Genomic DNA, 288358 nt, shown 5'->3' with positions numbered 1-288358 from the left:
ACTACTCTCATGCTAGTAAGAAAAAAAGGGTTGGACTGAAAAAACTGCAGGAAAGGGTGTGGATTTAATGGAGCTGTATAAAATTGCTGGAGAAGGCAGTCCAAGCTGCTCTCTCCTCATATAGTACCCAGTGGTAGCTCTTTTGCACTGTGCAAGCAGAAATTCCCACTGATGTCTTGGTTTGTGCTCTGTGAATTAGATGTGGGCAGCGGTGAATTAAGGAAGGGCTTTTTTTTCGGGTGGTGACATGCTGTCCAAAGTCAAAGAGTAAAATCCTGGCCCCACAAAATTCAGTGGTAACATTTCCTTTGCCAGGCACCTATTCTCCAGGTTATTGATGCCTTTAACCCATTATATTGTCTTCTGAGAAACAAAGAAGTGGTGTGCATCTGAAACCTCTTTATGTAGTGTCTTTGACTCTTTATCTTTGTGTTCCTGTGGGACCCTGTTAAGAGTCCTCTTCTGAGAAGTTTGACTCCCCCATTCTCTCTATGACCTTGGATCAGCAATTACATTTCAGCAACAAATATTTCATTCAAAGAGTAAGAGAAATATGGCTCCTAGAAGGATTATTTGATAGCAAAAATCATAAATAATATTTGCAATTTTCAATTGTTTAAAGATGGTAGCAGTTTAAATGTTATGCAGGAATTGTAGACTAAGAAATCACATCATCCAGCAACCCTTGAGAAGATTAAATCTGTAAATTCAGCAGTATTTTGAAATGTTTGGTATTGTTTAGACATGTAAGGTAAAAAAAATCTGTCTCTACACATAGGTATTTACTCAGCTGCCTCGAGGAGAAGTTTTCTGTGTTGTGCCTTCAGAGAGAATTAAAACTACTGTCCTCAGCTGCAATTTACTTCCTCAGATTGCTGATTTCTCAAGCTCCATCTTTTACAATTTGACCTGTCTTCCTGCATGTTTCCAACTTTTCTACCTAGTCTCCATAAAAAGATGCCCATAAATGGGGTGTTGAGGAAACTTCCCTGTCTGACCACCCAGGAGCCACACTGGCACCACCTAGGCTGGGACTAAGGCTCCTTCATAGCTACACATCTCACACTCACACAGTCAGACCAGGTTTTCTCACCATCTCAACCCCAGGTTTCCTACAGCAGAGTCTCAGACATCTCGAGCCTTAAAATAATGTAATTGTGGTGAAATAACAAAATAACTGCTCAGAATGGATGCCTCCAAAGAGGGAATCAAGGGAAACCCTGGGCTTTTATACCAGCACAGTCTAAGTGCTCAGGAGTCTGGAGGTCATCACTCCTACTGCATCTCTGAGTGTCCCTCACCTGGCTGAGCCACAGGTCCAGCAGCCCTTTGTTACACAAAGGCTCAGCAGTTCACAGGCTCTTTTCTGGGCTTCCATCACCAGAAGCTCAATCTGCAGCTGCACACCGAGCTATCTGCACCAAACATCTTTCTCAACACAGGGGACCCCTTGCACCCATGAAAGAGGAGTCCCCAGCTTTCAAATGCTCCTCGTTGGAAGACCAATAACAATTTTGGAACAGAGAACATGATAATATGTCCATTGTTCACAATCTAAATAACAATGTGCAGCATCAGCTTCCAAATGTCAAGGTCATTTGTGGTATTTCTATTTTGAGTAAAATGGCTCCTTACAGTTTCCATGGTTTCACCTGAAATATGTACTGAACCTTATTGTTAAGAACCTTGAAACCCAACCATTCTAATAAGAAAAAAGAGATCCTCTTCTCTAGGTAGTCAATTTGACTTTTAAATGTAAAGCAGTCTGTATTTACCCTGGATAGGTTTATGGATCTTTACACTGCATTCGTGAACAAAACCAGATGTTTGGATTATCCAGTTTGCCCTTCTTTTTGGCATATTGCACAATAATGCATTTAATTATTTCTACGGCATAGATTTTTTTTCTGCAGTGGAAAGATTGGCTTTATTGTTTACTTCACATAAGGAAATATCAACTTTATTAAAATAAACTATTGAAAAAACATAATAGGTCACAGTCATAATGAAAATGCAAAAGAAACACAATATGCTTTAGAGAGAGATTTTAAAAGTTTAGCATTGCTTCAGATTGTATGTGACATTCAGCTGTGGAAATAGTAACAGTTATTAGAAATGCCAAATTTTACAGGACAAGATAGTAATTTTTCTATTATTGCTGTTACTTAGAAAGCATTAATAAGAAACAGAATGCTGGAAGGAGATTGAAGAATGACTCAGATGAATAAAGTAAGGAATAATTTAATCAATTTTAAAACCTCAAAATGCAAAATTAAAACTGTGGATACTAAAAGACAGAAGATTTCCATATTAAGTCCTCCAGTACTGTTCTTGTTGAGTTGCCAGTTTCAGAATGGTCCCCTTTGCAATATTACTGCATAAACACTGTGTTTTGTCACCAAAATGGGGTGATGCATTACCGTGATGTAGCTCCACTGATAGAGATAGGATTGGAGCAAAAGCTGCATAGCAAGGAAGTCTTTTGTCTTATTAAATGGACACCTTTACAGCCCAACCTTAAGCAGAATATGGAACCAGGTCATTAGTTAAATTTGTCTTTTCTTCTTTCCTTACTTTCTTTCTTTCTTTCTTTTGAAGCCTATCTATTAGTAGACTGTCGTCAGCTGAAGCTCTCATAATTCACATGACATCAGTCTCTGGTATTTTTCTCATTTGCTAGTTACTCTTTTTACAGCTGTAGAAGACAGAGAAAATGTAAGAACATAGAGGAAGGCTGCCATTTTGTCTCTGATAAATTGCAGTTTCATGTTGTGGAAAGTCTGTTCATTTTCCCCTTATCAGGCCAAGAGATTTCTAAAAGCAGTAAATGGGATCCAACTCACCCAACTGTAGTTGTCTTAGATGTGGCCATTCATGCTGAGTTCATGGATTAGACTCTACATTTAGCAATGCAGAGAGAATTCAGTGGTTGATCTCTAGATTCTTTTGTTCCTTACTTTATATGCATGTAACAAATACTTTGTGAAAATGTGAAAATGCTTAGAATATCTGTACACTGGCATAGCTCTGAACAGTTTTCCTTAGTGTCAATAGAATTTTATACAAAACTAAAATGTGTGAGGACATGAGACTTTGGCTACCTATTTTGTATTAGTTAAAGAGTCTACATATATTACTATATCCTTCAGTGTTATTTCTTGGTTGATACACTTCTCATATGTGGGATTTGATAGTCCTTACGGTTTAGTTATTAGAGAGGAAGAAAAAAAAAAAAAGAAAATAAAAACTTTGCATACCCTGTATATTTTCCTACTCTTATTTCATTAGAAATCCTAAAGAAATCTGTAAAAAACTAGAATAATTAGTGTCCAGCTTGCTTGCATCCTCCATTCCTCCTATCCATCCCTATTGCCTTCCTCATACATCCTTCCAAAAAGGTCTGTCCTACCGTTCTGCCAGCTATGCCAGAAGTCACCTTGCAGGTGTGCAGAAGGACACCCAGCTCATAGAGTGTGTGGTCTCTGCACCACAAGGGACTGGGTGCAGACCACAGAAGGATGAATAAGTTCCTGTAAGCCTCACTTTGGTATGATGGCACAGTTCTGTACTCTCCTCATCTTGTTCAGCCAAACCAGCTGGCCTGAGTCTGGCTTTTGGAACAAAACGAAGTTGGTCAAGCAGAGCTTGTGTCTGATCATCAAAGAGGAATCATGATGTAACAAAGTATTGCATTTGATACAAAAAATGTGTTAATAAGCACTTTTTTTTTTTTTAATACAAGAGACCTTATAAACATGCAAGATCTGTCATATCCTTTCTTATACCTCATGACACAAGAGAAATGCACATTAGAAAGTACTTCCAGCACTAAGACACTTCAAATTCCTTCACAGTTTTAATACCTAGGAGATTAAAGGTGAAAAGCACTGTCTAAAGGGCTCTAAAGGAACAGAAATGACTGAAGGCTGAAACATTCTAGCACATCCAGATAAAAGCATAAGATGTTACACCCAGTAAAGACTGTGAGAACTCTATGAATGTTTCACATACTGATCTATCTTAGGCAAGCTTACACTTGGGGCAAGGTGCCTTTAAAATATTTTTTCATTTTCTGTTTTTTTCCCCAGCATTTTTTTTCCTTCACCTGCAAAAATCTCCTTCAGCTCTTAAAGCTCAGAATATACACAACACATCAGTATTGAAACTTTATAGCTTTTGCTTGTTTTGCAAAAGGCCACATATTGCGTTCTTTTCATCAGAATCACCAGCTCTGGGAGAAAGAGAGATTTTCTATAGTCACTTGGCCAATCTTGCCTGAACTATCTTGCCTACAAAATAAAATCTGTTCATCCAAGAGTTTCAGTCAAGAATTTATAGAGAAAGCTTCAAAGCACTGTAGACAGGGAAGAATTTCAAATATCTCTTAGCTATACAGAGCCCTTACTCTTCCCCTAAAAGACCATACGGTTGGTGCTGTGCTGCCAATTCAGTGAGTGATAAGAAAGCACAGATTTTTAATCAGCTGTGTTAAAACTCAAGCAATATTCTGTTTCTGCTTTTAGTATTAAAGAATGTAAATATTTTTGAATGGGTTTTACATGAGTAACACGAGAATACTTTTTTGAAAGTTGATGCATTTTAGTGATTTGGGTTGGAAGGGACCTAAAAGATCATCTGGTTCTAACCCACAGTGACAGCATCTACATATTATCTAAGTTTAGAATTCCTTCTCTAGACACTGAAGATAAACTTCTTGACTCATTTCTCAAATGTAGATGCCAAGTTCCACTGCAGATGTCACAGGACACCTGGGAGCACTGCACAAAGGTGGCAGACATTGCACACATTACAGAGGAGATCCATGACTACCCAAGCTTCACAGGACATCAGGAAGGATGCACAAAGAGTGTTAGGCAAACTCAGTAGATTTTGGAGTTCCTCATGCAGGCTGCTGTTTGAGGCTGACTTGAGGAGCTCAGGACAGAAGGCAGTCTGTCAGCTGCCTTGGTTAGGTTTCCATTGAGTGTAACAAAATTTAGACAGCTTGTTCCCACATAGTTAGCTGCAAATCTTAATGTCTGTGACCTGCTGCTGAGGCTCACCATGGATGTGCAGGTAAGAACACAAAGTTGTTGGGATTTGTAGGGAGATCAAGTAAAATGTGCTGTGCATCAGGGGACACTGATGTTCTAGGGAACAGCAATTTCCAGACTTAATACCTGAAAAAAGTTGATGGATAAGGTCCCTCTCCAGAAAAGTATTTACCATTAAGCATACAAGAAGCTTTGTCTTTATTCAATGAAGCATTGCAGCATACTCTGGGGATTTAGGATGCGCTTAACAGGTCTGCTGGTTCAGGACTCTAGCTCCATCTGCATACACATATTCTGCATTAAATCCTCTGCTTGTGCACAAGGTTTTGCAATCCTGGCCCACTGTGCATAACCTTAGTGGAAATGGGGAAAAAATTAAAGTCAGATAAATGGATTTCTGAGCACAGCCATAAGACAACTAGAAAATCACATCCTCATCATGTTCAAGCTGCCAGTTTGCTGACATACAGCAGCTGATGAAATTGCCTTTGAGCATCACAGGGGTTTGCCTTCATTGTATAGCCTTAGTTCTGCAATACACATGCATTTCAGAAACACGCTTTTGAGTAAGGAGTATTTGAAGTGGAATTCAGTTTTAGGAAGCTTGCAGAACATAATTGATTGGAAAAAAGAGATAGGAAACACCTCTTACCAAGATTTTTTTGTGGGTTTTGGAGGCTATGAAATCAGCTTTTGCAAAAAAATTATAGATATAAAAACATTTGATGGTGGGATGCTCCTATAGTCAATGGGAACTTTGTAATAAAAATGTTCATTTATTCTTAGTTCACCCAGGATTTCACTGCTCTGAACTTAGATAAAACTCAGATCTCATCACTCCCAGGGCTGAATTGAAAGATTACAAAAATAAATGGTCATATTCTCATGGAACAACCAATTACTAATATAAAATATATGGCAAAGAAGACAATACTTGTAACTTAACCTAATTTTAAAAAATAAACTACTCTTATTATCTAACTTAAGTATGGCTCCTTATCAGAGCTGGAAAGATCCTTGTCTCGAATAGGTTCTCTAGACCTGTCTGAGCTCTTAGACCTGATTTACTTTTTCAGGATCTGTGTAATTGGCTTAAAATTGATAGAGGAGGGGGGAAAGAGACACATGGGAGGACACATGATAGATACACATGACACTGACAAACTTCAAATAGCATTTTTTTTATTATTTTATTTTATTTTACTTTACTTTATTTTATTTTATTTTACTTTATTTTATTTTATTTTATTTTATTTTATTCTATTTTATCCATTCCACACTAAAACATCTCAACAAAAATATCCATCTTACCAAACCAAGAATGTGTTTTGTTTTTAAACATGCTTTTTAAACCAAAGACAAGTTTTGCTTTATTTGGTCTCCCCCAACGTTTTTTCTGCATTGAACTGAACCTCCAAATGTAGTTTCAATGAAGAAATTATCCAGAACCTTTGCTGATAATTCTACTGAAATAACAAGAGGATGCTGATCTGCTCACCTTGTCACTGTGCTCCCCAGACAGCTTTTGCCCAACCTCTCATTAAAAGATAGTTTCTTTAATTTACCTGTTACAGTGAAATATCTGCTTGTTTCTCAGATCTTATTATTTTAAGCCATGAACTCCATAAGCACGAGAACAACCATCCATACAATTTCACACTACATAATTATGTTAAATCAGTAAGAAATTGTTAATACAACCCCAAAATACACTATCAATTGAAGTGCAAAAGTCCAGAAGCACCTGATGAAAAACAGAGCTAGAAGGACTCAAACACTGGTACTATCCAATAAGATTCAAATACCTAAAGGGACCTTATTACTTGTGATGTGTGGTCTACTCTGTTTCATTAAATCATGGTCCTGTAGCTGCAGCTCTGGCATTTTCAAGACAAATCCTTCATCAGTGTTACAAAATTGGGCTAAACTGTCTGACAGTCTGATCCAAACTAATCCTACAGAAACGTTAACAAGTCCCAAAAGCAGTTGCTATTAGTAGCTGATCTGTTTGAAGAAAGATGGACCAAGTATGATGAAGAGGTTAAAAATAAGTTCAACAACCTGCGTGCTAGGCCATGCAGCTTTCTGTCTCTGTTATCTAACATGCTCACCTCGGCAGAAATCTCTGATTTAATTAGAAGTACCAATCTGGGATTCGTGCACTTACATAACAAATCACCTTGGGAAAGAATTTTAAAAAATACCTTTCTACCAGGAATACTATCCCAAATATTAATTATTTATGTTTGTAATAATTACAGCATGGAACTGCACAACTAGCCAGCTCACAGTTTTGCATATGCTGAATTTCAATAGTTGCAGACAATTAAGGCCAGAACCTGAGTGATAATGATAATACTGAAGAAATATTATGTGTTTCCTCTATATTTCATTACTTACTGCTATAATGAAACTCCTTCTGTGTTCTAAAATATATTCTGGCCATTGGTTTTTTTTATTATTTTTTCTCACCAGATGATCTGCCATCTAGCCAGAAATCTGAAACTGCTTTAACTTCTATTTTTAAATCTCTGCATTTGAATTAGGTTTTCTTGGTTTGTTTGGTTTGTGGGTTTTTTTAAACTCACATCTGCCACTTAAAAAAAAAAAAAAAAAAAAATGAAGGCCATAGTTCAGTTCAGTGGATTTATCTCAAATCCTGGCAGGTTAGCTTGACACATTTTTGCAGAACACATAGGACATCGGGGATTAAAGTTACTCCTTGTAACCATGTCATTAGCATTGTAGCAGCAAGCAAGCACTGATTATGTTCTCTCTGCCTCGCCTCCACACCTCTAATCTCAGAGCTGACCCGATTTATATCACTAGCTTTACATAGGCCTGTACATATTGAAATCCAGGAGAGGGAAAAGGGCTGAGACTCCCTGAAAATAAACTCAGCTGGCAAAGAGATTAACCCATTTATAAATGCATTTTTGCCTGTTGCTGAGTGTGCAGAGTTTCATCCATATAAGGAACATAGGCCTAAATCCAGATACTAACACTGCTTGGAAAGGGAGAAGAAAGAAATAGATGAAGTGGTATTTTAAATGGATTTGTTGCCAGCACATCAATTCAAATTATTTGGGGATTTTTGGGAGAGAGGGGAAGGAGGAAACAGAACAGTGAATTTGGAGTTAACATCTCAGAGAAATCATCCGCAGTGGTTGGTGTAAGAAAATATTCTTTTCCTTTCCAAGTACCACTCATCACTGGTATCTTTGGAAAACCTGATGTCCTCTTAAAAGCATTCCCAAAGTAGTTGCAATCAGTCATCAATGGCAGAGGTTTATGTAATCTCACATTTACAGCAATTTATGGATGAGTATACACATGAGACACAGTAGCCCTCAGGCCATTGTCAAAGGGGTCCCAGAAAACAACTTAGCTGACACAGAAATTATCAGTACACTTCACAAGTGTCCTTGTCTCCTTCTGAGCATGAAGAGTCTTACCCATTTTATGATCCCAGTTCTAAATCCATGTTCCTCTGATATTTAAAACACAACACCATTATTCTTATAGACCATTTTTCGCCCTTCTATAAAGGTCTTCTGCTGAAGCATCAAATACACAGGACTAGGTTTAAAAACAGTGCTTTGAGAATTACATTCACGCATAACACCAGGAAACAGTGAGATGTGCCAGGTATTCCCTGGGCAGTTTATGCCAGATGTGAGTGCATGAGATGTGCAGATGCCTGATGGGTACATGTGATCTCCTTGCACATGGAGAGACCTTAACGAGTGGGGATCCATGGCTAGACAAGCAAAGCACCCAGGAAGTTCATGGCTTCTGGAGTTTCAGCACATTTGGACCTCTGACTCTGCTTCCCTCTTCTGATTGAAAGCACGTCCAGAATATTTAAACAAGTCCATAACATCTATACTGTATTTTAGGCACTGTAATATCATCCCCAAGAACACACTTGGCTGTGGAACTTCAACAGTCTGCTTGATAAGCCAAGGTGCATCTTCCAAGACTGTGAGTGAGAACAGGGATGAGAGTTTGTGGATGAGGGCTGTTCTTTCTCTGGGCCCTGGGACTAAGGCAATAGCTGTGCCTGGAGCAAGCACACTGTGCTTTTTTGTTGATTTCTTACAGTGACAGGGCAGTGCAGGTCATTGCACCAAAAATACTGGGATTGTTCTCATTTTTTACCTAAAAATATCTAGCAGTAAAATCTTCTTAAATTCACAATAGTCCAAAGCAGGAGAATGGTTTTAACAAGAGGTGATTCAGATAGACCCCTAACACTGGTACTTAGAATAATTTCCAGCACTTCTAAGGCAGATCAAAACCTGAATAAAATTAGTATAGGAGTAGGAAAAATTGGGTGTGACCACAACTCTTATCAAAATCAACTATCCTGAGACTGTGAGAGGAATTATCCTGCCCTTGACAGCCAGCAAAATGTCATGATTGTATCACTGTCAGATCTTTCTCTAAATTAAGAGTGTTGAGTTTATTTTTGTACCTGTTACTATTGCATGCCTGGTGTGTTTTAAATATGTGCAAAATTCCATCTCAAGAGAAATTTTGATTTTAAAAGGAAGATAAAGGAAAGAAGAGCTCAAATGCAATAAAAAGAATAAGCAAAAAAAGAAATTGAGTTGCAGACGAGGTAACAATCTCATTCAGATACTTTGTCATGTGTCTATAGCCAAAGGGTTTTTTTCAGATGCTTCATTTATATAAAAATGTACATATTCAATAAATATAAATACTATATTGTCTCTGAAGGGTAATAGAAGAGACACACAAGACTGCATAATGATCAGTTCAGAAATCTATTCTACATTTAACTGGATTTAAGGTTGAAAGCACTTGTCAATAATTCAAGGGTAAAATACATTAAGGGACTACTGTAATTATCCAAAGCTCAGGCAATATAAGCTGGGAGACTGAGAATCAGGGAACTGATTATAGACCATCCAGCCATGCAATCATCAGGATTTTGTGGTTACTGTGTAGTATTATGGCTGAGCAGAGTTAAGGATAGCTGCTTGCCTCTGTTGTGCCTTCTTTGTCTACGTGTATGTTATTTTTGGTGTAAAGTAGCTATATATTTATTTAAAAGTAGTTGTTTGCTACAGAGACCCTGATGCCTCTACTAAGAAGCAGTTATCCCCTCCAGTGACTGTCAGAACACAAATAAGGTTATTCTCCTATCCACGCAAACATAAACAACACACTTCAGTGAATTAGAGCAAGAAAGATTAAATTAAAAGACAACCCCTGGTCCCTGACAGCTGTGTCTCCTTTCCCTCACACAGCCCAGAACAGGACATCTTATATCTTTGAAAATAGCTTAGCAGAAAGTGATCTGTGTGTAAAATCACAGAAAACAGGCTGAAAGGGATCTCAGGGGTCCTGCCTAACATTTTCCTAACACCCTAACCCCATGCAACGACTCTTTCATAGATAGATAGGTCACTGTCATAGATAGCAGCAAAAGGTAATTACCCTTATTTTAATGCTTTGCCTTCTGAGCTATGGCTACTGAGGAAAAAATACCCTTTAAATATAAATAAGTGATGTTCTCTTGGGAAGGTGCTGAAACTACAAATGACATAATCAAATGAAGTAAAGCCTGTGTTATGGGCATTAGTCATCCATTCTGCATATGTCCAGTCTGCTCAAAATGACAGAGAATGCCTTTGGCTCACTTTGGCATTAGGAAAGAATTATGATTCCACTTTTGACTTGTTTCTTAGTCAGATGGTCTACATAGGCTCAAACAAATACGAACAGCTGAAAAATAAAAAAGAAGCTGAAAACAAACATCTTTTTGCTTTCTTCACTGTTACTCACTGTGCATCTCAAATCAAGGCTAATTAATTCTTACAATTCGTGTTTTCTTCCTGGAGAATGTGCTGCCAGATCAGATCAAAACAAAGAAACAAAAAACCTCCACCTGGAATGTAGCCTCATTCAAACGACACCGACACAGATTGTCCCTGCACAGTGCCACAACAGCTGTGTTCCTCATGCAGAGCACACAGATGATGGCAAAACAGAAACAGGAGTAGCACGACCTGAAAGCCATCCATGCTGTTTAGTCTGTGGCTGTGTGGTTATCAGTAGTAAAAGAATATTCTGGATGCTTCCCTCCCTGCTATCTTCACCCTTGACCTTTCAATGACTGCTCTGAAGCAGGTTATCACAATAATGGATGCTCTCAGCTCTATCTGCCTTCCAGCTGCTGGCTGCTTGATGCAGAGCTTGTCTCTGACACCTGCCAAGGGAAGGTTCCCCTCCATTCTACTGACAGTGGGTACCTGACCTCACCAGTTTCCAAGTCATCCTAGAAGTCTGACAAAGAGTGTTTTCACTTTGTCCCTCTCTCTGGCCCAGACTAGGTGGTAGGAAGTTTAGGACAGGCCAGCTTGGCTGTAGATTTGCTGTTCCTATCATGTTTGTTACATAACTTTGAGAAAACTTTTATTGCTAGATGTTCTACAAACAGAATAAATCAGATTTATTCTATTGAAGTACAGGGCTAAGGGCTGGGCTGCAAAACTGTATGCTGAGTTATAAAGAAATCAAGTGATCAAATGGATTATGAATTTCTAACTAGTATATTGGCTTCATGTCTCATCCTTGACAAGTTACAGACACAGAAGTGAACAGGTCCCTGCCATTTCCTTGGTTTTGGTCATTTATTTTGTATTCCTCCTAACTTAGGAACACAATGAGTTCAAAAAAAGCATGAAAATAAATCTCACCATTCCCCTGGTCCTCTGGGGATGGGAGAGCATCCCAGCTTCACATGTGTCTTCTTCTGGTCTTGCTATCCTGTTCACAGAGTTTGTTGTGTGTTAATAGGAGTGGAAATGGAGCAAATTTTTTTTCTCCTGGATTAGCCAGAATGAGTAAAGCTGAACTTCTAATTTAAGTGCTGGGAATGGATTCTTGATGCTTCATTGTGCTTAAATTAGTTCATTAGCCAGAATTTTTATTTTGTTATAGAACACCAAAAAACATATAAGGTTTTCCTGAGCTTCACCCACTGGGCTTTTACATCCCAGTGGCATTCCCCTTTGAGTCTCAGAAAAATGACTAGCAGGATAGTGGAAATTATGTCCATAAAACCTCTTGAAAAAAAAATGAAAGTTGAACCATTTTTGTAAGTAATTAGGCTGGATAGAAAGAAGTCATTGTAGCCCCTTCTATTACAACTGTGTGGCATGCTATATGCAAAGTTCTGGGCAGACTAGCACAGCTGAGCACCTCCACAGTCACTGCTGAGGCTGAATCCTGTCCCATCTGTATGTATGTTACACACTTGTACTGACAGCATCAACATAGACACCTTCCACCTAAGGCTGACCAATATTTTCTGTTAAAAGACCCATGTGCAGGCACTCATGACTCAATTTACATAAAGGGCATATATAAACATATTTGTATGGGACTTCCCACTTCATTCAGAACAAAAAATTAAACAAATAAAAAAATCCACTCTCATTGGCAATAAAATATCCTGATGCAGGAAAATATTCAGAAAATGGCTAAGTGTATGGAACAAGATGTAAGTTACCTTAAGGATAAACTTGGATGGTTGGCTTCAAAGACAGGTTCATTTGATTCAAAGAATGGTATTACTGCTTTGGAAAATATCCAGCAGAACCTGCCTACCAATTCAACCTCCCAGAGGAGGTGTGATGAACATTACAGGCAGCAAGTCAGGAGAGTGTAGTACAGCTTTGGTCCTCAGCACCTATTACAGCTGCAGTCAGTGCAGGGTAGCCTGAGGCTGCTCCTCCCTCACAAAACAGGGGTTCAGGGACAAGGCAGGAATAGCAGAATTTGGGCTGAGTCTGGCTGCTGCTCCTCAGGGGTGACAATGTCACTGAGAGGCACAGAAGAACTTTCTCTGTGCTCAGAGCAGTGACCATCTCTGCATTAAGTTTAGTGTATTGATTGCAGGTGGTGATTGAAATTACACCTCAAATATATTCCTTAGAGTTTGACTCTGTGGTGGTACAAACTTGACTGAGATTATAGGAGCTCTGTCAATCAATTAAGCTATAAATCTGGCCTTTCAACTATCAGGTGATATCTAAATATTGAATTGAAATATTGAACAGAGAAATTCTATTAATAAAGAGTAATAACATTCAGAAACATCTGGATGAGTCCAGGTACAGCCAGTTTTGTCCTCTGTAACCTCTCTTCAGTTCTGCCACACACAATTTTGAAGGTTGACCCCATGCCTCTGCCTCTTGCAGCACTTGTTTAATCCCACAGTTTCATCTCCAGAAACAAAGAAAGAGTTAAGAAGAGATCCCCTCTAATGTAGCTATTAAGGGTGCTAGCCATACATTTTTTATTGGGCAATGCATTTCACCAATGCCACAGTGATGCTAGAAAATCAACAGAGCTGGTCCTATAAGCTGTTCCAAGAACAGCATTTGAGATAAGCTCTTTCTTCAGCAGCCAGAAAGTGTTTAGTAGCTGTGAATCCTCTTTGTGCTTGGCTGCAGGTATATTACAAGAGCTCAAGACTGATTCAGTGAGTGATATTCTCTGGGATGATGCCTTCCAGAGGATATTCACTTGAGCTGTGATAATAAAGGACACAAATAAACCAGTGGCTCCGTAACCCTGAACCTGCTCTAAAGACACAGAGGAAAAAAGTAGAAAAGAATTCAGAGCCAAAAATAAGACATATAACTGAGAAGTTTCAAATTGGGAATTTCCTCTGTAACTGTCCTGATAATAGATCCAAAGTCCACTGACCAGAAGCTACACAGGTAGAGTCAAACCACTTGGAGCTCTGAGACAGGTTTCATTTCTTAAATCTGCCCTCTTTTCAGTCTGTGATTAAACTATGAGAAATGGGATTTACCTGCTGTGAACACAAGACCTCATGCACTGCAAGGTTCATGTTTGCCTCCCTTGCTTACTGTTGTGCATCCCTGCTCTGCCAGTTACTTATTTAGCTTTTCCCCATGCAGACTCCAGTTCCATGCCTGCAGATACTCAGCCAGTGCCACTCTAACAAACCCTGGGCCCAGGGGCTCACAGATGCTTTTGTGGTGGACATGGGGACTTCTGCAGTGTGCTCATTTTTATCCTCTTTGTCACTTTGGCCAGGTAACACAAACCTCCACTATATAAGGAAGCAACTGTTCTGCATTTTTAACTCACTGCTAACATAGGAATCTACCACTTTTATACCAGTGAAAGTTGCTCCTCAAGCCTTTGAGCAGAGTTAGTCCTACTGCTTACCCTTGGTCATGAAGCAGAATTTTGTGGTGCTCTATCATGTTTGTTCAACCATGTAACACAGGTTGTCCAACCATAATGGATAGAGCAGGCTGGAATATGGCATATTAATAGATCTGCTACAAGCCCAAAATTCATATGTCTATCCTGCATGATATGATGCTGCCCAGAGGTGCTCAAACCAGACTTGGCAACAAATGTCATCTAGGTCCATAGCAAGACTTTTTACCTGTGCTTTCCTATCCTAGTTCCCAGATGACCCAAATTCCTTCCCAATTAATACATGAGGAGGAAACAGGCTCAGGACGTATTTGTTCAAGCTTGGGGAGGCCAGCATGGTACTTCAATTACACGCTTAATGCTCCTAGCACAGACTCCCTAAGGATCACCTGCACAAATAAGATGGTGAAGGATCCGGGCCTTTGGGCCAGATCCAACATTACCAGTTCTAACAGAAAACTCCTACTCATCTCAATGGATTCTAAATTAAGCCCTCAGGCCCTGAAAGCCAGCTGCTCAGAAAATTCTGCTAGGTCATGGCTAGAGACCAGGCACTGCAGTCCCAGGGATTACTGAATATTTTATCATTCAGTTATTAAAAAACATGTGTATCAGACATCTATCAGATTGGGCATCCATAACCCTGGCTGCTTCTGGGGAATTGAGGGAGGATATTAGCAGAAGAGCTATTTCAGGACTGCAGAAGTCTGCCTCCAATAAGCCAATACTTTCGTGCAGCGAGGGACTTTGCTGGATATTCTTGTATCTTCAGTAGGTGTGGGGCTGACTCACGCTCTGCTGCAGTAAATAGCCCTGGCAGATAATTCAGGAGTGAGCTGCCCTGTGCAGGTCCCTGGCCTCCTGGGGACAGGGCAGGGCAGGGCCAGGGCAGACACCTGGGAGCAGCTACCTCCTCCCAGGCTTGTGTGCACACAGGGTCAAGGCTTTCTGGGTGTGAAGCAGAAGGAAAAAGGCTTCTGGAAGGAGAATGGCTGCAGGGAGCCGTGCACAGCAAGGGCAGGTTTTAACAGGCATCTCAGGGTACAGCTGTGATTTCAGCAGTCAGTTCATCCAAACTGAATCAAGCTGTTCCCAACACAACCTTAGAGCTATTGCCATTAAAGAGCAGCTGGATAGCAACCTACTTGAAAAGTAGCATCAACAATAGCACAGTTACGTTTGTTTTCTTCAATACAATACGTAAACAAGCTAAATCACTGTTAATTCCTTTTTACTGATTTTTAAATCCTGCCGTGATATGAAATGCCAGTCAGCTTGCTGTTTCTCAGATTCTTGAGGAGAATAGCAATGCCCAGTTGATTAATTCTAGTCCTAACCTAGCTGATCCAAGATGAATAGCAAAGGAGATGTGAAAAATGAAGTCTGTATTAAAAAAAAATAATTAGAAATTCCTGCTTAGTCTTTGTGCCACATTTCAATTTTTTTTAAGACAATGAAAGGTTTCACATGCATTCACATGTATTCAAAGAAAGAGATCAAAGTACACCAGAGCAGTAAAGTGCCTCTGATTTCTTTCCCAGTCTGACTCACTGAAAATAAAATTTTTTGGGATAAATCTCACAAGAGCTACTATGAACTCCACCTTGAGGTGGTCTGTAGGGAAACCCAGTGTTCCTGAGAAAAGTGATTTAAATTGTAATATGCCAGTCAGCAGTGTTCACTAAACCAAAAGTGACAGTGACAGTGTTAAACAGACTTTAATACCTGGTATTTGTCTGTCTTCTGGTTTCCACTTCTGCTCTGGAACAGTTTCTGCAAATGCTGATACTTAGGAAATTGTGGCTAGAAGGAGTGGATCAGACTAAGGAGCAACACACCAATAGAAGCAGAAATCATTTTCTTCAAGTAGTGCCGCAAGAGGAAGGAATCTGGCCCAGTATCTTTATTATAAGTAGTAATAATGCTATGTACTCTGATTGAAATCACTCATTCATTCAAATCATATCACCACGGCATTGCAGTTATCCTTATGACAGCATTGTACTCTCTGCCTTAAAGACAAAGAGCAGAGAAAGCAAATAGGGTTGGATTCTCCTCCCAAGTCTTTGAAACACACTTTGCTTCCTGACATTTATTCAGCTCCAGACCTATGAGGGCTGGGTGCTGTTATCAACAAAAGAAAGTGCTCAGATTAGCTGTATGGTGCCACTGCAGTTAGTGGTCCTGTTGCCCTCCCATGTCATAGGGCAAAATAACCTGGACTGAAGCAGTGGCACTCAGCTCTCTCTAGACACTGGTGTGCATGTGGAAGGGAAAACAGAATGTGCTTCCTGTGCACTTATCGAACAAAATCGTCCCGCACTGCCACTCCCATGGCACCTTCAGATAAGGGATGCCCTGGATATGCTGCCCAGCATGGCCAGGACAGTGGTCCTCTGCCACACCAGCACAGAGGGAGCTGAGAGCCTCTCTGAAAACCACCCAACACATCATAAGAGGCCTGTCCCACCCCAGCAAGGGCAGGCAAACCTAAGCCAGGAGTCTGTGACCCCCGGAGGAGAGAGTGCTATGGGTACCCAAGGGCTGGTTTCACACCCACTGAACCTGGGTGAGAAGCGGTACAGCCAGGCCTACATGGTGGGGTGTCACAGTAACTAAACCTCTGGATACAAATAGACTGAGTCTTCATCTTAATTAAACTGGTTTAAAGGTCAGACACTACAGCTCCTATGTGCAACGCCTGGATGTCAGGGCTCATCCCGCAGCAATCAATCCCTTAATGAGCTCCCCGAGCAGCGGTTACTGCCCTCGCAGTGCCCGCTGCTCAGGCTGGCTGCCATGAGGCAGGCAGCTCATCCATCTGGACACCATCTGCCTCTCAGGAGCACCGAGCCGTGCTGCTGCGGGCTGAGGCGACCCTGTGCAAGTGGGGTGTGGAGAACACACACGGGCAAAAAAAATCCTGCTGCAATCCCTGCAAGGACACCACAAATTTTGTCCTAAATCCCTGCCGCAACAGGTGGTTGCTCTGACCCGGGACACACGCGGAGTCTTACGCCCTGTTTGCCATCATAGAAGGAACTCTGCATTTTTTGTGTGGCTCAGTGTGTGCATCTCCTCTGGATGACAGGCTGGTGTCTGCCTCACAGGTGACAGACAGAAAGGAGATTTGATTATTTGTCAGATGGAAAAAGCAACACTGATCCTCTCTTTCAGTCTCTGGAGAGGTGAAGAAGGAGTGTCAACTCTAAATTATAGCCTTCAGACTGGATCATGTCCTGAGAAGCTGAAAGCAGGATGATACATATGCATATACTTGTAAGTCACTCTATAAATGACTCTGTGCTGGCATTTGTGGAGACAAAAAAAAAAACCAAAAAAAAAACCACAACAACAACAACAAAAACCACCACCAAACAAAAAAAAACAACAAAAAAACCCCTCCAAAAAAAAAAACCCCAAAGCAACCAAAAAACCATCAGACCAAAAAAAAACCAAAAACAACCCAACAAAACACCCAAAAAGTAACACTGTACTTTATTCACCATAGCCTGCATTATTTCACTGTGCATCAAATGTGCAAGAGATATGTAGGAAGCATTTCCAGAAAAAGACCTCTCTCTCTCAACTGGCATTTCGTATCTCACTGCTGCAACACCTCTCAACATGTCTTGCACAGGTAGAGAATCCTGGCCACCCTGCACAACACAAGTGTCAACCTGATCCAGGGAGGCCAAGAGAAGAAAATCAGAAATCAATGCATTTAGGAAATCTGGGTATTCTCAGGTGGTTGTCTTAAGGAAAATGAAATGTTTTCAAAGGATATTTTTAAAGCTTGTTTTCATTAAAAATAAAAACCTCTGTGATCTTTTAAAGGGCAGTGGTAGTGTGGTAGACATAACTGGTCAATAACTGCAATGGCGAAACAAAGTCTTTGTAAATGCTATGAATCATTTAAATCACCATTAAAAAATAGCATTATAACCACTCTTGCTACATCTGGAAATATTAATGAGGAAGGAACTTAAAGTGCAGTTAACTGTTTGCTGGATTATAGTCAGGAACCTGGTTCTCCTGCCACAGGAATTGATCAAACTTTTGTCTATATTTTCTGCAAGATTTGCAGTCCCTGCAAGAAGGGTCTGTGCCCCACAAGCAATCCCTTTCTTGGGCAATCTAAAGGAGGATCCAGATCACCTAATTCAATCCATTTATAGCCAGGGCTGCAGCCTAAAATGGCTTTGTGAGCTTCTTTGTTAGTCAGTGGAAAGAAATGGGCATTAGAGGAAGGCAGTTCATCTTCCTCTAGGTACTCTGTTTAAGGTAGGATGACACATCCTGTGGAGATGTTTACCTGCTGCTGATTGTAGGCTCTCGATGCTCCTACTCACTTTAAAGGGAAGAGGTGAACAAAATGAGTACCTTCCCTTTATGACCTTGCAAAATGGAATGAATTACAGGCACAAATAGCAGCAGTGCCCAGCTGGACAAGTCATACTTCAGTACATTCTGCCTTGCTCTGGTTTCTCCTGCCAGCCCTGGGGTAAGCCCAAAAACTGAGTCACTAGAGGTGTTATTCCATGTTGTCCTACAGAGCCTGCTCCTCTATGGTTCTGGTATAGCCTGAGCTTTGTATCATGGCAATTGTTTAGACAGTCCCACACTGAAATACAGTACCTTGCACAAGGAGCGCTGAGGACAGCTGATTTACTAGCTCCCTTGCTTAAGTCAAAAGTTAAATTGTTGTTTTGATGTAAAAAAAAACTGTTTTTTTTTCTTAGTGAACTGATTTTCTTAGAATTTGGATCTTACATGTGAAAAACTTTCAATGTCAAAAAATTTGAGTGCTGAGAGTTCTCATCATCAAGTGTCCCTAGGTTTTTTTCACTTCTGGGTTCCTCATGTGAGTAAACAACACAGCTTTCTTATATTCAGAATTCCCTGTCTTCATAACTTCTGAGATTAATACCTGGCCAAAAGCTTCTAGGGAAGACTGAGGGAAGCATGAATGCACACACCCATATGATTATATCATTGCTAAAACTTTGTTTGGTCTATTGCAAACAGGGATAAAGTTAATTTCACAAGGTCTAAATGAAATTTTGTCTCAACAGAAAAAATTTGAAATGTTGCTCTGTAAACACACATTCTTTTTCTAATGAGACCTTTGCTCAATGGCTCAAAAATGTAAATCGTCTGACATGATTTTGTGAATTAAAATAAGTGTTTTTCAGAATGAAAGGGAAATATCTGAGCTTATATCCTAGTTTTTTGTCTGAATTCCTTTTTTAGATTGAATGCACAAGCAAATCCACTCCAAGTAAAAAGGCTATATTTTACACAACCATCTCTAATTCTATATTTGGTCTCAGTCAAATGCCAACATGGCACAACAGTGACACAGAAACACCTAGGACTTGATATCCAGATTTACAGCAGAGCAGATTTATGTTCGTGACCAGAGACAGCAAGTCAGAAAAGAAATTTTGAACATGCCCCAAGGAGTCATGTCTCTTGACAGTGTATTGATTGCTTATACACTCTATCTGATCTCAGAACTGAATGTATAGATCTGCCTCACAATTCTCATTCTTTACCTGCTCATAAATATGTCCAGAATCCATCTATGTTTTCATTATGCATATATTACATATGACTGGTCAAATTATGCAGTGTAATTGTTGTTTATACATGAAGTTTACAGCTAAATTGGAAAAATGTTTAATTCACCATAAAACTTTCCCCTCCCTGTACTTAGTCGGTGGGTTATTTTAATTATTCTGATCTATAACCGAGTCTTAATTACTTTGAGAGCTCTTTTGTATCAACATGTTATTGTGCTATTATTTAATTTATTTTAAATCTTTTTTTTGCTGGGCTCCAGAAACATGAACACCTCTGCATGTTTGAATGAGCCCTGATGAGCAGAGCAGAATAGGAGGAAGAGAACAATGCCAGTTTTCTTCTCTATTTTGGAAAGAGCTGGTGTCCTTTCATCCTTTCTTTGTGTTGACTGATAAGAAACAAGGATTGACCCTCTTTAAAAAGATTGGAAAGTTGATTGCATTGCATTAAATATACCTTTCCTACCCCAGCTGCAGTTGTACCTGCAGCTAAATACTTGGACAGTCTGTCCTGCTTTGACTAAAAAACTGAAGGCATGAAAAGACATGTTGACAAAATCCACAGCTGCTCTAATTGGGACTGTTTCTTTGCATTTACTGACTTCCTTGAAAAATGTGTAAATCCCTGTGTATTCACTAACACCATTCAGGAATGTACCAGACATGATGATAGCTATTGTAATATTATTCCATTTATTAGATCTAGAGTGTTGGGCATCTGGTGCAGAAGTCTGAAATGTGGGGGTGTGAGCTGCTAAGTGTTACCTTCACAGCCTTCCATGCATGAGTAACAGCGCTCCCAGCAAACCATTTAGACAGCAGATTTCCTCTCTGTTACCTGGAATGCTGGAATGTTTGTTGTATACAACTCACCTGCAAGTATTGCCCTCAGAACATGGTATTTGCAGGGAGGATGTCATAAAAAACAGCAAATAGAAATAACTACTTGAGAAATTCCTTCTGAGTTAATTTCTCTGACTTACCAGAAAAAATCATCTTCTTTAGGAGAGATGCTGGAAATATCTCATCAAGGGAGATTTTGGAGTAACAATTCAAAATCATAATAGCTACATTTTGCTCTAGTGTTTGAAGAATATGAACATTTTTTCTCTAGATCTGCTGTCCTATACAGCTCTGTTATCCATGCTAGTGGGTCGACCCAAGCTTCTGTTGAAGTCATGCACCAAGAGTGTCCTTGGAGTCACAACATGCTGATCAGCTGGAGAGAAAAATATCTTCAGCTGGTTCTGGGAAGAGAGAGGATTAGATCCCTAATGTTCACCAAAAGAGGAAAAAAATATATAGAGACTGTATAAAAAGAAATAGAATATATAAAAAATAAATATATATAATATATAACATATATATTATATTATATTATATTATATTATATTATATTATATTATATTATATTATATTATATTATATTATATATTTTATTACAATATAATTTTTCTATTATATATTTTATATTATTAATTTATATAATTATATATATATATTTTTCTTATAATATATAAAAGAAAAATAATATAGAGAGTGACCCTATTTCACCTGCATAGAAAGTAGACCATCTGTGAATAATGAATTCCACATTCAGCAATAGCTACTTGGAAGATCTCAGATTTTGGGACTTTATTGAAAGTAAAACTTTTTACATCAGATTAAACAGGACAGAAAAGGCTGAATTATTTTTTAAAGATGAACATTCCAAAACAGTATGGTAAGTTCCCTACTTAGAGACCACATAACCAGTTCAAACAGCTGTCAGGCTCACAGCCATCTCCAAAACAGTATGGTTACAACAAATGAGCCATGCTGTCAGGACAAAATGAAACTTCTGAAGAGAAATCTCACAGAACAGCTGAGGTGGGAAGGGATCTCTGGAAACAATCTGGTCCGCACCACCTGCCCAAGCAGAACCATCCCCCCTGAGTTGCTCAGGATCATCTCCAGATGGCCTTTGAGTTTCTCCAAAGGTAGGGACTCAATGACCTATCTGGCCAATCTGGACCAGTGCTCATCCTCACACAGAAGTGTTTCCTTGATGTTCAGAGGGAACCTCCTGTGTTTCAGTTTGTGCCCATTGCCTCTGCTCTTACTACTGGGCACCAAAGCAGTGGTGCCAATGCACAAATACAGCCTGTCTCTCTCCTCTTTGCTCCTTCCCTTCAGGTAATTACATACATTGATGAGATCCCCTGAGCCTTCTCTTCTCCAGACCAGACAGTCTCAGCTCTCTCAGTCTTTCTTACAGGAGACATGCTTCAGTCCTTAAATCACTTTAACTGTCTGTCTCTGGACTCTCTTCAGTATGTCTATACCTCTGTTGTGCTGAGAAAGGCCTTGGTAGCAGCAGGGCAACAGCCCTCCTTGAGAGGCAGGAACCTCAGCAGCTCCTTCAGCATCTTGCTGCCACTGCCTGTCTGACTGCAGTACTGGAAGAAATCCTTGATTTAGTCCCTCACCAGGAGAGGACTTCCTTCTTCAGCTCATTGAGGAATGGCTGCAGTCCAAAGCATCCATGAGCTCTGTTTCCAAGGTGTCCTCTGCTGCTGTAGGGATAAAAACTGGCCTTTTGTAGCCAAACATTTGAATTATGCTGTATACTTCAAAAGTGACACACAAGTCAGAAATTCCTCTTCATTCATCCAGAACATGCCATGGAAAATACTTTCCATAGAATATTCCCCATAAAATTAAAAAAAGCCCAAAGAAATGAGGGTGAATTTGGTTATAAGCTATAACTTACAGCCCCTGAAATGCACTTCCACTGCATTTCAGGAGCAGCCTCCAGGTAGGTTGTGCATGTTAAATGTAATCACAGTCATGAAAAAGGAGACTGCATTCAACATTCAGCTGCCCAGGAATAGAGGACAGGCAAGGCAATGGACAGGGACAAACTGACCTCAAGTTACCAGCTTGGGAATTTTAATGATGTAGAGGATACGGTCTATTTTCCCAGGCTTAATGCACATCTCAAGATTTAATTAGATTCATAAAGACCCTTCTCTTGAAAAAAAGCAAATATACATCTTTTTTCTTCTTATGAAAGTACAAGACCTTTTCCATTTAAAGAGGGTTTTTTTTTTATTAATAGAACAGTACTTTTGAAAATTCACTTAAAGAGCAGAAAACAGAGGAAGGAAAAATCCTCAGTTTGTGTCACTGAGCTGATTTTTTGGCTCTTAACTTAAACTTCCCAGCAGTTGCCTTATATGCAGCAACATTAATGCGTGGTTACTTGCAACGCGTGCTTGCATTCGTGCCTAGGAAAATGCAAGTCCGTTATGCGGTCCATTCTCGGTTACCTAAACCCCGGAGTGGCGAGGCTGAGGACAACCAGTGCCCTTGGAGAGGGGCAGCGGCTCTTGGTCCTTCCAGGTCCTTCCAGGTCCTTCCAGCCGCGGGGAGATGGGGAAGAGCTCGCCGTGTCGCATCCAACGCAGCGCTGCCACACGGGGGACACACACGGGGGACACACACGGGGGACACACACGGGGGACACTCTGCTGCTGTGCCGGAGCTCTGCCCAGCCTGAGTGACCGTGGTGGCGCTCGGTGGCCGCTCCCAGCCCAGCCCAGCCATCCCCGCGCTTTCCCGCCCGCCCGGGCTCGGATGCGCCCCCGCAGCGCAGCCGGAATCGCTATTTCCGTGCTGGGCCAGGAGAGGGCAGTGTTGTGCCAGCTAAAGCCACCGCAGAACCAAATCCCCGGGGTACCCAGGGAGAGGGAGCCGCAGGTCGCAGAGCCCTGGAGTGCTCATGGTTGGATTGGGACCTCTAAAGACCAACTAGTCCAACCCTCTTGCAATGAGCAGGGACGTTCTCAACGCAGTGAGGTAGCTGAGAGCCCTACCCAAGCTGACCTCGAATGTTTCCAGGGATGGAGCATCTCCGGGGCAACCTGTGCCAGTGTTTCACTACGCTCATTGTAAAGAATTTCTTCCTCCTATCTAGTAAAAATCTATCCTATTTCAGTTTAAAACGTTTACCCATTTTCCTGTTCCAACAGGCCCTGCTGAAATGTCTGTCCCCGTCTTTCTCATAAGTCCCTTTAGATGTGGAAAAATTCTCTGTGAGGTCTCCCTGGAGTCTTCTGTTCTCCAGGCTGAGCAACCCCAACTGTCTCAGCCTGTCTTCATAGAGCAGATGCTCCACAACCTCTTATGCCAATATAATACAGCTTTTATACTCCTTTTTGCAACCCTATTTTATTTGACTGCTTTATTCGGTTTAGGAGCAGGTCCCATTACACCCCTACTCATCATGAGACCCCTCAGCCTCCCAACCCCGAGCCTGCTGAAGCTGCCACCTGAGGGCGTGAAGCTCAGTGATTTATCTTCAGAGAGCAGAAAATATTGTAAAGCATATGTGCAAATACACCTGAAGAAAAGGCAAAAACAAGAAAAAAACTTGATTTTGAAAGTTCATAAAGGGAGAGCAGTGGTCTCTATAGGGGAGTGCAGCTCTCACACTGCTGTGCAGTGCTGGCAGTGCAGACCTACACGTGTGAGAGGCAGTGACCACATGAACACAGCCAGCTCATCAATCTCTTCATCCCCCACCTCTGTTTTCTGCCTCTTTGGCTTTCTGCCTCCATTTCCACTATACCTGTCCTGCTGGTCTTCCTGTCACAGATTTTTTCACATACTGGGTGATTCTGTGTTCCCCTCTGCATCCAGTTTAAGCAGCAGTGTCACTTCCTGCTTCAGCACTTTCCCTGTGAACTTTAAACCTATGGACATAGAAGGAGTTTATTGCTGTGTGCTTCTTCCTGGCCCTTCTTCTGATTCCCTGCATCAAAATTTTAGGGCAAATATGTCTCTTACCAACCCTGAGGAACAGGCTCTCAGCCATAAAAACACTGTGGGGAGGAATCCTTTTAAAGATTTTTCTCAAACCCTTTGGGTGTTATTAATGCACCATTTTGAGGGAACTTTGGCAGCTCAGAAAATCTCCATTCACTGAATTAGGGAAGTGAGGAAAGTAATTTCTATTCATGTTCTCAGTGTTTTTCCACTGCAATGAGGGACAAGGGGAGGTTTGCTTTGTGGAGCCAGTGGTCAGGAAAGCAGACAAATTGCACAGATGAGCGCACACCTCACACCCAAATGTTTCTTTGTTAGCACCTCCTATTCAAACAATTTTTACCAAATCTGGGGTGAGTTTCCTGGTAGACTGTGCCAGGGTTTTGATCTAGCACTCACTCATCACAGATGATCTTTATCAAGATTACCCCAGGGCAGAGCAGACAGGCAGCATCCTCCAAATAATTTACTTGTTTCCATCTGTCTAATATTTTTTCATATCAAAAAGTCAAATCTCACACAATTTCCTACAGAAATGTTGCTTGCTGACTAACTATAAGCAAAAACCATGCCTAGACTCTTTTTTTTTTCATGTGACCTTTAGTTGTTCTGAATAATAAGAAACCAAGTAACCTACTGCAGAAACACTGTATACCATTAACAGCTGTGGCTTGAGTGATTTGTACCTTGAGTGCTTCAAAGTGCTGACAAGAGTTTTATAAACTCTAAGTAATGGAGTACATCAGCTCTATTTGTTAATATAACCAAGGAAAAAGAAGGCTCAGCTGACATACCACAGAAATCCAGCTCTCCCTTAAAAATTAAAAGGGATTTTACTTAGTCCAAACACATGTAGCTTGACCTAGATGCTTCTGTGAATAGCTCCTTGGTTTTTCAACTACCTTAAAACCAAGAACCTATTCACTTTCATCCCATCAGACTGATCAAAGAAGTCATTGTGGGATAGTACCTTACATGGAGGAGAGCTGCCTATTGTGTCACCAGCTGCCCCAGCATCTTAGCAAACATATGGGGTCTAACTAGGATCAGCTTGGCTAATCCAAGTGCTTTCAGGAGGTCACAGCACAGGCAATAAGGCTGCTGTCCAGAACCTGGGAGGGTGTTGATGTCAGCAAATGCTTCCTTGACCATGGTACTTATCAGGGGACAATGCTACAGATCTTAAACTGTGAGCAAAGTCAGGTCACACCGTGACTTGCCCTACTGTCCCTCCAGTATTCATGGAAATTTCTTCATAATTTCATGTAACAGTGAAATTGCTATTTTGGTGCATTTGCACTTGCATAAAGGACTCAGCCAGTGTGAGCTAGTTATGGACCACACTAATAGAAACTATGACATATCCCTGGCACCATCTGCACTGCCAGAAAACTCAAAGTCATCTCAACAAAGCCTGGTCTTGCCACCTACATGTAAGGAGGGCATGAAATCTCTCCATAGGAACCTGACACCATTGTCATGATGGCACATCTGGAGCAAACATCTAGAAGGAGAGAGCTCCTGGAAATGTTGCTGTCAGCAGCAGCAGGGCTGTGTCCTGGGCTGGAGACAGCTATGGAAGGTTGAACAATCTGCTGGTCATTCTGGCAGACCACCCTACACATCTTATACATGTTTCATCATTTCCCATGTACCAAGAACTACAGCTTCCTGCGTTGTGGCTGTTGTTGCACAGACATAAGAAGGTTCAGTTTGTTGGTGAAAAAGAAAACATGATCCCTTGGCAGAGCTAGTAAGTTGTTCTCTTATTTGTTTTACACTGGCATTTTTCTTGAGAGTAGGAGGTATAGAGCAGTTGCAGTGTCTTTCCTTCTGTCAGTCCTCTCACTTCTAGTGATGTCTGAACTTCTTGATCAATTGTCCTCATAGAATGAGAGACATAGAGGCCTCAAAGACCTTATGTTGATGCAGTTTGCCCAATAACTGCAGTGTGGCTGGAGAGAAAAGAGCCCAACCCACCGTCCCACTGAGGAAAGACAGCACCCAGCAGGTCCTGCCCAGACTCAGCAGCCATGGACTCAGTGCAGCAACAGTGTAGGAGCTGGACAGCACTGGATGTGGAAGATTGAAAGACCAACATCAATCTTCCACTGGAAAGCAAGCTTAGCTATTTATAAAATTCACTATCCTTGGATACTGTCCTTTTTGCCTTGGACTGATACAATTTACACATTTTTATTGGTTTCTTGCATTTTGCTTTCCTTATCCTGATATCCAGCATCCAAAATCTACTTAACTGTGTTTTATCTCCTCGTGCAATAAACATCTATTAAGTTTACTGAAATAATAAAAGTTAAGTTTGCCTAAAATATCTCAGCTCCATCTTTTTTACTACTTTGAGGCTGGTTTGTGTCTTTATATGTCTAATGAGCTAGCCAGCTATATTAACTTGGCCTTCAGTGTGATTCAGTGTGTATTTTCAGGGCTCTGGAAGACAAAGCTAACATTTTGTATACAGTGCAAATGAATCCTTGCCACTGCTGACTGCTCTTCTTCTGGTTGGAGACACCTACATTTTCTTATCTATAAATTTAGAAGCAGAAAATCATTAGTTTTCCTCAAATAGTTCAATGATTTTGAGTCACCTAAACCAAACAACATAAAAAACAGTATCCTGACCACAGCTCACTGGAGTGCATAGGGCCTTGTCTGCACTTTATTGTCATGAAATGTGTGGCAGTAGGGAGCTCATGTGACTCCTGTACATCATGATTGCTCCTTGGGACTGTGCAGTGAAAACTTGAGGGACCTGCTAAAGGTAAAATGATCATTTCTTTGCACCTGAGAGAGAGAAGATATTGTATGTATTTCCATGTAGGGTGTCATTGCAAGCAAAGTCTTTAACAGATAGCAGACAGACTATTGAACTATAAAACATACAGGACAAAAAACAAGCAAACAAGCAAACAAAAAAATTAAAGTACTCTTCTGCAAAGCTGAGATAATATTGCAACTTGAGAAACAATAGGATGAAATCTTCAAATCCAATTGGATAAAATCAATGAAAGCTAAATCCTTGGGTTTCTTTTTTTTTTTTTTTTTACTTTTTTTTTTTTTTTTTTGCATATTTATCAATACAGGTGCACAGTTGCTGGTTTATCATGGCATAATAGCCATGTCAGCTAATAGGTTATTTCACAGATTGAAAAACATACCTTTGTGAGAGGTAGTGGTGTACCAGTGGTTCATGGGAGCCAGGAAAGTGCTAATTCTGATCACACAGAGCCACTGACCAATGTCTGCGGTCAGATAACTTGACCTTCTCTTCCCTCAGTCATCCCAGCTGGAAAGAGTGTTAAATGCATTGCCCCTGGAAAATGACAGTCTGCATTCATGCATTAATGTGTGTTTTACTGCATATAGGAGGTTGCACTTCTCCTTCCCCTTCAGCTTGTAGTTTCTGGTTTCCTAAAGTGTTATGCAGAGTTCTGTGCAAGTGATGTTTTACATTTCCTAAACCTTTTATATCCTTGAAGTTTAAGAAATTAGATAGCATTAGCTTTCCTCTCTTGGATTTCTAAAGACATTTCAGGCTTGTCTTTTGTCTAAATCATTTTATGGCCCATTAATTGAATAGATAATGTTTCTCAGCAAAGTCTGAAGGGTCATTTAGCATTTTCAGCATGACACAGTATATTTTCAGCCAGGGATGAATTTCTTTTTACAGTTTCAACACCAACAAGCAAGCCAGCCTTTGATAGCCACTGTTCTTTATACATGTAAATCTTTGTGCTGAAATTTAAGCAGAAGAAATAGGATTTTTGTTGAAATGACATGTCATCTAATGACATCATTGAAAATTCTGAAAAGGCAAGGGAGATATTAAGTACTGCTTTTAATAAGACAGGGTAAAATCCCCCAAAGGTCTAGCTATCAATTCTCATAGAATTCAGAGAAAGCTTTTTTATGTTAGGTAACAAAATAGGCATTTTCAAAGAAAAATCTACTTATACTATGCATGTCAACTCCAGGCCAGTTTTGTAAGGCAGTTTAATCTCTGCTGAAGACCTTTGTTAATCACCCAGTTCAAAGTGCTGCCAGCAGTGGCCTGGTGGCATGAGGAGCCCTGTTGCCCTATGGCACAGTCATAGAAAGCCAAACAGATAAGTCAAACTTCTTACAGTTATTAACATTATTCTGAACATTGGGCAGCATCCAAAACTGTCAGCCCAAGCTATGCTGAGGCTCCTGAGCCATTATGTTGTACTATATTCCAGGGAAAGGGGAATGTGCATCCTTCTTGGTGTTCTGCCACTGCCAAGTGGGACCCAGTCCTGTAAGGTCTAAAGTGTGTAACGTGAAACATGTTGAGCTGCACACACCTTTTCCAGACAGACATGGACAAGAAGATAAAATCTCATTGATCTAGTTAAATATCTTATGTTTGGAATCTGTAAGACTTCCTGGCTTTTGGAAAAATAAAAGGAAAACTAGTCTTAGTGGTTCAAAAAGGTCTGCAAGTCTAGCATACCTTTGGTTAATCACAATATCATAGAAAGTTTTGGTTTGGAAAGGACCTTAAAGATCACCATGGGCAGGGACGCCTTCCACTAGATAAAGTTGCTTAAATAATTATCCTTTCTAAATTTAATGAGAATAATTGTGTTCCATAGTACAGCTTTTGTGGACAGTCCTTGTACCTGAGTTGTCATAATTTGTGGTAGGTCTTTAATTTTTAATTATTTAGTAGCTACTTTTATGGAGGATATTTTTTATTGAGGTTGAACTGGGAAGGGAGAAAGAGAGCTGGTCATTCATATAAATATATGTTCATATACACATATATATAAATATGAATACCCATAACTAATGGTTAACAGCTACTTTAAATCTTTAGTGGCCACATTTGACAGCTACAACCTAAGAACATGGCAGATTATAGTCCATTATATAATTTTAAGTCATGATAACTTCAGGGTGTGTTTTGAAAGACTGTGAGCCCTCTTGGTGAATGGCAAGTAACTGCACTTCATTTCTAGAATTAGTCCCTATTGTTGCAATTCAGGTGGAGGAGATCATAACTGTGTACTCACCTCTTACTCCTCCTTATGGTACCAGTGCTCCAGGGACTACTTATGAATTCACACCAAGTGTTTATTAAGCAGATCACTCAGAGCTTGCAACTTCTATTTCAGTTCCTGCCATATCACAAAGTAACAGCAGGTCAAAACAGGGAAGAAGCATCATAACACGGAATGTTATTTTCTCTTTCATGACCGCAGGTGCTAACACAGGGCTCAGATGCTCTGTGAAATGAGAACAATAGATCTCAAAGTTGTGCCAAGAGGTGTCAGGGGTGCCAAAAGAAAATTCTGTACACCTCTGATCTTGTAGAGAGAATGAGGGCACTCAGAAGAGCTAATCAGCTTTTAAAGTCATCTCTGATCTCCTAATTACTGCAGGCCCTGAAATTATCTTTAAAAAGGTGTCTCCTGCACATCTCTTTTTGATGAGCACCAACACAAAAGGAGAACCTCAAAGGAGCATTTGCCCCGCATGATCAGAAAGAAACCCTTTTGGGTCATAAAGATACCCGGAAGGCTCGTGTGAATAGGGCCTTGCATACTGCCTTTTACTCTGAAAACTTTACTTGCCTCCCAAGGGACAACAAAGACTCATATTTTTTCAATACTAGTGATCCGACTGCATGCTCAAGTTGGAAGCTGTGTAGTCCATTCTCAAAGCATGAGCCCACCAAAATAGGTGTCAATGTCACCTCCAAACATTAAAAACATTAAAAACAAGAAGCAAGAAGGTATAGGGGGCAATTTGGGTTGTTGTAGCCAACAACTGCCTGAGCATTACATGGGGCAGATTCTTTAGGAACGAATGTTTCTGATTCCACATGAATGAATGACATCTGATTTCATGCAGGATTTAATGCCCAGGCAATAAAGGAACTTTGCATCTGAGACAAAGTAATTTAGTGTCTATGGTAGTCCTTCTAGAAATGTGATTACAGCACCACTGAAAGAACTGTGAACCGAATATGTCTTTGCTTCGGAAAGCTATCAAATAGTGCATTTTTTAACGTTTTAACAAAAAAACTTCATGTATAATTTAGCTAAATAGAAGAAGAAGCAAGGATAACAGAGGTATTAGACTATAAAGAGTGCTGCCATGTGAGCAGGCACAACTTTCTGAACAAGGGCTGTGGCCAAATACCAGCAGATAGATACTTCTGGGTGCAACATAAAAAGTCAAAGGAAGGGCTAATGGGAGAAGGTGTGTAAAAAAGTTCATTCATGCACTCCTACACCCATTTTACAAGCAGTACAAAATATGATGCATCTTACTCATATTGCCTGATTCAGGCAGTAGAAGGAATCACAAAAGCAGCCAAAGCATGGGTCATTAAGCATACAGAGACATATGGATGTGCATATTTTCAGCTGTGTGCATATTTTTACCTCATTCAGCTTATTGGCTCTTTGTTCTAATCCTCTTTCTTTCGCTCCCTCATTTTCTTTCCCTCTGCTTTGCTCCCTGCCAACACTGTACCTAACAATGTTTGCTGTCATCCCACAGCTGTCTCATGATTTCCTTTTTCTCCCTGTGTACTTATCTCAGCCATTTGCATTGAAAGGTCTCTGGGACAGAGGACTCTCAAGCATAGTGTTTTCCCAATATCTTTAGGACAGCTGTGGTTCCTGTACTGATTTATAAGGTGCTAATCTACTCACTATAAGAAGACACAGAGTATCTTAACTGATAGCACATTTAAAATAGATTATAGTAGCCACTCACTGCTGAGTTTGAGACCAAAACACAGTAACAGAGTACACCTACTTCTCTTTTTTTTTTTTTTTTTTTTTTTTTTCAATGAACATAGAAGGCTGAAGTCCTTTAAGGGAAACATTTCTGCTGTGAAATCAAACTCCTCTAGGTTTTTGATCAGGAGCATTAGTAATGAGTCCATGTGCACTTCTTCAAAACTTAAATAGGCAGATGATTTGTTGGTAGAGAGGTAAAATCTTGCAACACCATATTTAATATTTTGATGGGAAAAAGGCTATGAGATAAGTCAGAATCAAACTCCTCAGAACTTGGAAGGAGCTTGTTGCCTCCTGGTGAACACCCAGTGAGGTCCTGCTCTCAATGGAAACAGGAAGAACCTACTGTAAGTAGGTAGAATTGAATTAGAGATGAACAGTAGATAAATTAGATGAGAGAGACAATCTGAGTTAAGTGATTGAAGAAGCAAACCCATTCCATTAAAATGTGAAACTAAAAATTATGAGCACAAGTACACCACCTTTCTAAAGTCTGTGCTTCAATCAGAATCGTGGCTTCAGCCACATGCACAGACCTTTACCTTTGAACTAGCCAGTGCAGATGTTGAAATCCACGGAGTCCAGCAGGAGTCACCAAACACCCAGGACAACTTTGGGTTTACCATCTGTTGATTATATCAGTGGTCTAAGCTAAAACAACACTTAGTTCTCATTCATTTGTTACAGCACTGGTCTAAGTTAAGACAGTTATCTGTAGCTCAGGGATTTCACAAACCATGGTGCTGTCCTGGAGATTTTTCCGGTTTTTCAATACTGTAACTTCTGCATCTGAAGGAGGAGGATGACAGCAGAGAAAGAATGGCTGGCAAGAGCAGTTGCAATTTGTATGAACCTGTGAATGCAGTTATATTGTCATTTTCTCTGGGGCCAAAAAGGTCTTGAGAAGTTTCTAGTTCTCATTTTTTCATCCCTCTTGACTTCACATAATTCGCTTCCAGTGCTGCAGGTTAGAGCCCACTACAGCATACCACAGCAACTCTGTGGGGCAATGCTGTGTACAAAATGACCATGAGAAGGAATTCCAAAACCATTCAAGGCAGAAGCCTCCCAAACTGGCTTTGACAGTGAGTACCTAATGAAAGAAAGCAGAGTATCTATAAACTGTGACTGATTTCTCCTGCCAGAATTGTTGCATTCATATGAGTGGATTTAAAACCAGCTTTTCTCTTGTTGTGAGAGCCAGGATAGGAAACCTTAATCCCTAAATTAGACCACTGCTGTAGATGAACTTGAAGCTTCTGTAGTCTTATTTGCGCTTATCTTATCAAGTTCAGGCTTGCCTGTCATATTTTCCCAGTTTTGAGGATGATATTGCAAACATTTACCAGAGAACAGGGCATCAAGAAAAATCAGTTAAGACCTTGTGAAGTGCAGCATTCTACCACAGGATTTTGCATCTTTTGATTCATCAGAAAAAAATTAAATAAACAAGAACTCTGTATACGTTCACCCCTCCTCTATATTTAAAATACTGTCCTACCATTTAAAATTGTATTTCTGTACTATTGAAAGGAAAAAAAACCAACCCACACCTAGATGTGTTTATTGTTCAACAATTATTATGGTGTTCGAATATTATTATTGTTGTATCTTCCATCTCTTGGAAGCCCTAGATTGCAAAACCCTGTGTGACCAAAAATTTGTCTCATTGATATTTATATAAAAATACTGGGTAAAACTGGGCTGTACACAAGCTTTATGATGAAATAATTTCTGTTGTATCCTTATTTGAATTTCAGTATTTACTTAACAAAAGGTTTCACTGGGGCTTTTCAGTCCTTATTTACATAGATCCATCAAAGATGGCATAGTTAGACACAGGATGTAGTTGAAAATAGACAATAGCACAGCAGGGTTAAGGCATTGGGCTGCAGCTAAAGTGTTTTGTTAGGAAGATCTGATAAGTGCTTACACTTTTTGCTAAAATAAAGACCCTAACAACAGTGGGAATTCAACAGGGCAATCACACTTAATGCAGACTGTTTAGAGCAATTAGAGGTGATTGGCAGCGTCTTAAAGCCCTTAAGCAGAAACAACATATAAAAAGAGCTGACCTCAATTGGATTTCAGCTTCGTTGCCAGTTCCAGTCTAATGCATTATATCTATCGTTAATGCATATAAGGGTAATGAATTTTTTTTTTTTTTTTGATACTGTAAAGTATCGGTACTGAGATTTCCTCTGCCATGGAAATATCAAAACGCCCCGCGTGATACGCAGCCCTATCCGTAGACAGTGTAAATAAAGAGTTCCTACTTGCCAAGGGATAAATCTCTCTTGCCTGATGCCCATGAGTTGTTTATCAATGAATGGATCAGGAATGCCGCGGGGAAGGCAGGCAGACAGTGACAGATGATCCAAAGGCAGAATGAACTGCAAAGTGTGTTTTTAATGCAAAACCAAAGATTGCAAGGACTCATTTACAAACAACAGTGTATTTGTGCTTATAAATAACACACAGATATTTAATCTGCAGTGGGTGCAATACTCTGGTTTAAATCTCTGCCGACATACTGAAGTCACTGAAATGAGGCTGACTTTTCATTTCCCAATGATTTAGCTCATAGCTCTGAGGGGAACTAGATAATGTAATGAATTGCCAAAGCAGCTACACACATCTTAGGAGCCTTGGCAGAATTTCTGTGATAGTGTCTTTAGGAAAAAATTTGCTAAGACATGGCACCCACTGATGTTGCCAAATGTTGAGTACTAGGCTGGCCTTGGTAGAAGACATATTTGAAATTTAAAAGTCACACTTATCCAGAGAGAGGGTATGGACAGAAAGACAAAGCATCTACCTGGAACAGTTTAAATTATGTCGGCCCAGGTAAGAATTGACGTGTTTTCAGCTGAAATACACAGCTAGAATAATGGTGTGCTCCTATGTTGGTGTAGTGCAGAAGCTGGGTATCTTAAAAGTTGAAGCCTTCATTTAGGAGACAGCAGCTTTTTGAAATATTCTGTCCCAAAAGCTTGTGAATGCCTAATGCCATCCATGTTTTTCATATGTTTTTTATATCTTTATTATTTATAGTCATCCAGTGGTTGTGTGCATAAGATGTCTTATGTTCATCTAACCTAATCTGTTCTAAAAACATCTGTATTGCTATATTCCCACCATTGTAGCAATATATCTGTAATTAGGATATTGGAATGGGTTTGGAATGATGTGGTAGGGAACAACCATTCCGTCATGACAGTCACCACAGCCAGTACCTTTTGGTCTCTAAGGGGAAGGGGCAATGCTGAAACCCACAGCTGGGTACACTGCTTTCAGCAGCAGAATTTATGCAATGTAATTTGTGTATTTTCACAAGTGAAAAATAATGACCCAAGGGAGCAATAATGCTCTGCTAGTTTGAATAAACAGTGAGGTGGGTATAGACCAAGAGCCTTTCTCTGGACAAAATCTACAGAAAATGAAGATTTGCTCACAGACTGCATTATGACAGACAGCAAAGAAAGCTGCTGGCTTCTCTTTCTTAATCAGAGCCCTAGGTTTAATCAATAGTCCTAGTAATCCCATCTGCACAAGGCTGGGAATGGCCTCGGTTTAGCCACCCAACAGATAAGCCTGCCTTTAAGTCTGACCCACTCACCTGGGCTCCCTCCACAGCCAGTGGAGACAGAATAGGCACCTTCACAGAGATATTCCTCCCACTCCAAGAAGGCCTGGAAACCAGGTGGGACAAGAGGATGTCCACAATGACTACCTGCATGAAGGACGTACACAATTAACTCATTGCAGGTACTTAGCTTGCAGTGGTTAAAGTTTAGGTTAATGTTTGCACAGGGTGTCTAGCACAGTCAGATAGAGCCAGATGCAGCAGATTCCCCCATCCTGTGCCTATAGATACTAAAAAGTCTTTCCTCTGCTTTCAGATCCAATAGAAGCAGAGTTTTCTCTTTAACTCTTGGAGTTATACTCAAACCTACCTGCATCCATGTGTAATTCCTGAGCCACTTGCTTGTTTCATTTTGTTCCTTACCTGTTATAAGCCAGATGTCTGAAATCTCTGTTTGTGTACATATACATGCCATAACAGAGCAGGTAACAAACATTTTATATGGTTTCTACATTAGGATAAATAATGTTCTATTGTTTTATTACACAAAAAAAGGGGAAAAAAAGTGAAATTAAAATAATCTTCCAAAGGCAAGCTCTCAAAAACAGAGAAATATCATCATTTTAGTTGCTTGGTTAGTAGAGTAATTTTGAAGTTTTTTTGCTTTACAAACAACTTTGAGTTTTGATTCCATTTTTAATACATTAACTGGAGGCACAAGCTTATGGCTACTTAGAATTTTAGTTAATTAAAACAATGTTAAATTACCATCTCTTCCCTTGCTATGGGAAGCAAACAAGCTAGAGGATAATGAGTTTTATTAACTCTCATAATGACAGTGTTGATTGCATCCAAATATTGGATCCATTATTTGTCAGTCCCCAAAGAACCACCTAGAGAAGCAAATGGGTCAAGGATTAATTGATTGGTGCAAGGTTCTCTCCTTCCAGTACAGTTTTGCTACTGTGCCATTTGTAAGTGCAGGAGAAGAAAGTCAAGGTGTTTTGAAGCTGGGTTATTTCTGCTCAGCACCAATTACCCTCCTTTTGCCTGGCTTCTCCCGTTGAGGTTGTATGGTCAGGGACATTACTGCAACCTTTCACCAGCTGTGAAGTATCTTTACAAAAAACACTGGTCTCAACTGGCAACCACTGAGGAATTTACTAACCAAACTTTTGGATTTCTTGTTTTGCTTTGTTTCTTAAACCTCATGCTAATTTGTGGAGTTGGAGTCATTACCTGGGAATGTACCCCCCTCCAGGAAATTCTCACCAGGAAAGAACTCTCCAGCACAGATATTTGGAGAGACATCTGCAGCCCAGACTAAGGAATAGATCAGTGATTAGGACACTTGACTGGGATGTTGAGGACCTATTCTTCCTCTGTTCCAGATTTGCACTAGCCCTGGGCTACTGCAAGAGGAAGGGATTTTTCTTCAATCTCCTCCAAGGCTTTCCCCTTTGAATAAGTAAAGTGTTGGTTGCTGGGTGATACAAACTGTGTTATTTCATAATACAAATAGATTTGTCAGACATCTGGCTGCTATTCACATAGCTTCTGAGCAGACTTTTTCACAAAATTCCCTTGTATCTGCTCCACCAGGGACATTTTCTTGGCTCCATGTTTATGGGTGAATACTAAGTCTAAAAAAATTTCTGATCTCTAAATTTTATCCTTGTAGGGAATCCAAGAATCATCAATACCAGCACAAAGAAAGCAGAGCACAACCAGGAATGAAGGGGCAAAACTGTTTCTTTTGGTTGCAAGTAACCCTTAAGTTCACTTCTTGTGCATTAAATGATCATATCACATCTTGACATCTCTCTTTACTCTATTTGCTTCTTTTTTTGAGGGAAAGGAAACTGACTTTGATTTCTTTTAGAAAGTTTTGGTTTCACCTCACTGAAGAAAAGAAGGCTGGGGGAAAAACATCGCTTAACAATTTTCCATAATAGATATTTTTGGGGATTTTATCCAGCTTTTACTACAGATGTCCCCAAGCTGGAAAGCCAAGTGACAAATCCCCATGAAGATCACATTGGTTTGGTGTCAGAGATATTTTCTAACCTGTAAAGAGCAAGACCTGCAAAGTCTTAAATTACCACAAATTTAGAAGAAGCAGGTAAAAGCAATTTATTCCATTGTGCATTTCTGCCCAGTGTGGGTCAATTTTTAGAAATTTGCCTCATTAGCCATGCTGAGTCCAACCAGTTTTGTTATTTACATCCTGACTTACCCTCTGATTCAACTCTGGTGAGCCAGCCAACTCTGCAGCCAAGGCATGTAAGTTCAAGGAGGGTCTGTCTCATCCTTCTGAAATTAAACAGGAATGTAGTATTTCCTACCCTTTAAACTCTGCAAAAAGTGGGTTTGGATCACATTTAAAGGAAACTTGAGAAGCAAAGTACATCATGATACTAAAAAACAAGTGGTGAAATGTATGAATATAAGTGTGTGTGTCTATATATATATATTTCAACGATACACAAAATCCATCAGAATATGTTAAAATGGAAAACTGGAAAATGCAGCACTTTGCGCTATGTTCCAACAAAATTAAAGTTTCAGCTCCTGCAACCTCTGGTTTTCAAGAAAGATGTCTTTTACTGGTACATCTATCTCATGATACTAATAGCTGAGCAGCACATAAAGTTCCCAAGGTATCCTAAATGCAACCTTTTAGGAACTCATTTCCAGATGTCATTTTTGCCATTCCCACAAACAACTGTAGCTGAACATTGGCGTTGGCAGTGTGAATGGAACTGCTCTGTGCTAGCTTGTTCAACTCCTACATCTGATAAAGTAAACCCCAACAGCAATTTATTAATTAACAATGAATACAACAATTAAATGTAACAATTGACACAAGCACCCATGGCTGCACATCACTGAAAGGGAAGCCATGTGACCATGTAAGATATCCCCCTCTTCTCTGCTCATTCCTGTTCCTGCTCAGTGCTACACTGCTCCCTTAGCTGATCTATTGTGGTTCATCATCTGCATGACACTGGAGAATTGACCTGATTTTTTAAATATTAGGCAAGTTAAAAATTGCTTTAAAAACTAATGGAAAAACACCCATAAGCTAGCACTATGACTTGTATCAGCAGCAGGAATACTGTAGAAGGAAAGACAAAAGGGTTAAATGCATTCAGTGGAATAAACCTTGTACTTGCCTATTTTCAAGTGGCTCAGCAAAATTTCCACTTAATACAAGCCAACCTCTCTTACAAGTAGAAAATATTACTTGGTATTAACACTCAAAGCCATCTGCAGCTTGGAAAGTTGCATGTGTTTTAGACCAAGCAAATCCTCCAGAGTAGCCCTGGGTTTTTTTCAATGGATAGAGAAGCAGGTTAAAGGGTCTGAAGATAAATAATAAATGAGTGACAGCTAAAGAACACAATTAGGCCAACGTTAATAAGCATCAATTCCAAAACATAAAGGATTTGTCTTTAGAAGTGATGACCAAGTTATAAATGTCCTACTACACCTTAATGGATAAACTCAGCATTACAGTTGAATACAGAACAGGAAAAAGGTTGTACACAGGAAAAGTCTAAACACTTTTTCTCCCTTTCTTTATCCCTTGCACTGCCTTAGCAACAACCTTACAGTCATTCCCACAGGGGAAAAAGATATCTGAGTATATGTCCATCCTCTGTCACACAATACTAACCTTCAAGGAGGGATTTTTCAGACATAACTAGCTTTGCCCTGCATAATATTGGCACACCATTCTCAACCCTAAGGGGTCCCCCTTTCTGTGGCACTTTAAAATTTGCTAACTATAAGACCTATACTAAATACTAAATGTTCCAGACTGACTGGTAAGTCTTCTCAATGCAGTTGAAGCAACCTGTAGCAAATAACATTCCAAGGAAAAAATGGTGAGTTAAATTAAGTCTTGTTTGCTTATTTGTTGGCTTGTTTCCCTTCCTCTCTTCTATTCTTACCATTTATTTGATCAAACGACACTGAATGGCAAAAACATCTCTCTGATAAGTCTGGCTCCTTCTGAGCATATTAGCTTATCTGTGTCTTCATCCCATCATTTACAGAACTGAGTGCTGTGACAAATCACAGCATTTCAAACTGCTTAAAATTTCTCAGCTCCAACTTATTTACTGTTAACCTTTGTCAAAAAACGCAGTTCTTAGAGATGAGATAATGACAACAAATTTATTACCTTATATCAACATACAAATAATGTTATATCAATGTTTGTAATGTTTGCTATATCAATAACAAATAATGGCTCGTAGGAAACAGAACTTTAATACATTATAATAACAATGAAGATGGAAATCCCATAACTAGTCAGGACCAACTTTATGCCTTGTCCAGCACCCTACAGCAGTGGAAGTTTAATTTCTAACTTGGAGTACATGAGCCAAGTACAGATTTTCATTATACTGACTCCAAAAAAAGTTCCATGGTCCTGTCACAACCCTGGTTTACCATAAGTCAGTGGAGTGGTCCTTGACACCCACTCTGAGTCTAGGGAATATGGACCCAATTTTTTAACGTGAAGCATTGGTGTTGGGAAGAATGACCCATAGGATACAACATTGCAAAGTTTAGGTGGGCATCTAGGAGGAAAAGTACCTTGATTTAGTGATGGACAATAGCACTGCATAAGTAATACAGATCTTCTTTAACCTAACAGATAGCCAGGAAGGGAGTTGCTCTCTAGTCATTAAGGTGTCTTTGCCTAAAGCATTTAGAATAAAGAGACCAAATAAGAGACTATATCATTGTTTCCTTAAGGAAAAGTAGTGCAAGGAGTAATATGTAAGTGCGATCAGATGTTTTAACAAAATTATATTTTCCAATTTTCAAGAATTTAAGAGATTAACATTTTTTCTTATTAAGGAAAATGAAGTTTCTTCATGAAACTGCAAAGTCCATATCAGCCCTGGAATATAATACTAACATTAATGCCAACACTTATACTAAAATTAAAAATAGCTACTTTCCCGAAGATCATTCAAGCAACTACTGTTACTGCAGTCATTGTTTCTGTTGCTTGAAGCAATGGAGTAGACAGTGGAGGAGCCAATACACTTCTTTAAGTGAAAACTATCTTGTCAAGGACCCAGCATAAAGCTACTGGCACCTCCAGAGAAATATCAGGTGATATCAGCTCAGGTAACCAACCTATCTCAGACAAAAGATTAAATGGATTATGTCCTCATTTCACAAACAAGAGGGTTATTTACCCAACTCTCAGTGTCTCAGTGAAAGATTTCAGTTTCCACTCTGTTAGAAGCCCAGTGATTCTAAAAAACAAATTAATACTGAAGACCTATTTTCTTACAAATTTAAGTATAAAAGTCTTTCCAAAGCAATATTACTTCATTATCAACTGTCCCATTAAAACAGGCTATGGTCTTTGACAAATTACATAGATGACAGCTCTCTCTATGAAGGAAATTGGGAAGAAAAAGCAAATACCATCATTAAACTAGGCATGAACAGGAAAAAAAAAAAAATCATGCTATGAGCACTGGATATTTCCAAAGAAACAAAGAAAGAAGTAACTGGTTATAATTTTGAAAGGCTAACTCTCAAACTACTTTTTGCAATGAATGATTAACATGGTCTAATGTCCCTGCTCATTATAGGGGGGTTGGAACTAGGTGATCTTTAAAGATCTCTTCCAACTCAAACCATTCTATGATTCTATTGTTCTGTGATTCTATTGTTCTGTGATTCTATTACTCTATTAAAAGCCTGCTTGATGTCAAATATCTTGCTTCTCACTGATCCAAGTTTCCTGTTCTCCTAGCTCACACCACTGAGCCCTGTCTGCCTGAGACAGAAGACTGCAGCAATTATTGGTGTTACTGTGATAAACTCAGCATTAATGATGTACGATGGTGTCAGCATTTGTGTTCATGTGTCAGCTGCCTATAGACCCTGCACGCTTCCAAAAATAGCAATCATGTTCACGATTGATGCATTTGCTTTTTATGCCTTTAGATCAATTCAAACTGCAAACACCTATTGGTCGTCTTTACTATAAACCTGGCTACTGCAAATCTTGCTGGTGTTCTCAGAATTTAATGTTTCCTCATGTGCCTCTTTTCTTTCCTCCAAGTCCCTGAGCAGTGGTTTTGCATTAGGCTTCATACCAGGCAGAATGAACATATATGGGCATTACTCTCTATATGCAGGTTGAAACTCAAAACACCTTCACTCTGACTCCAGCCTCTGAAATTCTCATTAAATCAGTTGGAGTTTTCTCTCAAATGAGCACATGAAAGTGCACACAGAGTGAGTTTGACCCTACTTGAGAGGTTGTTTGGGTAAGGATTATGTACATTAGGGTTACTCAGCAATTGGTGAAATAGCTGGATATTTAGGGACTGCTAATGTTTGTTGAGGTTTTCAGTTCTGTATCTCTGCTGTCTAGAACGTAACTCATGGTGGCACCAGGTGCCAGCTGTTCCATGAAAGATGAGCCAGTAGCAGATGTCAAGTCCTTGGGAACCTGACATCCAAGCAGGAAAGGTGAATGGTTTTGCGGCCAAACCCATCAGAATCCTGATGAATTAATCCTGAGTGTGAACTCCCAAAGTTACAGCCTCCAAAGGCCCGGAGGGCACTGGCACACTGCAAAGGAGTTATCCTCCTAGCAATTGCAACATTTTATTTCCCCGTGCTGGTGGAAACCCGTGCTGTTAATTAACCTCTCATTTACAGCTGATAAACAGCTACTTTGTTGCTGTGGAGAGATAGATATGGGCACACCGTCCCTTGGTGTTGAGAACTTTGATGAACTGAAATCTGTTTAAAACCAGTCACATAAACCTTGGGATTAATTCCCTGTAGTAAGTGTGGTCTGAGGTATATTATTCTGTTTATTTTAAAATGAAATTGTTAATGAGCGACTTAAAAGACAGTAAAAAGAAGAACCTGCCCACATTTATTGCTATGGTGGAGTTTTTTGGGGCAGTAGTAAAAATTGCTCCAAAAACGACTTGATAAACTCATACTAGAAATATTCCTTCAAGGACTGTGTTAACAAAAAAGCTGAATGCAAACTCACCTCATGAAATCCTTAAAATGCAGGTGGCAGGTAACTTGAAGAAATATCAGAAGTAATAGATTTCTATTTCTGTTTTCATATTCTTCACTAATGATCATTCAGAGATATAATTTCTTTTACCTTAGATCTGAACCAGGACTAATATTAATTTATTAATTCCCAAGAAAGATGAAAATTAACTTAAAGCCTTGTTCTGCTTATATGTGGAAGAAACCTCAATTATTTCTGCACATTTCATTTGTTTGAACTTATGAAAATATAAGCTTTTCTTCATTTTCTTTTTTGTACCTTTGAAGCTTATCAAGGACGCTACATGAAAGATGTAGCATTTCCCATGAAAAAGATAATATATTTCCTATATTTCCACCAAAATGTTAGCCACTAGACTTTATCAATTTCATAAAGCCTTTTTTCAAAATATTGACCATCAGCAGAGCTGATGCCATTTTCTACAGACTTTCTCCAAAGTGTTAGTCAGCAAATGTATATAAAAATATCTTCATTTTTGTCATATTTTCTAGTATGCATCTCTTTAAAAACACTGTTTTAAATCACTGTTTCCATCTTTTAAAACCACTGTTACTCTGTGGTTCTTACTGTGGTTTTCCAAGGCAAATAGGATTAGTAATGCATATAAGTGTTCATGTATAGAACAGAAGGTGGTCTTTAAAGGGAATATCCTCTTTACAGACAGACATTAAAGATAACTGGATTTGCCCTTTTGGTTTCATTCAGTAACATTTTATTCCTATCAGTGATTTTGCAGTAACAGGCTCATTTTATTTTAAAGACCTGTGCTCCTGACTGTCAACTGCTCATCAAAACACAACCTAAATCCAAAACTTGACACATGCACCAGAGCTCCAGCATTTTTCTCTTTCAGTTCCATCTAAAAACATAGGAAAAATTACATTTTTCCTTCATACACTAAACACTCACTCCAGGCTGAATTTATAAATCAGTATCATTTAAACATATGGATTTAATTCCCTACTACAGAAACAGGTTCAGTCTGATTTTGTCACCCTCCAAAGCTGAAAATAAAATAGACAAGAAAACTAACATCTGAATCCCATGTCAGACCGTAATTATTAGACATGTATATATATATATATATATGTGCGTATATATATATATTTAGCTACACATAAAGAACTTAATTTCTTAAGCTGTTTATTACAAAATACATATTTAAAGATAATTACTTCATTATTGAACTATACTTAGTCTATACAGTTTCCAGCTCACCAATCTTCAGTATTTTTCTATGTCATAAATGTTTTACTACAGTGTTTTGGTGAGATTTTTGTTGCTTTTTTTTATTTTGATTTTTTTGTTTGTTTGGAGTTTCTTTGGTTTTGTGTTGTTTGTTTATTTGTTTTTGTTTTGTTTTGGGTTTTTTTTTCTTGCTAGGCACTTGTAAATCAAAATCCCCTCAGGAAAGAACACAGGATGAGAATGTCAGCTCATGAAAACTCATCTATTCCTTTATCATACTCAATTCTTTTGTGTCGGTTTCTTTAAATACTTATTTGAATTTTCCTCTAAAATATTATTTTATTTCTTTCTATAAAAAAAAGCTTTAAAATGTGAGTATTTTAGTTTTCAAAAGAAAGTGAAACTAACCATAAGTTACAGATTTTTTTTTTCTGAAATTTATAGTAAAATGACACATAAATTCACTGGATGTTAGTGACCTGCCACTTCATCTCGCTGTGGTGAGTTGTCACAAAACATTAGACCCATCAGTGACTATAAATGTCCTAGGCCATTACTAGTTATTTCTTGTATGGCCTTTTTTAAAAAAAACCCAAACCCTTGTCTGAATTATTGTTAATATGAGATGAGCTGCAAAATACATCCAGAAAGGCTATAAAACCTGCTTCTTTATGAAGCCACTGAGGTTTTCTGTGGTGCTTAGAGTACTTTCAGCAAAGCAATTCAGTAAAGAAAGTTTGATATTTGGCCTTCTATAGTAAGCACTCAATAGGCCACAAAATAATGCTTTTATAATAATCAATTTTGCCTTAACAGACTTTTTTTTTTTTTTTTTTTTTTTTTTTAAATAGGTTTATAAGCCATGTTGCTTCATTCCACATCCAGCAACCTTGGGATAGCAACCTTGGGATAACAGTTCCAGGCAGCAAGAGATTTTGAGGTAGGCCTTGATATTGTAAAAAGTCCCAGCTTCTACAAGCAAACATAGATTTCTTGGCAATTAGACTAGCTGGACTAAATTCCTCTCTGACATGATTTATAAATTCATCCAACTTAATTTGCTGATAGGAAGCTGAGCACTGTACCCGGGTCATTTGGTCTGATTTATATCAGAAAAGTGTGCAAAAGAAAATGGAGCTTCTCTATCTTGCTCTTGTCTTCTCCTAGATTCCTGTTACTATATAACAGGCATTCTTTTCCTTTAATTACCTTCTTCACGGCTTGAGAGCTTTGATGACTTGATTAAGCCTTGCAGTGCAGTTCCAGTCCCTACCCATCTGATTAATTAGCCCAAACCTTATTAACTTCCTAATTCCAATCAATAATGCACTGATGCTGAACCGTGGAAGGGCAAACTAAGGATAGCAATTTTGTCTGAAGGCACAGAGCCGTGTACACTCAGTTCTTTTACTTCTTCATAGTTGCAAAATTAAAACTACCCATCAAGAATATATTTGCTCATGGAAGAATTTTGTCACCACCTGTCTTTCCTGGAGCACATCAGCAATAAAACTTACACTGATGGAGGCCTATTGGTGGCACCTCTGTGCTGGGCTGTCTTCTTCCAAATATTTAGCTGTTTCTTGTGGAAAATGGTACGTACTGTGTTGGAGTTACAGTCTCCTGTAACAAAATGCTAATAGCACTGGAAAGGCTTGGCTGACCCATGCTCTCTCCTGTACAGCCTTCCCTGAACCTGTCCAGAAGTGAGGAGAGCCAGCAGTGACTTTCACTGTACTTTAAAGATGCCAGTGGATATATTTCAGTGCTGAAGGATTATCTCAGTGGCTGCCAGCACAGTCAGAACAGCACACAGATAAACCAGTGCAAGTCTGGCTATGGGTGTGTCACCACTACAGGGTGGCTGAAACAGAGCCAGGATGTGGTGGCACTTCTCTGGTCTCAGCTCCTCTGTCCTGAACTCTGTCACTACACTGGTGCTGAGGGTCTAAACACTTACAAAGGCTTGGCAAAAGGAGATCAGGCTTTTTTTTTCCTTCCCCAGAATGATCTGAATGTGCAAGTGGAGAATTTTGCATGGCTGGGACAGCAGTGAACTGTCAGGCAACTCTGTTTCTCAGGCTGCCACTTTCCCACTCAGTGATTGACTATTGCCACCATTTCACATATTTTTATTACAAGTATGTTAAACCTAACTTGCACAGTCCGTAGCTGCTGTGGGTTTTTTGTTTTTATTTTTTTAAAATTATTATTATTTTCTTGCTGCAGCTTTGACAGTGAAAATGGGATCCAAAAGTCTATTCAGCAGACATTTCACATTAAAGTATCTCTGCCTATACTTATAAAAAGTACTGCTCTTGTCTATGTTATTTGGCTTGGTCTAGCTTTCAACTATTGGGGTGGAGGGCAAATTAATTAAAATTAAATTAAAATTAGAATTAAAATTCCTGAGTTGGAAGGGACCCACGGCAATCACTGAGTCCAATTCCTGTCTCTACACAGGACAATTCAAAAAAGCATACATCGGTTTTGAGAGCAAAGAAGTACAAGAAAAAGAAAAAAAGTATGACAAAAGGACTTCTCTAGTATTCTTTCATCAGCAGTAGATAGTCCTGGCAATAGCACAGGTACAGCTGACAGCACACTTCTCAGCAATGCACAACTGGCTTGCATTCAGAATAAGAATCAGTAGCTAGGATTGGTGGTGGATGCAAACTATCCCCCATTTATTCTCCAAATAGAAACAATTTCCAGACCAAACACATCTGAATAACAAACCTTTAAAGCACTGTATTGTGCTAGGAATGTCTGCAAGAGGGGAGCTGCACAGGTAGGATGTGTGGGAGGACCCAAGGGCTTCTCATTAAATGCCATTGTTATTCTTGTTTTCACCGGGTTTTCATTTTCCCATCACATAAGCAGCTCTTTTGTTCTCATTAATGTCTGCCTTTCTAAACAATCCATAGTAACAAGTACCTCCATTATGCTTTCCACAGGCCACTGACAACAAACCACAATTCTCTGTACAATACATTTTCTTGGAGGTAGTGGGTATCAAGGACTCTTAATAGTGCTGTGTCGAGGATCAATTGTTCAGCTCTATAGCACAGGAGTGTCTCCTGAGCCTCTCAGTGCCTGCGTTTGTGTACAGTATCACTGATGGGGAGTGACATTTCTTTCTTAGGGATCCTTTCCATTAGAGAGGCTGCTTCCAGGCAAATCCAGTTGTGGAGCATTTGGAAAACAAAACGTGGGTAGAAGTGGGCTTTTATCACATTTGGCCATGTGATTGATAAAGAATTAGAGGCTTTTCCTGCTACTAGGCAGGAAACTCTAGGAAAGCACTTTCATTCCTGAGCTGTTATTATTTCTCTGAACTTTTCAATGTAAATACATGGCACCTCACGATCAGAGTAAATTTCCTAAAACAGAATTTAAGAAAAATTTTAAAAATTACTTTGTGTCTGCATTTCCTAGGTTTACATGAGCCACTAGTTTTTGGGTACAATGGCTTCAAACCTTTAGTTTCCTAAAGGTATGAAATCACATCTTTCATGTGTCTGTGCTGAGTTAAGCCAGGGTAGTAATTATGCAAGGGTTATAGTGAAGCAAAGCTGCACATGAGCTTCTATCCCATGAAAACAGTATGTACACTGCAGGCAGATCTGGCTTTGAACAACTCCTCCAATCACAAATCACTCCTCCATGGAAAATCCTTCTGCATTTGTGCTAATGAGTTTTGAGTCCAGCATCATGGTGGGAGTGCCAAGTAATGAGGGTTTCCTCTTTACTGATGATGGCCTTTACTGAATAAATAGAATTGGTGTTCTTCTTTGCATTAGCAGCCCTCCAAATCTATCCTACAAATTCCTGATTCCTAGCTTCTCCTGGGATATTAGGAGAAATCAAGCTGTAGCTGAGGTCAGCAACTGATACGTGAGATATGGGACTGCTAATTTGTTAGAATTTGGAATCACATTGCCTTAGGAGAAACTTATGAGGTGCTTAACATCCTAGCCTCATTGGCTAAACACCAGGAGTCAGGTAGAGGCATCTGCATGAAAGAGGCTGTACAGCCTCACTATGCCTCAGCTTCCCACTGCAAGCCAGAAAGGAGCAGTGGGCTGATAAATCCTAACAGAGTTTAGGAACTCCAGAAAAGAGGTGAGCAGCATAACATGGCTTCACTAGCAGGTGGTTCTGCACAGCTAGAGAAGGTGTGAGGCACTTACACTGTGGCAGAATTAAGGTGCAAGTAGAATTCCACATTAGCTCAACTAAGAATATCTCCTTCAAGCTGTTAAGTTTCACAAACATGGGAGTCCAAGCAGGAAAAATTTAAGCCAGTTTTGTTACTGGCATCTGAGCTTTGCAGGGGAATCTCATGCCCAGCCACTGCCAGCAGAAGATCCCAAGGATCTGCCAGGCTGGATGCACTATCCAACCTGGCTGCTGTCCCAGGGCTGGCACAGGACAGGGACAGGCATACTTCACTGGTCAAGATAAGCATTTAAGCAGCTTCCAATAATCCTTTCATTCATTAAACCACACTAAACAGATTTGCTTGGTCTTCAAAATGAAATCAAACACGTGAGGAAAAAGTGCACCTAAACTGATCTTACAAAGTCAGCATGGGCACTTGGCACCAGGGGCTGCCTGTCTGGGACAAACACAGAGGCACGAGGCTGGCTGCAGCAGTCAGTGCATCCATGCTGGAACAGGTCACACAGGCTTAATGAACATCCATTGTTCCCTGTCACCAAGGGGTGTTGAGGAGTGATGTGACTGAAGGGGTCTTGGCACTCAGATTATAGAGAAGTGCACAGGTCTCCAGACACTTTTGGCTGGTGTTTCTACAGGCCAGTCAAGAAATTCAGGCAGCTAAGGCTCAACACCTATCAAGATTCCAATCCACCTCACCCAATTATTCCCGCCACCTCAACTCCCTTCCATTCCCTCAAACTTGCTCCTCTCCTCTCCTCTCCTCTCCTCTCCTCTCCTCTCCTCTCCTCTCCTCTCCTCTCCTCTCCTCTCCTCTCCTCTCCTCTCCTCTCCTCTCCTCTCCTCTCCTCTCCTCTCCTCTCCTCTCCTCTCCTCTCCTCTCCTCTCCTCTCCTCTCCTCTCCTCTCCTCTCCTCTCCTCTCCTCTCCTCTCCTCTCCTCTCCTCTCCTCTCCTCTCCTCTCCTCTCCTCTCCTCTCCTCTCCTCTCCTCTCCTCTCCTCTCCTCTCCTCTCCTCTCCTCTCCTCTCCTCTCCTCTTACCCTCCATTACCAATCTCCTTGAGATTTACTTTGCTCTGATAAGATCCCTAAAATTTCCAGCCTTGTTTTTACAAATATTCAGATAGCAACTGACACCTTCTGCTTGTCCTTGTTTTCCATGACCTGTTCTCCCTTTGTTCCAGTTGCCCCTGTCCCCACTCATAAACATGCAAGCCAGATAACCATCACAGGGCACAGACAGCAATCCTGATTGCAGACAGCATTGAAAGAACAATCAGCTCCTGCTGCCAAGCCCTTACATACATGCTGAATGCTGTGAGGGCTGAGCACAACTGGCTACAGCAAGAGAGGAACCAGGGGTTTGGTGAGGCACAGAGACTGACTTTACTTCCCCAGAGTCACTCAGTGAGAAACTGTTCCATCATTTCCTTCCCTTCTGTGCAGACACCAATTTGCAGGGGTGCTGATTTTGGCAGATACTGCCACCAGCCTGGTGACCTCCGCTTCTGACATGGGGACATATTGTGTCTTACAGGATCCATGCCCTCAGGGATCCATGCCCCCGAGGACAGTAGGGTGAGGGTCTTTCTAAACATTGTCTGGACAAATGCTCTTGACACCAGGAATAGCATTATCTGATCTTGTATGCATTTCCCAGCAATGCAACCAGACCTGCCAGGTCTGGTGGAAAAGTCTTAGTTAGGGCATGTGGAGTATGTCCATCTGGTGTACTGGGGAAGGAACAGCCCAGGAGAAGACTTCAAGGGTAACCCATTGTATGCATAGTACAAATCACAGCCCACAGCTGACTCTGCTGGCACCCCTAGAGTGCACAACAATCTAATACCAGTAGTAATTACTTAGAAGATATTCAGTAAAATTACATTTGTTTTTACAATACTATTATCACAAACTACATATCCCGTTCCAATCCATGTCATCCTATTTCAATAGTAGCTGCTGAATATTCTTTCCTTATGTTCCTTAGGACTGCAACAACAGGCTAGTTAAAATCTGCCAACCTATAATACTAAAGCTCCTCCTCAAATTATGCATTTTCATATCAGGTAGTTAGTTACCTGCCAAAGCATTCATAGTTTAAAGGGAGTAAATTGCTCATCTCGTGTGGGAGCTCCGTGTTTTGGTAAAATGCTTTTCATTCTTCAGGTGTGCCTAGGAGGGAAAGGAATATGAACACAACAAAGCAAAGAAAACTAGGAAAATATCTGATTTTATATAAAAGAAATAAAAGTATTTTATTATTTTTCTCTCAAACAAGAGGAAATGTTATTCTAAAATACATATAAGGAATGTGATTAAAAAAAATAATTGCAGCAGGAAGGAAAGAAGGAAAGATCTGATGAGCATGGTATCACCCCAAAAACAAATAAAACATTTCAGGTTGGATCTGTCTCACTCAGCATATATTTTAACAGATGGATTGCAGTGTAGAAAGGACAGTGAAATTCATCCCAGGAGTCTGAGCTATAGCTTTCATTCTAGGACATTAATGGAAAATTTTTAACCTGTCTGAGTTTACTGAAACAAAAACATTTCAAGGTCACACTTCTTAGAATGAGATATGTTCAATAAAATCACTGAAAAGGGCACATATGTTCCATGCAGATATACTTACAGATGTCACTCATATATGTTCTTACTTTTTGAAACCTGAGGTGTAATGGGACTATATTTATGTTAAAAGGCATTTTAAAAAAATCAAGAAATCAATTTCTGGTAAGAAGCCTTCATATGAGGAAGTGTTTTTTCCATCTCTTTGGGTTCCTTTTTTTTCCCCCCCCCCGTATTTTTTTTCTGGCTCACAGACATTGTGGCAAAGTACAGCAGGGGCTTTGTAACAGTTTATTGATGAGGAGTGGCCAAGGGCATCTGTGGTCCAGAAAACCCACTACCAATGCAAAACAAAACCTTCAACCTCAAAACCATGAAGTGAATTTTAAAAAGACCACAAAAAGCTCCGGCTCTCTCCTCCTGGCATCTCCCATGGGAATTCCTTGAAAAGCAGCTAATTTTTTTTTTCTGTTGGGATTTCCTGTATCAGCAAGAAACCAGTCGATCCTCTGGAGCCTGGAAGTATTCATCCTGTTCCTTACATAAAAGATACCATGACCAGAGGAAGAAAAATTGCATAAGTGTTATACCTGTGCTTCTTCAAAAGAAGCAGAGTAAAATTTTTCAGATATAAAGATGAGGTCTCTCAGATGTGAAAAGGTTTCTCAGATCTTTGCTGATCCATGAAAATTCCAAGGCAGATTTCACAGACATTGTGAAATTGGGAAGTCCTGACACAGAGAACCAGTTCTAAAATTTAACCCTCGAAGTTATGTTTTTATCCAAAAGAAATCTTCACTGTCTGAAAAATGTTTGGACATAAGGAGACAGTTTCTTTGATTTGCTGATTAAAAAAAATTAACTGAAACGGTCAGTTAAACTGACGAAAATTAATAAAAGTCAAAATGTTAGTCTGAACTCTGGCTACAACAGCTTAAAAGGCACTGGTATCACAGTTTTATTAGACTTTAATTTATACTTCATCAGAAATATAAAATGACTGAAAATGAATGTGTTCACATTACCTTTAGTGCTGTCAATTCACATATATCAAACTATTTATTAAAAGCTATCAATGCACCTATTTAACAGAGTAAATCCTGTGTACTGCAAAATGTGAAGTGTGATGGCTCATTTCACTTCAGGTTTCACTTCAGACTTCAGGCATGTGATTTATTACCCTGTTATTGCAAGTTTAGGCTTTTAAATCAAGTAATGCAAAATCTTGTGTATTTTTTGCAGCTCTGGTGAACTGCAAACCTGAAAATGTGTAACATTCTCGTTATGGCTTATACATTCTGGCTGTCTTAATTTCAACATGCCTTTCTAAATGCACATACACATACACACGTTTACACAGAACTAAATTTTGCAATATGGTACATCCTGCTTTCTGTGGCTGAGGTGGAGAAAACACTTTTAACTCAAGAAAGTGGTTTTGCACAGGAAGTTGTTCAACTATCTCTCCATTAGGGCCTTAAGAGTGAGGTCATAAGTAGAACAACTGCTTAATATTATTGGGAAAATAAAAAGTGCAACAGACAATCAGAATTTCAACACAAATATTAGGGCTTGGTGTTGTTTTGAGTTTTTTTCTTTTTTAAGAACGTGATAACAAATGAGCAAATTCTAAGCATCATAATTGACACAGCAGACAGCAGGGTTTTAATTAAGCAATCCATATATCTGACTTTCTTCTAAAAATTGTGTCTGTCTTGGTTCCTTTCCCATATATGTGCTAATTATAATCTTGAAAGTAGCTTTAAGTAGCTACAAAGTTGTGTCAATTTGTTCACTACTTAAAATAACAAAAGAGCTTCACCTCCAAAGAGAAAGTCTGTGCAAAAGAAAATTCAGCAATGCAGAAGAAGGAAAATCCAAGTATATGTAAAATCCTATAAAAAAATAACTTTATTAAAGGGGGCAGAAATGTAACTGAAAGCAAGCTGACTGGGATATTCAGAACATTTACTAGAGCACCAGCTGCAGTGGGGTTAGATGCCTTACGCTGATTAATTCTATTTGAAGGAGGCATCTTAGCTAAGCAATTAATTATTAGGTAGGTTTCTGAACATGGTTACAGAAGAATATACACAGTGTTCCACCAAAGGGCATCATCAGGCATATAAGTCCCCGCCCTGCCCATGGAAAGTCAAAGGAAGGGAATAAATTGTATTAAGAAGGTATTTGCAGCAGAACAAAGACAAGGACCTGTGAAACACTAACCCCCCAAAATGTTCAAGAGGAACACCTTTATTGCCTTGGACTGAGTCAATGAAGAAACAGTTGCTACGAATGTGTTAATCTGCTGACTAAGACTGCGATTTAGAATAGCTGGCTTGCGCTGGTGACATTGTTCCTTTATTGGTCTTTCCCCACACACCCTCCATACACTGCGAGGAACAGCTTGTTGAAAATAAGAACTGTTGCCCTCATCTGTCTTTACACAAACCTATGAAGATCTAAGGACAAAAAGTGTGGACTGGCATCATGCTGGGACATTAAAATATAACTACTGTAATTTTCCCATGTTTCTGCCGGGGACAATTAGCCCTGCTCCCGTTTTAAGTGTCTTGAGAAAGCTCTCTTTCAGCAGGGAAACCACTGAGTAACAGAAGGTCAGCTCCAATACTTCCCTCTGCTGCAGGTTTTCACCTTGTCCCTGCTGTTGTAACAGTGCCCTGGAGAAAGTGGCACTCAGAAATCAGCAAGGAAGAGGCTTGGAAGAGGCAGCCTGGACCAGAGCCTGCTCTACACAGCTGGTGCAGCCTAGACCAGCTCAGCTGGGCAACAAACTCCAGGACTGGGGTCATTGTATTGCAAAGGAGCCATTGTAGTGAAATCAATTGGGACGTTTTAAAATACCCCTACATGACAATTCCAGCGTCAGGACAGAGCAAGTCAAAGAAGGCTGTTGCTCTTAGCAGGTTAAACTCCTGAGGGTGGAGATAATCTCACAGCAGGAAGGGAGGAAAGTGCTGTGCCTGCCTGGGCCAAGATGCTTTCACACTCCCCATTGCCACCTTTAGGCTAGAGCAGGCCATTATCAGAATCATTGTCATTATTATCCTAAAATCTGCTGCCTGACATTCAGGCATCTATCAGGAAAAGACCCAAGGCCCTATTAGTGCAGGCAATAATCCCCCAAAAGGAGGGGAGGAAACTCATTCCTAGAGAAATTAACGTATCTACTGGCCACATTCCTATCAGATTTGTTAATTCTGAAGTGACATTCATTGGTAAATCTGATTTTACCATGCTCTCACATCAATCAGCAGGACAAGTGTCCTAACAGAGGATTTTTTTATTGTCAAACACCATAATTTGCCTCACAGACACAATGATCTACTGGCCCTGAGGGAAACTGGACATCAAGCTTCTGTATCTATATGAAAACCATGTACCCACTGCCATTAATGTGTCCTGACTATGTCTGTGATATCTGCCTTCCTGTTCTCAAGCTGCAGTTCAGGGAGTCAGCATTTTCCTATATTTATCAATTGTGAAAGAATGACACTCCCTCCTCAAGTGATGCTTCCAAAGCACGTGATGTTTAAATATTAGAAAAATCCTATACCTGGAGATGCTTCCATTGCAAATGCACACTAAAGATCTGAAAACAGTCTCCAACAAAACCTGGTGTTTTCCTGATACAAAAGAAAGTGTTAGAAAAATCCTGAGTTTTCATCCCACACCTCAGCAAGTCAAGTCCCGCTGAGATTCTAATTCCTCAAGCTGATTCAGAAATGTTTTGCCCTGTTTTAGATGGCTGGTCACAAAAGACAATATCTAACAGATTCTCATTTGCAATTCTAAGTTAATTGAATATTTTACCACCAACTGCATAAAATACAAAATGAATTAACAAATAGACTGCACACACATGCTATTTCTTTTAGGAAATTAAATATTTGATTGTGATAGAATCCTTAAAGATCTAGGTATAAAAAACCCAATAAACTTCTTGATATACTTCCACCTAAGTGAATGGGAACAGGTAAAAGCCTGCAATAGTCTTTTAGCTGTTTAGAGTGGGGGGGAAAGGAACCTCTTCATTTCTTGCAGATTTATGTAAAATATCCAAATTCATGAAACTGTCTGTGAAGAGTACAGTTTTTAAGGTGATGAATGCTACTAAAAGACCTCCTTACTACTCTGAAGGTAGTTAACTGAACTGACTGCTTCTAACATTGACGCCTCTGAATGTCATGTTTATCAAGGGCAAGATGGGTTGAATTTGTAAAATATTTGTCCTTCTTCTGGGGCCAGACATTGACCCACTAAAGCGTGTAATTGCTTAACTTTCCTCTACTCCATACCCTGCAAGTGATGACAAGCAGTGAAGAGAAAAGAGAGCCTGATGCCGAAGGAAAGTAAGTTTGTCTGCTGGCAGGTGGGGAGGTGGGCAGGGGGCTGCTGCATGCCTCCCTCCCCATGGGAATAGTTGTAACTATTATATAATAGTTATTAGGGTTAAAAGCTCTTCCTCACAGCCCCCCGGGGACTGCTGCGTGTACAGCAACACATGGTGCCGCTGAGCCCCGCTGGCTGGGGAAGGGATCTGCCCAAAGGCAAGAAGAGATGGGCAAGTGGCCATGTGGGACTGACTGTATATGCAGAAGGGTTGAGCAGAGGCAGAGCTGCTGGCCTCTTCTCATCAATGCCCTGCTGAGCCCACCACAGTGCCCGGGCTCTCACGGGCCCCCAGCCACATAACCGAGCTGCAGCCAAGGCACCTCCGATTGCACTACGGCAGGTTAAACTTCTGCAGAGTTTCTAATGACTGCAAAAATTCCCCTTTGGCCTTGGGTGCTATAACTATTTATGAGGTTGACCTTTAATTACTCTCTCATGTAGAAATCTTTGATAATATGTCTTTGAAAGCTTGACAAATACGGACCTACACAGACCAGATCAATACCAATATAGTAACATAGTAGAGCAGCTTCCACAAAAGCAGATGCTAAAAGGTATTACCAGCAAAGCTGCTGCAAAGGACTTAGCACTTCAGCTGGGCACCCTCATCTCTTTCCTATTACAGAAGCGTTTAGAAAGTGTAAAAAACAAATATGCAAGGGATGCCAAATACTAACGTGACATAAAGACTGGAAAGGGTATGAAGCATTATCCCACTGGGCCCAAGGGAGCTACAGCTGTCAGCAGCAGTAGGACAAGAGTGACTGCCATCTGCCGTTGCTGTAAAGTTTTCTGCTCATCCACATTTCAGGGCTGGAAAACAAATTGATAGTGTTGAGTATGTAGTTTGAATGTCACAGGACTTCTGGAAAAGCAGCTCCCTAAAAAATTCGCTATCTTTTGCAACATGAATGCCATCCAAAGTAGTAATGAAACTGAAAGTGGATACTTATTCAGTTTACTTAATATTCAGTACTGCTTGACTTTTCAAGTTTTAACAGACCTTATACACATGCATGAGCACGTGCATGTATACATACACAAAAATGAAATAAAAAAGTCAGTAATAATCTGTTAAGGATGGTGAATACACCTGGAAAATGCCTACATGGAGTAGAGTAGGGGGTTATCAACACAACCATACAGTTATATAAAACAGAATCTCATAATCCAGAATATTAATTTTTATTTTAACCCACCTGGTGTAACTAATTATTATTATACAAGTTTAATACTTCTTGTCATAATTACTATGGAAATAAGTGGGGGCTCTCCTAAAACACTGATTAAAATGACAGAATATGCATCCTCTGTGACCATCACAATACCTTATAGGGAACTTGCCATTGTTCTAACCTAATGAAAGTTTGTTGCTGGGAGGATGATTCCCAAAGACATAGGTTGAAGAAAATGCAAAGATAAAATTTTAAAGGTTTTATAATAGTTTTTATTTCCTCATCACTGCTAGAAAAATAATTGGTCCATCTACCAGACAGATACAGTTAAAGAAAAGCATCACAGACCAAAAAGCTGCAGATTTTCAAGGAGGTTTTAAATGCTAAGAACAACTTTAGTTTTCCTTCTCTTCTGAATTTCTGCAAAATTAAATTGTTTTCTCTTATTCAGAAGAACAACTGTTCTCCTTTAGCTCTCCCACAGAACTTTTTTTGGTCATAACAACGTCCTGGCTAAAACAGCTCCCAGGAGACAAAATCGATGAAAGCCATAAAGGAAGAATGTTTTTGTCATGCCAGGCCCTACTGCTCATGTCTTACACTTACAAAACCTTCAGTAACTAAACTGGGATAGACAGACCATCTGAATAGATCTGGCTAGTTGCTCCAACTAATTTAAAAAATCCAGTATATAGAAATTAAATATGTTAACACTGTGATAGCAGTGTTACATCAGCATAGAAACAGAAAAGGAATTTACAAGCCCTAAATTCAGGGACCTTCCCCACAAGGAGGTAAGATCAGACTGATTTTCTCTGAGGTTGTCTCCCTGCCTGCAGATCTGGCATTTGAGCTCTCTCTTTGATGGAAAGAAACTCAAAAAACCAGTGTATTTGAAGGGGTCCCTCTCCATCCCTTGTTTCTCAAATCTCCAAAACAAGGCTGAGGACACCCTTGGGAAGGGGCCTGGAGGGGGGGTGGGGGGATGAGTAAAGAACCCAGATGTTTGAACAAATAATCAAATGTCTCTTATCCAGGAATTTTCCCTTTTGATGGTGCGTTTTTTCATGCTGAATTTTGTTTTGTGTGTATCACACTAACTGTATGTGTGATCTCTCCAGCTCTGAAACTAAAAAAAAAAGTGTTATAACAGGAGGCGTGGGTTAAATAGAAGCATACTCTGATAAATATATTAATATCTAATATCCATACAAGGTTTCATACTACTCTTGACTGGATGTTCTCCAAAGGTGAGAGACAAAAACTTGTTCTGACCAGTAAACTTCTGAATCAGCCTTGTTACAATGGGGCAGGGGCCTGTTTGGGCCCTGCAGCCCTCAGAGCCATGGTGTGAAGCCTTCTTTTGCTGCCAGCGTAAGAAGCTTCCAAGAAGGCAGCTCCAGACATACCAGAGAAGTAAAATTCTGCCCTCCAGGGGCCAGACTGTCTATCTTCCAGCACTGCACATGGCTCATGGAAGGGAAAGACCCCAATGCCTCCAGCATCCTTCAGTGCTGCCATCTCCAGCACTTCTGCTCCTGTCTTGCCCATCCCCAGCAGCAGCAGGAGCAGGATGCTGCCACTGTATGCTCCCACTCACTGCTCACTGATGGCTACATCAGTGGGAAACAGCCGCACATCAAGCTCTGGGAGGAGGCTCAAGAAAAAGAGCAGATTCCCCTTGGGTTGTTTCATGGGGGTTTTCACATCCCTGACAAAAAAAAAAAAAAAAAATTGAAAACCAAATCCACTTTTCATTAGAGGAGTCTATTGGTGAAACTGATACTACAGAAATACACATTCCTGTGTGCTGCCTTCCTGCTCCATAATGGCTCTTGCATTAGGGACTGGGGGCAGGGGGGTTGCTGTTGTCCATTTACTTTAGTAAAGATTGCTATTGAATGAAACCTTTAATGGGGTGTTTATGCTCCCGCTCAGCTAAGAGCTCCTAGCTTGTGGCAGAGTAGTCTTTCCCTCCACCTTGACAGCTACCAGGGAATCAATTCAGGTAATCCCTCAGGTGGTGCTGCTGTGGGCCTGCCCTGGCACTGCACTGGGGTCACTCGTGGGAAAGAGAAACTGCTCTGGGGAGTGACTTTTCACAACACCCCCAACACCACTGCACTGACCCGCCCCAGCACCTGAGGGAGTGCCGCTGACCCCACTTCGATTTAGCTAGAGGATGGACAGCCTTACACTCCAGGAAGCGTGGGCCTCACAGCGTGATTTCGCTTCAGGGATTATCTGTGAATTGCACTTTTTGGCCAATATAATCCAAGTAATCATCCCTTTCTCCTTCCTTCATTCCCAGTGGATGTCTTCACTGCTCCTGCATTTCTGTTCATGACTAAGGTATCTCCTACTGGCTCTGCTCAAGTCCCTGGATGTCAAAGTAGGAGGATTGCATTTTCTCACTGCTGCTTTGCAGGCTGATAAAGCTGCAGTTTGCAGGACTGTGTGGCATTCTCACACTGAAGCATTCAGAAGTGCTCTCTACACTACTACTACTACTCTATACAGTACTACAGCCAGAGGTTAGTCCTGTGAGTTCAAGTCTGGCTTGTCAGTGCTGCAGTGGGGATAAGCTGGGGTTTCAGGACAGCCCCTAAGCAAGGCTGATGCAGAGTGGCTGGCTGGGGATGGAGAAGGAATAGAGTCACTCAAGTCCTGCTGCAGGAGAGGCAGAGGTGCTGTTACTCCTCTAGTAGCCCCAGTAGTCAACACCCAGCCCCAGGAACCTTTGAGGGGACTGGGTTTTCAGAAAAGTCGTTCAGTGGTTGAGATGAAGCCTCTTTAAAGCTTCATAAAGCATAAAAATGCAGACTGGAAGTCTGGACATATTTTACCTAAGATTGAAAAAGAACAAAAAAAGAGAGCAAAGACAGAGCCTCACAGTGCTCATGTGCCCAAGGCCCTGCACTAAGTGTGTTAAGGAGAGACAGAAGGGAGAGTGTGCAAGGGCATGTGTATCAGGAGAGAAAGGGAAATCAAAGTGCTGGTGACTGTGTCTGTAGGGTTGAAACAAACACCTGCACTTGCTGTGAAGGCCTGTAGGAGACTGGGGACCCAAGGAATGGCTTTCTTAAGAAGGCGACAGCCAGTCAGGTCTCCTCTGGTGGTGTATGATCTGTCTTGTCTAATGGACAGTTTGGCACTGACCTATATTTGTTTGTGGCATTGTCTTCAATTCACTAAGCTCCTTGCTGCTTTTCACCTTCCTTCACTGGTTAACCACCTCCCTGTTCTCCAGAGTGAGCAGCAGAGCAGGGACTGGGACAGCAGGGGCTGGGGACCAGGTGTTTGAAAAACAGGGATATGCAGGAGATGCTAGAGGCAGCAGATGTCGGTGGCGAGGCCTTTTGTTTTCTCTCACTTGCAAGCCTGAGCTCTGGGACCACCTTTTTTTTTGTCTCCCCTTTGTCATTTATCCTGGAGGAGCAATTCAGGAGTTAGCCTCACAGTCTCTCTCCCTGCACCCCTCTGCTCCAACAAAACAGTTGATTGCCCTCATACTCTGGTTTCTATTTAGATCACTTTCTATTAACATTTAAAAAGCTCTGACAGAGTTAATCCAGAACACTTAAAATCAGCTAGTGTCTTACAGGACTGATTAGTCCCAGGGACTTGTCTTGCTGCTCCCCTTGGCAGGATCATTTTTAATCCTAGTTAAGGGAAGAAGAGCCAGGGTGAACGCACATTCTTTGCCTTAATGAATGCAGTGACAATGTGACCCCAGACAGGAACATCACCTCAAAGCCAGTTTAAGCCAAACTGAATGAGAAACATGGGTACCTATTGCACATAGTGTATTACTGTAGTTACTATCACGGAAAAGTCACTTCAGTCCTATATTTGAAGATGCCAAGAAATGGAAAAGATGGATTTTGTACAGCAAAAGCCACAGCCCAGCCCCCAGAGAACTGTAGGGATGTTCTTTCTGCTGCCTCAGCTCAGAAACGGCTGCAGGAGTATGGAGCATTGCAGTGCCTGCTCAGCCTGGGCTGCTCAGCACAAGGACTGAGCCTTTACACACTGTCACAAATATTTTCTTTTCTGCTGAACTTGTAGTGCAGCCTCCTTCTTGCACATGTCCTTCTGTGCCATTCTGTAGCAGTCATTCTGGGAACATGCCAGATAAAAATGCAGCATGCACACAAGTTCCCTCTGTCTGCCCCCTTCTTAGCTGTGCTTAAAAATATCCAAAACCCCACTGCTGGCTGAGCTGGCTGGAGTTGCACATTCACTCAGCTGCTGAGAGCACGGCCACAAAAGGTGAAAGTAAATGTGCAAATCTAGGGGGAGGAAAACCTCAGCTCACTGGACATACAGGGTACAGGTCACTACAGGAGAAATTTCCTAATTTCTCCTAACCCCTATCTGGCAAGAACAGCAATCTGTTTGCTCTGACAATTAGTGCATTTTCATTTCAGGAAACTAAAAACTAAAATCTTGATCTGGCAGGTGGCTCAGCTTGACCTCCCTTCCTGATCAATTTCTCCCCACCCTGCTGTGAAGTGTGCAGAGCCAAGTGCCATCCTCACTGTCCCCAGCCCCAGCACAGCTGGGACTCACTATTCATAAGGGGTGGATGACTCTATAGGGCCTATGTGCTACAAGGTAGTTTAATTCTTTTTAGTGCTCAATCTGGATCCATCATCTTGCTTGCAAGTGGGGAGTGAACTCAATCCAGAACTGAATGGCTTCAGCTTTCATGAACTGTTGGGGTGCTTAATATCAAATCCATCAAGACACTGGATGCCTTTGACTTCTAGTGCAATTGGCTACTACTCAGTGGGACAAGGGCTAGAAATCCCAATATGCAACAGTTTGAGTGTAATAGCTTACATATGACACAGAAAACACCCTTGATGCATTTGCTGGTACCTCAAATGCACAACTCTATGCATCTGGCAGAAAACAAGCCATAGCCCATTAGCGTGCACTGTAGCCTCCAAAAATTTATTTTCATGAATGTAAGTATAACAATATTAATAACAGGAAAGATGGGTGCTAATGTCTTTACAAACAACTCAATGGGTGAGGGTCTTTATTTAGGGCAACATCAAGCTGCAATGTTACACACTGTCATGTGTTACAGAACCCAGACAGTTTGACTACAGCTTAAACTCCTTAACTTCATGGTAATATAAAAATGGGCCTGGGAAAAGGCTGTTGCAGAACCTAGATAGTTTTAGCTTCTGAACTTTGGGAGAAAATGACATGTTCAAGGCAGTTTGGGAAGGCTGTTCCTCAGCCAATGGAGAAGGGAAGAGGGCAATATGTGGCTGAGAGTTTAGGATAAAAGGAGGCTGAGTCTTCAGAAACTCCAGTGGACTCTCCCTCCCTTTATTCAAATAAAGTTCCAGGACTCTTCTGTCTCCTTGATGGACATTGGCTTTTCATAGCATGGTTTTCTGCACAATAATTAGCATCAAAATTTACATGTATGGTTTTAATGTGCAAGACAGCCAGTACCTTCAGTCACAAGTACAAGTATAACCCTTCACATACTCCTTTACAGGCAACAAGTCAAATATTATAGAAAGGTGCAAATAATTTAGCACAAGACATTTGAGGTTTCTTTAAGAAAAAGAAAATGCACATAAGAGCTCTACAGAGGCACCATTTAAATATAAAACCTTCATTCTGAGCAAAAAAAGACCTGTATGGGAAGCTAACCAGGCATTTCACAGTACTTCGAAGCCAGTCCTAGTCATAATATCTTCTTCATTAGTAGGTAGTTTATTTCACCAAATCCTGATTTTTTTTTTAAGGGACCAAACTAACAAAGGCTTCACACACATAATTCTTGTTTCTGTTGGCCAGGATTTTGTATGCTTGTATCTGTCCTCCTAACAGCAGGCAGCTGGAAGAAAAGTACTGTGATAATTTTCTGCTCAGAAGTGAATTTTATCTATTTAGGGGTCAGGGATTCAGCCCTCAATATGTTAAAAAAATTAGCCTGCTGTATTTTAGTAATATTTGGTATTAAAATAAGAAAAAAAAAACCAATAACCAGAGCATGATTTTTATTTTGCCCTAGACCCTACATGTTAAAAAAACCATACAATACAAATAGACTTGCTTGTTTCAGATACTGCCTAGTGCTGGGACTCATTATTTTCTTTACCAGTGACTCAATAAATCTCTAAAAAATATTTCTACCATGAAAACAATGAAAACAGAGCAACTTAAGATACAAACAAACTTACAAAAAATAGTGCAAATCAATATATTTAAGGATACAGTATCTACACAGTATAATTAAATGTACAAGCAAAATTTCTTTTTTCTATTTCTATGCTGCATTTAAAGAGACCGTTAAAGTCGTGTCATGGTTTTAAACAAGTGGTTTAAACCCCATGACAAGTCGGCACAAAATAAAAACTTCCTTTTTTATGTGCAAAATTCTTGTTAATTGTGGCTGATCTAGGATACTTCAAAGATAATTTTATCATCCCAGTAATACTGAACTACCTGTGTTTATCAACTAGCTCAAGAAAGGAGCTAGTTCCATTATTCCTCCTGGATGCACCACACAGTCCCACTGACACACTGACTCCTCTCATAGTCGTGGTGGTCACTTAGTGCTAGTAAAAACTTCTATACCAATTACAGCACTCCCTATCCTCAGCAGCCCTTCAGCACAGGCTTTTTTTGTTAAGCCCCCTAGTTAAGATTTCACATTGATATGGAATGCCACTTTCTTAAGAGCGCTTAACAATTTTGAAAGTACATAAACCTGCACAAATCACTCCTGCTTTGCTTGTATGGTCAGTGAGACAGGGAGAATGAATGACACCTTCCAGTCCCTCCCATGGAAGAAAAGTCTTTCCTGCAGACTGAGGAAGGAATTTCTTGTGCAGAGTTTTAGGCACTGAGGAGTCCTAATATCACTTATTTGATACTTAAAATCTTATCTTTTGAGCAAAGGAAGGGAGTACCACTGTAACAGTCATCCAACACAAATACAGGAGGAAGCAGAGGAGCACACTCTTCAGATTAGGGTTTACTGCAAAGATTCACCTGGCCAGGACCAGACAGGTTCAGGGAGATTCAGAAAGGAGAGCCCACTTCTGGGATTGTGCTTGCTCCTGTCTGTCTGTTCTGAGCCCACAATGAAACACCTCTGAGGCCACTTAACTGCTTGTTATCCACCCAATGACTCACTGATACTTAGGAATATCACAGTGTTTGGTCCTCCAAACACTTGAGAAGACAAAACAAACCTCCACTATCTCTGCTAGCTGGGATATCAGGCCTGCATATATCTTACCACACCCCACTTCTCTCCCTTCTGGGCTGACCAGCATCCAGCACCCTCTGGAAGAGTTGCTCACAGTCCTCAAGTCTGAGCCCTGGAGCTCTCCGTCTCCCAGCAGCTGAATGATTTAAAATAGCTCTCTGTCGGTCCAGCCGTCAGTATCTCTGAGGAAGTTCACATTTAAAAAGAACATCACTAAAACACATGTTAAGGGTAAGTAGACCATATTACCTGTGGTCACATGTCCAAACAACATGAACAAGTTAAATCAGCTCTGAGAAATGCACCTGATAAAAACATCCCTCACACAAGCTTTGATACAGGCTGCACCAAGCAGTTCACAGGCATTAGAGATGGAGAAACACGCCTCACAGTGATATTTGTGCACAAAGGGGTTTTGGGAGGTAGAACTCCTTCCTCCCTTTAGAGATTAGGAGGGAGGAGAGGGAGAGTAGCATCAGGGTGTACCCTGTTCCTGTGTTCAGTCATGTGCCCTGGGAGCGGAGACCAGACCTACTCCAAGAACCACTGCAGGTGTCGCCTGCTGCGCTGCGCACACGCACAAGCAGATCACACAGACCGACAGACACACGAGCTGGTCCAGGACACGTCCACGGGGTTCCTGACTAATGAGCAGCATGAATCTTCATGTGGAAGTTGTAATCCTCCTGCTCGGGGAAGTGCTGGCCGCACACGGAGCACGTGCAGCCCTTGTCCTTGCTGTGTGTGCGCCGCACGTGGCTGTCGTGGGCCGCGTGCGAGGCGAAGGCTTTGCCGCAGTGCTTGCACTTGAAGGGCTTCTCCCCCGAGTGCTGGCGGATGTGAGTGCGCAGGATGCTGGATGCTGTGAACGCCTGAAAGGGCAGGGATCATCGGAAAGGAGATGGAGTTGCAAGTAATTTGCTTTCACACGTGCAGTCCCCACCTTCAGCTAACCCAGACCCCATCAGAACCACGTTACCTTGAAAATTAAGTCCTGAAATAGCTCACATCCTCAGTTAAGTGGAAAAAACAAATGAAAACCCCCAGCAATGAGGAATCAGAAGGCAACATCTATTGCTATACAGATGTGGCTGAGTCCATGGAGATAGATGAAGCTCAGAGAAAGATTCCTGACCAAAGACACCTGTAAATATCTTCTATGTGTCAGAGGGAAAACATCAATACTGTCCTAATTAGTTTTGCAGCTCCTTTATGTTTTGGAAACATAAAGCAGGCTTTCCTTCCAGATTTTGTTTTTAAAGTTAAAACCCTTTGACTGTCTTGGGATTCAGCTGCTAAAATTCATTCATGCAGTCCACCATACCTCATTTACAAGTTCATTTTCTCTGCTGCATCATACATTTCTGTTTCTGCAGGCAGAGTTTCCAGGCTGTTCCCCCACCACTAACACATTTGAGAACCGGTCATAAAGACTTCTCCATTTGGGGATAAAACTCCCTCATTAAAATTTGAACAGGAATGCTGTAAAGTTGCCCATGTTTTCCCCATTTTTTCTTCTCCAAAGAGAGACAATTTCAGGCCCTTCACTATTTGCAGACCACACAAAATAAATACTCTCTAGTTAGTCTTCACAGCAAACAGCAGTACATCTTAGATACCCTTTCACTAGGAATCTTAGAGTGCAAAAAGATCATAGACTCCTATACATAAGTCCTTGGAGGTGCATATCAAGGACAAAAATATGTTTTGGGAAGAGAATGGTGATGTTGACCCAGCACCGTTCCTTTAATCTCACAATGTTCCTGAAATAAGTGACCACTGATTTCCAGCAAAGGAGCTGGAAAAGTAAAGCCACTGTTAGAGGTAGAAGAGGAAAAGAAGAATCGTAATTGCATAGGAGGAGATGGTAAAGATTCATTAAAACAGATCCTAGTTTTCCAGCCTCAGAAATTATGGCTATGTCCTAGGATAGCTACATCCTGCAGCTTGAGGACTAATAGTTTCATCTGATCCAATCTGCAATAGTCCAGCCAGAACTGGCTGGGGAGTGGTCAAGTGTCCCTAGAGATGTCTTTACAGAACAACCTATAAAGCTCTGCCACCTCCTTTTGTGATCAGAAGACTAAGGATGATATTTCATCCTAATCTCTGTGTACAAGTATGTTCAGGATCATGGGGAGACAAAGAAATAACAGCCAAAAAGAGTTTCCTCCAAGATTCTTTACAGCAGGACTCTTCAGCTTTGTGTTAGTCCAGCCAGTCATAAACAAAACTTCTCTACAAAATCAGAAAATCAGGAGCAGGTTACCACTGCTGATGGGGCTTCTGCATTGCATGGACACTTCATGGCACCTGGAGCCCTACCAGTATTCATCCTCCAGCGCCTGTGCATCCACATGCTGTCTGCTGAGAAAGCTGTTAGCACTTTCAAAGGGAGAGCTCACCTGCATCATCCCTGCTGTGATGGGCAGTAACAGCAGAGCACATCTTTGATCAGGGCTGTATGGTTCTCTTTGTTTTTTAAGTGAAACCTCCATGCCCATCTGCCCATCAACAGCCCTGATATTTCAAGGGAAGCATGCACAAATTACTGTTGTGCAGGTTCAGTTTATAGACCAAATCTCTTTATTGCAGTCCAGAAGCAGTGTAAATTACACCAAAAATTACCTATCTGATAAACAAGTGGGGTACTGGATCTAGCTTTGGATGGTATTTGAAATGCTCTCAAGCTTCCCTAGACCTCATTTCTGCAGCAGATCATTGAGCTGGGACAAACCACAAATTCCATGTCAGATGGAGACCAGACCCTGTTTCTTCAGTCTCATCCAGCTGTGTCACCTTACCTCACAAATGCCCAGAATATACATCTATCTGGATAGGCATCTATCTGGTTACCAGTTAAATACAAAATTTTCTTGAAAGAAAACAGAGAAGAAACAAAGCCCAGCAGAGGGAGGGAAGGGGCAGGGCTTTGCCTTACCTTGTTGCAGTAGACACATTTGTAGGGGCGCTCCCCAGAGTGAACCCTCATGTGTTTGTTCAGGCTGGAGGACTGAGAAAAGCTCTTCCCACACACAGAGCACTGTGGGGAAAAAAAAGGAATAAAGGTAAAAGGAAACATGTAGTTGCATAGTTAAAAGGAAAAAATAAGTATGTGGATGATTTCTTATGTATAACCTAGATGTACACGTGTATTTATGTATTAATGCGTAAACAAAACAATAATTTTAAGCTGCGATGAATTGAAATACCCAGAAGTTTAGTCCAGTTTTAAGAACAGATTTACCTGCATATGTGTGTGTATATATACAAATGTATATATATTAAAACCATGCAAAATTTCAAATAATTTCTGTTAAAATTGTTTCAATAAAAAAATGTTATTTTTTAGAACAGACAATACTGGTTTGCAGTAATAAAAATCTGAAAATTTCTGTAAAGTCACTTAAAAAATATAATAATCAATTGTATATAAAAATATATTTAATGATATATATATTTATAATAAGTGTTAATTTTCCCCATTAAAGATAAACTATTTAAAGAATAAAATAATCTTACCTTCCCAAGGGAAGTTAAGGGAAATTATAAAAGTAATTAAATGGTATTTAATACCTCATATTTAATGTGGTATTAAATATAATTAAATATAGTAACTTCATTTTTAATCTGTTACTAATTCCATGCAGATATTTTGACATCATAGTAGTGCCGTTTTAGTTACAAAATATTTTTCTGAAAAAAAATACCCATTGTAGGATGATCCATAAAAGAGGTATTTGGAGAATTTTGAGGACTGATTTAACTGTACCATTTCAAACACTAGAACTTGCCCTTCCCAAGCTTTTAGGAAAAGTCTGATTCTCCACTTCCAGTGCTGCTAGAGAAAACTGGTGCTAAGGGCAAGGTTTTTGGTGGAGATGAGTAAAGCATCTCCAAGATTTGCTTTCATCAATAGAACATCTGCTTCACACCGAATGTAAAACTTTTAAGCCCTGTTTGGTCCAACAGACACGGATAAAGCTGTGGTTGGTTCTCAGAGCGAAGAGTGTGGTGTAGGAAACAAGACATGAAACATCTCTCTCCTCATCCTGGACAAAGTCAAGCACCTTTGAACACAAGTTAACCCCACTTACACACTGTGTAAGAAAAGGAGCAGCATTCATATGCTAACATACAAAAAGCCCAGGAGAAATTTTCTTTTTTAACTCTCACTGAGACGATGGGGTTTATTTTCCCAACCTAAATCCATTAAATTTCTTTAAGCAAGCTTTGCTGCAAATGACAAGCTCTTCCTGAGCAGTCCCACCAGAAAAGTGCCAGGGAAACGGGGAGGAGGAGGAACACTATCAGCATCTTATCTGGACCAAAAAAAAAAAAACAAAAAAAAAAAACAACAACAACTTTTTATTAAATACCCTCAGAAGAGCCAGTGACTGAGGAGACACCCGGGAGCAGGCTCACCTTGTGAGGTCTGTGCTTTTCGTGAACGTGGAGAATATGGATCCTCAGCCTGTCTCTTTTTTCAAAGGACCGGTCACAAAGGTGACAAGGAAATTTGCGGTCCCCCTGGTCCACGCAGCGGGTGTACTTGAGGTGTTTGTCCCGGTAGTACTTGTAGGCAAAAACTTTGCCGCAGCGCTCACACTTGAAGCTCTCCCCGGCTTCTGTACAGCAGAAGGGAAAGTGCCACCTCTGCGTTACACCACGGCAAAAGGGATTCGGATCAAGTCTGCATCCTTGTCAGAGCTGGGACCCCTACGGGGGATTTTAAGTCTCTAGGAGGGCAAGGACTGTAAACGGATGCTGGCAGTATCATTAATAAAATACGTGCTGAGTCTCCCGAGCGTTTGCAGTGCTCCCCTTGCCTTTTTAAAGGAGGGGAACAAACTAGAGCCCACGATCTGCCAAAATTATTCAGTTTAGCTACCAACTTCAGCAAAAACAGGATTTCATCCTTGTTTATCCATAAATAGCAAGAAAACATGCGAAAAAACAACTCAGAATCTCACATTAAAACTTCTCCATATGTGGTACTATTCTGAGATATTTCTCATCAAGAATTATCCGCAAATTTCATCTACCTTCCCAAAAGGAAAAATGATTTTGCATACATTTTCTATAGTTTTCAAATAACTGTCAAACAAAATAACACATTTATTTGGCTTTTTTTTTTTTTTGTATTTAAATTCATTTTTAACCACTGAATTTAGGAAAAACACCAGAAAAATTTCAGACGTTTATATATCCTTTTCTGTCTTTAATAAAAAGTAACTTTAGCTTAAGCTTTAATATGAAATGAACAATTTAGTATCTGTCTGAATTAAGACACTTCAAGACAACAGGTACAAAATTTTCCATGCCAAATTTTCATGTCAATTTGCTTCTCTCCCTTTCTGCTGAACCCGGCCGACCCATTCTTTCCCGGCTCCAGCTCTTCCCTCATTGGCACAAATCTGTTTTCTCCACACATAAGTTTTGCTTATAAGAACATCATACTTTTTGCACATTACAGCTAGAACTCCCCTCCCCTCGCCCTGGCGTAAGTGCGTTTGACATTTCTTTTGCAAACAATATTAGCATTACGGGATCGGAACGACTTCAGCCTACCTCATTTACTGAGAGCGTTAATTACACGAAAGTCAGCTGTGCAATCAAGATGAAACAGGACCAAAAGTGGAATAACCCAGAAAAGCCCACCTCCTCCAAAAACGGGACCCTGAACGATAGTGCTGCGGGGCCGAGCTCAGCCCACGACCGCCAGATGTTTGACACTGGTTACCAGACCATAGAACGCTTTAAACTCTCCGAGGAACCGCGGACAGGGAGCGGACTGCCGGCGGAAGAACGGGGAGCCTCTTGCTCCGCGCTGCCGGCAGCCCTCGGTGCAAGCCCCGGACTCGCCGGTGCCGAGGGGAAGCTGCTGTTTCGGGGTGCTGGATGCCGCAGGAGGGGGCGGCCGGGGACCGGCTCCCCCGAGGAGGAGACCCGCAGACCCGAGGGACCGGGGCCACCGCCACCGCGGCAAGACCGGTCACCTACCACAGCCTCGTCGCAAGGTCTGGGAAAGCCTTTCAAATAAAACAGCTGGACAAAGGCGATGCCTGTGTTTCTTTACCTCTCTTCGTGTGAATCTAATCCAGGCCACACACAGGTCCGTGGGAATAAGGGGCAGTGTCACCCTAGGGGTTGCTGGCAGGCTCACCTTCGGGGTGCTGCGAGGGTTTCTTCCCCTCTGCCATGCCCTTCAAGCTGATGGGGATGCCCAGAAACTGCACGTAGCAATCGCCGTACCACACCAGCAGCTCCTGCTTCGGGAAGATTTCCTTGCAGCTCTCGTAGAAGATTTGTCCCTGGCACTGGATAGCCGTCAAATTCTGCTCCTCGGGGAACCTGGCACAGTTCACAAGGGACATCCAATTGCCAGCGGCGCCCTTCCCGTCTATAAAGTGGCTCAGGCCACCATATTCAAAGATCTGGGGAGCAGAGAAAAAAGGACCAGGTTTGACCGACCTTTCCGCACTCGTCCCGCTCTCACCAGTCCCACCACCCACACTGGGCCGAGCCCCTCTTCCAGGCTACGGTAGAGGGGACGCCGAGAGCCTCGCCCCGGCCCCGCACTGGGGGTGCGGGGTGAGCCCGACGGTGCCTCCGCTACCTCCCACATCAGCGAGTTGTCGTCGTAAGTCTTGATCTCGCTCGTGTTGACCACTTTGCCTTGGAAAGGGCCGAAGCGGACTCCTTTGGGGATGGGGTCGGTACAGAAGACTCCGAGCTGAGACACGTCCCCGTAGGCCACCCGCAGCACCGAGAGCCCTGCGGGTGACAGGGGGCTGAGCGCGGCGCGGCGCGGGCGGGCGCAGCGCGGGCGGGCCGGGCCCTACCTTCGGGGAGCTGCAGCGAGTCCCGGTCGAGCAGCGGGCCGGCGGAGTCGGCAGCGCCTGCAGCAGAGGAACCCCTTCTTCAGCGGGGCACCGGCCCTGCAGGAGCGGGCCCTACCTCCCCGACAACCGCCGCAGACCGAATCAACCCCCGGATTTTTCCAGCTGTGGGCTCGTAGCGCAAGAAGGCCACAGGGAAAGGAAGTCCGACGTGCCCCCGGCGATGCCCCTTGAGCATTCCTTTTGGGAATGTCCCCGAACCCTCCCGCACACCTGGCTACAAGGAGCGACCTGCCGCCCAGTGAGTGTCACCCTGTGCCCTTCTCGCCGCCGTCGAATATGCCCTTACCAGAGCTGGAGGGGGACACCCGGAGCCCCGAGATGGCGTGGAGATTCCCGGCGGGCTGGCTGCTCCGGAGTGTCCCGTACAGCACCGCGTTGAGCTCCTCCTCGGTGAAGTGGTACCTGTAGCTCTGCCCCAGCGCCCCGTCTGTCCCCGGGCTGCGGGCAGCCCTGTGCGAGGGGCTCGGGTAGGGCGGCGACAGCAACCCCGGGGCCCCCGTCCCGAGGGCCGAGTCCTCACCGGGAGGGAAAGAGGCCGGCAGCCTGGCGTAGACAGGCAAAGGAAGGCTGGGAAAAGGGTCGCTGGGCAGGGGGAGAGGCTGGCTCAGAAAAGCGGGGACCCTGCTGAAGGTGAAGGGAGGCAGAGTCGGCGAGGGAGAAACCAGCCCGCCCAGGGGTTTCAGGGGCTGGAAGTAGTCGGGGGCCGTCTCCAAGTAATGGGCGGGAGGGAGGAAAGAGGGGTAGTAGGAGGCGAGGCCGGCGGGGCTCATCCCGAGCGAGTCTCCGCCGTCTCCGGGGACCGACTGGCTGGCCAGGGACAGAGCCATGTCGGGAAGAGCCGGGCCGGGAAGGAGGAGAGGGACCTGCCGGGAAGCTGAGGGGCAGACACCTGGGCGCTGCCGGCGCGGGTCCCTCAGCGGGGCGGGGGCGGGACGGAGGCGCGGGAGCCGCCGCCCGCGGCTATATGGGCCCGAGGAGCGGGGCGGGGACGCCGGGCACGGGTGGTGGCCGCCCTGGGGGTCGCACAGCCCCGGGGAGGGAGGGAGGGCGGGCGGGGGTGCTGCCCCGACCCACACGGCTACCCCGACCCACACGGCTACCCCGGGGCGGAGCCACTCGCGGAGCGGCCGGGCCGCCCCTCCCCACCTCGGGGTAGGGGAGGGGGGTGGCCAAGCCTCCCGACCCACCTTCCCTACCGCCGGCTCTGCCCTCCTCCGCTCCAAGCCCCGGCCCGGGGGCCCGGCCGCAGTCCCGGGGGCTCTGCCCCTCCCCAGGGCAGGAGCCCGGGGTGCTGAGGCGCTGCTCCCCACGGACAACCACCTGCTGCTGGATGTGAGGGCTCTGCGGGGCAGGACACATGGCTCCCACAGAGCGTCCTGGGGGGGTTGCAGGGGTGTGGTTTGAATACGGAAAAGCAGAAAACACCGCTGAAACTCCAGTGACCTGGACACACTGGAGCAGCGCACTCTCAGTCACTGCAGGCTTCGAGGGCACAGCTGAAGTGCTTTTACTCTAGCCTGGGGCTTCCTGTTAGGTGCTTAGCAGGACTCTGGGCTCCTGCTGGGGCTTTCGCGGCTCCATGACCAGGCCTATGCTAACCTGCCCAGGATGGGACCAGAGGAAGATGCCTGGCCCCTGCCTTCTGCAGAGGTGCTGGGTGATCCCCCTGTCTAGGGTTTTATCCTGGGTTTTAACAGTGTTTCTCCTGCCTTCCTTCCAGGTGGCCAAATTACAATGAAAAAAGGACTCAGAAGGGGCTGGAGGATCCTAGGGCTCCAGGTGTTCACTTTGCAGTGTCATCACTGCTGGTGCAGGGTGATGGAGAAATCTTCAGCCCAGGACAAAGCCCCACACAGCATGTGTTACTGCAGAGCTCCCACTCGAGTAGCTCATTCCAGCCTGGGTGGCACTGCACATGCAGGCATGGAGGGAAGGGACAGGATGGGCTCTGCTGCACTGTAGAGAGCTCGGGGACTTGCACCCATGGGTGTCTCTCAGAGAAAGGCAGCATAGGGCTTCCTGGGGCATAGCATAGCATGAGCCAAACCGCACACAGACACAGCTGGAGTGGGGAACACAGCCAGGCTTAGCTCCTGGAATTTTAAATGCCATGTCAGTGGTTATATTTGGTGTGCTGTAAAACTTAATTCGCATAGCTCCATGTGATCCTGTGTAAAATATTGCTTCATCCCAAAGAAGGGATGTGTTAGGAAGCACTTGAAGCAGCTCCAGACAGAGAGACCTCCAGAGACACAGTCACTGCCTGCACTTGACCAGAGGTGAAGCCATCCTTTCAATCCTGATTTCTTATCTGGCTTGTATGAAGTGCTCTGAAATAGAGAGTTTGAGAAATAATCACTGGCTGCCCAGGGCAATAAGGGTGTTTAGCCCTCATTCCTTCAGACACTGCAGTTCCTACTTACCAAGCTTTCATTTGCAATCTCCCTTTATTTTTTTCACTCAGGCCATAAACACTAAGATAGCAAACACAAGCACACAACCCCACTGGAGTGAGACACAGAGCTGATCCAGTCTCCCTCAGCTGCCAAGATCCCTTCCACAGCCAGTCCAACACATCTCTGCCTGTTTCTGTTTTTGAGCAGAAACACTTCTGTAGTCTGCATTAAATGTATTGGGCTAATTCTCCTACCTGCAACCTCATTTTCCATCCCAACCTCTACAGGACAGAAGTACTGAATACACCAGGGAAGCTAATATGCACAAGTCTGAAGAAGAAAGTAGGCATGCAGCCTTCTAAAACTTGCTTGAGATAGTCCTTTAGCTTAAATAGCCTGATTTTTTGGTTCTTTTCAGTTCTCTCTTTTTTTTTTTTTTAATTTTCTCTGCTTTGTGCCAAACCTGTTATTTGCAAAACAGAATTGATGCTGTACTGCTTTAGGAAACAGTTTCAGCCAGGCATTTCAACATGACTTTATTGATGCATCAGTAGCATAAAAGTAGCACCAGCATTAATTGATTTACAAGGACAAGTCTTTGAGCTCTGATCGCACAGAAAAATTTGAGTTACATTTAGAATTTAAGTGTTGCCAGATAATCTGGAATCTTTTGACTATGCTGTGTCCAGGTATCACAGCAAAGGAAGAAGGAGAGGGACTAGGGTAGACATGCTCACATTAGAGGTTCAGGAGAAACGAAGTCAAAAAGGCACAACATGAAATTTTAAAATTCTCATCACTAATTAAATTGTAGACACAAACAGAAACAAAATGTTGCTTTTTTGTAGAAGCCTGATAACACAGAGTCCAGGAGAGGAAAAGGGCTGGAAGCACCATTGCCACTATATTGCAGATTAATCTTTAGATGCTTTAACATCCTCTAAGAGGTTAAAGGCATTTAGTGCATTAAAAAAGTCATGACTTCGGGGAGAGACGTAGGGCAAACAGAAGGGCAGCCTTGCAGATGCACTCCCAACAGTCCAGTCAGCACTGTGGATAGCCCCAGCCTAGAGGGCCTCCCTTCCGTGATTCTATGCCTTATTACAAAGTAATCAGAGAACTCTATTAGCCTCCCTTCCCTGCTGCAGGATTTTAGAGTGTATTCCTCCTTTGCAGTGATGTGGGGATGTATATTAAAAACAAGCACCAAGGGACATCCCTGCAGGCTGCTTGCATAGCATTCAGTCACCTTTCAGTTTGGACATGAGTGAGTTTTTTATCAATCTTAAACCCTACATCTCCCTTCTCCACATTTAAAGCAGCCTGCCTCCTACACATTCCCAAACACACAAGTTACACCTATGAACATCCTTGTGATCCCCTAAAGACCATAGTGCCACAGCACTCCCTGATGCTCATCTTCCCACATGTTGGCTCCCTGTGCCCTAGCACCTGTGCCCCTGCACCGATACCCAGCTGCAGAGGCTCATCCTGAGAATGATCCCAGGGCTTGCATGGGAATCCCACTGATGGCACCAGATGCTGTCATGGAAATAACCTGAACTGCAATTTAGATGAGGTCGGAGCAGAAGCAGTTTATTGCTACGGCTATAGAAGATGATAGGTACCAGAACAGCAATTTAATCTGCTGGTGGACTATTAAAAAAAAGGGGAAAACAAATTAAAGTGATTTGACTTTCCTTTTCCTGTACTAGTTGTATGTTTAGATACAGCAGCATTTTAATGGTGTTACCATTAGCTCTGTGACTTCACAAAAGTAATTAATTCCAATACTCATTCCAAGTACACTGAGAATAGACAATTAAGTGAAAAATACAGGAAATGCAAGAAAAAGGTGGGGAAACCAGTCTAAAATATGGATCAAACAAATCCTGTCAGAGATGCAGTCCTCTTCCCTTTGTTGGGGTGGGCCACTGAGTGAACACACAAGCAAGGGCAGGAATATCTTGTTCTTGTGTTTCAAAAACACTTTGCAAACAGTTTGCAGGGAGCTGAATAAACTACTCCAGTCAGGATCACCATGGGACTTTCCTGCATCCTGAGTAGTTGTAGAATGAAGTGATAAAGTGAAGTATAGCCTGAAACTTGGATGGGAGGGATGTTTCTCAAGCAGTAGGAGAGTTTTCCTGTGTTTCCTCCTCTGTCTTCTCAGGAATATTTCCTAGGGAGAAATTCCTGGGCAATCACAGGAGTTGGAGGAGTTCACCTCCCCAGCAGTTGTATGGGACTGAGGGAGCATCTCAGTTTTCCCAATCTTTGCTACCTTCTTCATTCTTAAATGAAGTCTTAGTGAGTGAAAGTTGAATAGTTTAGAGCACATTCAATATGAACTGAAACATTCCAAGCAAAGTTCCTCCTGCTGAGTGAATAACCTTTACCTCTGGCTGTCTGAATGTTCTCTCAGCTCCTTTCTCTGCACAGAGCCCCCCTTTCATCATGGAGTGCTTTTGCCCTTAGTGCCTAACTTCAGGGGAGGTGGGGGAAACACCAACCCAATGGCATTCAAACTGTCACTTGGCCTGTCCCCTGTACCCAAACTACTGTTCTTAAAGCCAGAATCTCTTATTGATCCACAAAAGGATTCCAGCTCCTCAGGGGTGGAGAAGTAACAAAACATTCATCCCATTGGAGCAGAGAGTTATCCCAGCATCCTTGGACACAGTGACCTCTTGTGCTCCTGACAATCACACTGTCTGACTCTGGGTTTTCCTGCCCACCCTCCCTTGTGCGTAAGAACGATGGTAGTATTGATGATGTCATTTGTATAATGACAGCAGCCATGGATTGCAGGTTCACCCAGCAGCAAGGCTGAGCACATGTGTCAGAGACACACAGACACAGGATACACATGCAGAGGATGTTGTTCAGTCACACAGACTACTGTGAACAAGGTGCTATCCTCAACCACACCCACTCATGGTACTCATGTAAGACACAAACATACCTAAGTTTCCACCTCTTCTTTAACTAGTAGAGCTCTATGTTCACCGAAAAAAGCACATCATGCCCCCCTCTCTTGGTTCATAAACACTGGTTCATGGGTGGCCTTGCTCTGGGCACAGCCCTTCTGCCTGCCCAGTACCCCTGCCCACAGTCCCAGCCCTCACACAGAGCTTTTTGGGTCCTTTACTTGGTGGCTGTTGCAGCTCGATGCACCAAACAGGAGCGCTCACACAATGGTCCCTTGGGCACTCCAGATTCTGGTCATACTCCAGTGTACAATTATCAGATTTCACCCTTTCAGGAAGAATGTGCTGTTTCAGCCACCATTAAATGTTTGTCTAATTGTCCTTTAAGATCCTCTTCTTGATCTTATTTTTTTTTTTCTTCTCCTGAGGGTCTCTCAAACTTCTGATTAGGGATTCTGTTTTTCTTTTGCTGGCCTCCTCATATCAATTGAAAAATACAACCCACTGAAACTGGGGAATTACAGACTCTGGACTCCAAGATGCTCTTTAAACTTAAACCCTGTAATCAATTAAGTGTGTTTTTTTCATCCCCAAGGTAAATATACAGAATGAGAGACTGAAGAGAAGAAACAAGATATACAAGGACTCCCTCCTGGTCACAACATCATAAGCCCCCCATGCTGGCTGAGGCTGGAGTCATAAGCAGCAGTAACAAAGGAGGCACAGACTGGAACCTAAGTCAGAGAAGGGTTAATGAGGTCCATCACACCACCTGAGTCTTGAACTCTTGGTGTAGTTTCTTCTTCAACAGAGAGATGCCCCAAGAACCTGTCCTGAAGTGGCAAAGAGCCCAATACCCAGCTCTGAAGGACCACTGTTCATACAGGTCCACTCACAGTGCAATTCCAACTTGGACCTTTCCTGGCCTACATCTCCCAAGGACTTCATCAATTTGTGTTCATTCTTCCTTCATTTAGCTGACTAAAGAGTAGGACCTCTTACTCTGACTCTGGACTGACCTGTGTTAAAATCTGGAATTCAGCTGAAGTGCCAGCAGGGATTTCAAAAAGGTGATATTACACAAGTCATGTATCTACATGCACAAAGCCATGTGAATGACTCAGAATCACTCAAGGCTGCTCTGAGTTCTGCTTTCTTCAGGACAAGAACTAATCCACCAGGAAGGTTTCACTGTGATCACTGTTTCAGGAGACAGGGTATGAGTTCAGTCAAGAGGCCCACTCGGGCTGTACTTGGCATCTCTACCTCCACATTTCACAGTCCAAGAACCAGAGCAGAGGGAGGGCTGATATCACTGGCTGTTCCCTGCCCTTGCCATAGGCTGAGCCCAAGCATGCATGACACGTAGCCCTCTTTTTATACTGGAACAACACATTAAGAACTGTAAGTGATGAGCAGCAAGCTGGGGAACAACTCATAACTGCCAGGCACCCCTGTTCTATCCCTGTGAAAAGTCCAGTCTGCAAGACTCAACGTACAGTTTACCATGAGAAGGACCTTCAAAGGCAGAGTCACTTTTTCTTTGGTCATGACATCTGGTTAGAAGAACTTGTCCGTATGTCACATGCACTGGTCTCTGTCAACAAAGCCCAGTCTAGAAAGTAAAAGGCAGCACTTTTCTTTCATAAAGCCAGTTACATAAGACACCATCATTAGCTCATCATATTTTGATGCCAGGAGTCTTAGCTAAAACTGTTTTATCCTCTTTTCAATATTAATTAACTATAAGATTGTCTAAGGGCAAGGTTTCCACTGGAAACATTTTGCCTTGTACTACATGAATGTTTTCTCTACTTGCTTCTGACTCCACATTGGGAAGAAACCTCCTTCCTTGCTTTCCATAATGTGACATTGCTTTCCTCATATCACCACCATTTTGCTGAAGAGAACTGCAGGATAATCCCTGTTTTGGTAGAAATGGCAAAAGGTTACCAGTGTTTGAAGGTCTTTAAATAACTTTAATTTCTAAATTTTTTTAAATATAGTTTTTCTGCCGCATCCATTTCCCAGAGACAACATAAGATCAATCTTGTACATTGTATATTCTTGAATACTACAAGCAACCTTGTAGCTCTTTTTATTTATTTATTTTTTATTTTAATTGACCAACCAAACCTTTTCAACTGTCTTAAATCCACCATTTGGCATAGCAAGGAGAACAAACCCTTAACTCTTCCCATCTCCACATTTGGGGTCTGCCTCTGGTGACACCGCTATGAAAGATGCCCATTTCATCCTGACTAATAAAAAAAAGTACTCATAATGAACTATTCTCATATTAAGTCATGAGATAAACATTTGCAGTCTATATAGCCCTGAAAAGATGAAAGTACTTGCAAGTAACAACTAGCTGAAATTCATTACCAAAGCCTGCTCCCTTTTTAAAACCTAGCAATCCATCTACCTTCCAGTGCTTTAGTGCTGCATCTTATACCCTTCTATAAACAAATGAAGACACAACAGAAACATGTTGAAATCTCTAAAGCCATGTAAAACCCGAAGGCATTAAAATTTATTAAATGATGCAATAACAACAGAATTCTTTATTTACAATAGCATTATTTAACATCAAATAAGCAAATAGCATCAGCAAAGCAATATTAACTTGCATAAATGTATTTAAAATTTCTCTGAATATATCTACCTTTGCATAAACTGCTAACACTAGAAATACAAACATCAATGCAGGTGAACAAAGTGATGTTCAGAGTCAACTCCGTTTTGAAAATAAATCACAACCTGAAACACTGTAAGCTTTCTCCTGAAGAACCATAGTTTATATATTGCTTAATTTTACCCTTGTATAATCTTTTCATATACACACATCTCAGATGCAACTTCATGATGATCTGTACAAATAAAACCCACAAATGACATAAAGGGAAAAAAATTAAATGACAGTAAATGTTTGAAGAAATGTGTCCATCATCTCTATTGAACAACATAAAGATTAAGTGATGATGCACTTATTCCAAAATTGTACACAATTCACTATACAAATATAATACATCAGACAGCTATGTAGGAATATACAAGACTTAAAAACAGATCTAAGGCATTATGCTAGATTTTAGCATTTTGAGGTTCTTGCACATAGCTTTTACCTGTAGTAAGAAACTTAAAAGATTTTGTTTTAGTCTACAAAGAAACACCAGGGAGAAAATTCTAATTAAAATCAAAGCCACTACAGTAAATTTTCTTTTGTGCAGAGAATGCTTTTGCTCTTAGGCAGCATACTACCATACAAATACTAGAAAACTTTTAAATTCACACCAACAATTAATGGCTTAAGTTGCATTTCAAAACTGATTGTGTATCTTTGGGTTCTGCAAGTGGAGCTGTGCCACCCATTTCGTCTGTTAAGCCCATATGAATTCCGCTTTTAAACAAAGATTAAAAAATGTATTGTATAAACTGCAAAAACATTGCTTTTAATTAATACAGGCCCAAAGGGATACCGGTGTGGGACAATATTTTAAGGATTGAGTACAAATTAACTCCTTGTAGCAAAACAGCTCACTTCACTTTTCAAACTCACCACATTACATGAACATTTAAACAGGTCGTATGACCATGTATATATGCTTATTTTTCACATTATGCGCCTTTCACATTTAATAATGTAAATAGAACACTGATTAATTGTTCTCTTAAACAAAATCCAAGTACTTTCTCCGACAAATTTACTGTATACAGGATGAAAAATACTGATAATGAAGGGAATTGATTTGGCTTTTTTGTTTCTATAGTGATCAATATGATCAGAAGATTCCTTCACTCACTTTTCTCTTTCATTACTTAGAAGATGACAAAAGTCACAATGAACCCAAACGGAGCCAAAGTGATAGGTACAATCTCCTTTCTTTCAAAATGGCAATGGATGATGAAATATCATAATCACTACAGATAAGGGTTTGCAGGTCTGTTGTGAAATGGGACAAATTTAAACATTTTTTTTCCACTGTGAAAAAGAATAATCTATCTGCAGAGGTTACGGTTAAGAACCAAAAAAGAATGGGATAGCAACAAAATTATTTTAAAACTCATTTACACTTTGTGGTGCATGAAATTAACTCCTTCAGATTTATACATTTCTTATATAAGTAATTTTTTATCAGATATATAATGCAAGTTCAACACCAAAGTTGTAGTAATGAGGCTGTGGAGGTTAGGGCTGATGGTTATTTTTGTTTCCCACCAGTAGGTCAAAGAATGGCTCAGCTGACTAAATATTCTGTTTGTGGCAACAGAATGGTGACAGCTGAAAAAGTGTTACTTCTCCAGAATGGTGGCACTGTCTCATTTAGGGACAAACACAGAAACAGCCTTTATCATATTTTCCTCAGCCTTAATATAGAATAGCTGCTATTTTATTTGAACTCCCACCTGAATATCAAAACAGATTAAATGACAACAAGACAAACCTTTCAATCCCAAAAGGCAGGGCTGATGAGATATTATAAAATGCATTGCATTTTACATTACATCAAAAAATTTGCATTCAGGTTAGAAAGTTCGTGGATTAGTGTCCTGGTTCCGGCCAGGACGGGGTTAACTTTTGCAGTAGCCAGGAGAGGGCATGGCTAGGACCCAGGGGTTATTCTGAAACACCTCACATCATTGCCGGGGCGGGGGAAGGGAGTCTCTTCCCAGGAGAAGGGCTCTCTTCTGGATCAGCGAAGTGGCGGAGGGAGCATCGGGCATGTCCTGTGTTTCCGTGAGAATCGTTTGTCTCTTTCTTGTACCCTCTGTCACTAGTACTGTAGTTGTTACTGTTTTCTTATCTCGTTGCTGTTTCCAGTAAAGTGTTCATATCTCTTGATCTTTACCTTTTGTGCCTCCAATTCCCCACTCCAGCCCTCCACAGGCAAAGATGGAATGGGAGGGAGTGGGCTCGTGGTTTGGAGAGTCTCAGTGGGAGCACTAAATTAGGGAGTACCATTCCTAAACAATTAGGAGTCAGCAGAAAGAAAACAGGTCAAACTCATCAAATTCTTAATATTCCAAGTCCTCAGAAACTGATGTCAGTATAGTAAAAGATTATTCAAACCACAGTGGGCAAGGAAAAAAATCAACATGCCTTAACAGTGGCCTGCTTAGTAACAGTTTTTCTAAGATTTGTTACGAAAGGATATAAACATACAAAAATCAAGAACTGGTTCCTACAGTGGCTGCATATAATATAGGTTAATTAAATGGTATTATGAGCAGAATCACAAGGCTTAGAAAATGAGAAGTCTCAAGCCTACAAATTAGGTCTAATCAAGGCATTGTGATCCTTTACAAAACACTTTTCCAGGAGACACACACGGCTAAGAAGATATCTAATTTAATACTGAAGTACCTCATTTGGAATCAACTTCACAACATGTATATCTCACAAAAATTATACAAGTAAAACACTTAAGTTTTCAACTTAAATTATTGCTTGTTTACATATAAACTGGATTTTATGTACCTTACAAAACGTCCTTGTAGCTCACACTGCTTTAAAGTAATCAGAAACATGATAGTGGTGAAGTCTGTAGTGATATCTGCTATAGGTATTACAGGAATTGTTATTTTCCCAGCTAAGGGGATGGGAACAAGAAATTATCATGCTTTAAAGAAGTTATCTTTGATATTATGCACCAATTCTGCCACTACCATAATCATTACATGCATTACCATTGAACTTTGCTGTTCAGCATCCAGTAACTGGCTGTGCAGATTGCTGGAAACACACCTAAGGAAATAACGGAGTAATCTTTTTTTAAATTCTATTAGAAAGAGTAAGATGACAGAAGTCAGGATAGTCAGGTTAAAAAAAAAAAACAGATTTGCTGATTGTTAGGAATTTAATTAAATGAGAATGTAACCAACTTGTATGTTTGGATTCATGACTTGCATCATAAACACTAACACAAATCCCAACCAAATCACCCCTTATAAACAGCCCTCTCACAGGGTAATTTTCATCTGTTTTACAACTTTAACCCCATTCAAAATTGGTCTGTATAGTTTTCTGCATCAGTTGATCTTCTCTGACTTGTTGTCAGTGGAACATGCTTGTTGGAGGTCTCTAAATGTACCAGACGTTGCTTCTACGCCCTCCTCCATGCCTCCTCTCCGCCCCAAAATGCAGGCCTTAGTCTAAAACACCAGTTTTCAGACAGAACTGAATCCTTTGCACCAGACTGTGTAAGCCAGGGAAAACAAAGCAAAAAAACCCCAAGGTCTAGAACTAAACAGAAACAGAACAAGAGCATGGTTGTTTTTCCTTAAATACATACATTTAAATACATTCAATCTGACATGGTTTATGAAAATTGCCTGTCAACATTTACTTTGCAGGAGAGATCTAAGTTGCACTAAGGTGAATGCAGTGAACAGACTGAGCAATGTCTGTACGCTAGCTTCAGACTGTCAAAGAAGAGGCTGCTCTTCGGCAACGACCCCCTGGCTCCCCTCGGGAAGGCAGGGCTGAGTCCTGTCGGCAGCAGGCAGCCGCTGCGGCTGGCAGCTCCGCCGGGACAGACAAACGGACGCAGCTCTTCAAACTGGTAAGGGTTTGGGGCCGTAAGCCCAGTCAGCTGAAGAAAGGAGCAACCAAACCACCCTCAGGGTCAGCAATATTTCTGCAAAAGAAGAGAAATGGGGGAAAAACAAATGAATTCTTCCTGCTGGGATAGTGAAAATGAGATCTGGGATACTGGAAAATGAAAATGAGATCTGGGATACTGGAGTGCAACATCCACTGTCAACCGTGCATGACTGTAATGCTTTACACCTGAAATTTAATTGGAATTTGTAAACCTAAACTATTCTTTGTGTACACTGATACAACTGACCAGTGATTTAGGTTCCTTTGATATCAGTGGAGGTTTAATTTCACCGCATCCTTCATTCATTCCAATTATCCTGGATGTTAAAATAACTCAGGATCATCCACCTCTTGTAAACTCCAGCTGAAGGCATGGCAAAAAGGTTTAAAAGAAGTCTCATTCTCAGAATATGTGCAAAAAATCTCAGTGCTATATCACTGTCAAAAGAAACAACTGCCCAGGCTCACTTTCCCTTCCAAAACTCATAATGAAAAAGGGAATAAAGAAGTAAAACCAGATTCAGCTATGGATCCCTAGAAATGTTTTCTGCTTCATACTTAATACCCTTGCGATGTCTTTACACAAATATAGTACAAACTGGTTTCAGCTGAGTTGATGATCTTCTTTCTAATTCACAAAAACACCAAGATGTAGTTTTCACAGCTGTTTTAAGACTACTCCTTCCAGTGGCTGCAATCTGTGCCTTTCTGTCTTCTCCTTGTAAATGCCTGCTCCCGTGGGGTACTGTGGTCAGTTAGGTCAGAGTCAATCCAGCCAAACCCATTTTCCTCCTCCCCTGGGGTTGCTTTTCACTCACACCCCGTGGCTCTGGCTGTGGAGCAGCTCTTTGCTCACAGCTTCCTGTCACGCATGAGGAAGGCCCTGTTTGCTCAGGGACAGTGCTGGTGGGTAGGCAGCTTTCTCACCAGTCCAGCTGCCTTCTGGAAGCTGCCTACACCATGCTTTGGACCTTACCACACCTTCCTCTGCATTCACACAAGGCCTAGAAATGTAGGTTTACTGACAAAGTCAGTGTCAAGAATTATTCTGCAATGCAGGAAAGCAAGGTCCTATGCTCTGTACATCTGTTCCCAGTTTAGCTGGTGCAGCTGGAGCTCTTTGTGTGTGAGCAGCCATGGGCAGCACCGATTGTGGCTCCTTCTTCCTTCATCACAGCACAGAGACACCACACTCACATCCCTCGTGCCCTAACTAATATGGACAAACTAAACTTTGACTCCTCTCTCTAACATGCTGAGAGGGAGTTCAGGGACCCTGTTAGTGGTTTTTGAAGTGGAAACAGAAGTGAAAATCCAAAGATGTTTTTATTTTCAGGGTGGACATTTAGGAAATAGTATCTCCAGAGACACTAAATAAATACTCCCACTATACCAGCAACTCGAAAAAAAAAAAAAATGTACTGTGAAAGCTGCATATTATTACAAAGCTTGAACTTTCTTAAAAAAAAAAAAGTTTTGTAGGAGTAGTTTATGGCTCAGTTGCATGAAAAAAACAGCTGTTTAGCCTCTATTACAATTCAAGGTTCAGTGAAAGGTATTTATAATGCATATAAACTGCATTTTCATTGACAGTCAGAGGTACGTTAGTAGAGTAAGTGTAAAATCACGAAGTGCACGATGTACCTTTTCAAAATAATTTGAGAGGTTTGAAGAAATTGCTTTTCTTCAGGTGAAACAAAGCTTCTCTTATGCATTGCTACTGTCCCTCTCATTATCATTGCACTGACTCCATTATGACAGCTTTACACCCCAGAGATTCCCTGCCAAAAGTCATGCCACTCATTTCTTTCCACCTGCACCCTGACTTCTCTCCACCATCTCTTGTATCCTTTCTGTCACATTCACTATCTTTTCCTTCTCACTTCAACAATTATTTAAAATCTACCTCCTCCTTTAGTCTGCGTCTGTCTCAACATCCTTATTCTTTCCTCAGCAGTACCTGGTGTTTCCTTCTTTGACCATCAGGCTTCTCTTAGCACATGAAATTTAACTGGTTAGAGAAAGCACTAAATAGGAGACCTTCCAGCAGCCTCCCAGTACCTATAAAGGCCCACAAGAGAGCTGGAGAGGGACTTTTTACAATGGCATATGGTGACAGGAGAGTGGGCAATGGCTTTAAACTGAAAGAAAAGAGGTTAAGATTGGATATAAGAAGAAATTCATTATTGGGAATGTGGTGAGGCACTGGAACAAGTTGCCCACACAAGTTGTGGACGACTCATTCCTGGAAGTATTCAGTGTTGGATGGGACTTTGAGTAAGCTGGTTTAATGGCCAGGGGTGTCCCTGTCCACGGCAGGGGGTAGGAACTAGAAATCTTCAAGGTCCTTTCTGACCCAAACCAATTTATGATTCTGTAATAATGCCTTGGTATGTAACAATTTCTGCTACAGAAGAATACACTTTTTATTAATCAAAGTGACCATTAAATGGCTGTAGAAGAAACTCTTTATGTACAGATCCCCCACTCTTGGAGAAAGACATTTGTATGTTTATATGAGCAATGAAGGTGTGAAAAGAATTTGCCATCCAGTAAGTTTCACATACATGTGAATACAAAAAAAGACAGGGATACAATAAAATATATGTATGGTTACTTCTTCCCCAGTACTTTCACATTCTTAATTTTCTTTCATGTTATTAGCTTTTCAGACAGATGCTCCTGATTTCCCCTGTTACCCAAATTCCTGTTCTTTAACAGCAGAGAACTTCACCGCGCCCTGGCCCAGGAGGCCGCCGCTAGATGGCGCCGCCCCCGCGCCGCTCGGCCGCCCTCGGTCTGTCCGTCTGTCTGTCCTTCCCTCCTTCCTTCTCTGCGTCTATAGAGCAATCCTCCCTCACATTAATTACTATTACCCAGGGCACTAGTAACTTCGTAAGTAAAAAGATACCGTACCCGCTCCAGCCACAGTATGTTCATAGTTCTGCCGTGCCTGTACCCCATTTCTTACCCGTGCTGCATCTCCATCCTGCTTTATCATATCCATTCCAGGCAGCTGGTTTGGAAAGAGATTGCCTCCCCTCATAGCAGGATCATTAACCTATTGGTAAAAAGATATTAAGGAGAATGAATCAAAACATATACTGGGAGGAAGACCGGGAATTAAAAAGAAGAATTACAGACCATTACACTACTTGCATGTACCAACACCCTCTCCTCCTGGGACGATGCTGAAGTCAGAGAAGTGACTGTATAACCAGGCACTCCTCTTGCACAGCATGTGTTTCACTTATATTATTCTGCTTCACAGTCAACAACAAAGATTTCATTCCTGATATCATGACCCTTATGCATATTTTCCAAAGCAGGTTCCATAAATTAGGTCAGTGTTATCTGAAGAGGACATCTCTGCTATCAAAGTTCTGAAAGTAGAAACATGTAACTACCTTCCTAACCTCAGTAACACATGGCTTTGCTGCTTGCAAACCACCACACACTTTTTTCAAAGCCTGATAACATGTAGGATAAACTGTACCTACTACTGACTTAATTTTAACAATACTTTTCTGTTTGTAAGCAATGGAAGAAAGATAACATTAAATGGGAAAACGTGCAGTGGCATGCTTTCCTAAAGGATGGTCTCCACAATTTTCTGAACAGTCACAGGAAAGTATTGAAGCTGTGCATTTCTACACAACCAAAAGGTCTGTCATGCTTAGTTATGTGGAAAGAGTAGTCTGCCAAATTTACAGCATTGCTTTCTCAGTCAAAGGATTAATCTCACAATGTAGGAACTGGCATGAAATACAAAACAGAGCCCTTCAACAAGGTTCTGAAATATCAGAAGAAACAGCTTTCCTTACAAGTTTTACAGGGAAAGAAAGAAACTTCTTTCTAGGAAGACTTTCTTGAGTCAATTCTCTGTTAGTTCCCTCAGAGTAGAGCCCATTCTCTTGACAGCCTCCCTCTAGACACATATATTGATAAGATCTGTCTCAGCCATCTCTTGTTGAGGAAGACTCTTGAATTTACCACACAAAGCTGTCTTGTTTCAGGTCCTCCTGACTGTTCTTTCTGTTGCCATTCACTGATTTTGAAAAATGCATTCATATGCAACCACCTAAAGACTGGTTTCAAATCCTGCCAGAGAAAAGACTACAATTCAATGGGAAAGACTTAAAATATTTTTGCCATAGGAATTTTAACTGAAGAATTTGATTAAGTGCTGCAAGCCTCCTAGTGATGCTTTCTTCTTCTTGAAGTGGAGAGATTTTTAAACCTGAATGTGAAAATTTAAATCAGAAGGCAAGAGACCCACATTATTTTATTCAGAAAGATAATAGACAACTTTGCAGCCCTATCTGCATGCATTTGATGAATCCATCTTTATTAAGCCTCTTCTGCTACTAATCAACATTCATTAGAATGTGCAAACACAAATACTTTTTCTGATTTTTCAGTAGACAAAGGGAGGTAAAAATGAAAGCAGAAATAAAAAAATTGTATCCCAAATCAACAGCATTTTTGGAACCAAAAGATGACTGCATAATTTGTCTCATGGCACTTCGGACAGGTGTGGAAAAGGAAGGTGGCTCCAGGCCACTACAAAAGGAACAAAGGCATCAATGAAGTTTCTTATTAAAGACTCTCTTTGCCAGTGATGCAAGAATCCTGACTGACATGGTATCAGATACAAAAAAACCCAACCCAAACTCAAAAAAACAACCAAAAATACTCTGCTACTTTGTTATATGAATACATTTGCTTCAGAAGACCTTAGGACAAAACACCCCACATTAACTTCTCTGACTGCAAAAAAATTCAATCAGAAAAGTATGGAGAAGGACAAAAACATGGAAAGGTTTTTATAATTTTCTAAAGAAAGGTAAAGTGGTGTTATCATATATGAAGTCTGACTAAGAAAGAACAAGTATTTTTTACAATTCCTTTACAATTAAGCAAATTAATAGCCTCCCATCAACCAAAGTGTCTAGCAAGTAAGGTTTCCTACCACTCCAGAGCTCCTTCAATCTGGTATGCTGAACAAAATCAAAATACCATTTCAAGATAACTCTTCTTAAATGCCATAATAATTTTGGCCAGGGGAGTATTGCCCTGTGCAGATTAATACACAACTATTCTGAGTGGACTTCTAAATAGGGGTTTATTTTAAATAGTGAAAAGCCTCTTTTCTTACATACATTTCAAAGTGATTCTTTGATAGCTCAGTAAATAGCACGGATCCATGATGCAAAATTACTAAAAGGCAAAACCATGGCAATAGTTCCACTGTGCAAACAAGAAGATGAGGACAAGGGCACAGTAAGATCTCTGAATGGTTCTACACCAGGAAGGTTCACTTTCTTAATGCCTAGGGAAGCTGTTTTGGACTGGAGGAACCTGCAGACCCAGCAGCTAGCATTTCAGCATTCCTGATAGCAGCCTCCTAGAAGAAACATTAATAAGAGCAGCCTGAAGAGATTTAACATAATTATAAGAGAGAATATGAAAATGAGACAAGATCTCCTTCCTCAAATATATAAAAGAACCTCTAAGTATGTAATAATTACCAAGCCCATTTTGGCCACAGTCTTTTTGCTTGGTGATACTGGGAGCCCAGGTGGTAAACAAGAGAAGTTGGAGATAGCACAAGTATGATCAGATAGACACCAAACTTAGTATTTCTGAGCTCTGGGTATATCTGTATGATAAAGCACAGTGCCACAACAGGAGAGGAGAGAGCCGACAAAATCTGTTTGGTACCAGGGGTCATATACCTGCTTCTCATCAGGTAAGTCCATCCAGGCACAGCTGTTTATTATTAGGTAATAAATCTTACTTCCTAAACCATCCAATAGTAATAAAGTTGAGTTTTTTTCAAAAGCTAGAACACATTTGCAGGGAGTAACAGTGCATCATTGTTACTCTCACTGTGGTTAGAAAGAGACAAGCATGTGAAGTTCAAATTATGTATTATGGAACAAAAAGTGATACTGAATAAGTAAACAGAAGCATAGGTGACAGTATAAGAAAACCCCAAAGAATGAATGAAATGGCAACAGTCAGCAGAATTACAGAAAATACCGTCATTTTGAAAACCACCAGTTACAAGGAAAAGTTCAGCAGAGTCTAGGTCAATTGCTAAATAAAGATGCCAAATAGTAAACCACTATGCCCTGAAAACATGGAAAAAAAGTGGTTTAGTATTCAAGTATATATTTTTAGTTATTCATGTTCCTCAAGAAAGAAAATGCAGAACAGTACAGCACATTCCTGAGGACTAAAAAGTACTGCCTCGTGGCCCAGAAATGGCCCCTCAGCTGTCAGCTGGCCACCTCTGACCTAGACCAAGCACAAAACATTTGCTTGCAGATGACACAGTGCAGGGGTGGTGGTAAATCAGGAGGAAAACAGGTTACTGTCACAGAATGAGCCTCACAGCACTTTGCCTTAACAGACGCGATCTAAGAAACACAATTTGGTGGAGACAGGAGGGAGGTAATACTTTTGGGAACAAAGAATGCAGGTTTCATCTATGTAGAATGTGCTGAGGAGTATTTGGGGGACCATTGTAAGGTTTCAGTGTGACATTGTCACCAAAAGAACACCAAGGCAACCCATAGATTGGAAGACAAATTACAAGCAGAACTTGACTCTACACAGCTTTGGTGCAGTCACTGTTAAATCACTGTCTCTGGTTACTCTGTCCACATTTCTAGGAGGAGGTTACAACAACAGAGTTTAAAGTACATTCAAAAAAGGGACTGATGGGCTGAAACCCAAATGTTGAGATGGATAAAGAACCTCAGCCTATACTATTCAGCTTACTGGAAGTTAGATAAATACTATCTTGAAACAAGATCTTGTAGTCTAACAGGAAGGAAAAGCAGTGCGACAGCTGTGCCAGGGGAAACAGTAGCCTGCATGGAAATCTTTGAAACAAAACTAGACAACTTTCTACATGCAGTTTGTCAATTCAGGTTCCTAGAAAAAACTGAGTAGCATGGCGATGTTGAGAAATCAGATCGGGTCATCGCCTTTAAATCCCCTCTCTTTTCTTTTTCGGTTTTACTATTGTTTTACTACAGTAAATGTGTGCAACTTTATTAACTTGGGAACTAATAATAAATAAAGTCTGCTATAATTGGGCTTAGCAACTGGGAATATCAGAGAAGGTGACAGATTCGGGAGTATCAAAATTACTCTGGGTCACCAATATATAGCAGCTGTAAAAGACAAATGTGATCTGCAGCTATATCTGTCAGAGTATTTCAAGAGAAATGGGGAAGAACTAGTGTCATGCACATGGCTCTGGTGCTTAGGAAACACTGATTCAAACTAGAACAGCTGCAGGAAAGGAAAGGGAATTTGAAGCCTAAGAGGACAAAAAACTGTGGCTTGTTTGGCTTACAAGACAAATCCCACAAGACCCAAAACTAAGCAATCCAACAATCTCAAACTAACAAAAAAAAAATCATTTTGATCGAATCTTTCTAAAATACAAAAAAAGAACAGAGCTATTTAAGTTAAAGGACAAGATTGGAAAAGCAAATACTCTATTATCAAATTTAGGCTGGAAAAAAGTTATACATTAACAAGCAATCAACATAACCAGCTTTAAACTGGAACATAGTATCAGAAAAGAGTTATAGCAAGAGATGTCCATAGCAGGAGATGCTACCTGAAGACACAAGAGGTTCTTTCTTGCTAATATTTATAAGAAAAGTCTGTAATTTCAAGCTTGTGTTTTTGAACAAGCTGTGTTTTGAACAAGCTGAAGGTCAGCTTTGAAACAAATAGATGAGACTGTTAATTAAGAAGATTTTTTTGTCAAACACTTACTAAAGTACTGAGAGAGTTTAATTGCAGGTTGACAAACAAAATGTTATTTTCTCTTACTTCGGATATCCAAAGTAGCACTACCAAGTACGAATGAGTGTTTAAACATCCTCTCAGCAGAAAAGAACAGGTTACTTACCTATTGATCCAGCAACCTATTTTATATGCACCACATAACAAAAAATTTGCTTTTAGTACTTGTAAAGTTGCCACATGGATAGTTCTGAAAGCTGATCGAATATTTATTTTCTGGGACTACAAACACTGTGGCAGTTGAAGCATCTTCCAAACCCTGCCCGTGCTGGCAGCTTTCACTCTTCTCTCTAGGAAGCAGCTGCCTGCTATCCTCTACAGCTGGGAAAATCAGCAACTGCGACTGCGCTACAGACACTTACCTACTGAGAACAGGAGCTACAACCAGCACATGCTTCCCATGGAAGTCCAGGAGCTAGCTACAGTGCTCTCTACCTCACTGGTCACCTTGGCTATTCGAGTGCAGAGCTAAAACCAAAGCCCTTTTAATACCATCATTTCTCAAGACAACTAGTAAGAGAAACATAATGCAGAGGACCTGAAAAACTACTGGAAGTAAAAACAAATCCTCTAGCTGTCATCCCACATCCTTAGAGTCTCACCTGCTCAGGACCCATGGAGGACAACCCTGATGTAGGCACAGAGGTCGCTGAGGTCATGCTGATCTGCCCTGTCATCTGGTTCATGTTGTTCATACCACTTGTGTTGGTTGCCATGGATACACTGATGTTCATGTTATTGTTGTACATGCTGGTGCTTGCTTGCTGCCCAAAATGTGGTGGGGACTGTTGTGAAAACATGCTATAGCAAGGAATGGAAAAAGCAATGTGTCAGACTTAAAATGCTGAAGCCACTAAGAAATTTAAAAATATATCTTAAACTAGAATTTGTATATACTGTCATTTATTCCAACTTCTAAGGAAAAACTAGTTTTCAGCTGCATTAATGTCTAAGGAGTAAAATTTCATGTCTGTGTACAAAAATGCATGCCTTTGCGTGTGAAACTATGGCAGAGTACAAATCTGTTATGCAAGAATGTGCAAGAACAGCCGATTAGCTGTCTAAAAGAGCTTTGTATGTATCTTAAAGTAATGTTTGGAGGGAGAGAAAAACACCTTTAACCTCCAGTGTTAGCACAGCACAGGACTCTTGAGCTGAAATTGTAGACAGGGTAATAAACTCCCTTTTTTGCAAAATAGGCTATTTGCATATATGAATACCAGATTTGCACATACAGTTATGGCAAGCAGGCTCACACATATAGACATGCAATTGTGCAGAAATTTATTTACTAGGTCTTAGCATTGAAAATGTAGCACCGTAAGAAACAACATCAAGTCTAAGACAATTACCCTCTGTGTTTCTTTAAGGGCATTTCTGAACAGCTAAAGGAGGAGTAACTGTGGAAACCTCATCCCAGATTTTATTCAGTCCCCTCATCCCAGATTTTATTCAGTCCAACTGCTTTCTGGACAATATCTTCCTTCCCATTATGTTGAAAGACATATGAGAGACTTCTTTACATTTCCTGAAATGCACTTCACTGTTTACACATCAACCTTTTCTAGTCTTTGAGCATAATTCAACAGCCAATGAAGGAATTATTACTGACAATGTGTCTGTTTAGAGGAGGTGCATTAGACTGAAATACTGGAAGGGCTGCTGTGTCTCAGTATCAGTGGCTGACTTTCCCTTTCCTGTGAAGCACTGCTCCCACAGCTGAGGAAATCTTTCAGGGTTAACACTCAACCTTGCACTTGGGTACTCTGTTAGGCTATTGCTGTGTACTCTGAGACCTGGTGGAGTGCAACAGCATTCTAGGCACAGGACCAAGCCCAGAAAATCCCACCATTCTCTTCCTTCCAATTCCATGTCTTTACAGGCCACCTCACCCCATTTTTAAGTTGTTATCTGGATGGCTGAAACAGTACACTACAGATCATTGTGAATACTCAGTGGCTTGTGTAAGCACATTTGACATGTCTCTGCTGTAGAGCTGCAGTTTAGCAAAGCCAAACATTGGGCTTATGGAGCTGCCCTTGCTGCCATTTTTGGCAGAAGCCACAACAGCGGCAGCTACGCCTCCTGCAGATGCTTCAGGAAGACCATGGGGATGAGACATGGACAAGGATGAGGATAAGAGATTAATCAACTGCTTTAGGGGGAACTTTACTGGGATTAGGCTCATCAATGAAACACTGGTGTTTTGGGTTTATTAAATCTTTGTCAACTAGCAGGAAAAAGATATGTTGCTGTGCTAGGACAGTAAACCTGAGAACTTCAGGATGACAAAAGCACCGTGCTAGAGACAGCTGTGTGCACCCCAGTGCCAACTGACACAGACTGTACCTGATAGCTCCTCCCATCTTCCAAGGAAAATATCAGATCGCTGCCATCTGGAAGCTCATTGCTGCCCACTGATAGTGTTCAACATCCAACCCATCTGATTTGGACAGACTGATTATTAGAGCTACACCCACTGGGGCAGGGGCCTCAGCTGAAAAGGTGACTGCATGCGTGAGGTATTGCTACAATGCTGTCAGGGAATGACAGCTATATGCTGACCCCCAGCATGTGAAGCACTAATGGGCTGAACCTGGTTACGCTCCAGCATTTAAAGTGGGAGGTGATAATCCAGTCACTGCAATTCCAGAGCAGTAGGGAATGCATAGGTTCTGGCTCAGCTGATCCAGCCGTGTGGAAAGCAGTGTGGGATGAAAATCATATGCAGAAGAAATGCATCCACACAAATGTTAGGGGCTGGAGTTCACTGTGCACACAGTGTTTGATCAGTTGTAACAGACAAAGCAATGCATTGAGTGGATGCAGGTCTTTTAGCTATGCACTCACTTTGCCTTGTATGAAGTCAGAATTTAAACCAATTCGTCAAGCCAAATTGAAAAGAAATCTCTTTTAGGATAGGTAGTTAACAACAAACAAATACGCAAACAGTTACATAAAATGAGCCCAGAAATAAGTGTAGACCATAAATGACCCCATTACTCTGTGTGTTCATTTTTGTTTTCTTCTGGATTTACCTGTTACCACCCATATTCCCTTGTGCCCACCCATTCATCTCCGTAGAGGACTGATAGGCAGGATTAGCTTGAGACTGCTGAATCATGGGGCTTTGAGTGTGAGCCAGCCTTGGTGACATCAGTGGGCTCTGAGGAGTGGTGGCCCCTGTGAAGCCTGGATCGGGCTGCTGACTAATACCTGAAGAAGAAAATGAGAAATTTACCCACTATACTTTCAGAGTTAAAATAAACCAAGAGATCATACCTGATGTGCCTTTACATAGTCCTACTTTTATCATCTTGTAAGAGTAGATATCAGATTTAGAGCTGGGTGGACATACTTTGTTATTTCAGCAGAACTTTTATACATACTTTGTTATTTCAGCAGAACTTTTATATAATGTATTACTTAATATAATTATAACATAACTTATATAGTAGGTATAAATAAAGAAACTGTATAACAATAACAGTATGGAGGTAACTGCCCAGAACAAAGTGGTTTGTGGCTTTGTAAAGCAAAGAAAGGAAACGGTATTAATTATCATATTACACATTGGGTTAGGGGTAGGAAATGGAATGCCTTCAGTAAAACTGTTTTATCTTACTTAAATTGAAGAGGTTTTTGTTTAGTTCACTCAAAATTCAGTGAAATCAAGCAAAATACTTACACATATATGTTTGTCTGGGTGTACACGTATTTATCTGCATATATCTATACATATACAAACATCCACTGCACACATTGATGCTCAAGGAAAGAGCAGTGCTTGGAGAACAACTGGTACTAGAGCTAGGAAAGTGGAACCTCCAAGAAGCCCAAACTGCCATGTTTTCCACTGTTCCCAAGGAGCCAGGCAAAAGTCTCTGGACCAGGGGCTCGGACCCAGCACTGGGAGGAACATGGGGGAGTAAGGACTGACAAAACGCAGTGAGGCGGAGTGGAACCAGTACCGTAGTTTGGAGGAAATGGAAACTGCTGTGCATTTGCCTGCGGGATGCGTGGGTTGTTCATGGTTGCTGGGATGCCACCGGTGGCCACCATGCTGGGGGTCATGCTCAAGCCTTGCCCTCGCATCATCAGCGTCCGCTGCTGCACCTGCTGCTGCTGCTGCTGCATCTGCCGCTGCCGCAGGTGCTGGCTCAGGATCTCCCGCTGCCTCTGCGCCAGCATCTGCGCGTTGATGGGGCCCTGGGGGAAAAGCACCGCCACCCATCAGTAACCCTTCCAAGGCAACCCATCCAGCAGAGGCATCTCCACTACAGCAATCTCAAAGATTCCAGCTTTCTTCCCCCTCATCACACAACTAACAAAAATATAAAGCAGGAGAGAATAATCTTGCTAATACTTCTGCTGGGAAAGACTTCCAACAGCGCAAGAGTAACTGAAATAATACCAGTGTTTAAGGCTGCAGTGATTTATATTTGCAGTGATTTGTATTTGCAAATGGAGCAGCTCATTAAAAACACACATCTTTAGGAAATGAGAAGCATGGTTAAATATGCAGTTGTATCAAATCTTTATTAAACAATCATCCATTCCATGTAAAAATGGGAATGACTCTCAGAAATGAAACAGCAAAATACTCCCCATCACACAGATTGCAATATTTGTATTGAAACTGTACTTGCCACATAGCATCACTATTGTATTATACTGGGGCAAGAAAGCAAGAAAAGAAAACTACTTTCTTTTCTAGAAGGTATTATTTTTCTCACCTGTGTTGGCACTCCAGTTCTCAAAGACAGATTCATATTGGAGACACTGCTGATCTGATTTATCAGTGGCTGCCGATTCTAAAGAGAAAAAAAAACAAGCCACCCCAACACCAAAACCCAAGTTTTTAGGATGAAAATGAAAAAAAAGAGTGTTACATACAGAGTCATACAGATCTACTTTGCCAACCAGCTGGTCTGTAGACCTAGTTCTACATATATATCCAAGCAGTGACTAATTTTCTTCCTCAAATCCTACTACCATTCACAGAATGCTGTTTCTTAAAGAGATAATACAGCAAAAAAATAACAACACAGGCACTACGCTGTTTATACCAAATATGCTCCCTTCATAGTTTCTTTTCTTTTTCACTTTGGGACTGGACTGTTGAGGTTTACTCGAAAGTAGACCTTATCCTGATGACTGAAGGCAGAAATGATCTTTCCTCCTTAAATACAAAAAGCCCTGATATCTGACAGTACTACAAACCTATGCATTTAAAAACGAAACAACAAGAACTTAATGACTTAGTGAGATCTAGGCTTAAATACTGGTCATGTTCTTGCATCGTATTATACAAAGAATAATGTGAAGATGCCAAAAAAGAAGATCAAAAAAGAGACTGCTCAAGGCACTATCCTGTCAAAACTTGCCGTGGCTCCTGTTAAATTTTAGTTTAAAAGCGGAATGAAGCAAGCCCCGGCCTATTTGGAGCAAGCTGATGGCACGTGCCGCCGAGGGGAGCTGGGCACGGAAGGGGCTGTACCTGCTGCGCCTGGAGCCGGTGCTGCAGCTGGAGCCGCAGCTGGTTGGGCTGGTTCTGCACGATGCCGGCGGGCCGCAGGCCGGGCCGGGGCTGCATGCGCAGGGCGGTGTATCCCGGGCGCTGCCCCATGGCGTGGAAGCTGGGGTCCTGCATGGGCGCGTAGCTGCCCTGCGCCATCTGCGCCTGTGCCGCGTACTGCTGCGAGAACACAGGAGCCTTCTGCTCCATCAGCATGCTGGACTCCTGGCTCGGGAAGGTCTCGGGGTCGACAGCTTGGCTCTGCAGAAACACACCGACAATAGGAACAGTTGGTGGGACACGGCTTTCCAGAGGATTATACGGGACTAATGCAGACAGCCTGTGAAAACAACCTTCTAGGACGTGAATGTTTTGAAACAGAAAATTACATTAGCTTTCTTTACCTCAATGTAAAACTCAAAAATAAGCAGAATTCTATATTTGAGTATCAAAACATATTCACGGAAACAAATTCCTCCTCTCTCTTTTCGTTTCGTTGTTTGGTTTTTTCCAAAAAAGCCACAATCTTTCTTGTGTTCTTTACACAGACATTGTATTATTTTTCTAATGAATAAAAACCTGAAACGACTAACGCTAGATCAAAATCTGTAAATGAAGTGATGCCAGCGTATTTTTGCCATTGAATCTGAGATAAATTCAAAGGTATTGCAAATTAATAAGTGGATTTTTATCAGTAACTTTAAACAAAATAATGACTTCAAATAAAGATGCCTTAAACTATTACAGAAACTAATGTGAACACAGTGCCTAATTCTTTCAGGGCACTTTTGCACTAACTGATTATCCATTAGCATAAATAAGCGAACACAATTCTAAATTCCATTCTAGATACTCCCCTAATATTTGCTCTTGCCAGAATAATTTTATGGCTTATTCCACACTGACCTTGAAAATGAAGTTAATCTAAATTTCAGTGCCCTCATGAAAGAAAGTCTTTAAGCTGCTGTAAAATGTTCGAAGGCTATTTTAAAAAACATGTTTTAAAAGGAAGCAGCTCTCTTATCTGCAAGATCCTTTAACTGTTTCCACTGAATTACTAATTAAATAGAAACATATTTACTGCCTAGTTTGAAATAAACCATTATTTGTAATTTTTGGTGGTGGCATTCCAAAACCAATATAATATTGCATGAAAGGTTTATACCGCAAAATTGAAGTTCACCAATAAATTGTATCTCCAGCTCTACACCTCACTGACTTCTGTGTTGTACCAAATAGGCTTGGAGATAGCTTTCTCATGTTCAAAGCAGAATTTCATTGGTCCTATTTCATACCTAAAATGCAGAGCTAGTTCAGAAGTTATGCTCAGGGTGCTGATGAGTGCTGGGAAATGAAATGGGTATTGCAGGCTCCTCTGAGAATATTAAGTCATTATACAGACATATACTGATTTTGGAAATAAAATTCAGATGCCAGATGTGTCAGGAACTAGATTTTACTCAAAATACTTTTACCACATTTACACATCTCAGATTTGCTAATCCAAAAGTTCATTGCCCACATTACACTTAACTCTTGATCCTGCTCCTCTGCTCCTAGGTCTTCATGCTCTTATTTTTCCTCTTTCCTATACTCTGTTGCTGGCCATGATCTTACCTTTGTCCCCCTACAGTTGTTCCTCTGACCACCATTTTTTTGTTTTGATCCGTTTAGTTGCATAAAGCAGGTCAGAAGAAGGAGATCTAGGTAGGGGTAGCAGGAGAGAGGAAGGAAGACTAAACCAGGGGCTGAGGGAAGGTTTTCAGGTGACACTGAGCCATTAAATGGACCTCCACCATCCTAGCTTGCAAGAAGTGTTTTATAATCCCCTTTTCCAACTCCACCGTGACAACAATATAAACTTATAAAACAATATCTAATGCATGCAAAATACTATGTCCAGTATACCTGGCTCACTAGTTCTGGTATTCCTAGAGCCCTGTCGATTTCTTCTAAACCATCAAAATTCCTTAATGCCATGTAAAGCTGATCAAGGAGAGCACCCTCATCACTTGGTGACTCTGATGAAGGATGATTACACAAGAGATCATCTGGTGAGCTGCCAAACGGTTGCCTGTGAAAACATGAACACAGGGTTGGTAAACAGCTGCTGGAAAACATGAAATAATATCAGAGGATTAGTACTCAAACTGAACTAACAAGTGGAGACAGAAATTATTTTAATCACTGCCACTTTTGTTTAGAAAGTTATTCTGGATGGAAGTTATGCTACCCAAAGAAGTAACTAAATAATGTGATTAATGCCTGCCAGTACCCTACAAGCAAGGTATATGTGACAAGCATATACAAGCATATGACAAGAAAGCCCACCAGAGGCAGCCTGAGCACTGGCTGTGTATTGCAGGGTCAACAGAGGAACAGAGAAGTCAGTATAGAATATAGTCACTGGAGACAGAAGATTAAATAACTGGATTTTTTAAACTAGTTGTAACTCCGAATGTCTCATGTCAGATCGAGAATTCTATCACTAGTAGTACTCATTTCCATAGACTCTACCCTTAGCTGGTTTTCTATCAGCCTAAACAAGCCAAAAAGGTCACAGATGGGTCTGTGGATTGTCTGAACTCCCACAAACTGAACATCTGGAAGAGCTGGGCAGAAGCAGGGAGCAGGGAGAAAAGGACATTCCCCTTCTTGTTTGTAGCAAAATACTGCATCAGCTCACCCCAAATATATATTTGGGTACCAGTTTATATACTTGGTTATGTGCCTTGGAAGGACATCAGGAAGAATTTGGGTACTGTCAGGCAGCATGTGATGGCTCTATAAATCCTGCTTACCTCACCCCTGAATTTGTATGCAAAGCACACTCACAGTTACAAAGGCAGAATAAAGGTTTATTATAAAGCCAAAGGACAAAACTTCCTGAGAAACAAACTAAATCTAAAATAACACCTTATCTGCAGCCAAATTACATGTTTTTGTTCTGCAGTTCACACACCTGCCCTGCTTCATGCACGCTACCACAGAACTGCAGTAAAAAATAAAAAGAGCAGAGCATTCTGCAGGCAAGGGCAGCTACAATATGCACATCATGGAAGAATCCCATCCCAGATAATTATTCAAAGACAACAAAAGCTGTCACCCATGGAAGGAGGAAAAGCACTATATGTGAACCCTTTTTACATGTCTGTTTAGAAAAAACAAAGAAACATGTTTGTGTATTTAATTTCCATAATGAGATATATGGTTGCCATGGAAGTCTAATCTCTATGTCAAAGCTAAGCAGGAGAGCTGCATCGTCAGGCCACACACTGAATGAACTCAAAAGATGGCAAGGAGGAAAACTAATAAAAATATATTCTTTTTAACTGGATCCCAGACAGTTAAAAAAAAAGAAGGATATATGGCACACCTTTTAAAACATTGCAAAGTATTAATTAAACTCATATATAGAGAAATTTCTTTAGCTCTCATAAATGAAATTATAAATCAGCAAAATAGAAGAGTAAAAACAAATCCTGATTCAAATTGCTTACAAACTCTAAAGATAACTGATAAGTAGGGATCTCTTATATGGAAAAACAACTGATGAGACTAGCAAAAAACCCCTCACTGAATTGCAAATGAGCATGAACACACATGATAAAAAAATCCCTAAAAATATTTGTCAAATTCCGTATGTTAAATAATTACAATTACTTACAATCTTTCCATTTCTTCTATATACCTCAATGACAATTTTAGTTCTTAATTTAAGAATTATTTTTACTCATTTAATACACAGCAACAATCAGATTATAAAAATACCATTCTTAGGGATTAATAAAGCAAGAAATGGCAGCATCAACCAATTAATTGTCTCCAGCTGGGGAGTAAATGATCAAAATATTGTTACTTTCAGATGCAATGCAACGGGAATTTTTTCCACCACCTTCAGATTCAGGAAATTTTCAGGAAAGCTTCAGGAAATTATGAGAAATGGAAAGATAAATAAAATGGAAGAAGTAACTGCCTGGTTGCTGACCAGACATGACCCTGTATTTTCTTTTAAGGTGCAATTTTTGAAGTGAATAATTTCACTATACAAACAGTACATTTTGCATATGGATATGCTTACTGAGGAAAACACCAGGAAACATCTTGAAAAGCATGGAATATAGCAAAGAAAATGCCACATATATTTATGGATAGTATTTTCAGACATCCTAAGGAAAACTAAGAGAATGTAGTCAGAAGATTAACATTTATTCCAAACGTATCCACTTCATTTTCTTCTCAGTGATCCCCCCCATTTACTACTTACACAACTGAAAATATTTCAACATTTTACACTTGATTGTCCATTTTGCAATCCTTAGACATTCCATATATACACAGTCTCTCCAAAGTAAGCTGCAAACCTTTTGGAGAAGACATGGCTATTTTTTAAGAAGTGTAAGCTGCTTTCAACAATTGTGCCATCATTTAAAAGTCTTGATGATGAATGAAATTATTAATACCTTACACATGAGTTAATGAGTTGTGACCAAACTGCAGTTCTGATTACCTGAGGAGCTAACTTCAGGGAAGATGCAGCCTTCCTGTCACTTCATCTTTCTTTCCTCCTCTTTTACAGAATTTAGGTCAATTAAAAAAACCCAAACAAAACATAATTAACCACGCCCTACATCACTTGAAATGCTACCCTGCTGCAGGAAGGGACAGATATGACTATATAGTCATGGCTAATACTATTGACACTTTTCCACATTTAGTGTTAAGTGTAATTGTTAACAATAAGAACAGCAAAATCAGACAGAATCATGCTCACATTAATGCTCCAGAGGTGAAAAATGGTGCAACTATACCTTAAGTGCTGGCAGCATTCACTGTGATACAGAACTTTCAATTCATTCAACACAGTACACAGCAAAGAGAACATTTATAAATACTATTGGAACACACATATATTTCATGAGCACAAATTAATACAAAAATTAAATTGATCTACATTTGGTGAATGTTTTATGTAGAACTTTGTCTCTATGAGGTGTATAAATTATAGGCCTGCAAAATCTCTCTGTGTTCTGATGTGACACCAAGACTCACCTGTTCTGATTACCAAAAGTTGCCTGTTCTATAGGCAAGATGCTGTCTGGCCATGGTGCAGTCTGATTTGGAGGTGCCTGCTGTTGGCTATACTGAGGTCCTCCTATGTTCATTTCCAATTCAGATGGTCCTAATCAAGAAAAAATAACCATATAACTTTTCTGAAGAGAAGCTACTTTCATGTTAATTCTTTCAGTTGAGTTACTTATGTTATGGTAAAAGCAAACCACAACATTACACTTAAAAGCTTCATTATTCTTTTGTGAAAATTTGCTTTTCAATTTCGAGAAAACGTAAGTATTCTGAGAGCAGTATGAAGTTATAAAATAGCAGATACAACCTTGTAGATGTAAAAATTAATAAGACAAGCATAAGAAAAAGACTGTACATAGAGTCAGTATCATAATGTGTTTGCCTTGAAAATGACCAGGAACAATTATCATTCCACAGCATTTCCTCTGAAAAAACTCCACAGTCTCTAGTGAACTGAGATAACTTCATATCCTCTTTCCTTGGCCACACAGCCATGGAGCTACAGAGTAGCAGGAACTGCCCATCTCAAAACGTGTTAACATTTAGCATTTTAGACACCTTCTTTCAAACATCCACAGGAAAATTTCACTGTGAAATATAGTTCTTATCAAATCTATAAATGAAGTGAGGATTTTTTATTTTCTTTTTTTTTTTCCTTCTGCTTCATCTTCAACAATCCAGCGTGTGCCAAAAGGAACGGCTCCACATGCGACTTACCCATATTCATGACCTGAGATGGAAGCATCTGCCTTGGGCCAGGCTGGCTGCTGGGTCTCAAGGGGATGCTGGCCGTGGGGTTGCGGATCATGCCAGCTTGCACCGGCCGGTTCATGGCACCAGCCGTGGGCGCGCAGGTCACCCTCACCGCAGGAGCCTGGCTGCCCCAGTCTCCAGATGCCATGGCAGGCCGAGGGGCATTGCCACCAATCATTCCTGCACAAAAGCCAAACACACTCAGGTACCAGCACACGATCAGAACAGCCTTAACACTACTGCTGCCTGAGGAGCTGCATTTTCAGCAATACCAATGCAGCAGTTTCACCCAAAGCACACTGTACCACCACAACTGCCCATCCAGATGTGCAAAGCTGCAGAACCACGCCTTACGCTGCTTAGTCAAGGGACTGGAGACTGTGATACATCTTACAAGAGGAAGACCCTTTTATCATTTCCAAAAGGCTGCTCAGAGTAAGTGTTCCCACATGTAGCCTGCAACAGGTGCTGAGGGTGTGTGGATAGCCTTAACTTCCTTCCTCAGGAAATGAATCACGTTTACTGATGTGTGTCAGTGCTTTACTTTCCAAGTGCTAACTGAGAATGGGGACTTGAGTAACAACATGCTAACACTAGACATTACTTATGTAATTACAAATTAGAAGGATTGAGTATCAATTCGTGTTCTGCAAGCATCTTTTGGCGACTTCTTTCACTTGGAACCTAGAGCCTTCAGAGCTTCAAGGCTCACCTAGATAATCTCAGACCAATGTACAGTGCAGGGAAATTACTCACAGGAACTTTCCGATAGATGCTGAAGTTCATTACCGTTATTATAGGGGAAGTCCTCCCACATCTACTGTAAACAACTGATACATTTTATTTACACTTGGAATATATAGAATACTACACTCTGACAGTAGCCAAAAAGCCTCAAGCAAAACCCAACACAAAAACCCCCAAGACCCAAAGATAGCATTCATAGTATTTATACATTTCAATTTTATATAGTCAAGAGAGTAGATAAAACACTGATTTCAGGTTGGACTACTGGTTCAGATTGGTCTTTTCAGTTGCATTATGCAACATCCCTAAATGAATACTAAAATCCATACAAACAATTATTACTTATCAGTTCAATTATTTGGTGACATATAGCCAGAGAAAAACCTCTGAAGGGTCTTTGTTTCAGCTGCTGTACAAAACTTGTTTTAGTGTTACATCCTCATGTTCAGTCCATTTGTGTACTGTGTTTTGCATATTTTATCAGCTGAAAGATGTGCTGTGCTACAGCAAGGCAGGGACACAATAGTATTCTCTAACTGGTACATGTAGGATGAATAAAATCCTCTAACATGTATACAGAACAGTAAAGTTAGAGGACACTTGAAAGAATACAGGTTGATCTCTAAACTGCTTAAATAAAATATTTCAAGCATCTGGCTGCATGTCTCTTTTAATACTGATATATACAAATACTGAAATATACAAATTTGACACAAAACAGCCAGCTGAGAGGATTTACAATGCCCATTTTTTTACTCAGAGCTCCTACAGTGGTTGTCACACACTTGCACAATCTCAGACTATGCACTAGTTGAAATAAATTCATCAGCCAGACTTTTCTTATCAAACAGGCTATATGTTTGCTCATTATTAGGTGAACAAGTTGTTAATTGCAACATCTGATGGTTCCCAAAAAGGAGCTAAGGCTACTAAATAAAGAATAATAATGGGCAAAGCCAGCATCATAAGGGAAACAGTATTGCCCATGATTTTGTTTTGAAAGACCCATCTCTATAGATAGGTAAAAAGCAGTGCATAAAAGGCAGGACTAAAAACATGCAAACACAGAAATTCAAAATAAATATGCCAATACATAACATCCTATGAAACATGATTTCTTCAAGACTTTATGGAAAGTAGTAATCTGCAGTGGTATTAACCCAAATGTTAAGCTGCATGTGCCTATAGACTGTTACTCAAGAATATTTTTTTAAAAAAAAAGGAAAATCATCTTACCTGTGCTACTGTTGCCTAAAGCTCCTTGACTTCCTATCATCCCTTCATTCCTGCCCATCAGTCCTGGCTGAGGTATCACTGAGTAGGGGCTACTCGTTCTTATGGGTGGGAAAGTTCCTGCACCTGTTGGGTTCTGCAGTGTTATGTCGAGTGGTAAATTCTGGTTTGGTAATAACCTGCCCAGTTGCCCTGCTCGTGGGTTATTAAAAGCTAGACAGGAGGAGCAAAGAAAAAAAGCAAAGTTACAAGAATGGAAACTTCACTACGTTAAACAAAACAAAACAACAAAAAAAAGAACCCAGACACAATTAAAGCTCTTGGGCTCAGCTATTTAATGTTGCACAGCTTACTCACTCCATATCTGTCTGAGAAACATCCCTTCTTGACATTTAAATGTAAATTTTAAAATGGAACATTCTGACACTAAACACAAACCAGATATGATGTAAATTTTAAAAAATTTTTAAATGATGCAATTTAACTGACAGAGGAGCCACTACAGCAAAATACACCACTATGTGATGTGCATACTACTGCCAATTAATCTTTTACCTAGAAGGACTGTAACTGCATGCAGATGTCATCTTGAGGCAGATTGTTAGGAATTATCTCAGTTTGTAAAGTTTTCTAGCATAAGCTGTGCCCACGAAGAAGCTTTCAAAATTAAGGACAGGCTGACTCTATGTAGGATCCCACAGCCCCATTTCAACACGTCCCTCTTATTTTTTTTGGTTTTTAAAATTTATTTTGTCATTTATAAAAATAAATACTTCCATGATTCAGCAACAACAAAAAAACAGTCCAGAAACAGAGCTGTGCCACCATAATGTCCTGGTAAAACAGAACCATCCTTGATGGTTACTGCCACCTTTATGTAACTGCTTTCTTCAGGGTTGTGCTTTTAAAATCAGCCTCTGCAAATAAAAAGGCAGACTGCCTCAGCAAAGTGAGTTTCAGACTGTGACTGGCAAGCATCTGGCTCAGCTGGTCTTTGGGCAATGTTCCAATGCATGAAAGCATCCTCTGTGTGCTCAACTAGTTCTCAAACATGAATCAAACACTGACCTTGTAGCTTTGATTCCATTTCCAATCATACCCATAAAATACATGCAAGTAAATTAAACATTTTTGTAAAAGTATTATTTGCAATAATTTCTGATAGCTTCCCCTAGGAGCGTCTCTGATAAAACAGCGTCCTTACAGCAACTTCTGCATTTTTGTGTTCATCACATTACTGAGAAGTTAAATTAATACTTTCTTATTTTAGATCAAAGTGCTACTTTTGAATCTGAAAACTTAGATGAGGTTTAGTAAGTTAGCTAAAATGCACAGAAATATCTCATAACAGAGGTCTCTGACTTTAATTTTTATTTTATAAAACCAGACTACAGGAACTTACTGTATTTATTTTTTTAATATAAGTTCTCTGCCAGGTAAATTTGCTTATATGTGTGTACAAAAAAATCTATCACATTGATACCACATTGATATCACATGAGTAAATTAGGTGTTCCTAATTCCTAACCATGAGATATAAGTTTTGCCTTGTCTGCCTGTTCAACTAAGCAAACAAAACTTACTTATGAAGCAAAAATTTACCTTCTTGAGATTAGGGGCATCACAAAGTCTAAAGACTGAAGCAAAATTAAACTTCAGTAACAGTTTCAAAACAGTTTGCTCCAGAAGTTTGACACATCACATAGATAAATGAGTTACTGTGTGTGCAGCTTTGCCAGTACCCACTCCTACTACAAAAAGGAATTCTGGAAATGTGGCACAAAATAACAACACAGTTGAGCTGTGATGGTGCTTAGATCACATCACCTCCTGCTTATTCTACTCTTTGTCAGAATGGGACCGAAGGAGGCTCCCTATTCCACACATAACAGACTCTTGCAATTTGGCAGATCTAGCAGCCTTTCTGGTTTTCAACAGATAAAAATATATGTCTGTTGAAAATAAATGCAATTCATTAAAATCTGAAAAAATTAAGTTGGTTATTTCTTCAGAAAAAACAAACCAGTAAAAAACTCCAAATCTCTTTTGGAATTGTATATGATTTGACATTATTTCTACATTGGTTTTCTGTGAGCATATGAGAGGCCCCTCACTATTTCTGTGGAACTGTTTTCTGTATGCTCTTCTACTGAACCCAAGGCACAAGTTCCTAAGGGGAATTAGGCACAGACACAAGACTGAGCTGGGGGAGAATATTTTAGGGATTTAATTTAGATGGGAAACAGGATACTGCTTTTACAGAACTTCTGATAACCACCAAGCCATTTACAGTCATACCGTTACTGTACTGCCAGTAGCTTTGAAAGCACATTTAAAGCTAGGCTACCCCTAGAAAGACAAATGTCTGAAAGGAACAAACAGACCTTGCTTCAGGAAGAATATGCTGAAAACTTCACATGAACAAAGATTTCCTTCTGACTTTTGAGGTGCTGCTGTTAGTACCTCTATATTCACAAAAGCAAGTACCTTAAAACCAAGCATCCTTCTCTGAGCAACATGGATAACAAGTGATAATTTAAGAATCTGAAGTGGCCTTAATATGAATTTAAACAATATATCACTAATAGAGATATTAGAATATATCTAAACATTTTGAAGTAATTTGAGTGAATTTGAAAGTAGCTCAGTGTTAAGTTTAATATTATCAGAATGGCTAAAAACATTATATAAACCCTATGATTTACAAGAAAAAAGCCTAGAGCACATCTAAGGAAGTAAATGGCCATCCTAGCCAACAGGAGAAAAAATGAAGCAGTATTTTTTTATGCTATTTTATTCAACATTAGTACTTGATAAGATTCCTGTCCTGCTTGCTTTCTCCATTACACTATGATGGCAAACCAACATTTCAATGCTGATTTGTAAGCTGATTAATAAGGTTAAGGAAAGCTGTCAGCTGGAAGTGACTCAACTAAAAGCCACAAATTAAAGTTGTGCATTCTTAATCTTCTGTCCTTTTATTAATCTTGTGGTTTTAGAAGAAGACTCTTATTCATGCTTAGAAAAGCTTCTCTTGCACCTTTTGCTGCAAGAGCTGCCAGACAGGAATGATCTGCATCGCAAAAAAAACACACATGCTGTCCATGCCAAAACCCTGACAACAGCAGTGTCACAAACCAGCACAGGAGGGGATGTTTGCTTTGAGGGTACCCCTGAAAACCTCTCAGAGGACACAGACTTCCAGGGTGTGCGAGTTAGACACAACTCCTGCGTGTTTGGAACTGGGAGGACCGCAGATGGCGCTCCGTCACCACGCAACTCCAGCCCAAAGCTGGGATCTGCCCGGCTCCTCCCTGGCTGACCTGGGGGCAGCACCACCCCGCACTGGGGGGTTCCCGAGCTCGGTGTACGCGTGCAGAAGGCGGGGTGCACTCACTGCTCTGTGAAATCCTCATTGCTGGTTTCTGGGTGGCCACTGCCGCACCGGGGCTGCTGTCACTGGTGAGCTGCATGAGGTCATTGATGATGGCTTGCTTGTCGACCGAGCCCGCTGGCACGCCTGGGCGGCTATCTGGGAAAAGCTGTGGTAACTGGCTGTTCTGCAGGTCATCCAGAATCTCTTCCAAGTTATCCAACTCACTGCCTGGCTGCAACAAAGAACACACAAACCCTCAGTACAGGTCACTGCTCGCTTGCTGCTGGCGCCCTGCTTGCGCCAAGCCAGGCAGCCCCCCAATGTCACACCCGCGCCGGCCTCGGATGCGTCTGGCAACACGCCTGATGTGGAGGAAGCTCACAAACCTGCTGGAAGGGGACTGTGCAGGCTTCCCAGGGCTAGTCTGCCTTGCTTTGGGGGAGCCCAGTGTGGCACTGGCACCCCTTCAAAAGCCCGGCATCGGGACGTATGGTTCCGTACCCTGGGCAAGAGGGAGATTGTTCCCTGCGCACTCTGTGATCAGTGCTGACAGCAGGGATAACAGGAGATCCATGAGTGCTGAGATGGATGGGGGTTTATGTAGGTATAACCAGTATTTCTTTCAGCACAGTTGCATTTCTAGTCTCTTTATGACTTGATTAAAAGCATACAATCAGAAAGTTACTTTATGGCTGTAACAATTCCCTATATGCCTTTTCGTTGTTACATTCAAAACCTGAACGCTGAATAACTCTTACATAAGTTAACTGGAGAGATACATACATAGGACTGGGAATTTATTTTGCTCCCAACTTCCCAAACCATTGAAAATAACTTCTCTAGAGTATGAAAAGAGAAATCTACATATGAATTTATATTTAAATTCAGCAGAAAATTATCATGAAATAAAGATGGGAGAAAAATTATGTTCACCTTATACTAACATGATTACTGACCTGTTTGTGTTTCTTAAATACATGATTTTCACTGGTATTCTTTTTTGTCAGCTTCTCTGTCTAAAACCTCTCAAAATTAAAATAATTTTCTGAGTGAAATGTGGAAATCTTTGCAACTATATTCTCCAATCCTAAACTCTTGATTAGGGCAAAACTTGGGTAATAATTAAGAACAGGGTGCCCAGTTTCAGTTTACTACCATCTTGAACAGTAAATATATTGTAACAGTATTTATAACAAATATCTACTAAAAATCAGTGTCTTCATTAGGAAATGTGCAATGACAGAGGAGAGGCAGAGTGAGCAGCCACCTGTGAAGGATGTGGAACAGAGAAATAATACCATAAACATGCAGAACTGAAATACAATTCTTCTTGAGCTATTTTTTTTTTGCCCTTCCCCACATTATGAACTTCTTACTGAGAGCAAGCTTACACCACAGATCACAGGATACTATAGAAATACCTGAGATGGCTTTCAAATACCTGCTGAGGCTCTCACAGGCTGGCTAGGAAGCACTGTACATTAGTCTGTACAGAAATCCTGCAACATCTAACCTGCTCCTGGGAATCCCAGCTATTTTATTCAAAGGCAGCTAAAATGCCCCAAGGTTACACTGCTACATGCTTTTTTTGGGTGACTGACTGTAAATAATCATGGTATTATTTTTTATTCCTTCTACATTATCTCCTAGTCATATAAATTGTAGTGTATGGTGCAAAAGAGGAGGGAATTCACTCCATCAAAAAGCAGCACATGGGTGATCTAGAAACTGGTGTTATTGGCAAAATGGTAGGAAATCAGAGAATCAGAGGACTGGAAGCAATTTAAAGCCTCCAGGCAATATCAGTGTATGCCAATCCCATACAGTTGCTTGTTAAAGACATCCAGAGACAGAAAATCCACAGCTTCCCTGGAGCATTGGTTTCAGCACTCTGCCATCCTTGCTACTCTTGGGTTTTTTTCTCAGTCTCAATGCAAAATCTCTCACGCTAAGATTTGGACCCTTCCTTCCAACCATATTTTGAATCTGGCAAACATACTGTGTTCTCCTTTCTTGTTCTTTTTCTGTATTTGAAAACGTGCCCTTTTGTGCTTTAAGCTGAAATGAAGAAACAATCTCAACTTGTGAATTTTCTTCAGCAAATAACTTGTTTTCTAGGCCTCTCATTACTCTTGTTGCTCCTGTGGATTGCTTTGAGTTGATCCACACCTTTGCTGAAGCCATGTCCGAGACAAGACTTAAAATGAAGCCTTATAACTGCTGAGTAAAGCAGAAAATCTACTCTACACACAGTACACTTGATGGCATATTCCAGAAAAGCTTGTGATTCTTTTAATTACATGACATTACTGACTCTCACTCATCTTGTTGTCACAATGATCCCTAGAACACCTCTGTAAAACTTCTATTTAGTCAGTTCTCCCCTCATTTCTTTTTTTTTAAATTAAGATGTTATTTATGAGTAATGATAATAAATAGCAATTATTCACCCTGAATGTTCTAACATTTTGTCTCTGTATCTCTTTGTTGCAGTTGAATTTGAATTGTGTCCTCCAGTGTGCCTGCAGACATTCAAGTGCCACACTCAGCTTTACCAAGCTCTACTGTCAGGTCAGGTCATTGAGGTTAACTAAAACACTGAGCAGCTCTAGATGCGGCACAAGTCCTGCAGCATCTCCATTTTGACAGCGAATCCTTCAATAACTACTGTGTGTGGAGGGATTTCCAAACAGCTTCCTCGTCACTCACAGCAGTTTCATCCTGACCATGCACCTCTACCCTGCTGCCATAAGGGCCAAAGAGCCTTACTGGAATCTAAACACCTTGACACACTGTTTCTCTTGTGCCAACAATCCTGCTACCTTCTTGCTGAAGGAAAACAGGTTGGCTGGTCCAAGATTACCTGTTATTGACAAATCCCTCTGATGACTCACTGCTTTCCAGGCAATTACAAGCAGCTGGGTGGACCCAGGGTATCAGTAGAAAAGGCTGAGCCAGGAAGAATCAAATGTGATTATATGAAGCCTAAATCACTGCATGGACAGGTGATAAGCAGATTCAAAAAGGCGCTCCAAGAGACAGCCATGAGTGATGTTTATAGGAGCTGCAGTTTGAGCGATGGGAGATCTGGTACAAGAAGACTGCAAGAGCCAGGAGAAGAGACTGATATAGAGCATCATAAATTATAGAAGGATGATTCAGTACTCTTTGGGGGAATTAAGACATATGGCCTTCATTACATGTATCTGAGACAACAGCAAAGGGAAGTTTTATATGTTGCAGAGGGGTTTTTTTGGTTGGTTTTATGCAGGATTTTGTGTCATCTTTTCTTTAAGCATTCTGGCTACTGCAATTCTTTGTTCAAACACTATATATATATATATATCTATATATATATATATATATATATATATATAAAAATCCCACCTCAAAACCAAACCTAAAAAAACACCAATGAAGAACTTATTGATCCAAATGTGTCAGAAAACTGCACTCCCTAAGATGCTTTTAATTCCTCTCACAAGTGGCAAACAAAGGGCACATACAACAGATGTATTACAACAACACAAATACATAACCTTCTCCCCTTTTTTGCTTAATAATCAATGTTAAATATTTCATCCATATATTTTTATAATGGTTGTCAGCTGCTACAAAAGCTCCAAGAGATTTGGAATTAACACCAACCTATGATGTTAGCCTAAGTCTTTCCAGACATACCCTCAAATGGCACCATATGTGCAGAAACTAGCATTAAAATATTTACTTGGTTAGTTTAATGGGATTTTTCTTTTATTTATATTCTATATTTATTTGTTAGTGGTCTAAATTGAATTTTATGTAAGTAGAAGGCACAGCCTCAGCTCCCTGTGAAACAATTATTTGTCAGGGATTTAAAAAAAAAAAAAAAAGCACCTGATAAAGTGCTAAGCATCACAAGAAAGTTCTTGTGAGAATATTTTCATTATGTCTAAGTAATGCAATTATGCCAATCTCTGTACAACTTGGACACTACGTGCCAGAAAGTGTAAGACAAATAATTCTCAGGAATATTTCTGAATTTGAAAAAGTACTTATTTTATACTGTCATATAGAGAAATACAGACTGAAGTTAAGAGTTTACAGATTTTTTTTTCAGCTGTACTGAAAGGCAGCTACACCTCAACATGAAGTTTGGTTTACAAAAGTAGCTGTTTCAAAGTCTAGCTTCCATGGATTGTAAAAGACTGGATAAGATACTCAAGTCTCCAGAAATCTCCTTCCTTCCATGGGCAATGTCCATGGCTTGCACTGTGACCCAGTATTCTAAGGACTTACAACAGGCTGTCTTTTGATGGGGATCCAACTTGAAACTACACCTGACCTGCATAAATTTGAAGTTAGCTTATCTTCTTACCTCAGAAGTATGGGCAAAGCATTTGACCATAAGAGGGCAAACAAAATCAAATGCCTGCTCCAAATTGGCAATAAATTAAAGGATTATGAAAAGAAGAGGAAAGGAAATTAGAAGTGGAACCAATACAGTATTTTTCTCCCTGGTAACTGCAATAAACATAAAATTGGCTAGAAATCCTATTAAATTATCGAGCTATTCTATGACTAACATTTGAAAACAGAACTCTAATTGAAGACATTCAGAAAATGGAATCCCCATTCTAAGACTTTGATAGAATTTCAAGAAGAAACAAATGTTCCTCATGAACTTAGTGGATTCTGGACTATTAAACCAGAAATAGGTTTTTTAAAGATGAGTGGCATGTGTAGAGAAAATATGCTAGTATTGGGAAGACAGTGGTTTCCACATAAAGCATGAGCACAGCACAGTTGATAAAATATGTCAGGAACACCAGAGCAGTTTCTGAGTTTTAGGACAAAAATGTACATACTTGAGATGGTTTCTGGAACAGCATTTGTGCACATTGTTGCATTGCAAAGTCCCTGTCAAACAGGCTGTCTTTATGGTCTACTGAACAAAAAAGAGGAGAGCACACTTGCGGAGATTAGGATTTTATTCAACACTCCCCCAAGTGATTTCTCAGAGAACAAGCTACTTTAGCAATATCTAACATTGTTCATGATGTTTCTCTAACATTCCCCTGTACCTCCACTCTCCTTCCCCTCCAAGCTGTCAGCCATCTCCTGATCAGCTGTCTGACCATCTCCTGATCACTACAGGGGCGGCTCCTGGCAGTGGACAGACAGGGAGAGCAGAAGGCAGGCTTACTGCTGAGGAACGCTTTCTAACTTTCTAACCCTTTCTAACACTGGTGAACCATATGAGAACTTGTGGTGCTTGACAGCAACAGCCCTACTACAGTTGGTGCTGTAGGAAAACCCCACTGAGTGTCCCCAGCAGGTCTCTCTTTCATCCTCTCCCCTACAGCTGCCGTAACTGGAACAGCAATCAGCCTAATAAAGCCTGATAACCATCATCCCACCAAGGAAAGGGAAAAAGGTACAGCAGCGCTGGAAATATTCTCTGCCATTTGAGAAAGGCTTCCTGTCAGTTGCTGCTCTCTGCAGAAGAGTACTACCTAGAAGACTGCTATTTATAGTACAGTGGTGCACTTCAAAGCATTTCCTGCTCAGAAAGTCACACCAAAAGTAAAAGGAGAAAATGCAATGGCTCTGTTGCCTCCCAACACACTGATCTCCCTTGTAGAGGCCATCCCACTGCTGCTCTGCTGCAGTTTCCAGAGAAACTGCACACTCCAGTGACTAATTACTTAAAAATACAACATTCCTTAGGGAGGAGAAGTTTTAAATAAACCTGCAAAATAGGTAACACAAGCACATGGCTAATTTTTACATATGGGAGGAAGAAGGAGGGGGAAGGATGCAGGAGGATGGAAGAATTTAGCTCAAGAATCTGTGTACTAGTCTTGTACTAAATAGTTCCAGCTTTGATCTAAATTTAGGCAATGAGCACTTCCTGTGGGAGACCATCTTCCAAAGCTGAAGAGTTTTGATGCTAAATATTTTTAGTGATTTTATAATTGGGGTAAAGTGGTTATTTGTTTAAAGACCTGGCTTTCAGACAGTTAAACACTTATATTTTTCTATATTCCCCACCATTTCCTCTCCTACTCCATGCTGGACTTCTGTTTATTCAGCTCCAGGTTTCACTGCATTTTAAGTGGGTTTTAAAGTTCTATGTACAACCAACAGGAACAACACAAGCCCTTCTGTCATTATCCATCAGTCTTCCATCACAAGAGACAAGACTGGCTGCTCCATACCTTGGTGCTGAGGAAGCCCATACCACTTTATCACAACTCCTGCACTGCTTTGTGGTTTTCTGAACAAACCCAGCTCCTGGACCTTTCTGTACCTCTGGTTCTCTCTCTCCTGGGAGACAAACTGTGTCTTCAAATTTTAAGAAAAGGCAATACATCCACAGCCCATACTTCAACCCCCTCAAATCCCTCCCCAACCTCAGAAATATAAAACCTAAAAATAAAAAATGAATAGACTATTCACTTTACGAAGTTCATAATTCAGGAGACCTGATTTTCAACTGCTTGAGGTTGGCAATGCTTGCGGGACACTGAAGTCTCTTTCTTGAAAGCTGGTTTTATAGTTTACATTTAGGGTGAGACACAACTTGCCTATAAAAAAGTAAAGCAGTAAACAGTTTAAACTGTTCACCTGTGCTGCCACTTGTCAATGGGAATATCAATAAAGAACAGCTGACCTTGTCTGTTTTAGACACATATTAGGATAAGATTAAAAAAACCCAACAAAATCCTGGAGTATTTTTCTGTGTTTCCATCAGCAACAAAAGGAGGGTGTAGGACTACCTTGGACTTGACTTCAGAGTTCTAGAGGGGATAAAAGCTGCTGAGAATTGGTTTGTAAGCAAAACTGTTTCTTGTGTACTCCACAGAGCTCATGAAAAAGGAAATATTAATTCTTTTAGAAATTTAATTCTTGGGGAATAAACATCTGAAGGCCATGATTTTGATCTATGGATGAAGGGCATAAATTTTTTGATGATTACTAAAGTTTCCATTCTTGTAAAGTACCTAATACTGGAGGATTGAAGATCTTTGCCTTCAATCTTCTACTGACTTAATTGTATAGGATCTGAACTAGGAATTGAAATCTATCAGACATTTTAAAAATACTCCATTCTTGCCAGTTTAGCTGTGAATTTCTTGGTGTCTGTATTTTTCTAGCATAATGAACCATAAGTTCTCACAGAGAATCTAAACCCTATCTCCACAGACAATACAAAATACAGGCTTCTATTGAAAACTAAACTAACATCCAGGCTTGAGGATAAATCAGTGCAAATTTCAGTACGGAGAAATTAGTACAATTTGGCTTGGTTTTGCCTAAAGTGTGGGAAGTATTGAAAAACCACAATTGCTTCTACATAGTGGCAATAGCTGTCAAATTTTGTTGAAACAAAAACAGCAAAGTAACCTTAGGAGTTGCCTGGAAAACTGAGAATTTAACAATGCTGCATCCAGAGTGGAGCAGCACATTTGGCCTCTATGTTTTGTGGTTATAACCACTGTTGAAAGAACTGTCTACTAGTTATAGACTGCCAATAGGGCAAATAAAAATAATAATAATTTAAAGTTGTGACTTAGGGCTAAGAAAATGTTGCCTATCCCTCCTCAGCCTTACGGTACAATATAGAAAATACTAAAAAGTGTATTGACACACACACTATAAAAAGATACAATAGGTTAAAAAGAATAAACAAACTCAAACCTAGTCTGCACATTAGAAAATATACAAGATTTTTATAATTAAGGATGTGGCTGTGAATGAGACACATGAACATTTCCATTGTATATGATCTGATCATGATTTACAAACTAAAGCTTCACACAGAAGGCTGCCTAGGGATTAATGATCAGCTGGGAGATTTCATAGTGTAGGACAAATCTAAGGATCATTAACTCCAGCTAGTTATAACCTTCCCAGAAAATGCTTTATGCTAAAATTGATATTGTAATTACCCATTTTATAAATAATATAAACAGTAAGTAGCAGACTGTTTTTGCTGTGTCCCTTTTTCTTGGGACTCTGAAAATGGAGCACTTTGGGTGATGTGGACCTGGTGCTTTTGGAAAGTGACTTCTGCATGAAAAGCCAGTGACATAACACTTCTTAGATTATAGGTCCCAGCAATACACAATTTATTATTGTGTTGGGCAGCACAGCAAGAAGCAATCTGGTACAGAAAGCAAAGAAATTCTGAACACAAAATTCAGTGCAGATAGCCTTCCACAAGGAGACATGACCCCTGCACTGAACAATTAATCATCAGCAGAAACTTGAGGCTGAATATAAAGAATTTTTAAGATGACAAGAAAAGCCCATCAAATCCACTAAATTGGCACAGAAGTCTATTTGCTTTGATTTTAATTTGCAGGTCAAGCATAGCATGAAGATCAGTAATGCAAAGTTGTTATCAGTCCTTTCAAACAACTCCTGTTCTTGAGCATGAACCTGTTTTCCTTGGGAGGAGTGTAGCTGCTATGCTGGGCTAGGTCAAGGACCCATTTAGCAAGCACAACAGCAGTTCAACACCAGCCTATGGGAAAAGCTGTCAATTAGTTATCACTAACCAAGAGTCACGAGTATTTTCTCTTTGCCCAATTACCATCTGGGAAAGGCAGCCTGCATTATCGCTCTCCTCCCAGGCAGAATCTGTGCTTTTACACAGTGTGATCATCACAACCCAGTAACACCGACCGGGAAACCGAGTGAAGGCTGGATTTCAAAAGACAGGTAACAGCCTCCTGAAGTGCCAAAGTGCTACTCTTAGAGGAAGTCAGAAGGCAGGAATGCAGGCCTGGAACAAGCCATTCACACATAACACAAAAATTAGCTTACCTGTTCATTGGGCTCAAAGCTTATCTCTTCCTTTTCCGTCCTCATAGCTATTAACTTTGTGCTACCGGAAGGGTCTGTCTTACTGTCCAACCGCTCCAGTTTTGGGGGTATGTCTGGTAAACCAATATCTTTAGTATCATCTTTATCTAGCAAGTAGCGAAGTAGTGCATTATTATTCTTCTTAGGACTCGCTGGCTCCTGTTTAACAGTCACCTCTGAACCAGGAGCTGTGCTACTGGACTCCTGGTTCAGTTCTTTGCCTGTGGCCTCTGCTGTGAGCTTGGCCAAATCGACAGGAGAACTACTGTCCTGCAATAGTCTGTGCAAAATTTTATGCTTCTCCTTGAGTGAGGTTCCGTGTGCTGAACCAGACCCAGGCAACCCTCCCGCGGAGTCCTTGCTGATGTCTCCCATGGTACTGGACAAAGGTGAAGGCTCCATCTGATCTGATTTGGTGGTCAGCAATTGTAAGAGCTTTGTCTGGCTTTTTCCGTCGTGCAGTTTACTCTGTCCATCAGGTCTCTCGCCACTGACAACCGGTGGCATGTTGCTATCGCTGCTGTCTTTCTGCTCTCCTGAATGGCAGCTGCTCTCTGCTTGTCCAGTTGTACCTTCTGATTGCTCCCCATATATTCCAAAGCAGTCTTTAGAGTCCAGGCTTCCCATCTTGCTTAGCTGGGGAGGATTCATATTCACAGGGGAATTTTGTAAATTTCCCATTTTTAGGTCAGGTGAAGCCAACGACGATCCTAGAGAAACGCCGTGGCCCTCGCTGAGGGCCTGAAGTGCGTTCAGGGAACTGTTGGTGTAGTTATGGCTATTTCCTGTGCTGCTGCAGACTCCCACAGGTGAATGTAAGCTTCCTGCAGGGGAGAACTGACTGGGTGGGATGCGAGGACTTCCTGCCACTCCAGGGCTCACGCGATGCCTTGGGGAAAGCATAGAGTTTGGCTGCCCTGGGTTCATGCCGGGGCTGCTTTGTGAGGGGCTATTCATTTTTAGTGCATAGTTACTACCCTGAGGAGTGGATGCTTGTATGCTTGACACATGGTTCATTCCCCCTGAACCACCAAACCTGCCTGCTGGCATGCCCACTTGCTCCTTTGGGCCATTTATGGCAAAATTTATATTGCTACTGATGGTCATATCCTGACCTGGGTTCCCACTGCACATGGCCTGATGGGCAGGGCTGCTGGAACTAATTGGGTTCAATATCTTCCCCATTCCTTGTCCAGTCAAATCCTGATTCATTCCACAGACATTCTGCTCTCTATGTGGCAAGAGGAAGAAAAACAGCCTGTTAGCTAAATGACAGTAGCCAACTTGCAATTACATTACGGAAAAAGAAGCAAAACCCCAAACCTCACTTTAAAATAACACAAAACCCCTACAATCAAAAACAAATCAACAATTTGACAAAAGTGATATGCAACTCTCAACATGGATTAACATTAACAATATGGTTTTTCGGTACCTCATTAGAAAACAATGAAAGAGAGGAAAAAAAAAAATTAAACCTCACTTAAATGACAGTCATTAGAAATGCTGATAGGTCACAATTTCAGACTCCCTTTAATGTATCTCTCCTCTACAATTTGGCAAGAGCTAACTTCTAGAACTGAAAGAAATCTCATCTGAAACATATGACCCAACAAATACATGTTTTACAAGACAGCTGCAGACAGCTGTTTGCTGGAGTTTTGAATTTCCCTGAGTTAGCCCCACCACAAGGCTGGAGTGGGCTATTTGCCCACCAAGTTCATAGCGAAAAGAAAGTTGAAAAAGTCACATTTTTACACTGCCAGAGTGTTTCAATACTGCTCCAAAACAGCATGTGAGCCAAGGGAACTACTGGATACTGGTTCAGAATGAGAACAGTCTGTTAGCAATCCAGTCCTGCACAGGCATTTAGGAAAAGGAGAGAAGAAAAACAAACCACACACATAGGAGCTGAAACTCATATTTTAGAGATGTAGGCCGCAAGACAGAAGAAACAGAAGAGACTCACACACACAGACACAGAGAAAAAGCTCCTGTGAGAGCACCTGAAGGTCACTCTTCCTCAGCAAATTTTAATTAGTTTATGGGAGGATGTAATGCACTTTTTACTCTGTGCTAAAACTTAAATTAGGAAAATCAGACATATTCCCAAATGCTAAAAGCTACAAAAGAGACGGAGTCAAGTAGGTTACGAAGGAAAAAATGAATTTCTGACAAAAAAAATCAAATCAGCTCTGGACTTCCAAAACCAAATACAAATGGAACATTCCTAATATGCATTCTCCATGAGACAAAATCCATTCCTATTTGCACAGCATAAGTAAGTGCAGATAAACCTCCACTTTTGCTAAAGCATGAGAAGTGAAATAATTGAAGAATACAGAGTGAATCTTCTTATTCTGTATTTGTTGCCTTAGGTATAAAGGCAAGGATGAAAAACATTAACTATAAAAAAAGGGCTATTTTTAAAACCTTATTACAAATACAATAGTACCAGCACTCTGCTAAAAAATTGCAAGAAAATATATGAGTACAATTTTAAACTTATTAGTGCTTGCTTTTTAAAATTTAAAATTTGGCACTTAATAAAATATTAAGTCTATTCAGCAATCCAAAGAAAACAAATTGCAGACAGCTTTTGGTCAGATCAATCTACAATTTCTATAAAATGGTTTCAGTTATAATTATGTTTAGCACTGTTTTCTTCCTCTCAAGAAAAATGACACCGAGGATTCAAGGAAAATGGTATTGTAATTACAGTCAGCCAATAAAACCTGAAACAAAATCTGATACAAATACACCAGGACACACAACGACTTAATAAAAATTGTATGTTGAAGTTTTGATGTCAGTGATTACTGAGACCTGACTTTAACATATTATCTACTGTACTTTTTGAGAAAAAAACCCCAAACCAACAGTAGTGACACTCCTTAGGATTGGACATATGAAAGCCACTAAGCCAAACACCAGAAAAGACAAGGACAAGGACAAAGGAATGAAGGGAATCAAAGAATTAAGTAACGCTTTGTTTCAAGTGCAGCCCTAGGCATCATAACATGTTCTTTTAAGAAGAAATAGAACCAATGATACCGAATGTGAACTACGAGAATTGTAAGTTTTCTAGATTTAATTACAGTTGGAAAATTCTTTGCATCTACTATGCAAAATACAGGAAATTAAAATACTGACATTAGGAACACAGCATTGAAAATCCAGCACGTCATTTTTAAATTCTGAAATAATCTTACAGTCTTTTCCTGCTGCAAGCACTGAATTCAAAATCTTACTTTGTTTCCATGATATCAGTTCTGGGTCAACTGAAATCGATCAGCCTTAAACAACCCATTTGCTTTGGCAACCTTGTACTTTGCATGTCCCTTAGCAGAGTGTGGATGTAAGGAAGCGGCAGGATTACCTGTGAAGCATATGCAAGGAGATGACAAGCTGAGGTTCACTGGTCGTCTGAGAACGGATGAGCTTGCTCTTTGTTTGGGCAGAAACGATGGTGCCGTCCGACAGGGAAAAGCGATAAACGGGACTGAAGGCCAGGCCCTGCCTCAGCACTGCAGGCAAGCAGAACAACACGGTTAAACTAATGAGAAACTGCAGCTCAGGTAGCTCAGCTGCCCAACTTCTGATGTTCAGCATCGATGTCTCAGATGCAGTGCTAATTAAGCAAAACAAATGAAAAGAACGTTTTGAAAATAACTAGATGCGATGCATACAAAATAAAGGATCCTGCATGCTGTAGGGTGATCAAATGAAAATCTGTAAGGAGTGACAGCAATAACAGGAAGATACCATGAAATAGAATGTACTTCAGAAGCAGACAGGAAGTTCTTAATGTCCATTTCACTTTTCATCAAGTATGTGTCTAATTCCTTTTGTTCCTCAAACACTTTTTCATTGTACCGTCTACATCATGATGATTTAATATAAATGTCCTTAGTTTTTAGATCACCTGTTTCCATTAGCCTGTGTACTCTCCTTATTGCCTGCCTAAATTGTCTTGCAATGGTTACTCTTTCTACTTTAATTTAAAAAATGCATAAACTCTTGCATAAGAACAATTAGAAATGAGAAGTGGAATGAGGAAATATTACTTCTAAAAGAACAAATACAAAATATATATAGCTCAAAAAAATTAAAATACAATTCCCTAAAGCAAAATTTGGGCTCTTCTACCCTTTCTCAGTGTTGATTGCATTTCAGTTTTGGGGCTTACTTCACTGTATATATTCTTCAGCCTTTTACGTTTTTAATGCAAACCTGAACTTCAACAAATTCAGTTTTCTAGCTCCCACAGACCTGTGTGACACTTCTTTAATGAAAAATTAAAACATGCTACGGAAAAGCAATCTCCCAAACATTTATTCTACTGTTCACTCTCTGCCATCAATGACACAAGTGTGGTTACTTACAATTTCTAGTCCAAAAGCAATCACATTAGGATTGCAGGTATGAGAGAAGTAAAATACTTCAAAAATTTTCATATAATTATTTAGGGAAAGAATAGGAACAAAGCAATACAAATACATTTAATTTCCTATTTTTTTTTTCATATATATGTATTTTCTGTGGGATTCTTTCTCCTTTTTCTTTTTTTTTAATTCATAGTATTATGTGATCTTCATTTCACTGCTTGTCTTCTAATATTTCCTGTTGTAATGAAATTACATGGTTTTCCAAGTGTGGCCTTTATTTTTCTGGTCTACAGAGCTACCACATTTTCAGCCTCACAAGACTGGTTACAATTACTTTCCTTCCCTGTCCCCCACTGTTATATATTGTTCTGCAAGGTTTCAAAGTATTATCTAGGCAGTGAGAAAACAGGAAGCACAATTTAAACAACCAGAAGGGGTTTTTCAGAGTAAAAATGTAACGAAAAACAAAAACCTACAACAGTGAAACAATACAAAACAGAATTTCACTGTTAGGTATGTCATTGTTTCAGTTTAACCTCTGGGCACCAGAAGGTCCAAAGCTCTTAACTTTAGCATATACCACATCAGGAAATTCCAGTACTCAATGCCAACAGGATACAAGTGAAATCTCTACTTAAATCATTTTCCAAACTAATTCTTTAAGCAAACAAGAATGTTTCCATACTCCTCTTGAGGAAATGCTATTTTTCTGACTGCGGCCAATAAAAACTTGCCATATATTCTGCTTTTTATACTGAGAGATAATTTTAAAGCATGTTTTCTATTGTTTATCAAGCTAATGCTGTATTTTTTCACACTGTAATGCAGGATTACATGTAGGAGATCATTACTTTCTTTGCTCCCATTCTCAAACCACAATGACTTGAAAACTGCAAGCACAAAGATGTTACAGCCCAAGATATCACTTGTTTTTCTTCTCCATACTTCAGGACAGGGGAGCAAAATATTTCAGCCATTATTCCTCTTCAGTGCTGCATCATTTGTAGGAAAGTAAACCCAGAACTTTTTCCTCCTCTTATCACTCCTCTTTTCACTCTGACAAGAAGAGAGGAGCCCTCTCATTTAGACTAATGCTACAATTTACATGACAATCCTAAACCATAACTGCAAAATGATACAGTGTGAACTCCAAAACACATATTTTCACCACTTCATAGAAAGCTTAAGAGAGGACTCATTCAAACCTTAGGACCCAGAGTAATAGCTGCTAATTTGGTCAGGAATAACTTGATGACTGAAATAACAAGTGCTGGGATGCCATGACACATACCCCTAAATCATCTCAGGCACAGACAGGTCCTTACCTGCAACTGCTCTCTAAATCCCTGGTTTAACTTTAATTGCATACTGCCTTCTTTAGTTCTGTCTGACATCACAGCACAAGTCTGTGAACTTTTAGCATTTCTACTGTATATACCCCTGTAAATTGCTGTGTTATCTAAAATAACACAGCAATTCTGTGACCCCACATTTATAAAACACCACCCGAAGATTTCAGGAAAGCAAAACATATTAAAGAATATTTAACTACTGCCTCATGACCAAAGCTCTTTTGTGTGTGTGTGTGTGTGTGTGTGTGTGTATTTGGTGGAATAATCTGATATTCCAGTTACAATTTAGTATCCAAGATGACATGTTGGTTGCTTAATGACCATGGTAACTATTTGTTACAAGCCAGCTGTAAACTCTGTTCTTTAAACATGAACCCAATGAATGATGCTTCTGTACTGGAAATGTTCCAGCTATTCCTAATTGGTTTTGAAATTACTTTCCCATGGACTAGATAGGGTTATTTGCTTTTATTAATTTGGGTCTGTGCTAACGGTTTTACAAAAATCCCCACCCAGTCACTACCACAGCAACCTCATGGGGACCATTCCAAAGTGCAATACCTTCCTACTTCTTACCTGCCTTAGACTGAGTAGATGTGCTCCTGGGATATCCTGTAACACTTACCAGCTAGATATAGTGCAACAATGTAGGTTTCCAAATAGTATGAGAGGCGTAGCTTTGGGAATCTACACTCAGTGTTTCTCACAGGAAATGTAACAGTAAAAGTCCATTTTTGTAGAGAAAAGGAATAAAGGCAATGAACTGCAATGTGTGAATTTGGGTTTTGAAGAATAATGGTCAGTGAACATTTTGGTGGACAACATACAAGGGTCTTTCTTTCCAAAATAATTTTGACATTTTGAAGATTTAAAACACTCCAAGATGTCACAGCTGTGACAGGAAGGCTAAAACAACCAGTGAAAAAGATGAAGACCTCAGTAGAGAGCCATCAGTTTGTTAAGTAAAGCAGCTTGAGAAAGGGACTGTCAGTAGCTGGTGATTGTTCCAGGAAAGCATAACAAAGAGAGCACAACCAAGAGATACAAATGGCAAACAGGTTAAATATATAAAGTGCTAAAAGTATGAAACCTAACCTTCCTGGTGATGCCTCTTGGCAAAAGATATTTCTCCCTCGTGCTGCGAATGGAACCTCTGAATGCATCTTCTCACCAAATCCTCCCAGCCAGGTTTCATAGCTGCTCGCATGGTACTTGTGTCCAGTGAAGTTATTTTGCCTGATATTAGACACATTAGAAAATATTAGTTATAGCAATTTCCCCACTGAGGAAAAAATAAATGAAATTAAAAACTTGTACTCCTGTTTCACAGTACCTTGAAGATCCTGGCGTGTAGTAAAGCTCTCTGACGAAGGAAGAAGTGGTCTTTCCTTCATTGGAGCTCTTCTTGCAACACAAATCAAGCAAGACTGCAAATCTTAGAGAAAAATGTTACTTAATTTAATTTTTATGGAAAGGGAAGACTTCTTCTTCCACAAAGACTTCAGAAATACTTAAAAAAATCTCTTTATATCTATTTGGACCAAAAAAATAGATTTTGTACCAATAAATGCACAGACAAAACTCAGTTGGTTTGTATCTTCATTACTTCTTAAAACATTAAATAAAACAGGAAAGGTGGGTTTGTTCTCTTTCAGAAGAAAAATTAACAAGGACTCCACCACAATCTGTAATATTGGCACATTTTTATGGATCTACCTGTAGTAGCTCAACGAATCAGGACATAAGTAATAAAGAAGAATATACTGCATGCACAAAGAGCACATTTCTTCAACACTCACCATTTCGTACCTTCTAAGCCAAATTTCTTAAACTTGTCCCAAATGCTTGCTGTTCCTGAGAACTCACCTTCACAATAACCATTTTTCACTTACCTGAATACTTACAAAACAATCTGAGGAAATTTACCTGCTGAAGTAATAAATGGTAAAGGAAATGGTGAACCACGATTGCCTTTAAATTCTAAGAATTCAAAAAATTGCCCTTTGAAACTTGCATCCTAATCAGCTACGTTTTTCTTACAATTGCAGCAATATAAAACTAAGGTGTTTCTCTTTGAGGTAAACATTTCTCTAAGTTTTCTCAGTTGGTTTAACAAATAGGTGCAAGCAAGTGTATACTCTCATAGCCAAGACAAAAGTACATTTCTACAGTTAAATTAAAAAAAGAAAAACCCTAAGAATTTTTTTTGTTTTCAGGACTTAGAGGTCACTTTATCAACTGCTCTGAAAGTGCATTAACACAAACTGGAAATGATAATTACCTTCACCATCCTCCTTGAAAGAATTTGGTTGAGAAACAGCAAAGCACTGCATAGTTTCGTATTTCTGATGTGCTTCCTGGTTATCATGGCCTTCTTCAGAATCAGCAAGAGGTTTCACCAGCATCCGACAATTAAAGGTATGGCTATTACGCCTAGGAGTGTCACCAGACCAAGATCCCCCATTCACTGAGCAAAAGCAAAATCAGACAGTGAGACAAATCTGGTACCAGGCATTTCTGCTGCTTATCCATAGGAAATTAATCAAGGTGCTTTACAAACTGGTTGGGAAACAAGCTAATTTAACAACAACAATTTAATTTTAATATTAAATCCCAAACCAGCACGTAATTAGGTCATTTATAAAATTAACAGATTTTAAGAGCACTGCTAATTTGTTCAGCTATTATGTTTTTTTCAAGTGACTTAAAATGACATAGGGGAAAAGCAGAATATAAGTCCAAATATTGGTGCATGCAAAAGTTATACAGCACAGCAACAGCCTGCTGGGTAGATCAAATTGATTTATGAGACTGAAAAAAATAAGGCAGTATTTAAGATCTTTCCAGTAAACTTAAAAGATACTACTAAAAGACATGGCTACATTGTATAAAAATCTCTGTCCAGATTAGAAAGGGAAAGAAACAAACTAATATGCACTTATAAAAACAGGAAGCAATACCACAGGGAATATATTGAAACACACAGTCACAGCTACAATGGGAAAGACTGAAGGGTTGAAATGACCTGGGTGGAGCTATAGATAAAACTAAAGCCTAACACAGTGCTTAAGACAAGTAAAAAAAGAAACAAAATCCTGAGATGCACAAATATAGGCACTGGACATCAGTCAGAGCGAATTAATGTTACAGTACATTAGGAAATAGCAGGGTCATATTTAAAATACTCTTCACTTGCCCTCTTCAGTCATAAAATGCAATAAATGCAGTAATATATTGACTTTAGCCATTTACATTTTTGCTTCTTCAGAGTATATAAGTACAGTAATAAAATGCTAAAGTGAATTGAGTAATACTTTTTAAACTGCTGTGCGTAAATGAGGAACCCAGTATTGACTCTTTCTTTTCATCTCCTCCAAAACTCAATGACATTAAAACTAATATTAATATGAATCCAAAAATGGCTGGAACTAACAAAAACAGGTTTTGAAAGTAAAGAATAAATGTTGCTGAGAATAAAAACAATGAAATAAAAATTCTAGCCTAAGGAGTTTTCTGATTTTTCTCTTATATTCCTCCTTTTCGGGGCCATTCTTGGAACAAGCAGCCTAGACAGAGAACTAACAGAGTTCACACAGCTAATGCTGTCTTTTAGTGATTCACTCTGGAGATCCATTAAAAAATATCAGCTAACACAAATTACTAAGAGCAATTTTAACAAAGAAGAATTGGAAAGGAGTGGAGGATGCTTTTGAGAATAATATTAATCATTCATAGTCTATATATACATTAAAAATAAATAATATATATGATGAAATGGTAAGTAGTGTCAGGACTTTAACTTAAGTTATTGAAACGTTGACTTATAAAATCAAAGTTAAATAAGTAACGGTATGATATGAGGAAAAGTTATATACCTAAAGATTTTGGCAGCAGGATTTTGACAAATTCATTGTGGTCCCCTACATGCAGGATGCTGTATATGCTTGTGTTCATCAGCTCTTCTTGGTTGTACCTCAGGTACTGTGTCACATTCTCAGAAACAAACACAACATTACCTTCTGGGTTCACTACAAAGAAGAACCCATCCAGGGCCTAAAGGGGGAAAACCAGAAAATGAGAGAGATAAACACAATAACAAACAATCAAATTAACAAAATATACATAAAATAAATTCTCCATCCAGAAGACATAACAGAATCTTTCCTCATCCATTCCAGTTCTTATATTAGTATCTGTAAGAGTAAAGGACACATTTCAGATTGAGCATCTAATCTTACTTATATGACACTAGTGTAAGAGCACAGAAAGTTGCACACCCTACAAAATATTGAAACCCACACATGGAAACAAACCAAATCCCCCACCCCAAACAAACAAACATAATGGAAGAGGTAGCCTTCTGTCTATCTGCCTGTGTATGAAGTAAGGAAGCACCAGAAGATGGTTCTGCTAAACCCACAGCCTGTTCACTCCTCTAAGCAGCACAGGAAGATTGATCCCAGGAAAACACCATGGGACATCCTGGCACAAGGCAAGGAAAACACTGGCAGAAAGAAAGACTCTCTCCACATCCCCAGCAGTGCATCTTCATAGAGATGAGGCCCCATGGAGCCGGGAATGTGAGGCATTAAAAGCAGAGAAAGGCAAAGGGAGCTGAGAGCAGGCAACGAGCAGAGAAGATGGGGGAGCGTTAGACTCTGCATTTAGGACTGCTTTCATTTTTTAAAAATTTGACACCAGTTTAATTCAGTCCCCACATCATCCAGGGAATGAAGAGGCATCAGATTTTCACCTTCACAACTCAGCTTCATGGTTTTCCAAAGGACTTAAAGTTTCTGTGAGGAAGTGTCCACATTAGTATTTTCTGCTGATTGGTTTCCCTTCTTACCTCTTGTGACAGTGATGACCTAGCTGCAGCATTCTCTCCAGGATATCTGCCCTATGTTATCTGAAACCCAAGCTAAATACTACATCACTGCTACCCAGTGAGGATAAAGTAAAAATTTGAGTATTGATAAGAAATTCTCATACAAACTTTATTTTTCTTAAGATGCAAACATGATTGCAAATGGTAGAAATATATCATTGTAATTTTATGTAATATGAGCAGATAAAGGGAGGATACAGTTAAAAGCATCAAAGCTTTTGGTCTAAGCATTCAATTAACAATCTACACAGACTTCTGCAGCTTTGCCTGATTTATTCACCTCTCTAAGGATTGGCAGGAAATCACTGGAAGAGTTGTTATTGTATCTCCAGGGACAGAAATAAATTAGAAAAACAGGCCACCCACAATTCATTGTGGGCCAAAACCAAGTGGATCCACACTAAATCTGAACACAGCTCACTGCAAAACAATCTGAACAAGGAAGAGCTGCCACAGCAAGCACAAGGCATTTTTTATTGGACGCAACTTGAATACTGCACAAGTACTGTGTTGGTCTTAGCAGGCAGTTCTCAAGTCCACTCATTACAGAGACTTGTTTAAAATATTACTGAGCAGTTAGCAAATCTAGACAATAAAAGATAAGGCTAAGAATAGATTTTACTTCTGCCTTCAGCCACTCAGCAGGAGGCTAAAGAGAAGACAAACCAGGCACTAGGTTAGAGGTTCACAAGGGAAGGATGAGATGCACCAGTCGCAGGTTGCAAGTCAGGAAAACTTACGGAGATACAAGAAAAAAAAATTCCACCAAGAAGGTGATCAGATACGGGAAGAGGCTCCAAAATACCCTTCCACAGAGATATTCAAACTTTGGCTGGACTTGGATCTGGGCCACCTGCTCTACTTGGACCAGCTTACACTGGGAGGTAGGAATACACAAGCTCCAAAGGTTTTTCCCCAGCTGAGTTAGATAAGTCAATGATTTTGCTCCAGGGGAGGGTCAGTGAAAGCACAATGCAAGCAGAGCAGCTGAGCCAGTGGCTGACAAACGTTTTATTTGTTCTATTTTAAAATGACAACATAATAAGACCCACTAATAAATGTGTAAGTGCATACTTTCCCTGTCTACCTCTAAATTCAGATAAACTAGGTCTTTTTTGTTCCTGTTGTCACAAATTCTGATCTCTAACATTGTTTTTTATCATTGCCTTCTTTTTATTTCTGATAATTCTTGGTTCTTCCTGTTGATTTATTTTCTTTGTGAGCCCTGTCCTTTAGATGTACTTTCTTAACATTCATTACATTTTCCTGCCGAGTAGTATTTATTTTAACTAAAAAAGATTTACAAATTAATTAATAAATTGAGGTTCTAGTATAATTTTCAGCATAGTAATTTCTAGCATAAGAATCAGCATCTCTGCTATGGATTAATGTCTTAGGCTGCATTTCACCACCACTTAAAAGCCAGCGTAAGCATGGCCTGTTTGATTTAGTACTTCTACATCACAACAGCAACCTGTACTGTGTGAGGCTATGAAGAGCTGGACCAGAGAGCCAAGCACTAATTAAAGGAAAAAAGGATGCTAGCCACATCAGTCTGCAGCTGGCCAACCATAGAAGCCAAGGTATTTAGGCTGGCAGGAGGGTGTGGGTTTGGCTGAACAATCCTGCTTGGCAGCTGTTCACACATCAATTCACAGGGGCTACAAAACCAAACCTATCATAGATGCTTATTGGAGCCCTAAGGATAAAATTTTCAAAGGTGGAGATGGCAAGCAAGAGATTATGAGAGTTACTGGCATCTCACAATAATCTTCAGTTTTCCCTACTGTTTCCTAGAGTGGCAACTTCTTTGGCAAAGAAGTGCTCTCTGTGCTGTTCTGTCACAGCTGTTTCTTGAGCTGATCACAGACGTGACCATCTGGGCTTAGAATAACAAAGGGCCTTGTATTTCAGTCTCTCATTTCTTTCTATTCTCTTAAGAAAATAATCTTGCAGGTAAGCAGCAGCAGGCTTTTGAGGAAGTCAGTGCACCAAGACACTTGAAGATTTCAGAGCCTCCACTATTGCAATAATTTCTTACTTCTGTTCCCAGATGTGAGCCACCACAATCAAAAACTTTTCTTCAGAGCTATTGGGAAAATTGGTGAACAAATAATGGACAAAATGATGGAAGAGAAATCAAGAAAACAGATATTTTAAATTACATATTGGGACAGAAAATACATTTGTGTTCTTTGAGAGGTTGTCATCTCTCTCTTGGCTATTTTTCCACACTTTCTTCCTATCTACTTTATGTTTTAAGCAAGAAATATGTTAAAATACTCCTCAGAGGCAGTTGCCTGACAAATTTTACTCACTTTCTTCAGCTGGAAATACTCATTATTTTGAGGATTCTTCAATTTTATTCTTTAATAAAAACATACAATTATATTTCTAAACCAAATCAAGTAATAAACTGTTCATCAGCATTGCCATTTTTATTATTATTTGGCAATGAGAAAGGGTAGGTTTGTTTAAGAGGTTGTATAAAGGGGTTCTGTAAAGATGAAATAACTAAATTGCATTTCCTTAAGGTGATAAAGACACAAAGACAGTATCTGTAGTCTTTTCACAGTAAATATAGAACAAATTTCAGTCCTTTTTAAGTTTCTTGGTGCAAAACAACCATGGTTGATTAATTAAGTTCCACAATGTTTCATTGTAAATATGCAAAGGAAAACTAAACTAAATTAAATGGATCAACAGAATAAATGGGTGATTTTACATGTCGTGTTTGCTGCAACAGCCAATCACACAAGATAAGCCAGGAAAAATACAATCTTATTCTTATTTTTCCTGTGATTAAAACAGGTCCTTACAATTAAATTAATAGAAAATGAAAGATAAATTTTAACATAGCAGTGTAAGAGATGAATGTATGTATAATAAATATTAAATAAATTAATTTGCTACCCCCACTTTTAAAAGAACAATGCCTCCAACCTGTATAATCTTATGTTTTGCAGTGTGAATTTGGAGCCTTTATTTCTACACAGTATAGAAAATTATGTCTTCATTTGACCAATTATGGAAAATAAAGCAAATACTTAAAACTGTTATACATGTATTCAGAAATGACAGAATAATTATGCCTCTGCTAAAGCTGGTTCCTTTAGCTTGACTCAGAGTTTGTGTTTTATGTTACCTAAAGTAACATTTTTTCTTCCTTACAGATAAAGTCTGCAGCCAAAACGGGACGGGAATAAACAGTTTGCAAGTGAGTTTAAGCAGATAAAGCAGTAGTGCCAAAGGACTACAGCAGCACATGACATAAGGATCCCTGATAACATACCCACCCAACATTACTGCTCACACACATTTGGAAGCTAGGCTTGAATCACACTGCCTTTTGGGGTATCAAAATAACAGCTAAAATCATACAGAAATCTTAACAAACCGAAATACACATCCTGAAAATCTCTCCTAGGTTACTTTCATATTCTAGAGGGAAGAGTTCTGCTTCAAGTGCTGAAATGATAAAGTATTACAGCAGTAGAGCAATGACATGCAATTTTAGAGGAATATTATTCACTTGTATACTACCGTATATATAAGTCAATGTTTAAGTGCAACAAGTCTTCCACAGCCGTTGTGGTTCAGAGCAAATAAAAACATGCACGAGCAGACACCCAAGACCAAGAAATAAATATGCTGTCTGCTCTTTAATGACATAATCCCAAATAGCCAGGATGGCTTGTCTCTCTTGACCATTCCTTTACAGCGACCTGTCACTACACCTTTTCATTTCATTCATCCTAGGAGGAGCAGAACTGCCCTAAATGCAGGGATTTTGTGCTCTTTACCTCAAGCATCATTGGTCCAAGTGCATCCTTGTCGATGACACTCTGACCTGTAGACGATACATCTGCTTTTTGCACTTCATCTTCATTAGCTGCTGCTGCTTTTTCTGCAAGAGAGAAAACGATGTGTTAAGCGACAGTGGACTGATCTCACTGATGCACCAAGAGCCCACAGAGTATTGAGAAGAGCTGTGAAATGCTTACACTGCAACAGTTCTGAAAATGAGATTAGACAGTCTCACATAGTGATTCAACAGAAGCATAACTAGCCTATTTGCTTCTCAGTTTTTAGGCCTCATGACACAAATGAAATAATTTCTCATGTTTCTCTGCTAGACATTTTACCAAACTACAGAGCCTAACACTGGGCAAAGACAAGGGCTCTTTATGAAGGTGTAGTGAGCAAAAACCAGGATCAAGGTGTAGTAGAAGACTGATCTAAAAGAGCATGCAAAGCTTACAGCTGCAGAGCTTTTCCATGACTGCTATATTTAGAAAGAAAAACATAAGTCCACAATCTACGGTTTCAGTACTGAGAAACAGCGGCCCCAGTTCTGTTCCCATGTCCCCACCCACATTCTTACTATCACGTAATTTTCATACCGCCTTATTTACCAACATGCCATTAGAACTACATAAAATTTCAAGTGCTGCATTTGAAAATTACAAGCAAGAAAAGAACGACCTCAGGTTCCTGGAACATGATTCCATACGTTAAAATGTGTTGTAAGCAGCATCACAGGTTATACCCAACTCCAAATGCAAGGCATATCCACAGAACCTTCAAACCTAGTGGGTTATAATTCTTATCAAGTATTAATGTATTAATAATGTATTAATTAATGTATAACCTGTATTAATTTTTCTATTTCAAGAATGGCATTTTCCTTTAAGGATGAATTAATAAAAGTAATATAACTACTATGTAAAATACATATTCTAATGCATATTGTACATTGTAAATTAATGAAACAAGTTACTTTTTGTTGTTAGTTCTATACTCAAAACATTATTTTACTATTGCTAGGGCCATCCTGCCATTTAGAATATTAAAAAAAATTAGAAATTTCTTGTTTTTAAGTATGATGTAATAGATTATTTTACTAATATGAATGCACACTGAAATTATAACAGGAATTAACGTCTTCAACAATAAACTAGAAATACGTTCATTGTAGGAATTACTGAAAGTACCATGTGTGGATGAAACAAATGGCCTTTGAAAAATCACTGTTAGTAAAGATTAAAGTATCAATCATGCAAATCGAAATGCAGTGTATAGTATTTTCCACTATCTGTAGATCCGCAATAATGCAGGTAAAGTTCTCCTGAACTTTCCTTGGCATAGGTTTTAAGGTCAGTGTGAATATGTGCTGCTCAGACACAGAGAAAAAGGAACTGCTTTTGTGAAGCCCTGGGTGTTCTCCTGTCAGCAATCACCTGCTGGCAATAAGGCTTTGGTCACTTGGGCTGTCTCATCCTAGACTTCCATGGTTTCTTGCTTTCATGAAAAGACTCACAAAAATTTTAGCTGTCTTCTTAGGTGTTATACTCTATATAACACCATTGTGAATAATGATTTAGCAAGTTGCTCTGAAGATAGAGTTGCAGCTAACAGACTAATTTTAAATCACTCTGATTAGCATAACCTGATGGAAATAAATTCACTAGAAATAACTATTAACATTTCCTCTGTTACTTAAACTCACGAGGACATAAAATTAGTATTTCTGGTTTAGACTAGGGGTGGGATTTTATTTTTTTCCTTATGCTTCTTGTTTTGGCAAAAAGCAGAAATTAGGTGTAAGAGGAAAACAATTGAACAATCCTTCTCATGCTACAACACAGCAGAGTTGGCACCATACGAAACTGAAAACATGTTCTAAAAATTCTAAAAGAACTCTAAAAATAGAGTTGAGCTTTTAATAAAGCCAGTGATGATATCTGTTTCCCATCTGTTCCTGCTAGCAGAAAGTGATCTCTATCTTCACACTGCAAAATATTAGAATGGACAGGGATACCAGCTTCTTGCTCTCATTCGACCACTGCTTCAGCCATTGATACCATCTTGACTGTGGGAGAACATGGGATTATTCTCTATGAGACAGAAATGGAGGGGCTGCAGATATGATCCAACAACGGAGTGCAAGAATATTAATTACAGTTTCCTCATGTCACCCATTTACAGACTACTTTTACTGATTTTTTTTTCACATAATACGACATATTTGCTGCTGATTTTTTCACTCTTACAACTATGGAGTTCACACAAACCACCCATAACATTGATAAAAACAATTGTTTTCTTTCATGCACATTGCTGAGGTTTTATACAAATGAAAATGAGGACATTTTTAATTATTATAATAGTAATCAACTCTTACAGAAGCTGCAATACCAGGTCAGACCAAGGATCTCTTGGACTTCACATCCAGTTTCTGAGAGCTGCTGGTTTCCTCTCCACTTCCCTGTTTTCTTAATTTTGATTGTTTGATCCCTGACTGCTTCTGCTTCATCACCAGCTGTCCCTAATAACCATTTGACTTCTTAATTTTTGACACTCTTTTCCTCAGAGGGCCCAACATTTTTATGGAATCAATAAAATCAATGCTTTCTCAAGGAAAAAGTGTAACAAGTGGGGAAAATATGAAAATGCTATTTATACTCAAACGTTACCTACCTGCTTTCCCCAGAGAAGGTGACAATGTACACCTACCTACTCATGAACTTTGGCCAGGAACTCTCAAAAGCAGTATAAATCACAAGTGCTCTGAAATTTTGGACTTCCTAATCGGATCTGTAACTTAATCAGGTAAGAATTTGAGTAGCTGGAGAGCTTAGAAGAGGCTACACATCCAGGCAACAAGCCACACTTAAATTTAAGTGGCATTGTATAGGAAACCTAGGCCTCAGACAGCTTCTGAGTAGGACCAGCTGTAATTTACATCACTGTTACAAACTGCAGCTACTAATAATGTTCAACTATGCAATAAATTACCCATTTTTGACTGAATTACAAAGCCCCTCGTGTAGACAAAGCCCCTTGTGTAGACTTTATCAGCACAGACAAGAAGAGTAAGTGCGAATCCTGTCAGCAGCATCATCCTGACAGTCAGTCATGGGGAATGTGTTGAAACACAAATCTTTCCCTCAGCAGTACAGCACATGGGGCTAATTGATAAAAACAATTTGTTGCAGGAAGGCTGGAAAAAAACAATGATTGATACACAAATTTCTAATGCCAACAAAATAATGTTTTATCACAAGTCAGTACTCTTCATTTCTCTTATCATTTCCAGCTTCTGCTGTTAAGTAATGGTGCAAAAACAAAGTTTACCTCCCTTTTTTCACTTCTACCTTTTTTAAGTACATGGGAGCCCAGAAAAGAAATCAAAAGCATACAGAGTTTATAACTTCTACACTAGATTAATGATCTTTGAATATCAAGGCTTAGGAAAACAGCTGCAAAGGCCCAACCTTTGCAAAGCCTCTCAAAACCCTTTTTTCCCAGCCCCACAAGAATTGTTGGTGTTACCCTCTGACTAACCACAGCCACTGGATGCTGCTACTGCAGCCACATGGAGAGTGAGAGCTGGTTCCTTGACCTCACATCTTCCAGTGACGCCCCTGTTAAATGCCAGCCAAGTGTTAGCAGGTATCCTACAGGCACAGTGGCCAAAGGGCAGCAGAGAAAGATTGTGGACAGAGAAACACAACCTTCTGCTGCCAGGAAATGAGCAGGATGGAAAGGGACCTCCCATGGCTTCATCTCCATACAGGGAATTCTGCACTGGAGAGGAAGCACTGAATTAGAAACTGGTCCCATCCTTATGAATATGGCTACCAGGGATCAAGCATATTTTATCTGAATTACAGCAGTATAAACTTCACACACATGAAATAATTATTAGCTCCGCTCAATTAGGAGTTTAGCCTAGAGAGAGAAAAAAATTCAAATAAAATACAAGTACCCCTGAGAGACATACTACAAAGAATATATACATCCAATTATGTAGCATTTTAGTGATGTGTGTAATTTAGACTGTAAACTGTGGGTTTGTTTACAATTGCATAAGCAGTATTATACTAAAATACATATTAATATTTTCAAATTGGGCATCTTCCTAGTGATCATAAACTGTATTTACTTTTCTATATTTAGCATACAGAATAAAGAAGGGAAAAAAAGCCCTCAAAAATATTTTCTGACAAATTTATGAGTGGGAAGCCTCAAGTTTTATTCAAAGCTCATTCCAGATTCTGAAAGCAAACCTTTGTGAAATCACATTAGTTTAACAGAAATTCATAAGTCAGAGAAACAGAAGCCAAAAGCAATAGTTGGAAGTCTCCTGCTTCATTTTAACTTAGCAAGCCTTCTTCGTTTTCCATCCTCCCAACTCAAGCTATGTCAGCTCTCTGCATTTCTGACAGCAGATTCTGAAGTGTTACTGACAGGCATCACCTTCTCTTGGCTGTGTTTTAAACCCTACTTTCCTACAGGTGGGCAGGCAGGACCAGCTGAACCACTCAAAAAGCTCTCTTTGTCTGTATTCAAGCTCTGCTCCAACTTCCTTAAGGAAACCCACTACTGAAATATTTTCCCTTTCGTGCTCTCTGCAAAGCCAAAATGCATTTTTGAATTAAAACAGCAAAACTTAGCCTCTGCAGGAATTTCAAAAAGCAAGATTTGAAAGATAAAATTTGCATCAACACAGATTTAGCTTATTTTTCATTGGAGTAATATTTAAGGTTCTTCACAGAACAAGAAGAGCAAAAAAGAGATGCTGGTGAAATGCCGGGCAGGGAAGAACCTATGCTCTGAAAACCACCAAAGAAAAAGATCAAGCAAAAAAAAAACCAACAAAAACATCAAACTTGTAACAGGTAAATTCAAGCTTATTATCCAATACTGTTAAAAACAGGTTTCTCAGATGCCCTATATATAATTCCTGCTCATTGTAATTTTCTGGAATTGCTATTAAAATGTCACACATATCTCAAATCACCCTTTTTTGTACAATAGGTAAAAAAATATAAACAAAGAGATTTGTAATAAGTGACGCTAGAAAGCTCAGCTGCACTCTTCAAAAAAAATCATACAAATCAAGATCCTTATAACAGTAACAGGAACATCACTTGAAAGTGAATGTAAATGCCATACAAAGTTTAAACATGCAATTTAATTTTAAACCGGAAAAATCTTGAAAATAACTTATCTCCTCTGTTTTTTGTACATATTAGCCAACTACTTTTGTCTTGCCTAATTCATATATGTAAGTTTGCCCTGCATGATCCTTCTGAACTGCTGTGCAAAAATAACATCCAAACAATCAAGAAAACTGCAGAAGTACCTAACTGTCCAAAGATAAGGGCACATACAGTACTAAAAACTAACGCTAACATATAATAGAAAGTATATTTAGCAAAGGCTGTATTTTAGCTGATCTTACAGTTTTGAGTATTACATTAAATAACATTTCAAATATTAGATGTAAAACATCTGTGTATGACTATTGCTAAGTAATTGTATTGACTGTGGTAATGGACAGGAGGTTTTTAACATGAATAGGGCTGTACAGAAAGTGCCTTCAAATGTATCAACTTGAACAAAAGACAGAAGAGAAAAAAGCCCAAAAAATGGTATTTGGTAATGTGAGTAGTTTTGGATCACTACACATGATGAAGTAAAGCAGTGAAGAACGTGCAAGTTATTTTGATGCTTGGTTAACCACAGGGAAATCAGCTCTGCCTTGTAGCTGTGTAATTCAAAGCACTAGGATCCATGGCTCACTTGAAACTTGATATCCCCATGCACGTTCTTACCCAGTTCCCATTGCCTCAATACAAGTTGTTTTTATTCCCTGAAAGCAAGCAATTTTTCAAAACACCAGCGCCTAAGAAACAGTAACTATTTCAGCAATCAATTTTAAGACCAGCTTATCCCATCCTTGTGAATAAAGTTAGCTACTATTTTAGGGAAGTGATTATATAGTGAGGTTGCTCTTTCATCACACAGCACACATCTGTCCAGATTTTCCCCCCAAAACTATAGATCAAGTCTTACCAGAAAAACTATGCAACATCTCAGGAAGGTTTTAGGAGGTAAAACAAGGGAGAATTATGCATCTGCACCGAACTAAAATTAGAAAAGCTGCCATATGGCTCTGTGAAGCCAGCAGCACGTTCTTATTCATTAGGAAGCATTCTGCTAACATAAAAACACAAGGCCTTCCTGTGCTCTCCAAATGTGTTTATCTTTTCAACATTAATGCATGATATATCATCAGGCTGCTGAAATCTCCTGCAGTGCATATTAAAAAAGCACAGCTGCACTTTTTCTCAGCACGTTTATTCACTGCAAGCACAGCTTTGCCCACCTCCCTGACACAGCCCTCTTGTCAGCCCAGCTCCCCTTTGCTTGGAAAGGGCTGCACTCCCACTGCACGCTCGCCTGCCCAGCTCATCTCCCCATGTTCTGCTCTGCTCATCACACCCACATGGTTTAGCTTCATATTTACTACTGCTGGAGGAAGCATACTTAAATGGTAAATGACCCTAGGGCTTAAGCTAAAAGCCCTTGGAAAGCTGTAATTGAAATTACTCGCTCAGGAGTTGCAGCACTTAAAACGCTGCAATTTCTTTTTTCCAGCGCAAGCTGCTCTAACTGGTGCAGCTGCTCTCCTCTCCCACACATACCTGCCCCACCTTCCCATGGTAAAGAAGCATTACTAAGGCATTAACTCTATGGAAAGCTTCACATTCTCACAAAACCATCAAACATAGGTAAACATTCGTGGAGCTTTACAAGCTTTGAGTGAAGTCCCACTCTTAGAAAATTCAGTAACAGTAGCCAACATATTAAATTTTCATGGACACTGAAAGGAAAACAAGCACTGAAAACCCATGATGGATATAGGAATAGCAACAAATGGAAGTAATAAGACCTAAAATTAATACTAGTTTTGTCTCTTAATAATTTTGACAGTTTGCCATCATTCTTTTCTTGTACAAGTCAGCATTTTTGCCACTCAGTACACCTTCTGTAATAATTTCTGCCTGCGAAATAATTGCCCTCAGCTCAGTTAAACTGGAACAAGGACAAAAATAATGAAATTCAACTTACCAAGGATAATATTTAACTGCTGGAGAGAAAGAAGCCCATTATCTCTGTATGTATTTTTTGCTAAATACTTCAATAAGCATTTTACTACCTTTTCCTTGGTTTCTTCCTCCCTCTCATTTTGCCGTCTTTGCTGTCATCAACATCTATGACCCCTTTTCCTTCTCATAATTACAAAACTCAGCAGTCTGCTTCTTGGAAGTGAGGAAGAAGACGGGGCAGTGGGATGGGGCAGGGGAGTGGAAGTGCCCACTCCTTCCTGCCCTGGCCCCAGGATCCAGTTTTCTCCAAGCCCTATGAACTGGGATACTGCAGTGTTGCATTCCTGACACACAGCACCACTGAGAGCACCAAGGCAGAATCCCACCCATTAATACACTTGAATAACTTCTATGAAGATTGCTAACTCTTGGATATAACAGTGACAGCTAAAAGTGATGTTATTCACAGAAACAGTGTTATTTACGGAACTTTGTACCTACTATCTGCAGATTTATCAATTTAATACTCTTACCTGGTATTAACTCAGAAGGTCCCTAGTCTCTCGTAGGTTAAGGACTGGGGTCTAAAGTAAAACCCAGAATTACAATCCTCTCTCTGCTGCTGCTCAAGTGAAGACTAAAGTGGCCTATCTGTGACCCCAAATCCTCGATGGCTTGACCCATCTCCAGCACACAACAAAAATATGAAACAATGCAGCAATTAAAATAATTTCTTTGGTGATATGATTTATAGTATTTTTATCAGTAAAGACAAAGAAGGACAATTGCTATTTTATCCGTTAAGTGAAACCTAAACTAAGACTGAAAGGAACCCTCAATCCAGAAACTATTTCTCACCCCATGCCTCATTTAAACTTGTGGTGATGTGTCAAACTACCACATTGTGGGTGGAAAGTTGTTTTTCATCTCTGAAACACAGAATTAAGCTTCCATCATGACCATCACCTGTTGAATTCCTGGACATGCTGCAACATTAACCTTTTCCACTAGGTTTTCAAAAAGGTAGAAAGGAATATAACTGGGTATAAGTTCACTCCTGCAAAATTTTTAGACAGGTCTTATTACTAAAATATTTGAGTATGTTCAACATATGCTTTCGTATGAAATTAAAGGTTGTGCCTAACTTGCCATCATAAAAATTAAATGCACATGTATATATTCCTGTGTTTTAAAGATATTATCTTTTCCCCAAAAAGACCACCAACACTATCTTTCCAGTGTATACTAACTGATTAGAGAAATACCTAAATAAATTAATCATCAGAGGTGCCCAGCCCAGGAAATTTCCTTATCAAAAGGCCAAAATCCAGAATGATGCTGAGAATTGGTAATTTTCACCAGTTTTAAAATGCATTTTTAAATACAGGACTTTGGGGTCCTGTTTTTGCATTTACATTTCCTAAGAATGTCTAGTAACCAGTATTATCACAAATATCTAACTGGTCACAGTGTAATTTATAGTATTTAATAAATGCCTAAAACACAGTACTCAAACAATGAAGGAGTACATGTGTTAGATTAAGTACATTGGCTGTCAGTGCCTTACCCCAAAATACCCTTGATTTAATCAGTCACTTATTATTCTGTGCTAGAATCAGATAAGCAGATTCAAATATATGTATCTATAGCTGTATACACAAACACATCAGGAAACGGTTTTGCATCTGTTGCTATTTACATGATTTCAAAACACTCACGTAAACTACTCAACTGTGCGTGATAACAAATGCCACACAGCCATCATCATTGACTTAAAATCTGTTACATTAATATGGCTGCATTTCAAAAGAAAGAGCCAAGCTAACTGACCTCTGCGCTGAAATATTAGATACAAATATTTGGCATCACTTCATTTAACAAAGTAATTATTTTCTTTGGTATGTACTGAATTAGGACAGAAAATTTTACTGTATTTTTTGGCATTTGCAATTTTGTAAGTGTTACATATTTACCTAATGAGTAACCTCATCTTATTTTGATAATTCATCTCTCAAAATAGTATTAATATGAATGTCTAAATGGTGAGAGTCCAATGTTCTTTAACATTTTGGCTGAGCTAATGTTTTCAAAGACAAGAAACATGGCAGAATCTGATAATTTCGTTCAAAACAGGGCTCCACCATGGTCTCAGAAATAATATATTGCTTTTACAAATGTTAACAGCCCTCCAATTGGTTCTCTGACATGTAAAAACACAAGCCAGATTTTGAAACTAAAGATATAAGGGTTAACAGTCTTTAGACTAGAATCTGCAGATGCAGTTGCCAGGCTAATTAAACTTTTAGGTTTCCAAAACTTAGGCCAAAATAACATACTAGAAAAGAGTATTAATCTAGCCAGACTTTGTTTCTTGAAGCCTAACTCTTCTGTACTCAACCAGCTGTTAAAAGGAAACAGATGACTCCCTTTCTTCGAATGCCACATCGCCATGATTACAAAATATCTGTCTTATTTTAGGATGCTGATAATAAATCTTTGTGACACAGCAGATCATCTACAACAACAGGCAAGGATCTTTTTGCTTTTATAAATTGCCATTGACAACTGCATAAGTCTTCAAGAGACCTAATGTGGTCCACAAAAAAGAAATATAATGGATCATGGGTTCTTTACGAGCCCATGAAAAGAAGTTTCCATAATAAAGCATAGGCCAAAATGGAGCACAGATAATTGAAGACAGCTAAGGAAGAACAGAAACAAGTTTAATTTAATGTGTCCATGTTAACATGGATTACAGGGCTCCTACTGTTTCTAATAGTCCAGATTATGGTAGATAAATCTTTTGCAAAAAAGCTCTAAATCATTAAGGACAAGTAAAGTTTTCTTCTAAAAAAGCCCAATGTTCAGAAATAGAAGCTTGGGCCCCTCTTCTTACTTGTCTAACCCACCATCACAGGCCTCAGCCAAATTTTTCAAGGCAATTTAGAAACAGAAACTTTCCTACTACTGCAAGGAAAGTAGATGGAAAAACAAAACCTTCTTAGAAGAAACCGTTTATTTCTGCAATTTAGTTATTTACAGGGATTTTTCTAATCCAAGTCCTTTACAAAACTGTACTTACAATAATTTTCATGTATTTCAACAGTGGCTACATTACTTCAGGTACATTATGAATACAGCGTGGATGTGGGAAGAATGGTGATGATTATTAACCTGCATTGTTTAAAATATTCTCTAAAATTAAGAGATCTTTTTACACTACCCTAGAAAATCATATCTTGTTGCTATGATTTACATCCAGACAAAGCCACTTTTAACCTCAATTGCAATAATTTTTACTGTCACATATTAATTAGCAGACATTTTAAAATGTCTGCTAATACCACTGATAGGTACAAATGGGCTCCCTTCAACAGACTGAACCGTACTTAATTAATTGGGCGCTACCGTTTCTGTTTCTCTAATTCAGATTCATGAAGCAGGGATCAGCACCCAGTCTGAAATATGTCAGTATAATCCATAAACAGAAAAACTATTAAACACTAATGGTCCTGTTTTCTCTCTTTTCTCAGTGAGCTATTTCAGTTCTCTTCTGAGAAGAAACTTGGAGCTGTTTTAACAGCTCTCCAACAGTTCCCCATGGGCAGCCAGGAGCTCAGTGGAAAGGATGCTCCATGTTGTGCTGGCAGGTGCTGCCCAGCCAGCTCTGTAGCCTTGCTGCTCTTCCCAGCCTCAAACTCCTGACATGGCATAGGCTGGGAGTGAGGGGCCCTTGCTGGTCAATCATCACTCTGAATATGCGGAATACACGTAGCTTTAAGCAGGAAATGTTGGAGATTCTGGTCTGCCTCCAGCCGTGTCCCTCCTCGGTATGAAGGCCGGTAATGCAGGTCTGCAGCCAAGCCCGTGCATTACATGGGAAGTGACAATCCAGAACATTTTCCTCCAGTCTCCAATTTACCCACTAGCTTGCAAAAAGGAACATGGACGCCTGCTCCCCATTTTACATTTTACCCATTAGAGCACAAACAGGTGAAATCTTTTACATAACAGCTGTTATTTCCACAGTATTATGTGTTCACCTCAGCCTAAACACTTAAGACTACTGGGGCCAAAGTCCTGATTAAATAAACCAACCAACTAATCCAACAAAAATCCCCACAATAAACAATAGAAGAAACCATACCCCTTCCTTTTGAAAGCATTTAATCTATTGAGATAAAAGATATATGCTCCTTGTCTGAGCTTCAAAGAAAGAACAAATGGCAATGCCCATGACCATCACATAGCTCAGGGAAAGGAAGAGTATTCTTGCACCATAATTCACAATGACCCTGAGAAAGCCAATATCCTCCCTCAGTCATATTTAATAAAGGTTTTACGGACTGGCTTCTCTTCCTGTATCACTGATATAAAAAAAGTAAAGGGGAAAAAGCTTACTGGGCATATTTACATTTTAGATTGCCAACTGCAAACACATAATTATATTTTGAACATTAACTACAATGCCCTGACAATCTATACCACAATGTTCACTTAAAATCAGCACCTCTTGCAGATAGACAGATGGTGGCTCAACTTTCAAGCTCAATAGTAATCACAATAATCTTTGATTTTCATCAGTGTAACACTCAACGACTCATTAGTAACTTTTGTCACATTCCCTAAACTATTTGATGATTTCTTATTGCAGCAGCTAAGAGTAAAAACATTATCAGAGGGATGACAGTGAATGGAATAAAACTGTCACAGGTATGGTGTTGCTGGTCATAAAATTATGGCTGAAGCCACACCAAAGGCAAAAGACAGCATGACTGAGGAAGGCGTGAAAAAAAAAAACACAAGACAATTACTGAAAAGAGAAAACAGTACAGGCTTAAAAATAAAGACCCTCAAAAAATGGGGGAAAATTTGAAAATACAAAGAAAATCCATAATATACAAAACTCCACCTTTGGCAATTAGTGACAGGGAGCATTGCATTCAGAGGAGTGAATGGGGATAGGAAGAAACAACTAAAGATAGAAATAAAACCCCAAACATTCAAATATTTCCTTCAACCCAAGATGGCAAAAGGTTTTATACAAAAGTAGCAAGACAGGAAGAATTTTATGTTATTGGCACAAAATACCTTGATATTTTTCCACCAAACATCAAAACAAACAAACCAAGAAAAATCTAAATGAGGGTACCTCTAAGTTTTCCAACCTGTATTTAGAAATTACAACCTTGATATCTCTTCCTCTTTTTTTTTTATTTCCAAGTAGATTAAATGTTATATTTAAACACACTTCCTCTTCAGTGTTGAATATAGGCCCACACCTAATCTGTTTCTGGAAGACATCTCCCTCAGAAGAATCATGGGAACTGCAGGTTGCTCCAAGTCTTTCTAGGAAATTGTGCCTCTGGAGAAAAAGTACCAGCGTAAGGCTAGTGCTCTTCGTGATCACATATCTCAAGATGACAAGGGACCATTCTACCTGCCTAGCCAGCTCTCTGTAACACACCCCAAAATATTTCACCAACTCCTGCATTATGATAAGAACTTCCACCAAATATTTTGAAGAACATTCAGAATTCTTTGCGAGGAATGACAGAACCTACCAATTTCTTCATGAAGTTGCTCCTGAACAGTTGCTTCTGTTAACTTCCCATTAACAATCTGCCCCTTCTGAATGAGTCTGTCACAAATTCCAGCTGTTAGGCTGTACCCTGCCTTTGTGTGCTGTCCCTCTGTGGCAGGCACACTGTGGAGCTCCATTATGGCCCATGCCAGAGAGGAAAGCAAGATGCAGGGACATGCATTTCTGCTCTGAGACGACTTGGGCCTCTGAAGGGAGGTACAACACAGTTGTTTTATCCAAAGGAGCATAAGGATATTTTTTCAGATAACATGGGCATATCTGAAGTATCTCCATTTATGGAGTATCTATTTAATGGATTTATGGTTTATAGAGTTATCCGCTTTAGCAGAACTTAATTTATGTACTTTTCTGTCTCCCCTTTCTGGCATTTGCTCTGATCTTGTTCAAGTTAAAGAAGGGAAGGATAGTAGGTGTGTGTGTTTAAGCGTGCAGTGAATGAATTAAGAGTACTCCTTGCCCTGTAAAATACTTAGAGATGTGCCAACACCCCATAATGATGAAAGCAAACAGAAAGCATGTATGTATTGACTCTCTAGTTGTTTGTCTGAGGGCATTCACTATGATCTCAACAGTGCTCATGACAGAGCAAGCAACTGATCACTTGACATGTCTTCCTTCAATTTGCAGTCTGTCATTTTCCCCCAGCTGCCCACTGTGGGTTTCCATAAAAGAAACTGAATGTTGAAGTAGTAATAGATGACTTATTAATTGTTTTTCATATCCTTGGTGATTTCACATTCAAGGACACCTATTTCCAACTAACTGTCCACATACACAATCTTTTACAGCAGTAACAAAATGCATGACTTAGAACAGATGCAATTATCTTGGTTCTAGTTTGAACACAGAGAAGCCTTTGATCAATGCTTCTTCAATGTGCTGTGAATCCACAGGTTTTCAGGATTCAAACATGGTATGAACGGCATTGCACCCTATTTTGAGTAAATATTATATTATTGCTTTTCAAGCTGCAGTCTTTAAAAAGATAAAAGCTGTGTAACAAAAGCTAGATTTCTTAAAATAGATGATCTTTTTTTGACTGAAGTATCATCACTATTCACAGTGAATTAATTTGCTATTCCATAAATTAAGCTGCAGACAGAGAGCCAAGGTAACATGAAGTCTCCTTCATTTACTTGCTTTATGTGCTGCTGAGATTAAGACATTGCATTCACTAATCTAAAGAACACAGCAAGATTTGGTGTTCTACAGTCAGCACCTTTTACACTGCAAACCACCCAGCAACAAGGGACTAAAAACATAATCATTGAGACTCAAATCAGAAGGCTACAGTTCTTTTTCAGACCTTAAACTCAGCATTTATTTTTTAGCACCTAGACTCAGCCTTTGTTTCTGACCACACCTCTGAAGACAGAACAGCTGGTGAGAAACACGACTCAAAAGCTTAGTCCATATTGTGGAGGGATGGATGTCAGTTTGTATTTCTGTATTTTATTTTCCCCTCAAATAAAAATGCTAAATGAATTTATAATATTTACACTTCATAAGAGATCACATGATAAACTGCAAAAAACCCCCCGAACAAACCTGCAAAATTTTGAAGTTTAAAGTGCTCAGTGACAATTTAAATGCAGTCTGAGAACAATACACTCACCAAGGAGGTGGCCTCCAAAACCCAGAATTTCAAGAAGAGATGTCTCCATCTCCCTTATGCAAGACATTTTAACTACAATCCCAGTAGTACATAGACCATAATATGATCATTACTTATTAAAGTAACTAAGCCAAAAACTTTAGTGAAAATATTCCTGTAAAGAACAAAGAGGGAACCCTTGACACATGTCCCCCAAAGAAGGTTAAATATAGGAGAAGCAGCTCAGTCCTTTATAGCATTCTCCAGCATTGGTGTTATAGATCACAACCTCTTACACTGCAATCATCTCTGCAGCTATATAATATGAACAGTCATGCTTTGCTAGGTTGAGTTATTTTTTTTTCTCATAGACATTCAGAAGTTATAAATGAAAACAGAGACCAAAGAAAACAAAGAATATTACTTATATTTATAAGTAAGATGCAAAACAAACAAGAAGGTTTTCCTGCAGCACTTGCCAGTAATGACTATGTCTGCCTGGAAAAGACCGGGACCTCAACAGCTAAGAGTAACATTCACTTTAACTTTGACCCATAACTTGAAGTCAAACTTAGATTTTCAGTCTAAAACTTCAAGCAAATTATCTCTGGCATGGGAATCATCCATCACTGACTAAGCTGAAGCCCATGGTCAAGAGGAATGTCCTGTTAGGTGACAGCCATCACGTGACACCCTGCAACGCCCAACAGCACCAAGACATCTGTGGGCATTGACCCAGCTCAGTTGTCCCTGGCACACCTGGACCTGTGTGGGAGTGGGGCCCCACCAAGGACCCATGGTGAGACAGATCCTGTACAACACCTCAAAAACACTGCTCAGGCTCATCACACAGCTGCAGAAATGCTACTGTCATGGTAGGGGAGGAAATGGAAACTTGTGATCAGGAGGGCAGGGATGGTGAAACCAGGGCTTTTCAACAGCTGACTTACTTTCCACAGGTCAGTTTGCAGCCTGCACACTTGATGATCATTTTACCTGTTTTCTTGAAGCAAGAGAATCACAGATGGGCTTGGGTTGGAAGAGAGCGTTAAAGATCACTTAGTCCACCCCTCTCACCATGGGTAAGGACATCTTTCACTAGACCAAGTTGCTTAAAGCCGCATCCCATCTGGCTCTAAACACTTCCAGGGATGGTGTATCCACAACTTCTCTGGGCAACCTGCTCCAGTGCCTCATTAGCCACAAAAAAAAGAACTTCTTTTTTATGTCCAAACTAATTCTATCCTCTTTCCACTTAAAACCACTGCCTCTTGCTCTGGCACCAAAGGCCTCAGTAAGACTTCTCTCTCTGTCTTTCTACCTGTTTTTGTAGAGGTAAGTCCCCTCTACAAACTGAAAAGCTGCAATGAGGCCTCCCCAGAGCCTTCTCCACCCCGTGCTGAACAATCCCCCTCTTTTAATTGTCTGATCACAGTGTGGCCTCAGTTATGTCATAAAATGTCTTCAGCTATTATTCAGTAAGTAGTATTAATTACAATATAACACTGCCTCCACAGAAGAATCTTAATATAGTTCAAATGCCTTAACATACGTGTAGGTAAGGTCTAATCTAATATTTTGCATGATACACAGCTCCAATAAAATAAGTAAACACCAGGAAGCTTCCCACTTGATGGCTCTGCTGGCCAATGATACTTTTCATCAGATGCAGAAAAGAAACTGATGCTGTGCATTATGTAAAGCCACTTTAAATTCTTCAGTGAATTAGTAGTTCTTTGGAGCCATGCAAGTAGTAAAGTCAACATAAACTGCATATTTAGCTAGAAAACTTTACAATGTACAGAGGAAGATCAAAGACACTTTCAGTGCATCACTCTCAGCTGTAGGTAGTGGAGACAGCAAAGCAAACTCAGTAATAGTTGTTGTTTTGGGTTTATTTTTTTGTAAATGCTCTGCATAAATTCCATGACTTCAAGCACAAATTCCTGTGATACTTAATTCAGTCTTAAAATCCTATCAGACTGAAAATACAGTATATACAAATAGTGATAGCCATGTAGAATTCCTTCAAAAATAAAAATATTCAAAAACTGGCATAAAATTTGAATAACTCATCTCAAATATGATTAATATAAAAATATAATTACAATAAAATTGACCCAGTAAAATATTTGCAAATCAAAAAACCAACAAACAAAACACAGGTCTGCATATGCTCTCTTCCCTTAATATCCTGATTTTGCAAGATATTTATGCACATAACTTTGAACCTTTAAGTAGTTCCACTGACTTAACAGGGAATACTCATCTGCTTAAAGTTAGGCAGTTGCTTAAATATCTTGTGAAATATGAATCTAAACTCAGATCTGATAAATTCAAAGTAGCAGCAGCCAAAACAACACCTCATTACAGCATTAAGACCATGATGCTTTCTTTTAGCAAGCAATTTTACTTGCATACTGGTGCTGGAGGCAACAATACACTATCTGCTGGAGTGCCCCTGTGATTACATAGTACTGCTACAGGGAAGCAAAAAACTGGTTTTGCTATCAAATGTGAAACCAGAAAAAGAAGATAAATAGGATTAACAACAAGCCCTCTTTTTAAGTTCATACAGGTTTCCACGCATGTCTCTCTTAATCAAGCACTTCTCCCTCTCCCAACACTACTTTGCTTTCACAGGGTGATTCATTCTGTCCAAGGTCTGTCTTTTAAGGCTATTCTGAAAACAAGACCTGTTTCACAACTCAGAAGTGTACATTAACAGCTGTTGCCACCCAATACCCCTTCTCTGAACCACTGGAAAGCTGATCTACAGAACACAAAACCCCTTCTGAAACTGGTGACACATGAAAACTGGACTCTGCAGGAAAATGGAAGTGATATAAAATCGTATTTGAGGATACTTTACCACAGTAGATTATATCCCTCTCTAAGTGAATCTAAATAAGACAGGTAGATGCCATCTTAAAAAAATACTACAGAAGACAAAAATGCTTGGAGAATAGGAGAGAAATAAGAGATGGAGACCGGGCTTTTAGTAAAAGGAACTCAGGGGACTTGAAAAAAACAACAACCTCACGTCTTGTACTTATGTCAGGATGCATTCCTCAGCACTCCAACCAAAGAGGTCAGAGGAGACTTAGCTGGAGAAACTGCTGAAGAAGCTTAAGGTGATCTTCAGTATCCCCCATACCTACTGCATTGCTGATATTTAGACAGGAGGCTAAAAGCACAACTAGATAATGAAGAAAATGAAGTTCAGAAGTCTGAAGCAAGAGTTGTTCAAACAGTGAAATGCAACAAATAGTCTCTTCTTTAAAAGACAAGTTATCTACCTGCTGAGACTGGGGCCAACATGACAGATAAAAGGAGCTGCAACTAAGGGAAAGGGTTCTTTAATTTTTATAACTTGCTTTATATCCAGAAGAGTAAGAAAAAAACCCCAAAAACCAAACCAAAACAAAACCCCACAAAACTCAGCAAAATAGAGACAAAGCAGTCAAAAAAATAATGAGAAAAAAACCCCCTACCATGATGAGGGAACTCAGCCTAGTGACAAGAATGAAGGTAAAGGACTAAAATCAAATGAGATTGATGGGAAACAGTTCAACTGATGGTCAACTAAGGAAGAAGAAAAGCCAGATTACTTTTATTTGCTGTCAAAATTGTGTGGTCTTCAGATATGAGAAAACACTTTCAGCAGTATTTATAGAATAGAAATTAGTGTCTTAAGTGCTGAAGTTGCTTCTTAAAATAAGGTAAGATCCTAAAATCAATCGGACACTATTTTACTAAGCATATTGTTTAAGTACAATCAAATGGCTTTATAGTTTCTTGCCTGTCTGGCATATAAAGGAACATTTATTCCCAATGGTCTTTACACTTGCCTAACACAAGCTTTTTAAATTAAGCATGTGCAAATCAGAACTTACTTGCTTGTACACATTATGAACACATCTGTTACATATATGACTATTACTCTTTCCAAGAAACTTAACATGGACTGCAAACAACAGCAGAGCTTACACTTCAAAGAACATGTAACACAACTGTTCCAAATTACTTCTATGTTATAAATAAAAAAACTGAATGAATCTTTTCCCAAGTGCTTGAAACACAAGTCTCAAATCCCAGTAGAGATATCCACTTAAGATTTACATGAATACAACTTCTGTTTCATCTTCATGTTCTAATCACAATTTTTCATCTCCTCTGGACATTCACAAAATCTCTATCCTATCATTGTAAGATAATATGATAAAAGTCCTCAGAAGAAAATTAAGCTTTTGTAAAAGAACTTGTCATCACTTTCCCAAGTACCAAAACCATTTCAAAATCCAGATGAAAACTTCACACTATGGTTACATCTTCCAAATATCTTAAATTCTTTTAATAAATTCAGCTTTACATATAAAAAAGCATTTAAAACTTGCCTTCAAATTGTAATAAAAAGAAACTCTAACATACCACAACTTAGGAATCTTTGAAGTATATACTGTGAGAAACGATATAAAGATAACAGATAAAGTATTCCAAGTCTACATTTCCATATAAAATAGATCAGGATAACATTATACTAAATTACAGAGTATTAAAGCAAAAGATCTATTACTTTTTTCAGCTACCAGACCAGCTAGCTTGACATGGGAAACATATATCAATCTGCATTGCATCCTTCCTTGTTCTCATTCCTAGAACCTAGAATAAAATTTCCTTGACAAATCTCAGTAGCAGCTAGAAAACTTGTTGCTTTCAGCAGCTTTACTTCTTTACCTTAACAGAGGTATTTATAACTGACTGTGCTTTTGTAAGTAATTAGATCTTCATGTGCAATGCAAATTTTTAGTATTTATTTCAAAGAAACAACTCTTCACTAAAACTTCTAAATAAGAAAACTGTAAATTAAGTTCTCACTGATTTAATCTAATCTGCTTTGGAAGAAATGCAGGGCAGACCCAGTGTGTGACCACTAAACCATCTTAATATGTCCATGTCAGTGTAGAATCACTGAAGAGTTTCAGGATGTTCATTTAGTTTTGTCCTACAAGTATTCTGCATAAGACTAAAAATCAACAAAAAAACTGTAATAAAATACTATTTTTAACCTGAGTCTCATGGCACTTCATGCAAGTATTGCATTACTTTAATGACTTTTGTTTTACAAATACATAAACTGAGTTTCTGACTGCTGTCAAGGTGTTCTAACAGGTCATGACAGTGGAAAACCAATCAGGAAGATTTTTAACAACCTAAAAGTTAATACATTTAAATGATGAGCATATCTAAGTGCAGGATTCCCAATGTGAGGTGATAAACTACTATAAAACACGAGAGAGCAATAGCAATAGCCTCACTGGGTCTTCAACCTGTTGGCATTGTTTATGTCAGGTTTTTTGTGGCACTCAACAGAAGTACAGAGGTACACTGTATTGTTTGTGCAATCTGGACAGTTAATATATGTAAGACATTTTTGTTAATGAAATGCCTGTTCCAAAATAATATTGCATTTCAGACTATGCTGTCATTTGAATTTTTATTAAAAGCAAAAGCCTTTTAAATTTGCTATTACAAAAAACAGAAGTACCTTCTGTGTAGGAATAGGCATCAAACCTTTATCAGCTCAAAGGAATAATTTCAAATATTCTGATCTTCATGTCTAGACCCTGAGATGTTATTAATGACCACCTTGAAGGCCTCAGTGCTTTGCAGTGCCCCTTAAAGAGCCTTGAAGTCAGTCTGTACCAGCTGTTTTATGCGAATACCCAGTTACTAGAACATCTAATTGTCCTCAACTGAAGAACCTCATGTAACAAATCAACATCAAAAAGAGCAATTTAGTGTCTTTATTGCAAGGGTTGCAAACTACTTCTACTTGTTGAAATAAACAGTGTTCACAGCAGTTTAGGCTGCCTTCAAGCTGTATATTCAGTTGGCTTTCTAGTAAGACTTTATGACCTTAAAAAACAAACTGCACATTCAGCTTTGGCACAATTCAGGTGCATGATGACAGTTTACATATAATCTGGTCTGGTGAGTGTGAATATTTTATTATAATAATTATAATATTAAATATAATTATAATATAAAAGTATTGTTATCACATTGGTCCTAAACAATAAAACCCTCGATTTGACAAAGTTACTGTGAGTTAGAGCCAGATGTTCAGACTAGATTTTCTAGAACTGCTAGCAGATTTTCCTTTGTGCACCCACTTCCTGGGAAAACACAATTTCTTTGTCCTTTTCTCAGGTAAAGGTAAGGAGTATATGTTGCTTGGTGACAGCAAAAAAAATAATTTAAGAATCAATTTGAGAAAAGGATGAAAAAAATAGGGATAAAGAAGATCTCAAGAGACAGCAAGGTGCAAAACAATGATGGACACTGTGTCAGGTTAACAAGTACACTTCTAATATGGGGCATGGCAACATCACTAGAATATCCACTTTAAAAATCCTAGCAACCTAACAGCAAAAGGAAGAGAACAAGCTGAGAAATAGGAACAATCCCTAAGATTAATCAGCTATAGCCACTTTGGAGACAGCTGACACAATCTGACTCTTTCCACTTTCCATTTAGCTTTGAATATACTGATGTCTAAAACCACAGATCTACTTATATATTTAGATAATTACATATCTAAATTATTAAACATGAAGTCTTCAATTTTATAATTTTACACACACAGTATGGAAAAGGAAGAATTATTTTCCCACAGAAAAGTGAAAAAGTGCAAGACGTGTAAAGCGTTTGAAAATCAAAGGAATCACTCTAAACACAGTTTACAAAGAGATATACATCTTCTACATTAAAAGAAAAATGATATGCACCCAGTGTAAGAATTTCAATCTGCCTCAAACACCTGCAATGTGCCTGCCTAGACAGACCTGTGCCACAAAACCCACTTCCAACAAATTTAAAGTTTCTAAAAGATTTGGGTTTTCTCTTTGAATAGGAAATATACCAAAAGAAAAGAAATACAAAACCAATCTTCTAGACAAACAACAGGAAGAAAACTGTCACGTTCTGTGGTTTACATTTATAACAGGACCCTATCTAGAGATTAGAATAGTTTCAAATCTATTGTAGTTGAGGATATGATGTCATCATTTAAAGGACGCAGATAATTTAGTCCACAATATCTATTCATACCAACAAAAGAAAGCAAAACGAATATGCAGAACACTTACATACCCCACACTCCTGGATTATTTCTCTTTTGCATGGATTCATCATCCATGTAAGAGTATGTGGTTTTTTTCCTCAAAGCTATCTGATAGTTTAACTTTTGTGAAAGTGATTTCAATTCCATTACATGCCATCAGGCTGACCGATCTTCTCTCTCCCTAAATCTTCAGTGAAGCTTATTTTATAAATACTGAATATGATACTTAGCACACTCTATTCACATGACTGTAGAGCATTATTCATTCCTGATTAATGAAAAACATGGGAATTTGCTAAACAAAAGCTGAAGAGACTATCAGGTTAGCCAAAAATAAAATAATCAACACAAAATATTCAAAGTCAATTAATTAGTCTTCTTACCTTGTTCTTTTATCTGACGAATTTGCTTCACAGTTTCTTTCAAGATTGCACATTTGTCAGGTTTAAAGTTAAAGTTGTCAATATCATTAAAATTTGCAAAAATCAGCTCTGCAAGTTCTTCAATGTATTTATTCTCTTGCTCACGATTGCGTTTCTCAGTGCTTCTTTTAGGGCTGAAAGAGGAGTTTATAAAAATGCTGTCTTTAATGTCGGTTTACTTGCCTTGTGGCCAACTCAAAGATGATTTCAAAAGATTTGAGAGTAGTTTAACAAAAACAGAGAGAGAACGGCCCTCTCTCACTACTAAAATATAACTTACAAGTTTCTCAAGCAGAAAGGTTTCCTCTGGAACAAGGAAAAGAGCATTAGAAAAGATGTCACTTGTTTTTTTCCGAGCACTCATGTTTTTGTTTTGAAAGAGGATTGGGATTAGAAACTGAAAACACAAGATTATTTTGGGGGAGTGGGGAAGGATTTGAATATTTACAAGCATCCCTCCCACATGGGGTTGAGAATCCAAAGAGTATTATAGAGTGATTGTATATGAGAAAATAAACCAGCTTAGTTAAACTGAGCAATCCATACTCCCTGCCTCCTTGTGAACACTCTTTAGTTGATGAATGAGTCGTTATGCTTTAAAATGTATTTCTGTTGGTTGTTTTCTAAAGCTGGAAAATATTTCTCATGACCTAGATTATAATGTACAACAGAGGTGGTAAAAAAAATCTCAGATTGACAAAATGAGTGACTAAAGACTTCTTACAGTGAAAGCTAAAAAAGGTTTTTACATCTCTCCTAAACTGTCACCAAAATTCTGCATTTTGACGCAATACTGGATTCAAAAATAAACAAACAAATAATAATAAAAGAAAATAGTTCCCATCTCCATCCCAAACCCTCAATAACACAGAATGACTGCAATAAAGTAGTTTGGCACTGACTTCTCTTTGCAAGAATGTTGTTTGTCATCTTCTAACTGGAAAACAGAAGAACATGTAACATTTTTTTAACTCATTCTCTGAATATTTCCAGGAGTAAATGGTCTAACCTGGGTCCAACCTGGTCGGGATCCTTGCGCTTTCTTGACTCTGCTCTGGATGGGTCAGAGGTATTTTCTCCCATCCCACTCATCTTGAACACATATCAGCAACTAAAAGGAAAAAAGTACAAGAAAGGGTTATGGTGGAAAAGTCTTGAGTTCTCAGTTCATATTTCCAAGTTTCTCATTCCATGCTCAGCTAAGATTTTACTTGGCAAATCCATCATTTGAAATAGATCTTGTTTGAAAGACACCAATAAATCCACTGTGTTTATGAATGCTACACAAAACTCCTTGAGAAGAAAATTTGTGCTGGGCAAGTAAAGCATTATAATCTCTTTGATTGTTACCAGTTACATAAGAAGAGATAAATATATTTTGTGCCTGGGTTGCTGTATTTTCATAGCAAATTTGCAAGGTTGAATGATGAAAGACAAAGGAAAAAGAGCCATACAACAAGAAAAATACAGCAGAACTAAAATACATGAAATAAAACATGTGTCCCAGCTACATGAAAAGGTAGTACATGAAGCTTTAATTAAAAATCAGAAGATAATGCCTGCAAAGTACATGTACAAAACTGTAGAAACAGAACATCTGTCAGCACTAGGGATCGCTGACGAACTGATAAATATTTTGTATTTTGTATAATCTACCTCATAAGGAGGGTACCTTGTCAAGCTAACGTAGTAAAACAACACAAGCTCATAATCTGTGCAATAAACAAGCTGTGGAAATTCTGCCCTGCTCCGAACTGTTGGTTTCCCTTTGTCCTGTAGAAGCACATGAAACTTGCCTACCCCGGATTGCATGTTTCTCATCAAGTACCAATATTCTAGAGGCAGGAATCATCAGAGAACATAGGAAGATGATACAAATGATCAAAAATTCATGCAAGACGGGGCAGTCCCAGCTCAGCATCTGCCTAGTTGCTGGCAGTTTTATGAGGATGATGGCAGAGAGGTGTTTCTGGACATTTCAGAGAGCTCCTGTATTGTTTGGGATTAGCAGAAAAAGAAGAATGAGGGCCATGAAGGAGGTGAGTGTATCCAGGAGGTGATTCATACCATACTAAAATAAGAGCTGGAGCCTGTAATTGCATGACCATTTCACTTTGGCATAAAGTGGAAATCAGGTATCAAAACAAGGGAGTTCACCACCTCCAAGTCCTTCATTTCTGTCCCACCAGTTCCTTTCCCTGCTGGCCTGGTCAGTCATGCACTGAACCTAATGAGTGAGCTGTCAGGGGTTAAACACACAGTGCCCTTCCCTTTTTCTTTTTGACATTTTTTTAAATCTAGCAGCCAGCCTGTGCTGGTAATCAGATGTTCACACTGGAAATCCCAATGAGCCAACTGAGTGAAGACATTGCAGATATTGGCAAAAGGAGCCCAAAGACTAGGGTCAAGGCAGTTAATGCTGAGAAAGGCTACTCACTGAAACCTGAGCAAGCAAATGATGAGTTGGAACCATCTCACATTCAGAACTAACCACCACCTAACATTGCCCTAAATTAGAAGTAAAGATAAAAAATAATTTCATTTTACTGCAAGTAAATTTCACAGAATATTCTGAGTTGGAAGGGACCCAAACAGATCACTGAGTCCAACTCTTAAGTGAATACCGGGATCAAACCCACAACCCTGGTGTTACTAACTCCATGCTCTGACCAACTGAGCTGATCTCAGTATTTTTTTAACCACTTTTAGCAGAGAGTGAAGTTATTTCCCTTCTTCTAGATATTGCTCAAATTCCATGTATCATGCTGTAACATATAGCTTCCATCTGCTCTTTGACACGAATGGTATCAGATTATATTTGAAAGATATCTGAATTACCTTTTCTCTACTGAGTCTATACATGCATATCAATATCTACATATACATACATGCTGCTATTATTTTGAGAAGACCCCACTGCAGAAGAGCAAGAAGGCCGTGGTTCTGTGGCAGAGCAGACACAGCTTTCAAAGGGAAGCTGTGAAGGATGTAGTACTACAGGAGTAGTTGGATAATATATATATGTATATAATATATACATAGGTTAGGCGCCAAGCACTTCCTTGCAATTTCACAAGTATCACAAATAAGAGCTCCGAGGAAGGTGTAAGATACTATTAAGGAAACTGACAGTATTTAAACAGAAGTTTTGTCAGTGGAGAGCTGGAACTGTCCTTGCAGCTCTGTTTCAATGACTAAATTTTTCACTGACCAAGGTGAGAAAAAATTGTCAGCATGATGAAAGCTGTACATTCCCAAGATCTGATCTCTCATCTAGACTCAGATGGTGACCTAAAGTTCAGAAGAACATTAGGCTGGAGAATCCCTTCATTTTTATGCTTCCCAAGTAATACCTGAGAAATGTAAATCAGCTGTTTTTCTTGAGAAAAACAAGCATAACAATTCACAAATACCTGTCAAACCTTCAACTGTCATCTTCTCACTCCCTTTCCCTCCCAAGTAGTATGAAGGTAAACATTTAGGGTGGACACCACTCTCCAAAACGCCTTCCTCCTCAAGAAAGCGTACAGAACTGACATGATACAATATTTCTCATGGAACTTGTTGTCATTGTTACTGACAGCTTTCCTACCTACTCCATCAGACCTACTTTAAAGGGAAGTTTTATTTTTGTGGGAACCAAAGATTCACCGGTAGCTCCACCAATGCATATATCACACTGATGCTCTTCTGTAGGAATCCCACTAGGTCCACACTATCAGCCTTTGAAGGACACATTAAAACTCATCTCCCACCCTAAACTCTAGACGTTATCCTTCTGTATTATGGGGAAAAAAAGTGGTATCATAATTACAAAACTAGCACCTTCTTCTCTCCTTATTGAACACAGCAAATAGTTGCAAACAAATAATATATATATTTATTTTATTTTATTTGCACTGACAGGCTATTACATCTTTTTCTCAGCAGCATTATCAGTTTTTTCTTAGAATGAGTTACCCATTTCTTTCTCACTCATCATAATTTATTTCTGGAAATCTACCACCTACTACCACTACCATGTTTGCTTTCTGTTCTCCTTTATGTCTTAACTAAAAATCATGTTCTATACCCCAAAGATTTTTATAGGCCATTTTCTTGTCTTGTAGGTGACTGTGCTCCAGAGCAGAATGTAAAATCCAGAGATAGGTGCTCTGGAAAGTGGAAAGCTAGACAGATGATATTAAAGAGGTCTAAAAAATCTCAAAGGCTAAAATGAAAGTCACTCATCCCTATCTAGCACACAGTACTAAAATCAAAAGGATGTGCCCCAAACCCTTGTCTCTCTAGGTATTTAGGGTCTGACTGGGATAGTTAAAAAGTCAGGTTTTCTTTTGGAATTCAGAAACTAAAATCTATTCTCTAGTTAGGAGAAATGAGGAAGAATCAACTTTTAGAAGATGTGGATAGAGTCTTAACTAAAACAGCCAGACTGGGTGATGGAGATGGAGTTTTCAGAGAGAGCTCCCATGCCTGTATTTCCCACCATGCAGGACAGCCTCCTGGGCACTAGGCTACCTGCTGCCAAAGCTGGATGTTTAAGAAGCAAAGAGGGCAAGGCTGATCAACTCCTGCAGTGCAGAATCTTTAGGGGTGTGGTCTATACCACTAAACTCACGGGTAAGCAGTTCTAACACTGAAGACAGAGGGATTGAGGTTTAACTCCCTTTGGCTGAGGAGGGTAGCAAAGCTCCATCTCCCATTTCTCAGCAATGACTCTAACGAGTCAAAGAGGCAAACATTCTCCCAGTTTCCTCATGTCTTTTAAAAAGAAAGCAGCTGTTTCACATATTTTTCCATGAGCTAATTCACAATGAAGACCAATGCATACCGCTAAATGAAGAACTTGAGAAGGTTTAGGTACCTCTACAAATTTCATGTGTACGTACAATGCATAAGCAAGAAACTAAAACTACATTTCCCTGAAGAAACTACTTCTGGGCACATATAGTATCAAGGAGCAGGGCCCTGGAAACTTCCAAGTAAGAAACAGAAAATGTAATGATTTTTTATTGAATTAATAGATGAATTTTAGACACAGAAATGAGTATCTGTGGATCGAAGCAGCTAAATAACATATTATGCTTTTTGGTTTCTGCCTTCCTCCATACTTATTAACTAATCTGTATCAAAATGTCTTGGTAGTTAATTATTACCAACAGTTTTACACAACACAAATATTCATAACATTATATCATTCAGTATTTTAAAAACAGAAGTAAAGAACTTTTAAAGCACTTTTAGATATTCCTAGGTTCCTGAATCACTCAAAGTACTTTCCTGAACCACTCATAGAACTTCTCAGCTCAGAAAACTGAAGTCCCACATTTGAAGTCTGAATTCTTCCAGGAAGCATGACAATTCAAAACTAAAGACATTATGAACAGAATGACAAGTCAGGGACTCAAAGTGTTACTCCAGTAAACTTCCCCTTAAGGGAACTTAGATTAGAAAGCAGCATGTATCCTGCTCCACTGATCTTTTTATACATCTCTACAGGAATTTTCAGAAAGAAGAAAGATAAAGAAATTAAACCATTCAATCTATTCGATGCTTTGGAAGTAGTGGAAATACAATATCAGCTCTATCATATACAAATACAAAAATCAAGAAAATGTTGGTAAGGGTTCTTCAGCAAGGTATAGAAAAATGATTAACCAAATCGGAAATTAGTAAAAACAAAACCAGCAGTAATCACTGCTTTGAGGAGAGATAAAAACATGCTTGATAATGAAAAAATGAGCATCATGATATGTCATATACTGAACTAAGTAAGTTCTATTTTAAAAGAAATTGTCTTACCAAGTTAAATTTGAATGCATGTCTCGCAGAATGAATTGTCATGCAACACCAGGCCCTCCCTTTTTCATTGTGTAAGTTGTTTGAGAGCTGTATTGCACTCCAAAATACAAACACAATATCCCACTGCGGAATTAGTATTTTGCCTTCAGTGATGGTACCAGATTCTTCTACTCTGTATTATGTTTTTTTCCATGTGTCCTATCCCAACAAAACACCAGAACTGCAACAATAACTAAGACCTGAACTTCTAATGCTGACTTAAGCTTCAATTCCACTGGGCATAAATGAGCAATAGAGCAATAGAAATAAAAATACATTCACTGTAGCATTTTCCTACAAGGAAGGAGATAATTAGAGAATCAGATATATTATTACTAAAAATATCCAAAGAACTAACTTTACTCTCCTACTGATGACCCGCAACAACAGGACATCTCAGGTAACTTAGTATTTTTTTCCTATTTATATTTAAGACCAGAAGTGCATTTTCCCTCTCTTTTCATTTCATTACCACAGGCCAAAGCACCCAAAACACTTGTAAAAAAAAACACTGGCTAATTATTCCAATTGTTAAATGTAAATCACAAACACTGAAAAATTAAATTTAAAGTATTTAGGAGAGTACATATTAGTAACTACATTCATTGACACCAGTTTCTACCACACGCTGGGAGACTGAAATAACAGAGTCTGAAATATGCTTAAATTCTTTTTTCTTTTATTTTCTTTGGATTTGTTTTGTTTTTGTTGTTATCAGTTATAAAACAATAGTCTTTGCTCTTGTCGTGAGAGCACATCCTCCTTTACATCCTCCACCAGCAACTGCTAAAGTTGGAGTACACAGAGACACACCTAATTATAAAGCAATAGTAAACATCCATCTTTCAAATGGGAAAGAAAAGCAGAGGCACAATGAAGTGGGAGAGAGGAAAATAGCACCAATCACTTGTGTGAATTTTTACATCTCTTCAATTCCTCAAATGTCATGAAGGAACATGGCATGCAGAATAAGCCTTCCAACACTGATCCTCAGCACCAGTGAATTCAGTTAATCATCCAGAGTCAATGTAGAAGAAGATAATGTGCATTTTATCTCTTATCAGAACAGGCCATCTTCCAAACAAGGCCTGTTAAACTGTCAGATTTATTATAAGCCTAACAAATGCAGTTAAAGAATAAATGAGGATTACACCTTCAAAGCCGCTAGTTCAACCTGAAAAGTAGCAAACAATAGGTAAAGTACCATATAGTGGACAATCAGGTAGCAGTACTATACTACCACCAACACGTGAAATGAGTGTACATACAACCAATACATATCAAAGTGATTTACTAAAGTCAGTGTTTTACTGACTAACAAACAGAAAAATACTGCTGACTGACCAAAAATACTACAAGTCAGTGAAAAGTTTGGCAAAAAATTTTCTCTAACAGCTGATTTGAAAAAAACCAGCTTATAATTCTGTGGTTGTTTACTCAAAACATACAGCCATTATAGCTCATCCTTTTTTCCTGTGAAGTTGCCATGACTAGAAAACTTTCTATCTCAGTTTCAAGATTAGAAATGTACTGTGCGTAACATTAATTCTGGTAGAAGCCAGAGGAAAGTTGGAAGTCACATGCAAATTCTGATTCTTCACATTTTTTCCTACTTATGAACTCTTTTTTTCACTGGCTTCACTTCAGAACTGGAAAATATTTAGTATTGATACATACTGCAATCTTCAACCTTTTCAAGGAAGGCAATGCTTGCTAGCCACTTTCCCAGGCCTCCAAAGGAAATCGCTGTCGGAGGCAGGATAAGATATTAGATCAGAGAGGGGGGGCCACTGGAGCCTAAGGCCAACCTTTCCTTGGTCAGTTGAGGTGGAACTTTAACTCCCAGCACGTTCCACGGGAGCACCTGTCAGTCACAGGCAGACGCAGCCCGCCCGCCCCACGCGCTGCGCCGCACCTGGAGAAGCTCAGCCTTTTCACATGCAAACTCCCTTGGCACAGGTGCTCTGACAAATCCAGACAGACGTGAAGAAGGGTTTGAAAATGAATAAAAAAAACAGGAGGTGAAAATCAAGGGAAATAAAAGGAACAAGGGGGAAAAAAAAGACTTCATTGTCTGGTAAAATAAGATTTAAGCAAGAGATCCACTATTAAGAAATGTGACAGAGACATTAAGATACATTAAAACAACCTCCTGAACCCCTGGTATAAGTAAGCCACATGCGCTACAACCAACTTACATATTCCTGACCTTCACCACTAAACACCTGGAATACCAAACAAAACAATGCCAATCTGCCAAAATAAACAGGATGTCCAATACCTTGGTTGGTGATCATAACCTCACATTAAAAACATAAACTAATTTATTTAAGGGTATACTTCTTTCTCAAAACAGCACTATCACTTTTACTATAGATGAAACTGTCTAAAACCTACAACAGTCACACAGTACAAAGCAAAAAGGGAAAACAGAATTTCTGTTCCTTTCAGGAAGATAACAGCAGCAAGTTGAAAGACTCTAGTCACCTTTAAAGGATTTGTACTAAAATCTGTCATGCACCTGTAGCCTCTTCTATCTTTTCTATTCTTTCTATTTTAAAGACAGTCTATTACAGGTAACATTAAAACAAGATTTATGGCAGTATTTACCAAGCTCTACTTTATTCTTCAACACAAACTATAACTAAGAAAAGAAACATAATTTTCTTAGAAATGCCATTGAGCCCATGTATAAAAGAACTGAAAACTGGCTCCAACACCTACTACTCACATTTTTAAGCTGAAGGCTCCTTCCTCAATCTTTTCCCTCACTCCTGTGTAATGGCTTTAGAGTGGTGTACTAGACAGTAAGAAGACAACGTACTCCATTTGCAGCCTGAAAGCCAATAATGCTCATGAATTTTTTACCTGACAGACACTTCAAGTTGCCACTGGGAAGATTGTCTAATAAACACATTAGGCTGCAAATGGGCAGCAGCAGCTCTTTAACACATGCTGTAACAATCAAATAAATGGCTAACATTAATGTTCAGTGTTACAGACTTTTTTAAATATGACTTTCTGTAAAATCCACCTACATCTTGAAGGAGAAAGAGGTTTTTTTCAGCTAGTCAAACCCACAGGTTTAAGAAACCCTCAGTTCTGCTTGAGACTTTGCCAAAACCCCTCCAGACTGACCCCAGCACTGTAGGCTGGCTCCTACCTTCTGTATTCCCATAGGCTAAGGCTCTTAACAGAGCCACTCACTCAGCTGCTTATGGATTAGGCTACGTCAGCACCTCTAATATGCCCAGGAATAGCAAAACCAGGCTCTAATAAAACAACTGAGGAAAAATATCAGAAGAAGGAAGCACCTTTTCTTTTTTTTTTTTTCCCTTTTTTTTTTCTTAATATACTACAGGTTTGCTTAATTTCTACTTTTAAAGAGGAAAAGATCTGTTTTCATCAAAACACCGTCGGAGAGGAAACAGGTGTTACTACCGAAAAAACCTTCAAGACTGTATTGCAATTTCAGGTCTGGGTTTCTATTTCTCTAGTTATCAAGAACTGTTTGTGACTCTCAGTACGCAAGGACAAAATTTGCAGGTTAATATCACTAAAATTTCCCTTTAAACAAGAAATTAAGTAACAAAATATAATGCCAGAATATCTATCTATCTATCTATCTATCTATCTATCTATCTATCTATCTATCTATCTACCTACCTATCTATCTACCTATCTATCTATGTCAGTCTTACATCCTTTTGTTTGTATTAGGTAGGTAGCTAAGTCAAAAAACCAAACCTGAAGTTATTCTAAATCCATTCAGCCTCCTATGATACATTTAATAAGCATTAAACTATGGCTACAAAAATACTAAGCCTGCAAGCATTTGCTTTGGAAAAGGAGTCCAAATTCCCACATAAGTTGTTTATTTAATCTAGATTTTTCTCTCATAGTTCATAGTTATTAACAACTTATGAGACTGATTTTGAAGCTTAGTGTTTCATATCTACTATGATTTAAAATAAAACTTTGTGAATAACATAGCTGATAAATGAAGCAAATCTAAAAACACAGAAAAGGGTATTATTATGGGAAACTTTGTATTTAAACAGCTTTCATTTCCAGTTGATGATACTTCTGGAACAGTGAGTTAAGCATATTTTGACTCCTACTGAATCTTCCCTGCCAATCTCAGTTTCAAAACTGTTATTTGTCCACTTAAATTCCCACACCGACTTTCCTCTCTAGAAACCACCAGAGAGCAAAGAGAAAATCAAACTTGAGAGAGAGGAAAAAATGGAGAAACTCTCACAAGTGTAAGGCACAGTGGAAAAACTCAAATCCAGGAACATTTTCTAATCTCAGAACTGACACAAATATATGCATTACTTATAACACCAGAAAGCTTATACAGTTTGGTGTGATTTTCAAGATGCCATCTTAGCAATGAGAGAAATATGACCAACCACATAAACAAAGGCATTTACACATCTCTGTAATGTGGGCTTGCCTGCACTAGGATTTCACTCCAGTTAACTGCCTGTCAAACACCAGTCTGCTTACATTTGATAAAATATATTCCATTGATAAAAAGCTCAGGAAACATGGTTCTGTATAGGTAAAAAGTAGAGGGCAAGCCAGACAGAAACACTGCATGTTTCCACACAAGGTGCATATGGTAAGTAACATGTAGAGTTATAGGACCTACACACAGAGATATTCAACCTATCATATTTGAATTTCAGTTCCTTCATTTATTAATCTGAGTTTCAATGACTTCACACAGCTGGAGAGATATTGGTCCTCCTGGTCACTAGGACCAGCTGAGCATGTCTGCACACTCAGGTGCAGTGTGATGTGCAGCCCAGACTCTGGCAAAAACATGCTCATGTTGCATGCCACCTTTCACATCTAACCTGGGCATCAAAATAATGTTCCTTCAGCCCCAGAGTAGACACTCTTACTGAAAGCACATAACCTTAGTGAAACTTTTGTTGCACTTCAGCAACTCTAAGTGTCTTCTCTGGAGCCTCATCAAAAACTGACCTCATGTTTTCAATTTTCACATACCTACAGCACCAAGAGTATATTTTTCTTTACTACACAACCACCCATTACTAGGAAGCATGTTGAAACTTCAGGCCATTCTTTTGAATGCCAAGCACTGAATTAAAACTCTGAGTTGCAGAAAGTGTACCTAAACAGTATCAATAATATTTCTACACTTTTTGATATTGTTATCATGGTGAAAGAATAACCCACTGCACACATATGTACAAGATACATACTCCACACTTCCTTCTATAACACTGAGATGTTTTCATAAGCATACATTTAATTTAACAGTGTATAATAACAAATTTTTGAATTAAGAATCAAGAATTCAAGCTGCTTTGTTCCTGAGGGTTGCAAGTCAACAATAGTCTGAAGTCAAACATACTTACATGCAAGTTAAACAAATGGTAGTACTCAGCTCCACAAATGGCCTCAATGACGGTAACTTTAGCTTTCTATGAGGTGAACTGGACTTCACTTTGATGCCCTCTATGCCCCCTAGAACTTCAGAATGCTGCACCACTTCTTTACATTGTATAGCCAAATTCTCCTGTTCAGTACAGTGCCCAGTACAGCTTACCCACCCTCTCTGCCTCTGAAATGCATTTAGAGTGTCTGTCCTGGAAAACTCGGTGTCCTCCTCAGCCCATGATGGCTTGCCAGGACCCTGGTCCCAGAGGGTGCCTGCCTAGTGGCAAGGATGTGGTTCCGGATGTTACGGGAGAGTGCAGATGGAGAGTTTGGCCTCTATTCACATCCCATTTTTGTAGGAACAGGTAGATTCCCTCAGCAGGTGCTTCCTGCTGATACTGGTATGCATACCAATGTCATCCATTTATACTGGAGCAGCAGTTTAAGAATTGGGAAGGAGAAAAAGTTTTTTTCTTAATAAAGTTGGAAGAGCAATCAATTTAATACATGCGTTTTGAGAGAATACAGCTACATGCATGAAAGACTGTATCACCTCAAAACATGCAGAATTACAGTTTTGTAGTTAAAATAAATAGATGCTAGATGGACACAAAACTTCTGGCAAAGCTATTGAGAACGCTAACTACGCACATTGTTACTAAGCACAAAAATTAAAGCCACCAAATTATGTCAGAGCCACACACGAGTGTCTTGCCAACACTTACGAAGTGTGATTAACTTGATGCTCTTAATACATCCATGAGTTCAAAAACTGGTCTGTGAACATGCATAACAGTTACTAACAACTTCAAATTTCATGTCGGTCTTCATTTTATTTGCTTCACTAAAAAAATGCAACTAGCAATAACAGAAAAAGATGAAAGTTTAATTACCATTTTAAAGCACTTAAAAGCATTAAACTCATAAAAATGTTGCTTTACTTAGTCAACTGCCAAGAAATAAAATCTGATGAACACCAGCTTTGTAGTCATGTGCATCTATGTGTATACACACACACATATATATATGAATACAGGCTGTGACCAAATAAAACATTCATAGAAACGGTTATATGAGTCAAAGAAACATTTAGTTTGTGACTAGTCTGCCATGGAAGCTTGTTGCAGGTATCTTGGAAGAAGGTACAAGGCAGCTGCAGATGTCAGAGACACCACTGTCTCTGACAATCAGTGGTACAAGCTTAGCTGCAGTGCTGCTGTGCCTCCTCCTCCCTCTGAACCTATCTTCAGCGATGCCTAATTCTGTCTTAAATCCATATATACCTTTGGCCTCCACAATGCTTACAGGCAGCACCCTGTAAGCGTTACAACAGCTCTCTATAAGCTCCCCAAAGCAGAAACGACACTGTAAGAAAATTGAACAGTTCTATGGGGACGCTATGACTCAACTGAAATAAATCAGAATTTTATCACTGACTTCACTGAAGCTTCGATTTTCCTCCTAGTCTACTAGAAGAAGATGTCAAACTGTTATTTCTCTCTTTTGTAGGTCATAAATCATTCCATGGGCCTGAAAAAGCTATGCTTGTATCCTGCAGCCCAAGGAAAACAAGGTTACTCTGCTATTAAAGCTGAATGCTAGTTATGAGCCATTTTATTCTCTTTGTAAAAATAAACTGGAATTAATTTTTGTTCATAATGCAACAGTTTCTAGAAAAGAAGAATCACAAGTGCTAAGAAGGAATCAATGACTATTTCCAAGTATTTTTAATTTTGGACTGTAATGGAATATAATTGCTAAAGAGAGGAACACCCACTACATTCATAGAAGGAGCTGACCAGAAGTCTGCAATACACTGCCTCAAAGCAAAAAATAACACACATTTATAACTACTTGGACTGAACACCTGGAAAAACTTCAGGAAAAGGACCAAAAATAATTTTAGTCCATGCAGTTCTAACAGAAGTTTCTTCATGAGAATCTCGTGCTGCTCAATCACAACAGCCTATGCTATCAGGAATGGAAAATCACAGCAGTACAGCATCCTGATGGTACAACACACACTGCAAATTAAATGCATCTATCATAAACTTTTGGGTTGAGTCTTCATTTACAATTTTTGTCCAATTCCTGCACTGTTCCTTATGCTCTGTATCCTCACCACCCAGACAGCCCTCGCCAAGGCCCCTCTGTGCACCTCCAGCTATCAGGGCAATAAGCAGGGGTCAGCCTCACGCCTGGCTGCTGAGACCAGCCCACTTCTGAAAGACCCAGGCTTTCACATCTTATGCCTCACCTCCAGAGACCAAAGCTTTCCCTGTTAATAATAATTTTTAGTCCAATACAGACATCCTTCTAGGCCTGCCACAGATGAAGATAAGCAGTAAGAGAAGCTAAGGAGAAATGCAGGCAGTAAAACGACTCCATCAGGATTTCCTCACAAGTACAGTGATTATCAACTTACAAACACCCTTCTCACTTACTCAGCTCCAACAGCTTGGCTTGTAGATCCAGCCCTCAGTCCTTAACTCAGCTTTCTTATTACAACTATGGGGCTATTATATATTGTAATGTGCTAACAAACTTATTCTACTTATTACAGTAGATTCTGAGAAGCAAGGTGATTTTCACACCTTCCCTCATTATTTTCGATGACTAGCCTAAATAAATAAATAAATAATATTAATTATAAAATCTAACCAGATAGTTGACTTTCCAATGACACTTAATATTAAAAATTGTTCTAAGAACTCTGGAGTGAAAAGGCAACATTTCAAAGTATACCTCAAGTTCACACTTTCCAAGAAGGGCTTTTTTTCTTACAATATTGGTATATTTTGCAATGCAGTCACCTTCCTTCCCTGCACAAGAAAGTTTCCTTACAGAGATGACAACAAAATGGTGGTGGGGGGGGGGGGGGGGGGGAACAAAAAAGAAGAGCAACACCTTCTGAACACTACCAGTGTAACCCTCTTGACTACTTAAGTATACATAATTTTGAAAAGTGGGCAAACAAAATTACTCTGGTCAAAGATAGTTTTATATCTGCTAGATACAGAATTCTCTAAGAAATTGCTTACAAAAGAAAACATCCCAACTTGAGTTTTGTGAGAACACAGAGCCACCTGAAGAACACAGTCTACACAAAAGGTTGATTTCGCTCCAGTTTCCCCCCCTTAACACATCCTAAAAGGCATCAGGGAAATCAAAATGACTGTACAAGCAGCAAAAATTTATTTTTCTACAAAACCTAAGTGCCAACATATCAGAAAGCACTACTCAGCCCCCACTATCTCGTTAGATCCTCTGTAATGAAATAAAGGAAGAAAACACAAGAAGCAGAGAGGAAGTTTCATTGTTCTTGTGGCTTCGACATTTGGTGCCGCGAACGTGACAGGCTCTCAAGCCTCTACTCAACGGCACCGCCTGCCCCAGGCCTCTGTACCAAAATGTTACTATGCTGCAATTAAAATAATCAAACCGAGACAAAAGAGAACAAGCAAATAAATAGCGCAAACTTGTTTATGTTTCTGGCTCTGCCCTCACAGTATGAAATAAAGTCTCTTGAAACACAAACTACATCAATTTAAAAAATAATATTTTCCTTTCTCCCTCCTATCTCAAAGTAGCATGAGTTTTTCAAAGTCCTAAATAAAATAAACTAAGGCATTTCCTGTATGTATTTAGTTAATTATTAAACCAACTCTAAGCATGATAGTCCCCACCACTATTTCAATACGAATCCAGGAAAACACACTTTTTGCAAACTGCCAGTGCACTGCAGTAATGACTGATCATATCCATCCTCTCAATCCTGCCCTTAAGTTTGGAGGCAAATTTCTAAAGAAATAACAACCAGCACTCCTTCACAGATCCAGTCACTTAATTTTAGCTTCTTTTTTTGTGGTCCAGGATTAGTATTATTGCTGCGATTTAAGGAGAAACACTGGGCTTAATGTTGTGTATGAGAGGAAAATAAAGTCAACAAGCCTGCAAAAACTTCCCAAGCAGGGGAGACAGCATACTGTCTTCACATTACTACAAGTAACTACCAATAACCTTTCTGAGGGGGATATTATTAGTTAATTAATCTGCAATATTAAATGCTGTCCTCCCAAGGTTAAAAGAAAGGTAAATACTGCCAAGATATTTAATGACATCATCATGCATAACCATGAGATAAATACGAGGTCTGAAGATTAACTGAATGTCATTCTGTTTACATGATCGTGTACTTGTAAAGAAAACTATTAAGATTAGAGAACAGAGAAAGTTATATAACAACTACCAATATTTCAGTGTGTTTTGTCTATCAATCTCTTGGTCAGAAAGAGAAAGGTTTATTGCAAAAATGTCTCACTGTGACATACTTTATAATTTTTCATGTGCATATAAATTACTGAATATTGAATAGTAGTTACTGCAATGAAAAAGACACTCTCAGGCTCCACCTCCTCTTGACAGTGGGAAAATTTAGATGGGTTTGTGCATTATTCTTGATGCCAGAAAACTTGCTTACAAAAATATTTCCTGTGCACAAAGGTATATTTAGCCGCATAAACCCATAAAACTGTCACAGGAAACCACAAGTACACCTGTAGCCATTAAAACCGGAGGGGGTGGGGGGGAGACCAGGACACGGACACAACAGAAACTGCAGACTTGAATTTACACGATTTCTTTGCAATTGTTATTTAGAAACATTATCTTTAAACTCTCTTACTCAAATAGGAAATAGCTGTTCCTCCCACTCCCCCAAACCAACACCCCCTAGCCCCCCTGCACCCCCAACATCCAGACACCAATGATGCACACAGAAGCACACATACATGAAAAGAGAAAGCACTGGCAATGAAGTCACAGCACTTCAGAAACACACCTTGTCATCTTCCAGTCTTTGCAGATGAAGGTAGATCCTATTAGTTTTTCTGCGTCTTCAGATCAAGATGTAGATAAATCTCCTACATCACACCGGATTTTTTATTGAAAACAGGAGGGGAAAAATATTCCAAAAAAATGAAAAAATAAAAAAATAAAAAAGAGAGACAAGTACCAGTAAATTTACAGCCTTAAAAATACCAGCTCTCCATTATCCCAAATCAGTGTTATGTCTTGATGTAAACCAAAGCACATGCTGAGTGAGGACGTGCGCACACAGCAGCTTATCATCTCTGTCATCTGCTTCTAATGACAGCTGACAAACTGGCCACGCTAATCCTTCCCTAACTGCTGATCAGAGAGATCCCCCTTTGACAATCCAGCATGGTGGAGTACTCGAAAATTCCTCCTGCTTCTGTTCTGTTGCTGCTCTAAAAAGCAGTTTCCTTTTCATTGAGATAATAGCCTTTTCTGCAGTCACGTGGCACCCGGGCTACATTAGCAGAGCTTGATGATAACAGAGTAACTCCCCTCCCTCCCTTCTGCTGATTTTAAGTGTACGACTCCTGGAGAAACCCTAACCCGGCACACTTGAATTCATTTTGCATCTTCTTCTATCGAAAAGCAAATAGTGCTGTCGATGTGGAAGAGGAATATAAGGGCTCTCTCTGCTTCTTGCACTGAAACTAATTAGTGAATGCATTTTTAAGCAGTGCTTTTGTTGGTGCACACACATTGGTCATAAACATGTCATATGAGTATAAAGTGAATATTAAGCATGCTTAATACTGAGTATCTGGCATGCTAGAATTATTCTTTTCCCCCTAGAGTACTTTAATATTTTGCCTGTAATTTTAGTTCTGCTGCAATAAATACTCTTCTCTCAGCAACAACCTATGGTTCAACTCCCCCCAGCACCCAACTCTCCAGCAAATGCAAAAAAGCACAAACAACAAATGAGCTGCACTACAAACTCCAGTGTCAGTGCTTCTATATATTAAGTGACATCATTTATCTTGCTTTAACTCAGTACTACGACAAACATCTTAGCATTCTTTAAACACACTGTCAAGTGGGGAAACCTACTTAAGCTTTAGCTTCTGAGTTCCCTCCTGAATGCCAAACCCCCAGGCGGGTTTGCACCTCACTATTCAGAAGCTTCCTGCTTGTAAAAGGCAAAGTACACAGACAAGCATAATGCTCTGTCCTGCCTTCACTTAAGTAGTTCACAGACTACAGAACAAGCCTTTCCTCTTCTGCATTAGCACCATTTCCCTATTACCCTGGCCCACAGCATAAACATACCCAATTTATTTCCCCCTGCTCTGACAGCACTGGGCAGTGCAGCTGGGCACAGACCAGCGTAGCATTACCCAGATATTTTATCACTGGGATTTGCAAACTATTTGCGAAAGCTGTGGATGAAGCACTGTAAAACAATTGTCAAGTTCACAGAGCAACTTTTGCAGCTTTGTACCTGCTCTTTTCCTGTATGATCAAGAAACAGAATTATCTCCTTTTGCTTTAGAGGAGATATTAGAAAATAGATCACCAAGCCTGACAAAGCTCCAGGTGTGTTTGGACGATGCTCTCAGGCATGATTCTCATAGTGTGACTTAGGGATGGTGCTGTGCAGGGCCAGGGGTTGGACTTGATCATTCTGGGTCCCTCCAACTCAGAATATTCTGTAATTCCTTCTATTTCCATCTTATCTCATTACACCACTTCATTCTCCTTAAAGACAGCATTGAGAATTAACTTATAATTTCTCCAGGAAACTGGAAAACAATGTTAAGAGACTCTGCCTGTACTCACAGGAAAATAAAATGGGAATTGTGAAGAAATAGTGGCTGCCCCACCACCCTTTCTGTTTACCCCTCTCCCTAAGGACAGCTCTGCTCAGGAAAGCAGCCCTGCCCAAGGCTCTGGGGAAACCTGCTCCAATGCTATGATCAACGTTATGAGCTGAGGCCCAACCTTTCTGCAGCAGAGCAGCCGAAAATGAAATGGGAACAAGGCCCCTTCTGGAGCAGTGTGAATCCTATTTTCTACTTTTCTCTTTTCCATGCTGTAGAGGGAACCTGTGAGAAAGATCCTCAGTCCAGCAAGAAATAATCTGGTTCCATAAGGAGACTATATTCAGCAGAAAAACATATTCACAGTAAATTGAGGGGGTTTATTTTCCCCAGGCCTCTTTCTCAAAGCACTACACTGCACAGGGTAAACAAAATGAACATTATTTGATGTTACATAAAACTTTCACCCCAAAAGAACAGGAATTGCTTTGCAATCTTAAATTTATCTCATTTGCATTTTCCATATGAATTCTTTATCTAAAGAAGATGCATCAAGCATACAGGTTAAATTGGAAAATGATACTAATGGGACAAAACCTGAAGATTAGGGAGGGCATCTCTGATATTCAAGAAAATATATTAACAGACAATCACCAGAAGGAAAATGAGCTTTCACAAGTATGCACACACACAAAACACCACCTATGAAGTACAAATCTAAGAAAAACATAAGAAATGGGAGCATCCCAGTCAGATACCATAGCTAGAACTATCTCGCTAATATTTACAGGAATCACAAAATGAGAATTTTAAAGTCAAAACAATATTTGTGAGCACAAACAAAATAATCACAGAATTAAAGAAAGAGTTATGTGTAAATAAAAAGGAGGCAGCAGTCATTGTAGCAACAACAGGAGCTGAAGGCTGAAAAAGCAGTGAAATTACACAGATGTTGTTAAAAAAATTGCTTAGTGAAGAGCAGTATAAAGATAAAGCTAATGGAGAAGTGGGAACATTCCACTGCAGTGTACAGACTAATTCTAGACAAAAAGGGAAAGGAGAACTGAGTGAAAAAATACTCCTGACAGAAAACACTGCTCTGAATGGGAATAAAGGAGCATGCAACAGCTAAGAAGGAAAGGCTGTTTGGCTTTATCAGGCAGTAAATACATGCTTCCAATGAAATGACAGAGTTGTTGCTACCTTTTGAATAGTTTCACAGGAATGCTACACTTAATTTGGGGATGAGCAGGTGACATTCAAAACTAGTTCTAGCATCAGAGACTTCTTCATGTTGGGGAAAGACACAGACCTTACACAGCAGAAGAGGTTCACCCAACTTTTCTCAAAGAAATATATTTCATTAATACTTAATTTTCTTTGCCCAGCCACAGGTGACTTTGCAGTAGACATGCGGAAGATGCAGCTTCACAAAAACATTTACAATTTATGTTCAAATAAATGAAACTGATAAAGAGAACACTGCCTTCACTGCATGCATTTCACAGTTTTTTTAAAGTTTATTTTTCTTTCTTTATTTTTTCTTAAGAAAGAGTGAATCAGGCAGACAGGACATACAACAAAAATCTGGTGTTCTTTGACCCTGTAAAACACTCACACTTAAGACAAAGACTGGTAAAGCCATCTCAAAACACCTTCTCAGTCTTTCTAATTCCAAAATGTAACTTTTTAATCCTTTCTCTCACTCTCTATACCATACTCAGGAGGATCCAATTCCACTCACACAATCCCTTCAATCCTATCAATTTGCAGTAGCCAAAGGGGTACCCAAATTGACAGCTATAGTAACAGCCTTCATTTGCAAAATAACAAGACATTTCAATCTGTGTTTTTAAGATTGCAAAGCTGACTCACTAGGCTTTATCCAAGGTATGAGGACACTGACTTTTAGGAAAGCTGACTGGGCAGCATTAAGTCTCACTCCTTGAGAGAATGACTGGAAGGGCACTGCACCAGCATAGAGAACAACCAGAAACTATTAGGATTGACTGCTACGATGCACAATAAGGGTATTACTGCTCAGATAAAGAACAAAGACAGTATAGTGATTTACATGTGCTACATTTCAATAAATACAGATGCAAACACAAAGTTTTCAAATATTAGGTATTTTTTTTCAAACTCCTCTAACTGAACATTAACAAAAAAATTGGCTTTTCAAGTAAAAACTGAAAACCTGTTGACTTTAATGTCAATGACATTGACACTTTATAAGTTCAGGAACTCCTAACTGAAAACTCCTAATTGAAAACTAGGATTCTTCCTTTTACCAGCTGATGAAAAATAAATAGACTACTGTAGATAAATCTAGTTTTTCTGACCTTCACATCTCCTCTTGAAGGGCACAGAAATCGTATCACTGGAATTTGTAGCATCTGGCACTGCTCACAGTCAGTCTCTGTATTAGCAGTAAATGCACCTACAGTGCTAAGAACCTTTTGATTTCTGTCCATACGAGGGCAATGAAAAGACACTCCTTCCTCTCTCAACCTCTTAGATGTAATTGTTGACTTCTTCTCTCTCTTCATTTCATAAAGTGTCCCTGCTTCTTGAAGACAGCTCATCAAAGCCCTCATAAATTTCATAAACACACACCCAGCCATCCACTCAGAGCATTCCATGTGCAAGTATCTGCAACATCTCACTGGAGAATTCAATACTGAGGTGTGTGCCATATATAGCAATTAAGTTCTGTATGGGCATGTCCACTGACAATTGTGCTCTTTTTTTTTTTTTTAAGACAAGTTTGTTGACTATGGTTAATTTGAATTTTTGAGTAACAGTTGATGAGGATTTCTTTTTTATTTTATTTTTTTTTAATCTCTACTGCTTCACTCCTATGCCTTTAATTAAGAAGGGATACAAGAGAAGAAAAAGGGGTTCTTGCAGTGCAATCTGGAAATGGTCAGCTCCTGGCTCAGTTCTTTCTCCTCCTGCAGGCTAAAAAAGGTTGCTCTGCCCTGCCCAAAGCCTCTGAAGCAGAATGCTTGTCAGTGCTGTCTGTAGGTTATACACAGAGAGGTGCTCACTGGTGGAAATGTGCCTCAACACACTGAGAAAAAGTTCAAGACCATGAGCTGCTTCCATCCGTGCTGAGGCCACATGAGAGGAACTCAGCAGAGGAAGTTTAGCAAGCAGAGAAAAGCAGAACCAGAATGGAAATACTAGAGCATAGAAAAAAAATGTTGTATTAACGCAATATGTTACATAAATGTATTAACATCTAGCGCTACCATGCATTTTTAACAGAATGTAGCTAAGTTATAAAGAGTCTGGGATTTTTTAAAAATAAATTACTTTATGCTCTACAGAATGTGCCTTCCAGTGAATGTATTTTTAAAATCAGCTCAAACTCTATTTCACCTCATCTCAAAACAGAAGTACTTCTAAGGACATTTAATAGTAAAAGGTTCCCAAAATCTGCAGACTGCTGACACGATTCAATGGCTGAGATTTGAATTAGACAAAAGTTTAAACTAGATAAACTTGGACAAGAAAATGTTTATTATTAATAGCAAAACAAAACCATACTAATTAATCCAAGGATGAGGCAGGTTTTCTTTCATGTAGTCTTATCTATAAATAAAATATTTCTAAATTACATCATATGACTAAATCAAAGTAGAGGATTAGAGATTAAAGAATTTGGTAAAATTTCAAGGTTTCTGATAACCAGGCAGGGCAGAACAGTGTAACACTCCAGCTGGCCATAACAGCAACAGTGTGTGAACTCAGCAAGATTTGATACATTGCCTGTGTTTCCCTTGAAAAAGAACCTTGCTGTTGTGTTTAATGCAAGTGGGACCTCTATCTTTTATTTCACGATACAGCAAATTGTTCTGCCATACCTGGTGACAAATACTCAGGTCTCTGCACCCAGATCTCTTTTTTAAGAGAGGACTAACATTTCCCAGGAAGTCACAAAAATCTCATGTCTCATCAACATTCAGCAGTCTTCTAACTGCTAGCTTCTAACTTGCAGACATCGCCTTGCATTTGAAAAGCCAGTTCCCATAAGAAGCAAGCAGGAAAGGCACAGAGACTCTATCTTGCAGATCCTGAAATTCCGGGCTTTCGCATCCTTCCAAGAGACCTCAATGAAGAAAGGAGATGCTACTGATTACAATTAGTGTCACTTGGGAGAAACTGGAACACAGGGAGAACTGTTTTTTTACAAATTTGAGAATAAATAATAAGCTAATTTAACATTGCATCATCCACTCCCATCAATTCTAACAAGCACCTGAAGCAGCACTTAGTGATACTGGGTGGTGAATGGCGACAATCAACAGCAAACACTGATGACTGACCTTAACCACTCAGAATGTGGTACACAGTAAAGCAGGGTCATGCTCCAAATTTTGGTATTATTAAACATCCAAAATATCAGTGGGCAAGATGAAGTACAGAAGAGAAACTGAAGAAAGTTTGGTTTTCTATTAATAGATTTCAAGTGCTAATTTCCATCAGTATTCGACAGAACCATGAGACTTAACTGAGCCCAAGCACAAATACTCCTGAGAACTACAAGAGCTGGCACAATTTGATGAGAAAACTAAAAGCCAGAGACTGCAGCCTATCAAATAAAACAAAAAGTAAAAGGAAAAGCAGGAGCAATTGAAATTAATTTGACTTACAATAAAATAATTAAATATTCTGCTATGAAACAAATATCAAGTTCAGGACAATTGGTCTATGCTAATTTTTATAATCAGATAGATGTGACAAAATTGGCATTTAACTTTAGTATCATGTAAATTCAGAAACTAGAAATCCCACTTGTGAGAATAAAAGAGGAAAAGAACTCACAACCTTTGTGACAATTTAACAGCAATAACTGAATGTAAGGTATTAAGGAATATTTAACATAATAACAGCTATGTGTTCAACAGAAACTAGACTTTCTCACTTATCATACAAAAGTGCAGGTTTGCTATAAGTGGCAGTAATAACAAATGACACCTTTAAAGCATGTCAGACAATACTCATTTCATTTAAGTAAAGAAGCAATAAAATTTAGGTATGCAGGTAAATATTTACAGTAGAAACAAGACAATTCTTATAGAGACTTAATTCTGAGCAGAAATGCTACACAATGTCAACTAATCCCCCGTGTGGTTGGCACTGAATATTTAAGTCTATGATAAGAGGAAACATGTCAGAACTTGGGTCTACTGTTAACTTTTTAAAAGTTCAACACACTGAATTCCAAAACAGGAATCTGTTTGCAACTTTACTTTGTACTAGGTTATCCCTAAAATCAACTGCAAAGTTGTTTCTTGTCTAAGACTGAAGGGAAAAGATCAGAAGCAGAACACAACTTGGCCATTTTAATCTGAAATATTTAGAACATATAGCAAATCCCACACACATTTATGTCATAATGCACATCAGTATGAAGAAGTCAAATAATCTCTCAAAACAGATAAGCAGACACATTAAAACTGCTATCAACTGCAAATAGCAGGCCTGACAGATCTTCCCTCAATGTAAAATTAGTGACCCACATCATGTTTATACACTTTAAATTTTAAAAGCAATCTCAAAAATCTTACTTTAATCAAAATATCAACAATATGGGTGGTGCATTTCATTTTCTCAAAGACTGCATTTAAGCATGCTGTACTGAAGCACAAGAAGATACCAGGTCAGCTAAATGAGGAGAAAAGTCAAGTTTGGAGGAAAACATGGCTATTTCATTGCTTTCCTTTTGGCAAAGAGGTTCCCATCTTTATCTTTCAAACACATGGCTGTCATGACTCATCTTGAAAAAGCAGTACTTGACAGTTCACAGGACTATTTCTTAAAATAATTAGCAAATAACCTTTAATATAAGACTTATGAGTAATTTAGATTTTAAAAAATTGCCAGTCCCAGGTTCTTAAGAACCTAAATTTTCTAAGCTCCAAGTTAATAATGTAATAATATATAATATTGTTTAAGCCATTTGTCTTAAGTGAAGCAAATATCCTTTTGAGAAGAAATCAGCCAAGTTTAAATTAACTCTCCTTTCTGCTGTGCAATCTCTTTCCCAAAACTAAAGAGAACAGGCAGGGCAAGTAACATACCAAGTCAAAAAGAACTAAAAAACCACCATTTTGTTGTCAGTTTTAATGGCAGTATGACAAAGACAGAGACTATTTGAAATAATCTGGACATAATATCATATTTTACCTTCAAAAGTCAGAAATACAACCACAATCCAACAGTCAAAGCAACTGTGAGAGAACTGATGTGCTCTGTTTCCAAACTACAACTCCACCTGAGAAGCAGGATGCCCCAACAGGGCCACCTTAAACTCCAAGTACTTGGTCACTACCATTGTCCAAAAGTAATCCAGTCTTACTTGCTAAGAAATATTTCAAGACCGACTTTGTTTTGTGATGTGCATTTGTATCAACTGATTTGCAGATGACACTGCAGTGCTAATTTTGAATGGTAAAGCCATGTAGGGTCCTGGACATGGGAAGGCTGACTTTCTCTTTATTTCATATGTGACCAGCAGGTCAAGGGAGGTGATTCTCCCCTTCTACTCCGCTCTTTTAACACCCCACCTGGAGTCCTGCATCCAGCTCTGTGGCCTTCAACACAGGAAGGACATGGATCTGATGGAGTGAGTCCAGAGGAGGGCCACCAAGATGATCAGAGGGCTGGAGTACATCTCCTATAAAGACAGACTAAGAGAGTTGGGGCTGTTCAGCCTGGAGAAGTCTCCAGGAAGCCTTACAGAATCTTCCAGTACCTAAAGGGGACTTAGTAGAAACTTGAGGAGAGACTCTTTACAAGGGCATGTAGTGACAGGACAAGAGGAAATGGCTTTAACCTGAAAGAGGCTAAGTTTGGATTAAATACTGGGAAGAAATTCTTCACTATGAGTGGCAAGATGCTGGAACATACTGCCCAGAGTGGTTGTGGATGCCCCATCCCCAGAAGTGCCCAAGGACAGGTAGGATGGGCCTTTGAGTAACCTGGTCTAGTGGAAGGTATCCCTGTCCATGCAGGGGAGTTGGAACAGGATGATCTGTAAAGCCACATTCAACCAAAAGTATTCCAGGATTCCATAATGCTACGGGAGTTGAGGGGTTTGGATACTATTGTTGTGGATAGCTACACAGACTCTCTGATAACCGCTCATATTCTTGAAAATTATTCTAACTTAATTCAAGGTTCAGGGACAATCACTTCACTCCCAGAAGAGAGCCTGAAAGGAGTGGATACAATGAAATTTAAGTGAACTGAGGCCATGAATTAACACTAAAGGGAGCTTTGTTCTCAGACTGGTGTGATTCTCTTGATAAGCATTTTTGACACTGCATTTGCTTGCTGACATTACTGTTCAAAAAAAGCTAAGATATTAGAGGGCTGCAGAAGGATTTTTTTTTTTTTTCTCTGAAAGGCTTTTGGAAAGAAAATCCCACATTTTCCACTTTTTAAATTTTCCACTGGTGGGGGTGCAACATACAATGATGACATTCTAGAAATGTAAGCCCTTCCAGATCAAGAGGAAAAGATATTTGCAGTAAAATAAATTTTACAAACAATGTTGAGAAACATAAAGAAAGGCAAATCCATGTCCCTATCAGCCAAGAGAGAGATGCAATTTCTTAAATTACCTGCTGCCTGGAGACTTTGTATTTAATGCAATTCTGAATACACTGTCTGTCAGTACTACATAAATGCACATACAGTGGGCACTGGGGGGAACATGTGAGAACACTTTTTGAGAGGAGCAACAGTGGAGAGCCCCCAGTGGAAGCAATGAATGATATGCTGGAAATTAAGTAACAGGGCCAATTAAAATACCTCAACTTTAGAAAAGCAGGTAATGAGACTACAGCTCCTGTCTACAGTGCTGTTCTACTCTATGGAAGTGTAGTTTAAAAAAAATAAAAAATCCTGTAGTCTCAATATTATTTTATGACTTTAATTATTTCATAATAGAAGGGGGGGAAAAAACAGCAAAGGAAATAGAACTGAGTATCCTCTACATAACATTGACAGTAACATTTGTATTTGCAACGGAGATTACTGAGACAGATAAGGAGAAAGAAGTGACAAAGTACCTATTCAGTGTTCAGGTTCTTAGGAAGCTTCCATGATACAGTACCCCTGCAAATTCTAATACATCACACTCACTTAATATCTCTGCTATATGTAAATTAGATTAATTGCTTTTATGAATATATAGCCTACAGTACCTCAGCTTTCTTAAGAGTCAGAGTGGTGGGTAGATAAGAAAAATCAGACTAGCCAAGACATCAGATTCTACAGTTGTGAGGAGGGCTAGATTCAAGTACCCAAGAAATACAAAGACCATGAAAAACAATGCCTGAAGTGTAATGGAAGAGAACCAATACAGAAGGCAACATAAATGGAATACTTCCAAGCAGATGGCTCCTTTTAACCAGACACTTTACTATGGTCTAAAAGTACAGTCTTCTAAACTAAATGTATTGTTATATATATTTAAACGTAATTTTTAAAAACATTTTTCTGAAAAAGCTCCTACTTGGGAATAGCACTGCTTCCCTTTGCCATCACAATCTGATTTCTAGTAACATTCTCCCAATATTTCCAACTGGACATGACTTCAGGTGTAAAACTGCCCTTTATCCTAAAGAGAAGCAAATGTATATAGGAGGCTCTTATCTCCAAGAGGAGCTTTAAAACCTGTGCAAGAACCCTCTTGCCTCTGTTGTCAGCACTAGGAAGTTTGTGCCTATTGCAAATAGTTAAAATCTCTTCTGGATTTATCTGCATACAAATTTGACCTAATATTTGGACTTGAATTAAAGGCCAAATACTTGAGATTTATGCTAATGATCTCGTTTCTAAGTAATTTAAGTGTGCTTCACTGAAGACCATTCCTTACACTCTTTCAGAGGCCAAAACTGTTACAGAGAAACCAAATTATTCAAGTAGCATATGTCAGCAAGAACATGCACAGCAGTTCTAGAAAACCTGTGCTAGCTACCTACTGATTTCCAAGTGCAGTTGAGAATGTTCACATTGAAGTGTGAAGGCTTGTTCTTCCAACAAGCCTATTCTTGCTTTCTGTGTGCTTTATACCTCTCCCTATATATATGTTCAAGATAAGTTATGCATACACACACATATAACATGCCTAAACTAATAAAATAAACAATATAAGCAGTAAGCAGAGAACACAGGACCTACAACAAATCCTAGGAAACATACTAAAAGAAAAATCTGTTTCTTTTACTGCCGGCATGTCAATTAGAAAACAAATGGCTACAAGCACAAACCGTAACTAAGTCTCTTACCCTGTAGCAACTTTACCACAATTTTGATGCCATTAAACTCTAATTTGCTTGCTCCAAAACCCAATTACTATTCTTTTTTGGTCTTCTCATATTCATTCTTTATTTTAAAATTGTTTAAAAATGTTTATTATTTTGAAAACTACATTTGTACCTCAAAAACTAAGCTGAGCATTAACAGTTGAAACCAATTCCTTGGAGAAACCAAAGTTTCAATATTATCACACACTCATACACATAAAATTATATTAGATTTCATACAATGAACACTTTTTAGGTAGAGCTGCAAAGGTATGACTTTTATTCTCAGGGGGAAAAAGGAACAGACAAGATATCTATAACCTTACAGTCTGCATGCTGTGCATGTCATGTAGCAATAAATAATTCATATTTTGACCTTATGGGATACCTTTTAGTCATGGATTTCAAAGAGCTTTTGCAAAGGTGGATATATGTTTTATTATCGGAAGTTTATGGATCTCAGGATGAAGAGAGACATAAAATTACCTATTCAAGGTCATTTAGTAAGCCAGGTGTATTTAAGTGGTTAGTATCAGGCATTCTGCCTTTTTGGTTCAGGTTGCAACTTACAGGGACGCTACAAAAACAGCCAGATACTGCCTTAAACTTCAATTAAACCTGTGAGAAAGCATAATGGATGTTATCTCTGAAGAATACAGAAAATCTAAACATATTCTTGGGTGAGAATGGAGAAAAAATTACTAACTCTAGGGATGTGGTAGCAGGATAGCACAGGAATTCTCCAGAATAATCTTATGCAAGCATTCTGGAAAGGGCACTGGATTCATAGGCAGAGCTGTCAGGATCTGCTAAAGGGGGATGAAAACAAAGCTGTCTTCCTCCACAATGAGATTTTCTTGTAGACCATATCAGTTATCAGACTGAACCTGAAAAGGTAGCAGCAGTTCTAGTATACTACAATAAAAACTGTACAGAGAGGTGAACAGTAAAAAATAATACATTTTAGAAAGACAGACTCTATTTCCAGCACTGTTCCCTGAAGATGGAATACCAGGACTTAAGGTATGTAAACCAGAACTAACCACATTAACTATTCTAGTAAATACTCTTTTTTATTTTCATTTGCAAAAAAAAAAAAAAGGAGAAAAAAAGTTTCCCCTGATGTTAATAATTAACTCCTGAAAAATATTTTAAATAAAAAATAAATATGCAAAAAGCTTTGTATAGAAAACAACTCCAAACTCATATATAAATATGAGAACATTTGTGAGAATGTAGCACTGGGAAGACAGTTTGTTAGTTAACACCACAGCAATAATGCTTTGGATTAAATACTTAAGTCTTGCAATTCTCTGAACTGCCTTACCTAACATTAAGTACAGGGATCCATTCATGGCCTTAACCGTAAAGATTATGTACAAGTGTTTCTAAAAGTAAGCTCAGAATGTTTTTTACTTTCCAGGATGGAGTCCTTATGTTGTCTCAGACTGCTGAGAACTTGTAACTTATGTTATATGCTGAGAAGCATATAACATGCACAAATTATCTGTTCAACTGCCCTCTGAAGCGCAGCAGTAGTAGGACCCAAGGTCCCTATGTGCTAGCCAAGGAAGATAACAACGAAATAAGCCTTGGGTTGTTTCTTTGTATTGCTTGTGTTTGTTTCTTTTTCCCCAATGAAAGAAGGTACTATAATCTGCCACAGAGGGAGCTTACTCTCTTCTAATAACTTGATGATTAAACAAACCGAAGATTTATATTTTACAGGGGGAAAAAATTATCACCCCTGTTATCACTACTGGCTTATAACAATTGGTAGCAAAACACTGTTTCATAAAAGGTCAGCACTTCAAAGCTAGATTTAACTGACACCACCACTGAAATATTTCCTTTACATAAAGTTAGGTTTCAAAAAGAAAAAAAGAAATCACATAAAACACACACTCCTTATTCTGTACGTAGCAAAATGAGGTAAACCCAAAACCTAGTTACTGGAAAATCGAACTACCATCATGGGGAGGAAAAAACCTATCCTGACTTGTCTATGAGATCAGAATGAAATGGAGTTTAAAGACATACAGCATGCACTAAGAAAAGACAGATTTGCCAGAATTTTCCTGGGATTAATTGAAAGGAAATAATTTTAAATCCTTCTCTTCTTCCCAAGCCTCTCCAAGCTGAATTTACTTCATTTAGGTAACAAATGCAAAGTAGGCAGGAAGGCATGTGCTATTTTCAAATCAGAAAAGCAATCTGGCTTAGAGAAGAGAATTTTTTAAGCTTTCAAAATACAAAACCATTCAGAAGACCAAACAAAATACATTCCTCAATTCCTCTGTGCATGTGGAATCCTTCAGACAGACAACAAAATGTGCCCCTCATGAATAATTTCCTGCCCAAGATTTACAAAAAACCCTCAAAAGTCTTGATGTTCATGCCCAACTGCACAAATATTTGATGTAACAGAGAGATAAGCAATACTTCTTGTTGGAGCTGAGTCTCTGATTCCCCTACCCTACAGCTAGTGTACAAACAGGAGTATCAGCATTGAGGACTGGGATAAACACAAGCCTCCGTACAAAAGGTGAGGGACAATTACCACACACTGCACGTGTTTCATCACAATTTGCCCCATATCTTCTCTGTATTTAAGCTCCTTACCTTTTTTTTCACTGCTACTTTCACCACCTGTGCTTAAGCAGAAATTATTATAAGCTTATTAGCTGTAAGTGGTCACGTCTGCAAACATGGGGAAGGGTTGGTGCTTGGTGCCAATCAGCTTTCACTAATCTGCACCCTACCAGTGATCCCACTGCTCCTCAGGATTGACTGTCAGGAGGTCAAAACCGTTCCCTGAGCCAACAGGGATGCAAATGTCATGTTCCTGTCTCCCTCTCTTCTGCTGAAGGCATGTATTGACCAAACTCCCATGTCTTACGGAAAATGAGTGTGCCCAGTTACTCCTTTGATTTTGAAGGTATTTGTCATGTCACAGACATTATGCAAAGCCAGAGATCTTCACAGCTTGGGTGAGGATAAGAAAAAATCTCAGACCTGCAGAGTTCCTCCACATTTACAAATAAAAGGTATCGAATTCAACACTTTCTTGTAACAAATATTTCACCTTGATTTAGATACTTTTTGTGGGGAGGGAAAAAAAACAGATCTAAAACTGAACATTGTCTACGTTTCCACTAGCAACTTAAATGTATCAAGAAAAAAATGTTCTTTTAGCTAGGTCTGTATGGGAAAATTACTGCTTTTATCCTCCAATTACACAGCCAGCACTTAGCTTGGTAAGCAGCACAGAAATAGCTGTTTTATACTACATATTAAACTATATTCTTTGTATTACTTTATTTGTAATGATTATACAATGGTTTATTGGCAACTTAAAAACTTCCCTATATCCAAAATACTCCCTTGACAACAGCTCACTTGCAGAAACCTAAATATTACTGGTATGGCGGTGATGATGCCCTTCTGTCACACCAATTTCAAGCCCAAGTTAAACCACTCAAGTACTGACACAGGTGAGCAGTACCTCGATACAGGACAACAAGGAAAGACTCCACCAGGTTTGGGAAGTTGTCTTCTGGAGGCAGAAAAAGCCCACGACTTGAATCTGTACGCAACGTGCGGTCTAAGAAACGACAGCTTTTGTCACTTACTCTTTCAGAGCACATACAAAGGAAAACTAAATTAGGTATTTAGATAACACTAAAAGGAAACTGAGCTTACCCTTATTGCACACAGGCGTTTCACCTACTTACCAAAGGGTAGATAAGAACTTTTTGTGCCACTCATAATGGAAACCTTCGTACTCAGCTTTGAGCAATACTAGAAGAGTCATTTTAACTATTTTATTTCCAGCAATGATTAGGAAATATGAGCATCTCTCTTATACTGTGGCAAGAAATAATGATCAGAAATAAAAGAAGAATATGCAGGCATTATAAAGCACAGGTCATTGTTACAGATTTAATATACCCCCCAGTTTGGTTGACGTGTTAATAGGTTTTACATTTTAAAGCAGCATACAGGGTATTTCATCAGGTAACTATAATTGTTCAGGATATTTCAGGTACTGGGATACAAGACTAGATATTTACATAATAGCTGTGGAAAGTGCACATCCTTCAATTAGATTTCTATTTTAATCAGTGAAACTGTGGGAATAATCCCATAATATTTCAATAATGTTTCAATAATAACATTTCAGTAATAATGCTTCAATACCTTTTTCTACTGAAAAAAAAGAACAAGAATATAACTAGACAAAACTCAGGATATTCTGGTTCTGAAAACCATTTTCTTTTTCAAGTATTACACCCTCCTCTTTAATTCATTTCCTTTTCTACTTCATGTGTTAAGAATAATCTTTTTCTATAGAGTTTGTTTTGATTTTCGCATTTTGCAAGTGCAACAAATTCAGAATACCTCTATGAAGTTGGCACTTCTGAGGCAGAGAGCTGACAATAACTGCCCCTAACTTCAGGTGGAATAGCTGTCATGCAAAGAAGCCTTAATTCATTAAAGTCATGAACACAACAGACAACCACCTCACACTGAAAAATTATGCTACTATCTTTATATTAAAGTTACTCAATTAGGTTTTAATGATGTCTGTGGGGTAACCCTGCCAAGCCACTATCTCTGGCAAAGGCCACTCTAATGCCCCCAGCCCAGGCTCCACAGGGAGTACAGGACAGCACTTGTGGCTGTGAGCCCACTCCGAAGATCTGTGACATAACAGGTCCAGGCAAATTTTGAGTGCAAGCAACTCAAACCTGGCCATCTGAAAGTTGCTCATCTGTAAAAGAGGGGAATGCACCAGTAGGATTTCTAACTGACCTAAAGTTTGTTTTGGTGGTGGGTTTTTTTGTGTGTGAGGGGGGTTATAAAACTGTAGAACAAATTAATCTATGACAGTGTGTGCCGTTTGACATTTGAGGAGAGTAGTTCTCATTCCACTGCATTTTAACAACCAGAAAAGTTTTGAAATCTTGTGTGACCAGATGAAACTCATGTAGAAGCAGTCACTGAGCCGTTCAAGTGCCTTAAAGCTTGCGGCAGCTCTTTGCTGCAGGTACAGGCATGGCTAAAATGAATACAATCCATCTCCAAAAAGAAATGGAATTACACCCAGCAGTCTATGTACAGTGCAAGCTTCAGCATGATTTAAAAGGGAAAAAAAAAAGCAAATCCAACCAACCACGCTTTATCAGTATTTAAAAATTCTCCTTTCCTCCAAAGAGCATTTTCTAGTATCTTATTTAGCATACTACCATATGCTTGCAATTTCTACTCTCCGTAGAAGTCATTCTGAAAAACCAAAGGAAAATTTTTGTGAACCACAAATATAATAAAATAACCCCCTCCATGAAATGGTCTAAAAAGCTTGGATTGCTTCTGCTCCACCTCCCCACATCTGGCACTCGCATCGGATTACAGGCCAGAAGGCAATGCAAAGAGACGGGAAGGGAGATAGTGGCCGGATCACAACTAGGAGGAAGCATGCCTCCTGTAACTCGCTCTTTTCCCAAATGCCGATACCTCAAAGCCTGATAGAAAAAACAATGGTGGGAGAAGTCTGCACACGTACATACACAAGATACACAGACATCCAACAGGCGGTGAATTACACAAAATGCGCTCAGATGACTTCAGAACTATCAGTCTGTGCCAAAATTGCAACCGGGCTTCTGATTTTGTAATTGACAGAGCTTACAGGAAATGGGCAATCATTGGTTTCTAATTCACAACACTTTCACTTCTTCTAATTTGCCACATATTTCATAGGCACAACAAAACCAAAAGACACTGAATTATCTAAATGCCACAGTCGTGTCAAATAAGCAGTTTATTGATTTATTATCAATAAACTAGCTAATAAACAAAATAGTTTATTTATTTAATTTAAACTTTTTGAAGTTTAAATTTTGCAAACTTTAAACTGCTTTAAAACTCAACCAGGAAGATGCATGAATTTACACAAGAACCTAAGGAGCTGATTGGGAGTGTTTTTTCCCAGAGCCCTCTGGAACCACATTCTCCTCATCCCTTCAAGCCTGCATCAGCAGCACAACAGCATAAAAACTTTCACTGAGTCTTTCAAGCTTAGCAATAAATCTACTGCAGTCTGAATTATCGAAATTATTTAGACTGTTCAAATGATTTTTTTGTTCCAAATGGACTCAGCATGCTGGTCAGGAACTCGTCAAGTCAAACACGAGCAACAAAAGTGGAATTCTTCTTGCTAAGCTAATTGATGGCCCTACAAAAACAAAACGCAATTGCATATTCAAAACTTTCAAAGACGCACTGTATTAGAGTTGCAGAGCGCCTTCCCCTCAGTGCCTGCTGAAATATGATCGTAATTGCTGTGAAAGGGCGAGAGACCGACTATATGTTAAATCCTGCCATCTGTAGGTGCTTTACACAGTTCCATTTGCTGCTGCCGGGTCAAAAGTTTACCCTATTTTCGCTTGTTCATAACCAATCACACAAGCCTCTGCTATGTGTAATCTTTGACCCACTCTCAAAGCAATTTTTGTATTATATAGTCATATGATTACACTGAAAAAACCCACACATTTTATTAAGAATACACTTCTTGTTGGTTAGCTTTGTAATTATTATTATTTCCATATTCAGTAAGCGTACTGTACCGACCTTGTTCTTCCCAGTTAACTCCCTTGGAGCACAATCATAGAGCCATGAATTCTCCAGCATTTCTGGCTAGTTGAAATCCAGAACCTCATGCAAAACAGAGCTGGAAAGCATTCACAGTATCTGTCATTTTAGAAGTAAGGGGAAAGAACTGCTCAATTTGTACTAATAGGGAGAGAAGACATTTTGTAAACATTTAAATTAATGTTCATAATGAAAACAAAAATGTTTCTCTAAATTAGGATCGCCATAAGAATATTCCTATGTATTTACCTTAAAAACAAAGTATGCAAAAATATTCATGGAAACATTTATGCTACTGATACTATTATTATTATTATTAGTAGTAGTAGTATTTATCAAGGGAACAAGCAGTTTCATGAACAAGAGAATTAATTAAGCCTCATCTCCCACAGATTTATACCTCCTGGTTGGTTGACTTTGGTGTTTAGAAAGGTGAAAGCTTTGATGGAAGTTTTTCCCACAGCTGGGACATTTGTTTAAAGTGTCTCTTTTCCCATCACTAGGATTCCCAGACAACTAATAAGATTATTTCATGCTGCAACCTTTCCCTCTGTCAGGGCACCTTTAGGTGGTTCCACCTATACTCAGCTACTTCTTATTTTCACAAAACCTGTGGGATCTGAATTTCAAGAGCTCTGCTGTGCCAAAAAATGTGATCAACATCAGCAATAAGATCACCAAAGATAATGAGGGGAGTTGAAGGGATGTGTGTGCATTTACACAAGTGCACGATGTGACCCCACGAACCTTGTTTCTATAGGAAAAGAGATTAAAAATAAAGGAGAATATTTGACCTTCTTACTATTTCACAGAAAGCTAACTTAGAAGGACCCAACTAAACAGCTAGCTATACTAATAGATCACCTAAAAGTAATACCACAATATTTAAATCCATCTTGTACATTTTGCTAGACAGTCTTTAAAGAAAAACAGACACACAGGCCCCATTTAACTTGCAATATGAGATAAAACCAGATACTTTTCCACAGATACGTATTTTAGAGTAATCTATGAATTGTGATAGATTTTTGATGTTTTAAATTATTTTTAATCTAGAATTTATACAAGTGTGTTCAGTCTTCAAGAATATAAACACAAGTCAGCACTTGCATGAATAGTTATATTGCTCCATTTCACATTTGACTCTTAGTTGCTAAACCCTTTGTAAATGTAACAAGAGAATATAAACCAGCCCTTGCCACTGCAATCAGTGAAGTAATATAAACCAGAGAATAATCAATCAAATAACAGCATTAAGCCACTTCCAAGCAGGTAATAAAATATGCTCACATACAAAATTCTAATAGTTATGAAGTCAAATCATTTACTAAGAGACAGAATAAAAATTACCCCAAATAAATGAATCAAGATGTAGATTTTAAGGAAACACCAGTCTACCATCTCACCTCTTTGGTACAGCAAAGACCAAAGACTTAGAAGCTCTTACAGCAAAGATCAAGACCTCAGATGTGCAAAGCATATCTCTTTAGAATGTTATACATGAAGTCATATATTACTTCCATAAACTGTCAGTCTAAGTCAATGAGATGTTTGGAAAACAGAAAAAGGCACTAATAATATTTCATTTTTTGTAGAGAGATAAATAAAAACCAAAATAGAAGTCAACATTTTAAAGCAATGAAAGAGATTTATCTAACTGGCAAACATGGTGGCATATGTCAGACACTAGCTATTAGATACTACACAGGATTCTATACAAGCAGACATGTTTCTTATACATATTAGATACATAAATACAAAAAATAAATCAACTGTGTGCACATATACACACGGCATTCAGACATCTGTTAACAGGACTGATATCACCTATGATCCAGGCCAGAACAAGCGAATAGTCTTTCGCCCAGGGGAAAGCAAGATGGATGCTGTTACAGGAAACCTACTCCACTCAGCTTATCAGCAGCAACATGAACAGTGGAAAAAGCCCAGTATAAAAGAAGAAACAAAGACAAGGCAACAGAACTGATTCTTAAGAACACAGAGGGGAAGGCAGAAGGTACCCAGAGGTATCTACAATATGTCTCAACACAGGGAAATTTTTCACTTTGGCAGAACAGTCTGATCTAAAGCAGAGCTCAAACAACTGGAGCAACAACTTACCAGGACATGAAAAAACTGAAGAAGTGAAGTTGAGAGTTCAGGAAACCTGACTCAAACCCCAAGGTGATCCAGTAGCATGGAAATGTTATAAAACCACTCAGTGTTTTATGTAAATTTGTGCATCTCTTCTACTTTTCTTACAATGCAAAAAGTGACTTTAGAAAGTTTGCAACTCAGCATGAATTTATATTACTCTTTATATTACTGTGGCAATTTGGAGAGTTTAACACTGATCTTGGTAATGTGCTTAGTTCACTAATATGGGCCCCATTCCTGATAATGAGAAACAATCTGTCTCCAGCAAAGAGAACTTTCATGCCAGAGCCAGAAACTTTACAAGAACCTGATGAGGCTCAGGGGAATTTAAAAGTACCAGGATTTTATGTAGGTCCACAGAGCAATGACATGAGGTATCTGTGATGCAGAATTTTTTTCTTTCAGTATTATTTAAGAACAATTCTGCTATACAATTAGAGACCAGGCCAATTGCAGTAACTCCTTACAACCAGGCATCTATTTCCATTTGAGTGTACTGGAATTAAGCAATCCAGATTGTTTCTATAAATACACATACACTAAAGTAACAAGTTTCTTCTACCATCAGCTGACTGAATTATAGTATATTGAGATCTTAAAGATTCCAACCAATTTGTACATGATTCTTCTATTGCTTCATTTTCACCTGAACCATTTTCATTAGTACAAGAGCCCAATGATTTCCTAGGTGTGAAAATTCTTAAAACAGTGAATCTGAAAGAAGAAGACAAAACATTATAAATCATACAGAAATCTAAACCTTAATTTAGTATTTAACCTTATGATGATAAAAACATACAACCAAGTGTGGAGACAATTGTTACAAGCATTTGCTTTGGATGATCTTCACAGATTAAAAAGGTATTCAGTGCTCTCATATAATGGATATGCATATTATCTCAGGATAATAAAAATTTTATAGACTACCACTGCATGACAATGAAGAGTACACATACAGTTTTATACATTTTATTAATATTATTATTGTTTTATATATATACAGAGCTTCCCATCTTCCCATATTCTTTTCAGGTTTAATAGTCACAGTCTCAAATTAATCTTGCAGCTCTCCTAAAAGGCAATATAAAATGATAATATCAAAATCCACTCAAAAATTACTATTTGACTTCTCAAATGGCAATTAGAAGTTTGAATCTGAATTACTTCCTATGCAAATAAGGTGCTTTTTATATGGCATAGGAGCTTGTAGTTGATAAGGGCATTTTTAATGAAGTGTTTTAAAGGATGTGGTTTTCTATTAAAAGAGGTCATCTATTACAAGGAGTTGGCAATTCTGTTTCAGTGGTTGGCTGCAGAACCTCCCACCAGCTAATTCTCACAGACTTCACTTCCTTGTCCTTGGGGTAGTCACCAACCTGGCCAGCCAGCACATGCTGCAAGTAGCCATCCTAGAAATATTATCAAGGTATTATCAAGGAAATAAAACCAGACCACAGGAGAAGGGAGGCTCTTCCACTCCCTCAGAGCCAGCCCTCTAGACTGGATTGTGGCATGCCTCCAATGCAGTCCAGTTGCTGGGCAGCATTTGCTGCAGCAAAGCTGCTCTCCATCTCCTTTGGTAAAAAGCAGAGCAGATGGAAATTTCCTGTAGGCTGGTCTTGGCCCAGAGGCCACTGTTTGGACGATACTCCTCCACGAATAAGAGCAATCCATTCATTGCAACAAGCTGACTGGCCCTACTGTCCTCTTTTACAACACAGCTCGATCCAATCCCTTCAGTCAGTGATAAAACACAGTGCAATGTGAGCACATTTCATCGCCTGTGCCCGGGTAGGAACTAAGCCATGAAGGAAAATATGGCCATGTCACGCTAAGCAAAGAAACACATGAGTAACTCTGGCAAGCACCTAAGATAAGGCTTTTCTGAATGACTAAAGGTAATGTTATATTGATGTTATGATAAATTATTACCTATGGACACAGAGCAAGCAGATACAGCAGAAGAAGCTGTACAACCATACTCTTCAGAGTGGCAGCTGTATATTCTTCACTTAACAACACTGGGAGATAAGAATAGAAAGAAATTCTTTACAGAATAAAAACTGTTATAAACCTGTCATGTCCTGAAGGTTTCCAAATTTTATTTAGAATGAAAGAAACCCTTCAATACATGTAACCACCACAGATTTTTTACAAGATTCAAAGAAGCTCTCACTTTATTTGGTCTTCCCTTTGTCCATCACGGCTAAAACACTATAGAGCTCAAAGCAGAACTCTGTCCTTTCTCTCACCTTTGCAATCACTGGTGTACATATCTTGTTTGTTATGCACAGGCTGCTAAGACTGCTTTTCCAAACTCCATTCAAACATAAGCCAAGGTGCTGGCCATTGATGTGGCTTTTCTGGTTGCTCCAGTGACAACCAAATGGGTTTGCCAGCTTTTTCTGAAGAAATTAAAACATTGGAACAGGATGAAATAGTCCTTTTAAGGCATAAAGACAAAAGGTGGTCACTATGAATTTATGATATTCCACAATTTACCTGATATAGTTGAAGAGGAAAGCTAGGAAAGGGAAGGGAAATGTTCTATATTGTGTTTAGGACAGAGGAATCTTTGTTGAGCTCTGCCTAAAGGTTACTTACAGGGCTTTGCAAAATGCAGTGCTACCTATCACATGAAGAAAAGGTGAACTCTCTATCACCATACGCAGCCAGGGTTGCAGCTTCATTTTCTGCAGTGCTTTCCTGCAGAAAATCTTCTAGGTGAGCAAACTGTCCCTGGAAAGGCTCCTCAATGGTCTTTTCCAGCAAGCAGAGTACATGGGAAATATTCAGTAGGTATTTGCTGCTCAAGTGCCTTATATCAGCAGAGACAGAGAGTGTGACAGGCCTTGTCTGGATGAAAAGTTAGGGCTCTCTTCAAAGGCTCTCCAAGCAGCCTAAAGCATATTTAAACCAACCTAAGAGTGTACAGGAACAGAAGAGGAACTCTTTCTTATCCTTTTGTACTCATGCTTTTCTGTCACACTAAGTGCATGAGTAGAGTCAAAGGCAGGATGGCTGAATTAACTCAGAAAAAAGCTGTCCAAAAAAGCTGAGCAATCAGTCCTCAAAAAATTAATGATAAAAGACTTTGAATAAAGCCAATTTGTAATGGAATGTAAGAAGGGAAGTCCCTAAAGAGAAAAACTGTCTACCAGCTCTGCAGCAGGTTTTGCTGCCCCATGCAGTTTACCATGGCAAGACGCCAACTTGGCAAGACTCACTCTCCTCCAAGGAGCCTGGCAGAGATCCAGCCACACTCACAGGTCTCATGGCTGCTGCCAAGCTCAAGGGGCAACTGAAGACCCTCTTCCGTGAATCTGCAGATCTGGTTATGACTGGGGATGTTTGTGTTTCAAAATGTTCTTAACCAAGTCAAGCTCCCTCTGTGTTTATACAGTGACTGAACAGGCGAAACAGAATACTTAACCCCGCTACAGAAATGAGCCACAGATTGTTAATTATATGGCTATTTGCACTTTGACTGGAAGAGGAAGTAAGCTGGTTATAACTACTTTGGGCTTTACTCCTGCAACTGCATTGAAACCACATTTATGAGAGCTGAAACTATGCAATTTTATATAAATGTAGGCGCTTCCTGTTTTTGAAACAAGTCGTGGTCTGCTTGCCCTTACCTCACAGTAACGTCACTGGAACCAGAATGCATTAAATGTCCTCAGTTTTACTGACTTTACGATCTTATTTTGCTTATTATTTTTAAGTGTGTAGATAAAATGCATATTTTTGACTACTGCTGCCAAGCAGATCTATTCCTAGGACCTAGCTGTGCTCCTTAGGCATTAGGAAACACGTTTTTCAGGTGTGAGACTGAAATGCCCAGCTATCACCAGGGCGTGCTCAGTCCCTGGTGACGTGGTCATGGTCACCCTCAGATGAGAGGCAGGTGTGGCCACACTCCCCTGGCAGGCAGGCTACACTCTCAACTACACATGCAGGCAGACCTAACTTTTTCCATTCAATATGCAGTATTTCAAGTAATTTGTAATAGCAGCAATAATAAAAACCTTATTATTTTGCACAGTGTAGTTTTCATTCTTCATTGTGGCAAGCGTATGTTTAATTTTATAGACAGTGGGTGTGGGGAGTAACAACAGCCTTCCTGGCATAAATTGAAGAAAATCACAATTTGACTAGAAGATAATTTTGAAAATATTATTTAACAACCTTAATAGGCAGGAGCAGGTTTCCTGTCTTTTTCTCTCATTTTGCTTATTTATGTTAACTGGAACTCACAAACCAAACTTCTGCAATGAGTACAATTACGTAAATCGGCACTCTTGCTTTTCCAGTACAGTCATTTTCCTACAAGATTACAGAAGGAAGACTGATCCTACTGTACAACCGGAAAGCAACCGGATATCCAGTAGTTCCTGATGATAAAATGTGGTAATTCTTACCAAAAAACCCACACATGCCCCATTTAATTTACAGTGTATTCCTCCAGATGTAGTTTGGGACATACTACTTGCGAGTCAGGTATCCCTATAAATCCAAGATATTTACAGTCAAGATAGCAGAAATCCTTAACAGAGAGACGGGGCAGCATTTCTACCACCTGTGTTTTGCTCTCCAAAACCACATATTCCAGACCATTAGATCCCACCCTTTAGCTTTAAGAACTCACCAGCTTCACAGTGCTAACAGAGTGAACAATTACAGATCTCCTACTCTCATGCAGTAAGAAGACTAAAGAAAAATTCAGTTAAAGTCCTTGTGCAAAACCCTTCAACTAGAAGAAATACTAAAGCTAAAATTTCAAATTCAAAATTACACCTGATTGACTGACTGATTGATTGATTGATTGATTTCTCTCAACTTTAAAAATAAACACAGTATACAGTCAAGCAGGCATTTCTTAAAAACACTTCCCTTGGTTGCCTTGTCAAGCAAGGCACGGTTTTGAAAGCAATTTACAACTACAAGAGGCTGGTCCTGCCATCCCTCTCTTCCAAGCCATCTTCAGCAGAGACATTTGTCCAACTCTGCAGTTAGGAAGTTCGAAGAGGTCAAGAGCCAGCTGAGTGACTCAACCAAAAATGCATGGAGGTGTCCTCTGGTTTGGCTGCCTGAGCTGGCTCAGACCAGAGCGGTGGCTTCAGCAGCACTGGCACAAGGGAGAGGGGGTAACACCTCAGCACAGAGGGTGCAAGCCACACTCCTGGAAGCTGTCAGACCAGTGCTAGCTGCCACGATGTCACATCTGTGGCACCTCCACAAAAACTGGCCACATGTTCAGCCCCTAACCTCCAAACAAGAGAGGACACATAAAAACCCAATTCATGATGTCCATCTAGAGCTGCCCAGATTGAAGAGACTCACTGAGCTACAAAGTCTCCACTGACTTTTTTTTTGACTGAAGCCTACTGTTTCTACACTGAAACGCTCAAGTCCAGATCTTCGCAAACTTATTTCCCAAAGTAATGCAAGCATTTCTAATAAGGAGAAGAAAAAAGGACTTAATGAAGGCAACCCAGATTAGCTAAATGACACATCATAGTGGAACAATTCTGCTGTTAAAGACCATGCAGATGTTACGATGGAGGCAAAGAAAGCCTTTCTTTAGCTACAGCACAGCTGCTGCATACAACTTCAAAAAGACTTGGCACAGGATTTCAGCCACAAAACTTTCCCCTCACTTCATTTCATGAACGTCATCTGCAGCTTCAGTGTGCTGCACCAAGGACAAAACCAAGACATGGAGAGTCTGCAACATCTTATCGGCAGTGGGGCAGCGTTTTGCACTAACAGTACTCATGTGCACATTCAGAAAACTTGACTATACATCTCCATTCCTCCTCAGCCCAGCAATCCCTCAAAAGCAATGATATCCCACACTGCAGTCCCTCTTATTTATACCTCCATTATCTCCTAAGTTAAAGAAGACAAACAAACTACTACATAATTAACAAATATTAAAGCTTAAAAACCAGCTGTAAAAAACAGATAATTTCATTTACTTTTTAAGTAGCATTAGAAAGCATTATCAACTTCCATTCACATCCCTCATACACTAAGCTACTCTAAATAGACACCCTGACCACAAGGCTGAAAATGTCACAGCTTACAATTACCCTGAATACACATGGTTAATGCCACTCTTGTATTTTCCATGTAATATATGTATCACAAAGAAAGTATATATTCACTGTCTAAATTCCAAGTCCAGCTTTCCCCTGAAAATATGTCAAAATATTACAGCCAGTTATAAGTAGTACATAGGAAGAACTTGCATTGATTTTATAATATTTAACAGTAAAGCACACAGAACTTAGCTTGATCCGCATTACATTTGTAATTTCCTTCCAGTGATGACACCATTACGAGATATACCTGAAAACTTTAAGATGCATGTAGGGATATGAGAGTAAATTAAAACATTTATGACAGATGAGAGTAAAGTATTAGGAAAACTGTTTTTAATTTCTCCCTTTTTCTCTTCTCTTATTATTCATATGACATCAGCTTGTTGATTCCATGACATTTTTAGGCATCTATCATGTGAAGCCATAAACTGTTTTGTCACCTACAGTATTTTTCCCACATCTGCAACTCTACAAAGAATTAGTCCAAATGAGAAAACAGCAACAGGAGCAATTAAAACTCTCTTACTATTTAAACTTCATAAGTAAAACAGACTAGGAAAAAATGCAGAAATAAAGTAATAGAAATGCACTGGAAGAGGATTTTTTTAAAAAACCTGCTCAACTACTTCACTACCAAGAACTTGATACAAAGCTGGAAACCCACAACTCTAAAGACTATTAGTAACATTGATTAAAAACAGTGAAGAAAACTCATTAAACCAAAGGTAAAGATTGAAATAGTAGAAACATTAACCACAGTATTACTGTGTTCATAAAAACAAAACATTTCAACATGACCTACTTTAATAATAGTAAAAAAAGTAAAGAATGGGCTCTAACCCCCTGACTCTACTGATCTTATAAAACACCATCTACTTTTCAGAATTAGCAACAGACTCATGAAATTGAGCCAATTTGTTCAACAGATGTTTCAGTTGACTCAAGAGAAATTTTACTTTTCTATTGTAGAAATAGAGTGAGCTGAGTAAAATTCCACTCCTATTAGCAGCATTCGAAGTATATTAGCTCATAATTAACTGCCATTTCCATTTCTTCTTTCTTTGACATAACAGAAAACATTTTCCACACTGGATTAGACGTGGTACTGAAATAAAGTAGGCACATTGATAAAAACAAGTCACCCTCCTCCTCTCCCCCGCACCCTCCGTTTCATAGGACACGCAGGAATGGCAGAGTTTTTATTTTCCTTGGCGTTCCTGTCTCACATTAGCTGATAATCTCCCCGGTGTAGCTGTGCCAGTGCTCTGCCCTGCAGGCCCACAACACCCCTGCTGTTCCAGTCCTGTGCTTTCCTCCAGCACGCTCTGCAAATGCAACGATCCTTTCGTAATGTGTGCTATTGCATCAGTCTAATTGCAACACAACTCTCAATACTCTAGATAAAGCAAATAATTTCATTTTTAACTTCTGCTCATAAAATAGAGATCGTTTCCCCGCCACCCCCACCGCCTTTTTTTGTTTATTTTCAAAGACTTAAAGAAAGACTTGCACACTGCACAGCAGTAGTCAAACAAAAATACCTCATGTTTTCTTAGAAAGCAGCACTTAGATATATTGCTCAACACCTAAAGCATTAGTGCAGCTTTTCACAGAGCTACAGTATGTAGTAGATCCCCTGTGAGCAGGCTGGAAGGGGAATGTACATTCTTGCTCTGTGTATTTAATATAATATTCAGCCATTATAAAACCTTCATAGTTTTTTACTCTCTCTTTTTCCCCGCAATAGAGAGTAACAGCTTATCTGGCAAACACACTCACTATGTTTCTAGGCACTGAAGACAAACTCTTGGTTAACTCATAAAACCTGATTTAATGTGAGATATTCTGCATTCAGGTTAGCTAAGTTGAAACAATATTTAGCTTAACCATGCCTTGGCCAAAAAATTCTGTGTTATCTACTGATTACAACAGCATTGTAGCTAGCTATGGACATCGCACTGGAAAAATACAAACCCCATGCCTGAGGAAATACAGATGAAATTCTGACTCCAAGCCATTAGTGGTCATTACAAACACTGTCTACTTAGTATCTGATACAATAACCAGGCATAAGAGTCAAGTGCCTGTAAGGAATGATTAATTTACATGTCATTTGAATTTTATGTACATATATTATCAGAGTTGACAACATCAAAAAATGCTGTACTTCTTGCACCCCAAATCATCTTGCATGATACAAATGTCTACACTAAAACTAATCTAGATGCAAGCACGCATGGGAGGAAATAGCAGAAGCTAAGTCTCAGAAAACCTAAAGTTTGCCTTTGTTTGCTTTTGTGGCACGCTGTACATTGCAGTTATGTCATACCATTTCCATAGCACCTCTGCACCGTTCAAAAAATTACAAAATTACCACTAATCAAAACAATAATCTGTCTAACTCTTGGCATCTGGAGTATGGTCCTATGCCTGATTTACTGCACACTACTCAAACTTCTTTTTTGGAAGACGGAACAAGTGATTTCTTTGTGAATTCAATGGTGCAGCTGAGTGCCCCATCAACATAATGGTTAGTCCTACCCTCACTCTGTTACTCCTAACTTAAAATAACTGTGTTATTCCTAGCTTCCTAACTAAAGCAGTGACAGCTTTAAGGTCAAAATGATTCTCTGGTTCTGAAGACAACTTTGTCTCCAGTTTGGCATAACTCAGACCTAATTTTTTCAGAGCACTTAGCATTACGTTGTGCTTTATATAGCACCTTCAAACCTCAGCACCCACTGCCTCACCCCCAGTTACCAGTGGTCAGTACTTTTCCAAGTAAGACCCAAAGATCTCAAGTCATCCATAAGAAAGCAAGAGACAGTTAGCTAAGAGGTGAGAAAAGCCAGGATTGGGCAACTTACCTAGCATCACCTAGGAAGTCTGCAGCACAGCCAGGAAGGGAGTCCCGCTCGCCAGGGCAGCATGCAGCTGCACAGAGCCCTAGAATGGCTCCTGCCTTCTGCAATCCCCTGCCTCGTCCACCACGCACGTCCCGACTTCTGCTGGAAGTGAGGCAGGGGTACTCCAGAGAACAGCCTTCTCCAATGCATCAACCAGATTCATTCCCAGAGCAAGCCCATCCTGCGTGCAGAACGGAGTAGGGGTCCTATGGGAGAAAAACCAGCACATCAGCATGGGATTTAATACCATTAAATTGAGGAGATTACTCACAAGGGGCCAAACAAAAGAGATGTGCAAAGATAAGCTCAGTTTTGACAATCCTTGACTTGGACACTGCCACACTGGAAAAATGTTTGCATTCACCACTTCTAGGAGTAAGAAACTGAGACCTCAGACATTGTCACATTGACACCTACAAAAAACAGTTTAAATCTTTAGATGTACCGTGCAATTTTTGTAGGAAAGGAATACCAAATTGTCTGCAAATGTAAAATGATTCTCTGCATGGAAATTAGCCATAGGTGATGACTGAAAACATTCTCAAGGAGCTTCTACTGAAATCAAAGAATGTTTACTTAATATTCAAGATCTCTAGACCTTCCAGAACAAACTTCTCTGCCTGTTTTCCTCAAACCATATCCTCTAGCCCATGTTGATTCAAGCCCTGGTCCTTCTTCATTCCTACCTTCAGCACTCCTGACAAGTCTCTTCCCTACCTACCCTGCTCCCCAGGGATTTTAATCTTTCCTGGCTCAGTCACTTCCAGGCTTGGCTAGCAGTGCCACACTCTCCCCTTGGCTCCCCCTTCTTCCTTCATTCCCCTCACTCTCACTATTATTAACTCTCACTCTCCTAACATATCTGCTTCCCTTGCTCACAGTCTAGGGCATTTTGGGGCCAGGATGAGGTCCCATGCATGTCACTGTCCCATGGATTTGCTTCTGGCTCTCAGGCACTGAGGTACAAACCCAGCCTCCTGTTCCAGGCCACCATGTGAGATCTGTCATTTCTTAAAAAAGTTATAATTTGTTTTGATCTGAGAATTTTGCAGTGCTGACAAAAGCAAAGCCATGACTTGTAATCTGCACTTCTTCCCTAGTGCCCACCACTAGCACTTCCCACACTAACTCCTAGTCTCTGTTTCATAGGGAGGGACACAGAGCATTTCCAAAACAAGATTAGGCTTTTTTGTTTCATTCGTTCATGTTTTTTTTTAAAAAATCTACAATGAGAAACAACTTTTTCCACACATGCTCACAGATAGCTAAATTATTTTGGCAGCAAAAAAAAATTTAGCTGGCAGAAACTGCCTAACCTCAAAGGCTAACATTTTGTAAAGTTATAAAAAACTCCAAGGAGCAACCTATACTGGGGAGTAGCAGGCAGCCTTCCTTATTGCAACTTCTGGCACTCTCCTTCCAGCCCTTAACAGCCCTTAACTCATTCAGCTCACTTGAAACAAGAATTGTGCAAATCCTATTGCCTGAATGGTCAAACTGAGGAGCAGCAGCTGTGGGTGGACACTTTGCCTTCACCACCAGTTTTGTTCCTTGCTTAGAAGCAATGCACAAACAGCATCATTGGACAGCACACAGTGCAGCCGGCATGTCTTTGGATGTTTTCATCCTGGAGGTACCAGGGACTGCCTGAAAAGCCACAGCTGCTCAAAAATACTTCTAGGCCAGGAAGACCTGAAGTAAAATGGGTTAGCTTCATTCCTGATGAAGGTCACACATAGCTAACAGAGATCATTTAAGCAAAACCATTTTACTTGACATTTACAATAATTTAGGAGCAGCCATGTTTAAGTTACAAAAAGGAAGGATAACTTCACACAGTATTGTTGCTTGTGATCACCTGCCCCTGCCTGGAGTGGAAATAGCCTTCTTAAATGAAATACTGGGAAGCTCCTTATTTCCTTTTCTCTATTTAGCTATTTAGTCATTTATTTCAGCATGAAAAACAAATGCAGCATGCTGTCAAGTAATATACAAAGAATATATATATATATAAAAGAAAAAGGAAAACTTCTCAAAACAGATAACATTCTTTTAGAGCGAAGTCAAATTTACAGATTTTTATACAGAGCTCTTAAGAGCAAACAGGGCAACAATTTCTCAATGGCTCTTGTAAATATTCTGTACAAATAAGATCCAGAAGAGGAGACTAGGAAAAGACAAAAAACATTCACATACTCACAGACAGATGTTGATTATGATATGGAATAAATGCAATGTGACATTTATTTTTCAGTAAGAAATAATTATTTCTAAGGAATGACTAGCCACTCCTGTGAGATCATATTTAATCTAGAGACATTTGATGCACCTAACTTCCAACAACTATGGCAAAAGAAGCATGGGACCCACATGCACACTCCTGGAACAATTATGTTAATTCTCTTGAAAATAAACTGAGAAGCTTCACCTTCAATGTTTAAAACAAAATGAGCATTAAAAGCTCACTTCCATTTAACAAAATTACTACTAAATAATTTTATCATATTTTGAATTCAATTTAGCAATGAAACTGGCTATCAAGCACCCATATTAGCTATATGTATTTTTTTTAAGCCAGAATAATTATCTGATCACTAGTTACAGTTCAGATGAAAAATATAATTAAGTTGAATGAAACTTCAGTACTTCAATGTACAGTCATGGAAACGACACAAAACTTCTTGCTTAAAAAACTAGAGCAGAATTTCATGCACTATTTCATTTGGCAGAGTATAACATATTTGCTGTCAGCAAAGGACTTTTTTCAATGAAGAAAAAAGGAAAATATCTGAATTCATACAGTATTACCCAAGTGATTAGAAGTATCAGCCACTGCTAGTTGTCTCTCAACTGTAAGCAACTGCAATGGATTTTGTTCCTACAGACCACTATATTGCGTTCTCAAAAACTCATCTGAAATCCAGCAGACCTCCAAAAAAAGCTAGGTGTTTGTTTAACATAAGCTAACCTAATTATTTTGTCATCAAAATCGATATTTATGGGCTAAAACACTACTTCAAGTAGGAAAGCTTTAATGTAAAACAAATCATAAAACACTGATAATGGATATGCTTGAAAAGGCTCTAGGATTGCGTGTATTTATATAAGATTTGTGAATATATAAACACTTGGTTATATATGTCAAGAAAAAGGTGAGGCTCAGTGCAGTGAACTAAACATCTAAAGACTAAGCTTCTTTAGAACAGTGTATTCCTACAAGGACTTAAGACAGCTGGCTGAAGTGTATCAAATATCTTCCCTAACAGTAAATGAGTAAGACTCATACAAGTCCATAAATTCATTGTTTCTATTTATTCTATTTCTTAAGTAGTTTCCAGCATTTTTGAAATACAAATAATTCCCTGAAAACCTTCAACTGCTTTTTATTGCTAATACTATTATCACAAAGCCACACTACAATGCAATCAGTGTGCTTGCTATGATCAACATTAGCATCATTTGGCGAGGGATTCTTCTCTCTATGGATAAAATAAATTCTGTTATAAATTCTGTTAGGGAGGTGGTTCTTTAAATCATCATAAAGAAAATAATTTCCTACAATACTAGAACTTTCAATCATTAAAAATCCCCAAATCATACCTTTTTAATCTCACAAGATTTCTCAAAGAAATCTATAATACTACATAACTATAAAATCCTATATATACTAGCACCAACACAAAAACTACTTCATGCATTGATCAACATGTATAGTAGAGTTTACTCTTTCATTTCAATCTGTTCAAATAACATGACACACTGAGTTCAGTATAAAACATTATGGTTCTTATGCAAATGAACAGACTCCCACCATTAAGGTTACTGCTCCACAATACACTGCACACAGCTGCTCACAGCTTGCCTTCACACTGAAAAGTAGATTAAAATGGAATAATAAACTTCTACCTGTATTCCATTGATTTTACTGACTTGGGGCATATTATTAAAAAAAAAAAAAAAAAAGTGAGTTACTGATACTGACAACAGCACCTACAGCTTCCAACTGCTGTGGCACTGCATCCCTTAGTTTTGTCGTATGAAACAAAGCCCTTGCCTTGGTGCCCTGGTTAGACAAAAAAGGGATGGAGTTTCCAGCGCTGTTTAATTCCATACCACCCACATCATAGTGGGGACAAGGTTCCAGCAGGAGGAAGCTGAGGCTGGAAGCAGAACCCAGGGAAGGCGTGTGCAGCTTTCAGGGCCAGCTTGGCAGTCCTTGTCCCTCTCTACCACTGGCAGTCCCTTCCTCGTTCCTCCGAAGTGTGGCATTTCTGGCTTGGTGCTGAAAGATACCACCAGCAAGCCCAATATGCTGCCTGGAGAAAAAAATAAAATGGAGGCCACTGGAGCCACACAGACCCCAAGGCACAGCCACAGCGACCACAGCAGCTGGAGCTGCAGCTGGAGCCCAAAATGAGGCCGGAACGACCGAGCGTTCCAGCCCCACTCCTGCAGTCAGGCCAAGAGGAAGGGTCCCCTAAGGTGTTTCAAGGCCCTGTCACATCCCACCAGGTTTTGTCTGTTTTTCCACTGTTTTCCAGCTGGGGGGGAAGTCAGGCAGGGAGCATCCCTGACACACTGCCTTCGTTTTCCCATACACCACACGGCTCAGCTTGGGGCCTTTCTGCCTTTGGCTGGGAAACCACACCGCGTACTGTCTTCAGGAAGTGTTTTGGTTTGTCCAGTGGTAAACACTCTTCTGTGGGTAAAACACTCACTTTATTACATTCTTTATTAACACTGCTGCAGTTATTGCAATTTTTCAGTAAATTGTGATTCCATTTTATAATCTCTCCTGGTGTTTCCTCCACTACCAAAAAGGAGCAAGGGAAAGGGGGCATTAATTTTCCCGGTGTGTTTTAAACTAGCACACTCAGAAATCAAGTCAAGCACAACGAGCACCCACAACACCAACCCTCTACTGTTAACCCTAACCCTAGCACCACTGTGAGTTCAAGTTAATTCAGTTCCAGCCAATATTCTTTAGGTCAAATGACTTTTCCTTCTTTAGCAAGTATTGAGGGAAATGCCAGATGCAAAAAGTCAACGTGTTATAGCTCTGTGGACATCAGCTCATGTCCCCCACAGACTTTTTCTTGGGATCCACAGCAATTTCCCGTACCTCAAGCACTGTTCTGACTGGCTAAAGCTTGGTTGTGTCATGAGCACTTCTTTAAGACCAACATTTGAGCTCACCTCACTCACTTCATGTACCCTCCAAGAGAATTTGTTTTCCTTAGTCTATGAACAACAGTGCCAAAATAGTTAAAGAACAAATAGTAAAGAGGTATATAGCAGTATGTAATCCATATGCTGTCTACTGAAATAAATCTCCTTAGAGTCTGTTGTTTTCAAAACAATACACCTGAGTGTCAGATTTGTGAATATCGGAAGTCATATACTTATGCGTGATTTAACTTATTTTAAACTAAATCAGTTACAAAAGCAAAACTCAGTACCAGCACAGATATAAGGGTATCTTGCACAGAAAGCTAACAAAAAGTCCTTAGAATAAATGCATATACACCTGCAATATTCCCTGGCCACTGAGATGGCTCTTAGGATATATCTCAAAGTGAAGATGACTCCTGGCACATATTTGGCTTTGGTACTGTACCAAAGCAAACTTTTTAAAATTATCTCACTCTTATTACTGTGGTTTGGAGCAGAATTACACTGTGACCATTTATTTTAGTGAGCAAATCCCCATTTTTGCTACACGGCTTTATGAATATTATAAAACTATATTTTAGTTTTCACCAAGGTAATTTTCAGATATTCAAAACTACATGCTATAATTCATACATTTTCCAGAGACACCAGAAAGTTCTCCACAGAGCAGATAATAAAAAATAGGAGAACTGAGAAATATTATTGCTCCTAAATGTATAAAAATGCATGTTATGCATAGGTTCTTTACCAAAATAATGAACATTAAACTCTCTTAAACTTTATTATACTGTTTGTGCCTAATTTGCAAAATTCTTTGAATAGAATGTCCTTTTTTACAAAAACAGTGCCAACAGTGTGCTTACCAAATTCTTTGAATAGAATGTCCTTTTTTACAAAAACAGTGCCAACAGTGTGCTTACCTCCAGAAATTGTAGGTTTTGGGCCTCAAATCCATGATGAGAAGGAACAGAGACTATTTTCTAACAGATACTGTGTGAGGAAATGTGCGTTTGGTGCCCCAGTGCTTGACAGCTCTGATTTAATACACTGATTTCTCCTCTACTGCCTAGGCTACATTTGTAAAACTTAATAATCTCCTTTTTGATATCTCTTATTTGAAGCCACAAATCATTCCTCTCATGGAAAACACCCCAAACACCACCACATTATTCTGGAAAGAAATGCTCAAAGTGTGCTGTCACACCAGAGTACTGAGCCAACATAATAGTTAACTATTAACAAGTTCCTTGCTCCCGTCCCTTTCCTTGCATTCATCCCATGCTGCCCAATTTATCCTGCCATGCCAAACTGCCTCAGTCACTTTTTGATGCTTCTCCTCTTTGCATAAATAGATTAACTCTTGCTAGCCCAAAGACAAGGAATCAGCCACATTCACTGCCAGGTAAGTACATTTGATTAAGCTAGACCAGCCCTCTGAAATCTGGTGATTATTGCCATCTCCTGTCTCTTTCCAACTGAGGCTGAAGTATCTCTGAATACTCCAAACAGCAGTTTTCAAGCAGTAATGCATGGTTAGTAGTAGCCTCAGTAACTGCTCTACAGCTAATCTGGCAAAACTGTATCACACACCAGCATTATAAATGCCTAAATTTCTCAAAGTTACAGCAGTAGCCAGTAGCAGTAGCTGAGGAAATTTATTAATGGAAAAATATCCTCAAAAACTTAGGGAAGCACTCAGCAATAAAGCCTGCCTGTCCTGGGTCCTCGTACAAGAACTGAAGGAAGTCCCCAGGACATTAATCTGCCCCACTCATAATCCATGGTTTCAGTGGCACTTCTCTCCCCTTCAGCCAGTGGGGTGGATACCAGGGACACCTCACACTTAACACACTTCAAACTGCACATTGCAGGAGTTAAAGAAGTTTTTTGTAAGTTTTTCAGCATAGAGGAAAGAAAAATCAACCCTAACTTCAGTATTTTGGTTCAAACTGTGCTGCCTGATTTTTTTTTTATTTTTTTTTTTAATTTTTTAAATTTCTTTCCAAACATCATTTTTCCCCCTCCTTTATGATAAGACACCACCAACTCACTGTGAAACCCATGGAAATGAACAGCTTCTCTATCATAATCTCCCCAAATGAGAAATGGTTTTAATACTTACGTACAGCGACAGTTACAACACAGAAAGAGAATTACTACATATTAATCCTATGAATTCCTGAGTCTCAAAAGAAAGTACAGCATTTAAATATGAGTTTCAAATTAGAGAAATCTACTCAATTTACTAAGAATAATACTATGCATATGCATTTATATAGATATACACACATTATATATAAAATGCACATAACACGTATATAAAAAAAATAATTCTAATTTCTAGAAAAACTACTGTCAAACGTGCTACTCAATTCTTCTAAAAATTAAACCAGTTTCAGTGTTATGACTAAATCTTGTGACTCATTTTCTTCTTTGGTTCCAGGATTTTTCTGCAGATATCCCCAGAAATAAGGACACTGCTTTTGTTTCTGCTGAACACAGAGTTAAGTTGCATCTCTTGAATGAGAGAGAACATCTTAATTGTTTCAAGCATTCATTAAGAGCAAGTGGGATCAAGTGGAAAAGCAGCTGTACCTACAGCTCAGTGCAGCCCCCAGCTTTCACCAAGTAATGTTCTCATGCAAGGTAAGGTGCAAAGAAATTCTGACTACACATAAATTAAAGGAGGTAAAGAGAGCTTCACACTTTGCTACAACAATCTGTCACGCTCACTGCACCTATTCAGAGCACCCTGAACACCCCCATGCCACGTTTCTGTCCTCCTCTATTTCACAGACTACTGACCCACCTCATCCACTCCTTGAGTCACATGAGCACTACTCCTCCCTTTAGCCCCTTTTTGGGAAGCTAAGGGCCATTAATATGACTGCTACCTGACTGGTTTCTAACCAGGCAGGCCAGTTTCACTGCTGTCTTAATGACTGCAAACAAGACAACTGCATTTTCCAGTTTTCTGAGTAGCCGCTCCGGCAGGGGACACGTGGAAACACTGGTGCACACGCCTGTCCATAGCCTTGCAGACTCCCAGCTCTTACATCACACCGGTGGCTGATACCACTGCACATGCACATGGCAGCTGAGCATGAAAACCAACCACCTTTAGATGCAAATTATTTTTTTTTTTCTTTAAAAAGTGGCCAGCTGGCATGCCTAACTATTTCTCCTCTTGCATGGCAGCAGGACAGATTCCCATTTCTATCAACAGACTGCAAAAGGTTTTGTAAACCATCCTTCAGTAACACCAGGGCTTCCTGTCTCACATTTCTTCTACTTCCTCTTTCACCCCACTTCCCATACACCCCAAATCCTCGTTACCATCTATCTTCCTCCTGGTCACAAGACAGGTCTATCAGAGTGCCAACTTTCTGAGCTGCACAAGGAGGATGGGCAGAGAGAGAGTTTGGGATATTATGCTGGAAGGTGTTAATGGCCACCATCAAATAGCTCTTTCATCTCTAGGCAATTACAGAGCTGAGCCTGCTAACCAGATGCAAGGGGCTCCCTCTTTGCCTCATGTCTTCCTTCTGCATCCCAGACAGACAGAAGTGCCATCAACTTGAGTCCAAGGCCCTATAAACCAATTAGAGGTTTATTTTGAACTCAGAAGAAAAGGACTGTTTTGCCTTTATAGATGTCAGAAGGAGTTTGCAACAGTGCAACTCTGAAAAGAGACTCTTGTAACAACTCCTGTCTGCTTAAGAGGTGGCTGAAAATATGCAATTTGACTGCTGAAGTTTAACAACATTTGAAATTCTCAGAAGTTCTTATCACAATCGTATGTATAAAAAAGAATTTTTAAAAGCTTCAAATACTAGATGAAAAGCATGTAAGATTAGTTAGGTGCTTTCTACTAATTAGTACTGCTTTTATTATACAGGGCAAGAAAATGACAATTTTTTCCTAAACTGGCAGTGAACAGCCAATTCAATAAGCTGCGTTTTTGTTTTCTGTGACAGGGCAGTGGAAAAATCTCTTTCATTTATTAGGTCTGCAGAGACCAAAACTGGCTGGGTGTCAAACCTGCTTTGTAAAAGCCCAGATCCATTCAGCCATGTGTAGATTCCATAATTCTTTATGACCTGTTCTCAGTATCAGCTTCACAAAAGATGAAACTTTGGTGTCTTCCAGCGAGTGTTAGTGCAACCCTTTATAAAAGGAAGCAAAAACCTGAACTGACAGTTCAACACTGAAAGGAAAAAAACCAAACCCTAATGGCAGTGCCAAATTAAATTTGTCTTAGATTTTTTTTTTTTTTTCCAGATGAGCTTTGCATAAAGATATAAAATAAGGTCTCCTACAGTGATGGATAACCAAGCTGTATAAATCTGCAAATTTTAATAGCTCATTGCTCCATGCCCCACTGCATGTACCTATGCTTAAGTGACAGTTTCATCACCTCACTAGTGATTGCAGAGTATCCAGAATTTGTCATGGGGATAGACAGGGCAAGGCCTTAAGCTGAAAGGTCTGATGGCAAACTAAGATAGTAAAACAAACTTTTTTTTTTAGGAGGATTCTATCTTCAAGATAGAAGAAAACTAGGAGGGTGGAATGATTGACTTGCTTTTAACTACAAGAATGGCTAGATGGCTTTGATAAACTGAATAAAATGTGCTGCCCTGTTAAAAACTACCTCTCACATCAAATCAGGTACACACTATATTATACCCAGGGAAAAATATTAAACTTCAATTTTCAGTAAGCACACCCAGCATCACATTCTTACATTTTTTTTATAGCAGAAGTTTATGAATAACAGCACTCGTAACACTTTTTAATCTCAGACTGTGAAACTGAAATAACTAATTAATCATTTTATTCAAGTGAAATATTCTTGGCTATGCTAAGATTCCTCTGTATCTGTCTATACTGACAGCATTTGCTTGAACGGTCCCATTGTTTTGGCAATGTTTACCTATTGCATTCTTTAAGGTTAAAAGAACTGCAAACTAACTCACAAATGTTTCCCACATTATTAAGTACTGTAAATAATCATTTTACCATTAAAGCAAGGAATTCTTGTGAAACATGCAATATGCTCCACATATGCTAGGAGTCTTGTGTCCTCATTCCATACTCAGTTTGTAATCTTGCATCTGACACATATGTAAACATTAGCAGTCTTAACAACACCTTTCCATGCAAGCTACATGTATTTATCAAGACACATAAATATGCACACATGCACATGATTTTCTTCAAAGTTTAATAAGATCTGCAGGGTCTTCAGATCACCGGAAAGTACGTGTGATTTTTATCACCACCACATAAACAGCCTTCTTGTAATACTCCTCTCTTCAGTATGCAGTCTGCAGATCACAAGAGCACAGAGACTCTGAACTTCAGTTTCGTTTTCACAAGAGCACAGGGAATGTTAAAGAGCACCATTTCTCACACAGAAAAGGGAATCTGTGCTCCTCACACACAGGTCTGCCGCAATTCAAACTTCAGCCACAATTTGCTGATGGTTTTAGGGTAAGGAGTAAAAATTTTAGAAGCAAATAAATGCAGCATTCATGATTACAACATAGAAGCAATTTAGAACTGTTTTAGGAATACGATGCTCAAATATGGCTTATTTAATGTTTTCAAAATCTGCTGCAAAACATTAAAACTCTATCCTAATCTTTGTTCCTCACTTGAAGCAGAACAGCTTTGTGTTGCCTCTAAAAATAGGGAGGGAGCAGCGGGGGATGGGAAGGGGACTGAGTAAGAGGATAAGTGGGAGCGAGTACTGATACACCATACTGGCAGTAATTTAAAAAAGACTAGTGACTGGTATTCTTAATACTACTGCTTTCCTAACAAAGTCAAGCACTTTCTCAATTACCAAATAAAAAAGGTCATCCTGTACTTTTTATTTTGTACATGCACATGCGAAGGAAAAAAGGAGAAGTTTTGTTTCATCTATTACCAAAACCATCATTCTGCAGTCAACACTTTTAATGAAATACAGGCCAAAGGATTAGTCAGAACAGATTCATGGGAAAAAAAAGAAATCTGTATGAAAATACAAGCACACCACATAACTAAAACCAAAAGAGAATCCTGCTTAAGTACCTCCAAATATTGGCCTGCAAGGGTCCCTGCAAGGGCTTCCCCTCACCCCAGCTCCACAGCAATTAGCAGCAACTGTAGTAGCCACTGCCCTGAAGATGAGAAAGTACACTAATATCATCATTAAAGCCCTGAATTAAGTATGCTAAGTATCAAATGTGTCAGCAATATAGTCCATGTGTGTTAGAAGCCTTAAGAAAATTCTTTATTTCAGAAAAGGAGCAGTTGGGGATCTGGCAGGGAAGTTTGTGGGTGATGGTACAGGGAAGGCAGCTGCTGCTGAGCTATTGACCAGCTGGAAAGACAAGTTATTTCAAAGCTACAGTGTCACAAACAGGAAAGTCAAGTAATTTGCGTCTCTCACAGGAAAACCTGCGATGAGCCAGAGGATGGGCACAAGCATGGAGCATCACCAACACAGCACTGCAGGCCTGGCCCTGGAGAGGCAGAAGCAGCACAACCCAGCACTTTCCATAACTTAACATTAGGCCCATCTCAGCTGGGGCTTTATGTGAGTAAACATGACTCCAGGAGGTTTTTTCAGAGAGTTATTTTTAAACACCTGACCATATGAGCTTCCTTGGAATAGGAAAAAAGGGGAGGCAAAACTAAACAGTCATTACACATATATTTAAATATAACATTAAAAAAACCACAAAATATTTAAACATACTAGAAATGTGCGCTTTCATTTTAATTTTAAATTTGGCAGTGGACCTGGACCAAAAAAAGGTTATATTCTAACTGAAATGAAGCAGCATGGATTTTCTAAAACCAGTCTTTAAAACACAGAAGAGGGGAAAAAAAACCCCAAACTTGCTCAGAATCTCTCACTTAGAAAAGTGGCAATTTGAGTTTGAGCTCTTACTCAGGGATGTGCTAAAATCACTCTGAGCTAGAAGAGCTGAAGTTGGAAAGGCAATAGAAGCGAGAATGTGGCTGTGCAGAGTCCAGTTAACAACACCCATGTGAATGAACACTTTAGGTCAGGAGGTTAGACACAGAGCTCTCCCAGGAAGCATCTGCACTAATGCCAAAAAGACACTTGAAAATCTTTATCTACTTCTTTTAAAATATGGACATAAACACATCTGCATCTAGGTAAATCATCTCCAAAGATGCAGTGGGATGTTCATGGTCACAAGCAATAAGCATTATCAAGAGAAAAGGCTGAGAACAAGAAAACAATTACATCTAATGGCATATTTTGGAAATACTGATGTTGTTTGACTGCTGCAAATCTAAAACCAGTATTTTTTCAGCAGTACTTGTTAATATATTAAAAATCAAATTCTGTAACAATTTAGGTAACAATACCTAAAATTACAAAGCAAACAACTGCTTGAAAACATGCTTTTGGTACACAGAGAAAAGTACCTATTTATCAATCAACCTCAAATCAACTGTCCCCTTCTGTGTACTTGGGATACTCTTTCCTGGCACTAGCAAAAATGCATGCAAAAATTTGCATAGTTCTGCCACAGTTGTGGTTAATTATCCATTGCTGAAGTCCTCAGAAAAATTATTTGCCAAACAAAATGTTATGGCTATGAAATAGTAGAATTTGACAATGGAACAGTAAAATTTAAATATTAAAATTACATTACCTTTCCTCCATATATGACAGCAATTAATAGCCATTGAAAGAATGGGACCTTTTCTTGGCATGCACATTATCTTTCAAGGTTACTTAATTGCTCACCCCCTCATATTCCCTTAGTTTTCTAAGTTTGGAGTTCTACATAATTAGAAGAAACTGATTTTTTTATTTCAAGGAAAATACACTTATCCCACATCTCAGAGTGGAAAACACAGACAGCTAAGCCTTTTCTCAAGTAATAAATCCCAAAATAAATCCCAAACCCCCGCCAGCCAACTCCTTCTCTTCCCCTGAACCCACCAACAGAAGACAAACACCAGAAACACCCAACCCCAAGTGATACTGGTTAATACTTACAGGTTTACTCATTTTAATATTTGGATATTCGGTTCATTTTCATTTACTATGTGTACATCTATATTTCTGCAACAACAAAACTTCTTTTCATATGGCAAAGAACTAAAAAGATTCTGCACTATCTGCTGCAGACTAGTTTCCTTTCTGCTACATACACCCTATATATACCTAAGATGATCTGATAACTTACTTCTGGTTTTGCACAATTACTGCAGCTAATGAAGTCTGTGGTTGCTTATTAGCAAGAGAAGGAAGAGCTACATTGGCTTTAAACCAAAAACTCTGTGATGCTTTATGAATCTTTCCTACAGTGGCCATTTTAAATGTCCATTTCATTACAAAACAGGAATTTCTTTTATGAGCTTCTGGAGTCTCTCTTGAAGTGCATAACTTGAAAAAAATTATTGAGAAAAAAAGAAAAACAAACCCCCAGAATGAGCATGAGTACTCATACCACATGTACCACTAATCATCCACAGAGACAGAACAAACCTCTCTATTACATACACATTTGAGTACCAGCGAGTTGTGCACAAACTTGTATTTGCAACATCCCTACGCATCCCAGATCCCTTCACTCTAACCAGTGTTTAGGTAAATGGTTGGAGTCAAACCTCTTTGAGGTCTTTCACAACCTAAATGACTCCTATGATCTAGGGCAATGCATTTTGGGTTCCCTCACCTCAAAGAGTTGATGAAAGGCCAAATGAAAGGCAATGAACTGAAAGGGGAATTAAATGAAACAAGTAATATTTACAAGGGAAGATTTGGAGTTCCAACCATAAATTAGCTTTCTTCAAATTTCATTCCTTGGTATTTATAACCAGTTACAAGATAATAGTTAATTTGGCATGAGTGCAGCTGAGTATCTGCAGGAGGCTAAAGCCATTAAAACGATCTGCAGACACCAACTGGAAGTAAGTGATCCTTGGGCTACTTCTTTCTGCTATTACCTTTGTATCTTGAAGAGGCACTGCTGCCTTTCCATCCATATAAACCTTTTCATTGTTCAACAGATTTAAGTTATAAAACTGAAAGCAAAAAAATCCACTCACAAAATCACTTCACTCCATCAAAACCAGGTTTCATGTGACAATCAGGGCTCTGTTCTTGCTCACTTTGTTTCCACATTAGTGTACCCCAAAAACCCCCAAACAACTACAGCACAGGAATAGAAAATCAAGCTTATGAGCTAGGACCTAACTAAATTTGACTAAGAAAATCAGTTTCCTCACATGGATGAATTATAATGCATCTAACCACACAAATTCCAACTGCGCTGCCCTCTGCACTCCACCACAGTATTCACTGTATTCAATGTTTTGTCTTACTTCCATTGCCCATTGCATGACTGCACACACCACTTGGTGCAGTATTCAGAAATGTTTGGTGTCGAGTATTATTTTCATAAAGGAACTCTCTATGAAGTTCACAAGTAGGCTGACCTGCTTCACTTACAGTATCATTTGTGTTTAGGATCAGCATTATGCCTTCAACATGAGCAACAGGCAGTATCTAAACGGAGGTGATTATTATGGAAACTTGGGCCTTTATTTGCCACAGCACTTAGGAAATACTTTCATTTAAATATTCAAACCACGTAATCTCCTGACTCAAAGTACAGCTTCTCCTTGAGAAGACTGAGCACTCAGCATTTTTGCAAATCAGACCGAAGCTGAGCACATGCAATCAAGTTGAATACTTGGTGCCGACCTCCAAAAAAAGCTGAACGACATGCGAGGGTCACATGGGAAGCTGGCAGCAGAGCCCAGCGCAGAATTCTGTTCTTTACAGCTGCCTTGGTCAGAAAACTATTTTTTAACTGCAATCCTTGCCCAATTCAGCTTTAGGCAGACACCTACCATGAAAATTTGGTGAAGACGGAAGCAACTGAAAATCAGATTTCATATTCATATTGAGATCTCTCAGCATACATTATACCAAAAGTTCGGCTTTAAACATTACCTTCTCCAACTTTTTGCCCCTTTTATGTGGGTTGTCTGCTTTACAGGCCACATTTTTTATGCATTAAATTTTATTTTATATGTATGTATGTTTCTACATATTTGTGTATCTTATATAAAAACAGGTTTCTATGTTTTATATATCTATAAAAGACTACAGCCAAAATGTTTATTGAAATATTTATCAATCAGACTTTGGTGTGGGGGGATAGGGGAGCCAATTCTATAATTTAAGCAAATTAAGTGCGAAAGAATGAAGTACTCATTTTGGAGGAAAAAAGGTCATTTGATGAAAAACTTCTCAACTAAATGTGAAATACATTAAAAACATACTGCTAATGCAACTCTGCTTTTTTGACATCGCAGTTGTTGCTGAACTGTTGATTCATGAACTACTAGCACGAGCTTAAATACAAATGCAATGTTTAAATTATACAGCCCAAATTCAAGATGTCTGTGAACTAATAAAAATTAACTGTTTCTAAAAGCCAGATGCTTATCATGCTGGGAAACTCAGGATTTCACATGATAACATTTTACACCTTTCCTTTTGGGTTACCTTCGAAGGACACTCACACTATTTATGTATGTAGTGAGCAAACACCTGATCCCATTACAGAGAAAAGATTAGCAAACCAGGAAGATCTCTTGTGATCCATTGTTCTCTCTATGTATGTATTTCATTGAGCAGAATGACTGGAAGAAACATGGGAAAAAAGTGACAGCAAATTTATTTTTCTTTAAACTAGAGTTACAGAACTTGTTTGAGGAGAAGAAAGTCCTGATTTCTACTCCTTGGTCCCAGGTCTGTTTCTATTTTGGTTTTCAGTTTTTTTCAGTGGCTCTGAATCAAAATAATAAACAAAGAATATTTTTTAAAATTCATAGGGGAATATTGTACTGCCCTTGCACAGCTACTGCTGGGGAGGAGAGACTGGACAGCAACCTTCCCTTCATCACTTGAAGTATATCTGAGCTCTCTTTCCGGAACATATTGTAGCTTAGCATACAATCAGATATGATCTTGGCAAATAAGCCATATTTTTTAGTTTTAATTATATTGCTGTGTTTTAATATCTGGTTAATCAACACCGTGGTCAGCCTTTACAAGATTTTATCTAGGACTGGAGTTAGTCTGTTAGGACTAGACTAAGCAACATCCTGCCGGAAACAATATTTAACTTCTTCTCAGTATATCTAACTTTTCCACATGTGACAAGTTTAGGTCTAAGTGTGGGGCTGCTTAATAAAAAAGAAAAATCTACATTATCAGTACAGATAACTCTGCAGATAAGCCCATGAAGTTATGGACAGAAGTTGACAAACTAACCCAGGATGTTCAACTACTTTGCTGTTTCATATCCTGCTGAGCCAGAACAGGAAAGGCAAGTGTTTCATCATCTGCTCAAGAGCTCAAAGCATAGTATTAATCTTTCTGAAAAAACAAAAATACAAGAGAAATACACTTTTTATTTTCTGTATCATTAATTGCAAAGCTACAGTTTTCTCCTTGGGTTGCTTTGCTTTCTCTTTTGTTACTTTCTACTACCACAAGCTTCTGATTTAGATTTGGGCTCTCCCTCCACCATGTCTTGATTTAACTTGCTTCACATCATTCCCAAGTGCCTTAATTCTCTTCATAATATTAATAGTTTTCAATCTGTTTTAATCTGCAGTGTTGGTTTCTCATTGAGACTTTTTTAAGCAATCCTTTCTCAAATCACACAGCTTATCATTTGTGTATTTCACACTTCTTGTAGTGTAAAATACACAAATACACTAAAAATTTAAGTGCACCTAGCTTTAGAGAGGTACTTTTTGTCCATCCCTAACTAGTCCAGACTTGATCATGCCTTGAAACTTGCAGCTTTTTTTTTTTTTTTTGGTTGTGTGTTCAGTCATCCTTTTTATTTCAAACAATGGGATGCACTGCCTTTTATTTCAAAGTATGGTGCACAATATCTTCCATAAGGATGCTGCCATATCCATATTAATAATGCTCAAAGTAACAGTACTACTGGAGGGAAGTGTAGTATGTATTCCTCAATTCATAATCTCTCATGGTATCCTGCTTTTCTCCCCTTCTTCTCTTGGGAGGGTCAACCACTCTCACCTACAGTGTGACTTTAGCAGATCATCTTACACTCTCTTATAAACATTTAGCATTATCTCCCACAGGGTTGTCTGAAAAATCACAGCTAATTAATGACACCATTTCTAACAAAGTCAGATGCCCTCAATAGGCTTAGGTCTGTTTCAGTTTTTCTATCATAAAGCTGCATGTGAAGTGGGAAATAGATACTGTTCACTTTCCTAACAAAGTGAACGCTTTTCTAAAAATTCTAATCAGTGTATAGATTTTTTTTTCTTTGCTATATATTTATAACCTTGATCAGATGTCAATATCAATATGCAGTCTAAAAAGTCCACAATGATTTCCCAAGAGACTCCTTAACTTGATTCTTGGCTCATTTTCATTTAGTTGCCTTTTGGGGAATTAAGTTCACTTCTTTCACCACCATCTTCATTTCATTGGAATGGAAAGTGAACTGAATGGAACCAGGAAGATTCCAACCACAAACAAAAAGAAACCTACTTCAAATGAGAAGCAGAAAGCAGCAGAAACTGTGGACTACAAGTGTTTTGCAGCAGAAGTTAATCACAGCTGTACTCAAATTAGCACAGCTACAGAATTACCATCTGCATACCAGCACGCATGACACGACAACTTCATCACTTTGCTCAAATTAAAGTCCAACATCACTGAAGTCCTCCTAAATTATTTTGTTTTCAAAGACACATTAAATCCCTAAATTATGTCAACACTCAGAGCAGAACATGATGACAATTCCATTTAAAAAGTGGCTGGCTTAGTTTGCTGATGACATCATTTAGGAAGGAAGGTGCCTTGTATTAGAATGGCTGGCACCCTTCATCTCTGCGTTCTGACTCCAGTTTACCTTACCCACCTAAGTATTTTCCATCATTATTTCTCAGGCGCACAAAGATCTGCCATTCATTAAAAGGGCATTATTAAATTAGTATCATAATCTGTCTCTGACCCACATAACTTTAAAAAAAATCAGAAGATCAACTTTATTTTCCTTACTAATGAAGTGAATAAAGCAGCAAAACAAGACAATGCAATAATCTCAGTCCATGGATATATAAACAACAGGAGCCATGCAGATCCTTTTCATTAATTAAGCAGAGATAAGAAATAACGATCATGAAGCTATGATCTCAAACTAGAAAAAGACCAATTTGACGATGGTATTTTATTATTGTAGTTCTAAGATGTTTTGTACATTTTAAATTTTATTAGAACTTTAACAAAATCATAAAATTACAGAATCAGAGAATCACTGCAGTAGGCAAAGACCTTGAAGATCATCCAGTCCAACTGGATGGAGTTAACCTCACACTGCTGTATTCACCATGAAATTATGACCCCAAACACCACAGCCATGTGCTTTTTGAACACTTCCAGGGATGATGATTCCACCATTTACTTCCCTGGGCAGCCTGTTCAAATGCCTGACTACCCTTTCAGTGAAGCAATTTTTCCTAATATCTAATCCAAACCTACCATGATGCAACTTGAGACCATTTCCTCTTGTCCTGTCCCATGTTACCTGGGGAAAAAGACCTAGCCCCATCTCACTACACTCTCAGGTAGCTGTGGAGTGTGTAGGAAGCTCCCTTAAGTCTCCTTTTCTCCAGGGTGAACAAATCCAGATCCAATCCCCTCAGCTGCTCCTCATGAGACTTGTGCTCCAGACCCTTCACCAGCTCCACTGCCCTTCTCTGGATGCTCTACAGCACCTCAAAGTCTTTCTTGTCCTGAGGGGCCCAGAACTGAACCCAGCACTCGAGGTGCAGCCTCACCAGTGCCAAGCACAGAGGGACAATCCCTGCCCTGCTCCTGCTGGCCACACCATTGCTGATACAGGCCAGGATGCCACTGGCCTTCTTGGCTACCACTGGCTCATGTTTAGCTGCCGTCAACCAGCACCTCCAGGTCCTTTTCCATCAGGCAGCTTTCCAGCCACTCTGCCCCAAGCCTGTGGTGCTGCATGGGGTTGTTATGGCCCCCAAAAAATTGTAACTAAAGGCAATAAATATTGGCTTATCACTTTTGCATTTCTGATTGACATAAGAACTGCTTTAAACTAAAACCTTTCCAAGGTAGTGACAATGTCAGAAACAGATACCAGACAGTTCTAAGATTTGCCAAAAAGGCTTCATCCCATCACATAATAAACAAGTTTCTCATTTAATAGGAAAAACAACACATTTGCAAGCAAAGAAAATTCCACTTCTTCACAATTATCTAAACAAACAGATAACATTACAAATAGGAAGCAGAAGTCTTATGGGAAAAAGCAAACAATCTCCTCATTAAAAATGCCCTTTGCTAAGCACTTTTACATACATTAGAAAAGTGACAAGTCTGCTGATGCCATTAGGCAGCCCTTATGCACATATATAAGTTGATTTCTGTATACAGGAAAGTGTAATAAGATATAATCAATTACCTAATTGGTGTAAAGACTCAAAGAAAACTCTTCCATATATTTCCAAAAACAGAAAATAATGACATCAAGTCTCTTTGCAAAACAACAGAGCTATGAAAGATTTAACTTCATATACCATCTGTAACTGTGATGCCAGACTAATGATTTTCAGAGTCGATCACTTCTCTATAACTGCATCTAAAAAATTTTTCCACTTCTGTATACAGGAAGAAAATTTCTCTGATCTGACACCTTGACACAAGTTACTTGAAAAGTTTGATTAGCAAAAAAATTTAACTACTTATACGAAGGACTACACCCAAACAACAGATGTTTCAACCACCTTACAGGATGGGTTTTAAGAAATCCACAAAATAACATTAACCAATATACAAATTGCAAACTCATGAATTAACTTTTCTTCTTAATCAGTTCTAGTCCATCATCTCAAGACTAAGCTTTGACTTTACTTATGGCAATGCAATGTATCTTGAATGTGCCTTTGAAATCTAAACTAAAATTATTAGTTAACTTAACATGCACACAACAAATTGCTGACTCCCATGGCCACCTTATTTAACACAGATTACTTAAGCTAAAGCTTTTGGTAAAATAATACACGCTTCCTTAAGAGTCATTCACAAGCACTATGACTAACAAAGCTTACTTTCCTACAGATTCGTGCCATGTGGTTGGTTGACCTTGTAAAGCTCTCCCATGCCTGAGACACAGATGAAATCACTCCGACCTATGCCATCTCCTTTGGATCTCACACCTTTTCTTCCTTAGTTCAGCCACTAATAACATCTCTCTCCTCTTAATTTAACTTTCTGTTTTTATAAAAGTCTTTTAAGATATTTATTTCTCCTCCCTTTGGGATATTTGTCAATATTTACTGAAAAGGGCTCATAATTCAAAACTAACAAGTGATGAAAACCTGAGGCAGTCAGATACTGTAATCATAATTGTTTTTACTGCAAAAAAAAGTTTAAACATGAAACTTCTAAGGTTTCAGCAATCACCTGTCAAAGAGAAGGTAGGCTGGACATTAAGAAGAATTTCTTTGTGGAAAGGGTTGTTAAGATGTTGGTGGTGGGGTCACCATCCCTGGAGGTGCTCAAGAAACAATTTAGTGTGGCACTCAGTGACAGGGTGGTCAGCCAAGAATTGGACTCTATGATCTCCGAGGTCTTTTACAGCCTCTGATACACAGGGAAAGAACAGCACCTTTTCTCTCATTTGTGTTGTACTACACACAGAAGAGAAGCTGCAGTGAATCACAGAAAGACTGAATTTCTGGAAGCACACAGCTAAGGCATTACTTTGCCTGGAAATTAAGAGTGATATTGAATCTCCTACTGGTTTTGACCTAACTAGACCCTTGCTAAAACTTTAAAACAAAACAATTGTTCTTCAAAAAGTGCTAACCCTCACAAGTTAATGATTAAGCTTCCCTCTAGGCCTTAACTCCATCAACCAGCAGTGTTAATTAGACTGAGCTAGGCAAATCCATCAGGAACACACCTTTAAAGCCTTGACTAGACAAGACTGAACACTAATATAAATTGAGTGGATAAATTTATTAGCATAACCACCTAGCAAATATCCTACTAGGCTGGTAAGCATTAACACCTATAAGGTGCAATAATATAAACAGATTAAAGGTTTATTGTAACAAAAAATAGTGGTGACACATTGTGCTAAGTGAATACATACCACTTAAACCCAATATAAGCTTTGCCTTTAATTGGACACAGGTTACCATCTTCCAGCATCATTTAAACAACAGAAGTTTAGCTTTAATATATCTATATGATGATATTATCTCTATGATGAAACCTTCAGCAAGGTATTATCTGTAACGGCTTTGCTTCTGAACTGGTGATGACAATTCTGCAGTGGAGCTAAGGTCCCTGTATCCAGCACAAATGCAGTGCTGGTGAATGGTATTACACCCACAGCAGGCTGGATACACTATAAAATGGCCTAACTTTTCACCAAGGGATCATCTATGCTGTGCAGCTACCACAGGTAACAGCAAAAGGCAATCATGCCAAAGGGTAAGACTATACACAGAAAACTGAGGTTTAAGGGACAAACAACAACTTGCACCAACTGCACCCATGTGAGTTCTCCTTCTCCACACTAAGCAAGACTTGAATTCTAACTCAGAAGAAAGGGCAGCTCATTATTCCTTGGACATTTCAGCAACACGTGGATGAATGGTTATGGACTGGGGCACAGTGGGTGTCATGCAAGCAGAAACCTGTATTCTCTTCTTACTACAGTTTCAGGTGCAAAACTCACAGAATCACAGGATATAACAGCACCCACAGTGTACAGTGTACAGACTACTTTGGAGATGAACACAAGGAGGATTTATTCATTTAGTATTTCTATTTCTAGAAAAAGTTATATAGAATAATTCCAGATTATTTTCTGCCCAAGTTCTCCAGCTTTTTGCAGTTGTGCAGTTTCATCTGAGGTTATCACACAACTGGGAAATCTTCCTGCCTGAAACTTCGAACAGATTAAAATGCTGTGGTTTTTCTAGAACTATCTTGTCGGAAACAATCCTTACATTCAAACCCCTCTAAAGACGTTAAGCATATGCCAAGCCGCCTATTTTAGACTCGTCTTCCATCCATCTCCTTTATAAGGGCAAAGTTTTCCAAGTGTGAAACAATCCAAAGCACTTATATATTTTAAATGTCATGCTAAAATCCTAATTAAATTACAGAACAATTATTCCATTATTTCCCCTTAACTTCTGCAAAATAATGTAGATTTCAGTGTCTCTCAACCCACACTACTGCCTTTCAGAGTTTAAATCCAGAACTAAATGCAATGACCACAATATGCAAAATTTAACAAATGCATACTTCAATAGTTTTCTATTTTTTTTCATCATACAACAAGTAGCCCAAATAGACTACAGATTTCCTAGGAGGAGAAATTTCAATAGGCTATAGAAAACAATGTCCTGATAGTTCATAACTATGCTTTTCATTAACTACATAACTATGGCACAAAAAATAAACAGAAAAGACATAGCAGTACTGTAACAAAACAAAACTTATTTCTACAGACTGGCCTTCTCTTATACAAGCTAAGGCCAGAAACCAATTGTATGCACGCAGCTTCCTGTGAATGATGTAACCAACAGCAGAATTCCAGTCTTATCAGAGACCTGAATGCTTTCCCAAAGAGAATGTACTCAGTTTTTCTTGCTACTGAATCTTTCTTGCCTTGTCAAGTCATGAAATCTTGGCTCTAACCTGATGAGTAACCAGATTTGATAGAATTTGAAAACAGACAGATTTCCTAACATTGGCTACAACACCATGATTCTTACTCATGAAGAAATATAATAAAAAAAAATGTAAAAGTAATGTAAAAAAAGTGTAAAACAAAACCTTTAAAAGGCACTATACTCACCTAGAAATTCTCGTTCTAGAAAACTTAGAGATGTTAGATATGCAGCTCTCATTCATCTAGCAGAAGGCACTTACTTGTAAGTCTAAGTTATAAACTGAAGCTTAGCAGAGTTTTGGAGTTGGGACAAAGGGAGCCCTGGCATTATTAAATTAATAGAACTTAGACTACAGGTGAAACAGTCCATCCTCACAGCCTCCTGCTCTTCAACATAAAGTAACTATGGTTGTAGCTAGAAGTCAAGTTGTAGCTAAAAGTCAGCTTTAAGTCAATGAAAGTAAGAGAAGTGTTCTGCTGTATTTTTAATTCTGCTGTATCTTTATGGCCAATCTTTGCTTGCAGCCTTTGCAAGTCAACTGTTTCAAGCAGATGGGAAATCAAAACAGTACTCAAAATAGAGGCAAAAAATTGTTTTTAAGGCAGTGAAAGGAAGAAAGCATTACTCTACTGAATCCCAGTTATGTTAGGGAGTACTCTCTAAAGATCCTATGAAACATAACTAAAAGACTTAAAACCTGAATAAACAAATACAGGCTAGAAGTATAGGCATCTTGCCATTTTACAGGACAATTATTGGAATATTAATTTTCCAACCTAGTTTCAAAAATCTACCCCATATTCTAACTAACCCTGTTTAAGTTCTTATCTGTGATGAATTCACTCTTTCAACTTTGTAGCCTTCTTGGCAAATAATAACAGTACTTAACTCTTTAATATATTACTATTATGTGCAAAATGTTTTATATTTCGAAGAAGAAAAAAAGATTTGAATGAAGATACTGGGAGTTTCACTCCCTCTGCAGAGAACGTAACTGGGAAAACTTTAAAACCTAGGGGTTTTTTCATCATTCTGCAAAACTGGGGCAGAGAGCAGGAAAGGCAGTGCATATAGGCAATAGCAAAGAAATTCCTGACCTTTCCATATTATGAGTTTATTTGAAAGGACATTTTAGAACCACTGTATAAATCCTTAAACCTCACTGTTGCCTAGTAAACCTGCAGAAAACAAAGTTTTGCCACCTATCCCTAAAATGGATGACAAATACACATTTCTGGTCTCTTCTCACTTTGAAGGACAATTTCCTATTTCCATCCAGGAAAGCCAGAAAGAATAACCACATTACAAAGGAATGTCACTGCTCAACTCCTTGACACATTGTCTTTATATTTCAGACTTCATGGAAACTAAAATCACCATGCTTTCTCAGTAAGTTCATCGTGTCTAGACTTTCTTGTGAAGAAATGAGGAATGTGCAAGGGATGCACCTCAGAACAGTCTGTACACACACCTTAACGACAATAATCTCTTCAAGAAATCTTGAAAACATATATGGTTTGATCTTTCTATTTACAGTTTTGCACCAAAGGACATGGCTAAGAACACTGAAGTGTACAACAATTACTTAAGAGTGAACATGGGGAGGTGGGAAGTAAACTGCAACATCTTTCATGCAAAAAAAAATTATCATGTTCTAGATCAGACTAAACTTGTTTCCACAGAAAGTAACTATCCCCCTTATGATCATATTTGAGGAGGTGGTCCTTAATGTAGCTAGATATAACATGTCAGTACATAATAAAGATTTCAAGGGTTGAAATACTTAGAAAAGAGACTAGAGGTTCAGAAGGAGACTAAATGAAGCTCTAAACCCAAGCAGATACTTCAAGAGATACTAGGGGCTGTATTTCCACAGAAACTGTTTCCTTCAAGACATGAAACAAGTAACCTTAAGCCCTTTCATTAACATCCAAAATACTACAGATGTATTTGATTTAGGAAGCTGTGTCAACATGACTTCAGTAAAGTTATCTTGCTTTTCAATAAACACAGTCAAAATGAAATTTCTCACAAGGATTCTAATATTTCAGTTACATTAATTGCAAATTCATAAATCTTTTTCTAGTCTCCAATGCCAATTCTGCCCCACCCACACTCCGTGGAGAACTTAGATAAACAAGCCAAACAGGCAAGAAAGTCTCACACATTTGAGCTTGGTGTACATTAAATGCACTTTATGCAAACATTCTGTTATGTAAACATTTATGAATAATTTCTTTATATTTAAATTAAAAATTCAAATGAAAATACAAGGCTGTATGACACAAGGGTTGTTTTAATTAGTGAAAACGAATTATCTTTTGTTAAATGTTAACCCATTTAAACAATCAGAGCCTATGTTTGGGTTTTGAGAAAAAAAAAAATAATAAAAAAAGCCATATGACAAAATTGGTGAGAGAAGCAAGATGCCCATACCAAGCACACTAAGAAATATGAAGATGTCTTGCTGCAAAAAGACAGTTTTAGTTTTAGCAGTATCTTGGCATGGGTGGAAGTGAATTAGCATTACAGCAAGCAAGTGAGTTCATCTGAAAAGCAAAACCTACAGACATGTAGTCTGTATTAGCAATGATACATACCAAGTTGTTCCAGCAAGACCTTAGAACAGAGTATTTTCGTACTCCAGCCACACAGACCCCGGAGACTCAACCCACATTTCCTGATTTCTACAACAAAGAGTCATTAGCTACCAGCATCATCAGGAATGCAGTACTACAGTAACCATACTTAAAGAAACCTTTCATCTAGTTTGGGAAAAACAAAAGTATGGTGAGACTGGTACGACAAGTTAATCAACTTTAAAGCTATTAACCTTAGCTTCAAACAAGACAGCTCAACTACTAAGCACATAGTCCTACACATACAGAACTTGTGCTCAACTCAAGTTAATACAAGTATTAAATGTTCAGTTTAGTCTGCTAATTCCAATTCATTACTTCAGGTTAGTCTGCTTATTCTAATTCTCTACTTCTTTTTGTTTTCATTCGATTCATCTATCAAGTAATGCATAATTTTGTAAGATTTAGCTGCTAGATGAAAGTCTCAAAGGAGGTTCGCTTTGCTACACAACTCCAGCACTGGATTCTAGTAAGAGCAGAGATTCAAGAGTTATTTTACTAATAGGCTGCTACTCAAAAAAATCCATACTATTAGGTTGGAATTATGACTTTTCTGGGTCTTATCTTTTTCTGCAAGTTGTGTTTAACTGTTGACTGTAAAAAAGCACTAAAATTTTCTTCTATACTCAGATACAGTTGAGTCTTATAATTCCTAGTAATCTTATGACTTTTAATTCCTTACATTCTTGTATGCAATTTTGCTATGCCACAGCCAGTCTAGAGGCAATAAGAGCCAAGACCTCTCTATTCTGACCCTCTGACTATGCCTCTTTTTGTTACATATTTTGCCATCTTAGTATGTTTTACTAAAACAAGACTACTGCATATATTTTACTTTAGCTTATCCCTATAATAGCTTATTTCATAAAGTACATAATGAAAACAATGTGCAGAGATGAGGAACATATCAATACAAACAAAAAGAAGTCCCTTAGGCTTCTCATGTAAAACACAGAAGAACTGTACTGTATTTTCGAAAAAATGTGGGGAGGGGTGGAGGGGGTGTGAGAACCAACACATAGCTGCTGAAGAATGTACCACTCCTGCTTCACCTTACCAGAGAAATCTAAGATGGGGTATTCACAAAATGTCTTCCAGCAACCCCACAAATCTTGCCTGGAATAAACCTCTATTTCCAACTCCGTTCAGACAACTTACACTTCTCCTTATGTAGCCAGGCTGGCTGTAGTGCTGCCATTGATTTCTTGACTACATGTATGCACTGAGCTTCTGGAGATCACAGGTTAAGTAGTAGAGATAATCCTGCTGCAGTTATCCGTAATTTGTTCAACATAAATGTTGATTATATTGGCCAGGCTGGTGGAATAAAACCACTTGCTGTTCTACAGCATGACTGTGGAGCCCTGTGTGCAGTTCAGCTAAAAAAGCGCAACGGAGGTGGTATTCCTGGCACAGAACTCCATTTTCCTTAACCTGCAGTTCCTTCTGTGTTTTGTTTACCAGTGTCGTTACATGAATGGTTGTATCAGTAAAAACTGCAACCTCCAGGTACCCTGTGTTCTGAAAAGCTTTTCTTTTTAGTTCCTAAGTTAATTACAATCACTTGTGTATCTGCTTATTTAACGTCAGAGAAATATAAAGGAAAAAATACCTGAAGGACAACTGAAGTATAATTTTTGAAATCCTGATTAATTTTAATTTAATATATTTCTAAATGAAAACTGTAGAACTCCTCAGATTTCAGCAGCACTCTTCTTCTCATCAGCTTGCTTTTCATTAACTGTTTGATTCTTAGATCTCTAAACTGCCACTCCAGAAGTCAAGCTACAATTAGTCACTGAAGGTGCTCGCTAGATGAGATTAAGAGAGTTCCAGTTGCATCCTGATTAAATCTACACATACCAAACAAATTCACTTTGTAATGAAAGTTATCAAATATATTTGCCTTTTACAATTTGAACATAACTTTTGGTTTTCAGCATGGATATCTAGGGAAGCAAGACATTTCATTGCAACATGCCTGCCAGTTTCAGTCTTTGGAACAACAGCCCAGTGCCCTCTTGAAAAAGAGAGAAGAACATTCCAGATAGCTGAGAACTTTAATGAAAATCAGGAACAGTTAACTCAGACATCCTTAGACTTCCTCTTTTTTTCTTTTTAAGCAAGTTTTTTTGTCATTCTCAAAGACCCTATTCAGAATTAAAGCCTCTGTCTTACAAGGTTTACCGGAGAAGTTGATGACACTGCGAGGGTTTCCTGTTATTCTCAAGACTGCTGTTTGCTTGGTAGTGATTTCTGTAGATTTGGAAAAAAACTATAATATTCTAGTACAGAACATAATAATTCTTTGTCCAACTGTTAAGTACATAATACACACATACCATCTAGAAACTAAAAAAAATTTATTATTCCTAAAAACTTCAGAAACTATGATAGGCAAAAGCCTGTAATCTCAATATTTGCTTTTAAAAGAATGAAGTTTCTAGTAATTTTAGGACATTTGTTTGTTGAAGTTGAATTTGGCCCAGTGTGAGCCAGGCCACTAAGATGAAAATGCCATGCATACCCAAAAACATCAAATCACAGTGTCTTTTCAACACAGTCTCAATGTCAAACAGCAACAATGAAAAAAAAGAAATAAAACAAAGACCTATTGAGGTCAATGGGACATTTCAAATAACACTGCTGTGTACTTTCTAATGAGACTTGTTAGCAACCCTTACAGTTCAACTGCTTAACTACTTTCATCATAAAGGATCTTGAAAGCTTTTCAAGCAGAAGTGCCTACACCTCAGTGGTTTACAGTATACCTTTGATATTCAGTAGAGGAAATCCCCATGGGCTACATAACTGTTTTCATTTTGTCCCATGAAATTCTATTCACTTTTGGATGATGTATATGCTGTTATAGTCCAAATTTTTCTCCTCTCTTCCATTCCTGCAGATTTTTGGCAGCATACCATAGTCATAACCAGTGGTTACGAAGCCGGGCTCATTTCACCACCAAAGCAGCAATGGAAATGTCAGAGTAATTTTAAATGGTCAGCAGAAAACTCTTTGCTCCTGCCATCCTCTCAATTTACCTTCCAAAAGACACCATGAGAGTCAGAAGATCCCTTGCCTCCAACCATGACAGTGGTTTAGCGGTTCTAAGAAATACCAGAATAAGCACACAGCTAAAGCAGCCAATACTCCACAACATAGTAACAAAAAGAATAATTTCCTCCAGTCTTGGACGAGGGAAAATACTGCATGATCAATCTTGACCAGGATTTTTCTTGCCCATCCAAACACTTAAAACCCAAAGTGAACCACCCAGGATATCAAAGGCTGATGGCAGACAGTTTTGTAAATCAGCTGAAGACAGTTTTGTAGTTCAGTTGAAAATTTTAAGGCATCAGTGCTCCAATTCAAAATTAAAATCTTATTGCTTCCCACTTATTAAATCCTGGAATGCTCCTGAATATATTATTACAGAATGTAAATTAGGTTACACACTCAAGACTTTGAAATATGGGAAATGGTAGCTTGACAGTCATCAGTGCTGCTTTGGATATTCTACTGTGTCATGCAAATGCATTATGATTAAGTTTTTTACCTATGTCGTATCATTCCTTCATTAACTTTATCTTCTTTACTGTTAAGAAAAACAACATGCTGAGAAAGGCAAATGAGTACAGCAACCAAATATAAGTAGAGCAGGACCCTCCCTCCCACTGAATAGCAACTTCCAGATGACAAAGTTACTCTCATTCACATATTCTAAATTCATTGCCATAGGAAAATCTCTTCTGGCAAAATGTTTTTCTTCCTCAAGATGCCAAGTACTTTTTTTCAGTATTAAAGCTTTGGCCTAGGGAACCTTGAACTCTGAATTTCCTTTTTTTTCCTCCCCCTCCCTTCCTGCTTCAGAACAGAGAAGCACAGAACAAAGGTTTATGCTGCAAGAGAGTTCACAAATTATGGTACCACCAGAGCAAGATGCACACTACATACCTCTGCTTCAAATGAAAACACATACATAGCTTCACCACACTTTAAGGACCATTGCCAATTTTATTTAGTGCTCCTAGTTATGGGACTGTGGGGATAAAAAATTAATCAGTTGACAACTGTTGTGCTTTTAATTTCCCCATGTCTATCAACTTCTGTCCTATATTTTCTGGCCATTTTCTGGACAGACACAGAGCTGTTCATACTGAGTGAAGTAAGAGGGGTATACTGTGGGAATCTGCCACAGTCCTCATCCACAGCTGCAGGTTCCAACTGATCCTACTTTGGGAAGGTTCTGGGCTGCAGTTGTTACACAATCAGAGAGATAATCTCAGAGAGGCCAATACTGCCTGAAATTTTCTTCTCATTGCTTCAACTTGCATGGAGTTATGCCTGCCTCCCACCCTCTTCCCCAAACTGGGGAAACTACACCAGAGACACAGTGACACTGGAAACACAGAATGGCTGAGGTTAGAAGGATAGAAGGTTAGAAGGATAGAGACTCCACAACTTCTAAATGCAACAACCAAAGTCTAAGTTTTTCATTTATGATGAGCCCATCAAACATTATTTGGACATTCATGCCCTGCTATAGTTTGAACTATAAAAGATTCATCCAACTTTGGGATTGTATATGCCTCAAAGACACCTGAAAGAATTATGTTTGCTGAGCATAGTCGCCAGACTCTCCAAGAAAAACTTCCCAACTCTATATTCATATAAACTACAGGCTAGAGCTCAGTGGTTCTATATGGTATGAACAAAGTGTTCAAAGAAACATTTACAGTTTTAAAGAAAGACCTACCAGAGTAAATAATCTTTAACAAGGAAATTTCTTGAAGAGATACCAAAATAAAGGAAGAAATCCACTAAGGGGAAAAAGTAGCACTTTTTTAGTACTACAGAGACTAGAGAGACACAGAGAATAAAACTACGCTGGAGGAAGATTTAAGACCTGTATGAGACACCGAACAGTCTTAGAAGAAGAAAACAACATCTTTACAAAGAAGTACCAGCATATCAACATTAACATCACAGAAACGATCAGACTTTGATTTGGTCAAAGATGAAGGATGAAGACCTGACTCCAAGGTATGTAATCCTCCAGGTATGTAATCCTTAACAACCTCACAGAACGGATATGATTTTGACACAGGAGGTGTGCCTGCTTAGAGAACCCCCATGAATTCTCTTATCCCCTTATTTAGGCAGCTCTGTGCAGGAAGTAATGCTGAGCCACACCTGGGCATATTTGATCTTTCTTGCTTCAGAGAGGAGAGTAACCACTAGCCCAGACAGACGGATGAAGTGGGTGAGAGTAGTTCTCCATGGCATGAAGCTTCTTTCAATCAAAAGATCACCTGTCTCCTAAAGCCTGCTTTTGCAGCCACAACACTTGACAGAGGCAACTTTAAAGCAGGACTCTGGTACTGAGACAGCATCTCCGAGTCACACCAGAACTTCATGAACTTTTCCACTAAGAATCATTTTAGACCAGTATTGCAGAGTTCTCAGAAAGCCTTAGAGAATTCCCGCAAGTCTCCATTGAGAGTTTAGAAATGAGGAGGGGTGGAATGCTAGAGAACAGGCCCTCTGCATAACTGTCATCCAAGAGGCATTTCAAAGACCAAATACTTTGGTTTTAACTACCCTGCTTCTTTAGGGATGCCCCTAGGCCACCAACAAGACAGGACCTGCCTGCTCTCCTGATACTGAAATAAAAAACACAGGTGCAGTCATAGAGAGGACCCTCCAGCACAAATTCACATCAATCACTTTAGCAGCCTAGCACTCACTTGGCACAGGAAAGACATACAGCCAAAGCAGATCACAAGATGGATGCCTAGAAAATGGAAGTCAGTGGGGCAAAACTTATATACGGACATTCTTGGGCTAAGCACATACTGACTGCTAGCTTACACAGACTTTGGTACCAAGAAATAAAAAAATCAAAGCAAACAATTTGTGACTTACATCATGGTAAAATACAAAGAACTTAACTAGAACTTCCCATTAAAAGCAACTCCTAACTACCTTCAGGTAAAGAGGAGAGCACGAGCTATATGTGACAAGGGCACAGCTGATGCTGCTGTACTTTTGCAGGACAACAAAGCACATGTACCAGCCCTGGGCAGCTGTGCACATCTGGTATCCTGCAAGAACAGCTACCCTGGGCAATCTGGACATACACCCAGCATACCAGGTTTCAACTCAAACATGAACACAATGATCTAATTACATAACAAGAAACTGCCTTTAAAAATCAAAGCCAAAAGCTGCAAGATTCAAGAAGTCTGATAATGTCACAGAAACAGCACTACAATTAGACTGAAAAAATGCTGCTATTTTTGAGTATTTCTAATCACACACAGAATCACTAGGCTGTGAGACTCCAACCCATGCTCTAACAGCTCATGTTAACCTCTAAACCAGTGCCACATACAGTCTTTTTTAAAACACATACAGGGATGGTGACTCCATCACCTCCTCAGGCAGACAATTCCAGTACTTTGTCACTCCTTCTGTAAAAAACTATTTCCTAATATCCAACCCATATTTCCCTTGGTGCAGTTTAAGACTGTGTCCTCTCGTTCTGCCAGCTGCTGCCTGGAGAAAGAGACCAACCCCCACCTGACTACACCCACCTTTCAGGAAGTTGTAGAGAGTGACAAGGTCACCTCTGAGTCTCCTTTTCTCCAGGCTGAAGAACCCCAGCTCCCCCAGCCGCTCCTCACAGGGTTTGTGTTCCAAACCCCTCACCAGCCTCGTTGCCTCCTCTGGACGTGCTCAAGCATCTCAATGTCCTTCCTGAACTGAGGGCCCAGAAGTGGACACAGCACTCCAGGTGTGGCCTCACCAGTGCCCAGTACAGGGGGAGAATGACCTCCCTGCTCCTGCTGGCCACACTATTCCTCATCCAGGCCAGGGGCCATTGGCCTTCTTGGCCCCAGGGCACACGCCTGGCTCGTGTTCAGTCAGTTGTCACCAGCACCCCCAGGTCCCCTTTTGCTTGGGCACTGTCCAGCCACACCGTCCCCAGCCTGTAACGTTGCAGGGGGTTATTGTGGCCAAAATGCAGGACTCGGCACTTGGACTTATTAAACTTCATCCTATTGGACTCTGCCCATCCATCCAACTGTTCCAGGTCTCTCTGCAGAGCCCTCCTACCTTCCAACAGACCAACACCCTCTCCCAGCTTAGTGTCATCTGCAAATTTACTAATGAAAGACTCAATACCCTCATCCATGTCATCAATAAAAATACTGAACAGGACTGGCCCCAGCACAGACCCCTGAGGGACACCACTGGTGACTGTGCCCAGCTGGATGCAGCACCATTCACCACCACTCTGAATTACATGTAATAAATATGAACCAAACTCTGAAAGCTTTTAGTACACAAGCAACTCAAGACTTCATTCTACACCTTTTCAGCCTGAGCATGAGAATAAATTTAACCATATTAACATTTTACTGCTACTGTCTGCCATTCTGCAATTGTACTTTGATAATCTTCAAGTTGATAGTAATCAGTTACAAAAGCTGGACTTGCTCACATTGTAAGGGCTGAATTGAGGAAAAAAAATTAGCACACCTAATTTCCAGCTCAGGAGATAACTCTATTTAATAACGTACATGTTACTCTCTTCTATGTTATGCAAATGTTTTCTTTAATAAGAAAAAAAAAAAAGAAAAAAATGTATTTAATTGCTGCTTTGAAAATCATGGCTCATGAAAAGTCCATATGTGGAAATGTATTTATTCTCATTTTTAAGTGATTCCACATGTACAGTTACTCAAGTGTAAAAACTTACACATCTTCCAATACAGCAGACCAAACACTAAAAAGTTGGAAAAATGTTGTAATAGTAGGAGATTTATCTAAGAAGAAAATCATGACAGTCAGTGTTATGATTTTTTACAGTACTAACACTAGTAAAATGCATGTTCATGCAGTGGCCAAAAGAATTATACAATAGGCTTAGAAGCAAATATTAAAAAGCAGCAGGTTTCCAAACAGTGATCCAAAAGCCCATGGTTCTATTTAGGGCATTTTCCCTGTAAGTCTTCATTAGAAATGCATGGTGGTCTTGAATACACTTACTGAAGGAGGAGAGCTGTTCCATTGCTAAAATGTTCTGGAATATCCCAGCACAATTTGAATTAAAAAACAAACAAACAAGAAAAAAAATACAAAACAAAAAAACCCAACATGTTTAAGAAGTCAAATATTTAACCTTTTCTTTCATACATATTCAATAACAATTAGAGGTTCTATAGAAACAGTACCTAAGTAAAAACTAGTTATTATTTAATAATGTTTTTAAATATATCCAAGCTATTTTGGCAAATGGGTGTCTTTGGAGCTGTGCTCCTTTTTTTTATAGTCTGAAAGACAGAGGCTGTTCATCCTAATCAATTACATAACCCCTTTTAAATCTGAAAAGCAAATATAAACTCTCATGAGTTTTTCAAGACCTGAAGGCCCTCTCATTAATTAGCTTTCTAAGCCAATTAAAAGAGGTTTTTTGAACATCACTAAGATAATGTTTTGTTTAAATAACTGCTTAGGAAACACCATTCTATTCAACAGTTAAATTCATAGTTTAAGTGACTCACTGAAATTCTACAGCAGAATTCACTATCCTTGGCAAACAAACCAGAAGCATTACTTTATTCCTTAAATAGCCCTAAAACTCCACACCAACAAGTAACAGATTTGTCAGATCTGGACTACCTTTCATTTACCTTTATATGACACCAAGCAACAGGAAGCAAGCAGGAAGTTATTCCTTAGCTTGAGCCCAAGCACAGGAGCAATTTCTGCCCACCTAAATCAGTATGGTAACACATCTTTGTGCTAAGCTGGCACACCAGCCTTTCAGGTAGACACAATGCTCATTTCAAAGTGGCATGGATCTATACATACTCCAGAGTATGTAGCAGACTTTAATTTTATGCATGGCTGACAAATAAACCCACGTTAAAGGGTCTGTTCATCTTCAGAAACAGTTCAACAAAAAATACCCAAAATACAACACGTTCCACTAGTGTTCAACATTCAAAATCTATCAGTGGTTAAAGACAGCCTGATTGCAAAGATACTCACAGAGCCATAAGGGGAGAAAAGGAAGGTGCTCCAAAAGTCTCACCCACCTCCAGATGGACTTAAGGCATTTCAAATTGCTAACAATTTCACTATCATTATTGCTATTAAACTTCCTATGTCCTCATTACTACATCCTGGCAATACTATATTGCTCCAGAACTGAGCTTTTATTTCTTCCTGAAACCCACTGCATTTACCTTTCAGTTTGTCCACCTGATCAAAAGCCAATGCACTTTGCCAAGATACACACCTCAGACAGGCAGCTAGTATGGATGTGTTTCAGACTATATTTTTTACTGATGAGACAGATTTACACAGTACTGTCTAAATCTGACTTTTCTTCTTAACGCAGCTACATATTAAGCTATCCAATTTTGCTGTTTATGATGTATAAAATCATCCTACCAATCATATGTCCACAGTCCACCCAGAAACAAAACTAAAAAGTAAGAATAAAACTTTTTTTTTTTTCCTTAAGTTTCAGAAAGTGTTTATTTAAGGTTAAATTATTATTTTCTTCCTGTAATAGCAACTTTTTCAAAGTTAGTTAAAATGTTTGCTGTTACAACTTCTACAGGTTGCTAAACACTTTCTGGGTACAAAGTCACAAGTTCTGTGGAATGCTGCTCTGTGTACTCTGCCTCTGCCAGCTCAGCTTCCCTAGGTAACACACGTACCATACAAATACCAGGTGTAAGTGAGGAGTTAAAGGTTTGTGCTTTTAAATTTTGTTATCTACAGAACACACAGCAGGTTTCACTTGACCACTCAAAGCATCATTTTCTGGGTTTCCTACGATCACAGCAAGTGACATGTCAGTGCATCCCTTCCATGCAGTCAAGAAGGTTAAAAGATAATCCAGTAATTCAAGTAATCACAGGATTCGTACAGAATTTAATATAAAAACAGACCATACTCTATGATACAGTGAAAAGGCATGCCAGCACTCCCTCAGTTTTAGAATTCATTACTTTTTATAAAAAGAAGATACAGATTTTTTTTCCCACTAAGTGTTATTCCAAATTCGTTGTTGTTTTATTCTAAATAAACACTATGCTTCCATTAATTTATGGCATTAATAAACAAGAATATATGGTAGCATATTAATTTCTATCCTTTGTCACACAAATGCAACACATTTCAGCTCTTGAAACAAGTGTCCTTGTGAACTAGGATTTCAAATAAACACCTTGAAACATTCAGGTTTCTCTTACAAGTCAATTTAACAAAATGACATATGTTAAAACTTAAGACTGAGATTACTGCCTGACCATTCCTGCAAAATTTAAATTGTGCTTCATAATATTTGGAAAAGCCCCAAAGTGGAGAACATGGAGCCTCCTGTCAAATGAGCCCTTTTCCAGGGCAACATATCCCATGTCTGACAAATCCTGCAATGTACAAAGGGGCAACCAGCAAAGATTGCTAAACATGCTAAAGATCAATACCTTTGCACAGGCAGCTCAACCTGGAGAACTAAGCATGGGACTGGCTGCTGCAACCCTTCAGTTTATGCTGCTGCAGAAACAAACCTGTATCTTTCCTGGTTTCTTACATGAACAAATTGGTGCATGGTTATAATTACACAAGTTTTGTAAAATTCCCTAAAGAGTTCTCAATGTCCCCATAAAGCACAAAAGTGTGTCAAGGAACAAAATATTACTGTCTTTATTTTTAGGAGCCATGGCAGTAAAAAAAAAAAAAACTAAAAACAAACAAAAAAAGCCCAAAAAAGGTATAAATAACTAAGCCAAAGTACCTTTAAGTAATAACTACCCTAAAGTACCTTTATGCTCACATAAAGCCAGACAGCATGACAGAGGTATTAGAAACCTCAACAACCTCAGCAACTGCTCCAACTGTCAAAATTAGCGTTCTTATTAAAAAGATGGCATGATTTTGGTTTGCTTCTGTAAAACATATAAGAGTCCCCTAAACAACTTACTCCACAAGCAAACTTTAAATACAGACTATTATCAAACATTTTTCTTCTGGCTTATCTTAAGGTAGCTAATGGAAGGTTTTATGAAGCACCATGTATAAACGTCATGAGAGAATAGCTACATAAAACAAATTTTAAGAACATTTCTCCTTGCAGTCCAGTCCCTCAGAACAGAAAAAATCACAAATGACTATAATTGGGCCTAGAAAGGCTTTGCATATATATTAGAGGTGCCATCAGAATTCATTCCCTCAACTATGCTTCACAAAAGCACATCCTCCTGAGAGCAGATGTGTTCAAAATGCCATCATCATCAACAAACACTACCATATCAACAATTCACATTCAAAGAAAACTCTTCTTATCACACAAAACCTAAAATCCACAGTTCTACAGCCAAGTTGAACAGTACCCTGACCTCTCAAATCTAGATGTCTCATTAAGGTTTTCTACAAGCACATACAAAAAAAAAATCAGTAATTAAAAAAAAAAAAAAAAAAGGATGAGGGAAGGGAGGAAAGGAATCTTAAGCAAGAGCAAGACATGAAAGATAATGCAGTTCTGAAGTGCTTCTGACAGTAAGCAGAAAATATTAGCCATCCCAAGAGCTGGAATATATAGCTGGTTTGCTTGAGGTCTTTTCCTCTTAATATTGTTGACATCTGACCAAAAGTTAATTTTAAATAAGTTAGTCATATCTACCAAAAGCCAAAAGCATGTAACAACTACAAGTTAAGCTCAAAACAGGTAAATTTGTATTAATGTACAGAAGTAAATATTTTCAATCCTGCAAAGAAATGAAATGTTCTAATCAGCAAGCAAAAGTAGATAACTCTCAAACCTGCCTGTACCCAAACACACAAATGGAAAGAAAGGAGATGTAGTAAAACCTGTTCCAACACGCTGTACATTAGAAATCTGACTCTCATATTTCATAGGAGCCAAAGTAAATGAAAGATGCAATGAAAAGCAAGCGAAGAACAAGGTAGAACAAAAAAAGTACAAAGCTTCCACACATTACAGTATTGAGGAAATCCACTGAAACATATTTTTGTAGTTTAAAAAGGACAAAAAGAAAAAAAACATGGATGATTTATTTTTAATTCTGTGTTTGAACACACATGTCCTTCACAAGCATCCTTGGATCTTAAATCAAACATACTTTCCCAACAGATCTTGAAATTTGCCCTATCGGACAAAAATGTCTGGCTAAAGATAGGTAATTAAACCAAGCATCCATAATTCAGCAGAAAAAGTATTTTAAAATGGACTTGAGAGTACTTGTAGTTTACCACAAAGATTTGAACTTTATGTATGGCAGCATTCTGAAATTACAGAGCTGAAGAACAACACCTCAAAGAAAAAACCCATCCAAAACTAATTTCAAATACAACCAAATGCACAGAAAAACCCACTTGTCTTTTTGTGTATAGGCTATTCAAAGATGGCTTTCCTATCACAATTCTGTTGGGCTATTTGTGGGAAGACAGGTAATTATTTACGCACAACTTTTCAGAGCAAAGATGGACATAACGTGCAGTTAAGACAGGCAGATGAAAGGCAGCTGACGCCTGCGCTGACACTCTCCAAAGCACTCCTGATGTGGAAAGCCTCTTTCACAAGAATTCCCACTAATTCACAACAGGAAGGGAATCATCCCTAAGTAGGTAGGCTGAGATTTTACTCTGCTATTGGTTATATTACATTCCTGGTGACAAAAGTTGCTGACATTAAGGCTGAATAGTCAAAATTGTGCTAGAAGAAAAAAACACCGCATATTACTTTCAATTTTTTTTCCACTACTGACAGCACTTGAATAGCCCAAGAGTTTTGTTTAAAAGTTTAAGACAGTTTTTACCAAATGGAATCGAAGAAATAAGTCTAATACTCTGTCTTACAATGACTGTTTTGTTTGCTTTTCAGTGACATAGGCCAGTGGTACTTTGTCATTGCCTTTGAAACTATCCACCATTTCTTCTTTAACTTCACAGTTCCTAGGAAATGCATAACCTCTGTGCCCAAATGTTTCAGGACTCGTTTTTCCCCGAAGGCCATTCCTTAACAGGACGAGCTCGCACATGTGGCCAACTTCTATATTAAGGAACAGGATTAGTATCTGAAAACCGATCAACATCTACATCACCGCTGGATAGAATAATTGAAATTACTGCAGCATCATTCATCGATAGGCCCGCAATCAGCTCCGAGCATCGCTAGCATGGTGCGCGAGAACGAGAACGGGGCTTTAAAAACTCAGTTGTTTTTCTAACAGGGTTGTCACTGTTGTAAGACGTGACTTGGAAAGCTTATGAGGTGCAACTGAGTACTTACTCAGCTGGAAGTAATAGAGTGATACTTTCACAAGAGCCTTTAAAAACCAAGTCTGCAAGTGATGTAACACCAGTAGATAGAAAAAGGACAGGAAAACAGCATGTAGAGGAGAAGAATAAAATGCATTTATGTGAAAAGTAGAATTGTTACTCTAAGGGTTTTTTCTCTTAAATCTTTTGCCTGATAATAACAGTGCACATTTCAGTAACATCCATTTGTGTATTACACTTGGGAGAGCGCTAAACACTCATTTAATTTGTAGAACAGCAATAGAATGCAATACCCCAATCTCTCTGCTTCTGCCAGTTTATGACAATTCATTTATTTACTTGGTTATTGGAATCACAAGAGGCTGGACTTTTAACTTCTTCTATTGACCAAATCCAGAGATATATGGAAAGGATATAAACACTTAATTCACATAATTATGTTGAAACAATGCCATACTAAAATAAACACAGAAATTCATGAGTATTGAAATCGCTACTTCAGCTCTCAGTTTAGAAGGTCTGGAAACAGAAGCCTTAGAATACACTCACATGAAAAATAAGAATCAGTCTTCATTTAGAATTTCCTCGTTATTATGGATATAAACAGTATAACAGAAATTTATGAACTTTGAGATTGTAATATCTTAGGATAAAACATGTCCTTAAAGTATGGTTATAAAAATATCCATCATAGTATCTGTAGTCAAATATACAAATTAATATATTTGCAACGGAACTAGCATGCCATAACAGTCTCTCTGCCAAAAACATTTGTTACTTGGGTAGAATAAACAAGTATCTTAAGTTTTTAAAGCCTTTTTGCAGTTCAAAATTCTCATTTATCTCCATTACTGTATTATATTAAAATGTACAAAAATTCTGCATTTAGGAAAGGGAGATGAGAGAAGATTTTTATAAGACTAGTATTCTGAATGGTGCTCAAATGTATGCAGATAACATTACCAGTTCTGCTGGCACAAATTAGGTCCTATTCATTTTTATGGTTTCTGTTACCAAAAAGAAACAAAAGATGACAGCACTCTATTTTGGTTTCTCAAATGCTGAAGAATTAAAAGTATCATAAGTACAATTCAAAGTGGTGCTCATCTGGAAAGCTGAGGAAAATATTTTTCAAAAGAGAAAGTGTTAACATTTCAAACCATTATTTGAAAGCTCTTAAGGGAGTTGAGAGAAGTAAGGACGGGATTACAGCAACAACATTAGGTGTAAACATAGTCTTGTAAAGTACAGTGAAACAAAACAAGTGTGTGTATGTGGGTGAGACATTATGGAAAAGGAAATAAATAAATGAGTCAACAATTACATTTATTGTTTGAAAAACACATATTAAATTTTATTCCATCATTTTCAGCAGACTTTAGATGATAGTCTTACCATCTTACTGCTGTAACCACAAGTCTTTTTCCCACCATTTTCTCCAAAATGAAATCTCATTTGGAAGAGGATCATAAATGTATTAAGGCAAAAGCATTCAGTTTCTGTTCTTTTTTGCTTATCTTGCCACCACATGGGAGTGAGGAAAAAGGGTCATTGCTGCAACTACAGACAGCTCAATTTCAGGTTAGGAGCATTCATTTTCTAACAGGCAGGGGTCATCAAAGAACTGACTTACCAAAACCATTTCCTTTGCAAGTACATTCTCAAGAGAGTCCTGTTAGAATAAGATTCATGATGAATCTTTGAGTGAGACTGAAGATCACCTTGAGACAACACACTGAACAGTCCTAGTGCTTACTACAAGTATTTAAAACCATAATCTGCTTTGGGCAAGTTGGCAATTTTACTACTTGAGCTCCTGTCACTGCAGGAAAATGCACAGTAGTAACTATTCCTTATTTCAGAATCTCCTTTTCATCAACACAGACTGTAAAAAAAAATGTCCAACACCATAATCTCATCCTCATATGTAACAAGCATTTATCAGGTGTCTCGCTATCTTTGAGAAAAGGAAAATAAAAACCTGACTTATTTCTACTCTGCTTAACTTCTGACACTCGTTAAGGCATTAAATGTTTCTTACCCTCCACTACCATTTCCTAAGATACTCTTGTGTAAAGAGGCTGAGAGCTGGTGTGAGTGTAGAGTGTGAGCTATGGGATCACCAAAGGACTCTATTGCATTCAGTTCCTTCTTAGGAGGCACTTCCCAGACACATCAGGAAACAAAGTATCAGAAAGTACTTCACCTGTTTGTCAAGGATTCATAAACTGCCATAAAATAACATGTATTAACAGAATCTAGCTAAGTCAGTGAAAAAATTTAAATTACACACTTGATTATGGATAACAGGACTCTGCTCCTTAAAGCAGTATCACATGAGTTTCTCAAGAGCCACCAAAAGGCAATAAAAAGAAAAATGGAGTGTTAAGTTCTTCAGGTGGTCAAAAGCTTCTCTACCAGAATAAGGTACTTTCTATTCTTTTTTCTAAAGTTTAAAGAATGGTTGAACCTTTTTAGGTCATGTTTTTAGTATGCTTTTACTTTCTGTAGAGCAATTTAAATCACAAGTACATTTTGTGGTAAAAATTTAATCTACTAAAATATAAATGTGCACAAAAGAAAAACAATTAAGCTTCATCTGAAAAATATATTAAAGCTGCCAATACAAAGTGCACACATGAAAAATTAAGCCTGTAAAAATATATAATGAAAGACATCTGGCACAAATGTCAGCCTTCACATGCTTGTTTTGTCAGCTGTCAAATCATGGTAATATATGATGGTAAAAGGCACACTGACAGCAACATTCCTGGTATTTTAAAGAACAATCATAAAATGCATGCATCTGCATTGCTACCAAAGTAATTGAACAGGGCTGGTGGGCCATAGAAAAATATTCATGCTTAATGCTCCTGAATCTCAAATGAAACTCTGTACCAAATTATTTCTTTTCCACACAAGGCATTTTGAAAGAGTTACCTGGAGTTATTGCACGAGTTATTACTCATACAAGCCTTTACAGCTATTGTAGGTAAATACTGTTCCTAAGCAGCAAATGACATGGGGTCAAGGAATGCTTGCTATTCATTATATACTTACTTTGTCAATAAGAAAAGTATTTTAAAAACATATGCAAGAGGGAAGAAAAAATCCTCCCAATAATTCCCAGCTTGATTCCATCTAAAAGAGTTAATTATTTTGGTATATCTTAGTGATTCAAAAGACCAATGTTCTTCATCTACATCAAACATGAGCTCCATTTACACTTTGTACTTGAGCACACGAAGCACAAAAACCTCAGGATGTGGTCCCATTTACCATCTTCTTATAGTCAATACAGACTAACAATAAGTTGGAAGGAAAATGAAAATATTATATTGATATAGGTTTTGAAATTAATTTGTTTCTTTATAAAATAATGATTGAGAGCAATAATTTGTACCATGGGACAAAAAAAGGAAGTTGTCCAAGATTATGCTACCTATCTGAAGATTTTATATAGCATTATAGTCACCATCTCCTGGAAACCAAAGGAGCAGCAGGAATAAGACTTAGTCATAAAGACTCCAACCTAGCTTCCTGTTAAATATATAATCATGTTGCAACAAAAACACATTACTTTTAAATAACCATTCCTTAAAAAGTACGCCTGAATTTTTTCTGCTGTTGTCAGGAAGCTAAATCAGGTCTGCATTTATTCACATACCAGTCACACAGTGGCATTTTATTTAAATGCTGAGAAAGGTGAAGAAAGGAAGTTTTCACTAGAAACTAAGTTTATTTAGTTCAGCTGTTGGGATCCTTTTAATTTGCAAAGTTAATTTCTGCCCTGATGTTTTGAAGTAGAAAAGTTTCAGTGTCCCTGAAGCTGACTTTCATGGCAGAAGGCAAGACAGAGACTTAAGGGATAAAACTACTGCTCTTGGCTTGCAAAGACACTGCAGCAGACACTGGACTTGCTAAGTCCCAGTGGAAGCTGCAAAGTGATGGGCTTTTCTAAGGAAAACCCCAGTAGGAAAATTTTATTAGATGTCATTTTATAAGGAAAGTTGAAGCAAAGTCTTCCACTGAAGACTTCAGATTTCCACTGAAATCCAGAAATAATGAAGCCTAGGCTAAAACTGGCTGAAGTACAGTCGGCCTCATCAGGAGTATCAGACCTGACCAAGGGCATCTTCTACCACACAGAAATCTGATGTACACAAAACTGGCCAGTAACAGCTTGAGTTTGTGACACTTGCCTCTACCATGTTACCATTCAAAGAACGTTTCCCCTCAATCATTTTACTGAGTAACACATAGCATAAACTAACTGCATAAATCTCACATAAATCCAAAGAGCAACTAGGCACATAAGAAAAGTTCTCATAGTGGTCTAAGTCTACAATCACTTGTGGCAAAAGATATATACATATAGCTCATTCTTTTTATTAAGTTTTTGTTATCACCAAGACTATTAAAATGAAGTTTTCCACGTGAGCAGAAGCTCAGTGAAATATTACTGCCACTTCAAATGCTTTCTGCATAATATCAAATACTACCAAGATATTTAATCCGATTGATTATCTGAGGCTGAAACAAACAACTTGCAGCACTGACAGTCAAAATCATTATGTTAGATATGGGGAAGGACAAATGAAGGCCTGTACTGATCCACTACCAGAGAACACTGTACATTTTCTTTCTGCCTCTACCTTGAAAATCTCTTGATTGTGGAAGACTGTGGAAGAAGAAAAAGGATGCTAAGACATGACATTATGGCTAACTCATAGATGAAAAACAAGACTACAACTACCAGTAGTAATTTAAATTTTGTACAATGTAAGTATCCATTATTTGCATATTTAACCTGAATTTCTCAGTGTATGGAGTTTTTCACACTTTTCTATAAAGAAAGGGAGTTGTAAATTTTAAATACCTGTATACATTTCAGAAGATTATATTAATATCGTTCATGTCTTTTTCAACAGATTTTGAAGCACATAAGACAGTGTCTTCCTATAACTTATCTTCTGATTTTTAATATAAAAAGTCTTAAGCCTCATAATCCCTCTGCTGCATAAAAAGGTGCTTTGATTCTCAGCTGACAAGCAGAGAGTAAGAAGCATGGAAATTTAGCTTGACAAACATGCATTTGACCGACTTTGTGCCCTCAGCCATCTATGATTTTGCTCTTCCATAATGATTTTCTGATACCACTTGAGGGCTGTCAGCAGGTATGGGTCCTTCTTTCACTACCAGGATGACAGCCATATACCTGATGATGTAATTTCTTATACCCTGTAGAACCACAGTTCCTTTGGGGCAGTGGAAGTAAAAAGGGTAAACACACATACACATTATCCCACAGACACACTAAACATGTTTTATCTCAGTCATGATCTCATGGGTTTCACTTCCTTCAGAAACCAGACTAAAAAGGACCAAGGTAGGGAAGATACATCAGATTCTCACACCTTTTTATCTCTCTCCTGCTCGCTTCCTCAGTAATTTTTGGTAAGCCTTCCCTGTTACACTGTACCGATCATCAAAGAGAAGCTTGGGAAACATTCCGGCATCCATGTAATTCTTGTAAAAACACTAGGAAGTATAATCCTCTCAAAACAAGGATCCTAGGGAACTAGGGAAGCAGTATTTTGGCTTTTTACCAACCATTTCACAGCAAAGATAATTAGTAAGTTACATACCATTGGAAGCAACACCAGCACAAATCCAGCTTCCCTCACTGCTTGCTCTCTCTTCTAATGATGCCAAGATCGTGACAGGCTTACTTAACATGGTTATTGTTTCCAGTTTCAAACCCTTATACTTAATTAAGTTTCAGCTCTAGATGATCTGTCTTAAACAGCCAAACAAACCAAAAATACTCCAACTTCATTACCTCACCTTTCCCCCCACCCCCCTCACTATAGCAACAATGCATCAGAAACACTTCAGAAGGATTTAGTTTGTGTTGAATGGCTAGGGTTTGGTAAGTGCATGTGATAAGCTACTTTTGAAATAAATTACACAGCATAACATATGTTTCAGTAACAGTAAGTATCCAGATTCTGGTCAGTCTTTTCATACCAAGAGAACACTATGTATCAGGAGCAAAAGTGTGTGACAGAAGTCATCTGAAAAAAACAAGATGAGTAATAAGTTGTGTTTCATACATATTAGGTACAGTCTTCCATCACCTGATGAACTGGAAGAGCTGCCCCTCTGTCTCTCACACAAAAAGCTACTGCCTCTTGGGATGAAAAAGTATCAGACATTTGCAAATGCTTTAAAAGTTTTATATAATAAATAATCACACATGCCTGTGCACACATACACCCCCCATCCTAAAGGAATTCCATTATTTCTTTCCATTCAAATGCTGAAAAGATTCAGAAGAGCTGAAAAGATTGAGACAGTGATCAGCATCTCAATACTCCTTTCAAGAACCAAGAGAAAATGATAACTAATTAAAAATTCCAAATATTATTAATACAGGAAAATATGTCCAGCTTTGACAACCAATGCAGTCATGGAATAAACACTTCCATCTTCAGTAGCTGCTAAAACAAACACTCTTTTACAGGCTTTGACAGAGAACAGAATTCATTTCCCCTTTACAGCTGCAGTGTTTCAAAGTCAGTTAAACATCAATGTGACAGCCTTACTTGCAAGAGCTCAGACATTTACTATATTATCTTAGCTGGACATGAGCAGAAAGCAGAGACTGTGAAGGCGGAGAGGGCAGGGGGGAGAGAGGGAAATCAAGACTGTTTTTCTTAAACACCTTATGAAGTGTTCATCTTAGTTTTTGCCAAAGAGTTATTTTTCTTGTTCATTTAGTCTGTATTTAAAGACCTGGCTAATACAAACACAGCACAGATCTGGAAGGCAAAAAGTTCACTAGGATGGAGCTTGTTTGCACAGACACTACTGAGCTACCAACTTCTCACTCTGTGATAGTCTGCTTCTACAAATGAAACCCAGTTGACTGAGCTATTATCAATGCTTACAAATTAAACTATCTTATTTGCTGCTAGTCATCACCTTACTGATTTTCTCATTAATACCTAGAAGACACTCAGTTTAGTCTCTTACCCTAATTTCTGCCATTGACTTTCCTGTACAACCCCTACCTCACAAGACCATTGTGAATCTTAATATATATTAATTTCACACAGAGCAATAAGCATGCTAACTACTTAATAGTAAGCTGTTAGGAATATTGGCCAGATGTCAAACCAACCCTAACAATGGCACAGGCCGCTAAATTGAGGATCATGAACAAAGATTAGACACTAAATAACTGTAGTAGCCATTTGCAAATTGAGGTTCTGTGGAAACCTGGCTGCTCACATGATTATGGTCCTGTCTACTTCCAGGTGTTCAATTACATTAAACGAAATTAAAAATACATCAATACATGTTCTTACTACTGGTTTCACATGAAAGCAGTTGTTGCCATTGGGGGAAATGCTGTGACCACAAAGAGAAAATGTCTTATGAATTACCTACACAAATGGTTTGCTGAGTGACTAGTTCTTTCATGACAAATGATACCTACAATACTGAAAAAGTTTCCCATTTGGATAGTGAACATATTTATCACTTCTCTATGTGTGCTATAAGCAAGCTTGAAAAAAAAAGAAAAATCTGCATGTCTTCATTTATTCTTAGTCGTGTTTTGTACATAAATACTGAAGAAAAGGCACTCCTGAAATACAGCTTAAACTACAGATCTACTGTAAAAAACTAAAATTGAGAGAAAACAGTAGCTAGCAAAAACAAAACATTGTCACATGAAACAGTCTGTGTATTAGGTTGTTATGAGGTATTCTTTTTTTCTTCTTTGAGCCAAGCTGGAATTTTAGAGAAAGACTGAGGATTTGTGGCCATATCATTTGGCAAAACATGTAACACCTTATATTCAGGAAATCTCCAAATCTCAGCTAAATCAGAGTTTGAGCCACCTTTCACCTTCTGAAGGGTCATTTCACAACTAAGGGGAAGACAAATCAAGATGGACTTCATCTGTCAATAATAAAATCACTCTTCCTTCACTCTTCATAGGAGTCCCAATCTAAGGATTTCTGTTTCACAATAATACTTTGAAGTTTCTGTCTGGCCATTGACTGACTCCCCACACTCCCCTAAGACACTTTGATTAATTTTTCCCCACTAGGAAAAACAAGAGAAGCAGATAAAACACTCCCTAACAAGTTTTTTTTTGCCTGTGCTTCTCTAAGCCACCCTCTTCCCCAAAAGCTCGAATGAGTGACCTCCAGGGAATGCTGCCCAAGCCAGACTCAGGAGATGAGCTGGCCTGTAACTCTGCCTAGCACAGAGAGACAGTGTGTTTTGATTTAACAGTTTACTTGCTAAATCTTAGTGTTTGGAGGGTTGCAGAGGTCTTTTGGGGCTGTGCTTCTGCAGACTCTGTACCCCAGCACCATTATTTTTAGTAACCAGCAAATGGGTGGCTGTAGGACCTCTCCTATCACCAGAAAGCTATCCAGCTTGAAGTGGACAAGCAGTTCAGCTCATGCATGCTAGCAATTCTTCAGATAGAGGCTTGCAAGCCCAGCCCTGCCTGCTTCTGCTGCAACTAGCACTTCATTACATCCATTTTAATGCAGTAGACAGGTCTTTTTTTTTATCTTTTGTAAACAAACCTTTGATCGAAATACTGTAAAATAAACGTGCCTCCTTTCTCTCTTTATAAACCTTACTGCACTATGTTAGTTACATATGTGTCAGCTCTTAAAAAGCACAAAAAAAACTTCCATATCCCAAAAAAATTCCCTTCCCCCACATGTGTATGAAACTGATGACTATGCTATTTTACCAAGTATTTCTTCCCAAAATTGCAAATCCTAAGACTTGGTCAAGACGTTCATCTCCATATCATTTACCAACTTCAGAAACATGATAAAATACATTGAAATACTATGAAAAATTAAATGAAAATAACATGGAGAATTTAAACTTGATTTCAAATTGATACATATCAAACTACACCATAATAAATATAGCTGCATTAATTAGAAAAAGGAACAAAAAATTCTCAGAAGCAACAGTAAGTAAATTCTGCTAAATATGCAATTCAAACTATGTATAGACCCAGTTACTCAAATCAGAAATCTTAAGTGAAATGCAGCACGTGGTGTGTGGCAGATTGGCAATGGAAAGTTCTGTAGGACAGGCTACACTCAGAACAGTGCTGGAGCTGAGCCCACGACTCATGTCAAAACTGATGTCAAAAAGTCTTCTGAATTTTCTCAGTATAAGCAATGCACATTGCACAGCTTGTCTCCATTCAATACTCTTCATCATTAAAAATGATGCATTATGCTAAGCTTTTCATTGTCTTAATTTATATCCTATGGAATCACAAACTATAGATTTTTTTTTAAATTCAACCTAACTTGCTAGACAGAGGAATATGCAATCTGCTGAGATATGACTTGTTATATGACTTTTAAAGGTGAAGTGTGACTGAAAAAAATATAACAGCAATATGCAACAAATTTCCAATATAAAATAGTGAAAATTAAAATGTTAGAGCAAATTAATTTTTAGCCAAAATCCCCCTGCTTTTACTCCCCCAAATTCAAGTTACTAAATAACTGCCAAATACTCCCTTCATGTATGACACAGCATAAAGCAGTTGAGTACTTGTATTTCAGCAATTTCCAAATTAATTTTAAATGTTTTGGCAGGATAAACTTTACATGCATAAACTTGCAAAATATACAAGCTGCTTCTTTACCTACTTATAAAAAAACAGAACTCCCTTCAGTTCCAGTCACATGAATTTAATTTAATAATCAATTTTATTAGGAAAAAATACAGATTCTTCCTGCTGGGGCACAAAACATTCATGCAAATAGAAGAAACACAAAAAAAAACAACTTCTCCATATGTAAATAACACGGAAGACAAAACAAACAGTGAAACCCCAACTCCCCCCCCAGTTATAGAGGACATTTCCCCCCTATCCTTCAATTATATTAATCTCCAATTAGAAAGCTGATGGTCAGTAAAAAAACCCCAAAAAACCCACAAAAACCCCCAACCCAAAAAACAACAAAAACAACAAAATAAAAACCCCAAATCACAACCCTACAATTTCAACCTTAAGTTAGATCTTAAAAATAAGCCCCATTCATACAAGGTCTTAGTCATCAGGTCACAATCCTAATTTAAAACAACAAATTTTCCCTTTTGGTTCCATTATAAGGTGATAGCTAGCACCTCTAGTAATTTAAAGACATCCCATTTTCCTTGAGGTTAACCAGACAGCAAATCAAATAATCCCACAGAGGATTCAGAACAGGCTTGACCCATTACTGAAGTGTTAAATTAGAATTTCAAAGAGTAACTCCATAGTCACCCTTCACAGGGATAATTTTTAATTCTTCTCCTGTGAAATGTGAAGTTAAGTCAATACTTGGTGTTTTATCTCATAACAAAAGCAGACAAAAATACTGCTAACTCAAAACAATCTAGGTTGATTCTTGTTTAATAAAATAGCAAAAGGCCACTGCCTCAATGTTTTAATAGGCAAGTTCTCTCTAGCATTTTTTTACAATTTCAGTATTAATTCACATTGGTAGAGAAAAGCAGGCATTTTGTTTATATTTTATGAAATTAAATACATAAATATATTTATTTTCTCAACACAATCTACAAATGCCAATGAATCTGAATTTTGCATATGGAGAAAATAATGACGATTGACCCCATTTTACAGCTAAGAAAATGAGGAACCGAAGCTCAAGTGATTTGTTTAGTACACTTCTGGCAAACCTGGCACTGAAGAATAAACCCTTGGCTCTCTAGCACAAGGTCTAGCTCCGTCCTTGTTGTTACCTATGCAAGTTCATTCCCACAGGTATAATTATATGCAAATTTCAATCACATGCAGGGGCAAATATTCCAAGTTCCCAAAGTCTAGAAAATATTCCTGCCACCTTACGTAAACTATTGGTTGAATAAAAAACAACAACAAAAGAAGTTGTCTAAGGCAACAATATGTTCAATTTCTGTAGCTGACCCTAAGCCAGCCTAAATAAATAATTTTAGTTGCCTGTTCAACACAACAGCAGAATCTTAGCACAGCAAAAGCCACAGAACTCATTACCAGCATGGCGTAAGAGTGGTTGGTATCATAAACAAATCAACAAGACAGAACTAAAAACTGATACTGCAACCAGCACAAATTACAACATAGAAAAACACACACACAGAAACCCCACACATTTTTAATTATTAAAATAAGCAGCAAAATTTCTCATGTTGTTGCAGATATGCACCCTCACAGAAAAAAACATGTTACATTTATTTATTCTTCTCCTCAAGACACTGTGTGTAAGAAAATACCAGTTCCCTTTTACTGACTTCCTTCCCTGCCAGTGGTAAGCAAAATCAGTTAAAAAACAATAAAACATGATGTTGTCTTTACATTCAGCTAATGCAAGCGAAATATTAGCAGAAGCAGTTTTGACCCAATATTGGATTTTACATTTTCATCTTTCCTGTACTGCCAGTTAGCTCAAACTTTCTGCAAGAAACCTTATTTCCCTTCTCAGAATCTTCTCTCTTAAAAAAGTCCCTACTCCCCCGAGGAAATTCTAAGGGCAGGTTCACAGTCATCCTTTCTCAGCTTCCGCATTACAACTTGAGTAAAAATTATTTACACAAGTGTAACAGAACCGAGCACTTATGAAGAAGTTACCACTGTGATTATACAGCAATATTTCCACAAAATCAGAACAGTAAGAACAGTCTTCAAATCATGTCAAAGGCAAGAAAAGTTACAGCATATGGCCCTTCCCACCATAACACAAAGTACTCCCTAGTGGGTTAAAATTTTTAAGAGTTCAATTCCACCACTGCTGGCCACTTTATATATAGTTCACATTTTTACTTCTCATCTGCTGTGAGATACCTAAATAGGTCTTATTTTGATCATTTCAGGTTTTCAAAAATTCCTCATTTTCACTCGAGGAAATACCTCACACTGACCTTAGCAATAGATTTGGAAAGAAAAGATGGCATATGCAGTGGCAACCATGTGAAACTTTAATTGTATTACATATTTGTAGTCAAATGCATCCATTTAATTATGGACAATGATACATCTGATACAAGGAGTGGAGCTGTGCCTATAATGAATTTTTTATTTCAGCCACTGAACAGGAAAACCACATATTTTAAAGCTGCTACAAGTTGTGCAAATAGTCAATTCACCAGGAAAAAATGCCCTTGTTTCAGATACCTTACTTCATGTCAAAGTAGGGTAAGCTATTCAAAGCATTAAGAACATCCACAAGGGGATGTAATTGCTAAATATATCTGTGAATGTATACCTTAGCTTCCTTTGCAGTACCTTGTCTGAGAAGAAAACCTTATGGGCAGCAGATAAATAAATTATATCTATAAAAGTAGGCAAGAGAAGAAATTACTGTCCTCTACTCTAGGACACATGAAACAGATACAATGCTCACCTCCAGCATAGGAAAATCAGTTCTGTGACCAAGTATTTACACACCAATAAAAAGCAGAGCTATTCCAGAGGCAGCAAAGCTCTACTCAGAAACACCGAGCAGCCCAGAGACCGCAGCCATCTCCTACGAGGCAGAAGACCCAAAGCAAACCTCTGCTCTGAATGAGGAGCAGCACAATTCCCAACCCCATCTTGCTGTGCACCCACATCTCAGTGTTGAGAAGGCGGAGGCAGGCTGCTAGCCACCCTCTATCCAGCCTCTCCCTGCTTCAGCAAAGATGGGTGTATCCCCAGTGTCCAGGGCTGCTGGTGCAATTGCAGGCACAGCTCCTGAACTCATCCCAGGTGAAGTGGGTGGCACTCTTGGCCACAGCTGTAAAACACTGGCAACTTGCCTGTCCCCAGCTTGGCACAGTAGGGAGAGGCAGGGCCACCCAGGGCCCAGGAGCAGCCGGGGAGTGAGACCAGAGGCCAGGAAGCAGGGAGCCATCTGACCCATCAGCTGTCCCTCTGCCCAGGGCACAGGCTGTGCCACTGAGATGGTGGCCCTGAGAGAACCCTCTCCTTGTGCCCTGCAGCAGCTCCCACTCAGGCTGTACCCACAGCCATGCAAGTGGCTTCCCCCTGTGGCTTACTGACTGTTGAGCCTTGCTGCGACTCTAGCCCTGACATCCAAAACTCTTAATTTCAGAATTTCCTAAGTGAGCCATTATAGCATTTCTGTTAAGCAGGGACTTTTTCCCCCTTCCTCAATGAGGCTACTTACAAAATTCCAGCTAACTCATTAACAGCTTTAAGCTAGCCATAAATAAATTTTCAATAAGCAATTCCCCCTCAAAATGCACACACACAACCAAGTCTAACTCTCTAGAAAGAGTCTCACAACCATTGATCAAGCTGTCACAAAACACGGGACTATCCCAAAGCTTTATGAGATTGTATCAGAGGACCTCAAAACCATTTTCCTGGAAGCTGGGGGTGGAAGGAAACAGCTCAGAAAGCAAGTGATGAAGCAAATAAGAGGATGGGTAAGTAAGAGGCAACTTTGATAACTACAGTTACTGGAATCAAGTTCAGCAGCAGCAGGCTGTTAGGGTTTTTTCCTTCTTTAAGTGCCCACAGTACCTAAAACAGGGCTGGAGCACCATATGCATGGTTCCATGCCTGTATTCAAAAATAAATACATACTATTGTGAAACATATGTGCTATATACAAAGCATATTTGGCACCAAGCAACTAAGGCTTGGCAAAATTGGAAAATTAATTGGAAAATTAATAGAACAAATCTATTTAACCACTGCAGTTGTGGCATACACCCTGTGGTCTATAGTAGTGGCAGCAGCATGGTTGGGGTATGACAGTGGTGGAATAGCAGCATCATATAAAATGGCCTGGTTTAGGGTAGTTTGGGTTTGGGGTTTTTTTGGCTTCCATAGATTTGTATTGAGTATGTTTCTATGGATGCTAAATCTGAACCAGTGTGCCTGTAGTTATTGCAGGCCACATAGCTCTCAGGCCTGACTGAAGCCTAGCCTGGGAAATTCATGAGAAGGAATTAAAACAATTCTCAGAGATACTAAACAGCCTTGCAGGTGTTGTTTTGCAACCTGTTGTTTCTCCTTGCAAGAGACAGTCAAGGGGGGCAAGTGCCCCTGACCAATGATGGTGGTGTAGTACTTTGTTAACCAATAAGAGTTTCCTTTCTGTACTTTTCCACGTATCTGTCTATAAGACAGGGCTGAAGCAATAAACTAGGAATTCTCCTGTCTGACTCCCATGAGAGTCCATGGTCGTTCCTTTCTAGCCGTTCCCAATCGGAGCGACATGTTTCAAGTGTGACAACAAAAGTGTTATACAATTTGGTGTGCTGGTATTGGTTCCTCAAGTATTTAAACGTTGCTGTAGTGGCTTGACCATGGCCAGGTGCCAGACACCCACCAAAGACCTCTCTCTTACTCCTTTCTGCAGATGGACAGGGGAAATAAAGTATAACAATGAGTTCATGAGTTCAGATAAGAACCGGGAAGGATCACACACTAAACACCACCAGGTTAGAATCAGAGATATTAATTGCTAACAGAGAATCAGAGATATAAATTGCTAATTTATTGCTAACAAAATCAGAGAAGGATAATGAGAAGTAAAATAAAGCCTTGTAACACCATTCCTTCACCCCTCCTTCCTTCCCAGCTCTGCCTAACCCTAACCCCCACCACAGCAGGAAAAGAAGGAAAGGGGGTCATGGTCAGGTCATCACCCGTTGTCTCTGCCACTGCTTAGGGAGAGGAGTTTTTCCCCTGCTCTAACATGGGGTCCCTCCCATGGGAGACAGTTCTCCACTAACTTCTCTAAAGTGAGTCCATCTCAGGAGCAACAGGTCTCTACAAACTGCTGCAATCTGAGTCCATCCCATAGTCTTCCCCAAACTTCTGCAGCGTGGATCACTCTTCCAAGGGCTGCAGTCCTTCAAGGAGAGACGGGTCCCCTGTGGGTCCTCCACAGGGTAACAAGTCCTACCAAAAACCTGCTCTAGCATGGGCCCCTGTCTCCATAGGTCTGCAGGTCCCTGCCAGGACCCTGCTCCAGCATGGGCCTCCCATATAGACACAGCCTCCTCTCAGGTATCCACCTGCTCCAGTGTGGGGTTCCTCCACAGGCTGCAGGCAGATCTCTTACATCCCCATGAACCTTCATGGGCTGTAGGGGCAGAGCTGCTTCACCTTGGCCATCCCCATGGGCTGCAGAGGAATCCCAGCTCTGGTGCCTGGAGCACTCCTCCCCCTCCTTCTGCACTGACCTTGGTGTCTGCAGAGTTGTTCCTCTCACATACTCCCACCCCGCTCTTCTCCGCTCACAATTACAACTGTGCAAGAGCTTTTTTCTTTTCTTAAATGTTATTTCAGAGGTGTCACCACCATTCCTAATTGTCCCAGCCTTGACCAGTACCAGGTCTGTCTTGGCACTGACAGGGACTGGCTCTGCTGGACAGAGAGGAAGCTTCTGGCAGCTTCTCAAAGAATCAACCAAAGCTTGAGCATGCAAACTCAATACAGCTGATCAAGAGCCTAGAACTTGGATATTGACCAAAGAGTAAGCTCATGAGGAAGGAAAGGCTAAAATCACAGTCAGGGACAAAGAATATTTTAAACATCAGTAGTCATGCATCAAGCTCCATGTACCATCAGCTGCAGATAAACCCTATTCCACCACAGGATACATTCTGGAAGTTACATACTGTAACTCGAGACAGAAAAAGTTTTACATGAGTCTGTTCCGCAGGACTAAGCAATAAAAACACAGTTAACCAGGATCTGTGAAGAGAAGCCAAGCAAAAAACCACAACTGAAAACTGAAAGGCCATAAAAATTAACCCAAGTGAAATTTCATGTATTGGCCACCTACTTTTAGAGAAATGTTGATGGTTTATCCCATTTTAAAATACTATTAAACTGTGTCACCACACAGTACTTTCAAGCTCACAACCTGAAGAAAGAAATGAAGGGGATATCTCACTCTTAAAGTAATAAAATAGATACCTAAAGATTCAAGGACAAAGGAATCCAAGGCAAAAAGATATCTTCAATTCTATGTGTTATTTGTAAGGATAATATTTTAAAGTGAGAACATTCAAATATAAGCTAAGAAAAACATGTTGAAAAAAAATGAATAGAAACATTTTAACTCCTCCTGACACTACTACCGCTTCCCTCAAGGAAAAACCAAATTGCAATACCTACTATAAAACTAATTATTTTCTCAGTTCTAATTTTAAATATTCCTAGTTTGCCTATTGTCATTTTGAAATATACAGAGTTTAGTGTATAGAGAATGCTGTAGTTTATTGATTTGGGATTACTGAAGGAAGTCTGATAATGAAAAAAAGGCAAAAATCTGGACCTTAAAAACAGATGTTGGAATAGGAGAACAGAGCATATTCTTCATTCATCCTGGCCACAGCTGCAAACAGAGTTTTAGCAACACATTTACACACTGTCAAATATTGTGTACAGAGAAGTGTCAGTACCCTTTTTTGGATGTGGTGAGGTGACTAGAGGAGGTTTCTCTAACATATTTGAGTAGTTAGAGCCCTGAACAATGATACTGTAATATTCACCAGTATTTCTGAATAATTTTCATAATACTGAATTTCTGTGACTTATCTAGGACCTTTCATCTGAATTTTTCAACATCCAAAGTTGGTTTTAAAAAGAAAACCTGAAATTTCTTGCCAGTTCAATTAATGTAAAAGCAAATTAATCATACCATTACATGTCATTACAATGTTGCACATTGTACAACACTTTACATTATAATCATTTACAGATTTTCTTACCATCACAGCAGATAAGTCTTCTGAGCCTAACATCCCCACACTGTGGTATTAGAAAAATTCACCCCCTTCAATGTACGCAAATATCCATGAACCTCAAAGTATTGTAGTATAATGCTGTCAAATAAACAGACTACTGGAATTCAATTTCCAGAAAGCCAAGGCAGAATCTACTGGCCTTCATCTGAAATACATTGTCATTTTCAAGCCCTGTATTTAATTAATACTATTTACTGTCAAGAGCCAAGCTGTGTAAATATTTCACTCTTCCCAATTCAGGGACTAAAGGCAGGCCCAGAGGAAAATCTGCCCAAGTAAATGCATCTCATCTTCTTTGATGATGCAAGTGCTCAGTTGTCCTGTTCTTGACCCCTCTAGAATTCCTAGGCTCCAACACTGGTGATACAATGTCATCAATCAATATATAAAATATACATTGATTTTCCACAGATGATAATGACAGCTATTTCTTCTGCTAATGCTAATACAGTATAACTTTGTCCATATAAAAAGGTTCCTATCAAGGTAAGAAATGAAAAATCTTAGCAAAGTCCATTACAAAGTCAAAACCAATATTTAAGAAGTGAATAAAATCAAGTTAGCAACCCCATTTCCTAAACATTTTTTATTTATCTCACTGAAACTGCAATGTTCAAAATAATCTTCCAGGATATAACTACATACAAAAGGCAAGCTTCAATCAATTGAATGAGCATTTTCAACAGTCCTGGATATATATTAAGTTTGGTTCCATCAATGCAGTAAAAAGTTCACTGACAGAGCACTCCATTTAAATCCATTTACAGTAGTTAATGAGTTTTATATATATAAGAATAGTTTAATCCAGCTTTACAATGAATTTGAACACTGTGGCCTCAAAACTACTAAAGTACTTCAAAAGTACTTTCATTACTAACAAATCTAGTTCTCCTAATTGCATGCATAAGATTTCTCTCTACAGTACTCTAGATTTTCATAAAATTTAAAGGAAAGAAATGCAATATACGCCATTAGTGTAAATTTCAACTTTTCCACAAAATAATGATTTTCATAAACTCCTAGTTCCAATTTTAGGAGAAAAAAGCTTTTAGGGTGCAATTGTATAAATCTCAATAGATGCTCTTTTCCTAATACTTCACTTCTCATTGTACCACCCACACAGAACTTCACTCTCAGATTAGGAGTATCATTTTGATGCTGATTACATTAAATTCACCATAATCAAGCATCCACTTTTACAAGCATCTTCATAGGCAATTCATGTTAACTAATGTCACTACTGAGCAGCAGTGACTGAACACAGAATAATCTTATCACATTTCATGCAAAACGCAACTCCATGGTTTTGAGGTCTAGCAATGAAAACACATTCTCTTTATTTATCACAAACCAATTCAACACAGATTAAGTAGCCCTCACAAAGCAGCCAGATTTATTAAAGATTACACATACCTGTATTTTACTTCAGCAGTTTCAGAAACACAGCTTCTGTGGGATCTAGGGTGCTCTGAACTGACTCCAGAATTCTAGATAAGTACCATTTCAACCCTGCTTTGCAAGCTGACAGAAGTGAGCTCTGCCTTATTCAGGTCTGATACTTGGAATCTACGAAGGTAGTAAGGTAAGTTCCTCATTTGCATCCTTAAATTAACACCCAAGGCTCTTAAAACTTGTTTCGATATAAGGCAGTTTTATTTTCAGTATTGCACTTTATTTTCTGACAGCATTCCCTTTACACAAACATGTATTGGGAGAACACAGTCAAAAATGAGACATTTGTCAGAATTTTCTATATCTACTACAGCTGTAAACAACGAGCACTATAACTCAGAATCAATAGACACACAAATATTTTCTATCACACTTGACACTAACTACAACAGAAACGACAATGAAATCACTACAAAGTTAGATGGAAACAGACTCTCCAGATCAAGAGTGACAGAAAACTGAGATTTCTCTAATCTATGTTCTTTTTGCTGAGAAATATTCCTTACAAAGCAAAACACTTCATGAAAAAAGGAGAGAAATATAAAAAAAAAATGCTTTCTGACTGGTAACTTTTAGACTGGAAAAAAACCCAGATTTTTTTATCTGTTTGGGTTTTGTGCAAGTCTAAACTTACTATCATTCTAATTGCATCCCCTTTTTTGTTAGCACACAGCAGCTGCTTCCCACTACCTCAACTAACATGAAAAATAGACCAAATAAGCTTTAACTAGTAGTTTCATTTTCCAAAAAACTTGATACAGTGATAGGCAAGCTGAACGTGCACAATTTCAGTCAGAGTCGTGGTACAGTCTCACAACATACAGTCAAAACCAACATCTGTAATTCCACAAGCAACATTAGCTAAAAGCCGAGATCTGGATTTCTTAAATGACGCTCCAACTGATGTATCCTTCCAACACTTCCAACAATTCCTAGTATAATTTTAGATGGGTATACTGGTTAAAATAAACAGCTACAGCTCTTTGATCTTGCAACAGAGAAGGTGAACATGCAAGTATGTCAAATAACAGCAGCCCTAGACACTCAAAAATCAATAGAAAAATTTCCAAGGATTCAATGGAACCAAAATTCTAAACTATTCCTTGTCTTATGGAACTTACTTTTGCTGAACTGTAATAGGAACACAGAGATAGCCACACACTTTAAAGCAAAAGGATATTTTGAGTGAAAACTACCTCTCTGCTTCACCCTTGCCCTATAAATCCTTCCATTACACCCTTTTTTTTTTTTTTACAGTGGTTTATTCCTCAATGTCATCACCACAGACTTCATATACAAATACTCACATCATATTTGTTCTTATAAAGGTTTTGAACTTCCCATAATACATCAACTGTATTTTGGTCAGCATCTGTGAAGTTACCAGATTATTTTCTCTCATTCTGTCAACCAAATCTATAGTTTTGGTGCAGAATGTAGCAACACTAAGGAAAAGACAGGAGGGGTTTTTTGCCACATAAATTAATTAGGGAAAAAACACAAGCAATTATATGGAAATTGCTTTTTATTTTAGTATTTCCCTAATGCATTTGGTTTCTTAACTGAAAATTGAAATTGAGACAACGGAAAACAAACATATGATCAACTTGACAACAAAATTTCATGTTCTCTATAGAGATTCCTGGCTGTGACATTTTTCTCTTTATTACACACACCTAACTCATTCTGAGTGCTATTCACTAGGAAAACAATATTTTAGAGTCTTTGCAATTTTTTAAACAATTTGCTTAAATGATTACAAAAGCAGATCATTATTGAGAAGACCTGCACAAGCACATTATGATTATGCAGTCCAGGTAAGTAGTGTAAATAAATAATAATTAATATGGCGTAAGTAATAAGTGTAAATAAGTAATAAAATCTCTCTGGCTAAGCATTTAGTTAAGCATATAAGTTAATATAAAACAAAAACAAATTATTAACCAGAATTACAAATTTAATTGAATAGAATGAACTCCAGAGTGTTTTATCTGAGCTGAAAAGGGAAAAGACAGAAAAAAGCACTGGAAAATTGCTTAACCTGTTTTCTCATTCACTGATGCTAGAAAATTAGAAAAGTTTAAAGAAAAGCATCGTTAGTTTGCAAAAACTGCTGAACATCATTAACAAAAGAGGAAATAATACTTGATGTGGGCATACATAATTTTATCCATATTTAGTTGGCATTTTATAAACAGTCATCGCCCAAACAACTAAAAACTCTTTCAGCAGGCTAATTTCCCACCTCTATATTTAGTGTACAAGCCTCAAAAATACATATTTCTGACCTTAATAAGTCACTCTATGTGTTAAAAGACAACATTTATTCATGAGTACACTGAAAAAGTTCTCACATAAAATCTCAAAAGCGTATTTGTTGTAAAAGATTTATACTGAGTGAATATACTGATATATCAAACATACCTAAAATAAAACCACTGCATTTATATTCTACTTTCTTTTACTGCACTTCCAAACTATTATTAGTCTGCATTTAAACAATCCGCAGGGGTCTCTTTTTCTAATTCTCAGTGGTATTATCCCTTCTTGAGAGCAGAGTTAAACAGGCACAGCACTGCCTGATGGAGTCATCAGACAGTAATTCTTGAGCAACAAGCAGTTTAAGTCATCATTGTCATTATACCAATTTCAACCCTCAATTTAAGTAATTTATTAGTGCACAGAGTTGGATAGAAAAGCTTGTATTATTTCATATTCAACCTTTGCCATAAGACAGACCATAATCAGCACATCTGAAAGATGTCAATTCCTTAGTTACAGTATAAAATATCAAACAAACCTAATGAGAAAGGCTGAAGGGATCAACATATTCTTTCTCAGCATAAAGCCACATTCCTGGTCCTGGCACCAAAGCAAGGACCCTCTGCTTCCATAACCAGTCTCACCATTATTTTCAAAGCTTCTAAAACATTAGTATTTCCACTCAGAGTACAGTATCACACGTCACTTAAAAGCAAGGTTTGTTCTGCTGTATCCACACAATCAATTTAAGACATCTCCCATCAAACTCCCCAATGAAGAAGATAAAACTGCAACACAATCCAATTAAATGCAATAGGATATAGACAACTTACCAAGACTCAGCGATGCAGACAATGATTTCTAGGGGCTGTGAATGCAGGGGGCCTCACTACTCAGATACATCTCAAGCATGCTAGGAACAAATTTGAGAGAAAAAATATTAGTTTGGCTTTTTTTTTGGAAGGATGGACACAGAAGAACAAAAATATGATGTTTAGCACATTGCTGTTTTAAGCATAACACAATGAAGGAAACACAAACTTTGCAGAGCATTATCTGTTTTTCCAGACATAACTACAACCCCCTTCCAGCTGCACAATCACTCCAGTCACACGACTTCCTTTCTACCTGCTGCCTACTGCAAATTCACAGCGATAGCAGCTAAAATGTTTACATTAACTTACACAGTACGTAGCCTCTATTTTCACTAAAGAATCTGTGAGAACTCTGAAAGTGCTTGGTTCCTTTTTTGGTTGACTGCTTGATTTGATAGCACATTAGTTTCAAATCTCTAAAAAGAAGAAACTGGTGTTCTTTCAACTATTATTATAAGTTGCATGTACAGAAGCATATTTCTCCTCTCAGCCTCCACTTACAATATTCCTGACCCAAGTGGCATGCATCAGTGAACAGAAAGCCTTTCACTCATATGGAGTCCCATAAAGCAGTAGAGTCCCATAGAACAGAGGCCATACATTGGCCTAATATAATAATTTCTTCAAGGGAGGAGGAGCGTGACACTGTCCACACAAATATTATACTTGAAGTTCTCTTTGTAGGTCAAATAGCACTTTATGTCAAATGTATCCAAGCAAACTACCAAAGTTAAGTTTTCTACTCCCCTATTCTGACAAACAAAAAGGCAGAACACAAAGCAAATGAGAACACAAATAAAATGAAAGATACACTGCAAGAGTCATCAAAAGAAGACACAACGCACTAATTATGCATCTAGAGTAACAGAATTTAATTCTGTTCCTTTCCTTTGTCATTTCTGCCATCTTATAAAAACCTTCTTCAAACAAACTCTGCATAAATTCTTTCAGTCACAGACAGGATACCACTACAGTAACAGACTATTCAGGGGCACCACTAACAAAGAAGTATTCTTATATAAAATATACACACAGAAGATAAGACTACATTGTTTCCTCAGGAATGCCCAAAAAGCACACAAGCTCTGTGGATCACAGACTCAGGGTTTTGAGTGGGTCCTTGTCGACAGAAAAACCATCTTGTCTTGGAAAAAAATCTTAAAGCTAGCTACTAGATCTTTTGGCAGTTCAGAGAGCCACCTAAGAGAAGTCACAGTCTCAGCAGCAGATGGGGGCTGCAGCCCCAGCCCACAGTGGGGAGACCTCTTCCCCTGAAGAGCAGCAAACAGGACACTGCCTGTGCAAACAGGAGCATTTCCCACTCATCTCCTGTCTTTTACCTGCTGTGCACCAGTGAATGAGCTTTCTACTACCATTTTGTCTCTTGACAACTAATGTGGCTGCTCACTTATTTTCCTGCTGTTTCTCCCTATTTTTGAATCCCACCTCCTGGTCTCTGTGGCCTCCAATACAGCTACTCAAAGAGTCTGTACACAAGCCATGTGGATCCAAACTATTGCAGTAGTGTCCACAAGGTCCCATTAGAAAAGACAAACTTTGCTGATTTTCATTTGTTCTATTCATAAAACTTTAGACAATAATGTTGTCTGAAAACAAATACAATGCATTATAGCTTCACAGTAGAAGCACTACCTTCAAAACACAAAAACACAGCTACTAAGATCCTTCTTCCCAAAAAAACCCTCTTGAATTATAGAGCAACTATCGCACTGTATTAGGAATGGCGATAAGCACGACGCTGACTCCTTTAGCTTCATTGTCCAGGAGAGCAAAGTTTATTACTCTTAATCTTCTTTTATACACATGTTCCAGAAGGTCCGAGAGGTAAAACTCTCATTGGTCATTAAAGCAACACATCACCATCATTGGTTAAGTGGAACACCACCCCTTGACTGTTTCTTAAATAACACCTGCAAAGATTGTTGTCCTTTACCAAGGACTGTTTGGATTCTTCCTCATGCTTTCTCAGGCCAGAGTGAGAAGCCTGTGCGACTAGTTTCACACAGGCTCTGTGCTCCCTGCCTGCTTTCAGCATGTATAAGCAACTAGCAACAGACTCATGTACCTGAATAGCTGTACTATCTAGTACATTTCTGACACATTTCTCTAAGCTAGATTGTCAGTGAAGAAAAGAAGTGTTGGACAACGAAATTATCTGTTAGTCCTTTGCCTTCCCTTCTCAAGCCCATTCTGAAGGCTGAAGAAAAAGCAAGCCAACTATCCCCTATGCCTATGCAGATTTACACCCAATCCCACAAGAATCAGGAGCTTCTTGGGATGACCCTCAGAACACAAGGGAAACTACTCTTGCATGAAGCCAGGTCTCAAAGTAGTGTAACTCTGTTAAGAGTGATGCACAAAGGCCCACATGAAGAGCACGTCACTGCCTCGAATAATACACAAATTATCAACATTACCTACAATATAAAAATGGAATACACCACAGCCACACCTGCCATTTTCCAACACCACCATCCAATCCTCCATCCCACAAAGAGTAAAAGAAAACTGTTTTAAAGGTCAAAAAACCTCAACTAAAAACAATTGATATGGAACAGAATAACGTACTGTCTGTCTTCTGACTTCAGAACACTTCACATCTTTATTTTCCACCTGTCCATTTCTTTCCTTTCTGGTCTCTATTTCAGGTACCTAAGATGCATTTATCTCCTTGCTCCATAAAAACAAAACACACAACATCAATGCTACAAACTACAGTTAAGTTGAAAGGGAGTGAGAGCTGCCACTTCCAGAATATACTTGGAAGAGATCATCAAACATGCAAGCTTAGTGAGTGTGAACTTGGTGAGCTTAGTGAGGTTTTTCTCGTCTACATCCAGTCTTCAAGTTCCATCATTCTTAAACTAAGAAAAGGATCCAAAAATGATCTCACCACCATGCAGTTATCACTAGCTTCACACAAAACTGTAGCAAGAAAATATTTTGAGGCCTCATGAAAAATTCAGTATCTTTGTTTCAAAGTAACACTTAAAAAAATACAGCAAAACAAGCAAAAGTATGTTTGCACTGCAAATGGCAACAAAAAATGGCAAGCAATTAAAATAAAAAAAACTTTAAACTATGCTATTAGAGCTACATTTTATAGTCTGTAAATTATCAACAAGTTAATATTTTTTTGCACCCAAGATAATGGCAACAACTCTTCTGGACTCATTTAAAGAAAATAGTACATTTCTAACTGTAAATTTTAATTTTTGAAAAAATACAAATATTTAGACTGGAAGAAGAGCTTTTCTCCTTGAGAATATAATTGAAAACTGGAATTTATTTATTTACTTCAATACACTCAATACTCCTCCACTAAGAATCCATTTTGGAAAATGGATAGAACAGGACAAGGACATTGTTCATGTATCTGGAGACCAAGGTATAAATCTGAATGAGAACAGCAAGTGAAATTAGTTGACAATAATCACAATATTTCTCAGAATATATAAGTTGGTCAGCACGTCCTGACAATAATTTTGAAAGAGTAAAGAGAAAGGGCCAAGAGCTACGTTGTGAACTCAAAGCATGGTGTAAGCAGAACGACAAAAAATTATCTCCACTGTAGCCCAGAAGATACTTGAACTCTCAGATTCACAATTACTAAGACTTAGACCTTTTGTTTTCCTAGGGTTTGGGTTGCTTTGGGTGTTTTGGGTTTGTGGGTTTTTTATTCATTTCTAATTCCATCACACAAGAATATGATGAATTTGTAAGTTCATGAAAATATGTGTAACAAAAGTGTCAGTACATACTCTCAAATTTATTCATAGGCAAACTTTCCTCTATTCTCAATAAGTTTTCTTTTTAAATGCAGTTTAGTATCTCCTACATAATCCATGAGGTACAAATAGGTGACAAACTGCATTGTTTTTAATTGGAGTGATTTTCTTCAAAATCCATGGGCCAGGCTCATTAGAGATCAATACTGACAGCAATGAAAAACTCAATCTGTTCACACACAGATGAATTACAGCATAGGCAGAGTAAGAGTAAAATTCCATAATAATTCTGACTTAACAAGCAAAATGTTCTTTCACTTTCCATGCCCATTCTTCAACCCCAGGCTTCTCCACTGAGGCAGCCAATAAAGCAGCCAATTGTGATATGCCCACTATAAATCCTACCCAAGAGCAACAATATGTCTCACATAGCTCACTAAAAAAGCATCAAAATAGCAACTCTCAGTCAACACTACAGCAGATATATGTTCTCAATGTGTCCCCTCACAGAAGCTCCTATGATCCACACTACCTAAGATTTATGGATAAATCAACACATTCAGTAGATATTTTAATTAATTTGTCGCCTATACTCTCTGCCCTTTCATTAATCCAATAAAGGTTTCCATGTAATGTGGACTATTCTGGCAAAATACAAGTTTTCCTTTCCAAACAGAGAATAACTTGTTGAAGTTCAAAAACAAAGAGAAAATGTAAATAGGATTTACTGAGGACGTTGCATGTTAGCTGCAAAAAGCAAATGCACATTCCAAAGAAGCTTCTGAATATCTAAGTAAAGGGAGCACAAACACAGAAAGAGTGAGATTTACTATCAGTTGTAACTGCTAAAATGAGAGCAAAGGAAAAATAATATCTGTCAGTAACTGTATTAATGGGAGATTGCTATGGAAGCCATTTAAGGAAATGCAAGACTTGGAATAGCATAATGATGAAGCTGCAGAAGAAAAAAAAATGTGCATATTGTTAATATGTTGCGGTATAGCTTCAGACATTTAAATTAATGAACTAATTTCAAACTTCAAGATGTCAAGCACTCCAATGACGATACATTTTCCATAGGAACTGTTTCCATTATATATCCATAAAACTCTTAAATAAAATTTCCATTAGTCTTTGATTTGAATAACGTGCAATTTCCACAGAAAAAGATTGAAAAATCATAAACAGTTACAAAATGCAGTGCAGCAAATCTACCACATTCAAGATCTATTTTTCAAACTATTCATCAACTCAAAATAATTGTATAAAATCAGCAAAAATATTCCAGATGCTCAGGAGAGGAAAGGCTGTTCTAGGTAATAGGTAAATGCAGAACTGAATGAAAGAAAATTAATTTCTTCCACTCGTTTTTCCATCACAGAAATGCTATTTCTGAATACTCACAACACTGACAAAATTGCTTTGTCTTAAAAATGCCTAAAAAATTCCCTGGGTTGGGTTTTTTTTTAATTCTGTACCATAAATTGATTACACTATACAACCTGTCATTTCTCATGTCAGATTTCTATTTGGTATGTTTTGAAAAGGCTGTGGTACTGAATCATTAAAACAGGGAGTGTTTGCATAATGTAAATACTGCTGACAAACTACTAACTGTAGAACTGGTAAGATGCCTTCATAATATGTAACCACTGATGTAATATTAGAAATTATTCCTACTACTCAAAGTTGCCATTTCAGCAATACATATGACTGTTTAAAATGCTATTCCAACACAGAGCAGGAGTCTTGGCAACCTGTATTTTATTCCCTGAAATCATAAAATAGTATCAAAATATTATCTATAATAAATACATGAAATACACGTTATCTAAGCTCCATTATCCTGATGGGTAAAAGCCAAAGAATACTTCTGTAAGGTTTAAATTCCCAGGAGAAGAAGAGCTCAGATCCTGTCTGCAAGCACACAATGGAATCACAGCTGACGATGCACATCTTTTTCTGGATGTCTCCATATGCTCAGGAGGGTTTTTTCCCCTCCTATCCCTCCCTGTTTCTCCCTCTCCGCCTCCCTTGCTCCCAGCATTACATTGAAGAATTTGTCATTATCTACTGCCAGAAGTATAAGAATGTTTTAACAACTAACAAAAATAAAGTAGTGCAGTGAACTTCACCTCATTTAAAAATAAAAATAGGGTATCCTGCCAGAGTAGCTGTCTGTAACTAAGTTAACTAACAGCAGAAAATGGGTGGATGAATGGATGCTGTTATATGCCTTCTATAAAGTAATTATCAATGTTACCCTGCTCCAAGTTTAAAATGCTGCGTCACACAGCCGAGTATATACAGTAACAACACATTTAACCTCTGACCTCTAAAACCAAACATGGCCATAAATGAATATTGAGCATTTAATGCCTATCAGAATACTGAAGAAATGTGTGGAATTTGTTAAATATACCTACTTGCATGCAAACTGCATTGTTTAGAGAGGCCAGCCACAGCAAATGTACAAAGAACTGACCACAGCAAGAACAGTTTTAGTTCAGTGCAGTGTTCCCTTTCTCCAATGCACAAACTATTAGTGCTCGGCAGACAAAGGGAGTTACCTTTACATTTAAATTTGGTAGCGGTCTTTGGTATGTCTTTTTCTTTCAACTGAACTGACAGCATCCTCAAGGCTCAGACCTCTTAAGCCTCTGCAATTCTGGTGTCAGGTGCTAGAGAAACTCCAGCTGAGCACAGATTTTGCCAATGAGAGTGTGACATCAGCAACAAAGGCAAGGAGCAGAAGACAGTGGGCATTGTAGCAGCAGCTGGCTCGCTCACTGACTTTGTTCTTCCTGCTGCAAAATCTGGGCTCCCTGCAGATGGGCTAGCTCTTACTGGTTTTTTGGAGGATGGAAGGAAAAGTTGAGAATGCCAACAGTACAGACAGTTTACATGTCTCTTTCAACAGAGTATTTCAGCCTTCTAACGAGCGAGCTACACCCTAAATGATTATAAAAACATAAACATTATTCTTAATTATTTTTTACTTCAGAGTCTCAGTTTAATGCAATACGCTACACTATATGTCTATAAATCCCTTACATTTTCTAATGCTTCCTCCAGACATAACCGTTATTTTCTCTCTCAAATAACACAACTACAGTTTAAAAACTTAAATTAATTCCAAAAGTACCAGTCTCGATGCAATAAAGTATGCCTTCCTCAAATGTCTTGAGTTTCAAATTTAGCACTGACACCACCAGGACACACAATGAGGAATTTACACACTTAGTAAAGAAGTGCCTTCAGACATTGCAGAGATACTGAAGAACCACATCAGACATGGATTTTCTCCCTAGTAAAGACCACAAGCCTCAGAAAATACAAAGTTGAGAAATCTTCAGGTTTTATGTGAAATAAAAGAGTACAGTGATTAAAAAGATGAGGTGACTGTAGCACGTTTTACATGCATTTATTGCATAATGCCCATCAAGATAAAAACATTAAAAATAATGTGATTCTCCAAAATATTGCATGATGTTAAAAAAAATGAACCCTTCTTCTTAAAGTTGTACACAGTGTTTCTGAAGGTTGAGTCCATGACAAAGTATTTTCTTCAAGACTGTAGATAACCAAGATTTCCTATGAACATTAAGCTTCTCACATTTACAGATTAACCATTTGGGGGCAATTTACAACCTTCCTTATCCCATATGACACAACAGAGTCTGTTGTGTCATACAGTCCAGTCCCCAAAGAGCTGTTACCACAAATGCAAAAGTAAGGGATACAAATGCACGAGTGGCCACATGTGTTTGTATACACATGTGTATGTGGAGATACATGCAAACCTGGTACATCCTATTTGCGACACCACCGCTGATGTAAACAAACAAGTGTTCTGGAAAAAAAATAGGAGGCACCAATACCTACACCAAGTGCAATAAAACAATCAGTTTCCATCCACACTAAGCTGTGTTTAAGCAAACAAGATCTCTGCTTTGGGGTGTAACAGTTTCGGTATGACATGAGATATGGTATACAACATGGTCACTTCTCAGAGAGCACCCAACACAGTGGACTGGCATCTCCCTCCCTTTGGGCACCATCAGAGGATTCCCCCACGAGAGTAGCCCACCAGGTGACCCAACACTGCCACTGGGAGCCAGGAAATTAACAGACTAGAGCTTTTTTTTATAGTTCAGTACATAAAAATCCCAAAAGGATAAAATCCAAATGACTGCCTTCAGCCACAATGGCAGAACAACAATGAAAAAAATGCTTAAAAGACTGGCAATCTTAAATGCTTACTTATTTACAGTGGCAATGGAGCTCTGCTGTAACTGCCATAGCCAGGTACTATATGCTTAGCTCAAATTATACTTATGGGTTGAGTTCTAAAGCCTATTCACCTGCTTTTTACTACTCCGAGAAAGAAAAAAAATAAAAGAAGAAAGAAATATACAAACAATTTATTATTATCGAACAAGCAGGCTGTTCTCCTTTCACAAGGAGACTCTCCTGGCTAAATTACAAGTATATTTATACAGTGTCCCACATACACACACTTGAGACCGAAGTATACAGGCTAACTCAAACTAAGTATATATCGTGATATACATCTATTACGACTTCCCAGTGACTACCGGCAATCTCCTTGCCTTGTTTGTGGTTTTTGGGTTTATTTCCCTCCCCCCCCCCTTTCTGCCAGGCTCTCGAGCAGGTTTCCCACAAAACTACACGGCCTGAATGCCCCTCTCCGGCAAGAGCAGCGTGCGGTTCCCGAGCTGGGGGAACGCTCAGGCCCAAGCGGCGGCAAAGGAGCCGAGGGGCAGCGAGGGAGGCGAGGGAGGCGGCTCCGGTTACGCCTGGCCCCGCAGCCTCCGAGCCGCGCGGTGCCCGCGGCGGCGCACACACCGCCCCCCGCGGAGGCGGGGAGGGGCCGCGCACCCGCCCTCCGCGCAGGCGGCGGGCACCTCCGCCCCCCTCCCCCGCGCCTCACGCGTGGGGCTCCGCCGGCCGCGGAGCGCCCCGCCTGCAGCCGCCGCCCGCTGCGGGGAAGCGGGAGGGAGCGGAGGGGCACCCGCCCAGGGACCCCGGCCCCGCGCCCGGCCGGCTGCTCCCCTCTTCCCCCCCTCCTCCTGCCGCCGCTCCCCGCCCCGCGCACACACGCAGACACACGGCACTGCGGCGGCCGGGCCCCCACCCCTCCCCGGGCCGCGGGGAGGCGGCGGCCGGGCGCCCCGAGCTGCGCTCGCACGCAGCTGCGACGCCCCGCCGCCCGCCCCCGCGGCTCGGCCCGGCCCGGCTGCGCGGCGCGCACGGGCAGGCACAGCCCCCGCGCAGAAAGTTAAGAGAAGTTGCCCGCTTCGCCCCCTCCTTCCCCTCGCGTCCCCTGAGAGCGCCGAGCGGCGGCTCGGCGCCCTGCGCAGGGGGAAGGGGAGAGGGCGCCGGGCGGCGCGGTCCCTGCCCGGCGCGGAAAGGGGGGCGGCCGGCTCGGCCCCGCGGCCGGAGCGCGGAGCGGCCCGCGCCGCCGCGCACCGAGGCGTCGTCAGCCGGGGAAGGGGAGGCGGCGTGCGCCGCTCTGCTCCCCAAATCACCCCTTTTGTCATCGGGGAGAGACCCTCCCTCAAGTTTCGCTATCGCTGCGTGGCGGGGGTGAGGGGGAACGTCCTGAACAGTCCCTTCAAAATCGCACCCCGCTGCCCCATCTTCCCCCGGCGCGGCCAGGGCAGCCCCTGACCCCCAGATCAGCCCCTCTCGCCTTCCCGATTCCTCGCACTTTCCCCCCCAGCCAGGGGCGCGGAGAGGCGGCACCCGACCTCCGCCTGGCCTGGGAGCAGGAAACCGGCCCCCTCGGCCCGGCAGGGTGGGGTGCCCTATCCCCCCCCACCCCCCTCCCTCGCCGAAAGAGGAGGACGTCCCGGAGAAGTAACCCCGCGCGCCCACCCCCCCCCTCCGCCCGCCGCCGGGGTGCGAGCACGATGCCCCGGCGAGGGGCGGCCCCGCGGTCCCTCGGCTCCCCACGGAGGGGCCGCAGCCCCCGCCCCGCTCCCCCCGCCGCCGGCGCGGGGGAAGCCGCCTCGCCGCGGCCGCGGTGCCGCCCGCCAACGCCGCCCCTCCGCGCACCGGCGCGGCCCCGGGCGTCCCCCCGGCGCTACACGGGGCGGCCGGGCAGGCGCGGGGGGCTCGGGCACACCCCCCGCCGCGCCGGGGCCGTGCGGGAGCCGTTACCGGGGTCAGTGCCGTCTCCCGCCGCTGCCGCCGGCGCTGACCTTCGCTTTGTAAGATGAAGCTGAAGCTGGGGCTGCGGCCGCCATGTTCCTTTTTAATAACTGCCTGCTTGTTTATTTCAATGGAGACCCTCCCACCGCTCGCCCTCCTCCTCCTCCTCCTCCTCCCCTTCTACCCAGAGGAGGGCTGGACGGGGAGGAGGCAGGGGAGGCACAAGTCACTCCCCCCTGCCCCCCGGCACGGCGGCAGCGGCCGGGCCCCGGGCGGGGGGAGGCCGGGCCGGGCGGGCGGCAGCGCGGCGCGGTCCGGGGGCCGCCACCGCCCCTCGGCGCTGCCGCTCGGCGGAGCGCGGGGCCGCTCGGCGCCCCGCCCGCAGGGACAATGGCAGCCGCCCCGCTCGCAGCCCTGCGCAGCGCTCCCGGGAGCCTCCTCCTCGGAACCCGAACCGGGGAGAAAGGGGAAGGCAGAAACACGGTCCTTCGCCCTCGGAGGGAGAGGGAGAGACTTTGGCTCTGGCCCTTTGCTGTCCGTCCTTGGAGGAACCCCGCTCTCAGGCGGGACCGGAGCAGTCAGCCCTGCTCTTACGGCTTTCGGTGGCCCATATTCACGAAAACAGGGAAGCGAGGCGGGGGGATACAGTCTTATTTCCTTTCTTTGCCTCCGGGATTAAAAAAAAAAAAAAAAAAAAAAAAAAAAAAGACACACATACTGAAAATCGTGTCAGCTGTATCTCACTCATGGGAGCAAGAGGATTGAGATGCAGGCTTTCCCTAGATTGGAGGAGTGAATACATGAGTTAAAATTTGTTAAGGGCGGGAGGGCGATTGTTAAACATTGCCCTTTAGTTCAAGAAGCAATCCGTGATGCAGAAATCCTATCTTACAAGAAGAGCTTTACGTTTTCACACGTATCGATAATGGCGAGTTGTACTTTACACTGCAACAGTCGTTATTTTTAACATATTCTAGCCTGGATGTGCAGCCCCGAGTTGTTCTGTAGCTATCTGCAGATTATATATTGTTCCTGGTGGTATATCTAACTCTGCTTGTAATTAGGCTTGTCCAATATTTTTTTGATAATAATCCTTGCTTTTCAGATGGTTACATTTTGCCCTACTGTGCTGCATACAATTTCCCACACTTGTCCGACTTCATTTTTCTTAAGCTGTTTTCTTGCATTGGGCAAAAATAGTTCAATTGTTTCTCCAAACAAATTAAAGGAAAACTCTTTCCCACTCTCCTCCCCCATGTAAAAGAGAGAAGCCTTTGCAATCAACTAGCTGGAAACTTGCAGTATTTTCTTCTGCTATTGAGAGAACTTAGAAACGGGAGGGATGGCCATCAGAAATCTGTTTGAATTCAGCCCCATTAGAGATGGGGATGAAGGGATTGTCACTCTCATATGCTCAATTGGAGCTTTGATGCGATAGTAACCAAAGATCCAATCCACATTAATGCCACTGTTTTAGCTGGAGTACTTTTGACATCATCTTCAGAAGATGGGCTGCAGCAGCTGAAAAGGACAACCTTGCTCCCTGTCCCTCCCCATCAGCTGCATTTGGAAGAGAAATTACTTCGTCTTCAGGAAACTCTTCCACCCTGCCCATACACAGGCAGGCAAAAGAGAGATTGAGTGTTCTCTCTGTAGAACAGACAGAACAGAATATTGCCTTGAAGTAACAGATCAAGTAAGAGTAGCTTTTATTTGAGGGGAAAAAAGAGAAGGAAAAAATAACCAAAACCCTAACCAGCAAAAAAAAAAAAAAAGGGGGGGGGGGGTAAAGGGTCCTCGAGAGAGAGAGCTTTTCCTCTGACCTCATTTGTCATATCTGTGCAAATCTCTGTAGCAAATAAGCTAAAAGTTATATGGGCAATAATCTCATTTTCCTCACAGTTGAGATTTGTACTCTGATGCAAAGTGAAACAGTGGTTCACTGGGGGAAAAAAAAGAAAAAAAGTATATTTCTAATTTTGTGGCCTTAAACAGTCCAATTCAGAATTGCACAGGTAAGTTTAATTCCAGTATTTCTAATTTAGGAAAGCTTGATTTTTATTTTTTTAATTTTTTTTATGACATCCAACTTTAATATAACCAAAAATCTTTATTAAACTAATACCTAAATCCACCAGGAAAATCAAGGAAGATCTTATAACTTGCTGTGGTAGGAGCACAAAAACTAGCCCATATAACATGGAGTTTATAGTATCAACATTGACAAAAAGCCCTGGCTCCTGTGTGGCTAAGTTTCCTAGTCAAACTGTGTGGGAGAGGAAATTTTAACTACATGCAGATGCTCAGATCCACTGAAATTTGTTAGTAGCTTCCTTCTAACTCATAAGCAAATACATTTTATCAGCTAAGGCCAAAACTCAAAGCCCTGGTTACAAGTATCATTGTATGCAAAGACCTGTAATGATGTTATTCCTAACTACTGTTCTTTAAAGGGAAGGGACCATCTCCCAGATGGAAAATAGATTTGATAAACACACTTCAGTGCAGATTTTATTTAGCATTACAGCTCTTCTCTGAAACTTCTCCACTATCACCATTGCTGTATTGTGCTGACTAGAGTAGGCTCAGATTTTCAGCAAAAGCTTCATCCATTCTAAATACGAGTAATACAAGCTTCCTGTCATCCTCTTGTTGTCACTTTCTTCCCCTTCTTTCTGCTGCTTGTTGTTTTGTTCACAACATCACTTTATGCACTCATTTGATTATTCACTGTGATTTGCAAACCTTTCCTGGTGTGAAAATTAGCATTGAGAGAAGTTTTTAATTATTTTGAGTTTTCAGTGAGATTTGGTAGAATTTCCTCTCATAACTTTTTCTTCCTCCCCTAAATTAACAGGAAAAAATTAAAAATCTGAATGCAGCCATGTTTTCATGGTCAGTACAGTCATATATTGTCAATGCTCTTTTTTCTTACCTTTTCTATGTACCACGTTTCTTTAAAAATTGGTGAACAGAGTAAAACTAGCACTTGCAGGTGTGTTTCTAACTGGTTTTCAAATAAGTGAAGTCATTTTTCCATAAGGTGAAAGGTTATGGACAAACTGTTGGTAGCTTATGGACTTGGTAGGCCATTCAGGTATGGCTGCTGTCTCATAAAGCTCTACCTGCAGCTTATATCCATAAGGAAGAATGGTTTATGTGCACCTGCTGACATGAGGGCTATATGTAACACAGCTGTTGGTGCACAAAGCCTTTTTCATGAGCAGCTGCATTTACTCTGTAGAATCACTTTGCCCACCTTTATGGGGAATTGAATCCCCATTTATTCATTAACCTTCCCAAGTGTATTTGAATATGGCCTTTATGAAACCAATAAGATTTTTGTTGATACAGTATATACCTAACTCAAAATCACAAAAAGAAAAAAAAAAAAGAAAAAGAGAGAACCAAAATGAAATTCAAAACCATGTAAAATACTCCACTATCTTAACCTTCTTCAGGATTCAGGGGACCTATTGAGGTCTTCTGGTTAAAGCCTCATCTCCAAGTAGGGCCAATTTTGAAGTCGTGCCATGTTTTCCAGGGTCATTACCAGATGGTTTTTACTGTCTACAGCCTTTTTGAACTACCCATTCCACAATTTGAACACATCTGTGAGGTTTGGTTTTTTTTTTCCATGATGTCTAATTGGTCTGCTCCAGCTTATGCTTATTGCTCCCACAATGAAAAGTTTACTGTGGACTTCCTAGAAGGCTCCATCTTCTTTATATCTGCCCATTAAGAACCTGAAGAGAAAATTAAATTTTACGCTAGCCCTCTTTTCTTCAGACTAATGGCCTGACCTTCTTGGTCTCTTCTTGTACATCATATGCTCCAGCACCCTCACCATTGTGGTGGCCCTCCTCTGGATTTTCTTTTTTATGTCTTGTGTCTTTCACATGCTGAGTAGCTCAGAACTGCATTCAGTTTTCCAGATGTGGTCTCACTCAATGGATGGGAATAACTGCTTTTCTCAACCTGCTGGCCATTCTTTTGCTGTTGCAGCCTAGGATGCTGTTGACCTTTGTTGGAAGGTCACTGCTGACTTACTGGTTGCTCACCAGGACTCCCAAATTTCTTTATGAAAATCCTTTCCTCTTGCTTCATAAACCAATGGCTATTCTGCACCAGATGCAAGATGCTGTGCCACCACTCTCTGGACTTCGTGAAGTTCCTGGCAGCCCATTTCTCCAGTCTGCTATGGTTGTCCAGAGCGCTGACCACTCTCTCCCACTTGTTGTGATCTGCTCTTCACCTCATCACTGAAGTCACTGACCATGTTACACAGTAACAATCACAGTATCCACCCTTGAAGTACACTGGCCACCAGCAGGACCTGCTCCCGCTGATGGCAGACTTTGAGACTAATGGTCCCAGCAATGTTCTACCTTATCTCCTACTCACCCTAGTTCATACCTCTCCAATGTGGTTAAAGGAGGTCTATGGTTGATTGTGTCTAAAGCTTTGTTAAAGACAATTAAACGACATCAGCTGCTCTCCACAGATTCACTTATCTCGTTGTAAAACCCAGTCATATTGGTCAGGCAGAAGTTGCCTTTTGTAAATTCTTGCAAAGAGAGAAATGGATACACTAACTTGCTGCCTGCCCCCAGGTACCTTATTGCCTTTCACACACCTGGAGAAGGTATCCAGGAGTATTTACTACTTAATCCTCCCACAGACTGATGTCAGGCTGGCTGGCCTGTGGTTCCTTGCATCTCCCTCCTAGAAGATGGACTTGACATTTGCCTTTTTCCACCTTCTCCCATCACCACAACCTTTACTCACTACACCACCGCACCAACCCCCTGGCATGACACACACACCCTATAGCTCCTACAACTGCGGTGACCCTCGGACCTCCATTCACAGCTCCAAACTATTGCTGATTATCCTGCTTCCATTAGCCCTTTACCACCCTTTCAAACCTAGACACTGACTTACACAGCTTCTTTTAAAGCATCTGGGCTGTGGCTCAGGTTCTTCAAGGACACTTTGGCTTTATCATGATTTCATACAGTGCTACAACAGGCTCATCAAGAGCTTGCAGTGAGGAGCATATCCTACGCATGTAGCACTTATATGGTTAGAAAAGTTTTTCCAAGAAAAGCTTTAGACATAAATATATATATATATATATTTTGCACCTCAAATAATAAGCTCCTGACTTAAAAAAATGGCTAATTAAACATCTTGTATGTTTACGCATTATAAATTCAATAATATGCTTCACAGTAATTTTTTAAAAAATAAATTAATGTCAAAAAGCTTAATACATTTTTAATACCAAAAAAAATCAGTCAAGATAATTTTACTAAATAAAATGTTTTGAAGAAAGTTACAAATATATAGGCTAAGAATAAGAATCTTAATTGATATTTGTTTAAATATTTTTATACTAGAATAAAAGACCCATTTTATTCATGCTACTTTTGGTAAACCATTCATGCTAAGAGAAAATCATGTTCAGAAGGAAATACACCTGTAGAACTGAAGCACAGCTGCTATAATAGTAACAGAAATTTGGTATTTATATTTCTCATACTGTAATGTCATACCAAAACCTTTGCCTTTTTACCTTGCTGGATGCACCTCCATTTACCTAGCCTGCTTGTTTGTTACTTTCTTCAGCTATGTATAATAATTGTGAGCACATGAAGTGCTGGATCAGACAAGCAAAACCTGCCTCTAAATCTCTTCTTTAGAACACTGTGAGGGGACTGCTGTAAAATTCCAGCCCTGAGAAAAGGGGTAGTGCCTGCTGGTACTCCTGGACCCAGCGCCTGGTGATCTCCAGAGGTCCTTTTCAGCCTCAGGAATTCTGTGGCTCTGTGATATTTTTGTGAAAAAAAATAATTCTTTATGCCATTCTGCTTTATTTTGCACTGATCTCCAACTTTTTCAACTGTTCTTTTCTTTAACCCCCTTTTTTCCCCCTTTTGCCCTGATTGTCTCTTTTATCTTTGTTTTTGCTAGTCTTTTATTCTCAGTCTCTCCCATATTCTCATCCTTCAGAACGTGTTCAACAATAGTTATGCTGTGACATATTCTGTATATTCATGCAGTCTATTAAAAAAGACACTGCCGTCCCTCCTACTGAGGATTTAAAAAGCCCACCTCACCCTTTCACTCTGCCTTTAACCAAAATGGCAAACAGCCCTCAAGCATACACATTAAGGGGCAGAACTGAGCTACTTATAAGAAATAGAGGTAGAAGTGTTTCATTATGGTTTTTCTGGTTAAAGAGCAGTGTTGTCTTCCCCTTGTAATTACACTGTTGAATACGTTAACTTACCTTTTGTTTAGGATTGTGCAATACTGTCTTCTTCCCTTGATTTCCTGCACTTATATATACAAATTTTTGTACCTTCACAAGATTTGCATATTGAAGATCATTGCTGAGGAAGGGCATAATTAAAGGCCGTCCCATCATTACCAAGAGGAGATGTACACATGAACAAGCCCCCTTTGTGCTGCTCTCTTTGGGATGTGCTCTGAAAATTGATTCTAAGGCAGATTTATTAATTCATAATTAACAATTATTTCTCATTGTTGACCATATACATTAGAAAACCTTCCTCCTAAATCATAAGCATGCAACCCTAAGTTAGTCTACGTCTTCTGTGTTGAAAGTACTTTCTAAACTTACTATTAAGATGATTACACCTTGAGTCTGATCAACCTCTGCTCACCACTGACCACTTACTATGTAAATCTAGGGTTGTGTACACATGTAAATTTACCATCTCATGTAATTTGAGTCCAGAAGATAGAAAAAAAATCAGAGTGGTAATGAAGCATGCTTTTAACTGGCAAAAACTAAGCATGTCTGTACAAGCAACACACATTTCATGCAGCAGACTTAAAATCTGCCTCCCTCTTTTGCAGTTCCTAATGCCATTGTGAAAGAAATGAAATTAAGATGGAAGGATGACAGTGATCTAGTCACAGAACCAGTTAAATGACTTTCCAAACTGGAGGCCACAGATAGCTTTTTGATTTACAGATAGCACAGAAGCTTGATCTCAGAAACTTTTAACTGAAGTAAATAAAGTCCAGAAAGTATGAAGTAAATTTAAAGAGTCTGGCTTCACTTCAAGAAAGAGTTAAGAGTTTCAAGTTATACTTCTGTAAATTCAGACAATCAGCTTCTTGCTCAATTTTTTTAATTTTTAGTTTCTTTAAAATTAATTTTTATTATTAAAACAATTACATTTTCATTAGAGCTTCTCAAACTCATGTCTAAACCCTAGAATAACAAAATTTTTGTATAGAATTATTTTAATCTAACAAAATTAGAAAAAAAAATATTGTCCCTAAACTTTTTGGACTATGTGGTAGGGCAGAGGTTTTCCATTCCCTGAGACTATCTCCATTTCACCCTAATGGCATGGCCTTTAAAAACTCCTTGACATCAGCTTCATCTGACTCACCAGAGGCATGAGGAATGGGGAATAGTCATCCTTGAAGACTGAGGCAGAGAGTGCAAAACAACCAGAACTGTTGAAGATTTCTCTAATCAGTTTTGGACATCTGTCCTCTTTCCCTGAACAGCTCCTTGGATTTGCAGACTCTGGTGGTCTCCTTGAACTGCCTTCCCTGCTTTGGGACTAGATGCTATTGCCACATGAACCTCCATGTGCAGGCCAAGATGACATATTGTTCACAATACAGTAAAAAATTTGTGGGTTTCTTTCTCCTTTCTTGCACTGGGAAGAAAAGGTAAAAGTGCTGAACTTTAAATAATCACTGCTAATAAAAATTGTCACCTTACCAAGATGAGTCTGCTCCAGCTCCTCTCACACTCAAGGAGACAGCTCTGTATCAGTAAAAGATAGTTCACATTTCTGAAGTTGTAATTCTACCATAGTACATTTTCACCTCTGTTTTTTCTAGACAGAGATTTTGCTTTTACTACACATACCTATTATCCATTAAATATGGCTTATCAGGAAATAGTAAAGTTAGCAAAAGCCAAGGCTGAAGAAGAGAGGCTACAGTTGTATTTATCTTGATATTTTTTCTTGTGCTGTCGCACTGCAGCCATTACACTTTTAAGTCTCAAATACATTTGTAATAATTATAGCAATGTTTAAAAATTTTAGACAGTAAAGCTGTTTCATTAAAAAAAAATGAGGAAAGAGAGTGAAAGAGAAATGGTTACACTAACTGAGGGTTCATATTTGCAGTAAGAAAAAACATGCTTGACTAGGTGCTTGAAAGATGATGTAAATGTACTGAATGGTTTGGAAAAGCACAATTTGTAATCATGTGTGTACTTACACACAACTTAACCAACTCAGCCTTACCATTGTCTGGTGAGTCCAACCTGACAGCGAAGGTAATGGGCTCTGTCAATAGCTCTGCTTGCACTCTTTAAATCAACAAGTGTTTTGCAAGAGCCACTGTAGCCCTAAGGTTTCGAAGAGAAACGATGTAAAGCCATTCCTCCTCCCCCACCTTTGCAGTCCTTTCTGCTTTGTCCCTCTCAGAAGACAAGTTACAGCCTAAGCTTTTCCCTACTCGTTTTGATGCTTGCACTTAAGAAAGATCCTGCGTTAGACAGTTCAAGTATATTCGATGAGATTCTTGTAAATACTGTGCTTGCTGAGATGTAGGCTTCCAGAACAAATTGGCCTTTGTGCTCTCCTCTACTAAGTCTCAGCCATATGTTTACTAAATGGAGAAAAAAAAAAGTCCTATAAAGGACAGACTGAGCTGAGACAAAGGTGTCCATCAGAGAGAACCAAAGTATTAAGAGGAATTTATTTTCTTTATAAGAAATGATCACATTCCCTCTTAGTTTAAATACAGCTGGGTTAAATATATAACCTGAATCCAGAAAAAAAAAAAAAAAAAAAAAAAAAAGTAACAATAAGATCATGAGGCTGAAAGAGGTCAGGAGGCCATCTGTGTCCACCCCCCTCCTTTAAGACAGGATGATCAACACCTGTCTCACTTCTAATGGATCGGTCTAACCTGTTCTTAATGACCTGTAATGAAGACATCTCAGCCTCCCAGGCAACTGCATTGCTTTAAACTTCTCACCATAAGTTTTTCTAGTGCCAAAACAGGGCTTCTTTTGCTGTAGTTTAGCTCTTTATCTTCTCCTCAAATCTACCGCAGATATGGAGGGGTCTTTTTTCCCCTCTCTTTACTATTCTCACCCTTTAGCAGAGCTGCAGCAGTGTTTCTCTTCAGTCTCTTGCTATCCTGAGCAAACACAGCTCCTTCTTGCTCTCCTTCCAGGGCACATTTTGCCGGTCCCTGCTCGCTCAAGCCGCTCTGGGCTTTCTGCTGTTGGTGCAGAGAAAGCAATTAATTAATGATACTGAGCATACTGCTTAGTCTGAGGCCTTACTGATGCTGAAAGCATTACTTTGCCATTGCCATAATTTCTCATGCAAGCTGTATGTCACTTTCCACATCACAATAATTATTTTATTTCTCCCCCACCCCTCTAACAATATGGCATTGCTCACTGTTGTTCAGAGATCAGATCTACCATCTTAACTTTAGGATTCCCCAAATTTTAAAATGCAGTTTAGTACATTATTACATACATTGTGTTGATGTGAGGACATACACCAATTCAGATTAAGACTTTTCCCAGCCATTACTTAAACAGAAATTGAAGAAAGAAATCTGACAGAGCTATTTAAAGCACAAATATTTGTACATTTTGGCAAAATCAAGACTCTAAATCAAAGCATGATAAACAAACAGCACCGCTAGTGCTTGTGAGCAGATCTGCTTGAATTTTTCAAATACAATGGCACATGCATTATTTTCTCTGTTGTCTTTATTTCTACAAATCAGGATCAGGAATATCAGAGAACCATCAAAAAACTACAGAAAAGGCTCAATAACACCTCATTATAGTCTTAAGACAAACATTCTGATATGTAGGGGGGAAAAAAGCCTTTCAGGATGGAGAAGGATACTGCTTATGTCTATGAAACTGAGATAGTCACATTTTCTTAGGTATTCTGTTCATAGCTATGTACTTTTCTAAACAGGTCACATAACTACAGGTTTAAACACAGGGCACTACCCTTCTGCTGTAGCAGTGATTACCTCTTGAACATGATCCCATTTTGCTAAGGACTGTACATCTTTATTGCAAAAAAAATTTCCCTGGCCAAATATTGCAAGCTAAATATGGGTGGACTGGGAGAAAAAAAAAACAACCAAACAAAAAAAACAACAACAATGCAACAACAAAAAAAACCCAACACCCCAACCCAAACTGCATGCCCCATCCTCACCCTCCACCTAGAGACTGGAGTTAAAGGGAGCAATGAAACACTGCCCAAGTACAGGGTTTGGTATGATAGAGAGGTGTCCTACTCCAGCAGCTGCTGAACTGTTGTTGAGTCACTTGGTAGAAACTAGAGCAGGGTAAACAATGCAACAATTCAAAAAATTCAGGAGACACCCTTAGGTAAGTGATTTGGCAAATATATTTAGCTTTGCTGGGGATACTCACTGAGTCTACTTACCTGTCTAAGCACCTTGCTAATCAGGAGGCTATTTAAGCTATTTGGAGCCTGAAACTGAAATGTAATCGTTTGAAGCTGGTGGGCCTGGTTTTAACTGGTTCTTGCAAGACAAAACCATGCATAATAAAATATACCTTCCAAACATGCATTTAGTTGAGTTTATTTGCTACCGATGTATTTTTTTTTAAGATTGTTTTTCATGCTCATTATTGTGGATCCATGTGGGTTTTTTTCTGTTAAAATGATATAATTAAAAAAAAAGAAATCAAACACGTGTAGTCATAACAATCCAACATAAGTATTCATTAAATACTTATAATTTTGAGGCAAAGCATGTCTGCAAGCAAAAAAAGGGGTTTTTTTTTGAAATTACTTAAATCTCATCCCCTACTACTTTGATAAAATCTTTCATTTTCTTCGAATAACAGTCACAGAGGAGGAACCCTGAATTGTGGCATGTAAAACAAGCTCTATTCAAGGAAAACAACGTGTAATTGTGTATAATTTGTGTACAATTTTGGATGTGTTGATTAACTTTTAGTGCATATGGTTTGTTTTTTCCATACTGGCTATCTTGTATGCAATTTTTAGTTTACAATCTACCCATAAAAACTGAGTAAAATATTACACATTCCTATTAAATTTGTTGTATACCTTTTCTGTGGAGGAACAGCTTGTGATTTTATTCAGGAATTCTATTTGATTGATTACTTTAATGTGTTCAGTTCCACAGTGTCTTACTTAGCATCCCCTTCACTAACACATTGTTTGTGAAAACTTGCGAATTTTAGAGTAAGAAAATATATTGGTTAGAGAAGTCAGGTATTGTATTTCTGTTTAAACATCAGACGGCCTCTGCAGCTATGTAGTAATAAATTGCAATTTTCTCATTGTGTGAGCTTATTTTCCTTGTATTTTCTCACTATTCTGTCAAAAACTAGAAGAAATAAATTATAATCATGGAGGCCAGGGAGAGAATGAGCAGGGAGTAGTAGGCTTGCCTATGTCTAATAAGACTTCCTAATTCACATAACTCAAACAAGAAAATCAAGTGAGCTGGCAAAACCCATACAATGGAATGAAGAAGTAATGCAAGAGTAATTTCTAATTAATGCTGTTTATTTTGCAGAAGCAGAATATTTAAACATCTGGAATTTCATCTGAACACCACCATTCAAATATGTTGTTTTTAAAAGATATATGTATCAGTTCTAATACAATGCGTTTTATCTAGAAATGTGCCTATATACGCATTATAGACATAAAATGACATCTATAAAATCACCTGCTGTAATTATTCATAGCCAATGCAAGTAAGTATGCTGAAATCAGGGCAAAATGACAAAGTAGTTGATGTTAAGAGAAAAAAATATAAAAATGTGAATTTCTGAGGAGACAAAATTCTAATAAACAAGACCAGTTTCAAGAGATAATTTCTCCTCTTTTCATGCACCATGCCAGTTTGGTGACTGGAGTCAGAAATTCTGGAAATGAAATGCAAATTAGGGTGAAACTGAAAATCAAGTTGTTTCTTATACAAGAAAATGTGCATACATTTCAGATATCCCATAATCCATAACCAAATCATGACTGAATTGCTACTTCAGAGCAAGTGGAAAGTTTTATTGAAAAAAAAAAAAAAGAATAAAGAAAAAAAATTAAGTTCCTGAGTAGTCAAGGTATGGAAATACTTCTTTATACCTGCAGCAATCTCAAACTTCATATGTTTCTCTAAGACCTGCCTATCTACCTGTAATCCAGAGAGAAACACTTGAGAAAATCCGGTATAGATTGCAATAAAGATAGAATCTACACTGAAATGTGGCTTGATTTTATTGGAAAAAAAGCTACAAAAAATTACAATGTGAAGGTTCAACCCTATGCTGTGTTTTGTAAATGCAAGTACTATTCTAAATACAAGCAGAAAGGAACCTCGCCCTAACTCAAATCACAGTGTCTGCAACTACCACTTACTGGAAAAAAAAAATAAAAAGAGGACAAGAACACTTTGTAGTTCTTGTGTAACTGGTTCACACACAGGTAGGTAGAAATCTGCATCAAACCCCTGTGTCAGCTCTTTTTCCTATGAGTGCTGTGTGTTACCCTTTCCTTGCCCCATGAAATGGGGTGGAACTGCAGGGCTGACGTCACTTACACAGAGCAAACCAAGTTGTGCAGCACTAAAAGCAGACCACAGACAGCTTTTCTTTGGCTATACCCTATGCTTTTTTCCAGCCAGCAGCAGCCATCTCTCTGTATTGCAAGCTCTTCGTATTGATACTGCTCTTTACTGCCTGTTCTAAGGAGGAAATGCTGCAATGAGCAAGGCAGTGGAAGCCAAACAGCTTGCAGTGTATCAGCTCCAAACTGAAGGCTTGAAATTCCCTAAACATACTAGGTTTTTATTTAAAAGCACGGAACAGCTGTACTATTTCACAGTCAATTGCTGAGTTTTATATACCAGTAATCAAGCCCTACTGTCACATCCAAATTCCTGTGTGTCTGGGGGTTCCAGACGCAATAGGTGCTGAGGTATTGTAAATCAGGCAAGACTTTAGGACTTATAGGTCCTTGTAAAACTTCTCAACAAAAATTACTATGGAAGTCAACTTTCAAAGCTGACAAAATTTAGCAATCCCAGCATGGTTTTAATTGTGGAAAAAGCAATGCAAACATCCAAGTTTTAGAAAACAAAAATACTGCTTTGGGCTTCTTAGCCAAAATAATGAGATGTTATGTAACTCTTGGGTCAAGGTGTCCATTTCAGTTCAAGCCAGTACAGAGGCACGAATATGCACCCCTTGGATTATAACCTGGAAAGTTTCTAGTGGGGTACTCTTGCCCCAGCTGCACTCCTTTAAATCAGTCCTTACCTTTCTCGTATCTTCTCTTGGTCTTTACTTCCTCTTTCACTGAGACCGTTAAAAAATCTGCAGGCTCCCTTTTCAACAGAGAAGTTGCTTTCTTTTTCATCTTCACCAAGAGGGGAGGCCACGAGGGGGGAAGGACATGATCACAGGAGTGGCTGGAGCTTGGCACACCTGCCTCAGTATGTGCTGGCAAGTGTAATGAGGTTCCCCAGCTCTCCAAAGCCAATGCTCAACCTCAGCAGTTCCTTACAGGCACCAGGAAGAAAAAATTGCACTGCTGACAATTCAAAGTAATAATTATGTGAGGAAACAACAAAAAATAATAAATATTCTGAAATTTACTTGTTTCTTGCTTTTTAAAAAGCAAGCAAATATTGCTTTTTTGTTGTTGTTGTTGTAGTTATTTTTTGTTGAAACTTCTTTTCTTGAAACCTGGACACCAATTTGATGGGGAGGAAGGCTGAGGAAAAAAAAAAAGTCTCTACCCAATGGCAACAAAGGGCAACTCCCCCTTGCCTGCTGTAGGCAGAGCATTTAATTGGAAGCCACACGACTTTGGGTACCAGACAGCAGCAGGCCAGAGATGAGCAGCCTCAGCACTCAGTACCAACAGGCACCTATTTTGACTTCTTATACATGAACAGGCCTGAAATGAGCATAAGGAAAACATGTCTGATGCCAATGAGCCTGATGAGCAGAGATGGAGCTCACAGCAGCAAAACTTACTATGCAATTTCCTTGTATCTCCATAGAACACTTTCCATAAGCAATTAATTCACTTATGAACTAATTAGATGTTCAACACCTTTATAACTTAGGTCCTCATAGTAAAAAATTAACAAAGTATATTATTTCTGTTTGTAGAAGTGAATTTCCTACAAAGTAATAACTTTTCTTTGGACTTTAATTCCTTAGTTAATTTGATTGCATGAATTAAGATGTAGAAGCTTCATCAAGAATATAGCTAGTTGAAGTCTCTTCATGGTCTTTTTTTAAGGGATACAAAAATTTCTGTTTATGTAGCTTTGTTTGGGAACCTAACATTTACTGAGATAAATGGTAAGGTAATTATATTCAATGCTACTGAAAGAAAATGACAGAGAAGGTTATGTAATCGTTCTATTTCTGCAAATCCATGTTTTTTAGTTGCTAGTCTGCAATCTGTATTTTACCCAGTAATATCCCAATTTCCTCCCTAAGACAAGCTGCAAATTGAGTTTATAGTTTATTTTAATATTTCCTGCCATCAAATTATATGGATAAGAAATCCTGTATATTCGTGCCACAATCCCATTTCTAAGAAGAAAAGAATATACGACTTGTAGTATAATATTGTCATGCAAATGGATTTGAGTCTCCCTATCTTAGCTTGCCCAGAGTTTGAAATCTTTTAAAGTAAACAACATATTTTTTTAAGTTAGCTGGAGAATGAACTTAGAAACTTCACATGGAACACTGAGATATCATCTTTCAAAATGAACAAAATAATGGAGAGTAAAAAAAATGTTCTCATTTAACATGGTTTTGCTTAGAGTTCCATTAAGAAATGAAGAACAGCTCTCCAAGACCTTCACTGAACTACTACAATATAACTTGAGACACAAACCAGATCTACACAAAACAGATCTTTGGGTTTTACTGAGCACAAGTTTTGTGACATGAATGTTTAATTTCATTAGAAGATGAGGATGAAAGTCAAAGAAAGAATTATAGCTGCATTAAATTTCAAAAGGAAAAAAAAACCAATCACTCTGCAGGAAGGAGAATATAGGGCAGGAGAACAAGGTATCTTTATGAGATTGGTGAAAGTACTTTGATATCCTAAGAAAAAAATGTTGACAATTGGCATGAATAAGTAAAAGTAAGGGGAAACATAGTGGGACCATCATAACTCCAGGTCCAAGCAAACTATAAAAAAAAAAGTAAAAAATACTAAATTATATCATAATAAATAGGCAAGACAAAACTGATTGAGAGAGGAATTTAAAATTGCTATTTACATAGTTTTAACACAGTCAAAATAATTACTAAAAATCCAGCACAGCACAGAAATTATACATTCATTGAGATTTCTTCAATTAGATATTTTTGCAGCAAATATATAGCAAGAGAAAACACTTGTTACTTCTAATACTAGCTGATATGCAAAGTACACTGTACAGTGAGGGGAAATGAATGCAATGATTGCCAAGATTTAACAGTTGGTTATTTCAGGGTAGTTGAAATTTAATGTGGTTTGTTCTCCTGTCCTCAATGCTTTCGGAAAATCAGGTCCCCTCTGATGTTTTCTCAGAAACTGGGGCACACAGAATAACTAGCAATTTGTTAAAACTGTGGCCTGAAAATACCTTCAGGAAATAGACAACTGCAAAAAGTTTGATGAGTATTTTGACTGACTCCTGTGAAAATTTTGGGCAGAGGCAGAATCCGGTGGAATGTCCAACAATGAATATTAACACGTAAGTCACACCTCCTCAAAAGAAAAACTAAAATGCAGCATACTAGCTGATAAAACTATGAAGAAAAAAAATCCAGCTTATTTATGAGATGGACAAACAACCTCCTAGTGTGTCAGAATAATCACTAACAAGTAAACCCATATCAGATACATTGAATATTTTGGAAAGTACCAAACTAAAAGCCAGGAATAACCAATATCTTTCACTGTGACAACCTAACCACAGTGCTGTGTGATGCTGGTGAGTTCATTTCTGACCATGTTACCATGACAAGTCGATGCAATTAATGCTAATAACACAGGATGCAGTGGTGTTTTAATTTCTGTAGAGCATTATAAAACTACGAAGTGCTACATACTGTATTTTTATTACTGCTGTCACAATAATCTTTATTTTTCAGCCAGAAAGCTGCAGGTAAATCTTTTTAGCATACTGTATATAGGATATCTACAACCATCAAGACTGTTGTCCAGAAAAAATAAGATACAATTGTTCAAAGGTATTTGAATATGTTCTAGAGAAAGTTAAGACCAGAAAGAAAGCATGTAAAGCCCTAAATTTGGGTCTACTCAAAAATCTTCATTTTCTCTTATCCTTGCATCAGGTGTCTTTTTCAGTCCATGCTCTGGACTTGCAGCCACATGGGTGCCTACTCTCTAAATTAAAATCAGAAATTACTAGAGAGTATTCTGGAGAACATTTATCTCTCTACATACATTTTCCAGACTCATAATGAGTAACCTCATAAAGGAAGTTCTTTGAATGCTTTGAATTTTATCTCACGGCAGCAGATCAGAAGAGAAAACTATTGCTCCAAGTAAGATTCAGCAAGGATCCAAATACACCTGAAAGAAATATGATACAATTTTATTTAAAATGCTTTGAGAATGGAAGTAACACCTATAATCCCCAACCTGGTTGTCCTCATGAAATTATAGCAGGGCCTGTTTCACAGGTTTGTGTGACGGTTGGTGATGTGTCTTATTAATCTTATATAAAGAGTGACTTCAAGATGAAGTTTGAAGCTTGAAAGCCATTTAAAGACATCTATAAAAACCAGAAAGGTAAGCAGTGAGAATGTGAGTTTATTTAGCTTTCTATGAGCTTAAGGAGGTTTATAAATTGGTTTCATCTCATTTAGCAGCTTCATTAATACAATGGCAGAGCATGCTGTAAACAACATGCTAATCACATCACATAATGCTAAAATGAGAGGGTCTGATGGCGTTAATAAGAATGGAGATAGTATAAAAAAAAACAAACCAAAACAAAAACCAGAGACAATGAAAACAGTGTAAGAAAATACAATAACAAGCTTTGAAAATTATTATAGGGAGAGTGCAGGCAAAGGCAGTGAAGGGAAGGCGGAGCGGCGGAAGCAGGCGTGCTCAGGCAGCCCTGCAGGTGACACTAGACAGCGATTTGGAGGCGGTTTCGCAACGTGATGCAGTAGCACAAAAAGGATGTAAAATTCAGGCTGCTACTGTGGCATTTCTCTTCTAATAGAGCAGAGAAAGACAATCCTAGCTAAATCTGGCTCACTCTTCACTCCCAGAAGACGTGCGGCATGCTGGCGTAGATTGAAACGAGCTGAAATGAAGGGTAGAAAGAGAGAAAAGGTCTTAAAGGTTGCAAGGAGAACATTAAACCCTTAGGTTCTGAAATTTCCCCTTCACAAATGTTACAAGAGGCAAAGTTTGGAAACATTAGATAAAACATGATGGAGGGAAATGAAGAAGGGGGTTGGCAATGGGTATATTTTTTGATTGAGTCAAATCATTCCAGCCAGAAACCATTCAAAATCTCTTGCAGATGAATGGTGGCAAATTAGAAATGGGTTGTCATTCTCTCTGCTAGTCTCACAGAGAAAGGCTTCATTTTGCAAAGGCCTTGTGCCAAATGACATCTCCATCAGTCACAACAAAGGAATCAAGATCTGAAAGGAGAAGACAAGCAGCTTCTTTTCAGATGTATGTGCTCTCAATAATTCTTAAATTATTTCATGAACAATATTCATCATGAGGACCAGGGGCTCATTATATGCATTTTTCACAAGAATTCTGACCAACATTTTAATAATGTGTCATTCTGAAAGCTGACACTCAAATCATATTAAATCATTTGAAGTGTAAAGCCACAAACTCTGCTGTTTAGCAAAGAGCATCACTGCCATTAGATTTTGGTACTCCCTTTTTCTGCCAAAGTCTCCTTTAACTTGTGCTGTCCCTGACTCTATTTCAAGACTTTTCAGCTCTTTTCTCTCAATCAGTGCTCCAGGTAATGGCTGCTACTGACAAATGTCTTGAGGATGGGCAATCCCTGGCCTAGCTTTTAATAAATATAACTGTTACTACAGCCCCAGTAGGGTTTGTGTGCACTTATTCCTCAGTGCTGCTGTTATTCTCTGAAACTTTGGAGTAGTCATGTTGTAATAAAAACCACTCTTCCTTATGCAGAGGGAGAACCATAAAACTTCATTAATAATTATTTTTTTTTTCCTTTCTTAAGGGCTAAAACCAAAACAACATGCTTCTCATCCTTAATTTTATGCACTCAGACTTGAAAATGGTGACTCACCAGAATTAAAAGGCAATGCAACTCTGTCTTTTGAGCCAAGATAGCAAGACTCATATGCTGCATAAATCTTGGGATCCTACTAGAAAACAGCATAAAAGTGGAACTGTTCAGTCCAGCCAGCATACAAAACAGTATCAGACAATGCTCACCGTCACATATCTAGAATCCCTCACTCCTCAAAAACTCTTCCTCTGGCTGTTACCCATGATGTTTGAAATAAGCATGTGAACTTGGCTTATCCCTGATTTGCAACCAGACTGTCTCCTCCATGGCACCTCCAGCTGCTGCTCAGCCTGGAACAGCATCCCCCAGGACCCCACCCTGCCAGGCTGTGGCCCACAGGATTTCTTCCGTGCTCTGGTTTTGGGCTGTATCTAATGAGGTCTTCCCAAACACAGTAGTGGAAAAAACAGAGCTCTGGTGCTGTTGGTAGCAGTGTGGTCCTCTGGGACTGGAAGGGTACAAAGCAATGAGCCATCCCACCTCCTGTCAGCTTCCTGGTACCTGAGCAGGCACCCACGTGTTCACACACCTGTCTGTATGCACACACAGTGTGACAGCCACCCAAAGCTGGAAAAAAAAGGTGACTTTATGGGTTCTGATCTCTTTCCTCTCAAAAAGAGGGCCATTTCATGCACTGTTATACCCACTGCATTGGCAGAATCGATGGTAAGCATCATCCTGTTCATAAATCAAACCAAGATTGTTTTCCTAATTACATTTACATCACTTTGGTTTTTAAATTTTCATCATAAACAGGGCATGTGTTCTGGAATGACATCAAGGACTTTCTAATGACACAGAAATTAGGCAGATAACTTTGAAGCAATATTGACTTTTGATGCTTGTGTGCAATAAAAAAAGCTTTTTCATCAGGGCTCTGCATATTGGGAATTCCAAAACAAGACATGAAGCAACAAGAAATTGTTTATGAAGTATACTTTTATATAAATAATTGGGGGGGAGGGAATAGGGCAAAAATTAAACAAAAACAAATTTTAGTTAATGATCTTTACTTTTGTTCTAAGCTTTTCTGACACTAGCTCAGCCTCCCCACTCTGCCTTTCCTTGTACTGCATTCTGCCTGATCACATGGCCGCAAGTCAAAATGAGATCAAATGACGCAGAAAACTAAAATTGAACTTTAACCCCCACTTCTTCTCACCAGTTATTTCCCCCATGAACTGGCAAGAAAAAAAAAATTCAAATATGAAGCAGAAGTCATTCCCCCACAAACAGTAAAGTCAAACAAAAACCCAATCCAAATCTAAAAAAAACCCCAAAACCCCAGACAAACAGCTAAAATGTTTAATTTGACACAAAGACTTTCCTTTTTGCAGAGTTCTGCCAGGCAGATTATCTGCAACGAGAAGTAGAGCATTTAGAATGAAGAGCAGAAATAGAAATGTAGGCGTGGAGACTGCTAGCTCAGAAGAGTCTTTTGTCTGGCGATACTGTGACTAAAGATAATCTTTGTTTATCTTGTATGTTTAACTTGTGTCTTGTATACCCAAAGTGTTGGAAAAAAAAATGTGGAATTACAAGCGAGTAACTGAACAAACCCTTAACACAGGGTATAATTTCTAGGCATGGTGAAGGCAGGAAAAACAAACTCAGCAGTTATTATACTGTATTCATTCTCCTTTTTCTTTATAAGCACTCCCAGACTTGTGGCACAATACTGTTACAATTAAAGCATACTTTGACTAACAATTTCACAGCAGAATGGAACGAATTATGTGACATTACCAACACAGCAAAGCAGGGCTGCAATGCACCCTGGCTACGCAAGTACAGCTTACAGCTAAAACTTTACAGAGACGAAGGAGTGAGCTCAAGGCTGCCGAAAACTGAATAGGATTTAAGTATTTAGTGTCACCCAATCAGTGAAATATGATTAATGAGACTGGAGGAGTACACTGCTTTTTAGTCTCCCAAGCAAGGCGGACATGGGGGAAAATGTATTGGAGCTCTTCAGCGATAAAAAGCTGCGGCAAAATTCTGCACAGTTAAACTACACGTTCAATTGCAGCTGCTTATTTCTCCTCTGTGTGATTAGAGCCTCCCATTTCCCTCATTACAGGCTTGATATTATTGAAGCAAAGCCAACAGCAAGTTAGCAAGCCAGCAGGGGATCAAATTGATTATACAGTTAGCTGTGGAAAAACTGAAATTCTTTATTAAGGGGAAATGAAATACAGTTAATTTATGCTTCAGCTGAACCCCTCCCACACTACACTTACTCTGCTGGTACTCTGAATTTTCTCTGAAGCTACAAGACAGCTGAGAAATTACAAAAAGCTTTATTGATATAAAAATAAGTCAGGCCTTCAGTATTTTTTTTAAGGATTTTTCTATTATTAATTATCATAACTCAGTATATAGGACAACACGGCATTAAAGCTGAAAAGAAAGAAAGGTGGAAAGCATTTGGGTTTAGGTAGACTGGAAGATTTGCTATCTGTCTTTAGCTGGTGTTACAGAGGCAGTACACAAGTAAATGTAAACATCACCTTATCAGTAAAGCAGCAACTCAATTTTTGTGGCATTTCAGTTGTAAATCTCTTTCCCAAAATGAAGCAAATAATCATTTGGGACCAGAAGTAATTTTTTGAGAATAAGAACAGGCCTGTTAGTTTATTTCTGACAAGGACATACTGTGAGATAAAGCTTGTTTCTAAAATGAGACCTTGCAGAAGACAGCACCAGACTTGCCCCATCCCTAGCAGTTATAGCCAAGCAGTTCAGATCTTCCTTACAGAGCTGAAAAGTGCTGAGAGCACACGAGCAGAAAGTTCCCCCTGCCCTACAGCACTTTGTTCTCCAGCCCCAAGCATTTGTCCTTGGTAAAGCCCTGATAAATAGAGTTGTGGATGGACCTCTGCTGAGGAACATCCCCTCTCCAAACAGCTGCCACCTCCCATTGCTCTCAGCAATGTGGTCCCAGACCTCTGGCCACCCTTCCCAAAGCCAATCACTGCTTCTTTTAATCTATTTTGCATTGTCCCTTTCCATCCCCCGAAGGAAAAGGGATACATCCTCTTCAGAAGGCACCTTGGCTTCTGTCCCATGAGGCATGAAGGATGTTGTAACTCATGGAAGTTTAGCAACTGAGCCTACACAAGGGTAGCATGGAGGGAAATGCTTAATGAGACTGCTCTGAAGGAAGTGAAAATACCATACAATGCATTTTTAATAAATTTGTCAGGATTCACAGCCCTAATCATTGCTGTTG

General features: G+C 39.3%; 2 protein-coding genes and 1 long non-coding RNA gene across 7 annotated transcripts; 1 reads left to right on the top strand and 2 right to left on the bottom strand.

Moving 5' to 3' along the window:
* Positions 1-60618: 60618 nt before the first annotated feature.
* Positions 60619-70950, bottom strand: PRDM14 (PR/SET domain 14). The gene is made up of 8 exons (XM_086885524.1): positions 70118-70950; positions 69772-69828; positions 69546-69703; positions 69093-69363; positions 67352-67554; positions 65868-65969; positions 62946-63798; positions 60619-62855 (listed from the first exon to the last, which is right to left on the bottom strand). Exons 1-7 carry the CDS (start codon positions 70656-70658, stop codon positions 63571-63573), a joined length of 1560 nt encoding a protein of 519 aa, XP_086741650.1. The 5' UTR covers positions 70659-70950; the 3' UTR covers positions 60619-62855; positions 62946-63570.
* Positions 70951-70956: 6 nt separating this feature from the next.
* Positions 70957-80004, top strand: LOC147655421 (uncharacterized). The gene is made up of 2 exons (XR_015285817.1): positions 70957-72110; positions 75753-80004. It is a non-coding gene; the product is annotated as an uncharacterized LOC147655421 (long non-coding RNA).
* Positions 77649-266938, bottom strand: NCOA2 (nuclear receptor coactivator 2). Of its 5 annotated transcripts, none has more exons than XM_086885505.1 (25): positions 266725-266902; positions 256748-256827; positions 196438-196682; positions 167532-167613; positions 152445-152546; positions 151397-151569; positions 129591-129694; positions 124775-124952; positions 123181-123366; positions 122233-122334; positions 121995-122135; positions 118539-118686; positions 115121-116390; positions 106328-106538; positions 102934-103143; positions 100915-101130; positions 100165-100294; positions 97021-97186; positions 95095-95373; positions 94331-94408; positions 93566-93803; positions 92633-92810; positions 90197-90395; positions 84733-84822; positions 77649-81795 (listed from the first exon to the last, which is right to left on the bottom strand). In XM_086885505.1, exons 5-25 carry the CDS (start codon positions 152525-152527, stop codon positions 81784-81786), a joined length of 4392 nt encoding a protein of 1463 aa, XP_086741631.1. In that variant the 5' UTR covers positions 152528-152546; positions 167532-167613; positions 196438-196682; positions 256748-256827; positions 266725-266902; the 3' UTR covers positions 77649-81783. The 5 variants fall into 5 exon arrangements, with proteins under 5 accessions (XP_086741631.1, XP_086741640.1, XP_086741624.1 ...); XM_086885514.1 differs by having other exon boundaries at positions 266766-266902; XM_086885498.1 differs by lacking the exon at positions 167532-167613 and having other exon boundaries at positions 266766-266938.
* Positions 266939-288358: the final 21420 nt, after the last annotated feature.

This window comes from Cyanistes caeruleus, chromosome 1 (assembly GCF_971803275.1).
Source record: "Cyanistes caeruleus chromosome 1, bCyaCae1.hap1.1, whole genome shotgun sequence".
NCBI classification, from domain to species: domain Eukaryota; kingdom Metazoa; phylum Chordata; class Aves; order Passeriformes; family Paridae; genus Cyanistes; species Cyanistes caeruleus.
This window is presented reverse-complemented; position numbering and strand designations above follow the sequence as displayed.

Bases quoted from the DNA above. Each gene is read 5' to 3' on its own strand.
- PRDM14 (XM_086885524.1), bottom strand. From the start codon at position 70,658: ATGGCTCTGTCCCTGGCCAGCCAGTCGGTCCCCGGAGACGGCGGAGAC. The intron at 69,829-70,117 runs GTAAGGGCATAT...CCTCTGCTGCAG, and splicing joins GGTGTCCCCCTCCAGCTCTG to GCGCTGCCGACTCCGCCGGC. The intron at 69,364-69,545 runs GTAGCGGAGGCA...TCTGCTCCCCAG, and splicing joins ACAACTCGCTGATGTGGGAG to ATCTTTGAATATGGTGGCCT.
- NCOA2 (XM_086885498.1), bottom strand. From the start codon at position 152,527: ATGAGTGGGATGGGAGAAAATACCTCTGACCCATCCAGAGCAGAGTCA. The intron at 101,131-102,933 runs GTAAGATGATTT...GCTTTTGTGCAG, and splicing joins TTTAGGCAACAGTAGCACAG to GAATGATTGGTGGCAATGCC. The intron at 90,396-92,632 runs GTAAATCCAGAA...TCCTTGCTATAG, and splicing joins GGGAATATGGGTGGTAACAG to CATGTTTTCACAACAGTCCC.